Source organism: Talpa europaea, assembly GCF_964194135.1.
Source record: "Talpa europaea genome assembly, chromosome: 7".
Lineage (NCBI taxonomy): Eukaryota > Metazoa > Chordata > Mammalia > Eulipotyphla > Talpidae > Talpa > Talpa europaea.
Genome location: NC_140074.1, coordinates 52,159,643 through 52,448,000, shown reverse-complemented (window position 1 = coordinate 52,448,000; position 288,358 = coordinate 52,159,643). Strand labels below are relative to the sequence as shown.

Genomic DNA, 288,358 nt, shown 5'->3' with positions numbered 1-288,358 from the left:
GCTCTGACGAGCCTATCACATTTGACCTTCAGCGATGATTTCTCTGGTCTGTGTGCAGTTACCACCAGAACACCAATTCCTGAAAGGTTGACACTGGCCCTTCCTTTCCAAAGTCACTGTCACACCCAACACATGAGATCAGAGTCCAGCATTGACCTTCCAAGCAGGTGAGGCCAATTGCTTCATCTCAGCCTCTTTATCTGCATAACGGGAAACATCATCTTGGGGTTCTCGGAGTTGATGAATGTGAAAACAATTTGCAAGCCATACACCTCTAAGCACTGGTAGGGAATGCCTTTTTCACCATGACCACCCAAAGCAGTTAACTAAAAAGGAACTCTGTCCAGCTCTTCTGCAGGTTAGGGGTTGCAGCGCTCTCCTGGGTGAATCTCTGCTGAGTGGAGAGACAAAGCAAGTGACTGAAGAATCTGCCATCCCCCAATCCCACCCTGCAGTTAAAAGGCAGGTCAATTACCATGGCCTCATTTGTAATCATTACAGTTGTTGTCTCCTGATTGCTTGGGTTAAAAAGTCCCTAATCAGTGGAAGGGGCATGGGGCCTTGAGAGCTCCTTTTGTCTCCAGCCCCATTCACTCTCCCCTCAAAACTGGGGGAAACGGGTGTCAGGAATGGGGCACTAGTACCGGCTGCCCTCGATATCCAGAGACTTTCTGGAGCCTCAGAGGTTTTTCTGGGCTGACCTCAGATGGAAGACCTAGAGAGGTAATTTCATTATGGAAAGGGGTCCCTGGAAATTTTCATTAGGTTGATGCATACTGTCCATATTTCATGGACGCCAGTGCAGCTTTTCTCACTCTTGACACAAAAACAGACAGGTGGGGCTGTTGTGATTTGGGCTGCCTGGTTTCATCCCCAGGGAGGCTGCTTCTTCTGGCTTGCATGATAATTGAATTTCACGGATGGAATCTTCCACATACTTCTCAATTAGGGATGTGTACAGGCAGCAAGATTTTTCAGGTGTTGATCTATGATTGTCACTCTTTTTTTACCTTTAAATTAATCTTCTTAATTCCTGCCAAGCCTAAATCCAGCTTTGCTAAATAGCATTATTCTGACTTAAATGGTCTAATCTGTTTGCCGTAAACTGGGTACAGCTGAAAATCGTGTATGCAGGAGCCTTCCTCATTAATCACAGCTGACAAGAAGTTAGAAATCAAGGAGCAAAATTGTCTCTAAGGCCAAAATGGGGAAAGATGAGGAAAGCGGTGTGCTGACTGAGCACAGAGGGTCATGGGGAGTCCCAGGTCTGGCTGGGAGGCCTTGGGTAAGCCCCTGACCCTCTCTGGGCTTCAGTTTCTACCTAGGAGGCAGGAGGGGACAAAAGGAAGAAAAAAGAGGGCAGGCAGGATGGGGGGTTAGATCAGCTGAGTCCTCAGGGATCTTTTAGCTGCTAAGTTCTCTGAACATATACCTGACCTCTCAGAAAAATGCCACAAAAATAGCATCTTGGTATTAAATGCACAGCTGTTATTGGCTCTTGGGGAACATGAAGAGAACCCTAAATGCAGTATTTTACCACACAACATTTTCCAGAGGGACAGAGGCAGATCATCTTAGCTAGTAAAGGAACACAGAATTCAGTAGCACAGGAAAACCATGCCCCTTTCAAGACCTGGCACTCTTAGCAGCTCAAGGAGATGTGGTTTGGCACCTCTTAAAATGGATCTCTGACGCTGGCTCCTCTCCCAGGTTAACAGGGGAGGCGTGGCCTGGGCCTCAGCGCCTTTGTCAGGCAGCAGATCCAGCTAGAGGCCAACACCTCTTCCACGGTAGAGTCTTTATTTTTTCCATATAGAGTAGACATTGTTTCCTTTAAAGACATGTGATTCTGAAGAATATTATGTTAGTACAGGAACTGTGTGGCTATGGCAAAAAATGTAAAGGAGCATATGGAGGTCCATTGTTGCAGTCTCTGGAAAAAGTGTTCAGCGGAGGGTCATGCACTATGCAGGCCCTGGAGATAGGTGGGTAACACTTTTAGGTCCTTTACCTCCCTTGCCTTGCCCCCCCACCCCCACCCCTAGAGCCTGAGTGTCCTGGCCACACTTTTGTCCCTGGACGCCCCTCCCCTCACCACCCTGGCGCTCATCCCAGGAGCCAGCATCCAAGTGGCCTTGGATCCTCATGTTGTCACCACTCTGCCCAGTAGGGACATCACCCTGGTTTGCTGGGCCTGAGGGAGTTATGGAACTTTCAATTTTAAAACCAGGACAGTCCCAGTCAGAGGCTGATCAGTTGTCTCACAGGTGACTACCCAATCCTGAACAATGCTGCCCTCCACCCCACCACCCTCCACCCCGCCATCCTCCACCCTGTGGCTGCAGGGGCAGGCCAATCTCTCCCCCAAATCCCTGCACACATTGGTGTCTTTCCAAATTCTGGTCTCTGCTTAGCAGGGCCTGTCAGTCTTTCAGAACCCTCCCCCATTCCCCTGATGAGCCATTTCACACTTCTCTGGCCTGCCTCTGCCCTTCTCTCCCTCCTAGGAAGAGTGCTCCACCAGAGCAGACTCCCTCCCTGCCTACCCACTTCTCACCTCTCTCTGAACCTACAAGCCTGCAGTCCCTCCTCCGTCCCCCCTCCTCCCCCCTCACTCTGTAGCCTGACTCTCCCACCCTACAGGAACCTTCCCTAAATTTAACAACACTCTTCTCTCAGGAAACTTCCACGCCCTCCTCAATGGAGCCACCATCCTCCTTAATCCAGTTTCAAAGCAAATAAGCTCTAAGGAGCTATCTCCACTTCCTTTCTCACCTTTGAGTCACTCGCTGCTCCTCCGTCCTGGCGCTTGGGCCTCTGCCTCCTCTAACACAGCTTTCTCCACAACAGCTCTGTTACTTGCGGGGGGGGGGGGGGGGGGGGGGGGGGGGTGTGTTAGTGTCCTTTGTTTTCAATGTTTTGTAGAAATTTGTTCCTGTAAGCAAACCCTCCCGTGTGTCATTAAAGTAAAATACAGTACATCAGCCTGGTAAGATAGTCTTTCATTTACCCGCATTTTACAGCTGAGAAAAGCAAGGATCAGAGAGGCCACGTAACTTCCCAAGATTACACAGCCAGCCGTGATGGAGCACATGACCCGGAACTGTGCGCTCCACGCTCCCCTCGGATACCTCTCCGCTGCCTTCATCTCGGATGTCCATTCCCTCCTCCTAATTTTCACATCCCCTGCACCTGGGATAGGTCCTGACCCCCAGGGAATGCTCAGCAAATGTTTGTGGACTGAACTAACTGCACACCTGAGGCACACACAGGAGCCACAGCCTCGGGAGGAAGGCCAATCAGGCACCATGTGTGCTGGATGGTGTTCAGGACATGCTCAGGGGGATGAGGAGGAACAGATGACAACACTGATGAGAAATAATGCCAGCGACAGCCACAGTGACCGTGATCATCATGTGTTGGAATCTAATATGCATAGAGAGCTATACTAGTTTATCTATTGTCTCACTGAGTCTTCAAAACAATCCTCCAAGGTAAGCACTGTTTTTAAGCTCCTTTTAGATCAGGTAACTAAAATTCAGAGAGGTTTGTTTCCTGGGATAAAGTACATGTGGGGAAGTCTCAGACGCCTGGGTGGATGTCTGGGAAGGCTTCCTAGGAGAGGTGTCACTGGAGGCAGATTTTAAAGCACAAGTTAGAATCAGTCAACTGAAGATGAGTACATGGATAGTCCAGGGAAAGTGAGTGATATCTGTAGATTCACGGTCAAAAGAGAATATCAGGAAACCAGAGACAACCTGGGCGGGCTTGAGGTGAGAGGATGAAATGCAGAGTGGGTGAGGTGAGGCTTTCAAGGGAAGCAGAGCCAGGAGAGTCTTGCAGGTCAAAGACTAGAATTTCAACTTCATGGGACTATGGCTCTCAAACAGTGGTGTGCATCAGAATAGCAAAACTACAGCCCTAAGCCTCCTCCCACATAATCTGACTCAGTAAATCATACAAGGCTCAGGGATTTAAGGCTCAAATATACTTTAAAAACTTTATGCAATATAATTGACATATATAAGGCACAACACACCATACATATTTAAAGCACACAATTTGATAAGGTCTGACATATGTATATACCCCATAAAACCATCACCACAATCAGGAGAGTGAGCATGTCTGTCACCTCCAAAGATTTCCTTGGGTTCTTCATATCCTCCCTCCAACCCCCATCCTCACTGATCTGTTCTCTGTCATTACAGTTTGCATTTTCTAGAATTCTATGTAAATAGATTCACATAATATTTATGCTTTTTGTCTGGTTTCTTTCAACATAATTATTACAAGATTCAATTTGAAAGACACGTATGTCTTTATGAGTGTCTATCTCAGTGACTTTTTTTTGCAGAATAATATTCCATTGAATGGATGTACCGTATTTGTTTACCCATTTACCTGTGGACAGAGATTGCTGCTATGACCATTTGTGTACCTGTCTTTTCATGGGCATGTGCCTTCACTTTTTGGGGGGTAAATGGCTAGGCTAGATCATATGGTAGGTTCCAATTTAACTCTTTAAGAATGGCAAATTATCTTCCAAGAGAGTAGTATCATTTTATTTCCAAATCAGCAAGTATTTTTTTTTTAAGATTTATTCATTTATTTATTTATACAAGCACTGGGTACAGTCAGAAGCGTGGGAGGGTGAGAGAATTCACCAGAACCAGAGTGGGGAACAGAACAGGGAGACTGACAAAATACACTGCTGAGGGGAACAGCGGGCACGGCAGGAGAGGTCTGCGCGCCATGTGGGATCGAACCGGCGCTGCAGAGGCTGCAGGCAGCTCCACAGCCCAGCACTCAGCAAGTATTAACATTGAATGTCAATGAGTATTATCTCACTGTGGGTTTTTTGCAATTCCATGATAATTAATGATGATGAGCATCTTTTCATGTTCTTATTTGCAGGTCCTACTGGTACTATTTTTGATGAAACATCTGATCAACCTTTTTGTCTATTTTTAATTGGTTTCTCCCTTATTGCTATATTGCATTGTTTTTATTTAATAGTATTCAAACATCTTTAAGAGAACTTTAAATAATACCAAAAAACACATTTACCAAGTAGTTGCCATTTCTACTGTTTCTCGTTACTCTGTGGACTCAAAATCCATCTGGTATCATTTTCCTTTCTTAGCATTTCTTTAAGTGTGGATATACTGATAATGAATTTCTATATGTCAAGTTTTTATATGTCTGAAGAAGTCTTTATTTTGGCTTTGTTTTTCAATGACATTTTTGCTGAACATAAAATTCTAGGTTGGCAGGCATTTTATCTTTTAGGGCTTTAAAGGTGTTGCTCCACTGTCTTCTCACTTGGACAGTGTCTGAGAAGGTGTTTGTTGTCAACCTCATCTCTGTTCCTCTGTACTTGTCTTTTTTTTTCACTTGCTGCTTTTTCAAGTTTCCCTTTATCAGTTTTGAGCAATTATATTATGACATGCCTTGTCATTTTCTTCATATTTCTTGTTCTTGGGGGCTCATTGAATCTTAAATCCGTAGCTTCATAGTCATCATTTTTTATAGTCAGAGAGAGCACACATTGTGTGTTTCTTCAATCTTTTAAAAATTTATTTTCTGCCCTGTGCCAGGGACAACAGAGGGAGTTTAGAGGAGACCTTGATTGGTTATGCCTCTGCCTCAGGGGAGGAGGGGGAAGCTCTCTGTGGAGAACCCAGGAGTCAGTACTAGAGGGACAGTCCAGGGAATGAAGCTTTGATAAGAGAAAACAGGAAAAGATGCCAAAGGTGAGCAAGACTTCAGGAGATAGTGAACTTCCCATCACGGGAGGAATGCAAACATTCATTTTTCAAATACTTACTGAGCTTTTATATGCCAGGTGCTGAGTGAGACACTTCAGGGTAAATAAAATAGGAGTTCTTCTTGAGATGGCCAATATTAAATAATCCCACAAATAAGTCTATAATTATCAATGGCGATGCATGCAGGATATTTATTCCAGCAGGAATTGAAGAACGGCATTGAAGAACCTGAGACTAAACAGCAAAGGATCACCGGAAGTTCTATGTAAGTGCTGATTTCTAGCATATTATTAACAATTCTCTCATTCCACATGTCCTGGGCTCCCACATTGGGCTGTACAAGGAGGTAAAGCTGCACGAGTTGGGTCTTTGTCCACTAAGAGGAAGGGGCATCCCCTAAGAAACTAGGAGCCCAGGGAGGCGCTGTCTCCCCAGAAGTAGCAGGAGAAATTCTGGGACGGCAGAGGGGGTGAGGGTGCTACCCACACACAGAAGGAGTGACTTGGCTCTTGAAGAATAGGTGCAGAGACTTAAAGGATCTAAAATCAAAACTGTTGTGCTGATTCCTTTCATTTCTCTCTGCAGACTCCCAGGGAACTTGACAAATGTGAGGTGTCCCCTTCTCCAGCTCCCTTCCCCAGCTTTCGGCCCCACCCCCACCCCTGCCGGCTTGGTGGCGGAGGGCTTCGCTCAGCTGGGCCCCTTAGCCAATTAACACTCTTCGCATCTGAAAAGCTCAAATCAGCTCCTCAGAGGTGTTAGAGATCAGAGTAATTAAGGTCTCTTTCTAATGCAAATCTAAACTAGAAATTGAATGTTTGTCTCCTTGGAAAATTAGGGTCCCAAGTTCTATTAGGAGGTAGTGAAATAGGGAGGTGATGGCTTCAAGAATTAGAAGCCAATTTGTTTGGATGCGCTCCAGAAATATTTGATTCAATTAAATAAAATTTACTCCACATGGCAGCGGCAGTGATAGTCTCCAAATGTAAATCAGACCCCATCTCTCCCCTGGTCCCCAATGCACTCTCCATAAAATCCAAAGCCCTTGCCAGGGCCTCAAGGCCTGACAATCTGGCCCCTACCTTTCTCCCAACTTCATCTCAGGCCCTTTTATAAAGTGCTTGTCACACTTGGCAATTATTTTATTTACGGCCGGCCTCCCCCACATCATTAAGTAAATACATCCCTGTTACCACTCACCCTGGAGCACAATATATAAAATTGTCCAAGTGAAAAAACAGCTCGACTGAAAATCAGCACTTGCAATTTGAAATGTGCCCTGGAGAAACTGGGAATCAGACTCATATGCAATGTGGTTCTCCTAGACAACACTGTCCCTTCTCTGCCCACAGCATACCCTGGCCGGTGGGATAGGATCAGCCCCAGAGACCTCCAGTTATACCTTGGGGTTTACACCTATTTGACACCCCTCAGTTGCCTGAGTACTCTTCACAAGGTCAAACTGTTAAGTTGGACACTCACAAACACAACCTCAAAACCGAAGAAAATTCCTCCAGTCATGGGAGCAAACAGACAAAAGACATTTTAATCTAAGTGTCCACTCTTCTGTCTCCTGACCCACCCCTAAGCTGGAGTGCATGCTTGGAGAGGGCAGGGACCTGTGTCTATCTCGGTACCCTTGTATTTGAAGCATCTGAAATAGTGCCTGACACTTAATAGAGGTTCCAGAAAGGGAACAATTTTGAATAAATGAATCTCCTGAAACTATGTATGGGATTGGTGCTGGCATCATGGTGCAGAGGTGGAGGTGGAGGTGGTGAACCCAGTTCCATCCTGGAGGAGCTCAGTGGCCAGGGGGCACCACAGGAGCAAGAACTCATTTGTTTACTAGGCACTGAGCACCCCACAGTGGAGTCAGCCCTTAAGTGTAAGGTGGCAAGAAATGATCATGCCCACCATGGTGGGCAATTCTGCTCAGCTAGTTACACCCCAAATGGGCACAAACTAGGGAGGATATATTGAGGTCCCTCAGACATAGGCAAGAGGCTGTGCAAAGTCACAGTGACATGAGGCCATATGGCAGGGTGGGCAGGCAAAGAGAAGGAAAGGGAAGGTGAGGAATAGTACTGGCAATGACAGCCACCATCTAAAGAGCAGTTATCCCACTATGAAAAGCTATGTGGAGGACCCTCAAATTACTCAAAATGGATTTACCATATAACCCAGCAATTCCACTCCTAGGAATCTACCCAAAAGACACAAAAACATTAATTCAAAAGAATACCAGCCCTTCTATGTTCATCTTAGCACCTTTACAATACCTAAAATATAGAAACAAAATAAATGCCCCAAAACAGATGGCTGCATCAAGAAGATGTGGTACATATACACAAAAGAATACTATGCTGCAATCAAAAAAAGATAAACTTATGCCATTCACAGCAACATGGATAGAGCTGGAAGGGATTATGCTCAGTGAAATAAGTCAGAAGGAAAAAGAAAAATATCAGATGGTTTCACTTATAGGAGGAACATAGGGAAATAATACAAGCGATCAGGAAAAAACTAACTTGTCAAACTATAAATTGGAGACATTCATCAGGGGAGGGAAGAGGGAAAGGGATCAAAATGGGAGGGAAGAGCACAAGGGACTATGGCGATGGTTCACGGGTGTCTTGGTGGTAATTTTATGGGGACAACACCTGAGAGGAGATATCAAACATTGTACAAAAATGAACAACGATGTAAAAATATATAAATATGATAAAAAATAAAGAGCAGATATGGTGCACTGGGCGAGCGCCACGTTCAGTGCCTTCTACAGGTTCACCGCAGATAATACTCAGCTACCTGGAGCATAATGTTGAGAAAACTTTCCCCAAGAGCACTAGAGGAAAATAGAGGGTGTTAAAGACAGGCAGAAACAGTCCAATTTGGGTCTCAGATTCAGGCAGCAGAGGAAGGGGAATCTTTAGAAAGCTCTCCCTTCACACAAGCATCCCCAAAACAGTGTAAATTTCACAGTGCAAGTTCTGGTGCAGGCATCCCAGGAAGGCCCCATGATAGCACAGCCATGGACACTGACCAGACCAGCGGCCAAGCAGAGGAGACCCCTTCACCCACACATACCCCCTTGTCCCAGCACACACACTCAGAGGGAGCAAGTGCTGGTCTGACCCTCACTTCCTGGGGCTGCTGGATGACCAAGAACTCTTTCAGGGCCAGCATGGCGGCTGCAAATGAATTAATTCTTCAGTACCAGTAGTAAATGTTTCTTTTCTGCCAGCTTGACATTTTCTTCAATGACTTAGCACCGGTAATTTGATGCCAAAGTCACCTTACCCCAGCCAGAAATTGGTGAGAAGACAATGAGTACCAAATCTAGAAAGACAATTTTATTTGGTTTTTTAAATGTACAAGAGACAGGACAGGAAAACAGCGACCAACCATTTCTCTGAAGATGCTACTTGTCATAATAATTCTAATCCCTTTGCTGTTTAATGTGAAATGAAAAGAACAAGAGGTGTTTCTCAGCTGTCAAAGTCCTTTCCCACGTGTAGTCCCTCTTTGGAATCATATTGTAGCCTGAGAATTATGCACTGTCCTCCTATTGCCCAGAAGAGGAAACAGAAGCCCAAATGAAACATGGTCACCCCTGTATCCTGTGCCTTTCCTTAAGCTGTAACCTCTCCCTGGTGGTCTCTTGCCCAATCTCCAACCTCTACCCATTGGTCAAAGCCCAGCTCCAATGTTACCTCTTTCTAGATCCCCAAACTATGAGTGATCTTAAAACCTCATTTCGTCACCAAGCATTGTCAGAGCCAGGCATTGCTCTAGGCACTGAGAAATACCTTGATGAAGTAAGGCTGTCTTCCCAAAGTGAATCAGTCTAACGGATGGCAAAGACAGGCAAAAACAAAAGGAATCCACATCCTCCTACCTTGTCACATATTGTCATAGAAGACAAATATTTGAGCTCAGACCTCGCACACAAGCAGGGATGATTTACTGCAGGGAAGGGAAAGAGTACAGTGAAACTTCTTAAAAGAGGCAATGCCTAAGCTGGGTTTTGACAGATGAATAGGAGTTTTCCTGGTAGACAGAGAAGAGAATCATATTCTAGAGGGCAAACCAGGTGCAAAGTCATAGAGATGTGAACCAGCCTGAAGTGTCTGAAGAACACTCTCGGGTCATTTGGGATCATTGCTGAAGTATAAAATGAAAAGGAGGGCTGGACATAACAGACAGGAGAAGCATCAGGGCCCAGATGCTGGAAGGTTTTGTTTGAACTTTATGCCCTAAGCTATGGGGAACCAGAGTTGGACTTTCAGTAGAAAAAAATGACAGATCAGCTTTTGCCCCCAACCATCCCAAATCTCAGTAGCTTAAGACAACAACCAGTGTTTCTGACTTACACATTTGGTGTCAGCTGGAAGTTTACTGTTTTGGACTGGGTTTTGCAGAGCTGGTTGGCTCTTTTCCAGGAGTCTCTTATCTTCCTCCTGAGACGCACCAGCCTCCAGGTGTCTTGTTCTTGATAATAGTGGAGACAGAGTGCAAAATGAGACACTCAGTGTCATGAGGCCTGGGCTCAAACTGGCACATTGTTAGTTCCATCTTCAGTTGACCAGAGGAAGTCCAGATTCCAGGGCATGAATCTGCTAATTGATATGACGGGCATGGTATGGGGAGTACTGAAGAACTGGTTCCGTTGAGGCAGCCCAGTACAGTGTTTCAATCCTATCTCTGCCTTCGGTCACTCACAGCAATGTGGAGGGTGGATTAGGGGGATAAGGCATTTCAGAGATGCCTGATACGAGCTAAATGAGCACCCCAGGATCCCACAACTCCCTCTTCCCCCTATTCTACATACCGGGATTTAGCTAGATCAGGCAAAGAGGAGGCTTATCTTTAGTCTTTTGTTTGATTTTCAGAGCTCAGCCTGAGCACTTTCGTGCTTATAGCAGTGAATAAGGAGCCTTTGAAATAAGCAGATAAAGGCTAATATTCAATAAACTAGTGAACAAGAGTTTTCTTTAACTCTCTTGGAAAAGACATCTCTGAGACAAAAACAGAGCTGAACTGCAATATTGGATAAGCCCCACTGATCACAAGAAAACCTAACATAGGTAATTGACTATTGGCAAACGCAACAGAACCAAATAAAGCAAGTAATTAACAATTATTGTGCTTCGAGGTAATGAAACTACAAATCCAGGCTGCCTAGATGTTTGTCCCAGGCATTGATAAGAACAAAGTGTTTGTTAGTGGGTGAATAACCCAGGTGTGAAATTCATTTGATTAGACTGGATCTGAAAATAAGTTTGAACCAGACAGTGGAAAAGAACAGAACCATCCCCACTTGCTCACTGGGGCATAAGCACAGAATAAACTCAAAGCTCTGGAGTTTTTGCTTGTTTATTTAAAAGGAAGGAATGGTGGCAGATTGTAAAAACATATCACTTCCCATGCTTCATCTATGCTGCTTTGCAGATGTGACTTTGCAACTGTCCCCATCAAGACATGGAGTCTATTTCTCCACTCCGGGGAGGTGGGGGGCGGGGGTGTCACTAGCTTTGACCAATAGACCACGGCCAAGGAGACATTAGGCTAATTCCAAGACTAAGCCTCAAATGTCCCTGCGTCCTGCCTATCGTGGCAAGTAGGCACAGAGCCGGTTCTCTATGGATCCCGTAAAGGAGAGACCTGGAGCCCTCAGTGGGTGTTGCAGGCTTTTAATGATCTTTCAATACCAAATAACGAGGTACAGGGCAGGCAGGGGGGCCAGGGAGCTTATGTGCTCAGTCTTCTGGCACAGGTGTGCCCATTTACGCACGCCCACACCATACACCAGGTGTCCCCAGCTCACACTCCCAAGCACCTCCTGCATTCAAGTCCACATTGATAGCCAGGGGAACAACAAAAGTTGTGCAGTCTTCCCTTACTCTACACTGCTGCTCACTCTCTTGAGATTCTCCCCCACCATGTGAACAAGCCCAGGCAAGGCTGCCGGAGACGCAGCCCAAGTTTCAAACGTGTGACAGAGCTCACCTGAAATCAGCCAGACCTGCAGCTGACCCTGATTCCTCTGCACAAGCAAGAGGAATCCGAACAGAGTCCAGAAAACCTGCTGGCTGAGCCCAAACTAAACGGATTATCAATCCACAAAATCTTGAGATTAACAAAGCGTTGTTATTTTAAGCCACTCTCTTATAAAGATATTTGTTATGCAGTAATTGATAACAGATACAGGAATATTCTGCATCAAAACAGCTGGGAATACACTGGCATAAAATAATATTAATCACTGCCACCAATTACTAGGCACCACTGTCTACCAGGAACTTCGTGGATCTGAAACACTGCTGGTATTTTGTGTACATCACCTTCATCTTCAAAACCCTGCAAAGCAGAGTTACTTTCACCATTTTGCAAACGGGGACGGATGAGGAAACTGAGGCTGCCTGAGGTAAAGAAGCTACTCTACAGGTTTACAGACAAACACTGATGTGGGCAAGTGGAGCCTTGTCCACTTTGTTTTTGAGATGCTTAGTATTCTGGTAAGTGAAGATATGAAGAAACAGTTACCAAAATTGTGGTACATTTTAAATCTTTACATTTATTTAGTGATCACTTTTAATGCCAAAGAAAAGGTAATGTGATATGATTGCTAATCACAAGATAATCGCAGCATTTATTTTAAAAGTATACTACTACAAGTGATGTGGTTCAGTAATGGGATACAAATGTTACTATTTTCTTCTTTGATCTGGTCATTGTACCTCTGATGGGACATGGAACTGTAACAGGGTAGTCCCAGAAAAGGGAGGGTTCCAAATTCCCTGCCCCACCCAAAGATAGAGGTGGAGCGGAGCAGAGAAGAGAAGAAGCTGGAGAGGAGACTGGAAAAGGAAGGAAGAAGGATGGAAAACAAAAAGGGGACCTAAAAGAGACACGTGGAGCAAAGAGACATGTAAAAAAGCTACACTTGCTTTTTGGTCCTGGACTGGTTAAAACATGGGTGAGAGTCTCTTGGGGAGGTTAACAAGGACAGCACTGATCCTGATTTTGATTTTGCTCTTTTCCTCCCAGACTTGTCTGTCTGTTTCTGACCCTTTTCTATGGGTCCCCACCAGAAGGTGCTTTAGACTCGTGGCAGGCTGTCGGGCGTCAGAGACCCTGCTTTGGGCCAACCCTAGTTAGCTGGGCATTTACCCACAAAGGAATGGGTAACATTGGGTGCTTCATTTGGAAACTATATTCTTCCCCAGTCTTCCCCTTTTCTGTATTACATAGTAATTATATTAAAGTTCCTTTCCATTAAAGGTCTTACCCACTAGAGTATATTTTATTTTGATGCAGCAGATGACAGAACCTATTTAGAGTGGGCATGTTTGGGGGTTTGGGGGTGCCCCTCTCCCTGCCCTGTAACAGAACCTCCTTTGGAGATATCAAAAGATCGAAAAGTCTTTCATGAGGTCAGGCCCAGACACAGGGCTCTCCTAGTCATCCACTAGCCACAGTCCAGCACCCAGGAGTGGTATGTGCATGGGCCAGAGGAATCCATTCTATACCCTCAGCCTCCAGCTGAGACAGGGCTCCCATAGGGTGTTCTTATGGAAACTGGAGTTCCTGCTTTCACCAAAAGAATTAAGCCATCTTTGTGTTCCATCACACAGGGCTGTATTCTTGGATGCCTCATTCCACTGTGCCCAGGCTAACCTAGAATCAGGCAAAGTGGGATTTATCAAGAAGCCAGACAATGCTGCCAATCTAGACACAGTCAAAAGGAGAGGGGGTGCAGGACTCTACATGGTCCTGAGGGTTGGTAAGACATCTCAGAGATAACTTTGAGAATGGATCTTGAAGCATGAATAGGAGTCTGCTTCATGGTGATGGAAACACATGACCAGAACAGTGCTGGCAAAGGCATGGGGTTAAGAAAACACATGGTACACATAGGAATGGTGAGGAGTCTAGTGTAACTAGAGCCCAGGGTGAGCCGGGAGAGTGGAAATATTTGAAGCCATAAGGGAAATTGGGAAATAATAGATGTTTTACCAAGAAGGCTTGGCCAGATCTCACTCCATGGAGGATTTTCAGCCTTGGAGCATAGCTTTGTGTCCAGAATAAATCCCTGCACAACTCATTCAACCCACTCTTTAAGTCATTCATCCACTGTCCTCTTTTCCAAAGACTTCAGTATCTCCTGCCTGTGACTCTTCCGAAAAGGCCACAGGCCACATTGCTTGGGATTTAAATCCAGCATTTCTCTACTAATCTGTGTTATTTACAAACAAACCTGGATGCCTTCCTGCCACTAAACAACTCTGAGCTCTTTGACACAGACTATTAAGGACAGAAAATGTAATAAAGATTTTAAAACAAATACCCTTGCAGCTTCCTCAGAATTTTCACAAGCTTAGGAACACAGAAGGCCAAGAAAGTTGGGCGAGGGCAGAGGAATGTCAGAGGTGACCTAAAAGCTTTGAGTCTTGGCCACCTAGAGCCACCAAAGCCCTCCAAGGCCTCCCAGTCCAGGGATGGCAAACACATGACTCATGGGCCACCCTCCTCCAGCCGGTACCCAGCGCAGACATTGCAAATCTATTGCCACACACTCTTCAGTTGAGCCCAGAAACAACTTCTGAATCCTTCTGTACATGGCATTGTCAGCTGGCTCGCTCTGTCAGTCAGATTCAGCTGTAAGCAAAAACCAGCTAGTTGTCCCTGATGCCTTCCTTTTTTTCTGTCTCACAGAAGAAAGCATAGAAGTGCAGGGAGGATAAGGGACTTGTGCTTTCCCTACACCACACAGCCTTTCCTCATTTCCACAAGGGTATAGAAGACAAACACTATTTTATGCCTTAACTGTAATTCAGGGAATGACTCCAGACTGTGAAATGGGATTTACGAGCAACATCATTTATTTGTTTCCAGTTTCACGTTGTTGTTTGTGCTTTAAAAAGTAGATTTTTACTATCATAATAAAAGAACACATAAATGGTTAGTAGATTTTGCCTGAACACTTCATAAAGCTCCAAGGAACTCATTCATTCATCCACAGGCCAGGCAGAATGCTGGACATTGCATTTATGAGGACACAACGGACGTTCAGGGCACCCAGGAAGTTGAAATGCCCAAATCTGACACTGGGCTTTAGCCAAGGGCAGGTAAGAGCTGGTCTTGCCAGGCCTCCCTGGTGGTGCAGTGGTTGAGCACTGGGCTGCGAAGCTGCCCGCAGCCTCTGCAGCGCGGGTTTGATCCCCGGCCGCCGGTGAGGGCGCACAGACCTCTCCTGCCGCCCGCTGCTCCCCTCAGCAGTGTACTTCAGTCCTTCTGCCTGTTCTGCTCCCCGCTCTGGCTCTGGTGAATTCTTTCACCCTCCCATGCTTCTGACTGTACCCAGTGCTTGTATAAATAAATAAATAAATCTTACCCAAAAAATTAAGAGCTGGTCTTGCCATCAGGCTCAGTTCAGCTCTCCCATCCCAGGGCAGGAAGGGACCCAGAGGTTCTGCACTATAAATCCTTCCTTTGGCTGAAAGGAAATGAGCGCCGCCCCTCCCCCCCATACCTTTCACACATTGGTCCTGCTTTTTCCTTTAAGACTGAATTTCTGAGAACCTCGAGAGAAAGTTGAGAGGGTGGGGTATCCAGTGAAAGAAAGACAAAGAAAAGGGGAGAGAGGAGGCACTAAAACCATCCTTTCCAATTTACAGCATGGCCAGACCATTTCCCATCCCTGCTCATAATTCTTACTCAGGGCTGAACATCATCTTGCTATTCTTCCCTGGTATACGCTGAGACCCTTAAAAACTCCAGCTCTAGAAGACCCAAAATGCATTTTCTGTGGGATGCTGTGCAAGAGAGCTGGTTGCTATGGTAACAATTGGATGTAAATTTCCCAGAACCCCCAACTAAACTATTAATCAGAAAGATGAGGAAAGGGCCAGGGCGGTAGATAAATCAGTTAAGAAATCAGCTCCTACCAGGAAGGACAGAGAGCAGGGCCACCCTCCACCCCTGCTGAAGCCATAACTCATCCCTCCCATGGGTCCTCTGATATGGAAGGAGGGGCAGCTGCCTGCTCCCCTCTCCACGGCTGTGTTCCTCATTCCTGTGCTGTCAGAGAGGCCTGACTGCAGAGGCCGCGCCCAGCATCTCCACAGTGGAACACGGAAAGACCCCTTGTTAGCAAGAACAGCAAAAAGGACCCGGAAATAAATGTGCTGGCTGGATTGAAGGAAACATGCTACTGAAGTGTGGTGATAAGAGTGGGGTTCACTTCAGCACCAATGGATCACAGGAGGATTCAAACTCCAAGTTGGGCGACTAGTTTTGTTTTTTCTGAGAACTCAATCTTTAATGTTTCTATTTGGTTGCCTTATTAAGGAGTGCTATGGGAATGACTGTTAAAGTAGATTTTCCCTGAACCTGGTGGGCCCCCCATGTCCCCCTGCTACTGGGGGGTAGGGGTGCTTGCTTGAATTTTAGGAAACACTCCTGCGATGAAGAAACAAGGATCAGTCTCACCATGCATGAGAATTCTGCAATGGGAACATCTATGGAATGAAGCAGGGACCTGAGGCCTCAAGACCAGCGTGCAGACCTGGTGGTGGCCCCACCCCTGCCTTAGGTGGGCAGAGCTAAGTCGGGAGCTGGGGGAAGGGGACAGTCCACTGGAGAAGACCTATCCTAGCTCTGCAGCGAAGTCACCTGGGATCTTGGGCAAAGCCCTTCCTATGTCTGGGTCTGTTTCTCATGCTGTACAAGGAAGGGCCTGGACCAACTGAGGTGTAACTAGCAGTAATGCTCACTGATACAAAGTCTGACTCGGGCCCCAATCCCCAGCCCGTCTTCCTCCCTTGATGGTAAAAGGGAACTTCATCAAGGATGGCATTCTGGGGCAAGACAAGTGGAGGTAAGAGAGAGGGAATCTCCCACCAAGAGCAACCCTGGGATATATCTTACCAGATAATAGAGAGGGAGGCTCCCAGGACACCCACAGAGGGGCCCTCAATGGCCTCTTGAGGCTCTCTGACTCTAAAATTTAAAATCCCTCAAGTGAGAAAATAGGAAGGGCAGGTGATGAGAGGATAACTGGGCTTCCCACCCAGGATGCAGGAGACAGAGGGTGAATAAAAACCACAAAGAGAAAATCTGAGGTCACCCCCACCATGGAGCAAGTCCTCCCCCCAGGAAAGGCACTGGCTACACAAGCCAAATTGCCTGCTGCTTCCTATAAGCATCCTCAGCGGATTGCTGTCAGCTGTCTGTATGAGGCCTTGAGGGAGCGAGCTTTGAGGACAGAGAGGGGAAGGAGATGGCCTCACGTGAGCAGATGGGAAAGGCAGGACTCCTGCCAGGCCTCCTACCCCCAGTCCTAGGCAGCTGCTACTGCCCTGTGACCAGGTATCCTTACATAGTCCGTGGGCGCTCATTATAATTCATACACATTCTGCAGTGGAAATGGCAGTGAGATCCTGCAGGGATTGGTAATTTCTCACCATGGGTGGCACTGAGTCTTCCCTGTTCCCTGGAGGAGGGAAATGAAGGGCTGATTAAGTGCTCAAAACATCCCTGCCTGTGGACCATTTAATAAGTGCCTCGTCCATCTCTCAGGCATTAGAACAGACATTTGGTTCACTAATCCAATTTGGCAAGATTGCGGTTGCTGGCTGCTGGGCGCCATTTTGTTTGATGTGTTACGAATCAATGCAAGCTCCCTGCTCTGGTTCTACTACTGCTTGATTAATTACAAATGAGACCTCTCCTCTTGCATTAATGTTCTGTTATAGACAGAGCAACCCCCCATAGCCCAAGTAGCTCTCAACGGAGGTGGAAGCGAGAAAGAGAGGACTTAACAGTGGGGAAGGGAAGAGAGGCTGGGAGAGAAGATCAAGGTTAAAGAGAAGTGCAGAGGAAAGGCACTGTGGTAGAGACTACTCATAGCCAAACTAATAGTTGTATGGTTGGTCTCTGTCACAATTACTGAACCCTGACTCTGTAAGGTGTAAACAACAAGGACAATATGGAAGAGAATGAGCATGATTATGTGCCAATAAAACTTTATTTACAAAAGCAGGCAGTGGCTCTATAGACCATAGTTTGCCAACCCCTGCTTTAAATCATTACTGTCAATAGAATACAAATTTGCAGAAATCTTGATCACATAATTATTGAATTTTACTGAGATGAAAGCAAGAAAAATAAATTTTATGGAATAAATATATAATAACTTATGAATTATGTATACCTTGATTTTATTATTCATTGACGTTGTCAGCTCATCAACAGAATAAACAGATACATTCAGTCATAATTAAATTCAATTGTCTCTGGTGAGTTGTTGATTTTCAGTCCTATAAAAATTATAGCTTGACATATATTCTTGATTTTGTCATTTTGAAAGTATATTTTTTGAGGCAGGGAAGTGAATATATGTTATTTAATAGTCTGTTGACATGAATTTACAGCTTTTAACTACCTTTTATTTAGATATTTGTTTAGACCTTTTAGAACAAAAGGTCCCCCTTTTTCTCTTTTCCTGAGGCCTGCAAAAATCAGTAGTAACCTGAGTCCTTAGCTGGGGTGGGGGGGTAGGTTTGTTTGACTTTCCCTTTCACCATTTTAACTGTCCTCCTCCCTGGAACATAAAATTGATAGTTGGAGTTCAGCAACCATGTTGTGACCATGAGGAGAGGCCAAGTGATTGGCAGAAGCTTAGGACTGACACCACTACACCACCATACAGAATTCAGAAACCACCCACCTCAGAGTTTTAACATGCGAAGAAAATGAAGCACTGTTTGATGAAGTCACAATTATTTGGGTTTTGTGTTACAAACAGCCAAATACAAATATACATAATTCCAATTGGGAGGCAGTATTCTTCTGATACATCCATCACAGTTGGTTTGCATCACAGCACATTCACTGATTAATTCATTCAATCGACATTCATAAGCACCTATTCTGCCAGCACTCAGGATAGTTCTAGGGCTTCCATGAGGAACTGGAGAGAAATCTGAGGAGAGATCATCATAAGGAGCTTACAGCCTGGTGATGGAGATGAGCATGAAAACAATTACAATGGATCTTTGATTTACTTAGAGTATTCGTGAAGACATAGGTCCACATACATGCATCAGAAAACCAGATTCACAGTGGTTTCAACAAAACAGAATTCATTTCTCTTGAGTGTGAAAGTCTGGGCTGGTATGGCAGCTCTGGCTGTGAAGTTGTCAGGGAACTGACCTCCTCTTCCTTGTTGCTCTGCGACCCCAGGGTCCCCTTGTTCACCTGTTCCAGGATGCCTTACTATGTGTCCATATGCCAGACAGTGAGAAGAGGAAGGGAGAAGCCTCTTTCCTTTAAGAGTGCAACCTCCAAGGTATATACATCACGGGACAGAATGTCATCACACAACCATCATTAGCTGCAGGAAGTCTGGGAAATGTAGTCTTTCTTCTGGACAGGCATGTGCTAAGAAAAATCAGGTTTCTGTTAAATAGAAGGGAAATCAGCCATTTCTGTCACACTTAGCAAAACATTTATGAACCACCAAAATAGTGAAGTCACGGCCTCCCTGGTGGCACAAGCAGTTGAGCTCAGTGCTGTGAAGCTGTCCACAGCCTCTGCAGCGTGGGTTTGATCCCAGCTGGCTGGGGAGATACCCACATGGTGCAGTCTCCTGTCTTGCACGCTGCTCCCCTCAGCAGTGTATTTCAGTCAGTTTGCCTGTTCTGTTCCCCGCTCTGTCTCTAGTGAATCCTCTCACCCTCCCGCACATCTGGCCTGTACCCCAGTTCTTGTATGCATGAATAAATAAATCTTTAAAAAAATAATTAAGTCAGATACATAGTCTTGTCACTTCTGCAATCACATCCCCAATAAGACACTGGTATTTCCTGTACTCACTCCTGCCTTGCCACACAAGTTAACTGCCATTTGAAGATTTCATTCAAGGTTTTTTTAATCTTCATTATAACACATGTGTACACCCTCACGCACATGAAACTAACAAAAGTTATTATCACTTAAGTAGTTTTCATCACTAAGAAATGAATTGCCCTCAAACAGGGCACTCTGGATGCCAGGCTGTCAGCAAGGCTCACTCACCAGCCCAATGACTGGGTTCAGCACACTGGCCTTACAAGGTCAAGTTCCAATCCATGGCTTCAGGGTCTTCAGAAAGAGCCAAAACTGTGTTGCACCTGTGAATCCCACAAATCCTCTGTACCGTGGTGAGGGTTGTGAAAGGTATATGTAAAGCAGTTTTGGGGTCTCTATTTCCATTTTGGGGTCGTTATTTTCATTCAAAGTTTATTTTAATGTGCTACTTTTACCAGGTCATTTTGAATTGTATCAAAATGTAAAAGGTGTTTGTTTTCTGTGCAAGACCACTTTTAATGCCACCCTATTTCTCGATTCTAATCCACTTCTTGCTCTGCTGCCTCCTCACTCATTGTCATTCAACTGCAAAATTTATGACCATAGCAAATGGCCCATAATAAATAGGCCCTAGTAAAATATCTGTAAATCCACCATTCTTCTCCCAAGGGAGATTTAATAAAAATGAACTCAGATAAAAATACTCATTAAGAATTGAAACAAAGACTGATAGACAGTGCTTAATTTATAATTAATACATGAGAAAAATTATGGTCTCTCTCTCAAGGGTATTTGAAAATATTTTAGTCTCATAATTTTTAACCAGCATCAAAATTGCTCCATCAATTCTCATATTTTAATAATGCCTGTGGTGGTTTTCTTCTTTATACTGCAAGATCGTATTCTAGGTCTCTTTGGGGTTGGTCCCTGCACTGGCCGATTTCCAGATGACTTTGGCTGGGTTGACATTTTTAGTCATTACTTTTCATTTTCCTTTCATAACCCGACCTCACATGGTTAGAAATAATGAGGTTTAGTGGAGTTTATTTTTGACAGTGTTGGTGGCTTTAAATAAGTGCCCTTGACCTCATGTAAAATGGTTGCAGATTTTCAGGTATACTATCTACTAACACATCAAATGGAACCTCAAAATTTCATTTGTCACAAAAAGAATCATGGGAGCTGCGGGGTGGGGGGAACCCAAACCACTTCTATTTGGTGTCTCTTAACTCTTCCTTGACTAATGTCTTTTGCAGGTTTTTGGTTTGTATGTTTTTTGGGTTTCTTTTTGTTTTTGTTTTTGACTAAATGGGAATTTTTTTTAAAAGATTTATTTATTTATTTATTTATTTATACAAGCGCTGGGTACAGTCAGAAGCACGTGAGGGTGAGAGAATTCACCAGAGCCAGAGCAGGGAGCAGAACAGGCAGACTGACAAAATACACTGCTGAGGGGAGCAGCGGGCACGGCAAGAGAGGTCTGTCACACCACGTGGGACCCTCGCCTTTAGCTGGGGATCGAATTGGCGCTGCAGAAGCTGCGGGCAGCTTTGCAGCCCAGTGCTCAATCTCTGCGACTCCAGGGGAGGCCCTAAATGGGAAATTTTAAGGATCACTGGATAGAGGGCATCTAATGTGTTTTGCTCCAAAATTATCATCACAAGTACAACAGTTTCTTCATCTATAAAAGGGAATAATAATGGTATCCAATTCACAGCATTTGAGGTTAAATTAAGATATGTAAAGTGCTTAGCATAGTGCCTGGCACACAATAAATGCTCATTTGGTGATAACTATTGTTTTATTGTATTATTATTATTACTTAAGACAAAGCTAAATCATAAACCTTTTATTTCCTCAAAAATTGCTGTAATCTCAGCGTGTGTCCCCATAAGTTACTAAGAGGGAAGTGCAACCTTTACAATGCAGAAAGTTGGCAGGCAAGGACACAGAAGGTGAGTAAAAGTAACTCTTAGCTTCTGACAACAAAATGGTGTTCCGCATAGGGGAAGAGGAAGGGAAGGGTAGAAAGGGTAAATTTGATGGTGGTGAATGATACTAGAACTTTTCTTGAGTGGTGTAGTATGCACATTTATTGAAGTATGAAGTTGTACTCCTGAAACATGTAAAGTATTGTAAACCAGTGATACACCAATAAAAAAGTTTTTAAAGAAATTAATCAGGGGCCTCCCTGGTGGCGCAGGGGTTAAAAACACAGTGCTATCGGGCCTCCTCTGGTGGCACAGCAGTTGAGCGCTGGGTTGCTAGGCTGTCCGCAGTCTCTGTAGCGCCAGTTTGATCCCTGGCCACCGGCGAGGGTCCCAAAAAAAAAAAAAAACACCACAGTGCTATCAAGGTTTTGCCAGCCACTGCAGCACGAGTTCAATCCCGGCCAGGGAGCAGATACACCTGGGGCAGCAGACCTCTCCTGTCTTGCCCCCTGCTCCCCTCAGCAGTGTATTTCAGTATATCCACCTGTTCTGCTCCCCACTCTGTCTCTGGTGAATCCTCTCACCCCACCACCTGTGGCCTAAACCCCAGTTCTTATATGCATAAATAAACAAACCTTCTTTTAAAAAAGAAATAATCAACAGTAGTGCAATGGATTGACATTGGATTGACTCAGTAGAAACACCTGCCCCGGAATGAAAGACCTATACCCTTTAAAACTGCCAAGGACATGAGTGATCAGGAAAGACTGTGGGTCTGCTCCAGATTGGAGGTGACTAAAGAGACACAGCTGGTCAATGCCACATGGCAGCCTACTCAGCCCTGAATAGAGCGGGAAGGTAACCCTGTGCAATCGCCAGCAACAGTGGCCCTGCAACTTTTCACTGAATTTGAAGAGATTTTAAAATGAATTATCATCATTTCAAGGTATCTGTGTATTTCTCCAAGCCTCAAGGAAGCATGAGTTCCAAACTGGAAACATGCCGAAACAATACATCTCACTCAAGGGAGTGACCGCCAGCCAGAATGTCCCTGAAGTGCTTTCTTCTGGAGATTCCAGGTAACAAGAGAGCATCCAACAAATAGGAGTGAGAGTACTTCTACTCTGCTGGGGAAGGGTTTACTGCTACAGAAATTGCCCTCCTAGCCTCAACAACTAGAGACCAAATAAAATAAATCAAATAATGCTTACAGATATTGGGTCCCGAGATAAAGGACTGTGATTCCCGAGAGAGGACAAACCACCAGGGAGGCCTCTGGCTCTGGACTGACTGCCTGGAAAAGTTCCAGGTCATGGCATAGGGAGAGGGGCCCAGCAAGACCCAACACACCTACTGCTTTGAGGACAGGTCAGAATTCAGGGAGATAGGCAGAATATGCAGGTAGGATGCCAAAGATGAGGAATGTGCTCAGGGAGGTTCCCGAGACCCTAGGACATAGGCCAGTGGTTTCCCGTGACTGAGGGTGTGCAAAAGGGACCGGCTGTAAAGAGACACAAGGAAACCATGGTGACAGAAAAGTTTGCCTTCATGATGGTGGAGCTTGCATGACTGAAAACATTTGTCAAAACCCATTGAATTGTACATTGAAAATTGATGCTACTGTACATTAATGGCATTGCAATAGAATTGTTTTTAAAAATGCATGACTGGGGGCCTCCCCAGTGGCGCATCGGATTGAGCGCAGCACTGTGAAGCTGACCACAGCCTCTGCAGCGCCTGCTCAATTCCCAGCTGGCCAGGGAGAATCCCACATGGCGAGCAGACCTTTCCTGTCACACCCGCTGCTCCCCTCAGCAGCGCTTTCATTCCGCCTGCCTGTTCTGCTCCCCACTCTGTCTCTGGTGAATCCTTGCACCCTCCCACGACTCTGGCCTATGCCCCAGCTCTTGTATAAATTAAAAAAAAAAGAATCTTTAAAAAAAAATACATGACTGTGAGTCATCTTGAAGAATTAAACAGAACAATCTGTGGCCTTGAGATGTTTAGCGCCCTCACCCAGGATCTGCCCAAAGCTCTGCTAATGTCAGTCCTCCCTTTCACTGAACCACATTTTGCTGCTCTAATGTTTTGCAATTCCCTTTTTTGATCCTCAATGGATTCATAAGCCCCATTAAGAATTACAGATGGGACCACTATGGAAAGCTGTGTGGAGATTCCTCAACCTACTAAAGATGGAGCTTCCATATGATTCAGCAATTCCACTCCTAGGTATTTACCCAAAGGACACAGAAACATTAATTCTAAAGAGCACCTGCACCCCTATGTTTATAGCAGCACTATTTATAATAGCTAAGCTATGGAAACAACCCAAATGCCCAAAAATAGATGACTGGGTCAAGAAGATGTGGTACATATATGCAATGGAATATTACTCAGCAGTCAAAAAGGATAAACTCATGCAATTTGCAGCAACATGGATGGAGCTGGAAGGGATCATGCTCAGCAAAATAAGCCAGGAAGAAAAAGAAAAATACTGGATGGTCTCACTCATAGCAGGAATCTAGAAAACCTAAATAAGGAACCAGGAAAAAGGATAACTATAAGAAAGAAAAAAATCAAAATCAACAAACATCTATGAACCAGAGACACACTTTGGGGGGTGGGTGGGGAAAGGAGGGGTTGGGGATAAAATCAGGGGGTTGCAATTGTATGGGGAATATAAAAATAAAAAAATTAAAAAATTAAAAAAGGCTAAAAAAAAAAAAAGAATTACAGATGGAGTCTCAAGAGTTTCTCAGGTGTGAGTCTTGTCACCTTAAACTTCTGGATGCTCTTCACCACACCAGAAAGGGTTCACCTGTGGCTGAACTTCCTTGGCTGCCACACCATGACACAAGGTGGTTTTTCAGTTACGTGAACATATTTATCACTGCCCCAAAAGGAAACGGCTTCTCTGAAGACAAGTCTAGCAAAGAAGCAGCAAGTCTAGCAAAGCAACTGACTTCGCCTTTGTCCTGTTGGCTTCTGTTTTGCTCCTATGCTACAGGAAGAAAAATATCTGTGGGGAACAGGTTCCCAAACTATTACCAACATTTTTCTTTTGACCTGTTGCTATGATAAATGTATGAATGCATTTACTAATCTGAGTTTACCTTTACACCCCTGAAATAAAACCAATCTGGTCATAATGTGCTATTCTCCTTGCATACTGCTGGATGGAAAGCTATTTACTTGGGATTCCTGCCTCTGTGCTTTTAAGAGTGTAACCAGTTTATTGAACAGTCTGATGGCAGCCAGTCATAAACATAAAATGCGGCTCTTTTCTTCCCCATTACTTATACCTTCAAACAAGTGGGTCAGATCTTTCCTTCCTGCCCCATAACAAGCTCTGAACAGAACACGTGGCTTTCTGGTCACTTTCAGTTATTAAAAAGTTCAGACCAACCTCTTGGCAATTTAAAACTCCAGTTACATTATGGGCAATGCCATGCTCAAGTCAAAGCATGTCAAGAATATTTCCTTACCCCAGACTAGCTAGAAAAGTCCAGAATCAAGCAGACCCCCCACAGAAGAGCTTCAGAAATGTGCAGACACCTACAATTACCTTCCAATCCCTCCCTTGATCAGCGTGAGGCACGCGAGGCTGAGGACACGCAGAATGCCTGGAAACAACAGATGCCTTTTGTCAAGAACAAGGTAGCAATGGTGGCCTTGGGCAGAAGCTCTTCTGTGTAGTACAGAGACAACCCACACCAGGCAGGCAAGAAGTTACCAAAAGTTACAAGTTAGTCAGCTTCAGCCAGTGGCCTAAGGAGGAAATGACTCAACTGCTTTGAAATGAATTAGGTCCTGATGGAAACAAAGCAACATTCTCAGGAGCATTCAGAGTGGTCTCTGGAGATACTCCCCCACTCCTGGGAGCCACACTTGGCCAGTTCACCACCCTCCAGAGGCTATAGAGGACATGGAGAAGAGCCTAGGCTACAGCATGGACAGACCTTGACTATGTAAAAGAAAAGAGTCACAATAGACCACATCCAACATGATTCCACTGGTGGATTCCATCCAACATGAATCCAGAATCCAGAACTCTAGAGCAAGAGAATAGATGAGGGCCTCCCCTGGTGGCTCAGCAGTTGAGCGCTGGTCTGCAACGCTGCCCGCAGCCTCTGCAGCGCCGACGGTTCGATTCCCGGCCCTCAGTGAGGGTCCCACATGGCGCGCAGACCTCTCCTGCCGCCCACTGCTCCCCTCAGCAGTGTACTTCGGTCCTTCTGCCTGCTCTGCTGCCCGCTCTGGCTCTGGTGAATTCTCTCACCCTCCCGCGCTTCTGACTGTACCCAGTGCTGTATAAATAAATAAATCAATCTCTTTTTTTTTGTTTTGTGTTGTTTTGTTTTTTATTTATTTATACATACATACATACAAGCACTGGGTAAATAAATAAATCTTTAAAAAAAGAGAGAGAAAAAGAGTAGATGAGCAGATGTTGCAGGGGGGGTTAGGGGACAGAGAAAGGGAGGAGAAAAGTGAAAGAGCACAGGGTTTCTTTGATTTTGAGGTGATGAAAATGTTCTAATTCTGATGCAGGTGATGGTTGCAGCGATCATGAATTTGCACAGACAATTGACTTGCATATATTTTAGGTAGGGTGTATGTATGCAAATTATATTTCAATCAAACTATTAAGTTTGATTGAACTTAATCAAACTTATGGGGGGTGAGGGAAGGATTCTACTAGTCACAGAGTGGGCAAGAAAGACCACGTGTTAAGACACGGCAGCCTCTGTCCTGCAGCCCTTCAGCTGCACAGCCTCTGAATTCAAAAGGGCTGTCAGAGCCACAAACAGGCACAGCTGGCAAGGTTTGAATCAATGGCAGAGAGACAAGGACCAGATCCAAATCCTCAGAAGATTGGGAGGAAGGGCATGGCGACTACTAGGGTATTCAGGCCTGAGGAGCGCCATCTACCCCCAGGTCACAGGACTCCTCTTCCTGCCTGCCCCTCTCCAGGAAGCACGCACTTTGCTCTGGTCTGGGAATGAGGAAGGAAGACAGGGAAGGACTGACTGATTCTATTAAAAAAATAGCCTTGGGGCCTCCCTGGTGGCACAAGGGGTTAAGTCCCAGCACCATGAAGCTCACCACAGCCACTGCAGCACATGTTCAATTCCCGGCCAGGGAGCTACCCAGACAGAGCAGCAGACCTCCCCTCAGCAGTGTATTTCATCAGTCTGCCTGTTCTGTTCCCTACTCTGTCTCTGGTGAATCCTATGACCAACAAGCACTTCCAGGCTGTACCTCAGCTTTTGTATGCATAAATAAATAAATCTTTAAAAAAAAATAGCCTTGTCTGCAGGGAATCCCTAAGGTAGTAAAAGGGCCCTTTCTTAGAAAAGAAATCTGAAGTCACACTTTCCTCTGAATTTCCAATATTCAGAGTCTTCCTAGGCCTGACTGTGCTGAAGCCCTCCCCACCCCACCCCACCCCACCCCACCCCACCCCCACCACACCTCCCAGCGCAGGGAGCTAGCACCAGAAACCAGAGCTGGAATTTCTTTCCTCTTTTTGCCTCCAGTGGCAGGGGGGACCTGCTGAGGGACATGAGCTCCCTGGTGACCTTGACCCTCCCCACCCATTCTACTCGCACTGGGGCCTCCTGTACTTCAGCCCATGAATGTTAACCAGGAGACAGAGGGTTTCGCCAGGCAGAATCAGGCTGCTGCGGGAGCTGAGGGGCAGCAGGATTGTCAAGTGATGTTTTAGTAGCCGGCAGCCATGCATGATTCAGTCTTCTCCTTGGTGGTGATGCAAGTGGAGGTTTTTGCCTAAATGGTTCCACTTGCTTCCTACATCCCTATTTCATTGTGTTTTCCAAGTTTCTCTTACGGACAACGTGCAGTCTAAGAATATTTGTCTTACAATATAGAAAGGTTACCCATAAAAATAGTTGTAACATATATTTAGTGTTTTTCTATCACCTGAAGTTTATTTTAATGCTTTCTTATTCTTTCTACTGTTTGTTGTTTGGTGTGTGGACCAAACAACTTTCATCAGAGAGACAGTAACCTTTCTATATTACATTATGTGTTGCAAGTATTTATTATACATTATAATGCATTTGACATTATATAAATTACCTATGATATATATTCTGTGTATAATTCAACAAATAGTTGTCTTCTTCAAATGTATCCTTTAACCATGTTTTTTCTAAGTCTTAGTCAAGACTGAATCAGTGCTTCCTGAGTCCTCTTTACTTTTTAAGAATATTTTAACAGTAACAAAAAGCCAGAATATTTTAACATTATTTTTAATATTCTTAGATTTTTTTCTGCCTAACAAGCTCTCCTTTTGCAGCAGGGCTTCCCACACTCGGTTCTTCAATTTGCTTCATCTATAAGTCTTGAGCACCTCCCAAAATTCCTTATTCAAAAGGGTACCTACAGGTTGGCATGGTTTTTTTTGGTTTTGTTTTTATTTTAAAGATTTATTTATTTATGCATACAAGAACTGGGGTACGGGCCAGAGATGTGGGGGGGTGAGAGAATTCACAAGAGACAGAGTGGGGAACAGAACAGGCAGATCAACTGAAATACATTGCTGAGGGGAGCAGCAGGCGAGACAGGATAGGTCTGCTGTGCCATGTGCATAGCTCCCTGGCGGGGCTTTGAACTCATGTTGCAGTGGCCATGGATAGCTTCATAGTGCTACATCTTAACCCCTTGTGCCACCAGGGATGCCTCAGAGAGGCATGTTTTTTTTAATTGTTGCATCTTACAGGGTATCTTTCTTGAGACTTCAAATATTAAAGCACTCAGGCCATCAATTTACTGAATTACAATCCTTTTCCTTGGTCTACTGAAAATGGGGGAGATGTTCCCCAGAGGGGTTGAGGGCAACAGGAGTTTGAAGCTAGCCTGGTTTCTCTTCCTTTTTAAGTTTCCTTTTCATTTTGCGTATCTACTTGAAGGATTTTTAAGATCCCGATTCTTCAAACATTTCTATGAGGTGTCTAGCTAGAGTCCCGTTTTCAGTGACTTTTGCTGCACATTTGACCGCTTTCAAGCTCACACTTTGACTTGTATGGATTTCTCTCATCTGGGAGGTGGTCACTTCTCTCCAGTCTCACCCTTAGAGGGTCTGCTCAGTGCTACTGCTGCTGCCTTGCTCTCTGTACCCATACCTATATACACTTCCCTCTTGTTCTAATTTCTTTATCATTCTCCCTGCATTTTTGAAGAGATTTATCAACCTTGACCCCTACAGCCCTAATTTAATATTATAAAGCACCAATTCTGTTCTTTAATCTCACCAAGGGATTAATGGTGAGTTTTAATTCTGTGATTACATTTCGGTTTCTCCTACAGTGTTTCCTTTTCTTATTAATTCCCTTTTCATTTAATTTTTTTTTCTAAATCTCATTCTATGGCTTTTTAAAGAATGTCTGTGTCTCTTCTACTTATGGCCCCTGCCTTTATTTCAGAGGGGCCGAATCGCCTGACGCAGGTAGCAGAATGTTGAATAGGATTTTCCCTGTTGATCTAGATGGATGCCAAGACCAAAAACAAAGACAAAAGGCTAGGTGTCCAAATTCTAGTTCAGGGAGGCCAACCCATGTAGACGCCTGAGTTGACCCTATAAATCTGACAGCTTAGGGCTGTGGCCACTGCTGAGATTCCTGAGCAGACAGAAGAGGCTGTGGGTTTTGAGAATATTCCCATGGAGGGAGGGCAAACCCCCACCTCCCAGCTTCCCTTTTCCCTTGAAGCTGGCAAAGCAGACCTTCCAGAGCCCAGGAGGTTTCTTTTACAGGAAAAAGCTCTAGGGCATCACCTAGTCAACATTGTCCCTGAGGGGAACTCAGCTTTCCCCAGTTTCAAATTCCAGCTTCCTCCCGGTACTAACTCCTTGCCTCGGCCTGGGAACAAAGACTGAACAAATCCACAGGAACATGCTAATTGGAAAATAACTCAGGCTCCCATTGCCTCGAGGGGGTCATAGGCCTGTTGGGCACTGCCAGGGTTAGAGGGAAAATGAACACCTTAGCAATAGCACCCGCGCCTGTATTTTAATGTATTCAAATATGTCCCCTCAAGGAGTGTGCAGGCCCTCAGGAGTACAGGGAGTCTGAGCTGAAACAATTTCTCTTAATTGCTAGAGCAGACACCCAAATAGAATCCTGGATTTGAGACTCCCATATGGAAACCGGCTCGTTTCGGTTACAGGGGCAGCAAAGACCCCACTCTAAATTAGGACCTGCCAAAGTGGGTTTCTCAGAATGGTATTTCCAGAGAATGTTAATAGATATTTCTGAAAATAGGGTCCTGTGAAAATAAATGTGAAGTATGCCTAGTAAACAGAGCAGCAGCTTCTTTCTGAGGACTTCTTAGCATTTTGCATACTAATTGCCTGTTATTCAGTCATCTTCATACCCCGAGCGTCTATGTGTGCTAAGCACTGTGGAAACAGGCAAGCTTTCCACATGCTCCAGGTCTGCAAGAAGCTCACAGCCAAGCATTCTGACCTCTTAGAACTCAAGGCATGGTCTGGACCAGCAGCCACAGCACCAAGTGAACATTCACTAGAAGCACAGACTCTGAAACCCCACCTCCAGCCCTGAATCAGAACCTGCATTACAACAAGCTCCTTAAAGTATGGGAAGCCACTGCTAGGAGAGAAAAAGAAGGTAAGGGCGGGGGGGGGGGGGGGGGGATGAAGGGGGTCTCCCAGGTGGCGCAAGGGATTAAGCACAGCACTATGAAGCTATCCACAAACTCTGCAGCACGAGTTCGATCCCCGGCCAGGAAGGTGACCCGCATGACACAGCAGACCTCTCCTGTCTCACCTGCTGCTCCCCTCAGCAGTGTATTTCGTCAGTCTGCCTGTTCTGGTCCTCACTCTGTCTCTGGTGAATCCTCTCACCCTCCCGCACCTCTGGCCTGTACCCCAGCTCTTGTATAAATAAATATATCTTTTAAAAAAAATCAGAGGTCTGATACTATGATCCTTAGCTTCTTTCAAAATTGTACATTGAGGTCACCAAGTTATATAACTTTGGGAAAAAGATCAGCTTTGCCAACACTGACATTAGCAGAGCTGGAAGTAAGGGAACACGTTTGGTAGACATCCGTGGGAAGAGAAGGCCAGAGCAGGCAAGTCTGAAATGTTTGAGCACCCATGGGACACTCTCAGGGGACAACCTGGAGAGGAATGGAGAGGTGACAGAAGACCTAGCAGGGTTTAAGTTATTTATGTTACCTCTGCACTCACAGTGTGTGAGGACCAGGGAATGCAGGTGACACTTGCCTCCGGAGTCAGAGAGAATGACCAGTTAGACCTGACTCTCCAATTCAGTGCTCTGAGAGCTGGATGGGATCATCTCACTCAATGGTGCCAGTGATTTCTGGCACCATTATTTCCACATAATGATAACAGCATTATGTTCATGAGAAGAGTTTCCCTGAATATAAATTTATTTGATACATTTTCCCTAAAAATCATGTGCTTGCAACTGCTTATCTACTTTTGAGCAGAGATTTTTTTTTAAATAAATGAACAAATGGCAAATGGTAAAATGAATATTAATGAGGGGACAGAATAAAAATGCAATTTCAACAACTTTTCATTGAGCGTATGGTTTTTACTATATTTTGCACACAAAGAAAGGAGCCGTGTTCCCGTCAGGTGAACTGTCTCTGGTTCTCATTTGCATAATGGCTAAGCGTGTTGAGACTTCCCAGTGACCTACAAGGGGTTCAGTGATATCCAGACACTCCAGCCCAGACACTTGAGGGTCACTACTCTAGGAAAAGGCCAAAGGCAGGTCCTGAAACCAGGGAGACTGAATCAATGACTCGACTGTCTTCTGTGGTCCAAACCAGAAACCCGGGGTCATGTCGGAGGTGCCCCCTTCATGACCCCCTCACCTCCCAGAGATAAGCTTTGCCAGGCTTCTAACCCCCTCCCTTGCCCCACCTGTACTCTGAGAGCAGGAGAACATATGGCTAAGGATGTGGACTCTGATATAAGTCTTGGCTTGATTTATTAGCTGTGTGATCTCAGACAAGTGTTCTAACTACTCTGTGCCTAGGTGGTCTCATTAGTGAATTAGTGACCATAATAACACTTAGCTCAGGGACCTATAAAGGGGAAAGGCCTGAAATGGTGCCTGGCACTCCTGAGCCACATAAGTGTCACCTCTTGTTAGGGCCTCCACAGTCACTCCTCTTAAACCAGACTTCACTGAGACCACTAACTATCTCATGATAGCCATGGCCCAAGCTGTTGGACAGCAAGTGCCCAAAGTCTTGAACGCTTCCCGCACCCATCCAGAAACCTCCTGTGAACCGCAGTATTAAATAGAAACTTCTAATCATCCCATTCAATGCCCTATAGACCTTGGTAGATGTTTAAGGACCTTGGTAGATATTTAAGGGAAGAAGGAAGAGGATAAAAGACTGCAGGAAAGAAAGGAAAAGATGAACGAGAGTCTCGTCATCATCTCAGCTCATTGGGTACTGTCCTAAATAAGTGGACAAATTAGCAAATTATCTGTTGATGTGTGTTTGTTCAACATCAATCATTTGATTGAATTGCTTCCCTCAGAAGAATCTGTTCCCTCGGCATTTCAAAATCTAGGCTGTAATTGGGTTAATGTCAAAAGTAACTTACTACACCAGGATAGGCATTTGGGGATTTTGTCTGTAGCTGCCCCTGGAGGACACAGCTCTGTGGATGTAGTGTTCAGAGCCTTTGATATGACACACTGAACCCGACCAATCTAATAGGACTTGGAGGAGGCAGAGATATAAAACAAAGGCACCCAAGGGAAAGGACACTAACTGCCCCAGTTTACCCAGGATTATCCTAGTCCCAGCAGAGAAAGCCCCACATCTCAGGAAACCCCTCTCTTGTGGGCACACCAGGGGGAATGGTCCCACCAAGGACCCAGCCACAGAGCCAGCCAGATTTAGACTGACTTTCAGGGTGCGGTGTTTGCTGAGAAGAAACCAAAATATCCAGAACTCCCAATTGGAGGTGGGGCTCATGGTGGATTTGCTACCCAGAGCTTCCAGGCAGCTGGCTTCAGTGTTACATGACCTTTGGGTGAGTGTGGTCAGCCTGGATCAGGGTTCTCAGCCCTGGCTGCATGTTAGCATCACCAGGGAGGTTTTCACTTCTCTGTCGCTCATGCCCAGGCCCCTTCACCCCCACACCAGAATCTCTGAGGGAGGGATCAAGCATCAGTGTTTGAAAATCCCACCATTGATTCCAATACACAGCACATGTGAGAGTCAGTAATTCGAAACGGGGTCTGCAAACTTTTTCTTTAAGTTTGCGGGGAGTATTTTAGGTTTCATAGCCATGTGGGTGCTGTCACAACACTCAACCCTGCTCTGATCTGGCAAAAGGCACCACAGACAATGCAGAAATGGGCCTGGCTGTGTTCCAGTCAGGGCAGGCTTTTCAGTGTTCAACCCATGCTGTTACACAGGTCCCTATGCCTAGCTTGATGTTCTGCTGTTGCCATCTTGAAATTCTTAATATTTTTAATCAAGGAGGTCCCACATTTTTACACTACACTGGGTTGTGTGAATTATTTTGCTAGCCCTGATTCTGAAAAACATAAGGCAGGCCAGAAGGCACCCAGGTCCATAGCCTGTTGACCCTTGACCTAGAGCCTTGTCCCAAAGTTCAGTCTTCTTCACAATGTGACATGGAGAGGGGCAGCATGGACAGGTGGCTTGTTGGGCAGGCAGGATCTTGGCTCCCACACCAGACCTGCTGAATCAGTCTCTACATGTTAGCAGGATCCCCACGTGGTTCCTGTGCATAGACATTTGAAAAACGCCATTCAAGGAAAGGAATTTAAGGATGGGGCTGATCATAGGAATAGGGTGGAGGTGCAGTAGGCAGATATGTGTCTTGAAGGTGATTCCTTGAAGCTCTGTGTGTGTGTGTGTCTGTGTGGTGTGCACATCTGTGCAGGTATGTGGGGGAAAAACAAACACCAGGTTTGGATTTGCCTGAAACAGAGCCAAGCTCAATGAAGAGCTTTGTCCCTAACTCACACCTACACACTTGCTTTCACAGTTGTTCATTCTCACATACATACCATACGTGCTCTCACACATACACGATGCACAGGTGCACTCATGGGCACACAGCTGCACTCAACACAGGAGTGCGTATTTCCCTTTGAATTAGTATTTTTGCATTGGGAGTAGAATTGCTGGCTCATAAAACAGATCTATTTTTAGTATTTTGAGAAACCGCCATACTGTTTCCCATAACAGCAGGCCTCGTCTAACTCCCCCCCACGCAGCGTACAAGGGCTCCTTTTTCCCTATATCCTCAACACTCGTTTCTTGTCTTTTTGGTATGGGTCATTCTCAAGGGTGTGGTTTTGATTTGCATTTTCCTGCTGATAAGATATGGTGAACATATTTTCATGTGGCTGTTGACCATCTGTATATCTTCTTTGGAGAAGTGTTTATTTAGACCTTCTGTCCATTTTTTGATTGAGTCCTTTGTTTAATTTTTGTTGAGTTGTATGAGTTCTTTGTGGATGTTGGATATTAGCCCCTTGTCAGATGTAATGTGCAAATATTTTCTCCCTTTCAGTAGGGTGTCTTTTGGTTTAATTATTACTTCTTCTGTTGTACAGAAGCTTTTTAGTCCGCTGTAGTCCCATTGGCATATTTTTGCTTTTGTTTGCATTGCTGTTGGAGTCTAGTCCCCAGAACGTCCCCCAGGACATGAAGCCAATTCATGAAGTGTTTTGCCTAGGTTTTCTTCTATGTAATTTATGACTTCAGGTCTTATCTCCAAGTCTTTAATCCATTTTGAATTAACTTTTTTGTGTATGATGTGAGATAGTGGTCTGGTTTCATTCTTTTGGATGTGGCTCTCCAGTTTTCCCAACACCATTTATTGAAGAGACTGTCCTTTCTCCATTGTATTCTCTTGGCTCCTTTGTCTTAAATTTACTGTTCGCTTAAGCAGGGGTTATTTGTGGGCTCTCAGTTCCTTTCCATTGATCTGTGTGTCTATTTTTATTCCAATACCATACTTGAAGACTAACTTTAGAGCCAGGGCTCCTTCTGCCCTTCTTTCAAAAAGAAGTACCCTTTCCTCACTGGCGTCCTGATCCTACTGCTGAAACTTCCTGGCAAAACTTGGGTGGGGACAGCCCAAAATAATGGCTACAAGTGGTCATGAATGACCAGTGACACACTGACCACAGAATCCAGGGTCCAGAGATACTGCTATGACAGGCCACCTCCCCATGCAGAACCCTCAATGAGTTAGCATTTTTAGATCCCCTGGAGCTCAGGACAGTGGAGCCAGGACAAAGAGTAAACAGAGGGCAGGCAAGGAAGTCAGAATTCCAGCACCTCCTTTTTCTAAAATTCAAAATATAGTTCAGTCATTCCATAAATTTCTTCTTCCCCATGCCTGTTCGGCCCACCCTTCATTATTTTCTCGCACACACATACCCCACACACATACACACACACCCCACTTCCAGATCCACCATTCCCTCTGCCTGGATCCCAGATCCCTGACAGGCATGGCATTACTAAAAAGAACTAAGCTGGAGCTACCCCTCCCTGCAGAACTCACCAGAGCAACCCATCATGGGAAGAGCAGAGTCTGGGACTCAGTGGAGGGAGCTTCCTAGAGGAAGCTGGCTGGGAGTAGGGGAGAAGGGGCATTCCAGGTACAAGAAGAAGGGTCAGAAGTAAAGACCAGAGAGACTATCAAGGCAGGAGAGTAGTGCCCAGTGAGTACCTTAGCTGCCTGACTCAGCACAGATATTAGCAAGGGGACCCAACACACAGCTCTGTGTTCAGAGACTCAGTTTCCCCATCTATATAATAAAGAGGGAGTTGGTCCTTCCAGTAATCATTTTCTATGATTCTAGAGTCTAGGCCTGAATTAACAAACTACAACCTACAGAACAAATCAGGCCTGCAGCCATTTCTGTATGGCCCATGGGCTGAGAATTATTTTTCACATTTTTAAAGAGCAAAAAAAAAAGGGGGAGGGGGAGAAAATCATCACATGATAGCAACTATGTTGCTATCTTAAGTCTTTAAGCAAGACTTAAAATAATTAGTATCTCACCCTTTAGAGAGAGTTTGTTAATTCCTGCTCTAGATAGCATTAGATCTGTGCCCCTACCCCATTAGAGTTCATAGAACTCTCTGGATTGTTACAAGATAGGTAGGATTTCTCACTAGCTGAGCAATCATTGTTTAATTCTCTCTCCTCCACTGTCCGGTAGCTCCAGTACTCTCCTAGACCCTAGCATGTAATGGACCTTTAGTAACTGTTTGCTGAACAGCTGAATGAAGGAAATCCTAGCTTCTCGCATCCCTGTAGCCTGCAGCAGCACCACTCAAGCTGAACAACTACTTCTGCATAATGCAGATGGTAACTACATGCTTATTTTATAGAGTTAGCCATCACTGAGGGCTTTACTAGGTCAAGTTTCCATGCTCTGTTCACCAGGAGCTCACAGGCCACTAAGAAAGATCAAGCATGGACATAAATAACTACAATACAAGTGAGATCATGATTCATGGCCCCAAAGAAAGGCAGAGAAAGTGAAATGCACATACAAAAGAAGAGGCAATTAAATTTGTTCAGGAATCAACACATCACCAGAAAAACGGGTAAAACAAGGAAAAGACAATTCACAAAAGGAAATATATTCTAATAAAGCAGATATATGGGAAAATCTTCAGCCTTACTAGTAACCAGGAAAATGCTAATAAAAATTACAATAAGATCTCTTTTATATGATGATTAAAACAGTGGAAAAAAATCTCTTGCAGGTCATAAGGCACAGAGCTCTCAGTGGTACCATGAAATGACTCTCACCCTGCTGTTGGGTGGGAGCGAAATTGAATAACTCTTTGAAATCAATTTGATGATAATATCAAATATAAAATGTACAAATTTTATGACCCAGTCATTCCACTTCTAAGAATTGGGCCAAAGAGAATTCAAAATAAGGAAAATTTTTTATACTAATACACGAGACTACTTACCATGGCAGTAATTTGGAAGTGATACAAAATCTCACCATGGCATCCACTTCACAGGACCCCTTTTTCACACCAGCTACGTGGTTATGTAAGGATGGCCCACATGAGCGGACTGTGACTCTGCTTCTAGCAACACAAGAGGAGTCTGCTCCTGAGAAAGGAGGCCAGTCTCGGTCATGTGGCTGCATATAAAGTTTGCCCCATATAAAGTTTGGGTGTGATCAGTGCGTGTTTCACCTGAACAGGAAGATTGGAGGAAGCTGTTCAGCTGACTCAGGGAGGAGAGAACAAACTAATACAGGCACAGGACATACCGCCTGGCATGTGTCTCCTGGTTCATGACCCCCTGGAGGCCCAGTCACAGGTCTACCCTTGGTTTCCATGAGGTGTCCCAGAATCCTCTGCAGAGATCCCTTTTCTGTTCAAGCTCACTTAGGTTGGGCTTTCATTGCCTCTAACCAGATGATGACTACTACGCAATGAAACATTGTATCACCACCCAAAATTGTGATGAAGACTATGGAAGCTTCCTCAAAATTAAAGAGAAATTTTACCTGATCCAATGATCCCACTTCTGGGTATCTACCTGAAGAATATCAGAAACACTAATGTGAAGAGATTCAAAGTATTACTCACAATAGCCAAGACCTGGAAACAATCTAAGTGCCCAACAACAGATGACCGGATAAAGAAAATGTGATATAGGTCCACTACTACTATAGGAATACTACTCGGCTATTAAAAAAAAAGAAATCCCACCACTTGCAACAACACAGATGGACCTAGAGGGTATTATGTTTAGTAAAATAAGTCAGCTGAAGAAGGAAATACACTGCCTGATTTTACACGTATGTGGCACATAAGGAAACAAATCAATTTACTAAATAAAACAAAATAAACTTTAAAAAGAAAAAGCTATGGAAGCAGCAGGGGGAATGGACTTTTGACCTGATAATGGGGGGGGGGTAATCAGATATAACATTACACGTGTGCTTGATATTCAAAACATGTGGACAGGAAAACTAGAAAGAAAAACCTTACGATGACAAAACTTTGCCAGCAATGGGACAGAAGTGATTATTCTCTCTGTACTGTTGTGTGACTTCTCTTAAACTTGAAAAAAAATTTCTGAGTGAGGAGATGAATCATAGAGCAAAACAACTGATGCAGAGTGCTTGTTCCCCAGACAGAGGGCAGAGATGCCGCAGAACCCAGAGAAAGGATATTTTTATTCCCTCCACTGGAGAGATCAGAGAAGATGCCATGAAGGAAGTAGCATTTGAAATGAGCTTTCGGCAAAGAGAAAGGCCAACGGGAGCAAGAGAGCCCAGCAGGAAGGAAAATGAAATGGAGAGAAAGGAGAATGAAAGCTTGGGGGTGGAAGATCACCTCATTTGGAGAAAGATGAGCTGGTCCCGGTGACGAGAAGCAGAAGGACCAAGTGCAGAGCAGCAGGCAATCAGTTTACCTTGCAGGGATTTTGACTTGGAGACCTTCAGTTGTTTTTTATTCCGTCAACACAGTGATCACATATTTCCAAATAAGTTGCCATGACACTGACTTCGAATCCTACTCCTCTAAATTGTCTAAATATTCCTCTAAATCCTACTCCTCTAAATGTGTGATGTCTGTCTGCTTGGCTAGCAGGCACCTTCCTAACGCCTGCCATTAGGGGGCACAAGAGGATGAGGTGGAGCCTCCAGGGACGCACCTGGGGGCATTTACTGAATGGACTTTAACTGACAGGAGGGACGGTTGCCAGTGTTTTGTATATCTAACAGCAAAAGAATGGATATGTGTGGTTGTTCACACAGTGGGATACTATCAGTGGTCAAAATGAATCAACTACAGCTATGGATGTCAACACAGATAGATTAAGAAACAATGTTGACTGAAAACAAGCCATCACAGGAATAAAACTACTTTTATGAGGTTCAAAAACTGCTAAAGTAAATAACTTTGGCTTTGGCATATACACATATGTGCTAAAACTAAAACTATTACAAAACAGGGAGAAAATGATAAGCAACCAAATCTGGGTTGTGGTCTCCTCTAGAGGGGATGAGACAGGAAAATGTCCCCAGAAACTGCAAGAATGGTTGGAAGTTCTAGTTCCAAAGGAAGGTGGTCGGTCACAGCTGTAATTTTACTATAATGCTTTCCCATGAGTGTATTTGTTACAAATATTATGAGAGAGAGAGAGAGAGAGAGAAGAGATTTACATAATAGAGAAAGGTGCGCCCAGCTGGGAGGCAGGAGCTCCTGGGCTCAGTCCCAGCTCTGCCATTGCTTTGTGATCTTGACAAGGCCTCTCTGAGCTTGTCTCTGCCTAGATCAGCAGTGTTTAAACTGGTCTGTAAAATGGGGGCAATACCACCACTTCTGAATGGCTGTGAGGACTGAGTGACATGATGCCCCCCGTGGGTAGCGAGGGCAGGGCCACAGGTGGGAGCAATCTCAGTATGAGTGGCATAAACAGCAGTGCCACTGGCATGGACAGAGGCCACAATCTCAGGCGGGGTCTATCGGGCCTTGAGGCTGTGAGGAGCTGCCTCAGGGCTCAGTGGCCAGGAGACATGGCAGAATCAGCCAAGGTGTCCCTAGAAGGCAGCAGAGCCTGTGGTAATTCAAACACAGGAAGCACCCTATCAAGAATCCACAGCGTGAATGTCATAAAAAGGTAAATGCATAATCGTGTCACTCTTAATCAGTCAGCAGTACCCCATGTACCTTTCCCCATGCAAGGGGCCTAAGGGCCGTGAGGACAGGGAAGTGCCAAATATTTTTCTCCATACACTACCCACAGCACCTACTGCCACAAGGAGACCCTCAATAATTTCTGCTGAATGAAAGGACAGTTAGGCAGGTGCCGTGCAGCCATCCCAGGCCTGGTAGGTTCACTGTCTGTTCTTATAGGTGAAAAGAGAATTTGGAGCCTTGGGTAGATTTTGCAGTCCTTTGGTGCTGAGACACGGACCCACACATACAGGCAGGCAGACAGAGCAAGAGAGACTCCAACACTGAGAGAGGCAGAACAACAACTCCCCTGCTTAGCCCCCTGTACACTGTTAAGTGCCCAAAGCCACACTGATACATGGTTGCAAATGCAAAGCCATCTGAGGTATGCCAGCTACCGGAATTGTGGAAAACAGCATTTGAAGGTATGAGCTGTCTGTTGTGTGAAAGGCAGAAAAACGGCCTGATTTATCCATTTTCCTTACACTCCACCCCATAAGTTTGTTTGTTTGTTTTCACCATACAATCTACACATCAATCTTCCATAAGATCCCTTTGGCGAGAAAGGCACTGTACCCGTAATCTGCAAAAGCAATATGAACTGTAGCAGAATGCAACTAAGCCCAGTCCACATGTTTTCAGGTGTGTCAATAGGAGAGGTACAGCCTTTTCTAAATCTACAAGACAGTCACTGGTCAACAAAATGTCATCAATATAACGGTACAAGGGCACCGAGCATGGCCTCTCCCACTGGGCCAAATCAGCTGCCACCAGCCCATGGCACAGAGTAGGACTATGCAGCTATCCCTGCAGAAGCACAGTGAGTGTCCACTGCCGGCCTTCCCACGGGAAGGCAAACCGGTCTTAACTCTCTAGTGCTATAGCAATGGAAAAGAAAATGTTAGTTCGATCAGCTATAAAGTGGTATGTACCTAACTAGTGGCTCAGAGGATCCATCTGCCACTGAGGGCACTGCTGCATGCAAGGGGGAAGCCACTTGATTAACTCACAATAATCTACAAGAGCCATCAGGCTTCTTCACCAGCCACATGGGCGAATTGTAGGGGCCATGGGCAGCACACACAGTGCCACTTTCTCCAGCTCTGCTATTGTGCCCGCAATCTCTCTGTGGCCACCTGGCAACCAAGACTGGTTAGCACTGGTCAGTTGCCTAGGGACTGGTAGTTGCATGGGGGATGCTCATCATGTCCGCACAACACTGCCTTCACCACAAGTACCCTAAGGTGAAACTCTCCGGCTGTGGTTTCCAGCCACAAGCCACGTAGTACATCCACCCCCAGGATGCACTCTGGGATAGGCAACACGTACACTTTACACTCCTTTGGGGAGTGTAAAGTCCCCAGGGGTACTCTTACTGCTGTCATCTTGACATTCTGGCCTCCATAGCCATCAATGTAACAAGCAGACCCCTAAAACTTCTTTGGGTTCCCATATAACTGAGCACACTCCACCTCTGTATCTACTAAGGCCAAAACCCTTTGCAAGTTAGTTGGGCACCAGTGGATAGCAAGCTCCACAAATGGCCTCTGCCTATCCCCTGTGGACAGGTACCTCGGCCCTTATCCTATTCAAAAGCAATCAGGGCTTCCCTCTGGGGTGGGATTGGCAGCAAATAGTCCTCCAGGTGCAGGGCATGTGCCTAGGGCTTGGAGTCCCCAGCTTTTCCCCTCACAGCAGCCGGTCTTCTTGTGGGAGGGAACTGCTAATCCTCTCCCAATTGTCTCCATAACTCTAATAAATATGCACATGATCTACACCTGCTCTCAGTAGAGCTGCCCACATTTTTGCACGGGTGGCTTTAAGAGGCTTCTGACCTTAGAAGGTTTACTTGCCCTTCTCGGAGTTCTTCTTGGTTGCTTAACAGTTACACTTATTCCCTTCTGAGAGCATCAGCTCAGCTTCATGCAAGCTGGCTACCACTGTGGTGATGTCATTTATTTGGCGTCTCATATAGGGTGCCAAAATCACCTAAGGGACCCAAATGAGGATGGAGAAGCATTTTCCAATACCAAATCCCTCATCCCAGCAGTAAAACGCTCATTATCAGAACCATGAGTATTTATATTAAACATGCCACATTCCCAGTTCATGAAGTACCTGCACAAGCTCAGCATATATTTACTCACGGTTTCTGGCACATCCCCCGCATCAGCCCATACTATTTGCACAGCAGCCATTACCTAATCAAACAAAGTGTAATCACCTTGGCCACACCGCTGGCTGAGCTGCAGTCTCTGTCTCAATGATGGGTGCAGGGTCACTGAAGCCAGTTTCTCCATCTCTTGTGCAAATAATTCCATCCACTCCCAGGCCCCACAAACAACAGCCAAGCTGCCAGGGGCTCTCCTAGTTTCAGACAACTGTTTACGCAAGTCCCACCAGTTCCGCCGGAGTGTATGGATGATATGTGGTGAACTCTGTCATCTGGGGCAGCCCAGCAGCCTGACCTCCTGGGGCCATGGGCTGCTGGTGCTTCATCTTTGTCACCACCGGGTAAGCCCAGAGCAGAGGGCCAGCCTTCTCCTCTCCGGAAGAGGAGTCGGGTCTCTGGAGTGGCCAGTTTCTCTGCCACCACTGGGCAAACCTGCAAGGGGCCAGCCTCCTCCTCCTCTTCTCTGGAGTCTGGCATCTCCGGAGTGGTGGATCCGTCTCTATGGATCCTTCCTCCAGAACCCCCAAAAGTTTTTGCAGGGCTCGTGTCTCATCCAGCAGTTGCCAGAGCTTGGATTCTTCTCTCCACATAAACTCTCGTAGAGCTGAGAGAAACACCCATCCCACAGCTCCTGCCGCCTCACAGGCACTATGTCTGTCCAAGGTCCCTTCTGTTCTGCACAGGGCCTGTTCCATCTGCCACGGGGACCCATCTGATACCAGGCACTAAAACTGGGCAAGGATAGTGCCCAAATAGTTTACCAGTCACCGAGTTCTTCACCCACACGCACAATTGCAAAACAACTCAGGTTCAGAGAACAACAGTAACGGGATTTATGCAGCAAACAAGAAAAAGCAAAGAGTAATGGAGGCCACAAATAGACATTTACCTCAGTGTTATAGAGTCCTAAACACAAAGGGTCCCAAGATGGCGCCGTCCGGCCACTGAGGGCCAGGAGCATGTGAGAGTCAGACAACAGGCCAGGATCCAACTCACTAAGACAGCAGAAGACACAACAGGAGTTGCTCACCAGAGATGCCGAGATGCTCCAGCACAGCACTAAACAAGCGCCATTAAAAAAAAAAAAAAAAAAAACCAGCAGCTGCAACAGCCAAACAAACTTACAAACGGCCACACTCACGCAGCTCAGTGAGGCCAGGGTCTTCGCCTTTTCCTTCCAGACTATAAAAGCAGCAAAGCTGGGAACTGTTTCAGTCGCTTGGCTACCTGCAGAGCCTCAGAAATTTTCTTCTCTGAGCTTGGCTGCAGGAAGCCTCTCCTCATCCCGAAGACTCTCCTCGTCCTGAAGCCTCTCCTCGTCCTTTAGAGGCCCGCAACAGCCTTCTGGAAGGGCATGGTGTGGGCAGACCCCAAAATCACTGAATATCCAAAAACATTGAATTCCCAAATGGTGAACCCCAAACCCTGAATCCCAGGGAGCTGCTTCTGCAGTCCCTTATATTTCTTATCTCCACCTCCATGGAAACCTTTTTGTATTTCTCCTGGGGCATCCTCACCAGCAACCCCCTCCAGGGGGCGCAACTTGTAACAGTCTTTGGCTTCAGCCACCACTTCCTATACCTCTGGCCATTCATGGGGAGATGCCCGCTGGGCAAGGATGCTGACCACCAAATACTACATGCTAGTGACTGGCCACTCCTCAATCTCTCCCAGGCTCTCAGTGGTCCACATATCTGTCTGCATTGAACTGTCCTGCCGCCTACACCACTTGTAGGCTCTGACCTCACTCAAAGCTACCTCTCTTTTCTGTTGTACATGACAGGATTCTATGCCAATTTTTCTCTATCAAAAGCATTTTTTTAAAAAATTGAATAATAAAAAATAAACAAGATTGAAGTCCAATGACCTAGTTCATGCTCCTCCTTCAGAAAGGGAAACTGAGGCATGGGAAGCCAAGGGGACTTGTCCCAAGGCACAGGGGTTGGCAGTGCAGTCAGTGAGGTCCCCCAGACTCGGGTTTTCTCTCCACATTTTAGGTCCCCTTCCAGGGGACTGAGGCTGTGGGGCCAAGATGGGGGGTAGGGGGCGCTGGGCATGCCCTGCAGCCTCCTGCCGCCTGGAGTCAGAGTGCGGAGAGGGTGAGAATTCTTTTGCTCCCACTCAGGTCCCGCTCAGGTTGGGAACCAACCAACCTGAGTGCATCAGAGGTGGTGCCCAAGATTTATGCATCAGGATATTTACCATCGTGTTATTTATAATATTGAAACATTGGAACAGACCTGGAAACAGTTTAATAAATTATGCCACAACCTTTTAATGAAATATAATGCAGCGACCTAAATTCATCTCTTTGGAGACCGTTAAGTGGTAAGTTAGAATTAAGGCAAAATGCAAAACTCTAAGGCTGACACCAATTTTTTAAAAATACATATATAGGTAGGGTGGGGAGGAAGGTTTGCAATATATCCTGATGTTAAAAATGGTTACTTCTAGGAAAGTTGAAAGAGGTGGGTGCTTTTCTTCTTCTACACAATGTTCTGTCATTTCCAGCTTTTCTACAATAAACAAGTATTACCTGTAGAATCATCTGGAAAAAATGTTTTATAATGCTTTGACCAGAGTTAGGTTGCTCTGAGAGGGCCAGCCTCACTCATCCTTGGATTCAGCAACATCTACACGACATCTTGCTTCACGCCCCTGTATTTCCAGACTAGAAATGTTTCAGCTTAAAGGCACACAGATGTCATTTTAAATCCACTTCATGAGTCAGTCACCATATTAATAGGTTCCCTCTAATTTGCTGAACCAACTTTAGAAATTCTAGAAATGTAATATATATTTCGTTTTTGAGAAATCAATCTAGGGCCTCCCTGGAGGCGAAGGGGTTAAAGACAGTGCTATCAAGCTATTACCAGCCACTGTGGGTTAGCTCCCTGGCTGGGCATAGCAGACCTCTCCTGTCTCGCCCACTGTTTCCCTCAGCAGTGTATTCCAGATCTGCCTGTTCTGCTCCCCACTCTCTCAGGGGAACCCTCCTCACCAATGACTTACACCCCAGTTCTTACATGCATAAATAAATCAATCTTTTAAAAAATCAATTTAAATGTTCAAGCCCTAAAACCCCTAAAGATACTATTTGTCTTTTTTGTTTGTTTTTTAAGATTTATTTATTTATGCATACAAGAGCTGGGGTACAGGCCAGAGGTGGGGGGGTGGGTGAGAGGATTCACCAGAGACAGAGTAGAGAATAGAACAGGCAGACTGACTGAGATACACTGCAGAGGGGAGCAGCGGGCAAGTCAAGAGAAGTCTGCTGTGCCATGTGGGTTGCTCCCTGGCTGGCTGGGAATCGAACTTGTGCTGCAGTGGCTGTGGATAGCTTCATAAGCAGCGTCTTAACCCTGGCGGCACCAGGGAAGCCCCTATTTGTCTTTTGTATCCTACAGATTGCCCTTTGCCTTCTGAGAAGGAATCATGCCAGCTCTTTCCCCTACAGAAATTAACAATTCTATTTCCTCCAGCTGATTCCTAGGTGTACCGCATGACTTTAAACAAATCACTTGGCCTCTGGGTTTTAGTTTTTGTCTCTGTAAAGCTTTTCCAGCCGCAATTCTTAGCTTCTTTCTATTCCTGCAATTCTTAGCCAGCTGACAGTGTCAAGATGGAGAATTTCTGGCCTCGGGATCCTTTGGTCAGGTCCTTACATGGTATCCCTCAAATGTTGGGTCATTGATTTCCGCATCTAGACTTCCCAGCATTTCAGAGAAGTGACATCCTTCAGAGGCAGCACTAAGATAGATTTAGCATCCTAAATGGGCAAATCATTCTGATCTAAATCTTTATGGGCCCCAGTGCCTCATTAAACACCCAACCCCAGAGGCCCTGAATCTCAGCTCCTCTTCCCTACCAGCCCTTTAGGAGGAGTTCTGATTACCCCATAAATTACATGGTGTCGGAGGGTATCTGCCAGCCCTTCATCTTGCAATCCGGCCGCCAACATTTTTATGGGATATGAACCCTGCCAGGCTCCACTCTCTTCATCCCCATGGTTACCAGGGAGGGCCCACGGAACGTCTTCCTGGGAACGCTAGCTCAATCTCCACCGATGTTTCTCCCCTCCCAGAAACGCATTAAATTCGTCCAAGTGGAGAGTTATTTCTACCAGGGGCCTTTGTTCTTAGCTCTCCTGCCCAAATGAAGTCTTACGTGGCCAGTGGATCCTGCTGCCTCAATGAAACTGAGCTACATCCCTGACATGTGAAGAAGAGCCTCTCTCTCAGTCTTGCGGGAGACTGAAGGGGCTGCCCCCCAACCTCCTGCAGAATTTTAGGACCTCGATATCAGGGTGAGACTCTCCAAAGCTCTGTTGGCTGCCAGCCACACAGAAGGAATGGTCAGGGTTTTATAAAAGTACAAGGTGCAAAGAGGCCAAAATCCTCCAGGTTCACACCCCAGGCCCAAAATCTCAGCTCCATGGAAACTACCCTTGACGCCATGGCCTGGATTGCTACCATCCCACCCCTCTGATCAGTCAGACCCATTGTCTACTAGCTTATTTGGGTTTTCCCAGAGGTTAGCATGAGACAAGGATTCAACCTCTTGAGGTTGGCTGTGTGGAGTGGATGTGAGGAAGGAATAGGAAAACATCTGAAAAAGGGGTGTATGGTCAAGTTCCAAACTACTGGGGAATCTGGAGTCACAGTTCTCCATCTCCCACTTCACAAAGCAATGTTTCTGGGGTACGTACACACCACCTTCTGCTGGTCACTCATTGGGGACTGTTGGGAGGGCACTTAATTCTCAAGAGCTTCCAACCTCCCTGGCTTTGCTGGCAGGATAAGCCCTTGGACAAAGAGATGCAGATGCTGACACCTGGAAGCCAGGTGTTTGTCAGGATGGAAAGGGCCAGAGGATCATCTGCTCCACCTCCTAAGACTATTATGCTTGGCAGACCACTTGCCTCCCCTGGGAAGTTGTATTGACTGCAACCTGCTGTGCAACTAGGACAGATTTCTCCCTTTTGTAATATTGCCTCTCTGCAAGGAGGCAGCACATGTGGGGCCCAGGGCCTCAAGGAAGGAGATGAGTGCCCAGGAAGTCTGTGACTGCAAACATGATATCACTAGCTCTGATGTCCCTGCTCTACCCTCATGCCCCTCCATTCCCAGTGCCCTTAAGAAGACCTGGGGAACCCCACAGGGCAGCCTTTGTTAGTTGCCTTCTCTTTCCTACCTCACTCTCCCATATGAGTTTGCTGGGACCATCTCCCAAATAAATTACTTGTTCTGAGCCTCTCTGGTGGCGCAAGGGGTTAAGCACAGTGCTATAAAGTTATCACAGCCTCTGCAGCACAAGTTTGACCCCTGAATGGCCAGGAAGCAACTCACATGGTGAGCAGACCTCTCCCGCCTCACCTGCTGCTCCCCTCAGCAGTGTATTTCAGTTGGTCTGCCTGTTCTGTTTCCCGCTCTGTCTCTGGTGAAACCTCACACACACACACACACACACACACACACACACACACACACACTAGCCCTGCACCTCTGGCCTATACCCCAGTTCTTATTTGCATAAATAAATAAATCTTAAAAAAATAAACTACTTGTATTCAAGCCCTTGCCTCTGGTGTACCTCTGGGGACCCCAACAGTTGCCTCTGGCCCTGCAGACTGGAAATAAGGGTTGACTGAGAAGAGACACCTCCTGGGAAAGCAGATATAATACGTATTTTGTTAGAATACACAAGAAGTAAATATAAATATAAACTAAGAAAGTGAGCAAGGGGCAGAAATGGTCAGGGAAGTGAGATGGGGGTACTTTTCTGGATAAAATTGGACAGCAAGACCGAACAAGATAAAAATGTCGAATTAAATTCTCAGTTTAATAAAATCTAATCTAGAATTTAAATTTTAAAAAGAATTTTTAAGTTATCAGTTTGTTATTGTTAAGTGTGTCAGTTTCCTGAGACTGATGTAACAAATTACCACAAATTTATTGGCTCAAAACAATGCAAATTTATTCTCCTACAGTTCTGGAAGGTCAGAAGTCTGAGATGAGTGTAAGGAGTTAAAATCAAGGTGTTGGCACAGCTAATCCCTTCTGAAGGCTCCAGGTGATGATTTGCTCTTTGCCTTTTCCACCTCCTGGAAGTTGTATACCTGCCCGGCTTGTGACCCGAGACTCCAGTCTCTTTTGCTCATCATCTCCAAACTCTACTACACCTACCTCCTGCTTATAAGGACCCTGGTGATTACTTTGGATAACCATGTAATTGCATAATCCAGGATAATCTACCCATCACAAGATCCTTAACTTAATCACATCTGCTAGATCCCTTTTGCCACATGAGGTTACATTCACACGCTCCAGGGATTAGTACATGGACTAGTGGGGGGCCTTATTCAGCCTACCACAGTTAGATCAGGACTGGAATTGCTAAGAAACTTTTGAAGATTTAACAAGTAATGAAGGTAAACTCACTTACTTGGGGAATAAACTCTCATACTAATCATTGAAGCAGTGTATTATTATTGGTAGAAAAGTCAAAGTAACAGTGGCATAGAAATAGATCCAATTACATATTAAAGGTTAACTCAAATTCAGTAAATCAAATAACTGGGGAAAATAAGAAGAAACTATTCAATGTACAGTTCAGCTGGTCAACTATATCAGATAAATAGTTGCCTTAATACTTAAAAAAATAATAATTATAGGTAACTTAAAGAGTGTAGTGTTTAAGGGTTTAACCAATAACATTGTAAATATAAAAGTAAATATAAAAATATAATACATATTAAAAATATAAAAGTATTTACTAACTTTTGGTAGTAAGGACTGTTCAATACAACAGCAATAAAATTAATAGCAAAAAAAAAAAGCTGAATAAATTCAACTAAAATAAATTCAGTCTTGGACCTCCCCCGTTGTGCAGCGGGTTGAGCACAGCACTGTGAAGCTGTCTGCAGCCTCTGCATCGTAGGTTCGATTCCCGGCTGGCCAGGGAGATTCCCACATGGCACAGCAGACCTCTCCTGTTGTGTCTGCTGATCCCCTCAGCAGTGTTTCAGGTCTGCCTCTTCTGCTCCCCACTCTGTCTCTGGTGAATCCTCTCACCCCCCACATCTCTGGCCTGTACCCCAGCTATTATATAAATAAAAAATAAATAAATAAAATCAGTCTCTAAGTCAAACATATTACTATATGAATGGCCAATAGGCCCATGAAAAAGTGCTCGCTGTCCTTAGTTATTGGGGAAAATGAAACTTATTATTACAATGAGATGGCATGACTACAATTTTTAACACCTACAGCACTAAATGTTGACAAGCAGATAGAGAAATTAGAACATCAAACATTGCTAATGGGACTGTAAAATGGCACAATCACTTTCAAAAAAGTTTGGGAGTTTCATAAAAAGTTAAAAATACACTTACTATATAATCTAGCAATTCCACTCTTAGATTTTTATCCAAAACAAAGAAAAACAAATGTCCACAAACAGATTGGTACAAGAATTTCAGTGGAACATTATTCATTAATACCTAGATACTGGAAACAACCCAAATATCAATGGAGCTGAGAGAATAAGCACACTGTGCTGTACTCATAGGAAGGTATGCCATTAAACCATAAAAAGACATAAAGTGTAGGGCCTCCCTGGTGGCACAGGGGTTAAAGTCTCAGCACTATCAAGCTATCACCAGCCACTGCAGCATGAGTTCGATCCCCAGCCAGAGAGCTACTACCCACATGGCACAGCAGACCTCTCCTGTCTCACCCACTGCTCCCCTCAGCAGTGTATTTCAGCAGATCTGCCTGTTCTGCTCCCCATTCTGTCTCTGGTGAATCCTCTCACCCCCTGCACCTCTGGACTACACCCAGCTCTTGTGTTCATAAATAAATAAAAATAAATCTTTTTAAAAAAAGACATAAAGTATAGCAAGAGTACAACATGGCCAAATCTCAGACACAGTTTGTTAAGTGAAAGAATCGAGAGAGAGGGCCTCCCCTGGTGGTGCAGCGGCTGAGCGCTAGGCTGCAAAGCTGCCTGCAGCCTCTGCAGTGCCAGTTCGATCCCCGGCCGCTGGGCGAGGGTCCCACATGGCGCGCAGATCTCTCCGCTGCTCCCCTCAGGAGTGTATTGTCAGTCTGCCTGTTCTGTTTCCCGCTCTGGCTCTGGTGAATTCTCTCACCCTCCCGCGCTTCTGACTGTACCCAGTGTTTGTATAAACAAATAAATAAATCTTTAAAAAAAAAAGATTTATTAAAAAAAAGAATCGAAATAGAAACCACTTGATTTATGATGCCATTTGCATGAAAAGATAGAACAAGCAAGATATCAACCTCTGGTGATAGAAATCAGAGAACAGAGGTTGCCTCTGGCCATGCAGACTAGGGATAAGTGTTCCCTGAGAAGGGACACTTCCTGGGAGAGCAGAAATAATATGCATTTTGTTAGAAATGTGCATTACACAGATAAACACATTTGTCAAAATACATCAAATGTAACATAATGCTCTATGCATCACAGTAACAAAAGTAAAAAAATAAAGATAAATGATGAATTAGAAATAATGTCTGTGAATGATAACATTTTGTGACCTTAATAAATGAAGATGATTTGGAAATAAAAAATTAAGAAATCAAGATCCAATAAAAGAACAGGAATAGTCAATTCTCTCCAAAAGAGGATGAATACACACACACACACTCAATATATGAAAAAATAATAATAAATAGTAATTAAAATGGTAATCAATAGTAATAATAGTGTAAAATAGTATAAAAATGATTTGTATATATACTTTAGATATATTTGTATATTTACTTTACTTATATACCTAAACATGAAAAGTGACAGAAGAAATCTATAAATGAAAAATAGTAACAAAAGATATATAAATTAAAACCACAATAACTTAGATGCCAAAATCATTAACAAAGCTTGTTCGGTGATGATTACACTAATTGGCTCTCTGGATAAAGAAGGGGGAGGGTGCTTGATAACAAAAAGACTCCTCCCTCATTCCAACTTTTCTTCTACTCTGTAGGCTGGCCGTGAAAGAGCACCTCACCTAGAGGAAATAAGCACATCCAGGCTGCAATTCTGAAAACGCAACCTCAACTGCCCTGGTCACTAGAGTTCCATTCTCAAAGACGGGGTGCTCTGAACACCCCATGTCTCTATGCTATCCAGGAATTATCATCCCAACTCACAAATTCCTTCTACCTCTCTCATCTATACAACCCACCACCATACCTAGAGTCTTATTCATTCAGTTCCCAGTCTACACTGCTCTCTTTATCTTTTCAACCCCTGCCACCACCCACGTTCTCTTACAAAAGATTGACTTAATAATCTGATCTTGGTCAATAACTTGCTGGGAAGTTTCAGAGCCAGAGGAAATAGGCGTTTCCCTGATAAGACGTCATTTTATTTCCTTTGTATAAGAATGCTTAATCAGTCAAAAGGCAAAGAAGAGAAAGGGGCAGTTCAGAGAGATAAAAATGCAGTTAATAAATAAACATGTATTAAAACATTCAACATCACTGGTAATTAAAAAAATCCAAGGGAAATCAATACCCCTGTTTTTTATCCATACTAGCAAAAAACAGTTTTTTATTGAAATACCCAGTGCTGATAAGAGCATAATGAAATTGGGGGAACTGTGTGTTGTGCTGTCCTTTGAGAAAGTGATTTGACAATATGCATCAAGTCATAAAAATGTCCACACTATTGACCCAGCAATTCATTTCCTGAAATGGTAAAGAAAAAAGCCTGAAAGAGAAGAGAAAAGGCTTTATGTACAAAATGTTCCCCATCATTTGGAAACAGCATAAATAACCCACAAGAATATAGTTAGGTCAATTAGGGCACATACATAAAATGAAATGTTCTGCAGACAGTACAGAAGTATGACTCAGTAGAAATGAAAAAAGCAATCTGTTGAAAAAAATCATCAGCCATCCTCATCATTAAATAAATGCAATTAAAACAAGAGCAATGTACCTTTTTTCACCCTTCAGAAAGGCAAAGATTTAAAATGTTGTTAACACCCTGTTGGCAAAATGGGGGCATGCTCATTTACTATTGGTAGGAGTGCAAACATTGTAACCGTGAGTGTGTGTGTGAACCACCTAAGCATACAGAAAAATATGGGTAGGGCTATAATAACCATCAATGGATCTCCTACCCAAGTTTTGAAATATTAACACTTATGGAACTTCTTTGAAGAGCAATTTGTCATCATCTATCACACTTTTAAACATATATCCTCTTACACGCTCCACTAATAACCTGCAATCACAGATGCACTCTTTAAATGTATATCCTATTATATACCCAATAATTCCATTCCTAGGAACTTAATGTACAAAATTAGTCCCACCTGTGCACAAAAATGAATGTACTAACAGGTGCGTTGAAGTTTTATTGCTAATGGCAGAGACTGGGAACAATAGAAAGCCCGCACAGTAGAGGACTGTGGGAACAGGACCCTCTCCAGCTCCACAATAGAAACCACACTGCCCTGGGGACAGACTGAGTGAGCTCTATGTATGCTAATAAGGCAGTATCTCCAAGATAGAGGATCGAGTGAAAAAAACAAGGTGTAGAATAGAAAGCACTGTAGGGTCTCACCTGTCCTTTTAAAAATATATGCACATACACACTTATCTATGCATTAAAAGTGTTTGAAAGAATTCCCGAGAAAACTATAAAAGCAGTTACCTCGGAGCAAGGCAGGCTGGGGGAGATTGGAGTAGAGTCTTACTTTTCATCCTTTATTCTTTTTTGAATGGTTTGCATTTTGCTTTACTATAATCACTGGAGATACTAAACTTGTTTGGTGGAGAGAGCTGTAGCTGCAGAATGAAGCCTGAGAGAGACAACAGAAGAACTGAGTCAGACAGACAGAGCCCTGACAACATCACTGAACCCCTTGATCCAGTCAGGACCAACCAATCCTTGGACTTCCTACTTACATGAGTCAATAAATTGCTTTTTTGACTCAAGGAAGTTAAAGTTGTCATTACGACTCTAACATCTAGAAGAACCTTTGGGAAGAACACTCCCAAACTTGTGTCTGAACTTCCAATTTCACAAACAGTAGATACCTGTCGGAATCAGACAAGTTTCCCCTCCCCAGGAGACCTGCTCTTTCACCTGTGTCTGTGTTCCCAGCCTCTCCAGTCACAAGACCCATACAAATTGCAGGCAAAATCTGCACCAACAGAAACTTGATGTGATAGTTCTTCCTACCTTGTTTGAGATTTTTCAATTTGATTTTTAAAGCATCAAATATTCAGTTGTATAAGCCCCAGGAAATTCAGTTAAATGGCATCTTTAGAAAGATCGAGAATCAGCTGAGCAACTGTGCATTGATGCCTCAAGCAACTGCTTTCCAAAAGGTTAGACTTGCTCCTGCTTGGCTGGCCCAGAAATCATTGCTAATGAGTCCACATAGATTGGATTTCACTTTTCCCAAACCTAACACTTTTAGCTAATGGCAGTCCCAACACTACCATGAGGAGTGACTTGCCAATCACTGCACACCTCCCATTCGATGGCTCCATCCCTGAAGAAACTTCCGTGGTTCCACATCACCAAAAGGTTCAAATCAACCTAGATCCACACCATTCCCTGGACATGCTGCACAGACCCTGCCCGCGGGGTGCACTCACTCTTGTCCCTAGTCCTTCTGTTTCCAACTCACTCTGCTTTCATTCTCCTAAAACATGTTTATGGGGAAGGCTTCATCAGACTCTGCTTCATCAGGAAGTCTTTGTGACACCTTCATTCCCAAGTAGGAAAAAATGTCCCCTCCTTCCAGTACCTAAAGCAGCTTTTTTTGAATCTCTGTTGCTTCTGAGAACATATTGCCTTTGGCCAGCGTGTGTTCACTCAGCTCATCTCCGGGTGGTTGTCAAGTCTGCTTGAAGCCTTGCCTTGGGGCTGGATTGACATCTCTTCCTCGAGCTCCCATGGCAACAGGGCACGTCCTTCCCACCCTGCCTGTCACAGTGACAGTAACTGTCTCTTCCCAAGACTGACTCTAGGAATGCAGACGAACTAATCTCTATTTCCATCAAGACCAGATGCAAGAATGGCCCCTGACACCTTTGCCTGATGCTGTCAGGTACAGTCCCCTTACCAGGCTGCCTAGGTGCCTTTGGGAGCCTGAATCAACGGAGCTTGGCCAGAAAGGGGCTCTCGCTGCTTCATCTAGGGCAAGAGGACTGGGTGGGACTCCTGTGGGGGCCCCAGCTCTCAAGGTTAAATGCATGGGTCACCCCTTCAACTGCTGGCAGCCCCCTCCCTGGGATCCAGATGGCAGGTTTGCACAAGGATATCATACTGAAAACTGCCAAGTCTTCTCCCTTAGAAACACTTCAGGAGCTTGAGGAAGAATCAGAAAAGCCAAGGAGAAATAGTCAAAGAGAAGGAAAACAAAAGAGCTTGGTGTTGAGAAGTCAGGTCGAGAAAAGAGGTATGGAAAAGGAACGGGCAGGCACTGGCTCCCTGGCCTAAAGGAAGTGCAACTTGGCTGGGGGCTGGGGGTGGAGCAAGGCCAACTCCCCTGCTTCTGGAACCCCTCAGAACTTCTCAGATAACTGACAGGAGGAGAAAACTTCCTTCTCAACAACGGCTCCTTAACACAAACCACCCACCTCCAGGCCTTTGCTCTAAGGCCATTTCCTCCCACCTGAAAATTCCTCTGTACCTGCATGCCCTGCTGGATATCAGCTCTCCACAGATCTGACCTCTGGATGTCCCTAAGGAGGGACTGCCCCAGTCACTGACGCCTAGGGAAGGGCTTACTTGCCTCGTGGCCACCGCAGTGAAGTGTGGTCTATCCAGCCCTCCAGGCTGGAAGGAAAGGAGGGAGGAGGAAGGGCAGTGCCTACTTCAGACATACTATGTTCTGGGTCCACACTTGGATGCGCTCTGGAAGCCCCTGATTGCTGAGGAGTGAGTGCATACCCTCAGCAGCTCTGAGGATAAGGTTCCCAGTAGCCACCAGAAGTGAGACCACCAAGACATATTTCTTCATACCTGTTAGGATGATTACTGTGAAGAGGAAAAAAAACAACACAGAAAATAGCAAGTTTCGGTGAGGAGAAATTGGAACCCAGAGGACTGGGGTGGGAATGTACAAAGGTACAGCTTCTCAAAAAATTAAAAATAGGACTACTATCATGATCTAGCAATGTCACCAGGTAGACCCAAAGGAATTGAAGTCAGGGTCTCAAAAAGATATTTGCACACCCATGTTCATAGCAACCTGACTCACTATAGCCAAAGGATGGAAACAACCCGAATTCCCATCACAGATGAATGGATAAGCACACATAGTACATCCAACAGGACAGTATTCAGCCTTAACAGGAAGGAAATCTTGTCACATGCTACAACAGGAACAAACCTTGAGGGCATGACGCTAACTGAAACAAGCCATTCACCAGAAGTCAAATGTTAGATGGTTGCACTTACACAGGGGCTCATCAGATTCATAGAGACAGAGTAGAACGTGGTTCTCAGAGGTTGGGAGGCAGGGGATACAGAGTTAGTGTTTAATGGGGAGAGAGTTTCGGCTTTGCAAGATAAAAAGTTCTAGAGATTGGTTGCATAAAAATGTGGATGTATTTAACACTACTACTGAACTGTACACTTAGAATATAGTTAAGATGATAAATTGTATATTATAGCTGTTTTACCAAAATTGTAGAGTTTGCAAAATTTGCATATTGCTCATCATATATCCATCTGATTTTAACATAAAAATGATACATGAGTTTTCTCTTCCAGAGGCTTTGATAATGACTGATGCTGCAGGAAGTTGGTCTACGTTACCCTGGCCCAGGAAGGAAGCTCAGACACCCAGAGTCCCTCCATGTGTCTAACTCTTCTTGGCTCTTCCCCTCTAGGTGCTCTCCTGTCACCAGCCCTGCTGCCAGGAGCTTCCTCCTCATCACAGTGGCTGGACAAAGTTTTGAATTATCCACTGAGCATTGGGGGTTCAACCACTCTCAGACTAGAAGCCAGGGCAGGACAGCTGGTGAGATATTAGAATATGACCAACAGAAGATGGGGCCTCCCTGGTGGCACAAGGGGTTAAGCACTGCACTATGAAGCAATCCACAGCCTCTTCAGCAAGAGTTCAATCCCTGGCCAGCCAGGGAGATGCCCACCTGGCGCAGCAGACCTCTCCTGTCTCGCCCGCTGCTCCCCTCAGCAGTGTACTTCGGTCAATCTGCCTGTTCTGTTCCCCACTCTGTCTCTGGTGAATCCTCTCACCCCTCACATCTCTGGCCTGTACCCCAGCTCTTGTATGCATAAATAAATAAATCTTTTTTAAAAAGAAAAAAAGGAAGTGCCAACAGAAGCTTCTTCAGCTGATGAATTACATTCCACAGAGCACTCCTGTTTCCCTTTCCTTAGAGTCCTGATGTCTCTCCTGGTTTCCAGAGAGAAACAGCACAGCACAAAGGAGCTCAATTATGCCAATAACAGCTTTTCCATCATTGTGTATGGAGCACTGAGGCCACACTAGAAGAAGCCTTTGGCTTCATGCCCACCCCTTCTTCTGATTTCCATCTCAGCTCATCCTCACCACACATCACTGAAAAGGGGTACAACAGGGCCGCCCAACGACCCTGTGCAGACACAGCGGGGCCACGTGGAATAGGAACAAGTCAGGTTCCATCATGACTTAGCCTTCTGTGACCCTCCATTGCCTCCAGAACAAATCTGAAGCTCCCTAGCCTTGCTCATAGGCCTCATCCCCCACTACCTGCCTGGTGTGCTAGAGTCATGGTTGGCACCTTCTGCTCTCTCTTGTTGATTCCAAAACCACTCTCATCCCTGAGCACCATCTCCAGCTCTCTTTAGGCCTGGGGCACTTCTTGCCTTGTGCTATGCCCCCCTGTTCAACTGTGATCACCCTAAATCCCCTACTGCTTGCAGTTCAACCTCTACAGGGCCTAGTATGTGGGACACATCAACATTCTCAGTGAGTCAACCTGAGTAGCTCCCAGAAAGAGGCTCTCTGACTCACTGTGATTTCTGTTCCCTGGGAACAGCTCCCAACACCCTGTGGTTTAGGATAGGGGGAGGCCTGTCCCAGCCCAGGCTAGGTTCTAGGGATTTCCCCAACCACATCTAGAGAAAGAGAGACCACTGTCTCTTGGGGCAAAAGTCTGAGTTGTGAGACACTGGACAGTGGTCAGTGCTGTGCCCCTCACATGGAAGTAGATATTAGAAAACAAGGCTGGCACATAGACAAGCAAAGATGAAAGACAGGAGGAGGGTCTTAGATGCATTTGAGTCCCTGTGACCCTGAAGTCAGTAGGGACATGACTATTGACATGAGAAAAACCTTTCTATGAGGAAGCCTAATGTCTTCACAATAATCTCCTCTCCCACTTGACCTAAATTTGTGTGAATTGGGTTTCTATGATAATCAAAAGCAGCTGGCTGAATGAACCAAGCACATTCTGAGTTTTGCCTCTGCTATAAGGAATCCTGGTGCAAGCTTGGAAGACTCCCTATAAGAAGAGGCTTCAATTATACCTCCTCATCCATCTGGGCCAGCAAGACACCTGAGTCATTTCCTCTGCTCCTTCACCTACTCAAATGTCTCTCTATCTTGCATTCTGGAGACTTTCTTGAAATTCCAAAGATCCCATTCTCAGAGGAGGCTGCCTATTCATCCTCCTTGGTTCCAGGAGCTCAAGTCCAACAGAGTCTCCCCACAAGGAGTGGTATACTCACTATTATACCACTCCCTGGCCAGACCATCCTGGGATCCCATGCAGATGCCTGGCTAGCAGCAGAACAACTGTGAGGAAGGCCCAGGGTGGCTTCTACTGCTGGGTTTGAGTGAGGGGCATGGGAACAGGGCAAGGGCTCGTCTCACGTAATGTACTATACAAGCTGAGAGCTGCTCCAAAGTCGATTCAAGATGCCATCTCGGTGCTGCCTCTCCAGTTCCTCATCCTTAATGAGATGAGACAAGATGAGATGAGATAAGATAATGGGCGGAGACAGTCTGAAGCAATGGAAATCATGCACTGGTTCAGAAGCCTCGAGCTCTGGGCCCCATTCTGCCCGACTGGTCCCATGGGCCAAGTCCAAGCCCCTCCCCTTCTCTTTCTCCAGCTGTAAAGTGAGGGCATGGGCAATTTCTAGGGGCCAACTCTAATATTAGTAGATTCTTCTGGTAAGTGAAAAGGCAGATGAATGGCAAATTCCAGGGTGGGAGCAGAGAGAGCTACACACACATCAGGGTATAGCCAAATGGCGGCCAGGGTCTCCCATCCCAGATACAGTATGAGGTCAGAGCTTGCACCCCCACAACACCCCCCCTGCCCCCGCCAAGCTCTTCACCTCAGATAGCGAGGTGTCCAGAGATAAGGATCTCATGGGCAAGTCCTCTGTCTGCAGCAAGAGGAAGAAAGTCTCTGTAACCTAAAAGGGCATCTCTTCACATCCCACCTCCTCTCCTCCTACCACTTCATCTTGGCCGTTTTGATGGCAGGGAAAGGGCAGGGAGGATCCAGAACAAGTCTGAAGAGCCAGCACTTTCGAGGGAGGTTTTGGGGGAATCCTTAAGTGGGAGTCAAGAAATTCTGGTTCCAGGCCCAGCTCTGCCGCTGCTGTCCACTGAATGCCCCAGGCAGTCCCTCCTGCTCCAGGCCCAGGTCTGTCCTCCGCACACAAAGGGTGAGAACACTTCACTACTGAGGACCCTTCATAGTGATCTTTCATCTTTTGCAGGCCCACTATTCCTGTCCTGATTCGGGATCTCATTCTCCCACAATGGTACAACTCGAGCCTGAGGAGAGAGAGTCCTTTCCACTCAATTTACAGTTTACAATCCAGTGGCACCCAAGGAGCCTTATAAACAAGACTCCTCCCAGGCCATTCCTTTGACAATCTCCCTCCTGAGGGCCTGGGCAGAAATAACCACCTCCTGGCATGGAAGTTGTAGCCCCAGAGAGCAGCACCTGTGCTATAGAAAGACATGAGGATGGGAGGGGATGCAGGGTGAGAGGGATAGAGGGACACACAGTGTCAGAAAGAGGGTGGCCTAAAAAAGAAGATATGGTCTCTGCACCCAGAAATCAGAGCTGCCCAGTGGACCCCTGGTAAATTCCCTGAGTAAACACTCCCACATTTTAACCTAGATCTAGAAAAGTGACTAGTGGAGTATGTCAACTGCGCCTTGGTGCTACGGATATAGACAGTCGGTTCCTCCCCCACTAGGCACCATCCTCCGAGACCAGGGCCCTGGGCTGGGACCTTGCTATATCCAAACACTGAGACTGTAGGGCTGTTTGTGACTGCAGGCCATCTAGCCTGACTAATATACTATTCGAGGTAAATAGCTACATTCAGCTTTTCTTAACCCTGGATTCCTGTGATTCTCCAGCATAGGGGGTCTCTGGTATTTTTGAAGATTCTCAGGACACACTCCCATTTGTGTGGGGAGTCCTCTGTCCATTCTGGTCTGTACATCTGCACCCAATTCACCCCTCCCTCACCTCCAGCCTTTCAACTCCAACTTCCAGACATGCCCAGAATTCTCCCCATAACCTTCACCCCACTTCTCCAGAACTATTCACCAGGTACACATACATTTACCCAAAGTCTAAAGGTCACAGAGGGAATTGCTTTCCAGAATAAGAAAACCCTTGAAAATGAAACATAGGCCTCACTCTTGCTAAAGCTCATCACCCAAACTTACTATGGGGAGTGCCTTACAGCTTCGGTTTCTGCTAAGACTCTAGCCTGCTGACGCTCATGTATTCACTCAACAATCACTGATTCTCTACCTGCCACATTCTACTGAGGTCATGCAGAACCAACACAAAGTCCCTGCTACCACAAAGCTTACTTTCCAGCAGTGATGAAAGACAATCAATAAACAAAGAGATAAATACTATGATGTCAGAGTTCAGGAAAAAATATTGAAAACATACATTTTAATGTTAATTAAATTTATGAAAATTTAGTTTAAATCATTAAATATGAAAATTCTGTTTCTCAGTCACACCTACCACATTTCAAGAGCCCACCTGCCACATGAGGCTTGGGACATTTTGAAAGGCGCAGATAGAAAACATTTCTGTGATTGTACAAAGTCCTTTTGGACAGCACTGTTCTCAGAAAGTAACTTTTATTTGATTTACTATTTGCTATTGATTCAGGCCCAGACTCTAAGAAGTGAAACATTAACTTAAAGAAGATTGATATGCTGCAAAAGATTTTTGTCCAGCAGAGAGGCAAATGATTTCTCTCTGGAAGAAAAGATAACCCCAAAGGTCGCAGTTTTACTGGGCAATAGGACATTAACCAATTGAGAATCTGACTTGGCCATTCCATCCCAGATCCTTCCCATTGATTATATATGTCAGTTTCACATGTAATTATGAGATTGATCATCTGTTTTTGAACCAGCTTTGTCTTCCTGTTGATTCCCTCATGAAGGAGTTAATAAAACTCTGCCACATCCCATGGGGTGCTTAGTGAGGGTCATGTTTTTTGACTCTTTGGAAATCACTCTTCGACATCAGGTAATGATCAGGGCTGTGAAGAAAATGTAAGCAGAGTGAGGAGTCAGAGAGAGGCAGTGTGCAGCTTCAGCGTGGCAGTCAGGGGAGGCTTTCTGGCCAGGTGATTGTTGGGCAAAGACATGATAACTTACGGGGCAGGCTGGCTCTTTCAGAGTGCCTGGCCCAGCTGGGACACAGGTGCAAAGGCAGGTGGTGAGTCAAGACTGTGCCTGGTGTTTGAGGAGAGTCCAGAAGCTACTCTTGGTAGAGTGTTGTGATCCTAATGGGTGAAGAGCTATGGAGAAGCAGGAGCCTGGTCACAGAGGGCCTCAGAGTCCAAGGTAAGGACTCTGAGTGGCATTTTATAGGTGGGTGTGATTTTAAGGTAGAAGTTGGACTACTCCCTTTCAAAATCTGGGAGAGAGTTGGAAAGCATCCATTGTAACCGGCCCTGCCAAGGCTCTCCCTAGTTGGGAAGGGACGAGAAACGCTTCATGACAACATGCTGATTCCCAGAGCAGGCATTCATGTCATCAAAGCACTGTGATGCGCCCCCAGAGGAGCACAGGACTGTGACCTGAGAGTAACCTCCCTCAACCCTCCTGCTCTCCTGCCCTAGCCCTACCCTCGTTTCTCACCTAAAACCTCTTGAAGGAACTTCTCTAAACAAAGGAGCAATTTTCTCTGGATGAAGACTTTGGCAGATCTTCCAGATAGTTCCAAAACAATCAGCTTTCAAACAAACATTTTTTTTCTTTTCATTTGGGATAGGGGAAGCTGGGTTTTCAGCAGAACTGGCTTTGGGGAGCTGATGAGGTTGCAAGGAGGAGGACTTGAAGGACTTGAAAATAAGAGGCACCTAAGAGACTGAGTGAAAATGAGGGAGCTCTCACAGTCTCTGTGAGGTGAAAGAGCATGGGCTGAGGGAATAACACGTGGCAGCTGGGACTTCAGGGATGAGAAATGGGTCCCGGCACAACAGTGCCTGCATCAAATCCCAGCTATGCTATTTATGACTTGGGCAAATCAAGTGCCCTCTCTGTGATGCAGTTCCCACAGTGCGAAATGGTGGGATAATGGTCCTCTCTCCAACAATAAATACCAGTTCCTACTATTGTTATAAAAGGTGATCCTGGAACTGTGGGACTGTAGTGACCTGTAAGTCCAGAAGACAGGGAGGTCATCTAGGACTTGTGGAAAGGAAGAGTGTGTTGATTGGAGAGCTGCTGACCAGGGCCAGAAAGTGGCTAAGACCAACTGTCAGGATGGCAGCCTGCCTCCTGGGCATCCTCTAGGCCCTCCTCCAGGCTCCAGGCCCTGCTCACCTGCATCCTAGCAGAGCCCAGAGTGAACTCCCAGGGAGCCCTCAGTGCCTTCCAGCATTTGGAGTCCTGAGAGCTTTATATGCTTCATAGCACTTCATCCCCCTAACAGCCCTGGAGACAAGCATGCTCATTCCCATTTCACGAGTCAATCCAAGGCCCTGGAGTAAGCTGACCACAGGCTCAGCTCGGTAGAATCTTCTTCTTTTGTTTCACTAAAAGCAGCCTCTTAATTGTTGTTATCCATATTAGATTTTCACTGAAGATGTTGCTTGACAAAAGGGTGCCACAACTTAAAAAAATAAACAAGGAAGGATCAAAAAGACCTGGCTTGATCATCTTTAGAAAGACCTTAAAATTCTAAGCTTTATGGCCCCAATATTGCATGGAGAACTTTCAGGTAAATCTTAGTCTCAGTAGGACCCAAAGAGGTCTTTTTCCCTAAGGTCACTGCAAAGCATAATCCTTTGGTCTTACAGATCCATGAACAAGCGGAAATGGCATGGGTTCTGGGAGTCAGAGGAGGGGAAGGTGGTACCAGAGGGGAAGAGAAAAGGGACATGATCTTGTTCCTGTCCAGACCTCTTGCTCATTGAGATTCCACAGCAGGCTGCACTGCTGCACTCCGCTACATTCCCGAGGAGTGACACACAGAATGCAATGATCCGTGAAGCTTATCTGCTTGCCCAGGTGGGTCACGAGACAAAGGGCAGGCACAGGGAGCACCCATTCTGCTGCAGCACTCCCCCTACCCCCCAACCCCTTCCCCATCCAACTCGGTGAGCTGTATATCCACTTCCACCAACCCCTGTGCCAGTTCCCTTCCAGGGAGGGCAGGGCCCTTGCCTCTGCTGATGGACACAGCCCTTGTGGAAAATCCCTACCCTTTATTCTGTTACTCATGCTATTTCCTCCATTTGGAAGGAAATGTCCTTCTGTGTGAGGAACTTCCCAATCTCTACATCTGAGTGCAAAAATGGCTTTTCTAGGGGCCTCCCTGGTGGCGCAAGGATTTAAGACCCAACCTGGGAAGCAATCCACAGCCACTGCAGCACGAGTTCAGTCCCCACCAGGGAGCTACCCACATGGCACAGCAGACCTCTCCTGACTTGCCGCTGCTCCCCTCAGCAGTGTATTTCAGTCAGTCTGCCTGTTCTACTCCCTGCTCTGTCTCTGGTGAAGCCTCTCAGCCCCCGCACCTCTGGCCTATACCCCAGTTCTTGTATGCATAAATAAATAAATCTTTTTAAAAAATGGCTTTTCTACCCTACCTTTATCTCTAGGAAGTAAGATTTTGGTTCATTAAAATTTTTCCTTCTTTGTACTCTTCTGTACTTCTTGGTTCTTAATAAATGGGTTTTACAAATATAAAAGTAATAAAACTATAATTTAATGCAAGTTTCTCTTTTTTACGGCCTTTACCCTTCAGGGTAGAAGTAGAGGGAACAGACTTAGCAAAAGAATAGAAGGAGGGAATATTCCTTCTGAAACAAATGAGTAGAGAAATTGAACTGCGATCAGACTGCAGAGGGGTATAGAAAGGAGGAGACTAGAGAAACAATCTTATCCTGGGGATCAGGGGAGCCATTGAAGATTTTTCAGCAGAGGCGTGACAGACTCTGATTTATGCTTTAGAAAGAGGAGGTCACCACTGGTCATCAATGTAGGGGCAGGGATGAAATAGAAGAGACTGAAGACAGAGACTCTGAAAAGACCAGGAGAACAAAAGTAGATGCTCTGCCAACAGTCAGAATGGATTTGTACATCAGCACACACACCCTACGCTATAGGGAGGGGGAAGAAGCCAAGCAGAGTGAGTCAGGAACAGGAAATGAGGTCTGAGTGGACTTGGCAAAGGAGAACTTGCCTTAGAGGACAAGCTTGTCAAGATAGGAAAGAACATCTCAGAAGCCCCGTGAATGAGACTTGCATTTGAAAGAAACCACAGATGATAAATCACCAACATCAGAGCCGGCAGGCACCTTCAAGACTGACAGTTCTCTTTCCCAACTGTATGGATGGCGAAACCAAGGTGTTAGGAACATGAAGGGCTTGCCTGGGTTCTCTGGAAAACCCACGCAGAGCTTAGTCTATTATCAATATCTCCTGCCCCAAACCCATTTCTAACACCATATGCAAAAATTAACTCAAAATGGACAAACATCTAAAAGCTAAAACTATAGAACAATTATAAGAAAACGTAAGTGTCAATCTCCATGACCTTATATAAGGTGACTTTTTAGAATGATACCTAAGGGGCTTCCCTGGTGGCGCCAGGGCTTAAGACACAGCGCTGTGAAGCTATCCACAGCTATCCACAGCCACTGGAGCATGAGTTCTATCCCTGGTCAGAGAGCTAACCCTCATGGTGCAGCAGACCTCTCCTGTCTCGACCGCTGCTCCCCTCAGCAGTGTATTTCAATCAATCTGCCTATTCTGTTCCCCACTCTGTCTCTGGTGAATCCTCTAACACCCCCACACCTCTGGCCCGTACCCTAGTTCTTGTATGCATAAATGAATAAATCTTTAAAAAAAAAAAAGTGGGCAAAATATTTGAAGGGATAGACATGTCTCCAAAGAAGATAAATAAATTGCAAAAAAAACATAAAAACATGATTACATGATTACATGATTAGTCATTAGTGAAATGCAAATCAAAACCACATTGAAATACTACTTCATACCCCTAGGAGGGTTATAATAAAAAGGACAGACAATAACAAGTATTATTGAGCATGTGGAGAAAGTGTAACACTCAGTCAGCACTGGTGAGAATGTAAAATGGTGCAGCCACTTTGGAAAACAGTCAGCAGTTCCTCTGTGATGAATAGAGTTACCAGATTGCCCACATATTCCACTCCTAGGAATACACCCAAAAGAAGTGAAAACTATGCTCAAATAAAAAAATTTTACATGAATGTTCACAGCAGCATTATTCTTAATAGCCCCAATGGGAAACAACTCAAATGCCCATGAAATGATGAATGAGTGAAAACTGTGATCTATCCATGCAATGTCCTATTTTTCCCCCATAAAAAGGAATGAAGTACTGGCATGAAGTATAACACACCGAACATTGAAAAACATGATGCTAAGTGAAAGAAGCCAGACGCAAAAGGCATCCTGTTAGATGATTCCATCTATATAAAAGGTCCAACGTGGGCAAATCCAGAGACAGAAAGTGGATTAGCAGCTGCCAGAGGCTAGTGGGGACAAGGAAATGAGAGAACACTCTGGTGGCCAAGGAGGTTCTTTGGGACTGATGAAAAGGCTCTGGAATTAGATCATGCCTATAGTTGTTCAATCTGTGAATATACTGACAAGCAGTGAACTGGGTACTTTTAAAAGGTCAGTGCTATGGCCTTTAAATTATATCTCAATAAGAACAAGATTGAGAGCAAGAGCAAACTAGCAGGCAGACAGTACTTTCCAGCAGCAAATACTGAGTGGGTATTTAATCTCCAGGGAACATCCAGGACTCCTTTAGATTATCTAGAAAAAACAGATTGTATTCCACTGATAAGTTCTTTTGAACTTATTACTCTGAAGTCTAGCTTCTGTGGTATTTTGTACTACCTTCTTATAAAATACATATTAATTATAGCTAGATTTATGGAGAAATGTCTGGAAGGTTCTTATCTAAAATGTTGACAGTAGTTGCCACTGGGAGATGGTATCTTGTGGGGTTTTAATTTATTCTTAGGCTTTTATGTATCACTTGCATTTTCTATATGCTTATCAAGTTTATCATCAGTAAAATCCATAAAACTCTGTGTTCTGACAAAAAAATACCAGTCATGTTGAAAAATGTTGATAGAATTTTAAAAATTCTTTCCACAGACATGAAACATGAAATGTCATTGTGCTAGTTGCTCCAAGGGAGAAAGGTGTCCAATTAGCCAAGTGATCACAATTCAACAATTATGTCTTGAACACCAAACAGGCCATGTGATAAGCTGTGCTTGCTGAGAGAGAAGGACGTTTAGGGCAAGGTTCCTACATTCAAAGATCTTCTGATGTAGTAAAGGAGCTCAGATGTGTAAATAAATAACTGCGAGGGAGCAGAACAGTCTAACAGGCAGGCACCTGCCAGACGCTGCAGGATCCCTGAGGAAGCTGGCATTCGCCGCTCACAGGTTCAAAACGGTAGGACGGCTTCTGAGCTTGGTCTCCAGGCCGCGGTGGATATCAAGATATGGCAGCCAGGAGGAAGCAAAGGTAAAGAACAAGACCGTGGCCCCCTATCCCACCTCCCTCTCACATTCAGTGCCCTGATCTTCCTGAGTTGTCCAACCTCTGGGCGCTGACCCGAGGTTTGACACCTGCAGGCTGTTATTCATCTGGAATGCCCTTCCCTCCCTCGTCACCTTCTCACTCCTATTGTTCGTCAAGACTGTGGCTCTTCCAAGAATTTTCCTCCACTGAGTAGGTTAAGTTCGCAGACTCCGGCCTGGGACAAGAGCATTGTGAGTCTGTCTCCCTCTCGCACTGCCCCACTGCACAGTGATGACCTGGTGGGTATTTGTTTCCTCCACCAGACTGTTACCTCAGGTGAAAGGGGCTCTGGGAACCTGGCACCAAGCATTGTGCTCTGTAAAATTTTCCTGATGTGTTAGCACAGAGAGTGGGGCCAGTGACCACAGGATTGTGTGCCCAGTGCACATCCCTCCTCCCTTCTAGGAGCCCACGGTGCCCTCCTGACCACAGACTTGGGCCATGCCTACTGGGCCACTTACAACTCCCCAGGACCCAGGCCTGGAGATTGGTCCAAGGACGTGACCTAAGCCCGTGGGTTAGAACCCCGCCCCACACAATTGCATGCTTTCGCCACTAAGGAGCTATGCTGACAGTGGCCGCCTTCTTTTTTTTTTTTTTTTTTTTTTTTTTATAGAGGCATGCTTTATTTATTTGTTTGCTGGTTTTGTTTGTTTGTTTGGTTTATACATGCACTGGGTACAGTCAGAAGCGCGGGAGGGTGAGAGAATTCACCAGAGCCAGAGCGGGGAGCAGAGCAGGCAGAAGGACCGAAGTACACTGCTGAGGGGAGCAGCGGGCGGCAGGAGAGGTCTGCACGCCATGTGGGACCCTCCTCTGGTGGCCGGGGAGCAGCCGGGGATCGAACCGGCGCCGCAGAGGCCGCGCGCAGTTTCGCAACCCAGCGCTCAACCGCTGCGCCACCGGGGAGGCCCCGCCTTCTTTACGATGTAGAGAAAACCTGTCTGCAGGAGAGAAAGAAGCCACCCAGAAGACAAACAGCAATTAAAGGAAAGCCATAAAGGAGGGGTGGGAGTCACAGATGGTTTGGGAGATACAAATACCTGTCCAAGAGCTCCCCAGGAGGGGCTATGGGCACATCTCTGGGGACTTTTAATAAAGACCCTTGTGGGTATAAGCTAGTCAACTGGGTTTTTGTCACCTATAAAAATGCCCTCACACAGGGCCTCCCTGATGGCGCAAGGGGTTACGACACAGCACTATGAAGCTATCTGCAGCCACTGCAGCACAAGTTCAATCCCTGGCCAGGGAGCCACCCATATGGTGCAGCAGACCTCTCCTGTCTTGCCTGCTGCTCCCCTCAGCAGTGTATTTCAGTAGATCTACCGGTTCTGCTCTCCACTCTATCTCTGGTGAATCCTCTCACCGCCCACATCTCTGGCCTGCACCCCAGCTCTTGCATGCATAAATAAATAAATCTTTTTTAAAAAATGTCCTTGGGGCCACCCTGGTGGCCCAAGGGGTTAAGCACCACACTATGAAGCAATCCGCAGTCTCTGCAGCACAAGTTCAATCCTTGGCTGGCCAGGGAGCAACCCACATGGCATAGCAGACCTCTCCTGACTCGCCTGCTGCTCCCCTCAGCAGTGTATTTCAGTCAGTCTGCCTGTTCTGTACCCCACTTTGTCTCTGGTGAATCCTCTCACCCCCTGCATCTCTGGCCTGTACCCCAGCTCTTGTATGCATAAATAAATAAATAAATCTTTTTTAAAAAAATGTCCTCATCCAGTGCTGGTTGTCTTCTGTAAGATGCATAGCTGTAAAGCATCAGCTGGGACCAGGCTGGGGAGGATTCTAAATGTCATCCAACAGGGTTTAGAGCTTATATTGTAGGTGCAGTAGTGGGAGTCAGAGCTTCAAGAGAGCACCAGAAACAAGTAAGTTTTAAATTCGAGAGAGAGGCAAGATGGGAAGCCAGTTGAAAATGCAAAATCAAAAAAACCCATAAATCGACAGAGGTCAAGAAGAAAGAAGATTGAATAAAACCCTAATTTTGTTATGTAGGAAGGAGCAACAAGGCTCGTGATGAACGAGGAAGTAATGGAGAAAGGTGGTCTGGAACAGAAACACTGAGAACAGCCCCGTGCACAGACATTAGTCACTGATACAAACGGGGTCTCAGGAGCTTTCTAAACAGGCACGCATTGCCAACACTCACACCTGGCACACATCCATTGTGTGTAAATACTTCACGTAGCATCGATTACTCTGATCAATTTTAGGCATCTATCATTTTCCCAGCCTGCAACCCGGCACAGGAAAATGATAAAGAAATACAATGTTCTGATCATTCTATCACTACAGCTGGCTCATAGGAAATCAGTAAATAAATCTGGGGCCAAATTCAGGTGACTTTCAAGGCATAAAGGGAAAAATTGCTATTTTGTTTGTCCATACAATTATTTCTTAAACTAGATCAAGAAACCATCATTTTCAAAATTCACTATGAAAACTATTCTCATCTTGGGCAGGAGAAAGATCAATAATGATACAGAGCAAGAAATATGGGCAAGAAGTGCTTGAAACTGGAGCTACAGACACTGGATTTGATGCTGCAGTACAACATCTGCTTCAAGGAAGAGAAAGTAAGACTGGAGAGGTGGAAGGTGAGGACAAACGTGGATTTTCTCTTTTGCACAAAGGGGAAAATGTCCAGACAGAACGGTGCAGATAGACCATTTTCCAGGCTGGGATGAGAGGCAATATGGTCCCTGCATGTGGGGAGCCAGTCAGCAGTCTTGTGGTTAATGGTCAAGGAGGATGATGGGGGGCAGGAGTGGCCCTTGAGTGAGGAGGCTCCCAGGCATGGTGGTAGGTAGATTGCAGCTGTGCCAGCAGAGAGCCACAGGCATGCAGAAGTCATGGAGCCCTCACTGGGAGCCAGGCTCTAGTCTGCCACTTACTACGCATTATTCCATTTAGTCCCTCAAAACAATCCTGCTGGTTGTTATTATGATTTACAAGTGATGGAAAGGAGGCTCAGAAGGGTCGAGTTGCCTGCCCGAGGCCACTTATGGTCTTTGAACACAGAAACCTGTGATCTTTTCAATATGAGACACTACCTCTGCATGCACATTTTTCACCTCTCTCAATGTCACCATGTAGGAGCTGAGGCTGAGGTTTTAAAACGCGCCCACACTCCCCCAACTGGTAATACCCAAGTCTGGCCACAACAAGCTCTCATTCCCCCTCACCTCTCTAGCCAGCCGATCTGTTAAATGAGTCTTTATTCTACCACCTTATGTAACTCCTGTCATACTCATTGTTAAACCAGAAAGTCTTATTGAGTCTGTTTTTAAAGGAAACTTAGGAAGGGCCTGGGGGAATATGCTCTTCCTCCTGCCAGAAGAAACCTCAGCACCTTTGAAAATAATTCCCCTGAAGTTCCCTAAACCCCCAGATCTCTAACCAGCAGCCCCAACCTGTCGAGGTAATTTCCAAAGCCACAGCCTTGAAGGCTCACAAATCCTCTGTTCATGCTCAGACATATAAATTGCATTAGCGGAGAGGAGAGCTATGCATCTGGTGGTGTGATCATGGAAGAGAAGGCGCTGAAGCTCAAGTGTACACACGTGAGCTCACTCAGGGCCTGGCCCGACTCAGCAGAGTCCAGTGGGAGGCCAGGCCTCTCCAACTGTCTCCAGGATGAGATGAAAGCAGCCCATTTCCCTCTTAAGAATGTCCTAGATGTGGGGAGGATGTTTGCGATGCAGGGGGAGACGGATCTCTCACAATAACAGGCACACACACTCACACCCCAGGTCATTCCCACTAGAATAACGTGTGTGCTCAAGAGGCTTGACCCAGGGACTCTAGGCAGCATATGGAGCAAAAATCTTTTCTTGCGGATAGTGCGATTGTTATAGAGCAGCCCCGATATTAAACGGGTTCCTGGCTGTGGGTCCTCACCCGCGCGCTTTAAAGAGACTTATGAATACTCTACTACAGACACATGCAAAAGGGTTAATAAAAGGTTTATTTACAAGAGGAAAGGAAATAAGGAAAATGTACAACTCAGGGAGAAAATAGGGAAATAAAGTCTTTAATGTGTCCTACCCGATCCGACGACCTGGAAACCCAAAGTCACTCTCAGAGCTGGCCGGACGCTGCGAGCTGGCCGAGAGCCCAAAAATGGAGAGCCCCCCAAAGCCCACGTGTCTGCCTTTTGTATCCACCTGGCTGCTTAACCCCACCCTCAGGTCCCAGCCACCTTCCCTTTGGTGGGGATGGGATTTGGAGTTCCCAGTGTCTTTGGCTTTGACCTGGGGTGGGGGTGGAGTCCACAAAGCCTGTATGGAATTTGCTTTGGGACCGCCTTTTCCCCCTAACACGATGACTCCTGGTTTTTTTTTCTTCAGTGCTTCTAGCTAGTAGAATTCCAATAAATTATTTTTCAGTCCATTTACATCTCTCTTGAACTCCTATTTGGGGTCCTGTGCTGGGTTCTTAGGACCCACAGATGAATTGGAAATGGCTCCTCACCTCAAGTTCTCATCTAGAGGGGTGGGCAGACAGTAAATGAGGTCAAGGACTTAGCAAAAGGACTCTGGGCAGTTTGGTGTCAGGCAGACCTGCATTCATGTCACAGGGATCTTGTGTGTCCTTAGGAAGTTATTTGAAAACATAAGCCTCTGTTTCTTTATCCGTATGTTTAAATCAATCCTGCAGGGTTGGTGCATAGACAAGAGACAGGGGGAACTGGTAAAGTACCCAGTATAGAAAAGATGTGTCATTTATGCTATTGATTGTTAAACAGAGAAGAGTAGATGTTTTCAACTGAAAGAATCAGAGAAGACTTCCTGGAGGAGACATCTGCATAAAACCCTAAAGGGGGCCTCCCTGGTGACGCAAGGGGTTAAGTCTCAGCACTATGGAGCTATCTGCAGCCACTGTGGCATGAGTTCAATCTCCAGCCAGGGAGACACCCACATGGCGCAGCAGACCTCTCCTGTCTCACCCACTGCTCCCCTCAGCAGTGTATTTCATTCAGTCTGCCTGTTCTGTTCCTCACTCAGTCTCTGGTGAGTCCTCACCCTCCCACACCTCTGGACTATACCCCTGTTCTAGTGTGCATAAATAAATAAAATAAATCTTTTTAATACCCCCAAAGGATGGGTTGATTTTGACATATGAAATGCCATGTTTAAAAAGTGGCTTCTACAAGTTGGGAGGGATTAAAGAGAAGGGTAAACAGGTGAGGCACAAGGGCTTTTGCGGAGCAGTGATATTGTCCTATACGATACAGAAATGGTGGCTACATGTCATTATACATTCGTCAAAAATCCATAAAATGTACAACAAAGAGGGAATCCTAATATAAACTATGGGCTTAGTAATGTACCAAAATCGGTCCATCAATTGAGACAAACACACCACACCAATACAAGATGTAAATAATAGGAGAAATCGAGAGGTAGGTGTATGTGAGAACTCTCCTGCTTTCTGATCAATGTTTCTATAAACCTAAAAGTGCTCTATAACAAACAAAAGCCAAGCTAGGAAAGGGAACATTAGAAAGATCGGCATAAACAAAGGCAGGGTGGTAGTGAGGCGTGGCTGGAGCCTGGACTACCTGGGAGAACAGTGAGCCCAGACGTGGGGTGAATGTCATGTCAAAGCGGCCATGCTTTAGCCTGCAAACTTAGCAGAGATGGCAACTATTTCAAACAAGATGTTAAAATGCTCAGTTTGCATTTAAGGTTGATCAGTCAAGATTGCCACTGACAGACCAGAAGTTGTAATTACGGCCAGGACAAGAAATGATGACGATTTAAGTTAAGACAGTGGCAGTGAAATGGAAAAACAGGGCCAGATGAGAGAGAAATTTTGAGGTGGTCTTAGGCCCTAGTGACTGATGCTGCATTGACTGATGGAGAGGGAAGGTGAAGGGGAGTCTTCTGGGAAAATGTCTGAGTTCCAGGTTATGCTGGTGGAAGAACAGCCTGCCCTTCGGAGATCTGGGGTGAAGGTGAGGTAGACCTAAAGACACCGCACCCAGAGGCTCCAACAGCTTTGTGAGAGGACATCATTTCAGACGTCATGCAAACTGTTTTCTGGAATTCTCTTGAGCTGACCTCCTAGACAGACTAGGAGATCATACCTGGAGACAGGGACCCAAGCTGGCTTCATGGACACTCAGCCTGCCACAAAGGCCTTTCCAAAGCTGCACTGCGGGCTGCCCCTGAGGCTTCCTCCTGGCCTGACTACCCTCGGAGACCTCACAGACCTGCTCTCTCTGCCCCAGGACAGTCTTGGAGACCAGTAGGCAATGCCCAGTTGCCTTGAGTATGTTCTTCAAACTGAACAACACCAAAGCCATCACTTGGTCTAATACAATGTAGATTCCAGGCCATGCTCCCCACTAGACCCCCCAGATACACTCCAGGACAAAATACCCCAAGGATAGTCTGGTATGGCCAGAGTGAGTAGCACACTCACCCTCGTAGGCATTACTTCAGTGCAGCCTGAGAACCTCTTAGCTCCCAGGGGCAGTCCCTCATACTTCCCACCCATCTCCATCAACTCAGTCCCCCAAAGCCTTCTCTCATTTACCTCTGATGAGCCAGAATTCTTCAACTGGCCAAAAATAGGACTCGTCATTGATCCTGGATAAACTGCACTGTGCTATGGGGCCATCTACAGACAGTTGGAAACTGGAACACCAAGAGCATCGACCTCAGCTCCTTCATCTTCCAAATGGACATGAAAAGTTCTGCTTCCTGCCAACCCAGGAGAAGTAGGTGATCAGATCCCATCTCCCAGGGGCAACAGATTAGGAGAGGACAAATCCTATATCCCTCTCCTGCTGGATGACACTGTCTCCAACCTACCTGGACAGAAAGCCTATAGAAGATATGATGAACAAAGGCATGTGCAAACAAGTGTCTCAATCACTTTGGCAACACACGGCCTTCCCTGGTGGCTGCTGGGGCCCCCTGGCCATGATGAATTATCAAGCTGGGGATCCAAGACATAGAAGAATATTGCAAGACCACACAGGGCTACCAGCTGGGGACTCAGCAACTCACAGTGCATTCCCTATCCCACTGCTTACACTAAAAAAAAACTCTGCCACCTCTCTAAGAAATACAACTGTTCTGTTGCCTGCCCTGGAGCCCTATGTAGAAATTTATTAAAGGTCTAACTTGCTTAGTTGACTCCTTATTTCATTCAACATGTGGCCCACTAGAAACAATACACTTTATAAAAGACATGGGCAATGTGCTGACCGCAGCAGAGATCTAGAAGACAAACCTCAGGGTCACTTATCTTTAAGATTAAATTCATTTTGATTCATCAAAGTCTAATATAAGGTTTAAAATGAAGTGATCCAGAGTGACATCAGCAAAATGACACAGTAAGGACCTCTAAAAGTCCTCTCTGTACAATCAATGAAAATACTGGCCAAAACAGTCAGAATCAACTTTTTTTTTTTAACCCTGGACATTAACTGAAGGCTTGAGAGATGCAGAGAACATTTAGTGCTCATGTCCATTCACAGACACACATGAATGTTCAAAGCAGCATTCTTTCGAATCTCTTTTAAGCAACTCAATTTTATTTGGTAAATCCACACACTGGGGTATTATTCATCCATAATAAGGAATGAAGTACTGATGCATGTTGTTACCTGCATGGACTTGAAAACATGTTAAGTGACAGAAGCCAGTAAGAAAGGTCACTAATACAAGATTCCATTTTTATAAAATACCCAGAATAGGCAAATCCCATAGGAACAACAACAAAAAAAAGGGATTAGTGGTTGCCAGGTATCAGGGGAAATGGGAAATGGGGAGCAATATAAAAGGGTATGGAGTATTTTTAGGGCGCCGAAACAATCTGGAAGTAGAGCATGGTAACGGTGACACAACCTTGGGTGAAAATAGTAAAAACAATTGACATGTACACCTTTAAAGGGTAAATGTTACATGTAACCATGATATCTCAACTTTTAAAAAATACCCAGTAACTAAAAATACAAACAACAAAATCCAAAAAAGCAGTTACAGGAAAAAAAAAAATCGCTATATTGTTTATGTTCCTCTCCTATTTGAAACTCATTAATAATTCCCAACTGCTCTTAGATTGAATCAGACCCTTCAAGACCCTGGGCCCACAGTCCCCCCAGCTCTGCAAGGAAATCACACTGGCCCTGTCCGACCCCTTATTCAGGGGGTTCTCTCCAGAACCCCCACTCTGCAGTCCTGCTCCTTCGCAGTCACCAAGTCTGGGCTCAGAGTCTCTGCTTCACAGACACCGTCCTTTGCTTTCTCCTTTGTTATCCTTGCCCCATCCCCCACCCCCAGAAGACAAGGTCCATGAGGACAGGGGTCTTGCATGCCTTGCTCACCAAGGCTCCAGGCAGAACATTCACTACATGCTTTCTGAATAATGAAGAAGTGACATATGCTTTCCAAGCTCGCTGTTATTAGGGATGAAATATTTTCTTTTTTTTTCTTTATTTTTTTTAAAGATTGATTGATTTATACAAGCACTGGGTACAGTCAGAAGCGGGAGGGTGAGAGAATTCACCAGAGCCAGAGCGGGGAGCAGAGCAGGCAGAAGGACCGAAGTACACTGCTGAGGGGAGCAGCGGGCGACAGGAGAGGTCTGCGTGCCATGTGGGATCCTCGCTGGTGGCCGGGGATCGAACTGGCGCTACAGAGGCTACGGGCAGCCTCGCAGTCCAGCGCTCAACTGCTGTGCCACCAGGGAGGCCCAGGGATGAAATATTTTCTAATGTGTTCTTCACTTCTTTCCAAGATGTCTTTCCCTGAGAGGGACACTTTGTCTGGTTGGCCTCCTGATTAGGATTTTTTTTTTCTGATTAAGATTTTTTGAATTGCGTAAAAGACACACCACAATGTTTTTCTGTCTACCTGTCATTAGGGGCTGGAGGGATAATTCCTGTGTGATAATGAGCTAGTCTGACTCAAGACAAGTTGAAATGCCCTCTGTTTTATTACCCACCTTACTAGCTGGAGGCTCTACTACCAGACAGGCCCAGTGCTCCTAACAGAACAACTTCTTTTCTCAAAATGTGGACACAGATGGAAGCGCCTGGCCTGGCACCCTTCCTATACTGTGTGATGGCGGACTTAGGCATCAGCAGACTTTGCCTTGCAAGTTGTCAAGAGTAAGTTGGGAGAGAAAGCTCCTCTTGGGTGTTGACAGGGGGGCCTTCCGAATATTTCCCAGTTTGCTCTCTCAACAAGTATTGGCCTCTTCCTCTACCCAGATGTCCACGAAATCCCTCATGTCTCCATCTCTCAGACAAGTAGAAGATGCCCTCTTAAATTGGTTCCATTTTTTTTTTCACTATTGCCAGCAATACTTCCTTCTGTACACACTTCTGTGCACATGCCCTTGCATTCTTATCTGCTTATCTTCTCTGACACTTTCTTAAGAGGAAAGTGACTGAGCTCAAGACCATTCACATTTTACAATTTGAGACATGTTACTAAGTTGCCCTTTAAAAAGGCTGAGCCAGTTTATGCCATGTGAAGTCCTGTTTCTGAAGGTGTTTCCCAGGAACTTTTTATTTCTTTTTTCTTCTTTTTTTAATCCAAAATATGTTTATTGGGATGGTTTCCTATTCATCATGATTTCAGGGTATTTTTAGAGCTGCTTCCATCTGAAGGGGTGTTCTTCTGTGAGCCTTGCTTTTCCTCCTCTAGGCTGGCAGAGGATAGCAGGACAGTCACAAACACAACCGTGTGCTGTTCCTGGTTGAAGATGGTAAAGATTTTATAGCATCCTGGGCAATCCACATCCATGAAGTAGAAGTTGAGGCTCTGCACGAGGTGCTTCTTCTTGTGTTTCCTTTTCTCTGGAGAAGGATGAAGGAGATCCTTTGCGAGAGGTATGTTCTTATGGGGAGGTCATCACCTCCAGAAAGCCCAAGAATTTCTTCTTCCCACCATATTTCACTTTTCACAGAGATGATAAAAGTAGAGTCCCTCTCTCACCAGGGAAGTTGTTGGGGGGAGAATCATATGCTCTAGGGTTAGAGTGGGAGAGTGTGTGAGGCTGAGAGGAACTTTGGCCTCCCATGGCGTCCTGGGACAGAGAGAGTTATGTTCTAGGCAGCTGTTCTCCCTCTGGTTGGAAGTGTCCTGAACTAGGCCATCCTAAGTACCCAAGATAACAGAGAAGTGACCAATGACATGAGACAGGCATCATGCAATTCCCTTAAATATTCTAGATATTTCCACGGGGCTGGGGTGGAGTCAGGCCAGCCTTTCCTGAAATCATTCTTTGCACCCTTCTCTACCTCCCCAAGGCCCCACCTCCGCTGATAAAAATCAGACTCATCTTCAATCAAAAAAGCAGACAAGAGAGCACTTTTCTCCCCATCAAATGGCAAAGATATTTTAAAAGAAAATAGCGTTGGCAAGTGTGCTGTGAGGTAGGAGAGCTTCTATGTCTCTGGAGGGGGCGTGATCAATCAGTGGGTCTCCAAAGGCAGAGAAATGTTCACACTCTTTTTCCCAGGAATTCTACTCCACAGCATCTACCCTAAGGGAATACACAGATGCCATCCTAAGTTTTATGTCCAAAGAAACTCATTTCAGCATTATTCATAGTAGCAACAAATTTGGAAAGTACCAAAATATCTGATGATAGGGAAATGGTTATACAAATCCAAAGGAGCGCACACCGAGCAGCCATCCAATATCTCATTCTCTAAGACTAGTTAATGACATGGGGTAAGACTCTTGACTTAGGGAAAAAAAAAAAAAACAGCACTGCCAAATTGTCTCTATACCATGATTTCACTGGTGGCCAACATAGGTAAGAAACCTTCTGCAGAGGGAGAAAATGTTTACAGTACCTTCTTGGGATTAAGCATGGTTTCCAACCTCTTATTTGATCTCTGATGTGGTGCCCACATTTTCCTTAAGGAGCACAGTTACTTTAAAATTGAGGGGTAAAGGGTCTCCCTGGTGGCCTAAGGGTTACATCTCAGTGCTATCACTGCTACGGCCTGAGTTTGATCCGTGGCTAGGGAACTCACCCACATATGGCTACACTCCTAAGTAGCATATTTCAGTAGATCCACCTGTTCTGCTCCCCACTCTGTCTCCGGAGAATGTTCTCACCCCAAGCACCTCTGGCCTACAGTTCTACACAAAAATAAAATAAATAAATCCAATAAAATAAAGCTGGGGGGGGAGTAATATAAAAGATTGAGTCACTGTCCAAGGCTCAGCTTAGATTATACTTTCTCCTGAAAACTCTCCCAATGGATGTAACAAATGTTTCAAGGATGTAGCCATCAGGGCCTCCCTGGTGGCGCAGGCAGTTGAGTGCAGCACTATGAAGCTGTCCGCAGCCTCTGCAGTGCCGGTTGGATCCCCACCCCAGCTGTGGAGATGCCCACAGGGCGAGGCAGACCTCTCCTGACTGGTCCGCTGCTCCCCTCAGCAGTGTGTTTCAGTCAGTCTGCCTGTTCTTCTCCCCACTCTGTCTCTGGTGAATCCTCTCACCCTCCCACACATCTGGCCTGTACCCCAGTTCTTGTATAAATAAATAAATCTTTTTTTTAAAAAAAAAAAGATGTAGCCATCAACCTAACAAGTTCCTGTAACTGTCAGATCTGGTCCATGAGTCTGAGCCCCGCTTTTCTGCTCAAGCACTCATCTCAGCCTGTCTTGGTTTAGAGTTAATGAAGTGCCTGTCTGCTGTCCTCTCCCCAGCCTGCCCTCCAGAAGGGGACCAGAGGGACAGGGACAAAGTGCTACTTTTTGGTTCTGTTTTTCTGAGATGGACTACAGTGAATGTTTATTGAATTGGTTGAATGTGATCAATCAAATTGTCCAGAAAATAAGAAATTTTAATTGTATTCAGAAGATCTGGGTTAGTGAAGCTCATCCTCTAAAATAAAGAGATGCCAAGATGGGGATCAAGACATCTGCTTCTCATCCCGGCCTGTAAAAAAGGATCTGACCAGTCCCTCAGCATCAGCACCAACAAAAGTCCACACCTTGCACACACCCGCAGTTTCCCTTGGCCATGCTGCTCTTCTTCAACTTCAGGGCCTTCACACCTGTTCCTTTTGCACAGGTCTGTTCCCATTTAGCTGGCTTCCTCCTTGTCTGTCTGTAATAAACCATGTTGGTCCCTCCTGATAGCTCTTCTTTTCCTTCTTAGCCTTTTCCACAACCATCATTCTGTAAGTATGAATATTTGCTTCATGCTTCTTTCTCCTGCTTCAGTGGAACACCCAGAAAGCCAGCTCAATGTCTTGTTTTTGGCTGGCCTCAGCATCTGTGCAGAGCTTGGCACAATCATGGGCCCAGTGAATAAAAGGAAACATGTCATGGGAAGGACTTGGTACTTAGCAGGCTTATTTTTCCCATTTCCCTCCTTCCCCAGTCCCATGATGAATGCCACTCCCTGCATTCAAAATAATGATGTGCCCTCAGAATTTAAGAGAGAGTCAAGGCCCAGAGAGGCTCAGAGAAGGGCGGAGTACACAGCTCGTTTGTGGTAGGGTAGGGTCCATGCTACTGACTCCCGGCACTGTGCTCCCAAAAAAGTCAGTAAGGCTGGTAGCAACCTCAGCCTAGATTCTGTTTTCCTGCTGCCCAAATCCCTCCATGGAAACAAGTCTTGATATGGTGGAAGAGAGCATATAAGTCTTTCCCGTGACCGTTTGTCACCAGGGCTGGAAGCCCAAGCTGCTATCTGTCTGATCTAGCTCTGCAGTGGCAATAACCCCCGCATCTTTGCGCCGCATTGCCACTTCCAAGGCACAGTCACTTTTGTTCTCCTCTTTTAGTCTTCAAGGAATCCCATGAGGCTAGGCAAGTCACTGATTAACTCCTTGGAGAAACAAAGGTCTGAGAAGTGTGCCAACTTGCCCCTGGCCACACAGCTGGTCAGTGGCAGAGCCAAGCTTAGAAGGTAGGCCTCCTGATCCTACTTGAGAGTTCTCTAAAGATTTCTAGCATCCAACCAAGACACTTGGTGCTGTTTCTTTGTTATGCACGATTAAGTCATGCCATCTCAGCATTGTTAGTGCTTTGTGTAAATGACTGAGGGAGGAACGGACAGGGTGATGGGTGCGTCCACCCCATGACTCTGGCTGTTGCCAGGCCCGATTTCTATCACCCCAAGCACAGGCTCTGGACCCTGTGGTCCGGATCTTGTGGCTCAACATTTCTTTCCTAGTCCCCCAGTTCTGTTCCTAACTCTGATTTTCTCTCTCCATGCATAGTTCCTGCCAAGCAGACAAGATAGATGGGGAAACCCAAGGAGTGTTTCCCGTGAAATCAGGACCAGGGATTATGTGTACTGGAGAGGAAAAGTGCAAACACGTTCTGGTCAAGAGGAGTTTGGGCTGTGAAACAAAAGGTGGGGGTGGACTTCAGAATTCTAAGAATCTTGTTTAGCGTTTATTAAGAAGAAAGATTGACAGGAAACAGCTTGGGTGTTAAGTTCTGATCTCCAGGTGAGTTTTCATGTTGTAAACTCAGGGAAGTCAGTATTCTTCTGTGGGATCTAGTTTTTTCATTTTTATTAGCCCATCTGCACTGGAGGTGAGGAGAGATCACGATGTCAATCTTCCTATTTGTTCCGGCTGACCCCAAATTCTCGTAACAATTCCCAGATATACCTTAGAATGACCACTAAGTAAAATATCCAAAGAAAGTCAGTCTTCATTACCTGGGACACTTTAGAACATAATGTATTAAAAGCATAGTTTGGGGTCTCCCTGGTGACACAAGGGGTTAAGCACAGCACTATGAAGCTATCAGCAGCCACTGCAGCACAAGTTCGATCCCCGACCAGGGGATGGCGCAGCAGACCTCTTCTGCCTCGCCCTCTGCTCCCCTCAGCAGTGTATTTCAGTCAATCCACCTGTTCTTCTCCCCACCTTCTCTGGTGAATCCTGTCACCCCCCTCCCACACCTCTGGCCTACACCTCAGTTCTTGTATGAAAAAATAAATAAATCTTTTTTTTAAAAAATTGAACAGAGGAAGAGCCAGCAAAGGAGACTAACAAAGACTGGGCATAGGAGGTGGGGGAAAACTCAGGAGAGTGTAATGTCAAAGTATCCAGGAGAAGAAAACAAATTTCAGGGAAACAGGAGGTAGTAATCCATGTCACATTCTGCAGAAAGACTGAGTGACATGAGAACAGAGAAATGTTAGTTGCAGCTATGCAAAGGGAAGCCAAGGAGTTGGGAGATTGTTTTGGAATATAAAATTCAATTGTTGAATTTGAAATCTCCATAGAGACTGTGTCTGTGTAAATTGGCAGACAAGCCCAAGGAATTCTCCAAGAACTCAAAAGAGGAGAACAGAGAAAATAAAAGTGACTTGAATGATGAATCCAGATATTAGTAGGAATACCAAAGAGGAGGCACAGAGCAGATGGAGAAGTGATCATCAAAGAAAACATGTCCCTGAACAGAACAAACACTGCCGTTTTCAGATCAAAAGGGATTACAGAATACCAGACAACACTAAATCAGATGTACAATTTGATATAATCTGTCAAAATTTTTCAGCCATCCAATCAATATATATTTATTAAGGTCAAACTATGTGCCATAGGAATAAAAGGAAACTTCTACAGGCTAATCAGAGCAGGACAAATTACATTAGAATGAAAAACAAATCAAATTCCATCAGTTCTCCGAAATACACTCAAGAAGAAAATGACGTAACATCCAAAGAGTTTGAAGGGAAAAGGTTATACACTGGAATTTTATATCTAATTGTATTGTTCAGATCATTTCTGGAGAATAGCTAAAGCTTTCCTCTGGTAAAAAAAAATTCTTAAGTTTAAATGTTTTTGTTTTAGGGGCCTCCCTGGTGGCATAAGCACTCCCTGCAGAACGAGTTCGATCTCTGGCTGGCCAGGGAGCAACCCACATGGCGTAGCAGACCTCTCCTGACTCTCCCGCTGCTCCCCTCAGCAGTGTATTTCATCAGTCTGCCTGTTCAGTTCCCCACTCTGTCTCTGGTGAATCTTCTCACCCTCCTGCGCATCTGGCCTGTACCTCAGTTCTTGTATAAAAATAAATAAAATCTTTAAAAATATATATTAAAAAAAAGAAAAACACAAAAATAAACTCATCATTCAATATAAAAAGACAGAATGGGGATATTAACCCAATTAATCCAATTAGCAGATGTAATAGTAAAGGTAAATACACACAAAATAGAATAAATAAAATTATGAGCAAATTCCTTGAAAAACCAACTGTAATCTCTAATTAAGGAAAAGAGAAATAAAAGCAAATAAACAATAATGGGAATGGAATTTTAATATTTGAATTAAAATAGGCAATTTTCTAAGAAAATATAAATTAAACTAATTTTTTATGACTAAGATGTGGCTAGAAAAATAGACTTTTTAAAATGGAAGGACCAAGATTATGATAGAGACCTATGGGTATCTTGGTGTTGGGTGTGGTGTGATAGAGGTACAGGGGGTGAGAGGATTCACCAGAAACAGAGTGGGAAGCAGAACAGGCAGACTGACTGAAATACACTGCTGAGGGGAGCAGCGGGTGCCACAGGAGAGTCTGCTGCGCCATGTGGGTAGCTCCTGGTCGGGGATCGAACTCACGCTGCAGAGGCTGCAGATAGCTTCACAGTGCTGTGCTTAATCCCTTGCATCACCAGGGAGGCCCAATAAAATAAATCTTATAAAAAAAAAAAACATGAAGTCAAATACAGGCAAATTAAATGGAACAATATGTTAAAAGACTATTTCATGATGACTACTCAATAGCCAAGAAGACTGATTCAGTATTATAAAATCTGTTATTACAATTGTTTAAATAAGTCAGGAGGGAGAAATATGAGTATCCTGATCAATGTCAAAAAGGAATTTGATAAAAATCCTTCATAAGATAAATAATATGTAATGTCACTTACACCCACTCAGTACCAAGACACTGAAATAGGAAGAGGAGAGTAATGTTACCACCCTCATTGTCTGAAGTTGTTCTGAGAGGCCTTGTCAATGGAATCAACCAAAAATATAAACAAACCTAAAAGCTTGGCTCTAGATGAACAAACGTGGTTCAATCCTACTATAAGAAATTCTGCTGCACATATCAGAGTAGCTGTATTGACAAAAAAAATATGAATTACATAAGGAAGATAAATTCATAGATGAACCAGATTCTAGATATAGACATAGGCAGAGTGCTGGGGTATACACGCTGAGATGTTGGGTGGGGAATGTTCTGTTGGTGGAGACAGTGGATTGGCTTCCTCAGTTGGTTTCTCATCCACTATTCACGGAGTTTCAAGGGATTTCAAATAAACAGGAAGGGGTCACACCACTGTATCAGTTAAGGTTCTCCAACTAAATAAGATCTATATCTATGTTTGTATTTATATTTGGGGGGCTGGGGGTGGGGAGGAGAGAGAGAGGCTTTATTACAAGAAATTGGCTCATGTGATTATGGAGGTAGGAAGTTCCACCATTGTAATCTGCAAGCCAGGGATCCAGGAAATTTAGTCCAGTTCCAAAGACCCAACAACCAGGGGAATAGTGCAAACTTCAGTCTGGGGTAGAAAAAGAGGAGATAAGAAGTCCCAGTTCCAGTAGTGAGGCAGAAAAAAGGGGGTGAGTTCTTCCTTCTTCCACTTTTTGTTCTACTCAGGCCCTGGATATAGGGTAATGCCCTCCCACACTGGAGAGGACAGTCTCATTTTTCTGAGTGTGCTAATTCAAATGATAACATGCTCCCAGACACCCCCAGGAATAATGTTTCATCTGGGCATCCAAGATGAGTCAGGTTGACATAAAATTAAACAGTCCATGAAGGAAAAGAATTTCACCTGGCCCCTATGCTTTGGATCAAAAAGGTGTTGTAGTCCCCTGGCTAGCAGGAAGCTACTCCAGACCAACCAGGAGTTGGTTGAAAATGAAAGGGTTCCCTGAAGGGACCAGCCCCTTGCAACCATGAGGCCTTTATAACTCAGCCATTTGAGAGGATCAAGTAATGTGAGAAGTGGAAAGAGCTCAGGCTCCGGTATAACTCCAGCACTGGCTCTGATATGTAACCATGGAAAGTCCTTGCTTCTTTCTGGATGTCCATTTCCCCATAACTGTAGACTGGATCATATCTAAAATCTTTTCTTCTGAATTCTAAGCTCTCTTAGATAAAACACCTGATAAAAGCTCACCTCCAACCTGGCCTGGCCTCTGACACATGTTGAAATCCTGTCCCTGGCCTTCAAATGTAAACACTTTCCCTCAGAGAGGACAGTCTCCAGAGCCCAGCACCCCAGCCCCCCCCCCCCCACCAAGCCCACCCTCCTTGCATCCCCAGCTTCCGGGCTGACAGCAATGTTACACTCCCAGGCTCCTCTGCTCTTCTAACCTATTAAAACTCAAGCCTGTTCGGCAAGAAATTCAGTCCAGTGATGCCAAGGGTGGTGGTGTGCCCGCTGTCCAACTATGTGCGGCCCAGCCTGCAGGGTCAAGCTTGCTTCCCTTATACTCAGGGTTTGCCACAGACCAGGCAGAAAACATTTCCAGCAAGACCATGCCAGTACCTTGAAGGCACCCCTCTCAGCCCCTCTCAGAAGAGGCCCTGGTTGCTGAACAAGAGCCTGTGTGGGTCCTTGTCACTGACAGAAAGCCCCTAACTTCCCAAGAGGGAAAGTCTCTCATTTTTCGTGAATTTGAGAAACTCTGTTTTTTGAAACCATACCTCAAAGTTAGATTTGAAACTCTTTCAACTTGATGGAAGAAATCACTCCACTGGTCCAGAGAAAGTGGAGGGGATAGCCTCATCCAGGTTTCAGGGTCAGGCAGACAAGTCTGGGCCAAACTCTTAGTCAAGTTCCCTAATTTTGCTTACAAGATTGTTTTTGTTGATTTTTAAGTGTTTTAAAAGCATGGCACAGTGTATGGCACATAGCAGGTACTTCCCCATGCTGTATGTCCCAACACATAGACACACGTGCACATGCACAGCACACATGCCTTCCCAACCAGGACCTGAGGCCTAGATCAAGGAAGAATTAGAAAGAAGGGGCCTCCCCGGTGGCGCAGCGGTTGAGCGCTGGGTTGCCAAGCTACCCGCAGCCTCTGCAGCACCGGTTCGATCCCCGGCTGCTCCCCGGCCACCAGAGGAGGGTCCCACATGGCGCGCAGACCTCTCCTGCTGCCCGCTGCTCCCCTCAGCAGTGTACTTCGGTCCTTCTGCCTGCTCTGCTCCCCGCTCTGGCTCTGGTGAATTCTCTCACCCTCCCGCGCTTCTGACTGTACCCAGTGCATGTATAAACAAAACAAACAAATAAACATGCCTCTATTAAAAAAATTAAATAAATAAAAAATTTAAAAAATACATAAAATAAATTTAAAAAAAGAATTAGAAAGAAGATAAAGGGAGCAATTCATGCCCAACCTTGGCCCTCTTTCCAAGTGGGATTCTTTGCCACCCACTAACCACATACCCTCAACAATTATGGACCATGTCCTCTGTGCCCGGTGCTGTGAACACCTTGTACGCATGATTCCAGCAGCCAGGAACCAGTTCAGCCATCCTCAGGGGTCCCCCCTTGTCACACTATCAAGAAAAAATCTTGGTGTATGGGGAATATAACAATAAAATTTTATAAAAAAATAAAATAAAAAAAAATAAACTATGAATTATAAGTGTAAAAATAAAAAAAAAATAAAAAAGAAAAAAAAAAAAAGAAAAAATCTTGGGCCTCCCTGATTTTTGGCGCAGGCGGTTGAGCGCAGTGCTGTGAAGCTGACGTCAGCCTTTACAGTGCCGATTCAATCCCACCGGCCTTGGAGATACCCACATGGCACAGCAGATCCCTCCTGTCTCGCCCGCTGTTCCCCTCAGCAGTGTATTTCAGTACATTTGCCTGTTCTGCTCCCTGCTCTGTCTCTGGTAAATCCTCTCAACCCCCACACACCTCTGGCCTGTACCCCGGTTCTTGTATAAATAAATAAATCTTAAAAAAAAAAAAGAAAAAGAAAAAAATCTTCTGGGTCTCCCACTACCTAGAAGAAAGTCCACTCCCTTAAGACAATGCCATCCCCAAAGTTCCCCAAGCATCATATTCTGAGGCCGTAGATTCCCCCCACAGAGGACCTTGACCTTCACTGCACTCCTACACTCCACCCATTTACAAAATTTTTAGAGTATCTTTTAGATTTTTTCCCTCAACTAAAATAGCAGTATTCCCTAAAAAAAAAAAAAAAAAAGAAAGAAATTATGACATTTACCAATGTCATTCTTTTGTTGCCATTTTGCTCATTTATCAATTTTGCTTTTCAGTTGGGTTTTACAGACTGTGACAAATTGGAACTACAATAACAGCTTTCTAGTCACTTCATAAATATAAAGATCCTCAACTCTGCAACTTGAAAGGAAAGGAAATTATCCGTTTAAATAGACCAGTTGTTTTGCCCACCAGCTCCCTCTCGCCTTCCTTTCCCTCTCTTTCTGTACCTATTAACATAATTTCATAAGACGTCTCCAAGCAGCATTTCACTGTAATTAATTGCTTTTCACTCAAAGTGACACATCTAAGAAGTGAGCTAGCACAAAGAAAGATATATTTAAGAAATTGAAAGCTCAGTTAACTTTGCTACTGATTGCTGTGAAAATGAGTACTTCTTCTTTAGAAAAAGAGAGACTCTCAAGGATTAAAGAAGTTTGCCTCACTTCGAAAAAGAAACTACAAGAGACAGATCAAAATGTTATCGACAGGGTGATAGAATGATGAATAAATAGCTCTTGCTTCTAATCCTTCTCTGAGCTTTCTAATTAAAAAAAAATAAGCAAGAGCTATTTTTATAACAAAAAGAAAGAAAGGCGGCTTGCAGGGTGACGGCTGCTGAGATTAAGACCCATATCTAAAACAAGTCATTTCCCATCTCTCGCTTCCTGTCTTTTCCTGGAGGAATGATCAGGGCAGAGGAGGGGAGGCTACATCAAGAAGGGCTTGTCTTCAGGGAGCAGTTGGAAACTCAGCTTGCACAACTTGCTTAGAGTCACAGAGCCATTTGCAAAATTAGAACTGCTCTCTGTGTCTCTCGGTTACCAGCAAATCTGTCTATAATGCAGTGCTATACGTCCCCCATTATCAATTTCAGTGAAAATTAGAGATTACTCTAAGTTATTCCAGAAACACAGCCTCCTGATCAAGAGTACACTCAAGGAGGGGGGCCTCCTTGATGGTGCAAGGGGTTAAGTCTGAGCATTATGAAGCAATCTGTAGCCACTGCAGCAGGAGTTCGATCCCCAACCAGACAGCTACTCACAAGGTGCAGCAGACCTCTCCTGACTCACCCGCTGCTCCCTCAGCACTGTATTTCAGCCAGTCCACCTGTTCTGCTTCCCACTCTGTCTCTGGTGTATCCTTCACCCTCTGTACCTCTGGCCTATACCCCAGCTCTTGTATGCATAAATAAATAAACCTTTTTTAAAAAAAGAATACACTCAAGGCAATCCACACTTAGCACGGTTTCTACATAAAAAAAGAAGAAACAGAATATAACAAGTGTTGACAAGGCTGTAGAGAAATCGGAGCTCTTGTGTTCTGTGGGTGGGCATGTAGAGTGGTACAACTCTTATGGGAAACAGTATAGGGACCTCCCTGGTGGCCTAGGGGTTAAGTCTCAGCACTATATCTGCTGTGGCATGAGTTCAATCCCTGGCCAGGAAGCTAATCCACATGGTGCAGCAGAACTCTCCTGTCTCACCCACTGTTCCCCTTAGCAGTGTATTTCAGTCGATCCATCTGTTATGCTCCCCTCTCTGTCTCTGGTGAATCCTCTCACCCCGTCCCCCACACTTCTGGCCTATACCCCAGTTCTTGTAGGCATAAATAAATAAAAATAAAATCTTTAAAAAGAAGGAAGTGCTGACACCTGCTACCACATGAATGAATATTGAGGACATTATGCTAAGTAAAAGGAGGCAGACACAGACAAACACAGCATGATTTGCTTATATGAGGTCCCAATACTGGTCAACTTCACAGACACAGAACTAGAACCATGGTGACCAATGCCTGGGTGGGGGAAAAGAAAAGTTACTGGGCCTCACTGGTAGCACAGGGTTTAAAGACATCACTATCAAGCTATTGCCAGCCACTATAGCACGAGTTCAATCTCCCACAGGCCAGGGAGCTACCCACATGGCCCAGCAGACCTCTCTAGTCTCGCCCACTGCTCCCCTCAGCAGTGTATTTCAGTAGATCTAATCTGCCTGTTCAGCTCCCCACTCTCTCTGGTGAATCCTCTCACCCCCACACCTCTGGCTTACACCCCAGTTCTTGTGCACAAATAAATAAATGTTTTTTAAAAAAAAAGAAAAGTTGCTGCTGCTTTTGCATAAACAGTTTTAGTTTTGCAAGATGAAAACATTTTGGAGATCTGTTTCACAGTGATGAGAATTAATACAACTGAACTGTACATTTTAAAATAGGCTGGTAAATGTCATGAATGTGTTTGCTTAACCACAATTAAAAAAAAAAAAAAAGACTAGGCCGAAGGCAGGAGAAGGCCGCTGCCTACTATTTCGCAGGCTTGAAGGAGGGATTATTACATTACTATAATAACCTTGGCGGGCTCCGTGATCACCCTCCAAGGATCACATTGACTCATTGTGTAAAGACACATGTTACACCATGGCAAGAGGCAGGCAGAGGTGCACCAGACACACAGGAGCTGGAGCCCAAGAACAAAGGGACGCTGGCATGGAGCCCTCTGCCTGCTAGCTGAGAGCCCTGAAAGACAAGATTGGACTCAGAGCTCCCCAAGTCTGAGCCCCTTAGGAGAAGAGGAGGTGAGATCCTCTCAGAAAGAGGAGAACTGCAGAGGCAGGAAGCTAGGAAGAGAGTTACAGCCAGGTCCCTGCAGCGACGGGGAGGGTCGGGACACCAGGACTGTCGTCCAAAGCAGCAACAAGAAGAGGTCAGCCCCTTCCTGCTGCCAAGCTGCCTTTTGTGTTCAAGTCCTGGTTCATCTAGATAAGTAAGTCCCTCAGCTTGTCTTCCTGACCGCTCCTGACTCCTCCAGCCTCTGCTGTCCTCACACCTACCTGGGCTCCTCCCTCTGCGTCCTCCGGCACTGTGTCTGCTGCCTCTGCACCTACATTCCTTCATTTGTTCTTCCACTCATGCTCCTGGTCGTCCATTCATTCACTCTATTACAGAGGTTAAGGGCACAGGCTCTGGAGTCAGACTGCCGCTTCCAATCCCAGCTCTGCCCCTTACTGGCTGAGTAATATGAGCAAGTTACCTAGCCTCTCTGTGCCTCCATTTCTCCATCTCTAAAATGAAAATAAAAATGGTATCTACCAGGGGTCTCCCTGGTGGCACAAGGGGTTAAGTCGCAGCACTATGAAGCTGTCCTCAGCCACTGCAGCACGAATTCGAATTCGATCCCCGGGCAGGGAGCTACCCACCTGGAGCAGCAGACCCCTCCTGTCTCGCCCGCTGCTCCCCTCAGCAGTGTATTTCAGTCAATCCGCCTGTTCTGCTCCCCATCTTCTCTGGTGAATCCTCTCACCCTCCCGCGCCTGTGGCCTGTACCTCAATACTTGTACGCATAAATAAATAAATATTTTTTTAAATGGTATCTACCTCAAAGGGTTACTCAAAGATCAAAGGACTTTAATCCATAAAAAATGCTGGAAACCAGAGTCAGCACTCAAAGAATGTTAGTCCTCATCATCCATTCATTCAGTGAACAGTCAAGGAGTGACTACTACATTTCAGGCACCGGCAAAGCTATACTGGAGGCCATAGGAAGAAGGATCTAGTGCTTGCCCAGGAGTTGTTCCCAGGTCAGTGGAGAAAACAGACTTACAAGGAAACTAATTATAAATCCATACTGGAAACAAAATTGTGTGGGGCCAAGGAGACAGAGAGGAAGAAGGAACTGATTCAGGGTTGATATCGTCACCAAAAAAAATATGGGATTTGTCCTGGACTTCTAAGACAGTGTAAGTTTCAAGAAACTGAGACCAGAGCATGCCACTTTCTTGTGGAGCTTGAATTTGGAAATGTTAAGTACCTAGAAGCTGAAGGAAATTTTTGGTTCTCTGGGTTGGGGCTGCCAGGGAAAATACAGGAAACCCAGTTAAATCTGAACATTAAATAAGCATAAAATTTTTTAGTAAAAGTATTCCCAAATATACTAAAAATTATCCATTGTTTACCTAAAATTCAAATATAACTGGGCATCCTACATTTTTCTTGGCTAAATCTGGCAAACCTACCCTGGGAAGGGAATAAACCCATTCCAAAGCCTGTGTCCTGGTCTTGACTTCCCTCCACTAGCCACACCCCCATTTGTCATCTGGCATTGTTAACTCTGGGACCCAGATGAATCATCCGTGCTACTTTGTTATTAACCATCACCCTCCCCATCCCCCAGATAGAGGGGAATGGAAAAATCCCACATTTCTTCATTTTGTTGAAGGTCACTGTGTCTACCTTTTTTATGTTAGCTTCTTGATTTTTTTTTTCTGAAATCATCTTTTTTTTTTTCTTCCTTTGAGATTCATTGACACCATGATGGGAAAGAATTCATTCCCTTTATTGCTATAATAAAGAGAGAGGAAGGAAAATAAAACAGTAGCAACATAATGAAGTATCTGAAGAACCTAGGTCTTCACAGAGGGGTCAGCGTGTCACAGGCTGGTGCGACAACTCTTTGGGAGTCTTTTGCTTCCACCCAAAATCTTTCAAGTTTCAGGTGAGCAGCAGTGAGCCAGCGGCTGCCCAACCATCACCTACAGAAAAGGAATGAAGAAACTGCAACCAGGTCAGAGGCTGGGAAAATAAAAGGCAAGCCTTCCGACCCTCCCCTCATCCACAAAGCATGAAAAGTCATTTCACGCCCCAGCATCTGCCCACTGTTCCAGAAAGGTATGCCTATTCATCTCTCTCAAAAATATTTATGGAGAGAAATTATCAGCAAGAGAAAACAAATTCTCCAGCAAGATACTGCTCATTGTGGAAGGAATATCTATTTCTGTGGAAGCACAGACAGTGGGGATGATGTCTGGCTTGAGAGAATTGGGAGGAGCCCATCTTTACAAAAATCCCCAAGCAGGGAGATTCTGCCACCTCCGTGCCTGCCCATATGACTCTGGCTGAGAGATATGGTTACAATAAAGTTTCTGAGATTAAAGGGAAATGGGAGGAGGCTTCCTTTTCTTGTTGATGTGCTCAAAGCTTGCTTAGGCTCCCAGGCCAGAAGACATGAAACAAAATGTAATAGCTGAAAGAAATGACCCTCCCCAACCCTATCTCAGCTGCCTCAGGCAGGAGGGATTTATTCATCAGGTCCATAGACGCAGGACTGAAGAGATACGAGCTTTTCAAGAGGCTTGGAAAATATTTGCACACCGCAAATATTCTTGTTGACTCCAAGATACAAAATGTAAATTCCAACCTTGAAATTTAAATGTCCGCAAGATACAGTATTATGTCAATTCCATAAATTGTTCGATTTGGTATCCATAAAGAAGTTTATTGGGCCTCCCCAGTGGCACAACGGTTGAGCGCTGGGTTGAGAAGCTGCCCGCAGCCTCTGCAGCGCCGGTTCGATCCCCGGCTGCTCCCCGGCCACCGGAGGAGGGTCCCACATGGCGCGCAGACCCCTCCTGCCGCCCGCTGCTCCCCTCAGCAGTGTACTTCAGTCCTTCTGCCTGCTCTGCTCCCCGCTCTGGCTCTGGTGAATTCTCTCACCCTCCCGTGCTTCTGACTGTACCCAGTGCTTGTATAAATAAATAAATAAATGTTTAAATAAGTAAATAATTAAATAAATAAAATAAACGGGCCTTCTTTAAAAAAAAAAAAAAAAAGAAGTTTATTGTTTGAAAATAATCCATGGGTCTCTTCAAGGAATTCCTATGTGATTCCTAACCTAAAATGATTTCTGAGCAATCACAGCCATTAAAAATGAACTTACCAATAATTTTTAAAGTACGATTCTAAAAATGTGTTCAAGACTATTTTAAAGCAAAAATAATTGCATTTCAATGGGATGTGGGGCTTTTCCATATGGGCTATGGCGTGGGGTAGCACATCCAAATGGTGGGCTACTTAGTTCCTACAAATAGCTTGGAATGACCCTGGCCCCATGGATCAGGGCCCATTAAAAGTTTTAAAGAGGGAGTCTCCCTTGTGGCGTAAGGGGTTAAAGTTTCAGCCCTATCAAGCTGTCAGCAGCCACTGCAGTATGCGTTTGATCCTGGGCCAAGAAGCTGAACCCACATGGCACAGCAGACCTGTTGCCCTCCTCAGCAGAGTATTTCAGTAGATCCGCCTGTTTGCTACCCACTCTGTCTCTGGTGAATCCTCTCACCCCACACCTCTGGCCTACACCCCAGCTCTTGTATGCATTAATAAAATTAAATAAATTCTTTTTAAAAAAAGGTTTTAAAGAGGCAGGTGTGCACAAAGGAAGTAATGAAGAAATGTCTTTGTAGCCAACTGAACTGCTTTATTCACATAACCACAGAGACCGATTAAGCGGGACAGATCTGGGGCCATGGTGGAGTCCAGTGCAAAGATCGGGCTGGTCTTTGAGTCTCCAGTCACTGATATTCTTTATATAAAACAAGAAACCCAAAGCTCAGAGAGAAGGTCATGCTCTAGGTCACAGAGCAGAAGCATCACCAGGTGTCATTGACATAGGGTTGAGGACCTACAAGCTTAAACATGGGTCTCTAAGACTCCTGCCTTCCAGACTTTGCCACTGTACCATGTCTGGGCTTCCTGTTTCCCTCAGCAAGGACATGAGGCACCCCTTTGTCCTTAGCAAAATATCTAGATCTCTTCAAGTTCACTCACTGCTTTGATTTGGGAGGAGCCAGCTCATATCTCAAATGCCTGATGATGTCCACTTGTTCATCCCTTGGCTTTCCCGACCTTGTTCCCAGGTACCTGGCTTGTCAAACTTTCTGACAGGAGACCCATCTTATCCTGTGCAAGTCTTGACCAAGGTCTTCTTTCCAGGAAGGCACACCTAGCTGGCTGATGCAGCCACCATAGCTTCCCGCCTGATACCTGGACAATGCCCTCTGCCGCCCCCTTGTGGCTATTAAGAAAGGTGCACTGATTGGGACTTAGGGTCCACCGTGTGCAAAGCATATTTGAGCCAGTCTGATTATTCTTTCTGGAAAGGCTTCTTTATTCCTGGATAATTGGTACCCGGGCAGCATTCCTCTCCTCCACTCTTACTCCTCCAGTTAATTACCCAAAGCAACTTCAGCTTCCCCATTAAACAATCAGTCTATAAATTCCCGAGAACTAATTGAGTACCTATTGATGATCATAAACTTGGGGCCATAGGGGATGCAAATAGGACATAAGATGTAGTCTGTGACTCTGAGGAGTTCACACTCAACAAGAGGTGTCAAAACATACCAAAAAAATTTTAAATGATTTGCGGTTCAATAGTTCTGTGCCAAGAACGTCAAGCATTCAGAAATGGGGTGATGTAGTTAGGGAAGTTCCTGGAGGAAGCAGATCCAAACCAGTGTTTGGAAAACAGTAATTATTTTTAAAACAGAAGCGTAAAGGCAAATCCCTCCTACGTATCTCTTTTACTCTCACTACCACACTGCTTCTCACACCAGCCGTGTGGGTTTCCCTCACATCATACAATACCAGCTGGGTAGCATAACTCAATCCTGACACTGTATCACATCCCACAGTTTAAAGATTCACAAGACTGCCCGCCCCTCACTTCAGATGCCCATTGCAAGTCCAAATGACTTGTGCCGCCAGATCAGTTATAACCTAGTGGTTTCCACTGTAACAGGGTTGTCCCCAGGAAAGGGGGAGGTTCCAGGTTTCCTACCCCACCCAAAGGAGGGTGTTGTTGAGCAGGGAAAGAAGAAGCTGCAGAGGAGATGGAGGAAGGAAGGAAGCAGGATGGAGCCAGAGGAGACCTGGAGACATGTGTTGGCACATGGAGCCGAGAGACACTTGAAGAAACTGTGCTTGCCTTTTGGTCGTGGGCTGGGTGACACAGATGTGGGTGAGAGACCCGTGGGCAGGTGACAATGGCAGTTTTTGTCTTGTTTTGATTTTGCTCTTTTCCTTCCAGCCTTGTCTGGTTGTTTCTGATCCTTTTCTGTGGGTCCCCACTAAAGGATGCTTTAGACTTGTGGCAGGCTTTGGGGCCTTGTTCTGGGCCAATCCTGCTTGGGTGGACTTTTATCCAGGAGGGGTCAGTTCACTTTGGGTGTTTGATTTAGAAACTATATTCTTTGCCTTTCCTGTATTGTTTCCTCATTGTTTTAAAATTCCTTCCCATGAGAGTCTCATATGTTTTGTGTTGATGTGGTAGATGGAAGAACCTATTTAGAGCAAGCAGGTTTGCAGTGTCTGGGGTGCCCCTCTCCTGCCCGGTAACACCATGACCCCCTCAGGTTTAATTAATTTGCTAGAGCAGTGCACATAACTTAGGAGATGTTTACTTGCTAGGATACAGGTTTAATATAAATGGCTACGACTCATCAACAGCCAGATGGAAGACATGCTTAGGGCAGGGGATGGGGATAGGGCAGGGCCCTTCCATGCTTCTCCACGAGCATGCCAGTCTCCCCACCTCCATGTATTCAACATCCCTGAAGTTCTCTGAACCCCACCGTTTGGGGTTTTATGGAGGTCTTGTTCTCCAGGAGCAACTGATTAAATTATTGACTATTGGTGATTGATTCAACCCCCAGTGCCTCTTTCTTAAAGAAGAGGGAAGGAGGTTGAAAGTTACAACCCTCTAATCACGTGGTTGGTTCCCCTGGCAACCAGCCCCTTGTACTGGGACTTTCCAAAAAATCATCTCATTAACATAAACTCTGGGGTGGTTGAAAGGGACTTGTTACGAATAACAAAAGACACCCATTTCACTTAATGCTCTTAACACCTAAGAAATTCCAAGGATTTTAGGAGCTCTTTGCAAAGAATAGGATGAAGACCCAATGTATATTTCTTATTGTAAATCACAATATCATTAGAAGTAAAGGAAGCAAAGGCCAGGAAGGAACAACTAAGATAATATTTACGGCTAAGACAATATTTCTGAGATAAAAGCTAAAATGGAGAAGTCGCTCCTTATTTTCTTCTAGCCCAGGTGCTCGTCATTACCAGGATACAGGTTGTGGGGCCGCCTTGCCCAGCATATATAGCACTCACTCTGTAAGTTTCACAGGACTCCCTTCTGCTATTCATCAGGACCCTTTTAATTTTAAGTAACAGAACCCAACTTAAATTAGCTTAGGCCACAAAAAGAAAGTGATAGATTGAAAAAACTGATGTGGAGACTACCAGCCAATGGTATGACCAATCCAGGACTGACACATGTCACATTGTTAGCAGCTTGCCCTCTCCCAGTGACACCAGCTCCAGCTGTTTTTTTCACTCTGTTCTCATCCTTTGAAGGCTTCCTTCTCTCCTACTGTAGCCGAGCTTCCTGCAAAAGTCCCAGGAAATGGCCTCCATGTAGCAGGCAGAAGCCAGAGTTTTGCTCTTCTGGCAGTGTCGAATTTTAGGCTTAGGCAGACATGACATTTTGCAGAGGGAAAATCTCGGGCCTCAGGATTAGAGGCAGCTGTGATCATCCCTACTGGTTTCCTGCATTCCTCCAAATTCCGATCTATAAAAGCCAGTGACAAAACAGGTGGCCTTCCTTGACCTTTGTTTGTCCATGATTTTGTGGGCAGCTAATTCCCTTTATTAAATTCCTTCCTACTTGAAACACCTCCAGCGGTTTTAAATTATATGCACTTTTTATTAAAATAATATACCTCTGGCCTTATGGGCACAAATTATTAACTAAAATTTTTTGAGGAATCTTAGAAATCGCTTAGCAAAAACCTCCATATTTTTGGTTGGTGACCTGGATAGACTTAAGATGCACACAAAAGGATAAGTCCTCAAGTGTAATATTCACACACAATTTCTTTGGTCTATTGGGACTGGTTCTCGCCCACGACACTACCCTCAGTGACCCATACATACATATCCCAGGGGTGTAGAAGGAGGAGGACTCTGTCTCTCTACTGAGAGGAGGAAGAATGTGTGAGCAGTCACACTTCCCCTTGGCAAATAGTGGGAGGTGAGTCCAGGTAAGTAGGATGGGGGGAAAGTGGTGACTATCAGGTACTCAGGCCTTGATGTTCTGAAGAAGGAAACAGGTGGATATGATGGCAAGGGTCACATTTTCTGACAAACAGTGGTGGCATGTGTGGGGCAGATAAGCATATGGACTACAGAAAGGAGGCGGTGACCTCAGAGGAGCCCAAGAGTGAAGGGAAAGCACAGCAGGGGCTGCTTCTGATTGAGGGGTGTGTCTGAGTGAGGAGTTTTTTTAATTAGTGCACGTAAGAAAAGAAAAGGGATATTTCAGTATATCTTTTTTTTTTTATTTCAGTATATCTTTGAATATATTGAAAGACAATAATATATTGAATATATTGAAGGACAATAATAACTGGTATCATTTGTAGAGTTATGGTTAGTTATATATCCAGTAGGTTCTGTAACTAGATGGGCTGTAATCCTACAAGGCAGAACTCAACTACATTTACAAAAGAGCTTCACTGGCAACCAGCTAGAGATCACAGTTAGGATTTGAACTCCTGTTGCAGGTCAAAGCCTGCACTCAGTTAACCAAGGTATACAGTATTTCTACAGACCTCCATTTCTCTTTTTTTCTTTTTTTTAAGATTTGTTTTTTTAATGCTTCTTGGCCTTTAGGCTGAGATCAAGTGTAAAGATTTGTTTATTTACTTATGCACAAAACAACTGGGGTATAGGGCAGAGGTGCAGGGGGTGAGAGGATTCATCAAAGTGGGGAGCAGAACAGGAGGATCTACTGAAAGGCACTGCTGAGGGGAGTGAAAGGTCCATGCAGCAGGCCGGAATGCAGGAGCCAACCAGGAAGCCCACCTGGGGGGCAGGAATGCGGATACCTGCCTGGAGGACTCAGACAATGAGCCTCCCCCCTCCCACTACGAGTCTCATCTCAGACAAAGAACCTCTACCTGCCCTACAAACTTTTCCCGCCTTACGAGCCCAACTACCCACCTGACCTCTCCTCACCCTATAAAACCCTGCTTCCCCCTAACAACGTGCGCTCGACTCCACTGACCCCCACCTTGGATCTGTGAGGTCCACCCGGGGCGCAATAAACTTTCCCTCCCTTTGAGAAATGTAGCCTGGCTCTCCTTGTCTTTCCCGCGCCGAACCTTTCAGGGAGGAATAGAAGAAACAAGAAAAGTCTGCTGCACCACATGGGTTAGGTACCTGGCCGGGGATCAAACTCAAGTCATGGTGGTGGTAGTGTTGAGACTAACCCCTACACCACCAGGGAGGACCTTGATTTCTCCTAACTATACAAAGGGCCAACCTTAATCCTCGCTGGCAAGAGGAGTAAAGGACAGTTGAAAGGTCACTGCCTTTATCCTTCTGATATAGTCCAAGAAGACAATTTGAGGAAACAATCCTACAAATCCCGAATAACCAGCCTGGCCTCTCTAAAACAGTCGATGTTGGGGCCTCCCTGGTGGCACAAGGGGGAAAGCACAGCACTGTGAAGATATCAGCAACCTCTGCAGCAGGATTTCCAGTCAGGGAGGTGACCCACATGGAGCAGTGGACCTCTCCTGACTCACCCACTGGTCCCCTCAGCAGTGTATTTCAGTAGATCTGTCTGTTCTGCTCCCCACTCTGTCTCTGGTGTATCCTCTCTCATCCCCCCATCTCTGGCCTGCACCCCAGCTCTTGTATGCATAAATAAATAAAAATCTTTAAAAAAAAAAAAAAGAAAGAAAAAATCGATGTTATAAAAGACCAAAAAAAAGACTAAATGAAAAGAGACTAAGGAAAGAATGACAGCTAAACACAGTAAATGAGCCCAGATTGGATGCTGAATCCCTCCTCCCTCCCAGCCTCCCAAAAAACATGCTATAAAGGGCATTTGATAAGCAACTGGTACAACACAGCAGATATTAAATAGCAATGTATTAATGTTAAACTCCCCAAAAGTGTTCATTTTATTGTGATTTTGTGGAAGAATGCCCTTGTTCTTTGGAGGTGAGCTAAAATAAGTAGGAGTAAATCAACAGAACACTTCCAAGTAATTTTCAAAATCCATTAAACCAGCCACTGAGGGAGATTTGCTTAGGAAAAATGAGAGCTACCACGTGCACAGTTGAGGCAACATGACGTCCTGCAGAGACCCCTCCGGAGCCTCCCTGGGCCTAAGCTTCAGGCTGCTGCCCTGCGGAAGCTGGGACTAATAGGGACAAAAGTCAGAAATGCCTCCACCCATGACCTGCTGTCTCAGGATACACACAGGCGCTCAGAGACTCACCAGAATTTCTCAAAGTGGATCCACTGGTCCCCCTGAGCATTCTGTAAATCAGCCACACGATAAAATGCAGACTCTTGAGCCCCACGGGAAGTGGCTTCTCTGTTGGAAACATATATTTTTTTTTTTTAAGATTTATTTATTCATCTACACAAGAACCGGGGTACAGGCCAGATGCGCGGAAGGGTGAGAGGGTGAGAGGATTCACCAGAGAGAGCAGGGAACAGAACAGGCAGACTGACGAAATACACTGCTGAGGGGAGCAGCGGGCGAGACAGGAGAGGTCTCCTGTGCCATGTGGGACCCTCACCGGCCGGCATTGAACCGGCGCTGCAAAGGCTGCGGACAGCTTAACAGCGCGGCGCTCAACGCCTGCTCCACCAGGGGAGGCCCTGTTGGAAACATATTCTAACACGCTTTTCTAGGTGATTTGGAGACACACAGAATCACCTAGAAGTTGGAGGGTCCCTGACAAAGGCCTGGATGTGCTACTTTACAGCCCAAGCAGTCCCTTGGAGAAGTGAGTTCTTGCCAAATAACAACACTGAAAGGTTAGACTTGATGCAAAAATGTCCTCAAATGGAGCAAAGAGAAATACAAATCCAGTTGTACATAAAGATAAAAACAGAAGACTTAGGAAGAAACCAATGTTTCTCTCCAGGCGTTGCTAACACCAGATTCAAAGTGTGTAAAGAAAGCGCTGGCCTAGCCTTAGAGGCAAAGAGAGCCAGCTGTCTAGCACCCCTGTAACCATCACTATCCACATGTCAGGACTCAACTGATCTGCGGGGGGCCAGAGGCGCAGCAGCTTCCACTCACCCTGATTCTGGGGAGCTGCAAAAACCAAGTTTCCTCCCTTTGACATGTGCAATAGGTGGCAATTCCACTGCATCTTGCAAGCTCCATAAATCCTAACGAAGGCGGGATCCCTTAGAATCTGCCCTGGATCTGCCCCCTCCAAGCCATGCCCACTGGCCTTACAGGACTGTCTGAGATGTTCACTCTCAGAGGCCCTCGGGGTAAAGGCCACCTGGTTTCCCTGTGGCCAGGGAGGGCTTGTTAGTGGACATTCAATTAGAAGTAACTGGACTCTCTTTCCCAACCTAAGAGATCAGACTCTTAGCAGCAGAAGTTGGCTTCTGAGAATTCTTTCTTCCAAACCAACTCCTGGCAGGCATCTACCCACAGGGTCTGAGTTATTTTGGGAGACTCAACAACCTGCACTCAGCCCTAGGGAGGGAAGTAAGGACAGACAATTGGGCAGTCTCCACCCCCAGCCCACCCCCAAGCTCAGACAGACGACAGAAGGCCATTTGCAACTTTAACTCTTTCCATGCACTGGCAAACAGGATACAGCCCACTTAGGAAAGCCTCAGATGGCAACATGGTAACCATTTTAACTCAAGAAAAAAAATAACAAAGTGTAGGGGGAGAAAATTATGCAGGGAAAGTGGCTTTTTAAAATGGTCTTTAAATATTACAGCCAAAGAGAAGATGGAAATTGCATCAGAAGAACATTTTTTGGGTGCAGTTTAACATTGAAGAAATAAATCGCTTTCCCAACTGTAGGGCTTAAAGTAATATTTCATTTCTCAACAACTCCAGAGTTTATTTTGGAAATGCGGAGAATCAGATTAAACTCTTCAGATTTATCATTTTTACCCACTAACATGCTAAGTCATTCACAGGCAGGTATAATCTTGGTGGTTTATGCTTCTTTTTTCCACTGTTGTTCTGCAGTGTGCAAAGCTGGTGGGGGGAGCCTGCTCCATGGAACACCTGCCTTGCACAGGTGAGCGGCTCAGTGGGCGGAAGGGAAAGAGGCAGGCAGCAAGGAGGAGAGGCTGCTGTGATTCCACATGGCGGATGGCAAGTGCCTTTTGCATGTGGAAGGTGTGTGGCTCCTCAGAGGTAAGATGTAAAAAGCCTGGGGTGATAATTCACATTTAAATGATGATTTGGTGGAGCTCTACTGGATTCAATTTCGCACACAGTCCCAGGGTCTAGCATTTGGCAGGCACCAAAAGAATCCTGAGGATGGACAGATAATGAATAATGCACAGCTCCTGCTGCTTGCCCTCCAGATGTCTCACAAGGACAGGAGGGTGACACATCCTGGGACCTGGCATCACTGAAACCACTCAACCTGTGAGTATGAACCAGGTGGTGCTGGCGAGCTCATGTTGAAGTCTCCCTCCAGTGCAGAAAATGCTGTTGTTCTTTGCTGGCCACTTGCTTCTTAACACAAAACAAAGCAAGGCAAAACAGAAACAGCCATTCTTTTCTGCCTCTGACAGCCATCCCCTCCAGTTTTGGCCTCAGCTCTGGCCTGCCCTGATGCTAGTTCCTTACAACTCCAGTGCCTCACCCCACCCCACCAGTCCAGGACTTGATTCTCAGTATCCCCAGCCTCCCTGGGAGCGGACCTACTGTCCTCCTTGATCCTGCTGGTTCCTTTCTGCCACATTTCTACTTCCTCTTGACCCCTGGACTACAAGCCCTTTCTGCTGGCCTGAGCCCACTTCACCCAGCATTTTATGACTTCAGAACCCTCTGACCCACTTGTGGCTTTTACTAGCTTAACTTGTCCTATTATCAGTAAGTGCCAGGTGCCACTGGTGGCCTTCAAGATGGCCACTAGACTGGTGTTTGGGACTGAAAAAGCCATTGCACACAGTGGGTTTGCAACCTCCATAATTTATACACAATTGTGGCAGGTAGTTTCAACACTGAGATGCCTCACTGCAAGGCTGTTAACTCATTTGCTTTTCTAACACCCACTTGTAGATAAGACCCCAAAGGACTGAGACCCATTGTCATCAAGGGAACTTGCAGATACTCTGTAAGCTGGCTCTCAAGCTTTACAGCAGAATCACCAAATCAGGGGAGTAATTCTAACAGGGACTCAGGTGAAGGTGGTGAGGTGAGGCTGATGAGGCCACGGACCTCACTCTGCGAATCCCTGCTCTAGTCCAGTAGTTTTCAAACTTGGCTGCCCATTGGAAAATTAAAAAAAAAAAAAAAAGTGTGTGAATCCACCCTCCCTCCCCAGAAATTCAGATTTAATATCTGTACTACAGACTGGTCACTGATTGTTATGCAAGCTTTTTAGGTGATCCTAATCTTCATCTGAGGTTGAGGACCTCTGTTCTTGTCTATTTCATCAGCAGAGGCAGAGCTAGGGGTTAGAGTTCTCTTTATTCCCCACTAGGAGCTTTGAGTGAGATCACCAGATAAAATATAAGAGTCCCAATTAAATTTGCATATCAGATAAGTAAGGAATCACATTGCAGTCTAAATAGATTCCATGAGTTGCATGGAGGCTTTCATTTCTTCTAAATCTGACAGCCCTACCCATGGACACTTGCACAACACAGAATGAGAAGCAATGATCAGCTCATACACTGCACATAGTAACTCTGAGGCCCCGAAGACCACGCAGGAAGTCTGAAGAGAGCCAGGCTAAGACTCAGGAGTCTTGACCTAAGTCCAGAACTCTCTCCTTTCCTTTCATTACACTAAACTGCGCTAAAGACATTGGCACCCTCCTCTTGTTAAGGGATTATTGTCAGTTGACTGGAGATGACTTCAAAGAGGTCAGTATGATTTATGTCCTTTCTGCTTCCCTCACTCCCCCAGCCCCCAATGCTCATACCCACCTCTTTCCACTGCAGCAGATATCACAGAGGCTGTCCTGGGGTCTGGCCATTCTCAGAGCCATATTGTTAATGGCCACCTCAGGGGGAAGTGGGCTGGAAGTGGTACCGGCAGAGATGGCTGTGAGCAAGAGCCCATAATTGGGCAATACAAGGACAAGTGGGATTTGGTGCAGGCAAACTACAGGCAAAGCGTGTTGGAAGAGGCCCACCTAATTTGCAGAGACACTTGGAATTAGTTGTAAATTCTCTGGGAAGAGATCAAGGCAGCGGCATAAACAGCTCAATTAAACTGTCGGCTCAATGCTCAATGTGCAGTAATGGTCAAAACACAGCCTTTAATCTAGATAGAGAGGATTATCTTTCAACCCGTAATGAGATTCCTAAGATTACTTGTACCTGAGGTGGAGAGAACAGCAGAGCTGGCTCAGCGACCCACCAACAGGCTTGCGTGTCAGCAGGACAAGAACTTGTGTGGCAGAGGCTACCTGGAGGTCACAACCTTCCCGGAGACCCCTCTGGGTGCTGGGAAGACAGGAATGACTCTCCCGTTTCTTCCACTTCAGGGTTCTGGGAACAGAACACCAGAAAGAATCTGCTTTAGCAAGACAAGTCTGACCTGCCTCCACCTCCAGACCAAAGCTAACAGTCACAGCACCAATCCAAAACAGAGAGCCCTCTGCCTGCCATTCCCCCTTCGCTGACAACCACTCACAGCCACTCATTCTTTTTTTTTATGCATACAAGAACTGGGGTACAGGCCAAAGGTGTGTGTGGGGGGGGGGGTGAGAGGATTCACCAGAGACAGAATGGGGAACAGAATAGGCAGACTGACTGAAATACACTGCTGAGGGGAGCAGCGGGTAAGACAGGATGTGGGTAGCTCCCTGGCCAGGGCTCAAACTCATGCTGCAGTGGCTGCAGATAGCTTCGTAGGTTGCGTCTTAACCCCTTGCGCCACCAGGGAGGCCCCACTCCTTCCTTAGACAAATATTTATTACGTGCTTACTAGGTGGCAGACACTGTTCTGACACTGGAAATATGCAGTAAACAAAGAACAAAGATCCCTTTTCTGTGGTGGAGCATACAAAGAATAAACAAGAAAAATCAGTAAAATATGCAGCATGTAAAAAGCGGATGAGCCATAATCAGAAAAATAAAATTGGGAAGGATAGAAAGTGTTGAGTGGAGATGACAATTCTAGATATGGTAGCTTGGGGAATCCTCCCTGAGCAGGTGACATTTAAATAAGGACCTGAAGGGAGAGAAAGGTAGGTCATGGGGGCATTGTGGGCTTTCCAGGCAGAGGAGGCCACAATACCACAGCCCCAAGGAATAGCAAAGAGACTGGCTGGGAGGACAGAAGATGAAGTCATGAATTTAAGGGGACCAGGTAATATAAGGATGTATGGACCACCAAATGGATATGGGGATTTACCATTAGGGATGTGGGGATATAATGGGGGATTTGAGTGTAAGAGGAACATAGACTCCATTTTAGCGGGTTCTCTGGCTACAGTGTTGAGACAGAATCAGAGAAATGAATAACAGATGTCTGCAATGATCCCGGCAAGAGATGAAAAAGCGTGGGACATGGTGGAAGCAGTGAAAGTGGTGAGAGGTGGTAGAAGTATATTCCTTGGTGATGGATTGGATGGAGTAGGGATGAAAGAAGACATCAAGGATGACCAGAGGTTTTGCTTAGGATCTTCACTGAGCACTAATGACTCCCAGATCTGTGTCTCTAGCCCAGTCCCCTACTCTGAACTTTACATCTGCTTATACATGACAGCTAGTACCGTGTCAAACATCTTCCCCTTCCAAATGCCCCTTTCTCTTTCCTCCAACATTATTCTTCACTCACAACGATCTGGGCACTACGTACCAGGCAGCCCAAAGTCCAAAGACCTGAGAGTTTTGCAGAGTCCACCCTCAAAGATGGCTTCTTCCACTATCCCAACAGTGTTCATTCATTCCACTAACAGATATTGAAAGCCTTCTGTGCACCAGGTACAGTTCTGGTCACCACGGTATGGTCTATAACATTCTTTTAACTGCTCGGCCTACTTTTCATCTCTTCCCATGAAATGCATCCCCCACACTGCTTCCCAAATGATCTCCACAGATTGCAGAAATAATTAGGTCATTTCCTTGCTCAAAGACCTCTAGTCACTTCCTATAACTTATTAAGTTCCATTCCCCTTAGTTTAGTATTGAAGACTCTTCTTGATGGGGCACAGCCTATCTTCCTACCTTTACCCACCATTTCATATCCTCACAAACTCTCAGCTATTTACACTCCTCCACTCAAACCAGATGTTCCTGCTTTGATGTCTTTACTTATGTTGTTCCCTCTGCCAGAAATTTTCTTGCCTACATTCCCACATCCAAATGCTGCTTATTCTTCAAGGCCTAGCCCAGATATCAACTTCTTTAAGAAGTCTTCCATGAATTCCCTTCCCCAAGGCCCCCTGTCTCTGGTCCCGTCCTGTCCTTCCCTTTTCTGGCCTTGTACGTTATTGGTGAGAGTCAGCAATGCCATGGGAATCATCGCTGCATCCCCTGGGTGTGGTACACAGCAAGGCATTGACATTGACGTCTAAACCAAAAGACGTAGATGAGTCTGTTGGGGTGGTGGCACCATTTTCCCAGCCCTGGTACAGCCAACCTCCAGATACTCCAAGACAGTGCAGAGAAAGAGCTGCCATGTCCTTGCCCTTGAACAGCACTTGGTCTATAGTGAGTTGATGTAGGACAGATCAGAAACAGCATCATGCCCAGCCCTTCCAATAAGAAAACAGGGGTCAAGGGATAACATCAAAGTCAAAAAGGCCAGGAATGATGAGTCCGATGTTGGGTTTGTGATGTTGAGATGGGGTACAGATCCTAGCTGTGCCTTTTGACTCAGACTCATCCGTTCACTAGCTCCTGTTTTCTCTCTATAAAATGAGGTGGCTGGCTCTCTAAAGAGTCTGTCCAGTGTTCTTTGTAGTGTTTTGATCCTCTTTCTACAAGTCCTTGTCTTCTCAAACCATTCGACACTCTGCTTCTCTGACATCATCCTCAGGAAACTTTCCTGTTTCTTTTCAGAATGATTGTTTCTGACTCTGAGTCTCATAAGGTGTGTCTCTACTAGTTCCCAAAGGAAAACACCCATGTGTTTCTTGCCTGCTTGAAGTAAATACCACCTTAGGTCTGTTACCCATCTGTAAACTGGAAATAACACCAGATTGCAGGGATGCTGGGGAGAGTTAATTATACACAGAGCGTGTAGAGGTTGAGCAGATACACAAGTGCTCTGGAAGTTCTTGGCATAGTACTATAGCATTATAATAATTCAGGCTTGCAAATTATACACCAGCAGAAGCATCACATGGAAGAGCGGGTTTGACCCCAAGGCCTACTGAGAGTAAAGTGGAAAAAAGTTGTGAAATTTAACTTTTCTTCCTAAACTTTTGGAAAGGCAGGGATAACTCTTCCATGTGTGACCCACATGCAGGGAACAAGTTTTGAGATCCTGGAAAGGACTTTCTTGTCTGGATGACCTGGCCTGCTGCCAGAATGTGGTTGTTCCTCCTTCCTGAGCCTAGAAGCAGAGATGGGATGGAGGGAGTCAGGGAGGTTTGTGGTTAGTTGAAAGGTGGGGCTTACATTAAGGATGTCCTTGCCTTTCAGGTTTTCTATTTGGGCTTTCCCTACTGCAGGATAATTAAGTGCTTACATAGCAGAGGAGTGATTTAAAGGGTAATTTGAGATATTTAAGTCTAGGGATACCCAAAATAAACATCTTAGCCCGGGTCAACTTTTGGGTCTTCCCACCATTTGTTAGATAACACACACACACACACACACACACCAGATTAATAGATTATTTCCTGTGAAATGCTAAATAAGTAGATTTCAGGCAATGAGAGGCCGTGTAGCTGGTGATGGAGTCTGTGGGGCCACAGACTCTAATACTGGGTTTGGAAAATTCAACCTGTGGAGAACAATAGCCTTGATGACCAAAGGGAGAAAAGCAAATAGCCACATCCTGAAGAACAACTTGCCATCACTTTCACTGCATCTCTGTGAGAGGACAATACATAGGCTTCAGAGTGAGACCCAAGTTGGAGACCTGTTTTTGCCACTTCCCCACTGCAGCCACAGAGAGCAAGAAGCTACAGCTCTGGGCCTCCCTGTCCAAGGGCCTCACACCTGTCCTCCAACCCCATCACTGCCAGAATGGGGGCATGGCTGAAACTACTCCTGACCTTGTGCCTGCTCTAAGTTACACCTTTCCTACAGGTTACCGGAAAAATAGACTCACTCAAAGCCATCTATACAATAAACTGGTAGCAAGTGGAGATTATTAATGATTTGGGCTATTGCCCTAGTATAGCAACATTCTTTGGGAATTTGGCAGATCTCAGGTCTCACACCTTTAAGTCATCTGCCCACATTCAAACAAGCACTGGCTTAGAGGCAGCTACCTCATTTCCAGATGCTCTATGTTCAGTGGGGAGCATTCCAACCGCCCTGGGTGCATACCCCAGGAAAAGCTATGCTGAACAAACTGTTACCGTCCCTCGCGGTCACTTTCGAAGGACAATATGAAGCTGCCACTAAGAGACTATTAGAAATGTTAAGGGGGGGGGGGGAGGTTGGTCAGGCAACTGACTCGCAGGCCCTTCCTCTGGGTCTCAGTTTCTCCGTGCGTAAATTGAAGACCCTGGTTTACAAGGAACCTTAACAGCTCCTGCACCGCAGGCATTCAACGTCTGCACAGCCAGCTCTGCCAGGTTGGCAGTGCACAGAGTTAAAGACTCGACTTCCTCAGAGGTGAAAAGGTAAGCAAACACGCCGACCTCCCCACAGCCTAGCGCTCTGATTGGTGCCAGGCCGGACCCCGCCGCCTATCCTGGCCGCATCCGTCATCTGGATTGCTAATACACTCATTAGCATAAAGATTACACCAAAGATCTGGCACCCGGGGATTGAACCGGAGTCTCCGTCCCCTTGAGAAGGGCAGAGTCACCCTCTCCCCAAGGGTCTGGGCACCGCATTTTCTCCACTGGGACCAAGCTGTAAACTACAAAGGTCGCCCGCCGACCCTCTCCCGCACCCCACCCCCAACGGTGGGTATCCTTGGAATGCACAGCGCGCGGGTGCCCCGGGAGGCAGCCGGGCTTAGCCACTGAGGCGGGCGGCCCCTCGCCCCAGGCGGTGGCGGGCTGTGGTCGCGCCGGGGCCGGCCGCGCCGCGGCACCTCTGCGCCCTCAGCCACAAGCCCGGGCCGGCGCCGAGGCCGCCGCGAGAGGTGGCGCGAGCTGCAGGGGAGCGGGGCGCCCGCCGGGACTCGGGCGCGAGGAGGCGGGGCCTGGGCCGCGGCCCGGCGTTCCGGCCGAGGGGGGGCGGGCCGGGGGCGGGGCGCGCGCGGGCCCGGGGAGGGCGGGGCGGCGGCGCGGGGCGGGCTCTGGCGGCCCGAGTGTCACACACGCGGCGCCTCGGGAGGCGGCGGCAGCGCAGCGCAGCGGCGGGCGCCGCCGGGACGGGCACGGGCGCGCGGGCTCCGGCGGGCGCCGGCCGCCCTCCTCCGTCGCTCGCTCGCGCTTCCCGCCCTCTCGCTCGCCGGCCGCGGGCCCGGGATCGCCCCGGCGCCCCGGGGAAGGAAGAAGGGGGGCCCGGGCGCGCGGATAAGTTCCCTCGGCAGCCGCGGATCCCGGCCAAGGCGGAGGCTGCGGCTCCGACGGGGCAGCACGCGCCTCCCTGCGCAACGCACCGCCGCGCGTCCGAAGCGAGGGGCGCCCGGGCCTTTCGCTCTCCGCGGCGCCGCGGGCTGCGATCCCATGAGACGCGCCCGCGGGGGGCACGAGATCCGAAGCCCGGGCAGCGCGCGGCGGAGGCGGAGGGCGGTGCTGCAGCTGCCGGAGCGCGCGAGCGGCCGGCAGGAGGCGGCGGAGAGAACTTGAACTTGGCGTCGGGAGCGGGCGCCCCGGACGCCCCCCGCCGGGGCCGGGGCGCCGAGGGACCTGGGCGGCAGCGCTGCCCCCCGAATGGCCGCGGCGGCGGACCGGGCTCCCGCGCCGCGGCCCTAGGCGGCCTCTCGCCATGGCCAAGTGGCTGAACAAGTACTTCAGCTTGGGCAACAGCAAGACCAAGAGCCCCCCGCAGCCGCCGCGGCCCGACTACCGCGAGCAGCGGCGCCGAGGCGAGCGGCCCTCGCAGCCCCCCCAGGCCGTGCCTCAGGCCTCGGCGGCGGCCTCGGCGTCCTGCGGTCCAGCCGCCGCCTCCTGCTTCTCAGCCTCGTCGGGGTCGCTGCCCGACGACAGCGGCAGCACGAGCGACCTCATCCGCGCCTACCGCGCGCAGAAGGAACGCGACTTCGAGGACCCCTACAACGGCCCCGGCTCATCGCTGCGCAAACTGCGCGCCATGTGCCGCCTGGACTACTGCGGCGGCGGGGGGGACCCGGGCGGGGGCCAGCGCGCCTTCTCGGCCTCGTCCGCGTCGGGCGCCGCCGGCTGCTGCTGTGCCTCCTCGGGCGCTGGCGCCGCCGCGTCGTCCTCGTCGTCGTCCGGCTCCCCGCACCTGTACCGCAGCAGCAGCGAGCGGCGGCCGGCCACGCCGGCGGAGGTGCGGTACATCTCCCCCAAGCACCGCCTCATTAAGGTGGAGAGCGCGTCGGGTGGCGCCGGGGAGCCCCCGGGGGGCACCTGCTCGGGCGGTCGCACCTGGAGCCCGACCACCTGCGGGGGCAAGAAACTGCTCAACAAGTGTGCGTCCTCGGCTGCGGAGGAGAGTGGGGCTGGCAAGAAGGACAAGGTAAGGCGCCCCTTGACCTGGCCCGAGGTTCCAGAGCCACTGTCCACGCCGGGAAACTGGTTCCTAGTCCCCGCAGCAACTTTGGGATAGGACCCTAGAACCAGCGTGCTCCTGTGTTCGTGCCATCTGCCTCCTCCCACGCGCTTTTCCCGGGATCACTGGCTTCCTGGCATAATGTCTGTGGGTGCTGCTCTCCTCTCCAAGCGCGCAGTCAGGTGCTCGCTTCGCAAGCAGCATGACAAGAGCGTCCCGCCCTGCCTGGCCCGAGAGAGAGAGGCATCTAGCCAGTCCTTCCGGCCCCTGAGGAGGAGGCAGAGCTGTCACGACTTAAAAGAGCCTTTACTCTTGTCTTCCCTCCACGCGCTCCCCACCCCTACTCTGTAAGTTGGGCAGCCGAGGTCCAGGGTTGGGAAGGGATTCGCCCTATGTTACACAGCTTTCTTGGTGGCAGATCCGGACTGACTGTCGCCAAACATGTACATGTAAATCCCTCCAAACGCCTTGGCCTGCCCCACCCCTTCTCCCCTGGCCGGATCCAGCTTCAGCTTTCCAAGTCGGGGAGGCCTTTTGTACTGGAGCTGTCCTGGGAACCCCCACGGGTGCCTTCTGGTTGAAACCGCTGCCTCCAAGAGCGATCCACTCCGACCCTTCAATTCTTCCCACTTGGCTCCCGAGAGGGTCCACCTTTCAGGCCAGTCTGGAAGGCAACCCATCTCCAAAGTCTAAGCCCTTTCCTTCCTGACCGAGTCCCCGCGCCATACTGTCGGGCATGAGGGAGACTACTTTGTGACAACCCTCCTGCCTAGTTTTATCTGGCCATCTTGACATTACACCCCCCAACCCCTTTTGAAGCTAGCCAGTTAATTACAGCCGCTCCGGGCCCTCTCCTCCTCTTTCACACTCCTTTGTGGCCCTCCCTTCCCCTATAAAACAATGTTTGTTCTGTCTACTTCGGGCGAAGGGCAGTGTTTTGATTACCTATGAGGCCCAGTGCCCCATGCTGTCAGGCTGCCGCCCCTCTTGTTCTTCCCATCACCTTCTCCCAAAGGTAAACTTTTGCCCAGGCCAGGCTGGGGGACTGATAAAATTAAAAGGAAAACTGATTTCCTTTCAGGACTGGATGTCCGGGCTGGATGTCCACACTGGAGGGAGATAGGCTCCTACCTGCCAGCTAGTGCTTGGAAAGGGACTTTTTTGTTTTCCAGGTGGGAGGAGTAAGGGGTTGGCTCTCCCTTAATTTTTCTGCCTGACTTCCTCTCCCTGAGGTCCCAGGTCCCTTGAATGGATATCCCCTCCCCTGTGGGTGTGTTGCTTGGGCACTGGAAGGTCCCACCTCCCCCTGGGGCCAGTTTGGGGACATACCTAGGTAGTGTGGACTCTGGGCTTCCTAAGCCCCCAGGATGCCACACCTACCTGACAAGGAACTGGGAGCTAGGTGGCCACTTCGTGCTCCGTGGGGGAGGGGAAGAGTTCCCCGGGAGCCACCCCAATCACAGGCTGGGGATTGATCTGTGAGGGAAACCCCAAGACAATTCCTGCCTCCTTGTGTACAGTCCAAGCTTGGCTAGTGCTAGCCTGGGAGAACCTGAAGTTCCTGGATGTAGAAGATGTCAGGAAGGTTTAGGCCTGGCTGGCTGGGAAAGCTCACAGCCAATGGTGTTGAACTACCTTGGTCCTTCCCCCTTGTTATTTACTTATGACGCCCTCCCAGGCCACAGGTCTCCTTTCTCTCCTGCTATTCATACTTCTGCCTGCACACTGAAAGTCTTCTTGTATGGCTTCAAAACTTTCGTGAACATTTTTTCCTAATTACAATTAAGACTATCTCAAATCCTGAGGAGTAAAGTCTTTTATAGTTGGAATATCAAGCGTGGTAAAGACTTGGCTTCGTTTTTGCCATCAAGTACTCTGGGTTTCCTCTGCTCTCCCTGCTGGGTGCTGAGAAGCCCCCTTGGTGAATGCTGTGATGTGTTCTTTGGTGGGCCTTTGTGTTACGGGAAGCCAGGAGGGGGCTGGCCCCTGGAGTGTCTGGTAGGTGGAGCACACCTGGGGGGTGGTGCCGTTTGTTGGCTGCAGTTTGCTGTGGTAGGGAGCCTGTTGCTAAGAGAATTGCAGCATAAGCCCCTGTGACTGTGTTAGAATTGGGCAGGACCCCAGAGGGGCAGGGAGGACCTTGTAAGCTAAGCACAGAGAGGGCCAGTGATGGGATTCAGTTGCTCAGGGATGTGAGCAGGTAGGATTTTTTGGGAGATCTTTGGGAGCATTTCATGGACAGGGTAATGACTTGAAGCCCTTTGATCTTTTGAGAGGTTGTTCTATTCCTTGGGACTGAGGGGTTGCAGCTACCAGATGTTCTTTCTAAAGAGGAGGGGAGGAAGCCAGGGAGGATCACAACATGCTGTGGTTCTCAAATCAGTACCTGGAGGGCTGCTTACAACAGACTGCTGAGACCATTCAGTCTCCCACAGTTCAACAAGCCTGGTGTGGGGCCTGAGAATTTGCATTTCTCTAACAAGTTCCCAGGAGATCTTTGCTGCAGATCTTGGGAGCAATTCCTTCTGAACTCTGCCTCTGGGTCTTACAGGTAGAGCCCTTTGGGAGACAAAAACTCCAGATGTTCTCATCTCTGTCCTCTGCGTGTGTCTAGTTTCGAATCTAGGGGCTAACACCTACCCCCTATTTCTGGCCAGGCAGTGAGGAGGTAGTCTGGTTTTCACATTATTTCCAACCAGATGGTGTTTGGAAGGCCAGGTCCTTTTTTAAAAAAAAAAAAATATATATTTTTATTTTTGCATGCATGCAAGAACTGGGGTGTAGGCCAGAGGTGCGGGGGATGGGGGGTATGTGAGAAGATTCACCAGAGACAGAGTGGGGAGCAGAACAGGCAGATCTACTAAAATACACTGCTGAGGGGAGCAGTGGGCGAGACAGGAGAGGTCTGCTGCACCATGTGGGTCAGTTCCCTGGCTAGGGATCGAACTCAGGCTGCAGTGGCTGCTGATAGCTTTATAGTAGTGAGACTTTCGCCCCTGCGCCACCAGGGAGGTCTGGAAGGCCAGGCTTATTATAGATCCAGCCTTGGACACCCCAGGCCTGCTTTCTGTTCCCTACCCATGGATCCAGGAAAACCTACTTCTAGCACCCCACTTCATCTCAAGCCAAACTTCCTTTGATAAATTATTAGAGGCTGTGGAATGCCCCCTGTGTACCAAGCCCTGTTGTTTTGTTTTTTTTTTAAATTGATGATTTTTTTTTTTGAAGATTTATTTATTTATTTATACAATCACTGGGTAGTCAGAAGTGCGGGAGGGTGAGAGAATTCACCAGATCCAGAGCAGGGAGCAGAGCAGGCAGAAGGACCGAAGTACACTGCTGAGGGGAGCAGCGGGCGGCAGGAGGGATCTGCGCGCCATGCGGGACCCTCCTCCAGTGGCCGGGGAGCAGCCGGGGATTGAACCGGCTCTGCAAAGGCTGCAGGCAGCTTCGCAACCCAGCGCTCAACCGCTGCTGCGCCACCGGGGAGGCGCCCAAGCCCTGTTTGTTTTAACAGCAGACCTGAGTTGACAATTACCATGGTGTGGTAATCTGTTGGCCCAGATTTTCCTTTCCATATCTCCATTTCCACCCCCCACTCTGGTTTTTCTTTGGGGGTTCCCTCTCCTGCCACCCTCCATACCTGTGTTATGTACTTAGCCATCCTCCTGTTCTCCTAGATGAGTCCTAGGCACACACATTTTCCCTGCCATTGCCAGCATCCAGTTTGGGGCATTTTCCCTTTTAGAACCACATAGAAGAGAACCTGTGTTTTCCACGGGGCCAGCTTTTACCCAACACTTACTTTGTGCTGGGAGACCTCTTAGTACCAGGGTAAAGTAGGAGGAGAGACTTGTCAGTAATCTCTGACCTCAACCTCTGGAGGAGATCAACACACATTGTCTTTTCATCATTTGTTTCCCAGTGCTTTTGTCTTGGCAAATTTGATGAGGTCTTCACCTAAGAGCCAAATTCTAGCTGGCTCTGGAGGTGCAAGTGGAATTTCAGTGCTGGGAAAAGAGGTAACTGCAGCCTGCAGGGACGCATGTGTGTGTGTGTAAAACCTCAATGTGGAATGTGTTCTGGGAAAGCAGAGCTTTCTTGTAGTGATCCTCGGTTGGAGAATGAGAAAGGACAATGGGAGATAGGTGGAGCCAGAATTTGGACTCTGTAGGGGAGTTCTGGAAGACTCTGGAGCCAAGGAAGGGATGAATTCAGAGCCATGGTTGATGAGCATCACAGGCAATAAATATCCATACCTGTTTAGTGGGGGAAAAGGGTCAGAGTTAAAGGATATATGTACACACACACAGAGTACAGTCCAGGTGAAAGACAATGAGGGTCTGAGATCCTGGGAGGAAGAAATGAAACTTTAGGTAGAAATACTATTCCTTTAGGTTGTCATTATAAAAAAATAATGATGACAAAAGAGGCCAGTCCCTTGGCAGTTTTCCTTTTGTACATCCAGTTACGTTTTCTGCTGAAGTCTTGTTTCTTTTATCATAATTAAGTAAATGTTTCCGCCACAACTGAGAAAGGCAAGATGCATCATGACATCAGTTCCCCAAGTTTTAAATACACACTAATATGCACCAGCACTTTATATTTTGTCAGTGTTCACAACATTAAGTAACACATTTTCTAAGGAATAAACATTATGTCTAACGTTCTTTTTTTTTTAGGCATTCAGCAAACAGTTTCTGAGTGGCCTGCTAGGCCAAGGACATTCAGAGAGAATAAGGGGTGGCGGCTTCCCTAGAAGGAAGCTTTTTAGTCAGCAAATACCAGCTTCTCCAGGTCTGGTCTAGGAGACAGATGTAGCCAAAAATCTACATCATAACCTGAGGAATGCAGGATAGAAGTCTGTACAAAAGGTTAGGAGGATCTCAATTCTGTGTGGGCAATCAAAGAGGACTTTTAGGAAGAAGTGGCATTGAACTGATTCTGAAAGGATAAGTAGAAATTCTCCAGGCAGGGAAGTGGGGAGGAGGGCTCTCTCCATCCAGAAGGGACAGAACAAAAAGGTCTGGAGGCTTTGGAGAGAGTGGTAGGAGGCCCAATGGGGCAGGAATAGTGGGGGATTATAGAGGGAAAATGGAGCCACAAAGGGAAGAGTGTCTCAGGTATCTTGCTGTGGGTTGTGACTTGTCTTTTGGTCCTTCACTTAAAATCATTGATGTGGGGCCAAACATTAGTTAATCAAATTTCCATTTGATTAACAGTCACTTCCTCCAATTCTTAGAAAGTAATTGACGGAAATGGTAACAGTCGAACTTGGTAACTGGTTTGGCTTGGGACATGTTCTCCTTTGAAGTCCTATCTGGTGAACGTAGGGTAAGAGAAATGCTATGGATGTTATGTCCGCTTTTCCTTGTTGATTCCCCAGAAGAGAACTAGGCTTCATTTATTTGGTCATTTAATTCTCGCCATCACCCTTGGGGAGGATGTGGCATTGTATTGGTTTGCTGTTGCTGCCTAACAAATCACCCCAAACTCTGGTTTTGAACCAGGGGTGAGCAAACTTTTCTTAAAGGTCCAGACAGTAAATGTACTTAAGGATGCAGGCTGAACAGTCTCCATCATCAACTGCCATTGTAGCATGAAAGCAGTCATAGTCAGTTATAAACTGAAGGGCATTAACTATGTTCCAATAAAGCTTTATTTGTAAAAACAGGGAACTTGACTGTGGGCTGTAGTTTCCAACACCTGCTTTACACAATAAGGCTTTGTTTTTGTCCGTGAGCCTGAATATCAACTAGTCGTTTTTCTAACCTCAGTCAGGCTCACCCAGGCATCTGCGGCCTGTGTGGGGCAGGTCTGCAGCACTGCTGATTCTAGCTGGCTCTCTGGCTCGCCTGCATGTGTGGGGGTCAGCTGGTTTAGGATGGGCTTGGCTCAATTCCATGTGGTCACTCATTCTCTAGTAAACTAGCCTGTTCCTAGGATGGTGGCAGGGTTCCAAGAAAAAGAGAAGCCCTTAAGTTTCCTTGAGATTGAAAATTGGCACACTATCCCATCTTCTGCATTCTGTTGACAATGCAAGTCCCCAAGCCAGCCAGGAGTCAAGGAGAGAGGCAGAGCTGCCAAGTCTAATAGCAAAGGTCAGGAATATGGGCAGGCTATGAGTGAGGGGCTTTGGTGCTATCCATCTACCATAGCTGGTATTAGTCCTGTTTTCTAGATAAGGAAACTGAGGGTTAGAGGTTAATGACTTGCCTAATGTTACCCAGCCACTAAGTGACAACCAGGATCACACGTTTGTAGTCTGCGTTCAAGACCTGTGAGCTTCTTCTATGTGCAATTTCCTTCCACTCTACCATCTCTAAATGGAGATGGTGAGGTTCTGATGTTTACTGAAAGGTGCAGTGGTGTCTCCTCACCCCTTCTCCTGCTCTTCCTCTACTTGCACCCCTCTGCCCGAATTCCTACCCCATTCAGTCTGGGCTTTGGTGGTCCCCAGACGAGTGGCCAGAGCTGGCTTTTCTCTCTCCCTCCCCCATCTGCTTTGGAGTTCCATAAATGAAATGTTAATGCAGCACTTGAGTTATTTTATAGAGAAAATCTGCCCACAGAGTTGGCGCTTCCCAAGGGACAGCTGCACAAAACGTGTGTCTTGTAACTGTCATGTCTTCTCATTCGAACGCCAAGCGTTGTCTCCCTCCAAGGATTGGCAAGGCAGGGTATGCTCTGTTTTAAGAAAAAGATAAGTGGTGCCTTGGTGTCCTTATCAACAAGAAACCTGAGTTTCCTTAGAGGAGATCAGGTGACCATCTAATCTAACAATCTCAGAACATGACTGATTTCCCCTTTACTTACCCTAAGACTTGACCCAATCCTCTCCCGCCCCCCACAGCATTTCTGACCCATCAAAAAGGTGTTAAGGGCACATGCGTGGCTTCCTCCAGACATTTGGCCCAGCTAAACTTGCGTGTGGTCCGCCCCTCCCTTGGGCAGTTGAACCTGGAGCTGACCTTCATATTTTGAGTTGCAAGAGCCCAGAGGTAGTGGCCTGTGGGGAAGGGGTAGTTAGGCTTGGCCCTAGAAAATAAATAGGAATTTGTGGCTTTGAAGCTGAGTACTGAGATGCTGGCTGGCTGATGATGGCAGTCTACCCGCCCACTTTCTGAGGTTGGGTGATAATGGTGGTGGAGGATTTCCTGCAGGATGGAGACTGGCTGCGGTGGTCTCTGCCTCCCTGACTTTGCGTCATTGGTTTGGCCACTGCCCGAGCTATGTGGATACAGGCATGAGCAGGGGATGGAGCGGTGACTGCGCCTAAGAAGCGTATCTTCTGGTGAAGATACAGGAACCAAGGTTGGGACACAGATCTTTATGGCAGAATTTATATATAAACAATGTCGTGTGGGTGTGCTGAGAGTGATCCTGGCGCAGAAGATGTTCTGGGCAGGGCCTTGATCCCATGGCACCAGAGGAGAAGCAGGATGAGGCTAGTTTCAATTGAGGGAAGCGGGGAAGACTTCTTGGAATAAGAGGTATTTGAGGGCCTCCCCGGTGGCGCAGTGGTTGAGCTCTGCGTTGCGAAGCTGCCCGCAGCCTCTGCAGCGCCGGTTTGATCCCTGGCTGCTCCCCGGCCACCGGAGGAGGGTCCCTCATGGCATGCAGACCTCTCCTGCCGCCTGCTGCTCCCCTCAGCAGTGTACTTTGGTCCTTCTGCCTGCTCTGTTCCCCACTCTGCCTCTGGTGAATTCTCTCACCCTCCCGCGCTTCTGACTGTACCCAGTGCTTGTATAAATAAATAAATAAATCTTAAAAAAAAAAAGAGGTATTTGAGCATGGAAAAAGTAGTTACTTGAATTAAGGGAGCTTTCCACCATAGTAGTACTAGCCAATACTTCTGTTGTATATACTCTGAGCCAGGCACTGTTCTGTGTGCTTTATATGTGTTAACTCTTGTTCCTCATCAATGTTCTTTGAGTAAGTGCTACTCTCATTCCTATTTTACATATGAGAAAACAAGGCACAGGGCCTCCCTGGTGGTGCAAGGGGTTAAGCACCGCCCTATGAAGCAATCCGCAGCCTCTGCAGCACAAGTTTGATCCCCAGCCAGCCAGGGAGAAATCCACATGGCACAGCAGACCTCTCCTGTCTCACCTGCTGCTCCCCTCAGCAGTGTATTTCAGTCAATCTGCCTGTTCTTTTCCCCACTCTGTCTCTGGTGAATCCTCTTACCCCCCACATCTCTGGTCTGTACCCCAGCTCTTGTATGTATAAATAAGTAAATCTTTAAAAAAAAAAAAAAAGAAAAGAAAAGAAAACAAGGCACAGAGAAGTTAAGTAACTTGTCTAAGATCACAAAGCCAATGATATTAAAGCCAGCCCTGGAGTCTGTTTTTAACCACTGTGCTGGGTCACCTCAGGCTGCACAATATTGTGCCTTATTTGTGGCTAGACTAGTTCTTTATAAAAATCCCCTCTGTCGATATTGTAGGAGTGACTGAGTCCTACTGATTTGTGTAATAAACATTCCGTAACCTAAAGGGCATTCACACCCGTGATTTATTTGATTCTGAGCCAGTCTGTGAGGAAAGTGCTATACTTAGTCCCCATTTTACACATGGACAAACTGAGGTTCAGGGGAAGAGAGGAGCCTACCCTTACCTCGCAGCAGTGCTGGCAGAGCCTTGGCCATGCTGTTGACCTCCGTCCTCAGCCCATTGCCCTTTGTGCCGGGGTGTTGTGGAGATGGGTTGGCCAAAGCTCCAGTCCACAGGAAGGGTGACAGCTGATTGATTTCCGGTTCTTTCTGTGTTTTGATTCTGGAATGCTTTACTGAGACCATTAAGGAACATCGACAGAGGACTTTGCTTCCACAATGGAATTTTCCTTCTCTTCCTGTTTGGTATTTTCCAGTAATATTTCTATTAATGTTTCACTTTCAGAGGCACTAACTTCCTGAGAATTTGCGCTTTCTCAACTGCTGAGCCAGGACGAATTGAATTTTCCTCTAAATCATTCAGTTCCTTTCCTTTTTCTCTTAAGGGGAGCTGTCTGGATTTCCCATTATGCAGTAGAGGAAGGATCTTAGAGGTGGGTCTAAGGGATGGAGAGAGAATTAGTCAGGGCCCTAGGGAATGACTCAAGCCCTCTGTTTTCCAAGCAGCACTTAACAGTAATGGTCAGAAAGGGGCTTCCCAAGGCCCGTGAGGGAAGATGTGACTTGACAGGTGCATGGGGAGGGGCCCACTGCTGGGCCTTCATTTGCAGGCTGGACTGAGTCCTCGGCAGGGCTGTGAGAGCCCATGCCAAGTCATTTCTCCTCCTTCATTCATTCAGCAGGCAATTGTTGAGAGCCTGCTACGTGCTGGGTATTGTTCTATTTAGGTCTGGGGATACAGCAGTGAACAAAGTGGATAAAATTCCATGCTCCCTGCACTGGCGCTGTCCTGAGAGAAGTCAGGCAAGTGCAGAATATCAGGTACAGGGATGGAGAAAAGCAAGCCGAGAGACTTGGGTGGACCTGAGGGTGGGAGGGGGTGAGGACTTGGCTGAAGGATGTAATAGTGTAATTCACACAGCCCTCTGAAGGAAGGGCATTGAGGACAGAGGGAACAGTCAGGGCAAAAGCCTGAGGCAGGTATTTCTGGGAGATCAGGGAGCCTGCACAGGGGAGGTGAGGTCTGAGAGGTAGGATGGGGGAAGCACTTGAATTTGGGCTTGAGATGGGAGGCCAGTGGAGGGTTCTGAGCAAAGGTTTTAAGATCACTCTGGCTGATAGACTGGAGCATAAAAAAAGGGAGGCCGAGACAAGTTGGGCGGCCAGCAGCTGGTGGAACCGGCTCTAATAGTGGGTGGCGAGAAGAGAGAGATTTTGGACATGAGAAGGTAGAGCTGTGGGATTTCCTGACTGGTGAGATAAGAGTTGTGAGGGGGAAGAAGAGTCAAGCATGACTACAAGGTTTGGGTTCCAGCAATGGCAGGAGGAGTGTATTAGGTAAGACAAGCAGGACCTGTGGCTGGGGGCAGTCCTGGCTCTGCCAGTGGACTTGCTTCAGCAGCTGAGTGCTTGAACTGAGAGCAAGACATGCTCTGCTCATCCCTCTGGGGCAGGAGGTTCCTGAGAACCCAGAGACAGGATGGGGTGACCTCTCTCTGGGGTTGGGGACAACCACCAGGAAGAGGAGGCCACATGGCCGGGGGGGCCAGAGGAAGGTGCAGTGGGGCATTCCAGACAGTGGGTACCCTTTTCTTCATAGAGACTGTGAACAAGAGGGGAGCACTGCTGTGCATTCAGCTGTCGCCAGAGGCTGGGGCTCTCCTCTGTGTAACTGCAGGTGATAGACCTCCCCTGCCACTAGTCTGAAATCGCCCAGTTCTCCAAATTCAGAAAGGGCTGCCTGCTATCTCTCAAGCCTGAGCTGGGACTCGAGGGAGGGAGGACAAAGATAGGGTGAGGATGAGTGCCTCTGCTAGCTCTCTGGGGCCAGAGGTGGAACCTGCTGCCACTGTCAACTAAACAGAGCATTTTGCTGCGGAGCTCTTGTCATTGTTGGCAAAGTTCTCCATTATATGGGGGTTCAGTGCTTCAGGGGCTACATGGAGGAGGCAAACTGAAGGAGGAGCAAGGAAACTCTCCTACTTTCTCCAGGCCATGGCTGCATTCTAAAAATGAAACTGACCAGAAAGTTCTTCCCAGTGTAGCCTCACTGTTTTGTCAGACCTGCACTCCCAGAAAGCCAGACGGACCCATAATCCTTCTGGTGCATTCCAGAGCCACCATGTGATTTGGGGCCTGCGTGGCCTCTGTGGAATGGGGCAGCCGCTACCGGCCCTTCCGTGTGGGACAGATGCTAGTTGGCTGTGTTCTGAGGCTGCTCCTCAGAACTGCAGGCTTGGATTTTTTCTATATATTTTGATGTTTATCTCAATGTTAATTTTTTAAAAGATTTATTTATTTATGCATACAAGAGCTGGGGTACAGGCCAGAGATGTGAGGGGTGAGAGGATTCACCAGAGACAGAGTGGGGAACAGAACAGGCAGATTGACCGAAGTACACTGCTGAGGGGAGCAGCCGGCGAGATAGGTCTACTGCGCCTGGTGGGTTGCTCCCTGGCCAGGGATCAAACTCGTGCTGCAGAGGCTGCAGATTGCTTAATAGTGCAGTGCTTAACCCCTTGCACCACCAGGGAGGCCCTCAGTGTCAATTTTTTTCTTCCCCTTTTAATGAAATCAACACAAGTTTGGTATAGAAAAGGTAGATAAGCAAAACCAAAATAGAAACCAACTCTAATTCTATAACTCAAAGAAACCTCTGTTAATATTTCACTGGTTTTCTAGGTAACCCTTTTCCAAAACATCGCTATACTTTTCCCCTCTACAAAAAAATTAAATAATACTGTGTGTATCCATTTATTTTCCTTTTTCTTTTTTTTTGTTAAGATTTATTTTATTTATTTATGCATACAAGAATTGGGGTATAGGCCAGATGTACGAGGGGTGAGAAGATTCACCACAGACAAAGTGGGGAGCAGAACAGGCAGATCTACTGAAATATATTGCTGCGGGGAGCAGCAGGCGAGACAGGCGAGGTCTGCTGTGCCATTTGAGTTAGCTCTCTGGCTGGGAAATAGCTTAATAGCACTGAGATGAGGCTCTTCCTTTTTCTTGAAGACATGGGAAGAGTAAACACTCAGTAACAGTAACTTACTGGCTAAATAGTATTCTTTTGGCGCATTTAGGCTCTTCCTAGTCTTTGCTGATTTAACAGCGCTATAATGAACATCTTTGTCAACCAATTCTTTGCACAAATCTATGATTATTTCCTGGAATTGATTCTGAGAAGGAGAATTGTTGGGTAAGAAGGTAAAATCTTTGATACGTGCTTTCAAATTGTATTCTAGAAAGACTTTACAAGTTTATGCCTGTTTTACTGTTCTCTGCCAATACTGGGAATTCTAATGTGATAGAATTTGCAATTTCTTGGGTTACTAGCGCACACACACGCATCGAACCATTTGCCTTTCTTTTCTAAAAGTGTTTACTTATATCTTCTGTCCATTTTTTCTACTGCAGTATTTATCTTTGTATTGATTTGTAAGAGCTCTTTAGGTTGAGGATTGTAGCCCCTTGCCTGCCATTTGAGTTCTGCATCTGGTAGTTATTACTGCTTAACACTGAATTATTTTCACTTGTTAAATCTGTCTCAGTGGTCTCCAGGATTTCTTGAGTGTGCTACTTAGAAAAGTTCCGTGTTCCAATATCTACTTACATTTTCTCCTAGAGCTTTTAATGGTCTCTCTTTTTTTTTTACATTGAAATTTTAATCTGTCTGGAGTTTGATTTCAGGGTCTGAAGTAGGGTTTTAATTTTATTTTTCTGAATGGCTAGTCTGTGTCTGGACATCCTCTCCCCATTGCTTGCTCTATGATCTGTCTCTTTCTTCAGGTGCCTTTGTAGACCTAAATATTTTGACTCTGTCTCGCCCTGACTGCATTTAGGTCTCATCAGCTATTATGATAATGATGGTTTCACCTTGTCTTTATAAAATGACACCTTTCGTCTGCAGATATCCATGTGCTTATTACGCATTCAGCTCCTGACACCTGAGGGAAGTAACTGGGTATTAGCACTTCATCTTAGATGCCATACTTGACGCTACAGATGGGAGGAAGGCAGGAAAGCCTCTGCTCACCTCTGGTCAAGCTGGCTTCCCCCTCCAGGACCACAGAGCCGTCTGGATGTGTGGCTCACCCTGCCTATGTGGGCTTCATCGGGTGTGTCTGCTTTAGCTTTCACACGGTGGCTTTTGTGGAGACAGGCATGTAACATTTGGCTGTGTGTGTGGCGACCTCTTTTAGATCTACCAGGTTCCAGTGTTGACATCCTGCAGGACAGTCAGGGCCCAGGAGTGAATATTGGAAAGGCCTGCTCTAATGCAAGACAGAGTCTGGAGCCAGGGTAGAGAGGCAAGTGAGTAACTCCGAGGTGGAGTGCCCCAGGTGGGCACAGGTAGTAGTGCAGTACACTGTGAGGAGGAGCGTTCAGACTAAGGATGGGTGGGTAGAAAAAACTTGAAGGTGTGGCCTGTAAGACCACCTTATTTGGGTAACTTAATAATTTTTTCAGCCCTGCGAAAGTCCAATTCAAGTGATAATTCACATAGTTCTTGCCTGCCCCCCAAATTTTCTTGTCCCTCTCAGCCCAGGTATCCTGTATCTTCAATCAGCAAGAGACTCTTTCTGAACTCTTGTCTGTTTCTCTTTTTCTGGCTAAGACCAGTGTCAGCACTACCCATCCTGCAGCCTCCGCTGTGAGGTTTGACACTAATGAACCGGAATTGGAGGAATAGACTAAGTCCAAGAGTGTTCATGGGGAGTAAGTCAAAACAAAAATGCAGGCAGTTAAGCAACAGTGAAATTTCTGTGGTTGTAAGAGGTTGAAGGGGCCTATCTAATTCCCTTTACTATGTGTCACACCCTAGACCAGCCCTGACAGCACCATAGAAAATACTGAAAGTATTTTTCAAAATTTTCAGTTCTCTGGGCTCCACCCCACACTAGAGACTACATGGTTTCTGGGTAGCACTATTTTTGGAAGGTCCCCAGATGATTCTGATATGCAACCAGGTTGAAAGCTGATGTCCTGGACCTTTGTTTGGGGCTCACCCAGTTCAGTCCTCCTACCTGAAAACTTGCAGTGATGAGGGAATTTGTCACCTCCCAGGACATGTAACCACCCAATCCTTGTCACAGTTGGGCTTCACGGTGTTCTGATGTTCTCAATTTAGCATAGTTGGTTGAGTACATGCTGTTTACAGGAGCTCTGCTGGCTGGCCACCTACTCTCTGTAGATTCATCAACTGGGTTATTTGGACTCCTTGAGGTCAAGTAGAACCAGTCTGACCTTCCTCCACATGATGACCTTCATATGTGTGATCCTCTCTTCAAAGGCAGAGGAGGCTGCAGGCTGTGACATTTCTGCACTGAGTCAGTTCACAGCCAGGACACTAACTGCAAAGGGCAAGGACTCCAATATTCTAATAGGGAAGGCATTGGTGAACCCCAAGTCTGGGAGCTGTCGGGACTGGAAGTGGCAGGTCAGAATGGGTTCCAAGTGGGTGGGCTGAAGTTAGCACTGAGAAGTTAATTGTGCGGACAGGTGACCAATTGGGGACCAAAGTCGACTCCCAGGTGGACATGGGGAGGATGGGGGAGGTTCCAGGGCAAAGAGAATAGGGAAGCAATTAGGAGTAGAGGGGAGCATAGGGAATCTCACCATGTAGGGTCTCAGCTCTGAGCAGGTAGCAAGTCTTAGTGAGAGTTTTACCGTCATGGTGTTGGGCACTGGGTGTTCTCTGTCCTGGTTCTTTGTCTCTTGTTGGGGGAGGGGAGTAGCCAGCTAGTCCAGGCAGTACAGGGCACCCAAAGCTGTTGATTCAAACACACAGGACCCTGCTGGTATCCACTGTGACAGTGTGAAATGAGCCCCAGTTCCTAGCCTGTAGTGCTTGGAGCTCAGTAACTTGGGACAAGTGATTGACTTTTCTGGACCTGGAATGCCCCATGTGTTCTGACGTGGGCATGATAATACATGGCATCTTCCGAGCGCTCTCTCTGTGCCTTGCACTACAGAACACTTTCCAGGTAGGATCCTCATGACAGGTCTTGGATGTGGTCCTGTTAAATAGAACCCCCATTTTACAGATGATGAAGACTTCTGGAGATGAGGTTCAGGGGCAGTGGCAGAGAATCCTTGTAAAATCATTTCTTTAAATGGCTGAGCGCCATGCCTAGCTTTATGCAAGTTTTTGTGTTCTTTTGGTCACAGTATGTCCGGACCTTAGCCTAACCTAGAACTCTGGGCTTCCTAGAGCCACAGTCAAATCAGTGTGGCTGCCCTTTCTGGCCTGGTAAGGTCATTCTTCTCCTGATGGTCAGTTTGTGGTTGACCCATGACTCCTTGGTGTTGCAGACTAGAAGGACACCTCTCCATTCTAAGTGCTTTAAATATATTAACTCACGGAGCCCTACCACACTCCCTCAGAGGTGAATTCTAGTAGGAGTCTGGTGAAAGTGAAGCAAACAATTTGATACATTGTTGTAGGTGACACAGGTACTAATGGGCATTGAGCTCTGGCAATCAGTCTGACTCCTTTCTGCCCTTAATCTCTATGCCACCCAGCTGCGGAGAACAGTGACAGAGGATAGTTCTATATCACCTTGGGGTGGGGGGGTGGGTCGCAGAACCAGGAATCAAAAGTCCTTGAAAATCAGTAAGTCTCTGCTGTTGATAAGCATCTGGTTTGGGCCAGATACTCATCTCCATATGTTCACAGGATAGCGCTGCCAAAGGAACAAAGGAAGTCTTCATGTAAGAGGTGACACAGGAGATGGGCTATGGATAGGGATGACTTGGATATTTAAAGATTGGTGGGCATTCAAGGGTGTCGGGTGGGGGGGCCTGGGGGTGTCCTGTCAATGGTCCCAAGTAACTGGAAGAGAGGCTGTGGGAAGTCACACACAGGACCTGCAGAGCCCGGCCACAGGGATTGATTTCTGTCCTGTGGATAAGTAAAGAGCCAGGTTTGTGCTTAGGAAAACCTGTCTGCAGCTTCATAGTATGGGTTAGAGTGTGGGTAAGGGACACCTAAATCAATTCTGGAGGTGGGGACCTCATTTAGGAGGACAGCAAATGCTTCAGGCAGGGGCAGCATGGACCTGCCCCCACTCTGCATCCTTAAGCTGTGAAATACTAGGACTGACTGCTCAGCAGCTCTCAGATGACACTTGTCGATGGAGGGAAATTGACCGAGCACTTGTCAAGGAGATAGATTTTTCTGGATCACTACTGTCAATGGCTGAGATGTCCTTTATGGGAGTTGGTGAGTTACCCAGTCCACCAGAGTATTTGTCTACATTCTGTCAGACTTGGATGGATTGCAACAGGGGCAGCAGGGACCCTGGGACCTGGGTTGGGAATGGAGATGTCTCCAGGCGTGGTTCTTCTGGTAGTAGTGGGTAGGAGGCAGCCTTGTTTCTGCAGAAACATGGAGCAGGAAAGGGCAGAACCACAGAACAGCCCACCATCAGGGAAGATTTGTGGGATGAAGGAGAGCGGGGAGTCGACACAGAGCTTGTTACCTGACGTTGAGATCAGAGGCGCAATTCTCCCGTTTAATGGCAGTGCCTCTTGGAATTGGGAGGCATCCTAGGATGTCTGGGCAGACTATAGCAGGTAGAAGGAAGCCATCGGAAGAAGGAAATGCAGAAGGGAGAAGGGAAAACTGGGATTCTGACCTTGAGAGGTCATCCTCCACGGGCAGATGCTCTTAGAGTAAGTGTGCAGGAGCCTTCAGGTCCCTAGAGGGGAAGAAACATTAGCTTGGACAAAGATGTTTGCTGAGCTCAGTTGAAGGCCCCCCTGAGGATTCCTGGCCAATTCCTTCCACATTCACCGCTGAGTCAGACAGTGGGGATCTGGCGCTCTTCAAATCCAAAAGGGAAGCTTTTTAAAGATCCAGGAGTAATTTGCCATCAGTCCAGTTCAGGGGACTCTTGCTGCACACTGGGGCACACGCTTGGCTGGCAGTTGGCTCCTGCTTGCTGAGTTGCATGGCTGGGGGTCCATCTGAAAGCCATCTGTGGTGTGACTGGGAAGTGACAAGATGGTGGGAATTGGTGTCATCACTTCCTACTCACCCACAGGGTAACTGAGAACATTGCCACGGCCCGGATCACACGCACAGGCCCCGGGCTGAACGCTGTCCAAGTGCAAGCATGCATCTGCCTTCCTTCCACAGTGATACTTGTCTGCACTCTGGATTCTGATTCTTTGTCACCCACAGACTAGGGAAGAAGTGGGTCTTGTTTAGAAAAAGCAGAGGAACTATCCTGTATTCTGCAAACCCTTTGTTTTGCGGATTCCTTGGAGATGATTAGGCGTGAAGCCCCCAGAGGAATCTGATACTGCCCATAGTGACAACTCATGGAGGATGCTAATGAACAGTTTGGAGGTAAGAAGGTGTAGTCAGCGTATGGGGATGAGGACATCCATTTATTTATTTGGTATTCAATTCCTCTCCCTCTAAATTAGAAATGCATTTTTTATACCTGATCCTTTGGGGAAAGGTCATCCCAGAAAGAAACATTAGCCTGGACAAAGATGTTTGCTGGTCTCAATTGAAGGCCCCCCTGAGGATTCCTGGCCAATTCCTTCCACATTCACTGCTGAATCAGACAGTGGGGATCAGACGCTCTTCAAGTCCAAAAGGGAAGCTTTTTATTTTTTAAGATTTATTTATTTATACATGCACTGGGGTGCAGGCCAGAGGCGCGGGAGGGTGAGAGAATCCACCAGAGACAGAGCTGGGAGCAGAACAGGCAGAAGGACTGAGGGGCGCAGCGGGTGACAGAAGAGGTCTGCACACCATGTGGGAATCTCTCCTGCAGGGCGGCGGGAAGCACTGCGCTCAACCCACTGTGCCACTGGGGAGGCCCCTAAAAGGGAAGCTTTTTAAATATAGATCCAGGAGTAATTTGCCATCAGTCCAATTTGCCATCATCCCAGAAAATTTTGTTACCCCTTTGCTTTTGATGGTTTCTTGTAGTTTAAGCAGTCTTTCTACCTCTAGGAAGGAACTTGTATTCCTTCAAGTTTAACAACTCTTGCTGGTTTGACCTCAAGCATTTCGTACTAGGTAAATTTCAGCTGGAGGCTTTTATGTTTCATAGCGGCACTTTGTACATGGACATTTCTGATGTCTACCTTCATAGTTTGGGACAGAAAGTGACTTTAGATCTATAAAGGGTCACTAAGTAAAAGTTAGCCCTGCCTGCCCCAAAGTTTAATAAATTCATAACTGGGAAATCAGGGCTTCTCTTGGAGGAGGAGGTCTGGCTTCCTTACAAGATCCATATATTTGAATTTCAAAGGCCTGTTTGAATGTGAAATCTAAGGTCATCTTGCATAGTCTAAAAATCAAAGACAAGTGAGTTCGATTGTCATTGTTAAGCCTATTTCTATAGCTGTATGGAGTATGACATTTTCTACTCCTTAGGTCTTTAGTGCTAAAAGGGAAGCTTCCTCATTGTCAATTAAGAATGACCACTGGAACACTTTATTGAAGGACGGAGACCTTTCCCTGCACTGGTCTGGGCTTGGGTGGTCAGACCTTGACAGGTGATCCGGGATCACAGGTGTGACTTGAGGATTTGGGGCATGCTCTGTGTGTTGTTGTGCCCAGGATTTTTTTTTAAAAAATATTTATTTATCTATCTATCTATCTATCTATCTATCTATCTATTTATTTATTTATTTATGCAAGCAGTGGGTACAGTCAGAAGCGCAGGAGGGTGAGAGAATTCACCAGAGCCAGAGGGGAGAGCAGAGCAGGCAGACTGATGAAGTACACTGCTGAGGGGAGCAGCGGGCAGCAGGAGAGGTCTGTGTGCCATGTGGGACCCTCGCCTGGCGGCTGGAGAGCAAACTGGCACTGCAGAGGCTGCAGGCAGCTTCGAAGCCCAGCGCTCAAACTCTGCGCCATGAGGGAGGCCCTGTGCCCAGGATTTTAAATACCCCCCAGTATCTGCTCACACGCTGACCTAGGGGCCTGTGAGAGAAGCAGTAGGGAAAAGGGACAGGAATACTGCTCACGCTTAGTCTGGGTTCATGTTGAGGTGGCCTTGGACAAGTCACATGTCCTCTCTGGTTCTGTTATCCCACCTTTAAAATGAGGGTGTTCAGCCCTATCATTAAATCAACCAATAAAGCTGTTGCGGAAGAATTTTATAAATCACCTTTACCCAAAAAAAGTGGTAGATTTGTTCCAGGTTTGCAAGAGGGACAGAAACAATGAGGGAGCAAAGAAAAGCTTAGAAGTTTTGACTCTGTGACCCAGTGGTTCCCTCCAGGAATTTATCCTAAGGATTCAGTGAAAAGAGTCGCTGTGATTTAGATGCCAGTAATCTACAGCATTTGGAAAAACAAAAAACTGGAAATCACCTAAATCATCCAGCCTTGGGAACTGGTTAACATGTGGCACACAAGATTGTGAGAAGGAAGCAGCCCAGAGACGAGCAACACGCAGAAAAGTCAAGAGGGAAAAGGTTCATCACAGACTACCTTCTAAAAACAGCTTATTAAAAACTGGATATTCATTTGTTTTCTCCCCCTTCCCACATACATGTGTAGAAAAAGGCTAGAAGTAGGTAGACCCAAATGTAAACAGTGGCTATCACCAGAAGTTTGGAATATTTTTCAGTTTCTAAAAGCAAACATATTATTTATTTGATTGCAAAGGTTACATTTTTCAACAACCAGAGACTGCTCCAGCACAAAGCGGAGTGAGAAGGGGAGCCAGGGTACTTCTCTCCAAGTCCAGGAGCTCTTGTCGGCCATCTGAATGAGATGTTCGGCCTCAAAGCTGGGCCTGAGTGCACGTCTCATTGTGTTGGAATGTGGGCGATGAGGATCACAGGAAGTGGTGACAAGTCCTTTGTTACAGAATCTTACCCGTCTTGCTTTCTGGTGCCAGTGCTGGCTCTTGGTGATCATCTGTGTGTCAGTGGTCACCGCCTTAGCTTGGGCAGGGACCTCACAACTAGGCAGGAAGCTGTGGCACACACCCTGTCTCCCTCGACTCCCATGGCTGCTTGGATCTCTGAAAGGAAAAAGGCCAGAGTGGAGGGATTCACAGGTGTTCTTCCCAAACTGGGAAGGTGTGGGGTTTTCCCTTGCCCTCAGAAGGACTCGATCTTGGCTGCCTCCAAAAACAATAGCAGTCTGCTTTTCATCCCCTTCTGTATCTCAGTTCTGTTTTCCTGTCCTGTGTTTACAACTGTGGTCTTGCTGAAGAAGTTTGCTGAGAAGGGAGGCTGTTCTCTCGGACTGGGAAGGCCGCTGCTTCAAGGCAGATGGCAGTTTTTCCCCTCTGTTAACTTCCCGGTAGGAGCCATGCAGAACCCCACCTTGCACATGACAGGTGCCCAGTGAAGCCTTGCAATGTGAAGAGTTTCCTGGATGGGAGAGAGAGAGAGAGTGCGTGCACACACACACACATACACATGTGAGTAAAGGTAATGGAATACTGCAACTAGAAAATATCTCGCCTCCATGCCTGCGGTTATGAACTCCTCTACTGAGCACACACTGTGTGCTCTACTGTGCTGGGTGCTTTAGATGCATCATTTGACAGTGTTCCTCCCAGGATTTCTGCAAAGGAGGGCGGTCTCCATTTTTCATATAAGTAAATAGATTCAGAGAGGTCAGGGGACTTAAACCTTGTCAAACCTCGATGTTCTTACTGACATGCCCATCTTATTGGACACCAGGGACTCATGAGATTGTGTATCCATTTATGATTTACCCCCCTGCAGCTTCTAGCTCAGAACCTGGAATACTACAGCCACTCTGGAGAAATTGAACCTTGGGATTCCATGGCTGGGTGATGCTGGACAAGTGTCAGTCCCTCTCTGTACCCTCTATTTGTAAAACAGCCAGGTGTTCTTTTCTGTCACCCAGCCCTGCCTTTTCCAAAGACCTCCCAGAACAGCTCAGAACAGCCATCTCCAGACTGCAAGTTCTGTGGAATGCAGTTGGTCTTGTAAGAGGTAGTCAGAAGCCACTGAGGGTTTTTTACTTTCAGGCTGAGGCCCAAACATCAGATGACTGTTGTCCCCAATTAATGAGACACAAGAAATAAAGTTGCGCAACTTTACAATGAAACCACATTTCTCTCTGCAATTTCAGTCCTTCCAGTGTTTGAGGCACACGTCCTGCTCCTGGCAAGCTTGCACCTTCATTTCATTCCTTGGCCTGATCACCCACCTTTTCACCTGAATCAGCTTGGAGAAGCCCCGGAGCAGTTTCCAGAAATTAAATCCACTCTAGAGGATGGAAAAGTTACCCCACCCCATAATATTCACAAAAATGCATGGACTCCCTTGGGGTCCAACTTGCCCAGAGACAAGCCCAGAGGAGCTTTGGGGACCAGTATGTTGCCTTGCAGGGTGGCCCCTTGTTCTTGTTTGCACGTGGAAATTCTTAATGTGTCTGAAACAGAAGTTAGCGGACTTTCTGTGAAGGGCCAGACAGTAAGTATTTTAAGCTTTGGGATCAACATGGTTCCATTGCAGCTACTCAGTTCTGCCCTTGCTGTGTGAAGGTGGCCACGGACAATATGAAAATGAATGGGTATGGTTGCATGCCAATAAAACTTTATTTGCAAAAACAAAACTTTGCAGATGCTGGTCTCGCACACAGCGCTCGCGTGGACTTGTTCTCCCTCTGTTTTATATACACCTGTTTTGACTTCCTCATTGTTTGGAATCCGCCCCCACCCCCTGGTGTCTTACACACTATCTCTTCTGACCTAGACATGATAGAATATCTCTGATCAATATTAGCTGCACAGAAGTTGCCCACATTCTCATATTAAAAAGCACAAGTCTTTTTAAAATGTAGGGTTTTTTTCCTACAAGTGTCCTACAAGTTTCCTAGAATTTCTTGCTGTATCACCTGGTTCATTCTGAAGGTATGGGAAATTGATATATTGTTCACTTGCTTACCATTTGGCATTTTCAAATGCCTTAAGAAGAGAAGCCCATTATCTGACATCCACAGGGTTTGAGTCTTGACTCATCCGGTCCTTCTTTTGTCTGTCTTTCGAAAGTGACTCGGGACTTGTCATTGCTTAAACACTCTTCCTGGCTTCCGTCTTGTTCAGACGCATAACGTGATATTCAGGTTGACTCTTACCTATCTGAAAGCCTTCCTGCCGCTCCAGTGTTGCCCAGCCAGAAATCTCTTGCCTTCCTCCAGGATTTTACCTACATGGCCCCATGTCTTTACCCATGTCGTGCCTCAGTGTCTTCATCCTTCCCACTCCAGCTCAGCTGCCATGCCATCCAGGAGGCATTTCTATCTCCTGCCTTCCTTTCTGTATGTGCCCATGCCTCCATGACGGGCCACCACATACCATGTGATGTGTGTGATGGTTCCTGTGACCGTCAGGCCCTTGGGGAGCTGAGGTGAGAGCACCTCACATAACACCTGACCTAGAGGGGACCCAGAAATGCTAGTCAGATCAACCTCAGAGGGGGTCCCATGTCATCAGAGACACCCCCTTCCCTCCCCCCTCTCTGGAGTTCCCAAATCTCCAGTCACTCCAGTACAGGGGAAACACCCCAAACTCTGGTTCCCTCCAGAACAACGAGCACACTAGAGGATAGGCACCTGGTGACTTCCAGTGGGAAGAGTAGTATTTGGTGGCTTCCGGTGTGGTGGTAAGACTGCAGGGGAGCAGTTGGTGGGCTTCTAGGAAGAACAAGTTTCTCCCTCCTCGGCGCAGGTGAGAGTGATGATGAGAATGGTTTCAGGTATTGAACACCTCTGTATGCAGAGCTGCTAGTTAGGGACTGTGATGGGCGCAGGTTTCAGGGCAGTGGGCTGAAGGGTCCTTCAGTGCCTTCAGCATTGGGCTAGCACATAGTAGAGCTCAACAAATATTTTTTGAATCCACTAGATTTTTCTGGAAAGATATGTTGTGGCCAAAATGGAGGGCCACAGATGACATACTAAGGAGTTAATTGAGCCTTCACCCCATAGGCAGTGGGGACTCAAAGACAGGTTTGTGCAGGGAGGGACGTCTGCGCAACATGTGTCGCACTTACCCCATTATTTGCTCTTTCCGGTGTGGCTGCGATGCCAGATAATGAGGTGTCGGGCTGCACAAAGCGCTTCCTTGTGCCGGAGAGAGGCAGGGCCGGCCTTGAAGCCAGTTGGCCACCGGCCTCCTCCCTGTAATTTATGTGCAGTGGCAGGTTGGAGAGGGCTGCCAGGCAGAGCCAGGGCTTGCCCGCCTCTCCAGGTCGCCGCCTCAGCTTGCTGGCTTCAGTGTAGGGGCCGCGGCCCTGACGCGAGGCCTGCCCTTGCCCCTCTGAGCTTTCTCTGCTGCCAGCCTGTTCTGAGAGGATTAAAGGCAGCCGCCTGGCTGTTCCCAGGATTTGCTGACTCAGTTGGTGGTTCTCAGCACAGAGAAGGGGGGATATCACAGACCCCCAGTTTCTCTCCCCCAGCCTTCCCCACTCCGGTTCCACATCACCAGAGTAGGTCAACTTGGGCTTTTTCTGTCTCAAGGCAGCTGGCCCAGCGCTAAGTGGTTTTGCCTCCTGCGCCCCCAGAGACCACTTTTCCAGGGAGGCTACAGCTCATTGTTTTCAGCTTGGGAAATGCATGGGTGGTGTCAGTCCCCGGCGTCCAAGTATGTGGAGATGTTACCTTGTTCAAAAGAGGGGTGTTCCAGTAGTCTGTTACCAATGCCTGCTCTGGGTGAGCCCCCGGCATAGGCATGTTGGAATACAGAACAGGGCACTGAGGATGAGGTGGGGGCAGGGCAGTGGATATAATGTGCTCCACTGCAGAGCAAAACAGTCATGGTTACAGGGCCTCAGAGCCACTGATTTCTGGCATGGTGATTTGGGCAGCCTTCTTGGAGGAGTTTGGGGAGGGGGTTGAATCTGGCCCTGAAAAGAGAAATATCCTGGGCAGAGAACACAGCTTCTAAAATCACAGAAGTTGGCAAGTACAGGTGGAGTGTGATGGGAAAGGTGTGGGGCTAGAGCTCTTAGTGGGAACAGGTGGGGCTGTAGCTGGTCTGACAGTGAGGCTCAGGGTTTGGCCAGAGCTCGCCATGCAGCTCTATAATGTGATAATGGGCCTGATGAGCCCCTGCATGGGCCTTGTCACTGCAGGGACTGAGGAAAAACCCAGGGCCAGGTCTATGTCCGGAATTAAGAGGCATTCAACTTCTAGCTTTGGGCTGGGTTACCCACCTCACCCCTCCCAGGAAACCCATGCTTGGCCAGGCTGAAAGTGAGCTTCTGTGATTCTGGCTGCAGCATCTGCTTCCCGGGGCTGGCCTTCTAAGCGCCTGTCACAGTGACTTTTGAGGGAAGGTAACAGATGGACAAGATAGAAATGCCTCTTATCCTCCCAGCTGAAGCTGGAGGCAGAAGAGCATGGACCCCTGGCAAGGGCACTTCACGGTTTGCTTTGGGCCCTCGAACTTGTAGTGCCTCAGCTACCTGCAGGAGGCAGAGAGTAGGGATTTCCAGTTCCCATTTTAGGGATGAAGAAGTTACTTGCTTGAAGTCACCCCAAAATCAGGCAGCCTTCAAGTGGGGCTGGACCTCCCCATTCCCAGCCCAGTATATTAGTCACCACACAGCACTGGCCTCGCTAATTAAAGGGCACCATTTGGAGGTGAGGTTTGCAATTAAATGACAACTGAAGATGGTGGGTGGTTTCTGGCTCCTCTAACACATGTTAAGCTCCTACTGTGTGCCAGGTGTTGTGCTAAGCTCTTCTTTGCTTCATTTTAGCAATGGCCCTCAGCAGTAGGTACTTTTGTTAACACTAATGAGACTAGGCCACAGGGAGTGTAAGGAACTTATACAACAATCCATCATGGGACAGAGATGGCATTTTGATCCCAGGCGGTTCCTACCCAGGGCCTGCTCCTAACCCGATGCCCAGGTGCCTCTGTGAGGCCAGACGTGGGCACAGGCCCATCATCTGCCTTGGCACCCCTGGTGTGCTTTATAATTAGAACAGACTGCAGTTTCTGCTAATGACTTCCTCATGAGATCCATACTCAGAAACTCACGAGAAAATTGAAGAAAAAGAAAGGAAATAGGTAGAGAATGAGGTTGTTTCCACTGAAGCCCAAAGCACTATTTATAAAAAGAACTTTAGGAAGCCAACTTTGGCTGGCTATGTTTTGGCAGTTGGCAGGCTCCTGCCATAGCTCTTTCTTCTCTGCTGTGTGCTGTGCATTTAACTTCTCAGAACCTCTAGTGACTTCCCACTGCCTTTGGAATATCATTGAGTTGCTTTAACCTGGCATTAGAGGTCAGGTTAGTTAGGTGGTCCCCAACTCCCCTTCTTGCCATGACAGAGGACATCTTTCCCTAAACTTACTGAATTTTTCCACCTCTACCCCTCGCCTATTCTTTCCTGAGGCTGGCATGCCTGACCTCTCTCCCACTACCCCATCCCTCCTTGCTAATGCAGGTTTGGCTCAGATCTTGACCCTGCAAAAGTCTGACCTAGTCTCTTTCCCCCTCCTGTGGGTCAGGCCTCTGGGCCTTGTTTGTTGCTGTGTGGTGGTGTCTCTGCCCTGACCCCATACAGGGCTCCTGGCTAGGTGATGCCTTTGCATGATAATGGGAAAGGCAGCTAACATAGTCTTTACAGGGCAAAGGCAAATGAAGGTCGTGATGTGAAAAAGACTTTGTGCAGAGAAAGAATAAAGGACACCCCCGTTCTCCCTTGCCCTCCCTTTGTACCACCCTCCCCCCGCCATAGTGACTGTACTTTGATCCTGGCTGGATGAAACTAAGTTGTGGCTTTTTTTTTTTTAATTTTTGTAAAATATTTATTCATGCAAGAACTGGGGTACTGGTCAGAGGTGTGGGGGGGGGGGTGAGAGGATTCACCAGAGACAGAGTGTGGGACAGAACAGGTGGATTGAGTGAAATACACTGCTGAGGGGAGCAGCGGGCGAGTCAGGAGAGGTCTGCTGCACCATGTGGGTTGCTCCCTGGCCGGGGATTTAACTTGTGCTGCAGTGGCTGCAGATAGCTTCATAGTGCATCTTAACCCCTTGCGCCACCAGGGAGGCCCTGTGGCTTTTTAGCTTGGAGAAGAGAGGTGAGAATAGATGTCCTCAGACTGCCTCTGTTCTAGTCCTGCCAGGTTCCAGGTCTCCTGGAAGGAACTTCCCTCTAAAACATCTCTGGGGCAGGTGCCTTCTAGCTCAACCATGTCTCCTGTCTTTGGGACACCTACATTACCATCCCACCCCACCCTGCATCTTGTTGCACCTGTCTCAAAATGTTGATAAGTGCTCTGTTTAGAGTAAAAGCCTCAAAGATTTTTAGCTTTCAGGGCCCTCAAAATCTGCCCACAAACTCCATTGCTTTATAATCCGCCACACTAGAACACTTCAGCATTGCAGCATGGTCTCTGCTGCTCCTCCTTCACACCCACCTGAACCCAGGCGAGGCCATTCCAACCAGCGGAGCACTGTCTGCCACCCACTGTCACCTGCGCTGTGGCCAGGGACCAGGTGGCTTTTCAAGAGTCTCACTCTCCTTTTAGCAGAGCCACCAGAGCCTGTGGGTTGGTCCTGTCCCCCTGAGCATCCCCTCTTCTACCTCAGGCCTCACAGGTGCTAATGGGTGTCCTAAGAGGCTGTCCCTCCACAGCCTGGCACAGACCTGTGTGTGGCTTCACATACACAGATTCATTTCCTCCATTAGCCCTCAGGTGGCCATCGTGTCTGTTTTCTTTACTGAGACGCTGAGACTTGCCTAGGATCACACACGTTGGCCCAGGCAGGACCACAAACTGGTCTTTTCCTGTTCTCTACTTCCCTGATCTTAGAAGTTCAACCTATCAGTTTTCTCTGAGGAAATCAGGTCTTTGAGGGGGTCATCTTCCCTCAGATAGGGAAGTCTCTATGAGAGCGAGCTCTGGAGGTGGTTTGTGAACTCTGAGGAAAAATAACCACTCGCCCTCTGTGAATAATTACAATACAAGAATCAGGTCGCTATCAACACACTTGTCTGTGCAACTCTAGAATGTGACCTCAGAACCCAAATCAGTGATTCTGGCTCAAAATAAAACTGGCCTCGGAATTTATGGAGAGTAGGGCACAGGCTGCCAGAATCCTCCTGTCAAGATCTGCCTGGCAGAATTCCTCCTTCTCTCCTCACACCCTTCAGCTTCAAGCTGCCATAAGAACCAAGTTGATGGACACAGGCCTCTCCCAGACAGGCAGTCAATGGCAGGCCTGGGTAGGGTATCTTGGACCTAGGCAATAGTTGAGCTTCTCTGAGGTATTTCTTTCATCAGAGCTGTTTCCTGATGACCGCAGGTTGTGCGGTCAAGTTGAAGAGGTTGTTCAGAGAGCCAGACTGGCATCTACAGGAAGTAGTATTACAAGGGGACCTTGTGGCTTTGTGACCTCTGTTCTCTGGTAGGGGGAAGGATGAGGGGCAGAGGGTCATCATAAAATCTGAGCGCTTGAGCCAAGAATCAGGGAAGCCATTCATTCACACACTCCTGTGCCTCAAAATGGGGTGGAGTCCTTGGGACCAGGGCCATGACCCCCCTTTCTTTGAATCTTGCAACCTTGAAATCTGCAGCAGCACAAACAGCCTGATGACAATTGCCACACAACAACAAAAGCTTGCACTTGGCTTTCTCTTAGGTTTATAATTCAGAATGCACTTTTTTGGTAAAATAGTCCATTTCCCTCTGATTTAGATTTAATGACAAAGCAGAAAAGAGTTTGAGTCTTTTTTTTTTAAGACTCCGCTTGCTTGGTTTAGGGCAGTATTGGAGACGTCAGGGCTGATGGCAGTATTTAACAGGACACTTTATCTTAAGAGTCTTTTTCATCATTCTAACAATTATCCACATTTTAAGGGAAGAAAACAGTCAGTGGCGAGCCGCTTCCTGTGCCTTACTGTCCTGAGCCATCATTCCCCCCCCCCACCCCAACCCTGTCTGCTAAGTTTCAGGAGTTCAGAAACATGTTCTTCACGGCTGACAGTTTCTCTCAAAATGTCCATCTCACTTCCTCCATCCTGCTCTCCTTGCCTGTCTTTGTTCTCTCTTGGGCTGACACTCCCTCCCTCGGGCTTCATCTGCCTTTTTCCACTCTTGTCGCCTTCCAGTCACCCCTACCCTGTGGGTGGCCCCTTGCGCACTGTTGCTCTCCTTGCCTCCAGGCCTGCTCATGTATGCTCAGCCAGCTCATGGGGTTGGCAGGGCAGCTGGGCTGGCTCATCTCCAGAGTAAGGAACAGAGTGGGCAGCACCCCATGTGTCTGAGAGGAGAGGCCTGGGCAAGAGGGAGTCTGAGTGTCAGGCAGACCTGCTGCTTTCCTTTGCTGTGTGACGTTGGACAAGTTTCTTTACCTCTCGGAGCCAGTTTCTTCACTTGTAAAATCCACTGAGCACCTTCCTGTGTATTACGCCTTGCATACAGTGGCCAGAAAGATGAATGGACATAGGCCTTATCCTGCAGGTCCCAGTTTAGGAGGTCTTAATAATCATGGCAGGTGACATCATGGGTGTTTGGAAAGAGCAAGTGACATTTGACATGGAAATATTTTATAAACTGCTAAGTGCTGTGCTCTAGAAAGAGTGTTGGTTACTGGAGTCCCCAGGTCCATTGCTTTGTTGAGGTCCCTTCCAGCCTGGTGCCTGCCCCCACTCTGTTCTGTGGCTGGTGAGCTCTGGCGTTTGCATGGACCCATGAGCTCAGGCACATGTGCATGGGGGAGGGAGCTAAACAGCAAATCCAGACTGTAAAGTAAAGAAGGGAGAAGATTTGGGAGCTGTGTGAAGTTCTTCAAATGTGGTTTGACCTGATTTTTTAAAAAACTCTTAACAATTTGTCATGAGTGAGTGAAACTGCCTTTAGTCAGTGGGAAGAAAGCCAGACAGGATGTGAAATGTCCCTTCTTAGCCCCTCCCATTGATATGTGAGCCCGTGTCTGTCCCCCTGAGTAGCCTCTGGGCTCTTGCATGCTGTGCTGCTCTGCGGTGGTCTGTGCCTGTCCCAGGGCCTGGCCTTCAGGGGTCCTGCCTCAAAGTCAGCCCTGGGAGTGGGAGGGGTCTGGGAGGACAGTACCGAGGGCTCGGGCGGTGATGATGACAATACACAGTGGAGCCTACTGTTATAGGCACTGGGGTGGACTCTGTTGTCCTTACTCTGTGGAATGAAGAGGCAGAAGCCCTCAGAGGCTGAGCAAGCTTCCCAAGGTGACACAGCCAGGATTTGAACTCAGATCTAACTCCAAGCACATGTTCTCGAGTACTGTACCTTGGAGTCTAGGTTGGATTTGAATGTGCACTGATGAGAGAATGGAGCACCCTGGGAAGGCACACCATGGGCAAGAATGGGAGGAAGGTGGGGCTGGTGACTCCTGGTGGGGAGGTTCCTTGAGGGGAGGACATTTGGAAGAAACATACTGCAAACAAGCTGGAGGTGAGACAGGAAGTTCCTGAATGACATGGGGTCTCCTAGGAGGTTGTCCTTCACACAGGCTGGAGGCTGATAGACAGGAGAGCTCAGCTGCATTCAGCACCTTGTTTGAGTCCATTGTATGAGTTATTAATGGTGGCAGGACCGTCTCCACACTAAAAAAAGAGCTCTCAAAGGGGTGATGCATAGAATTGGTTTTGCCCCCCACCCTCTACCAGTCCTTTCCTTTCCCTTTGGGTTTTCTTGGCCATTTCTGCAAGGAGGAGTTGCATTAATAAGTCATTTCCGAGCACAATCCTGATACTATAACTACCTTCCTTGGTGACCTTGTGCAGGTTACCCAGCTACCCTGTGCCTCTTTTTTTTTTTCCTCACCTGTAAAATGGGGACGACACAAGAATCTACTCCACGGGTTGTTAGGAACACGGAGGAACTGAGCTGCTGGTAGGGAGCTCTCCCAGTATCTGTTGTATTATTGTGGTACAGGTCCCATCCATGTTCTGTGCAGCCTTTGACTGTCCCCGTGACTCAGTGGGAAGGAAGGAAAAGGCCTGGGGCCCAGAGGCTCTCTGGCCACCCGCAGAGCTTCAAGGCCAGGGATCCTGGGTTTGCCCTGTCTGCTGCAGCACTTTGCTCTGTAGACGTTGAGATCATCGCTGCCAGGGGCAGCCCAACCTCAGCCAAGCTCTTGCAACATCTCCAGGGCTCTGGGGGTTCCTTGTGCCCAAGTCTGCGTGGGCAGAGCTCCGGGCAGGCGGCACGTTTTGGCAGGTTCTTCGTGGTGTCATTGGTAAAGAGTTTCCTGTGGCTGTGCTTGTTAGGGCTGAGGAAATACAGTTTTTACAGTCCTCTTTTGTTCCTCCAAGATGCTAATAAACTGTTTAAAATTTGGTTAAAATGCAGCTTCTCAAAGAAAAGGGAAATGTTTAGGGAATTCTGTCCCCGTGTTAGTTGGGGGTTGAGATCATTGAGATTTGGGTTGGTGAGAGGGCCATGCCTCATGTGTCAAGAATGGGTTGGGTGAATGTGGTTGGTATTTATCTCTCCAGGGGCCTCGTCCTAGAACAGTGGGCATGAGTTCCCAGGCATCCCATGCTCTGCTGTGTTGTAGGGGGAGGCCCAGGGGCTGGGTGGGATTCCTCACCTCTTGACTCACTGTACGACCTTGAGCGAGTCACTTCCCCTGGGCTGGGTTTATGAGAGCCTGTGGTTATAGTGAAATAATAGTGGGATTACCTGTACCTTTCTTCTGCTAGAGACCCGTGATTCTTTTTTTTTTTTTAAAGATTTATTTATTTATGCATACAAGAACCAGGGTACAGGCCAGAGGTGCAGGGGGTGAGAGGAGGATGCACCAGAGTGGCGCAAGGGGTTAAGCACAGCACTATGAAGACCTGTGATTCTTAATCGTGGTTGCATAGTACAGTAACCTGGTGGGGGTGGGGGTCTTTTTGAAAACACTGAGCCAAGACCTAACCTTGGGACTACTGAAATCAGTGGGCAGAATTCAGGCTTTGGTGCTATGTGCAAGCTCCCAAAGTGATTCTTATGTGCAGTCAGTTGAGACCCATGAACTAGACCAGCTGTAGGTAAACTGTGGCCCATGGGACAGATCCAGCTGCTGCCTGTTTTTGTAAATAAAGTTTTATTGGCACACATCCATGCCCATTCATTTAGTTAGTGTATGGCTGCTTTAGGATTGTGACGGTTGAGCTGAGTAGTTGTTCCAGAGACCATGGTATGGCCAGCAAAAGTAAATCAAAATATTTACTATTTGGCTTTTTACAGAAGAGCTGTGCTTACTTCTGCTAGACTATCCCCCTCTTGTGGCAGACCCAGCCCACCATGAGCACTGTTGAATTCTTGGACAGAAGCGGTTGAGTCCAATTCACAGCACCCAAACTATCAGATGCTGTTGTGGGAGGAGGCCTGAGCTTAGCTTAGGCTGAGCCCTCCCTGCCCTGGTGACCCAGATCCTACCCTGGAACCTCCAGTGGAGGTGCTGAGCTCACACCTGCCTCCCACCTGCACGTTTTGTGGGGAAATGAGCCAGTTGTACTGCAGAGCAGCATCCTTTGGGCCTTAAAGGTGGGAAGGCTTGGGGGCTCCTTGTGGAAGTGAGAGAGAGGGCTGCACTGCTACACTTGGACCAACCCCTTCAACACGGGCTCCCCTATTTTTGCTTTCAGTACCATAAAAATCCAGGAGGAACTTAGTTTCCAGCGGCAAAGATTGATCCCTGCTGCTCCTGCTGGCCAAGTGCACAGCCAGGTTCTGCCCGGAGATCTCTGTGACAGGGAGCTCACTACCTTCCCTGTTCTATTTTACACAGCTCCATCTGATTAAACATCTTAAAATTAAGTTGAAGTCTTTTCTGATTAGCCTAAATTCTGTCCTCTCTGACCCCACAGAACAGATCTGCATTCTTTTCCTGGCACTAATCATCCACCCCATGCTATACACATACCTCCTGAATCTTCTCTAGAACATAACCTACTTCTTGCTTTCTTTCATAATGACTCATAAAACATGGAGTTTAGGCTCTTTATCATCCTGGTGGCAACTCTTAATTAAAGTGCAGGGCCAGAACTGAAGGTGATTCTCCAGAGGCTCTTGAATTTGAGCAGATTGGAGGAAGGCCATCTCCTCCCTGCTGGTGGAAGTCATAAAGCCACAGAACTGTTGACACATCCTGTGGGCAGGCTGGCTTTGGGGCAGTTGTGTTAGACCATGTGAGCATAGCATCGCTTTTAATAAACATCCCAGGCAGCTGAGACCCTGGGTTCTTGCATACCTGTATCAAGTCATAACATAGCTTCTCCCTCCTGATCACCTGCAGCTGGCTTTGTGGGGCACTAATAGATTCTCCAGAGGACTCTGTCCCTTCCTAGACTCCCCGTCCCCCACTACCCCCCTACCCCATAAAAGGCATGCACCCTCACCTGGCAGATGGGAAGTATGGTTGTGAGAGAGCACTGTGGACCCTGGGTTTATGATGTGGTTGGGCCAGGAACAAGGTTAATATTTTTAATGGCGAAGGGTGAGCCCCATTATTACCTCAGCTCATTAATCAATGGAGGAACCCGTTTTACCTGTTAGGTGCCCTTGGTGTGGGGAGTTCATGAATGGGAATCCAATTTTCTCTTTAAAACCCAAGCTACCTCTCCCCTTCTTAAATCCAGGAGGCGGTTCTGGGGAGGGTGTCGGTATTTTACAGCAGAATCTTCTGGGGTGGAATAGGCTCTGGGCCGCCATTGAGGGCCCTCCCTGCCTTACTCACCAAGCAAACTCACCTGGCCAGGGGCGCTGGGCAGGCAGCAGGAGCTGGGCAGCCTGCCCAAGCCAGTTCATAAGCCCAAGACACCAGGGCCACAGCCACTCGTTATGGACCCAGGATGGGTCCACCTGTGTAGACCTGTCACCCACAGGTTGGAGGGATGGACTGGATGAAAATGGGAGCAGGGGAGTGGTAGCCAGACCAGTCAGATAGACCCGATTCAGCCCTTTCAAAAAGGCTGGTCAGCTGGGGTTTGAGTGTCTCCAGGGAGTATGTTCTTTTGTGGTATGTTGGTTGACAGGATACCCCCTCCGCATTAGGTTGCCCAAATCACCTGGGTTATCCCATAGAAGCAGGCCTTCATGGGGTACCATCAAAGTGATGAGGTGTGTGCTTTTATCTTAGGAGTTGTTCCTCAGTGCTCTATCACAACTGCCTCTGGGCGGTGAGGGCTCCTAGGGATTTCAAACTGGTCCCCCCTCCAAACTCGGGGCCTCTTCCTCTCCACAGAGGAAAGGGAACATCTCCCATTCCTCTGGCCTTAACTGTAGGTGTTGGTACTTGTTTGTTTGTTTTTTTCTTTTCTTTGAGTCCAGCTGAGCTTACCCTAGCAAGATGAAAAATGAACCAATTCTTTCATAGTGTTCCCTCTCGCTTTACAGTGAGAACAGTGAGACTTACTTGACACTCATCTCTGAAAATAACAATAACTTGCCGTGTGCTGGATGCTGTCCAAGTATTAACTCTAGTTAATGAAGCAGGGGCCGACATTCAGGTTCACCTTGCAACTCTCAGTCCCCTCCTGTGCTCGGTGAGGCTTCCATGTGCAGAGGCTTGGGGGTAGGGACAGGGCCCTGGGCCTCTCCACTGCTTCTCAGGGGCTGTGGACATTGGAACAGCATTGGGGCTCATTCCCTCTAGCATAAGAACACTGCCTGCTGTGTGCTGCGCTGCTTTTGGTGCTGGGCTGGGGGAGGAGGAGGAGGCAGGAATCCCCAGGCCAAAGGATGAGGCCAGTAGAGGAGGGAAGGAGGTAGTTGCCAGAAGCCGTGCACATACACAAGAGCCATGCTGCAGGCGGAAGTGACTGCTTCCCCAGGTGTGGCCTGGGCAGGTTGCAGGTGTGTTCCAGTTACAGGGCAGCTGAGGAAGAGGAAGGGAGACTTCCAGCACCCAGCTGACTAAGGGAGTGTCAGGGCTGGCCCTTGCCTGGGGTTGGCACAGCCGAGCCAAATTGGCAGTGCTTCCCTTTCTTCCTTTCAAGCTCCCTTCAGAGATTTCCTCTTGCTGTCGGGAAGGATCCCAAGGTATTAGGAACTGTATACAGCTGGCCGTGGGTGGCATAGAAGAAGCAGATTTGGGCCAGAGGCTGATCCAGGTTGAAACCTACACTGCCTTGTGTAAATTACTGAACCTTGGGGAAATTACTAAACCTCTCTGAACTTCAGTGTTCTCATCTGAAAATGAAGAATTTGGGAGATGAGATAAAACACTGCATAGCGGTGGTCAGGTGCCTGGCACATAATAGGCACTCCTTTCGTCGTCAGTGTCAACTCTCAGGCTGTCGGAGGGTCTGCTGTAAGGTTCTCAGGTCCTGGCACCACATCTCCCTAGTCTCCAGAAGTCAGTCCCTGTGAGTCCTGTCTGGCAGGGTTGTGTGGAGGAAGGAAGCAGTGGAGAGCTGGGGATGTCTTGTGACAGCCGCCTTATCAGCAAGGGGCCAATCACTTGATTTACACAGCAGCAGCAGATCAAAGTTTGCTCTTTTGAAATTGATAAGTCTGGGATTCCGTTCAAGATACCTTTGCCTCCGTTTAAGGACAGAATGTTTCCGGTGGCAACTGATTTATGACCTTCCATTTGGAAGGGGATTTTACACTGTGCTTTAATAAATAAGGGCCATTACATGCCTGATTCATGAGGCTGCTGTCAAGAGCTTTGTTGGTGTTTCATAGAGACAGGTCCTCAGTGGTGGTCCAGAATGTGCCCTTGGACTGTGAGGGAACCTGGAACAGGAGGGATGAGCTGCTGGTGGTGCCCTTCAGAGTTGGACATATATCAGACCATTGAAAACCAAAGGCGGCTTGATTTTTTTTTTTTAAATAATGTTGTCCCGCCCATGCAGTCCCGTGCTTTCCTTCAAAGCATAACAATTGCCATTAAAATTAGAAAAATGAAAAGTTAGGGAGTATTTTTTGAAGCTAGATTTGTTAAGGACTGTGCTTCTTTAATTCTTGATTTTCTGTTTGTTATCGTTCTCTGTAAAATATTGGTGAGGACAATGGCAGGGGTTTCCTTTTGCTTTTGTGGTCTACGAAATCCAGACTTCCGGCCCCAAGGACCCACTTTACCCTTTCCATTTTACAGATGGGAAACTGAGGTACAGACAGAGAGTGTGACTTGGCTGATGGTGCCCAGCTGGAGAAAAGAGAGGATTTGAGCTTAAGTCCTAAACCCTCCATGGTAACTTCTGGATGTGGAGGACAAGCAGGATTGGCTACATAATTTGTCGGCCCAAATCAGTGCAGAATAAGAATGTACAGGGACCCTTATTTAGATACTACGAATACCATCTTGGTGGTGATAACAGAGCATTGAACCAAGGTCAGGAGCCTCTGTGACTGCACAGACCATACATCCATGAAGCTGACTTGGGCACCATAAATGTCAGAATTGGTGAAGCCCTGGAACTCCCTTTCTCCACTTAAAGCATTTCCTCTGTTCTTCATGGTCCTCTGTAAGGAAGCTTGAGTTAGAGTAAGAAGCCAGAGGGTAAGACCTCTCATAACCTGTAGAAAGTGGGCAAGGCAGATGGTGTTCATCTGGGCTTGTTCTGCTCTCTCCCTGCAGAGATGTTTGCTCTGATGGTCCTGTATCTCGGGGGGGGGGGGGGAGACTGCACATCTTTGAGAACCAGTGGGCCTGGTGTCACCTGTCGCAGTGGCCCAGGTTAGGCCTCCCTTTTGCTCTCTAAAGGGAGAAGTAGCTGGTGGAAGAGCCTGGACTGGGCAAATAAAAGGGCTGATGTAACTGGCCAGGGTTCACTGGCCATGGCTGCCGGTCAGTGCCCTCACTGGACTTTGCTTCCCTGATTTTTTTTGGTTTGGGGCAGACTATAGCCCTTTTGCCCCTGCCCACTGGCTATGGTAGAGTGTACACATCTGACTTTATAGCGTATCTGGAAGAAACAAACCAAGCTCCATGTCCTCTTGCGTTCGTGGATCTTTGTGTCCAGGGGCAGGTGCATAGGCTAGGTGTGCACACATTCCTCATTATCCCAGTAAAGGTGGGGAAGCTCCAGCTAAGAGAAGGTTCAACATGCTGAGAACCCCACAGCTGGTGAGACCAAGACACTGAAGCTTGGTCTCTGAATCCAGCAGCACCCTGTATATCCCCAACTGCCCTTGCTCCTGCCCAGCATACCTTGCTGGCCCTACTGTGTACCAGGGCTGGGTACAGTAGAAAGGGAAACAGCTCTGGAATCTGCCTCCCAGATGCAGCAAAGCAGCAGGCCTACCCATGGCTATGATTCAGGACAGGGAATGAAGGAGCTTCCCTATACACTTACTCCTCGCCTGGCTTATGCTGGCTGAGTTGCTCCCACCCTTAACTGGCTGTCCTCCCCAGGGAGGTGAACCAGTGGACAGGGTCCTCCCCAATGGGGCTGAAAGCTCCACGAGGGCAGGGGAACAGGCCTGTGTTTGCTCACCTCTGCATCAGAACTGACACCTAAACACACGGTAAGTGTGACCACGCCACAGACGTCATTACAGACAGATGTGACAGTGCAAAGCTCTGTCCCTACTCATTTCCTGTACATTAGAAGGTGCTGAGAACATAAGAGAAAAAATGCTTTGGGGTTCAGGGAAAGTTTCTTAACCCAGAGTTAATAGAGTCTGGTTGCTGGAGGATTTGAGCAGTATTTTAAAAAATGAAGGTGAAGGTTGGAATTGGGCTTTTTGTGGTGAACAGGATGTAGTATTACAGACGTTGATTTATAATGATGGATTCCTGAAGCCTGTATAAAATTATATTACAATGTTACTTCAATAAAAAAAAATTTAAAAAGTAAAATAAAAAGTGAATCAACATTTATTAAGCACCTGCTATTAAACTGAATCTAATGGGCAACCCTCAAATATGATGGTGATAATTATGGCCAATGCTGCGTGGCCTCATTAAACAGTCAGTGACTTTGGGGGAAGGCAGCAGTTCAGTGCTGCTTGTGTCTGAAAGATGTTCCGGTTTGTTTCCAGCTCCCTTGTTGGAAACGTGCATGAATCATCCTAATGGACCCCATTTGGAGAGAAACGATCCTTCACTTAGTATGGGTCCTGTGACACCGTTGCTGGTGATTAAAATGTGCTGAGCTCTGGTCATATGGGCTGCACCAGGCCTGAGCTCCTTTTCTTCAAACAGCCCTGAGCACAGCCTGCGGGAGTACTCACTGGCAGGAGAGACCGCCTGGCTGTCCCTGGTCCTGCATGAGGCACCGGTGTCTGGATTTTAAAGGCTCTGTAGCCCTCAGGAAAGGCCTTTAGCTTCAAGGCTTTGTCATTTTGCTTTACATACTTTTCCTGTGAGCACATAGAGGAGTTGTTTTTACTGTACAGAGCCTCTGTTACCGTGAGAAAGCCTCACAGGTATTCCCCATTCTTTCTTGGGACAGGAGCAGTGACTGGGCCATCCTATCAGGCATAGAAAAATGACTCAAATTCAGCTGTGTGCAACCCGTTTTGAAGCCAGCAGGCTATACACACATAGGTCACCAGATGTCTTGGGTTCTCCTGTGCTTGGGATATGGTGGGAATCCAGTTTTGTCACCCTGCTCATGAGAGTTCTGTTACTGGATACCCAGGTGGCCTCTGCAAGACCCTTCCCCTCTCCAGCCTCGGTTTCCACCTCCAGAGGAAGAGGGATTCCTTCCTCAGGCTGCCAGAGGAGTTAAGCTGAGAGGGGTTGAGAAGATAATCACACCTGACATTTTATTGAGCACTTGCTGTGGGCCAGTACTCCTTTCAAGCAACCACTAATATTGGCTCATTCAGTCCTCACCCTGTTGTCATTTTATGAATGAGGAAGCTGAGGCATAGAGCAGTAGATGAGTTGCGGAGCCCTCTGGCGCCCGTGTCCCTGCCCCGATGATACATTCTCTTACCCTTTTAGTTCTGACTGCCCTGAAAGGGAAAAAAGAAGAAAATCTTGACCCAGGTCTGGCCTTAAGAGCATTTTATAAGCAGTGGCTCCAAGCCCCAGGAGGAGCACTTGTTCCCCTTGAGCAGAAAGAAGCTTGGGCGAAAGAACCCTTTGGGAAGGTGGGGAGAAGTTGAAGGGCTTGCAGGAGAGCTAAGGGAGGCCCAGGAGGGACCCCCATATACACCAAGCCTGGCTTGTGGCCTGCCTCCCACAGGGACCTGTCTGCAGGAACAAGTGGTGGTCCTTGTGAGAGGCACTTAACAGCAAGTTTTTTCTGGTGGGTGGTTGTGGTGGGTATGCCCTGGAAATTGAGATCATCTGCCATGCAGGTGTTACACAAACAGTGGGAACCAAGGAGTTAAAAAATGTGGGTCTGGTTACCTGCTTCTGGATCTTTACTGCCTTCAGGACCTCCTCTCCCCCCATGGGTTCATAGCTTCAGACTATAGATAGCTCTGCTCGGTGAGGTTTCAGGTGAAATTTCCTTTGTGCAAGTCACATATGTATAAGTTGGAAAATCATTGGACTAGACTGCACCCCTCTGGACTAGAACATCTCCCAAAGCCCTTACAGCTCTAACCTCAAGTATAATGACTGTGCAGACTCCTGGTTCTTCTATCTTGGGGAGGGACACATTGAATTCTCACTGTCCATAGGCCCTGATTGAAAGCAGTTAAGAAATTCTAGGATTGAGCTATTTCTGAGTTCAACATAGAACCTCCCACTGCTTGAGAGATGCTGAAAAGCCGGTTCTTACCACTTAACAGCAAGGTTTTGGGGTAAACAGGGCCGGGCTGGGCTCCACTCCAGCGGCCTCCCACCCAGGACCCACCGCCTTCTCCACAGGGGTTCATCTGAAGGAAGGTGTGAGAGAGAGGGAGAAAGAGAGGGGCGGGCTGGGAGAGAGGCCGAGCCAGCAGGACCTGAGGAGCTGACAGAGGCTGTAATTTGGAATGCATTTTTCCTAACAAGTTGGAGCCTGCAGGTGTCTAGGCAAGCAGCTGTGGCGTGGGAGGGGCAGGGCTGGAAAGACCAGTGGAGACCACTTGAAACACCCCTTGCCTCCTGACAATCGGGGCAGGGAACTAGCTGGTCTGTTGCGTTCTCTGTGGCTCCCACGTTTTGCACAAAGAGATGAAGGCAGACAGGCTGCCCGAGGAAGAAGCTGGAGCAGTGGTGATCATCCCAAATGACTGAATGGTGAGGTCGTGAGCTCCCCGCAACCGGAGGTTTCGGGGGCAGAGCAGTTGACCTCCATGTGTGAAAGAGGCACCTTAGAACTTTGAGGTGTCTGCGTGGCTGCATCAGACCTTAGCGTTAGGGATCGACAGTCCTAGGTGGGTGTGGAGAAGTGCCCGCCCCTCCATCTGATTTCCAGGAGTATGACTGAAGTCGTGAATGTAGCTAATTAATCTTCCCTAAATGAATTTCCTTACTGGGTCAAAAATGATTTATTGCTGTATCTGTAAGGAGAGTTGGTCTGTGATGGTCAAAGTTAAGGCCAGGTAGAAACGAACAGGGGATGTTTGTTCATGTCTCGGCGTGGGGTATCCCCTAAGCCCCCGTGTGGGGTCACAACTTGGTTCTGTGGGCCCCTCAGAACCAGCACATGGGCCTGAGACACACTTCTCCCTCCCAGCCCACAGGCCACTTGGCTGAGGGTCCCCTCAGGTTCTCCACCTCTTGGCCAGGTGCCCTGATTAGGAGGGGCATCCTACTCAAAGCAGAAAAAGGGGGAAAAGGATCATTCACAAGCATTCTTGTTTTTGTGGTTGAAAAATATGACAGCTGTTGTCAGGCCTAATTGCAGCCAATTTTCCCTGTGTAATCATTGGGGCCTTAACTTGGGGTTTTGTCTTTGTCTCATCTTCCCCACTAGCTTTTCAGCTTCTCGTGGACAGAGACCACAGCACCTGGCTCGATTCTGAGCACCCAGCAGGTGCCACCATAGCCTTTTCTTTATAAACTATTGACTCGTCCCTAAGTCATCTCATTGTTGACTGCTCACAGTATTCTTGTGAAGCCAAGAAACAATTTTGCCCCAGAGATAAAGCAGGTTGCCCAGAGTTACCCAGCCTAGGTGTAGTAAAACCAGCTCCGAGCGCCACTTCCCTGCACCGTCCCTGGCTGGCTGTGTCCTTTCTGCTCTCTGTATTTGCACCGCTCCTGGCAGCTGCTGCAGCCCAGCGGCCACTGGCCAGCCTTGGGGCTTTGAAAACCTGGCCTGCCTTGGTCACACTGGAGGTTCTGCAAATGCCCACCCACCTAAGCATTCCTGAAAGCAGAGTTCTGCCATGAGGCTGCTGACTGGGCTCAGGAGACAACACAGGCAGGCAGCTGACTTCCATCCAAGGCAGATGCCCACCTCATACCTTCTGCTCTGACTCCCTAACACCAAGTTCCCCGGCTCCCGGGCAGCAGGTCCCTTCTTTGTGAGATGCTGTTCCTGACTCACTCAACTGGCTTCTAGGTAGTTGCTGTGTCTGTGCAGAACATCTGCCCATTAGTCTCTTCCCCAAGCAGGCCCCATGTCATTTAAAGCCCTCTCCTGAACCCCCAACCCCTGTTTCCTGAGTGCCCCTCTCTTGGTCAGCATAGCAACATAGTCTCTGTGCTAGGCCTCGCTGTGGGGCCCACAGGAGGGCGAGGACTCCAGCCTGCCCTGCCGCTTGATGGGACAGTGGCATGCAGCCGCCTGGCCGCTACTGCTGCTGCTACTGCCCCCCACACCCTTGGCTAGTCCTCAGGGACCCTCTCCTGACCCCCATAGTAAGGAAGAGGGCTGGGTTACCGCTGCTCCAGAGGGCTGTGTGGTTCCTGGGTCTTAAGCTATCGAGCACCCCTGGCTGTCCTCATCTCACAGTGCCCCCTGCACAGTGGAATGACAGGCTAGTCACAACCAGGTGACCCTCTGCATCATGTTGTTGCCCCCCACTCCCTCTTCATAGAAAGCAGTTCTCTGGCCCTCAGTGTGGCCTCCAGAATACTTGACCGTCTTGTGGAAGACTGACTGAGGCAGGGAGCTATTGACCAGAGGGACTTAGGCCAGATTTCTGGAGGGCAGACCCTTGTGCTCATTCCCTTCTTCCTGTTCTGGCAAAGTAGCCTCTGGGAGGAGCAAGAGAGAACTGAGAATGTGTTTGGGGCTAGGGTCCCCAGGTGAATAATGCCTGCCGGGTAACAGACAGGCATAGAGCCAGCGCCTCTTAGTCCAGCCCCCACCTCCTCGCTATGGAAAAAAGAGTGCATATGTCTCATCTTGCCTGTTCTTGAAAGTGACTTGAATGCAGGGGGCTTAACCTGAGCGCAGGGTCTTTCTGAGATATGCCCAATGCTCTGAGTGTATACAAATGTGGGAGGAGCCACAACCTCCTCAATTATCAGATTCCTTAAGAGATTGAGGTCCCCAAAACTGCCATGAAAACTAATTGTACATCTTAATGGCAAATTGACAAGGAAATGGTTAGACTGGGACCACATAGAACATTCCCCATGTGTAGCTTGCTTTGGGGTAGAGCACAAAGTAATCATGGGCCTGGAAAGGACCCAGGATGACATGGGGTGCCACCTTCACTTTCCTGGGAGAGGAGAGCAGCACAAAATGGGAGACTCGTATTGCCTCATTCAGCAGGTGGTTGAGCTGGGGCAGCCCTGACACTGCCTGTTCCCACAAACAGCAGAGCATGTGGGAAGCTCATAGGAGGTGCCTGTGGTGGGCCATTGGGGGACAGTATGGGTTACCCACCCCTGGAAGGCGGCGGCTGCTCTGTCTCTTATCCCTCCCTTGTAGCCGGTTTGAGTGATGTTAGCAGGGATGCCCCTTGCATATCAGCAGTGACTGTTCTCAGTGGTCCTTTCAACCCTTTGGTAGAGCCAGGCGTTCATCCTGGAGAGCTGCCAAGGGCCTGGTGAACTTGTCCTGGAAGGGTCTCTGCTCTTGAACTGAGAGCCTTGCCCATCCTCAGAAACCAAGACCGTTGTCAGGCCTGGCTCCCCTTGTGGGGTAGGGCAGGGTTTTGCCTGCAGAGCCCTGCACAGGCCTTGTTGCTCAATCTGGGGCCAACCCTCAGGATTGCACGGAGGATGCCATTAGCTCCGCGTCTTAAGTTCTGGAGATGGTCCAAGACATGTTGGGTCATCTCTTCTTCCAGTTGACCCCCAGGGAAGAAAGCAAGAGAGCTGCATTTACATAGGCCTCTTGCTTCACTTTAATGAACAGGGCTGAGAAATACCTGGGAAAAGTGAAATTCCAGAGAAATATCTGGAGTCTTAGCTTTAGCCTGGTGGCGGAGGGGCTGGCTCTAGCTTCCTGTTTCCCAAACTTTTCTGATAAGAATCACCTGGGTTGCTTTTTAAATAGAGTATTTGGGGCTAGGAACCAGTCTCTTTTGAACAGGTGTTCCAGGCCATTCCTGTCTTCAGGAAAGTTTGGGAAACAGTTTTATCTATCTACTCTCTATGAAGAGAGCATTTAAAAAGTTTGCATATATTAACTGGTCCAACCACTATGGAGAGCTGTGTGGAGATTTCTTGACCTACTAAACATAGAGCTTCCATATGATCCAGCAATTCCACTCCTAGGTATTTACCCAAAGGACACAGAAACAGTAATTCCAAAGGGCACCTGCACCCCTATGTTTACAGCAGCACTATTTACAATAGCTAAGCTATGGAAACAACCCAAATGCCCAAAAATACATGACTGGATCAAGAAGATGTGGTACATGTACACAATGGAATATTACTCAGCAATCAAAAAAGATAAACACATGCAGTTTGCAGCTACATGGATGGAGCTGGAAGGGATCATGCTCAGCGAAATAAGTCAGAAAGAAAAAGAAAAATATTGGATGGTCTCATAGTAGGAATTTAGAAAGCCTAAATAAGGGACCAGAAAAAAGACTAATTAATACAAAGTAAAAATCAAAATCAACAAGCAACTATGGACCAGAGACACACTGCGAGGGGTGGGGAGGTGGGGAAGGGAAGCATTAGGGTCAAAATAAGGGGGGTGGGAATTGTATGGGGAATATAACCAAAATGAAAATGCATACATTGTGCAAAAATGAAAAATGATGTAAGAATTATATAAAATAAAATATTAAAGTAAGAATAAAAAATAAATTAAAAGTTTGCATATACTAATAACTTTTTCTTGTTCAAAAAATGTGGTAATATTACAGACAGATCTTCTTAGATTTCTTCTAATCACCCAATCCCAGTCCCTCCTCCGCGGCTCAGTTTGGGATGCATATTTCCTTTTCTTTACATAGAAATACAGGTTTGTTTTGTTTTTCATAAATTGGTGTCATGTTGTATTCGTCATTCTACAACTCACTCTCCATTCAAGACTATGTCATAGAGAACAATGTTAGCACAGCTAGAGCGTTTGCCTTCCTTTTTCAATCTGCTGTATAATATTCCGCAGTGTAGAATCGGCACTATTTATTTAGCAGTTCCCCAGCTGACAGATATAGCAGTTGAGCACAGTTCTCATTACTGCTTGGCTAATGAGCATCTTTGCCCATGTTTCCAGGTGCACATTTGGGAATAAACACTGAGAAGTGAAAGTGCTGCTTCAATCCCTGTACATGTTTTGATTCTAAGAGATTCTGTCAAAAGTTGTCCTACAAAGTGACTACCAGTTTACATTTGCACCAAGAAGTTGTGGAGAGGACCCAGTTCCCCACACAGGTGCATCCACCTCTTGGAAGCCCTGGTACTCTCACTGGTGCCTGTGCAAGTGTGACTGGGTGGGACATGCCTCGCTCCAGTACTTTCCTTCAGGGTGAACAGGAAGACTACTTCCTATCACAAAGCTAAATCCCCAAGATAAAAACACCCAGGCCTGGGACTGTTGGAAGGGAGGGACTGAGTTCCACCCAGCAGAGTGTGTGTATCAGAAAGGAGCCATGTGGAGCCAACTCCCACCCCCTAGCCAGCTCCCAGTCCTTGTCAGAGAATCAGTGGGCGTGGTGGAATGCTAGAACCCTCTGGGCTGCAGTGGGTCATGTGCAAATCAAGGGGAAGGTGGAGCAGGTCTCCCAGAGTCCCCCAGTTTTGCTACTTTATGAGTGTGAAAGTCCTTTAGGGATCCTTGACTGACCTGGGTTCTTTAGTTTTGCTCAAAAGCAAGAAAAGCTGTGTGTGGGTGTTAACCTCCCCCTTTCCTGGGGACCACCCTATTACATGGGGTTTAGCCACAGCTGGGCTCCTTTTGCAGAGATGAGCCAGTGTGCATCTATCCCAGGAGGCCAGGAAAGAAAAGGTGCCTTCTGGGTAGCCTGCTGGGTAGGCGGCCACCCTACAGCGCCACCGTCCCTTCCCCCCATTGGATGCTGCTCAACTCTATGGTGAAGTGGTAGGACCACTGGGGTTCCTCTCACATCTGCACCTCCCTTCCTGACTATGAGCAGGCCACATGAAGGGGTCCCATGCCCTGTCAAGTCTTAGCCAATCCAAAGTGAGAATCGAGGAACGCTTGTGTGGCAAGTGGCCTGGCCTGCAGAGCAGTCCCACGTGGCTCCCTTTGGGTCCAATTGTTCAATTAGATTTGAGGAACTTATCCGCTAACTGAACCATTTTAAACCCAAGCAGAAGCAACTCCAGCAGGAATACAAGCCCACATCTGCGGATACTCATTTCCTTTCTTTTAAATCAGAAAAGCCACTCAAACCCCCCTCCCCTTGGCCTGCTCAACTGGGCGTCTTGGACAGTGGTCGCACTGCCCAGTGCTTGTGGCTGGGCCCATGGCACTTTGCAGGGTGCTCGGTTAACTACCCACTCAACTCTCCTGACACCTGGTTAAATTTTTACTCCTAAAACTAGGACGTGATTTTGCAAAAGGTCAGACAGCTCAGTGAGTGTTTGCTGAGTTTCAGGTTGCTCAAACCTCAAATTCCCTCCCCTCCATCAACCTCACTTTGAAGTTTGAAAGCAAATTGATTAAATATACATTTTAGGAACCTTCCGATTTGCTTCTTAAACTAACAGAATCTAAACTTTTTTTTAAAACGGAAGGATTTTCAACTGTCAGCAGGTATAACTGGAACCATATGTCAGCAGAGACCAGAGGCTTTTCCTGGTTTTAGGATTTGTAAATTCTTATTGAAACGGAAGTAAGCAGGGCAGGCAGTTGGGGACCCGTGACAGCCCGAGCTCAGATCTCATTTTAATTAGAAAATACAGATAGCGCCTGCTGAATCGAAGCCCTCCCAGAGCTCCCGTCCCAGGGCGAACAAAGATTTGGTTTATATCCTGCAAGCCTCCGTGTTTGCAAATTACTGAGCACTTCAGAGAGGAGCTGGAATGTTGATTTCTAGATTATGGAGCCTGCAGCCCTTCTCCCTTCCTGCCCCCCCCCAACAAAACTGCCCCCCCCCATGATTTTTTGGGAAATATATTCGCTCCCTTCCACACTGCAAAATAAATGGGAGATGCTGGTGTTGAGAAAAGACAGTAATGAAGGCCAGGACGAGAGCAATGAGATTAGATGTCATCCACAGCAGGTTCATCATTTTCTCCATTTGGACTTCTATTCCCTTGAACTCTCAGACATAAAACCTTACACCAGATCGCAGCGTCTGAGCTTTTCTGTTTGACAGTGGTTCACGTGTATAATTTTCTCCCTAATGCGTTCTGCAAATGGTAGAGTAGAACTATCAAATGAAAGACATCTCCAGGCCCAGCTCTCCCCCACCCCCCATCTTCTCCCTGCCTGGTGTCATTTGAGCTCAGTGAGTCTCAAGAAAGGCCACGATTACAATGTCAGCATCTGGTAGCACCCCCGCTGGGATTCAGATCCTGCCCTTGGAGGCTGTGAAGGCGGCAGGCAGTGGTGGGCTGGGCGCATGCTCTGATGATGGGCACCCACCTTGGCTTGTTCAGGGATAGGCTTGCTCTTGTTTTGGGGAGCAGTGTTGTGTGTTCTGTCCCTCCCACCTTGCCCCTGCCACCCCACCCCCTGCCACACGCCGGTGGCAGGACTGCTGCCTCTCTGGGGACATCACATTCCCAGCAGCAGCTTCAGGTCACTCACTCACCCAGCCAGGCTGCTGCCACAAGCGTCCATTTACCAGGCAGACAAAGGGGGGATTTTCCCTTCCCCTGGGTTTATAGGCCCCTCAAATACCTTACATTCCAGGAGCTGGGGGAAAGAGAGGAGGCTCCTGTGGTTTCTAATTAAACCCACAATTTAAATAACAATTCCTGTAACCCCAAGGGTTGAGGGAAATGCTAACTTGCCCCCACCCGGGAGAAGCAGGTGGGTGGCCTGGCTAGGAGGCTACAAATTCGCCCTTTGCCAGATGTGTGGCCCAAAGGACAGAGAATGTCCCTGGACTTTGTGGTAGAGCTAGCGTGCGCAGAAGGGGAGCAGGTTCCTGCATTTCCCTTCTGGTAAATGCACCCTTCTTGAAGGTTAGGAAGAAGTGCCATGTTTAGTCAACCTCCTGGAAGTTTCACCCTCTCCGGGGAAAACGTATAATTTGTCTCTAAAGTGTTGGAAATCCCAGATTCCGACAACCCTCCCTATCCCTGCAGCCACCTCCAGGCAACTCGCTCTCTGTTTATTGTGGAACTTCTCTCTTGGCAGAGAATGGGGCTATTTTCTGGAATAGAGACAAGTGAGGGAGTCAGGAAGGACCCGAGAGGCAGAAGATCTGGCAGAGTCTGCTTGAGCCCCAGTCCTCTGTGGACCCATTTCTCTGTTGGAGAGGCCCTTTCTGACCTGAGCCGCCTTTGTGTTCTCCTTGGGCCTGTCTGGAGCCCCAGTCATCTTTGCAGTGCGTTGATCTCACCGAATTGTTGTCTGATTACCCAAGGCATGGTTGTGTTCCAGATTGGGGGAAAATGGGAGGCTGAACATAATTATCTCTAGACAAGCTCTTCTATGCCTCAGCCAGCTCCTGGAGCATGTCAGCATTTCTAGGCTTTCTGCAACCTCCTTTCCAACTTTCTTCCATTTCTGTTCCATTAAATAGAGCAGCTCACATATCCCAAAGACACCCTCTGGGTTCTTTGCCTCAGCATCTCCACCTGGGTGTCCTGTTCTTACTTCATTGTGTCCGGAGTGGCCAAGCTACACGCGGGGGCTCAGAGGGCCCTCCCCTGAGTATGGTCCCTTTGTTGCCCCTATAAGAATCGGTGCTCCCTGAGGGCAGGCGCCAGCTCTGCTTCCTGCCTCCTCCTCCTCCACCTTGCTCACCTAGCACAAGCTCAGTTTGTCAGAGCAAAGCCTGTCTGTGAAGAGAAGTGAGGAAGAAAGCTAAAGGTGGACTCACACCCCCGCCATCTTCCTCCCTGCAGGTGACCATCGCCGATGACTACTCAGATCCCTTTGATGCCAAGAATGATCTCAAGAGCAAATCGGGAAAGGGGGAGAGTGCCGGCTACATGGAGCCCTACGAGGCCCAGAGGATCATGACAGGTAAGCCAAGAGGCTGGCACAGGGTTCCACAACACAGCAGGGAGGTGGAAATGGCATTCCTGGGCACCCCCCCAGTCAGCCTTAGTGTGGCGGCTAGGGGCAGTACTCTGTTAAATCTTCACCACAGTTGGTGAACTCATGTTTCAGCTACACCAAAGAGAGTCTGGCAGACTCCAATGAACGTCCAGATACCAGGGTACCAGGTACGGTGAACCAAGATGGGGACTAAGGGGTGAATGGGGAGTCGAAGGAGTTCTATCAACAATTTCTGACTGAAGAGGATTTGAGATAGAAAACTTGGAACTTCCTAAAGGCCAAGGCAATCCAAGAAGCAGGTTGAGTCACCTTGCTTTCATTACCTATTAGGATGGGTAATCATTAAGGACAAAATCAGCCGTCACTGCATACTCAGATATCTTTGTTTTGGGGCTGGAAGCAGCATAAAGAGCCTTGCTCTTTGCACAGGACTTTCCTTCTTTGGCTGTCTACCTGGATGACAAAACCTGGACAGAGCAATTGTGTGGGACCCAGAAGAATGTTGATAGGTATACAGTATCTTTGTGACCTCTTTTCACCACAGTAATGCTTGGAGCAGCTTTAAGGAGTGAATGGTAATCTTGGACAGACTTCCTGCAAGGGCAGGGTCACTGGGGAGATGATAAATTGCAGAGGGCACCCCTTTTGTGGATCTTCCTGGCTTAGGATACCTTGTTCAGAGACAAAAGAGCAGCTGTATGGTTGGTGCCCTCTGACCTGGCACCAGGCAGATGGTGTGCTGCAGAGTACAGGAGGGTGGCCAGGAGCAAGCTTGGCGCCACTCCAAATTTTGAGACCTAGTAAATGTGTGCCTTATATGTCTTGGGTTTGGGGATACAGATGCCGCCTTCTGTGATCCTGTTCTGTGTTTATTCATTTTTAAACTATTGCTTAATTAAAATAGACCAGGCATAAAACATCTAGTTTTAGGGGAACAATGATTCAATATTTGTGTAAGTTGTGGAAATGATCACCACAATAAGACTAATCTGTTACCACACATAGTTACAATTGTGTTTTCTTGTGATGAGAAAGTTTAAGATCTGCTCTCTTAGCATCTTTCAAATATACAATGCAGGATAATTACCCGTAGTCTAGGCCCATGCTGTACATTTTATCTCCAGGAGTTATTTATTTCATAACTGGAAATATATACCTTTGACCCTCTTCACTCATTTCACTGACCTCAGGCCACCCCCGCCTCTGGCAGCCATCAGTCTGTTCTCTGTATCTGTGAGCTTGGTTTGATTTATTACTGGGGTTTTTTGTTTTTGAGTCCACATACAAGTACGATCATACAGTGTTTCTTTTTCTGACTCACTTAGCATAATGTCCTCCATTCATGTTGTGGCAAATGACAAGATTCTGTCTGCACACACACAGGGAGGCACATCCCATGGGCACTTAGGCTGCTTCCATGTCTTCTTACTATTTATTTGGTTTTCATGTCTTTGAGCACTTTCTAGATTCCTCTTGAATTAGAAGAAGGAAGGAAAGAAGCAACATTTACTAAGTACTTAGTGTGTGCTGGGCTTGTGCTGAACTTTAGTTCATAAGACTGTGGAGACCTTGAGGGACAATTGGGTCCAGGCCCTGTCGCATGACCCTCTGCCTCATGTTGCTTTGGAAAGCAGTTTCTTTGGCCATCAATGTGGCCTCCAGAATGCTTGGCCATTTTGTGAATGGCTGAGTGAGGCAGGGAGCTATCGACTAGAGGGACCAGAGAGACCAGAGGGACTTAGGCCAGATTTCTGGCCTCATGCTTATTCCCTCTTTCTAATCTGGCAAAGCAGCTTCTGGAATGAGTAAGAAAGAATTGAAAGTCTGTTTAGGACTTTCCTCCCAGGGGAGGCAGCCTGCTGTCCTCCAACCGCTCAGGAAATGGGTCTGCTGGTGGGGTCTGCACTTCATGGCTCCCCCACCACACCCATCACCTCCACCAAGCTGGGTAAAAGGCAGGCTCTGCAGGAGCACCGGGTGGAGTGCAGCTCTTGGGGCAGGCAGTGGAAGCTGTGACCGCTGCAGCTCCAACCAGTCTTGCATTCAGCAGCCATGGGTCCTGGAGTGGTGGTTACAGGAGTGATTTTGGGATACTGGCATATTCAGATGTCAGGACAGCAAAGGATCTTTGGGGTGTGCAACCCCAACAGCCTCATTTACAAATGGGGAAACCGAGGCTAGGGAGAGATGGACTTGCTCATGGCCACCTGGCAAGTTGGTGGCCAGTGTGGCTTGTGCTTTGCAGGCAGTCTTTGGAGTGCAGCACCAAATGAAATGTCTTGTTTGGATTGGGTGCTGGGTTGTCCAGGACAGGAGGAAAGGACGGGCCATCTGAGACTGGTGCCCCTGCCAAACACTATACCAGGCCCTTTGACATGCCCACCTGTTAAACCTCATGATGTCCCTTCCAAGAAAGTGTTGTTTCATTTTACAGGTGAGGGATAAGTCACCTCCCTGGGATCACACAAGCAGAAGGAGGGGTTTAAGACCTGCATCCACGGAACATGGGGGCAGGGGACTGGTGGGGGCTCAGAAGGGGTGGGTAGAGAACACATTCTGGAAGCCCCAACTCTGGAGCCTCTGCACTGACTGTTGTCTTTGGAACAGAGCCAGAGTTCCTCCTGGGTGTTGCTCTGGAGCTCAGTATTGAGTAGTCATCTCACTGTGTAGAATTCTCCTGTGGGATTTAGACTCTCTCTAAGGCACACCCATGGGGCCAGGTCCAAGGCAGGATGGTTTGAGTTAATTAAGAACTGTTGTGGTCTCGTGCATTCTCTCCATGGAAGACGCATCCTTGTATTTGCAGCTCTGTGCTGTCTTCCTAGTCCCCAGGCTGGGCCCAAATTTACCCACAGTTTTTATTTCTAAGGTAATGGGCGATTAAATGGGATGTTTGCTGGTTATAATGACCTTGGTACAGCTCCCTTTAACTTGGAATTCTTTGAGTGTAACGTCACAGCAGTGACTGATGGCAGGGATGTGGGCTAGGGTGAGCCAGCACCATGTAAATGTTCCAGGAAGCAACTCATTGAGCTGACGTGAAGCTCCTGAGGGGAGGAGAAAGTGGGAGATAGAGGTTCATGCTGGTGATGACAGTGGAGCTGGGGGTGGGTAGCACAGAAAAAGTTTCATTCAACCTTTTAAGGTGACCTGTTTTAGAGGATAGAACATTTTATGTTCTATCCTAACTTCTAGGAACAAGGCAGGCATCAGCAGTACATAAGAATGATGCTGCGGGGAAGAGCAAGAACTTTGCTGCAGGAAAGAGCGTGCCCTTTTGTAAAGGCAGGACATGGCACAGGTGCAGGTTTTCTGATCACATGCAGACCGGGTAAAGGAGGAGTCAGAGTCCTTAGTGGGTTTTTTGCAGGTTTTTTATTTGGGGTTCACCAGGCATATGGCAGGCAGGGGTGCTGGCTGGGGGGCTGGGAGGCTGGCTGGCCTGCCAGCCTCCCAGCCCCCAGCAAGTCTTCACTCTATCTGGGCTCTCTGGAGTTGGTTCTGCTGCTTCTCGGCTTCTCTTTCGGCTTCAGCTTCTACTACTGCTGCTGCTTCTGCTGCTGCTGGTGCTGCTGGCGTCCCTGTGACGCCGCCCTTAAAAGCACAGTCTTAGCTCAGCTGAATCCCATCTACCTATGCCCACACCCTACTCCAGGTGCCCGCCATCAGGCATGCATTCAGGACAAGGATCCATCATCTATCCTGATGGCGGAAGGGCAGAAAAGCCTGACATTTTCTTTACCCTACACCTTTCAACCTGAGACAGAGTGTCTCTGCTGGTGCTGGAGGCAAGCAGATCTGGCCTGGCCACTTGCCACCTGCTTGTTCCCTGCGCCTCAAGACCCCCCTGCAAAGCAGTAGCTTCAGAACAGGGAGTTAATAGTGTTTTTGGCTGCAAACTCTTGACCTTGGGCAGCACATTGTGTGCTTGTGTTTTTACCTATCTGTGGAATGCTGGTTCAGAGAAAGCAGCAGCAACAGTGGAGACAGCTGTCAGTTCTCTCACGCTTCTTTACAGCAGTTGATGGTGATTTCTTGTTGGATCTTCTCCATCACCCTTTGAAATGTAGGTGCCTGCTTTGCCAGTTTAGAAACCGAGTCTCAGGGAGGTTAAGGAACTAGCTCAAGGCAACCCAGTGGTGCTGACAGCCAAAGCCCTGTTATGATCACCACGGAGGACCTCCATCTCTCTCCCTCTATGTACCTCAACTTAACCCTCTCCACACACTCCACTTTGTCACCCACAGCAATTAGTTCTGGAGGTTCAGCTTACACCCCAAGTGCTCATGGATACACGAACCTGCTTTCTTCTCTGATTGCCCTCCTTACCCCAAAAGCAGCTCCAAATGGAGCTGCTTAAAAGCTTAAAAGCTTCGGATTCTGTGGGACCTATTGGAAAAGGCTGTTGACCCAGCTCAAGCTTTCCTTTTTGTAGGAAGGAAAACGGAGGCTAATAATCATTGTCATTCTTTTGAGGTTTTTTTTTTTTCTTAATCTGATTCAATCACTAATTAATTGGGAAACTGTCTTACGAATTGTGAGCTCCCTGTCCCTAGAATCCCAGCTGAGGCAGGACCGCCACCGCTGGGAGATGGCATGAAGGTAGTTTAGTTTCAGTGCCCCCTGAGGTCTCCATCACCCTGATCCCAGAGACATGATGATTCACTGTGCTCTGCCTCTTCCTCAGACACCCAAGGCCAGCGCCTGAGACCTATTCTGAATACACAGGCGAGGATCTGGCTAGTGCTGGAGGCTTCTTTTCTCAGTGCCAGTTCAGCTGATGCCAACTCTTCAGCTTTATTTCGCCTCCTCATCTTGTTTGAGGTCACATTCTGGCCTTTCCAGTGTCATCTGGGCCTCATTTTCCTCGTGTATAAAATGAGAAAAAGAACATTTCTGGGTTTCCTTCCCGCGATAGAGTCTATATAACAGGTGCTCTCCCCACCCGCACTGAGTCAATAGGATCGGGCTGCCACCTCCCAAAACCCTGCTTTGCACCCCTTCTGTTTCTCTCCCCCTAGTGCACCCTGGCCTTGAGGTCTTGGATGCGTGGAGACCCACTGATAGAATTGGGAGGGTGCTGGGTTCGAATTAAGGCCATTTGGGCATCCAGATGTGTCACTGAGGGCCGCAGGGTCCTTATAAAACGGAACACCAACACTGGGGTGAAAGAACAAGGTTCGCGCATTTGCGTGAGATTGTTCCTGGGAGTCGGAGAGTTGTCCCACGTGGGAGTGAGAGCTGGGTCTGACAGCACAGGGAAGAGCTTGAGCAAAGGCAAGGACATGCAGGAGAGGAGTGTCAGGAGATGAGGCTTTTGATAGGATAATGATAGAAGAATTCATGGGGCAAGAGCTTGTCAAGATTGATTGGATCGTGAATTCCTTGTTAGCCTAAAGGCACAGAATATTTCTCAACTGGAATCCTTGCTCTCTAGGTCTCCAGCCCCAGGGATTCTCAGAGGTGCCCAAGGTGGTGGCGGCAAGATGGTGTTGGGGGAGGGCCTGTGTGCCTAGCCCTGCTCCCAGCACTTTGCACAGTTTAACCCCCGCAAGGAGCCTGTGTAGATACTTCACCCTCCTCATTTTACAGACAAGAGCGCTGAGTTCCAGAAAGGTTAAGGGGCAAAACCAGGAAAAGCAGCAACCTCCCTACCATTGCCTCCAGCCCAGACATTCTCACATCCCATCCTGTACTCCCAGAGGGTTCACAGAAATAACTGGATATCATACCTGGAAGTGTTATCATTACTTTGGCCTTCTCTTTAGCTGCGACTCCCCCACCCCTCGACATTCCTTGTAAAATTGTTCCGAGTGTCACCTCACAGGATGAATCATGTAAGCATTAATTGAAAGCATTTTCATATAATTTTTAATATGTAAGCAATTACACATTAAAAAGTCCTTAGCATGTTTTATTATTAAATCAACTTTATGGCATAATAAGAAGAAATTAAAAGAAAGCCATTTCATACAGAGCCCCGTGTCCTGACCTGGCCCTTTTCCTTACTCACAACTTGCCTTCTGCCCTTTTTAACTCCATGTGCCAGAGGCAGGCTCTGTGTGACTCCGAAGGCCAGAATGGACGTTCTTTTGTATCTTCTCCTCCTCTGACACAGGCTCCTCCAGTAGCAGTGTGATTTCTGAGAGAATGGTGATGTGTGCACTGAATTCTTTTTGTTCCAGTTGTGACCTATTTCAGGAGAAAGCAGTCAGGAAATGTGGACTGTTGTTCTGGCTCTGCCCTGGGGTGCTGTGTGATCTGGGACAGGTTGCTTTCCCTCTCTGGGCCTCTGTTTTCCATTCTAGAAAGTCAGTTTTGCCTCCTTAGCTGGGTACCGTGAAGATCTGTATAAACCTTTCAGTTCTTTCTTTGGTCACTTTGGGCTTCCCCAGCTTTGGATTGTACCTCATCCTGTCCTGCCCCACCCACCTCCCCAAGGCACTAACACAGGTCTTTCCGGATGGTGAGGAAGAACTGGCCCTGGCACCCTCTCCGGAGCAGGCATACTGCCCTCTCTGCTGAAAGGACTGGGAGCTGCAGGGCTGTACCCCCTGGACAGTCAGTCTCCAGAGGCCCTTCCTGGATCAACTACTCTTGAGTTCCAGAAAGAAGGCCCTAAAGGCCAACATGTTCTCTCAGAGAAGGGGCCCTGATTTGTGACTGGGTGTCAGGAAGTCCAATCTGAACACCCTCTCTGAGAGCTCCATTCTCTTGTTCACGATCATCTGCCCCCTGGTTGGAGGCAGCGTGGACTTCCACTGTCCTCTGGGTAGTTGGGGAACTAAAGGGTTTTTCTCTCCGGTCCCCTGACTCCAGGTCCTTCCCAGCTCCGGAGTGCCTGTGGACTCTACTCCCAGAACATCTGTGCTCCAGGTTTTTTTACATCTGGCTTGCTTTGCACACCTCTGCTCCCAAACCGTGCCTCTACTCCTTTACTCCCCTCCCATGCAGTTGCCCCTGACCTCCTGAGCCCCTGTGTTCCTCCCTGGTCAGTCCTCTCCCTGAGTCATCGCAGGTCAGTCTGTCGTCATGGTCACAGCTTTCCACCCTGCTGAAGAATGTCAGGACACAACCTTTATCTCTTGAAGTGCTTTTGACCTGGCATCCTCTTTCTACTTGAGGCCCAGAAGGGGTGTAAGCTGGCCTCGGCCACACAGCGCTTCTAACCTGGGGCTTCTGATTTTGAAACCTGCGCTTACTCCCTCCTGCCTGGCAGATAGCAGGCTTGGTTATGGACTGTGCAGAGTTCCCCTGCTGGTCTATCATTTACCAGAATGACTTACGTACCAGACAGGAAGGAGATAATCAAGTGTAAATAGATTTTGTATTAGTCACCCGATGACTTTCCTGTTCTTGAGAAACAGCATGGCTCACACACCCAGCCTGGTGCTGCTCACCTGCTGATCTCCAGGCCCAGGGAGGCAGGCAGGGAGCCTGACACCTAGGTTTCCATGGTGACCAGTGGGCTCACACTGCCAGTCGCTTCCTATTCTCACTGCAAACACCTCTCTTTCTTTGACCCTTGATATGAGCTTGTCTGACTTTTCAGGAAAGTTGCAACAGGACTAGAACAGACCAAGGGAAAATGACAGTCATTGATGGCATGACTGCGGTGTCAGTACTGCCCTCCAGGTGCCCCTGTCACATGGGGCAGGTTGACAGGGACCCAGACAAGCCCTGACGTCCTTGTATAAAGCAGGCCAAGAAAGAGCGAAGAGAGAACAGAGAAAGGTGGCACGGCCTCCTGAGGACTGTGCCGGCTGCAGATGGGGTGGCATTGAGCAAGGCTGTTGAGGTCTTGACTTGAAAAGGCCTTCCCAGCAAGGCCCTCACTGGCCACTTATTTTACATTTTAACCCATTTCAACACATCCCACCTCCCTCTCTCCTTGTTTATGCTCCTTGACACTGACCAATCTTTCGCAAACTATCTGTTACTCACACTCTTATCTTGTTCATAGTCTGTCTGCCATTCAGATGTGGGCTTCCCAGGGCAGAAAGGTCTGCTGTGTCCCAACTGGAACCTCAGTACCTAAAGTAGTACTTGCACAAAGTAGGCGCTCAGTAAATAGCTATTGAGTTCACAAGGGTCCTAATTAATTCCAGAGACCCAGGGCAGGTCAACAAACATGCTGGACACCGCTTCAGGGGCCAAGCAACCTCCCATCCTCCTCTAAAGATTGCCAGATCTGAGAAGTCCAAGATTAGACTGTTGCTAAATGGATAGGGGGGTTGGGAAGCAGCTGTCTTGGCCTCTTGGCCCCTTGGTGCCTTGTTCTGTCTTGGAAATCAGTTCTTTTTCTGCTTGCCGGTATCTGGTTATGTGTCTCCTCCACCCTCCTTCCTTCCCTGGACTGAGAACTCCTTGGTCTCTGTCTCCTCTGGGCTCTGTAAATACTCGCTGGTGGAATGAATGAGCCCAGGTGTACAAGTCTATATGGAGAATAAAAGAAAGAAAAGTAAGCAAGCAGTAAACAGCCACTCAGTGTAAACAACTTTTCCCATTTTGCCAAGAGCCACATACCTGAAGTCACGGTGCTTTAGTCAGGGGACAAATGCAATGCATTCATTCATTAGATGGGTGTCCGTCAGGGGCAGGCTGGGCTGGGCTGGGCTGGGCTGGGCTGGGCTGTAGGTGTTGAGCAGGAAACACAACAAAGTTCTCGTTCTCATGAAGCTGACACTCTGGATGCAGGATCATGGGGGACATATTATCTAGTTGTGCTTCACATAAACTCAATGCTGAGAACTCTGGTACACAAGGTCTATATCTCTGACTCCTCACGGCCTCCTGCTCCTGCCGCTCTGGGTTACTGAGGCCTGGAAGTCAGGGGCTTTCTCAAAGTCAAGGGCAAAATAGAGACTTGTCCCCAGGGCCCTGGGCATCTTCAGGAGATAGGATGGTTTTGGTGCTGTCTTTGGGGGTGAGGGGCACTGCTGTGTCTCTCTCTTTCTGGGCTTGGAGAAGGAGCACAGTCTTGGGGGGGTGAGGTGGGAATTGAGGCCCATAGGTGTGAGGGCTCCTGATCTGGTTGGGATATCTTGCTGAGCACTTGGCAGCTGAGCACCCAGACTCCCTAGGAACACAGCCCCTAACCTTTTTTCTGCCCCGCAGCTGTGAGAGACACTGGTATTCTCCCAGAGATAGAAACAAAGGAACTGGCCTCCTTCATCCACCCAGCAGCACCCTGTGTGGGGGCAGAGCATGGAGGTTGTAGGGAAGATGCCACCCGTTCCTAGCAGGGGTGTGGCATGGTTAGGAAGTTGTTTAGGAAGTTATGCCTGCCTGGGTGTGTGGACTGGATTGAAACACAGACAGAGAAGCAAGAGGCAGAGAGACTGGTTCTGTGGCTACAGCAGTCATCCAGGTCAAAGGGCTGTGGCCAGAGCCTGGGGTCGATTTAAGAGCTTGATAGTCTTTGGGTACAGTAGGCAAGAGAGGGAGAAGCTGGACTCCTGGTAAATGGGAAAATGAGATTGTCAGTTACTGATGGGGCTGTGCCATCTAAGAAGGGGAAGGAAGGTTCTTGGGAGAGCAGTTAGGGGGTTGGAAATGGGCTCCACCTTTGCTTTCATGTGTTAGAGAGGCTGCTGGAATCCAGTCAGAGGATGTTCTCCAGTGGTCTGGGAGTCACCCTGGGGAGATGAGCTAGTTTGCAAGGGCCATTGAAAGAGATTGCCAGCCTTGGTTCCTGCTCCTCCAGAAATCTGAAGGACATTCAGTGATTAGCACCACACCCTGTTATTTAACTAATTAATTGGCACCCTCCTCTAACTAAGTAGCTCAGGCTAGCTTTCTGGAAGCTTGAAACCATGACAGAGGGCTGTATTTAAAGGGTACCTTTTATAGACTATGCCAGTAATCTGCCTGTTGCTCTGGGAGGAAGCAGTATGATTATTTCCATTTTGCAGATGAGAAGGCTAACTCCTGAAGGCTGACCAGAACTTTGTACCACTCCAGACCCTTTTCTCCCTGAAGGGGTTCTGCCTGGCAGTGGATGCAAGAAAGAGATGCTGAATAACAAGAGTTCTGCATTTTTTTGATGCAGTCTTCCAGCCTCTGGGGCTACTTGGCAGGTGCCTCAGACTCAATGTTCCTTCTTCTCCTGGGCAGTCCCTCCCTTCAGCTGGCTTGGTCCCTGTGTTTTAATCTGGCCTCCTCCTTTTCTGAAACAGGCATTGTGAGCAATAAATAAATAACATGCCACTTCTCTCTCCCTCCCAGAATACCAGCTTATAATTGTACCTGGCAACTTTAAAAAGTCATGCCCTGGAAGAAGGGCCAGGTCCCAGACCTGCTCCTCATTGTAGGTCCTCCCTCTTCCGGCTGCCACAATCCCTCTTTGTCCTGTTCATGCTGATACAGCACCTAGCCTGCTGCGTCGTCATTTATCTGCTAGACTGGGTTGCCCTGGAGGACGGGACCCCAGGGCCAGGAGTCTGCCCTCAGACTCTCGGCGCCCACTGTTTGAGGTCTTGGCCCAGAACTTTTCCATGAAGAATGCCCCAGGTCAGAACTTGCTGGTTCTGGTAGAGTGTTGTGCAAGTGAGCAGTAAACTCTTCCCCGAAGATGAAAAGCATTTGGGTACTAGAACTGGGTTTCTTCCTCCCCCCAGGCCAACTCACCTCTTGGCCCTGCCAGTGGGTCCACTCATCTGTCTCTAAGCCTGGCTCATGCCTGCTGGCCTGTGCCTCTGTGGGCTCACTTCCATCCGCGAGGCCGCAGCCTCCATGTGGACACCGGCATGTCCCCGAGCCCCAACTACATCACCCACTGTGAAGCCATCCTTTCCTGTGCCCCATCACCAGATTGAGGGTCCTGTCAAGTCTTTGTGTTGTCCTTGTCGCCCTCCCTTGACCCCTGCTGCCCTCACCTCCTGCTTCCGCTCCACCTTTAGCTTGTGCTTGAGAACCTGGGCCCCATATCCCTCACGTTAACAACCTTCATCATATGCCTTTCTGGGCATTAGCATCTTGCCCGCCAAAGCTGGGGCAGCCTCTACCCTGGCCTGACCCGATCTTTCTAGCCCCCTGCCTGAAATTTGCCAACCCAGCCCTGCACTCTTGGGGGAGAGTGTCCTGCCAACCCCTCCCTCACTCAGCTCCAACTCATTACTGTGGCTCATACAGTGCCCTTCCCTTCTAAACCCAGCCCACCCGCTGCTCAAGGTCACGTCTCTAGAAGCCCTTCTTTCTGCACATCTGTCCTCATTGACCTACTTCATTCCCCAAACTCCCAAAGTTCTTCACGTGAGAACCAGACTGGTTAGCATTCCTTTAAGAACTCTGCCCTGCAGAACTCCCCGCTCAGCCTTCCTAGGAGGTTAGTGCATGGGATTGTTTCCATTTTACTGGTAAGAAAGCAGGAGCCAAGGTTTGGACAATTGCCCAGGCATCACCGAGAGGTTTCTGGCATCCTCAGAGCATCCAAAGGCCAAATAGGAGCAGGTCAGGTGGTCAGTGGGATAGGGGGAGGGTCTGGGCCTGAAGGAACCCCATGATCTGAGACTGGTAAAGGTAGGGATGGGCAGTGTGAGGTCAGGCTGGATGGATCCAGAAGGGCCAGCTCTGGTCCCCTCTCCCTCCACCCCTGCCCCCAACAAAAAAACAGAAGCCTGAAGTAGGGCAGGGGCACCCAGCAACAACTTCACAGCCCATGAGAACTGAAAGCACCAGTGGCAGACAGCATGCCACTCTCACCCTTGCACCTCATTGGCTTCTTGGCTTTACCCTCATCTCTGGTTTTTCCCATTCCCTTACTCAGAGCTGCTTCTGCTGAGAGTCTTTGCTAAGAAAAGAGTTGATCATGAGGTCAGCTGCCATTGCGGGGAGGGCTGTGGGACAGTCAAAGGGATTTGAGAGTATTAGAAAGGCCCAGGTTCCTCTGCCCCCCTTCAAAGTGAAGCTGAGGAGGGGGCTTTGCCAGCATCTACTGGGTCCCTGCTGGGCTGGGAGGTGGAGCTCCCTAGGACTGACCCCAGCCTCAGATCAGTCCAGTGAAAGGTAGCCCCGAAACTGACCAGCAAGGTCTGTCAGGTATGGACTGTGAGGAGTGGGGCTTGGGCTAGACGGACTGGGTGAGTGGGCTGGGAAGGGTGGTAGGAGCAGAGGCGTGGAGGGGCATGTTCAGTCCCACACTCAAGGATAGAGTCGGAAGGAAGAGCTGGGGAACTGGCCCCACAGACCCCACGGAGGTCCTGTATTCTGCTGAGGGGGCCTTAGAATTATGGAAAGCACCCACCCAGGCAGCACCTACTGTATGCTCACCGGCTGCCCTCCCTTCCAGCCGCAGCTCAGCCCCAGCTGCGTCACAACAGAAGCCTCAGAGGGAACTAGGTCAGGTTGCCATAATTTTCACAATTTACACCCAAATATTAGGAGCGAGAGTTTGTTTGCTATTAATACATTCAGCCTGTTTACCCCCTAGACTTGAAACTAATTTTCATCTGAACCAAAATTTGTAGTAAATTCCCAAGGCTCCCAGTGCTAATGAAAAGCTCTGACTGCCTTTTGGGGCCCGGCCCTGCACCGTGCTCTCAGCCCCTGAATGTTCAAGAAGTGCAGGACCTGAGATGGAGTGGCCTTTGGTTCTATTAAACCCTGGGACCCTCGGCCTCCCTAGGGTTCCTGAGTCAGGCAGACCTAGTGCTACCTGTCAACCACGTGGGTTTTCAGCTGACTTTGACCAAAACTGTATGTGGTGCTGTTTAAAGGGCTTGAATTTGAGTGTTAAAACCTTCCTCCAGAAATATTCCTTCGTAGAGTGAGAATTTTAGAGCCGGCCTAACCTGGGAGACTATCTGGCCACCCCCGTGTCTTCGAGGTGAAGAAACAGAGGACATTTCTTTGTTTCGGGAAATCTGTGGGCCTATGGAAGCTTTTCATTAAAATTATCAAATTCATTGGCCTTTCTCTGTTTCCAGAACCTCGGCTATCAGTTACATGTGTGGAGCTGTGGTCTTAGCAGTATATGTTTACTTTTCCTTTTGCTGACTGTGGTGCTTTCCTAGACATCATCTCTTGTCATCCTAAGAACAACCCTGGAGGCAGCCCTTGTTATTCTCATTTTTATGGTGAAGAAAAACTGCAAAATAGAGAATGGAGGAACCTACCCAGCAGCTGTGCTTTGGCCTGACCTCAGGTCTTGGGACTCCGAGTTCTGGGCTCCTTTTACTCTACCCCTGAGTCACTGTCCCCTTCTGCCATTGTCCTAAGTCCATGCTCTGAGCCCAGGTCCTATGGGAAAGGATCACAGGGCAGAGAGATGGTGGCAGGTGCTCCTGCCTGCCAGAGCTCGGGCCACAAGGGCAGGGGCCTCTACCCACAGGGGTCGGTTGTGCTAAGTATGGGTGAGCTGCTGAGAGCGCCAAGCAATGCTCTACTTCCTTGATGGGCGCTGTGAGAGACAGTCCCGTGTGCCAGTGAGCACGAGACCTCCAGGAAGCCGATCTAGCCCTCTGGAGCCAACCTCTTCCCACTCTCAGGGGTTCCCTGCTGCCTCACCATCCCGGCACCTGGTCTCATTCTGCCACGAGGCGACACTGCAGCGGACCCAGCTCGAACCGTGCTCGGCCTAACTCTCCCAGGCAAAGCATCCGAAGGACTTGGCATGCAGATGCCGCCCTTGGCTACAGGAAAGAGTGGCCCAGGCTCTACCCATCCACAAAGAGCTTTGTGTGTTTTCACACACAGGGGGAAGGAGGCACAGTCATGTCTGGAAAGAGCCCTGGGTTTGACACTAGATGCGGAGCTATAATTATCGTCTTTAATTACACGACAGAGCCTCTGCCAGAGAGACGTGCTTGACGATCATCTCCTCTCCTGACAAGGGTGGTTCCGTCTCCCTTTTTAAGTACTGACACAAACATACACACACACTTGCTCGGGATTTCAGAATCATGAATGGGCCGTTGAGAGTTGCCTCCCAGGACCCCTGGCTTCTTTTCCAGAAGAAAGGGGTGACCCAGGTATAAACCATGCAAGTGCTTTCTTGCCTGCTGCTGGCAGAGAATGCCCATTTCCCTCTGAGTTGACTTGATCTCTAAAACTGAAAGAAAAGAGCAAGCCTTTTCCTGAGGCTTAAAAAAAAAAGGAAGAAGAAAAGGAAAAAGCCATTTAACAATAGCCCTAAACACACTAAACACATCCATGTTCATTTGATTCCCAGTTCATTTGGGGAGGTCACAGAGCCTGGAATGAATGATTCCCCCGCTATATAGGTGGGGAGATTAAGGCTCAGAGAAGTTAAGGGACTCACCTGAGGTCACACAGGAAACCTGGACTGGAACCCAATGCTCTGGCCGTAAGCTAGGCTCTGTACTTGCAAGGCAGTTTTTGTGGTTCATTTTCAAGTTCCCTCAGCCTCTGACTCAGCTGGGTCTTATATCTGGTCAGTTAATCCGCTCAATTCCAAGGTTCTGAGGGCCAGAGCACTGTGTACTTTATAAGACTGTGATGAGGGTAGCCCTGGCAACCTAGAGGGCAAATCACTCTCCAAGTCCCAGATGGACAGTACAAGTTAGCCCCACCTTACAGGCAGAGTCAGCCCGTGCAGCCTCCGAACAGGCCTGCCAGGGCAGGAGCATGCAGTGCAGGGGATGTAGAGGCTCACTGGAATCCCACCCAGGGCCTGTGCCCCCTGAGCTGCTTTCCCGGCCAGCTAGGAGACCCCCTCCCCAGCCAGTCTATAATACACAGGGAGTACCAGTCCAACACGCTGCCCACTATCCTGGGTCAGAGTGAGGGGCAAGCTGCCCTGGAAACCCACAAGTGCAGGGCTTCCCAGCGTTAGTTTGTACCCAGTCACGTGGTGGGGGGCGATGTTAAATGCAGATTCCTAGACCCAACCCCATACGGCACTCATTGGAACCCAGGAATTTGCATGTTAATACTGGGCTCCATAATTCTAGGACACAGGGTTTCAGAGGCGCTGCTTTAGCCTCCTGAGTTTTAAATTCCTGAGCTCTGGTCTGGTCTGCCAGTAGCATCCCTCTCCCTGACTTCTTACCTCCTTCTCTGTCTCCCTTCATTGCAGGGGGTTGGACATCCATGTAGTGTCTCCTTGACAATCCTAAAACCAGGCCTGAGCACCCAGCTTAGGGCTGCAGGGAGGAACAGAAACCTTCCACTGGTTCCTGGTTTGAGCTTGGGCAAAATATCGCCTCTCCCCAGGCCTCAGATTCTTGTCTCTAAAGTGAAGGCTTGGACGTTGGCCCAGAAACTAAAATTCCTGAGGTGACTTTCATGCGTCCCCACTCTGGTGGTGGCTTTGGTAGCACTAAGATGTGCTAAAAGCTCAGATCCCCCAATAGGCTCAGGGGCACAGTTCCCCAAGAGCAAGACGCTTTCAGTATGCTGGCTGCTGACTGCAGTCTTCAAGGTGCTTTTGTTCATTTGTCCCCAGTCCAGATCAGACCTCGGCAAAGCGTGTGACTCAGCGTCCTGGAAACCTGTTTGTGAGCTGAAGTCACACTAGCCTCCCTGGGGGATGTCTTCACAGAAGCCTGCTTCCTAATGGAGCATAATTTCACTTTGCCTATTAAAAAAAAATGTTTTTAATGTATAATAAAAGTCTTACTGTTTCGCATGTGCATCATCCCAGTAAAGAAGAGCTTCCATTGAACTCCCAGGTATGGGGTCACCTGTATACACAGCACAGTCTTTCACAGGGAGAAGCTCTGAGAGTGGAGAAGGCCTCCCGCTCCCCCTTCCCAGGTCCTTCCCTCAGTGTTACCTACCAGATGGTTTTCTGACCAGGGTCCAATCCTGAGACTTTCCTTCACCAGGTCCCATCAATCCAGTAGTCTTTTCCAGGCCTTCCTCAAGCCATAGCTTCCCTCTGCATCTCCACACCCACCTTGAAGGACCCAAGATTCTGGGCTCCAGGCAATACCTCCAACACCCCTCTCTTCGACTGTGTCACTTCTTACTGTCACCTCCTCCAGGGAGCCTTCTCCAGGCTTCTTGCTCCCAGGGGACTCGCTACATACTTCCCTTCCCTTTCTCTGGTTCCCCAGGCTTCAGAGTTGCGAAGCAGCCCGGGCAGGGAGCAGTGATTCACAGCCAGTTCCCCAGAGCCAGCACAGGCCGGGTGCTGGGAAAGAGCTTGTTGAAATGGGATGAAAATGGGCCTTTCTTCTGTACCCAACTCAGCCTGGCCATGGCACTCAGTTTAATGGCAGCAAGTATATTAATGGTTGGACTGTTGGATATCTTGTTTGTCCTTGAAAAATGAGCACACACACCCAAAAAGAGTGAATTTGAAGCTAGCAGAGCATGTGCTTTCCTGAATTTGCAAACATTGGTGCAGAGATCATTAGTCTTGCTGGGACTGAGATGGGGGAATGGTGTGAGTCTCTGGAGCATCTTACGGTTTATGGAGCCTTTTGCAATTGTGTATCCCAGGCGGGCAGGGGAAGGGTCTGGTCCAACTCTGGCCCTAGTGTTGCTGCTCCCACCCCAGGGCTGCCCACTGCTGGTTGCTGGTGCCTTGGAATCAAAACTCATCTCAGAGCACACAGATGCTGTAAATGTCCATTGGGTTTCCCTCTATTAGAAGGCAGCTGGGTATCAAGACCCAGGAACAAATACCCTGACAGACCCTTTGTTGCTCAGGAGGGCCAACTGCTGTGACCTTAGGCCTCTAAGGCCTGTTGTCCATTTTCTCATTTGCCCCTGTCACAGGGCAAGCACCCCTGTCCACCAGGGCTGGACGGACCGGCTGGACTTGGGGAAAGGAACAGTGACCCAGGGCTCCATCTCTCTTGGCATAGAAGACTCAGGACTGCAGGCCTGGGAGGGTAGAGAGGAGGATGGGGTCGAATATCACCTGGGCCTCTCTAGTCAGCCACAAAAGGACAATTTGGGGGTGGGATGCAGTACTCTGGGAGAATTGCGTTCATTCCACAGTCATCTTGGAGCTCCCTGTGCCAGTTCCTGTACCAGGCACTGAGCGAGGCAGATATAAATGAGAATCCAAGAGACAGCAGACGCCCCACAGAGATGGTGTGATCGCTCCAGTTCCCAGGGGTAGGGAGGTTGGAAAGGCTTCCCAGAAGCTTGCCCTCAATCTTGATTGATGAGCAGGCCAGGAGGTGGGGACCAGTGTAGTGACCTGGGGACCCACCAGTGGGTCCTGAGGTGCTGAGCTGGGTGCTGAGGATAGCTCAGAGCCTTCTCCAGCAGCCCAGGTAGAGGGCCGCCTGGGGTGGGGGCGGGGAGAGAGGAAGGATAAACTTGCAAGGGGAGAGACAGCCTATGCCACACCCTGAAGTGAAGAGAGCAGCGCTGAGAGGCCAACAGAGCAGACATAATTCCACATCCAGCACTCAGGAGATGGGGAGCCAGCTAGTGTCATAGGAATGAGGGTTTATGCTCTCACCTAAGTGTTCTTTGGCTGCCAAATAGTTCTAAGGAAGTGCTGTGTTATGGTATGCTTCAAGTGGGCTGACGTAGTCTGGGCACCTGTGCACATTAAAACAGATTCTGCACATACATTGGGACCTGGGTTAGGGACCCTCCATCCACGGCTGTAAGACTGTTCCCCCAGTGTGCTGCTTCTCCCCTGGGCAGGCTCCCACTGGAGGTGCAGGGCTGCTCGGTTAAGCCTGTGGACAGGTGGCCCAGAGCTCTGAAGGAGGCCACCCCTTGTCCACTCCCACCTGCAACCTGCTGACTGCAGGCGCACAGAAGGGCTGCAGTCATTTCAGCTTAGGCATTTCGAAACAGCCATTTCAGGCTGTCCACCACGTAGAAAAATCTCCATAAAGCATCTCAGTACTTCTAATTTTAAACAGCAGGGGCTTCCTGGTAACCCTGTAAAAGAAATTAGTTGCAAATTAAACCCCTAGGAAACAGAATGATTTGACCTATTGTATAGAATTGTTGGATGTGAGCCAATTGGATGTTGAAAGACATCTGTCCAAGATGATGATTTGGCCCTCAGAGTAATTGATCTTAAGCCATTTCTTTTGGCAGATATAAGGGAGTGCAATGGAAGGGTCCTAACCACAGGACCCTCTCCAGAGCACATAAGAGTGATGCGGAATTAGCCAGCTCCCTCTCCCTTTTGAGCACCCCTTGTGTCCGTCCCCCCGTATTACTCCTGTTATTAGTGTACTTGACATTGTTGGGGAGGAAGAAAGCAGACTCGGCAGAGAAGGCTTCCTCCCAGCAGAGGATGAAGATTTTTTAATGTGCTTGCTGCTGACAGGAAGCTCTTCAGCAGGACCTCTGGGGTCCTGCACCACCCCCACCCCCCAGGCTTGGGATACACTCTGACACTCCCCACCCTCCAGGCAGCCAGTGGCCAGAGGCTGCTGAAAGGCTCAGTGGCCAGCCCCCCTGATTTGGCAGTAACGGGACAGAGGAGCCTCCTCGAAGTCAGTGGTGGGCAGGTGGTTGAGGCCCAGGGGGCAACAGGTTTAGACACCAGAGGAGAATTTGCACTAAAGGGGAACTAGGATTCCTCGGGAGGGCGGGACATCCCGGAGAGGCACAACCTCTTTGTCTCACCGGGACAAGATGAGCGTGGAGGCCGGCCAGCCTTCACGTGGCCTGTGGCTGCTGCCTCCATCAGGGGGACGTGAGTGAAATCTGAAGTGCATGTCTGCGTGGCAGCAGCTGTAATGTGACAGCTGCCGCCTCCCTCCCCTTCTCCTTCCCTGCTCTCTCCACCCCCACCCCCGTTTCCGAGCGAGGAAGCTTGTCTGGCAGCCCCGACTCAGCTGTCATACCACATCAGTTTTTGTAGGTTCCCAGCTTGTGGAAAAGTGCCAAACATGAGCAGATGATATATTTAATGAAATTCTCAGCAAGAAAGCCTCGGTTCCAGTTATTAGAGGGTTTATATATACCGTAAAGGCACTCCTTTTCCCAGAACATTTCTAAATTGTTCAGTGGTGGGTGCCATTTAAAAAAATGTGTTGTGTTCCCACCCCCGATCACGCCTTCTCAGCACCTTGCCACAGACTGCAGACTTCTTCCTTTTAGGAATCAATATGGAAAATATAGAATAGTAAGGTAGATGGTCATTCTGTTTGTTTAGTATCTGTGAAGGCGCTGTATACAACGGATACTATGAAAGAAAATTAAATGAGACATCTTTGTGGACATAAACCGATTGAATGGCGAGTCATTTATACCAGATGTCAACAAGAAATGAGGTTGTGTGTCTGTGCACATGTATGTACGTGCTGCTCTGATCTGTAACATCTGCAGAGGGTTTTATGGTTTACAAGGCTCTTGTATATCCGTTGTCTGGTTTTATTTCATAACAGCCTCATGAAGTTGGTATTAGTAGTCTCCCAACTCCACAACACAGGCCGCTGAGGCTCTGCGGGGGCAAATCTCCCCCCACAGAGCTGTTAAGTGCAGGACAAGGCCTTGAAGCTAAGGCTCCCTAGTCTGGGTCCAGGGTGCATATCCTGGTATATAGAGTTGCCAACATATATTCAGTCCTCGGGTTCAAAGCCCTGCATTATCGTGGGGAGTGGGAAGTTAATCATTTGAATGATATTTGCATTTATTCTAAGATATCCAGCTCTGAAACATACAGGAGTGAAGGGTGCGGCAGACCAATAGTATTTGCATACCCAGCACTCTTCATGAGTTACTCATTGAGGTCTAGTGATGTCATTTGGCTGTTGAGGAGCTGGGGTTCTAGAGAGATTGGAGGACTCTCTGGGCTCACGCAGCTCAGAAGTGGCTACCTCAAAGTCAAATCCAGGTCTAACTTATGGACAGCTTCTCTCCCAAGCCACTGCACTGCTACAACCACATGTAGAAAAGTGAAAAGGAAGGGGCAATATGAAAAGGGTGATTGAATAAATAAATGGACAACTGAGGTCAGCCGGTCACTTTGCAGATGAGGCAGCTGCAAGGAGGGGCCTGCCCAGGGTCTGCTGGCAGAGAGCTGAGACCGGATCTGGGCTTCAGACTGACTCGCTTCCCATTCTGAGTTTTCTGTAGGCCTTTGAGCCAACAGATAGGAATGCTCTTGGAGCTGATCTCAGCCCTCTATGTCCAGCTTCAGTTGGAAGAAAGCTTTAAATTCCAGTTTGCGGGCAACCCCTCCCTACCAAGTGAGACTGCACTTCTCAGGCTCATATCAGAAATTCCACATCTCAATGGTGAGGCCTCATTTGCAGTATTCCAGTTATTTTTAAGTGGGAACTTTATATTTTCCATATAAAGTATTTGCATACTCGGCACTCTTCAGGAGTTACTCATTGAGGTCTAGTGCAAACTTTGCCCAGTTCCATACCACTTTGATTTTCCTGAATGGTTGGGGTTTTCTATATTCTGTCCAGTTCTAATGTTGGAACTGCCTTATTTTTAGGTTCGTTACTTTTTCTTCCTGTGATTTCTTTTTTTCCTCCTAATATAACACACACATATACTTGCAAATTGGCTTCCTTTCTGCTCCCACCCTCCCTGCAGTTCACTAGGTCACCAGAGTTAATCCAAAAGGCAAGTACTAAGCCTCACCTCCAGGAAAAAGGAAGAGGGAGACTTTTCACCAAGCCTTGATTATCTGCTTGTAACACGATTGCTGCTTGTCACTTTATTAACATCTCTTTGCTTTTCACTCACCTCACGAGCTCCTGGCTGGGACACTCAGGTGTACATGCTTGATAAGAAATGTTTCCGACCTCTGCATCCCATCCCCACGCCACAGAGAGAGGCTTGCTGCCAGGTGGGGGTGGAGGTGAGGTGCTCTGGGCATTAGGCCGCTAGAGGACCAGGCCTGTGACACTGTGTGTGCATACATATGTTTGTATGTATATATGTTGTGTGTGTGTTTATACATAGAAGTGCACACACATGCTCTGGTGCTCCCCAGACCCTATTTCCATCCTTGATACCCATAGCCTTTGATTCTGGGCATTTGATTCATGGGCACCTCACAGATAACACTTGCTATATCAAATATTAGGGACCCATGGTCCATTTAGTGCACTGTGGTCATTTAGTTCATTCACACCTCTCTATGGTGGGTGGTGACAAGGAAGCAGTGAGAATGCTATTGAAAATCTGGAGAAACAGGTCCAAGTGGACCTGACTAACACAGCCCCCGGCATAGGATGAAGTGGGGTGCAGCAGACCTGGGGCCTCTGCTCACTGCTTGGTCTCCACAGAGGTTTTTAATGACTCCCCATTCATTTCCTTGCTGCTAAAATGTGAGCCTCTTAGAGGCCTGATAGGCCTCGGACAGAGGATAACTTAACCAAACAGCCCTCGAAAAGTAACGTTTCAGGCTATTTCTCCTTGAGCAAGGACCATCTTTGATATAAATCAGTGTTTTCCCCATAAACCAGTGATACTTGTGCTCAGTGGGGTAAGCAAGGGAAAGAGTAAATGAATGGAGCTAGTGGCTGTATCTGGGCTCCCCCGTCCCCCTGAGAGCCATATGGATTTCCAGAGTCTTTATTGGAGCCAGGAAGCCTGTCTGTCCCATGGGTAAGAACTTTGTTGTAGCTCTAGTAATCCCTTCTCATCCCTTTGGCAAAGAGCCGCCTATCAGGAAAGCAGCAAATTCTGTAACTAGGCATCAAGGTCTAGACTCCACTGTCCCCAAGCTCTTCCCTCCCCAAGGGGTAACCTGTTTGCTGGCACTCTCCTTAGGTTGGCTTTTGATTCAGACCTTGCTGATCATCTTTGGTCAGTGGGAATTAACCTTGACTTAATGACTTAAGAGGAAAGAGGCCGGATCCTGGGAGATGGAGCCCTTAGTGACCAGCCCATTCCTCATAGCTGTGTCTTTTGGGAACACGTTCGTTGTTTGTGGTACCAAGACAGTAGCTGTGATTCTTTTATGTGCATTAAAAATCAGGTGCCTCCCTGGACGACTGGGGCATGTTGGAAGGCCACATTACAATTAAAATGCACATCTTAGAGATGAAAACCCAAGCATAATTTCCTCTGAACTCCATTTCCTAAATCTCAAATGTGTAAACATGACATGAACTAGAAATTGTTTAGAAACAGTCACAAAAGCACAAGCTGCTGATCTAGAGCCTGTCCCACCAGAATGTTAAGTAGAAGCTGAGAGACTCGCACAGCACGGTGCTTCCGAGAGCAGCAGGGAGCGAGAGGGACCCACGTGGGCTCTGATGAGACACAGACCTGGCAAGTCTCAGTTTCCCCACAAGACCTGTTGTCTCCTCTCCCTGACGCAGCCTCAGTTTCCTCAGCCATCCTGGAGTGCATGTAAAACCGGCTCAGAGCCTGATTCAAAGCAGACACTCACCAAGTACTGTTATGAACACTAACATTAAAAGGGCTACATTCATGTGCTATGTCTGTGCATGAAATTTCGTTTAAAATTTTCTTTTTAATTATTACATTAAAAAAATACATGCTCTGGGTCAGGAAATTTGACTTAAGTCATATTAGAAATAAAAAGTGGTGTCATTCCAGAGATGAGGAGTATAATAATACGTTACGTGTTCTTTTCAGAAAAAAAAAAAATCCCTATAGATCTATAAATACTTTTTTCTACATAAATGCTAAGCTAATAGGCAGCTTTCTGCATCATAGATCTTGTCTAAGGTCATTAGTTTTTTTTTTTTTTTATTTTTATTTTTTTTTTAATTTTTTTTTTTTTATAGAGGCATGTTTTATTTATTTATTTATTTGTTTGTTTGCTTGTTTATACATGCACTGGGTACAGTCAGAAGCGCGGGAGGGTGAGAGAATTCACCAGAGCGAGGAGCAGAGCAGGCAGAAGCGAAGTACACTGCCGAGGGGAGCAGCGGGCGGCAGGAGAGGTCTGCGCCATGTGGGACCCTCCTCTGGTGGCCGGGGAGCAGCCGGGGATTGAACCGGCGCTGCAGAGGCCGCGGGCAGCTTCGCAACCCAGCGCTCAACCGCTGCGCCACCGGGGAGGCCCTAAGGTCATTAGTTTTTTGGAATGGTTCTCTAATGGGCCTGTCACTGGTGCTTTCTGTCATTCTCCTGTTTATAGACTTTTAACTTGTCTCCAGTTTTTCGTTCTTAAAACTCTGTCACAAACATCCAAGTACATTTATTTCTGCACATGGGCCTGGGTATTTCTGGGGAATCGATTTCTAGAAGTGGAAATTCAGGCCCCCAAGGTATTTTATTTTTGCTAGAACCACCAATTTTATCTCTGTAAAAGACCTTTTCCAGTTTATTCTCCCTCCGCCAGTCTGTGAGTACATTCCCCTTCCAAAGGTAGACAGATGTTTTAAAATAGTTTTTCCTGTGCTAAATTCTGAATTTGCAAAAGGCTGTTTGTTTGTGTTGTTCTTTCAGCCAGTATTTACAGAGCATCTGTGGAGCCAAGTTCTGTACTCAGAATAGCAGGGAATGTGTCAAGATGAATTGCACCCTCAGAAGCTGCGGTGGGGGCAGGAGCAGAGCATGCAAATGGCTAAAACACCAGAGACTCTCGGTTGCTGGTCTGAAGTAGTCTCACCACTAACTTGGTGAGAAGCGATGGGGGGTGGGAAGTGATGTCCAGACACCTTCCTGGCTTCTTGAAGGAAGTGTTAGTGACCATATCCAATATACTTTTGAGCTCCTGCACACCTATAATATGTTGGGGGTGTCAGTGGTTGGTGTCCTAAACTGAACAGAAACCTAGGACTTTCAGGCCTTGGGCAGCAGCCATCGGGTTGGTGCACCTGAGTGGTAGCCCCTGGAAGGAGTCACCAGCAGTCAGTGTGTCTCCCTCAGAATCTCCAGGCACCTCACCTCTGGTGTTCCAGGTGTTGATGACACACTTTTCACAGTATTACATCTCTTCAGAATACCTTCGTAGGACCCAGAGGAGGAGCTGTTTTTGTGTTTTCCTGTGTTCCTAATGAATGTACCCATTATCCAGATGTCTCCTTCCAAGCAATTGTTGAGATGGTTGTATGGATGAAACCATCTGTAATAGCTGTTGATGGGGAAGAGCTGTTTGAAAGTAATTCCTAAGGGGGCCTCTCAGGTGCACACAGCGCCCCACATACATTATTCCTTCCTCCCTCCTCTTTCAAATAAAACAAAAATCACTTCAGTGGACTTTTTGTGCTCTGACACCAAGAAACACCAAGACATAATGGCAGAGTAGGGATGGCCAGTAAAACAGGTAATTGTGATAACTTCTCATTTTGTGACTTTGGCAAGTCCGTGAACCTGGATACCAGTTCTGTCTACCAGAATCTGTCTATGATCAGATGTTTCTAAGAACCAAAACACATCCCGGGCTTTGTAACTATAAGGTGCTTATATGGGATGAGGGAGTCTTGCTTTAGTCTTTTTTGTTAAGTATGGGGTGGCTCTTGGCAGGGCCCTGCTCAGGTCCCCAACCTCCAGTGGCTTAGCTGCTGATTGGTCTCCTGAGGGTAGACAGGAGGTTCCTCTCAGGGAGGATTGATTGTGTCCCTAGTTCTTCCAGGTCAGGAAAGTGACGATGCACAGTCTTTGCAGGAAGTGTTTCTTGAGGACAAGAGCAGACAACAGCCCATCCTGGGACCACGTGCTGGGCATGTGCGGGATGATTCTTCATGGAGGATATGTGTTAGTCAGGCTTTTCCAGGGGAATGAAAACAGTAAAAGGTTTGTTAAAAGGAATTGCCTGGTGTGAAATAGAGGCTGGCAAGTCCTAAGACCTACAGGGTGAGTTAGCAAGCTGGACACCCAGGACAGCCAGTGGTTTAATTTAATTCCAGTCCAAGTCCAAGCATAAATGATAGTGTCCTTTCAGTCCAAAGACCAGCAAGTCCCAGGAAAAACCAATGTTTCAATTCAAGTCAAAGAGCAGGAGGAAGGACAGTGTCCCAGTTCAGACACTGTTAGACAGAAAGAATTCTCTCTTAATGAGAAGAGGTTCAGACTTTGTTCTTCAGGTTTTCAGCTGATTAGATTAGCCCCACCTCATTAGGAAGAGCAATCTGCTTTACTCAGTCTACTGATTTAAATGTTAATCTGTGTTTGACCAAGTAATCTGTGTTTGACCACATAGCTCGATACCCTGTGACTTAGTCAAGTTGACATCACAGACAAGAAAGCACAACTTTGTCCAACCACTGTGGAGAGCTGTGTGGAGATTTCTGGACCTACTAAACATAGAGCTTCCATATGATCCAGCAATTCCACTCCTAGGTATTTACCCAAAGGACACAGAAACATCAATTCCAAAGAACACCTGCACCCCTATGCTTATAGCAGCACTGTTTACAATAGCTAAGCTTTGGAAACAACCCAAATGCCCAAAAATAGATGACTGGATCAAGAAGATGTGGTACATATATACCATGGAATATTACTCAGCATTCAAAAAAGATAAACACATGCAATTTGCAGCAACATGGATGGCGCTGGAAGAGGGATCATGCTCAGCGAAATAAGCCAAAAAGAAAAAGAAAAATCCTGGATGGTCTCACTCATAGCAGGAATCTAGAAAACTTAAATAAGGGACCATGAAAATGAATAACTATAAGAAAGTGAAAATCAAAATCAACAAAAAACTATGAACCAGAGACACTTTTAGGGGGGCGGGGGCAGGAGGGGAGGGATTGGGGTCAGAATGGGGGGGCTGCAATTGTATGGGGAATATAAAAATAAAATTTATTATTTAAAAAAAAAAAAAACAAGAAAGCACAACTTTGTATTGGAGTAGAACGCCTCAGTGGGCAGGGTTCTCACTGCATATTGTGGTTGAATTTTGGAGGAATTTGCTAGAGGTGGTTAGGATACCAAGGTCAGGATAGGTTAGGATACCACACTGGTAGGAGGAGTGCTCTTTGATTGTCCCCTTCTTCATATGCTGGAGCCTCAATACTGGGACAAGAAGGGTTTGTGAACATCTGCTCTTTGTGGAGTCAGACTGAGGGATCCTGGGCCTGAAAGGCCTCCAAGATCATCTGCTTCACCCCCTCCTGCCTCACATGCAAGGAATCTTAGGCATAGTGGGTCAGGCAGCTGGCCAAGGTCGCACAGCCGGTGAGCGGAGGGCCAGACTCATCCCAGGTCTCGGCACCATCCAGAAGGTTGAGGTCATGTACAAGTCCCTAGGGGGATTAGTTCCTATCTTGAAACAGTTCCAGAGCAAAGAAGGCTGGGGCAGAGAGGTTTGCCAGATCTCTGCACGTCTCTTCCGGCTGGGCAGCTGGGCAGGGCATGATGCCAGCAACACCCCTTAGTGTGAGGCAGTGACCCTGTGACCAGCCCTGAGGTTGCTGCCCTCACCAGATGGCTACTAGTAAGGTTTGATCATTTCAGCAGCAAACCTGGCATGTGGGCAACATCAGGTATAGGTAAGAAGGAAGGCCTGGCTCTACACTGGGAGGTTGGTGTCCTGTACCCAATGCCAATTTGTCATCACTTAGTGCCAGCAAGACTGGGACCAGCAGCCTGTTGGCTGCCCCCTAAAGATGTAGAATGTGCTTGAATCCTCCTTGACAGGTAGCTCTCTTGCTCCTGATACCACCCTTGGCTCCCCTCCCAGACTACCTGGCCCTAATGATTCAGGTATTGTCCTAGTCATAAACCTCAGGGCTGGGAAGGGCCCCCCAAATGACCTGAGTTACCCTGAGTAATGAGCAGATTGATGACCAGAGAGAGGGAGTGACTTGCCTGGCATCCCTTAGCTGGGTGGAGCAGGGACCCCGGCTGGAGCGAGGGCTTCAGTCTTCCAGTGTGTGTTTCTTTTGCTGACCCGTACCCCTGGTGTTATATTGGAGGTAGAAAATCAAATTTGTTGGGAAATGCTGTGTAGACAGCTACATGGGCAAAAACATGGACTTTGAAGCCAGACTGCCTCCCTCAGTGGCTGTCACCAGCACCTTCTTGGAGAGCTTTGTGAGAATGAAAGGAGAACCTGAATATCCTGCACTTAGCACAGATCCTGGCACAAAGGGTCTCAACTCTTAGTAATTGTGAGAGTGGCCATGCTGTATTCTTGAGAGGTGAGCCTTCCAGACCTTGGCTGAACCACTCGCTTTGTCTGAGCTTCAGGGACTTAGCAGTCAGGTAAGGAAGGGGCTTGGATGTGTTTGTGGCTCATCCGAGGCTGGCTCTGTGAGGTTCATGAGAACACACAGCATGCAGGTGACACTGCTTGGAGAGGGGTGTTGCCGTGACTGGGCTGGGGTGAAAGCCTGTCCCCCGTGGCTTTATCACATTAGAGTGTGGCCTGAGGCCTCTCTGGATTCTGAGACCTGACTGTGCCTAGCAGACCAGAAGATTGCACCAGTGGGGCAGCTGGCCCTTGTATAAGTGCATCCTATCAATTCTCGGAAGACGCAGACTGGCTATGTCTGGCCCTCTTTGCTGGGCCCCTGCTGGGCCCTGGTCTCTGTCTGCAGCATGGAGGGTTGGGAGACGCCCACTCTTTTGAAGGTCGATCTGAGGGTGCTAGAGCCACCCGAACCGCTGCTTCTCATCCTGGTGGAAATGCTCACATTTCCGCATTTGGGGGCTGTTGGCAAGAGTGTTTCTTTGTGGCGCCCTGGGCATCCTCTGGCCACAGAAAGACTGGAGCCCTCTTTGGAGGGTCAAACCTTCAGGTCATCAGTACTGGACTGGTATTTCCTGCCAGTTTCTAAAGAAGCTTTTTTTTTTTTTTTTTTTTTGTGAAAACACAGACCTGATCAAGGCCCCTGGCCTATGTTTTCCAGTTTCCTATCCTTTGGAGTCTGCACCCCTCCTCCTGGCATCTGAGGCTCCTCATTGCCCAGCCCTGATTTCCTTTTCTAGCCTCTCCCCACCTCTTTTTCCTCCTGAGCACTGTGCTCACAGCAGTGCAAACTGTTTGGTTTTTCCTCAAAATCCTTGTCCGTTGCTCTTTCTCCTCATGCCCTTATCTTCACCTGTCTGACGCGTCTTCCCTTCCCTGAGTGTGTCCTGCTCCTGGGTCCACCACTCACTGTCTTGGACTCCAGGTAGTTTCCTCGATTCCCTGACCCTCGAGGGATATCCTTGCCCTGGAACGCTAGGTTCCGTGAAATGCCACCTCCTCCCGGGAGTTTTTCTGCAGCCCCTGCGTTCTCCTCTAGTGAGCTGCCACTGGAGGTACCTCTTTAGGGTACTTGGGACCATCGGCACTGGATTAGCACTGGCTTAGCCTCTGAACCTGTCTGAGCCTCAGTTTCTGCAAATGCAGCAGCACTTCTCCATGCCGAGGGGTGGAGGCCTAGTACACAGCTTGATAACGCTGTATAAGTGCCCGGCACAGGCAGGTACACAGTGTTAACTCCTGTTATTAACTCAGTGTCCAGTTCTCCTGCTAAACCAAGAGTTCTTTGGTTTTCCCACCTGGGAGGCTCATTTAATGCCATGTGTGCACTCGGCCTCTGGCCTAGAGTCCACGTTAGCCCGCACTAAGGGCTCAGGAGATGTTTGAAAAAGTAAACAGGTAAGCTCCCTGCTGGCTGTGAATTTGGGTCTTATAGTGGACATGGAATCAGAAAGCTCTCCACAGAAAGTCTCTGCTCTAAAGGGAGACTTGTCTATGCTCTGCCAGAAGCCTGGGAGCAGTCACTGTGAGACTGCAGAGAGACAGCGGGCTGGGCTGAAGGACTCCCACTGAGGATTCCACACCAGCCCCATGTGGCCTTTGAGATCTCAAAGAAAGCACGTTTGCTGTCATCAGGCCTGCGGGCTTGTTTCTTCCCTGTTGATTCAGAAGAGGGGCCAGGCTCAAGGAAGACCCCAGCACTGAACACATGACCCAGGGCAAGGGAGGCATCCCTGGTTCCAGACTCAGAACCGGGCCTTTCTCTCGCTGTGGACTGAGCATAAAAGAGCAAGCAGCACAGGTTCACTCGGGCCGAGGCCCCCACTCACTTCCTTTGCCACTAACCCCTGCTTCCACAGCACTCAACCCCTGTTTCTTGGGTGTTGGAGAAGAGATGGGAAAAGAGCTCCAATTAGTCAGTCTCCTGGCTTCTGGATAGCTCCGGAAACTGACTAGATAGAGGAAGAGGTGGGGCCTCCTGCTTGGGTTAGGTTGCGTTGGGTTGGGTTGGGTTGTGTTGGGTTGGGTTGGGTTTGATCCTGTCCCGTAGCTGCCCTGCCCAGCCCTTGCCTGGCAGCAGCATCTTTCTAAAAAGACGCCACTGCCACTGTGGCCTCCAAGGGACACCTGAATTCAGGCATCCGTGGATGCACTCAGGCCAAAGGGTCTATCCCCACCACTTGTTTTCACAGTCCACATGGGGAAAGGTCCTCTGTCTTCCCTTTGATGCAGTGCCCTGGACCTTGGCTGGGTTCCCATGGCGTGTCTAATTAGGAACAGCCGCCCGCCACCCCTGTGGACTCTTCACTCACTCTGTGGTATCAAGTGCTTTTTAACACCTCAGTCCTGACGGAAGTAGATACCCCTGCCTCCAAATGAAACACTGATAAAAGAGATGTCAGAAAGCACCTGGGAAAGGCAGAACGAGCCCTGGCTTGGGATTTAGGGAGTCTGAGACCCCTCTCTGCTACTTCCTTCCTTTCCCCAGGCCTCAGTTTCCCCACATGTAAAGTGTGGTCATTAGCCTCTTGGTTGCTGAGGTCATGTTACCACAGGGCCTGGTCTGTAGCACAGGTCCCACATGGAGGTGTCAGGCAGCCAAAGCAGCTGCTAGAATCAGAAGTTGTCAATCCAGATATAGAAGTAGTTCAGAGGTTGGTGGTAAAATCCTTTCATTTCCAGAACAGGTTGGCCTGTCAGGTTTCAGTAATCAGGTCTTCTGTGCTTCTGGGGAACATTGGCAATCTCAGAGGAGAGAGGGAACTTGGAATGGTCTTCCAAGAAAACTCCACTAGTGGGAATTGAAACAACATTCGCCAGCAGAGCACTTCCTGTGCACCAGGCACCGTGCAAAACATCGGATGACTATGAACTCACTCATAACATCCTCAGAATGGGTACTGTTGTCCAGAGATGAAACTGAGGCAACTTGCCCTACATCCCATCTCCACCCCAGGCCCCGACCAGAGTCAGGGGTCCAAGGAGGGGGCCCAAGCTCTCTGGCAGGATCAGTATTTGTAGCCCCACTGTGCTGTTGAACCTGCTCACTCCCCTAGATCTAGGGCTTTGCTTCACTCTAGGTGGCTGGTTTCCTGCAGCCCTGCTCAGTGGTGAGTATGTGGTTCTACTCGTCATGCAGCCTTAGACCTCTGGGTCTAGTTCATCTGCACCCCTGGCATCTCAGAATGGACCCCAGTGTCTTTAAACCTTGTGGGATAGGTCAGGTGCCCGCTACTGACTGGGTAGAGGTTGACTGGGCTGAGAAGTGGCGGTGGTAGCAGGACTGGCAGAGACCTGTGTGTGTTACACGTCCCCACTGAGCTCAGCTACCCTGTGATTTGGAATCTGGTGTGAATTCCCAGACAAGCCAGGTTGGGAATATTAGAAGACCAGCATCTGTCATTTCCAACCTTTCCCTAACCAGCTCCCTCCTGCTCAGAGGTTCAAGGGCACCTCCTCTTAGATACTCAAGAGTGCTATCATCCAGCATTTGAAGCCAGAACCCACTTCACCTGCCCCCAGCTTCCTCTCTCACTGGGCACCCTGCCCTGTGCATACCTTGGATTTTCAGCCCCTGTACCTCTGCTGTGGCCCTTCCTCCATCACATGCCTCATTCCCCCTGCCAGTCATGGTGCCATGACCTCTGGGTTCTCTAATGCCCTCCCAGGTTTTCTCCAGCAAGTCGCCATGTCACATCTGTTCCCTTGAGGAGCCAGAGCTGTCTGTCTGTGAGGGGGCCCTGGGCCTCTTTCCCTGACGGCTCCCTGAAGGCTATGTCTGCATGCCATCCATCTCCCTCCAGTTTTGGGCTAGGGCTGGGCATTCAGCAGGTGCCTGACTGGGTGCAGGATGAGCAGATCTGGTGCTGCTGGGAGAGGCGGAGTGCTGTAGCCCTCAATCTCCCAGAACACAAAGCCAAGGTCTGTCCTCCTGGTTCTGTGCCTGCAGGAAAGGTAAAGTGGTAGCAAAAGGGTTTTCTAATCATTTTACTAGGAAAAAATATTTAACATAAAGTGGGTTGTATGTTTTTTCATTTAGATGCATGTCCATCTGCTTTCAAAATATCCATTGGATGCTATCCATAATAAAAATAAATACATGTTTACATAATGAAGCTATTATAAATCAAAATGCCTGTAGAAAGAAGGGCAAGTGACTATCCAATATCAAAGCCAATATAACTATTAAGGGTAAGCACCAAAATAAACCCTGAGCTTCCTCTGATAGCCAAAGCAAGAAACAAGTTCGGTGGTTAATAGAGCAAAGTTGTAACTTGTTCCTTGTGGGATGGAGGAGCTTTGAACCCTGGTCAGATCCGCCCAGGAGGGCCTGGTGTGTGCCGTCCTGGGTCTCTCCATCAGCTCATTCCCCGGGTCCTTTTTCTCCAGGACTGCCCACCTACTGGTTCTGTGCCCTCGGTGCATGGGCCAGGTTTCCTTCCAGTTTTAATATTCCCTGGTTCTAAAGAAAGTGCTCTCTTTTTAAATCCATTCCATATATTGTTCCACTTGAAAACCTTCCTACTCCAGAGGTCAGCAGAAATCCCCACCCTGTGAACTTAATATTTCTGCTCACTGCCTAAGAAGCATGAAATTACAGCCTGCTACCCAATATTAAAGGTCATTTTTTTATGAATTTATAGGTGATGTCCAGATAGATAACTTATGTCTTAAAACATGTGGTCCCCAGGTCCCCATTAGATCAGCCCCTGGACCATCACAGATCAGACTGGGTAATCGGGAGGATGGCCTGGTCATTAGGCAGGAGATGATGCTGTCTGGCGAGCTGGCCTGGTGCGATGGCCCTTGACTTCCTGGGGCTCTTCGGAGAACATCTCCTGGGAGAGAGGAAGCTCCCTAAATGGGCGTTTTCTCAGGGAAAGACAGCTGCTTCCTAAACACTCAGCCCCTGAAAGCCCAACCTGCTCAAAATCATATTTACTTTCATGTGTTCCTGTCTTAATTACATTTTTTCTTTATTAGCATCCTTACTCATTATTTAAAACAACTCTCAAAAATAATTATGCAAAGATTCCTTCCCCTATCAGTAGCTATTTACCTTCCTGTATTAGGTCTTTGGCTTCTAATTCTCATGTATCTGTGTTTACAACATTGCTGTCATCAGAGTTTAGAGATTATGGGGAAAGCATGTGATGCCAGTACTCAGCATTTCCTAAGCAAAGAGTTGAATTCCCTGTAGAGCATTGTTCACAGTGCCCAGGACTTGTGTAGAAAGCCCACATTATACAGTTTGCCCATAACACATAAAGAATCTTGTATTTTACTTTTTAACTTAGCATAATTTCATGCACGCTTTTCCATGTAGCTACATAATCTTTCAATTTATCATTTTAATGGCTGCTTAATATTCCATCCAGTTTAGCGTGCCATAATTTACTTAACTGTTCCCTATTGTTGGGACCTTAATGAAAATTTGAATTCACCATGTAATACAGGGGGAAGCTCATTTTAATGATTACCATTATAACATACTCTGCTCTAACAGCATGCCATTACTAACCCAGCTTTGGTGAGGCACAGATGCTTTTGGAACAATAAATCCTGTCGGAGAGGTGCATGTACAAGTCCCTCTGATTTAATAGCTAATCCATTCACTGCACATGTTTTCCTTTTAGGATGGTGTTTATGTAGAATATTCATCTCTTCGGAATATTGTGTAATACTAAACTAGATGGATTTGGCACATTGTTTCAGGTAGTTTATCACCACCGTCAAGAGATTGTGAACGGGAATTTGGGAGTAAAGCATGCACTCTGGCTGTCCCTTATCATTCATTGATCCCACCCATATTTATTGAATATCTTTTTGTAGTCTGGCTCTGAGGCTAGGGTAAAGGGTCCTGTTATTGGGGGCCGCAGGCATGCATGCATTCATCTATTGCTTTGTAGTACCCAATGTTAAATGGCAGTTTCTATGCAAAGTACTTTGTTGTTGTTTTTTTATGATTTATTTATTTATGCATACAAGAGCTGGGGTACTGGCCAGAGGTTTGGGGGTAAGAGAATTCACCAGAGACAGTAGGGAGCAGAACAGGCAGTTATACTGAAATACACTGCTGAGGGGAGCAGCGGGCAAGATTGGAGAGGTCTGCTGCGCCATCTGTAGCTCCCTGGCCAGCCGGGGATGGAACTCTGTGCTGCAGAGGCTGCGGATAGCTTCACAGTGCTGTGCTTAACCCTTTGCGCCACCAAGAAGGCCCCCATAGTACTTTGTAAACTACAGAATATACATTGGTGGTTGCTGGTGCTGCTTGTGAAGTAGTGTAAGGAGAAAGTGGTTTGCCTGGGTCTGCGTCTATCAGCCACACTCCCAGTGTCCCCAGCCCTCGGAATTCTCCAAAGTCAAGAGGCTAACTAGAGGGCCTCCCCGGTGGCGCAGCGGTTGAGCTCTGGGCTGCGAGGCTGCCCACAGCCTCTGCAGCACCGGTTCAATCCCCGGCCGCCGGCGAGGGTCCCACATGGCGCGCAGACCTCTCCTGCCGCCCACTGCTCCCCTCAACAGTGTGCTTCGTCAGTCTGCCTGCTCTGCTCTCCACTCTGGCTCTGGGGAATTCTCTCACCCTCCCGTGCTTCTGACTGTACCCAGTGCTTGTATAAATAAATCTTTGGGGAAAAAAAAAAAAAGCGGCTAGCTAGAACCAGGGCCAGAGTGAAGCAGACCATGACGACCCCAAAAAGACGTCAGATACTTCGGGAGATCACCACTGGCCTCAGAGTTGTATAGAGTACTTTACAGTTGGTCTACAGTGACTATGCTACCTTCAGTAGCTCTTTTCTTCTTCCACTCTCCATAAAAAGGGAAGTATCGTAGCATTATCTTCAAAACTAATCCCTAATCTTGTTTTTCTCATGGAACCCAATAAAACATAGGACATCTCAAAGGAGATGGGACTTTAGTGGCCCATGTAGGGAGATTTTTCCCTTTTCATTCTTTCCCTTTCTTTACATAAAAAGCTATTCTTATTTGCCAAAGGTGGAGTTTGCGTTTGCTCCTTGCAAACGGCCCTCTGATACTTACTCATCCCTTTTCAGCAGAGGGAAAGCCAGCTTCGTGCCAGCCTTCCAGTGGGCGATCGCACCCACCTGGCTGATTTTGTTCTCATTCATTGTTTTCATGCTTATCATCTATGTTTGGTAGAGGATAATGGATTATGCAATGGTGATAGAATTTCCCTCACTAAGTGAATTTATTTGCTGTCAAACATAAAAATGCCAAATAATAATCCAGGTTGTACCCAAACTCAAAATCATGAAGTCACTATTGAGCAGATGAAGTTATGGACCCGTTACCATCCCGTTACTAACGTCAGCACTGACGGTCACTGGCTCAGCATCAGCTGGCTTCCATGGTATCAGGGCATGTGCACGGGGTAGGATTTTTTTGTCATGCCCGTGAGCTGACCTTGGATCATGAAGGCCAGTGTGAGAGCAGTGCTCTTGCTCGGGAGGGCTGACGGGCTGATGTCAGTCCTGTGTTTTGTCAACTGTGTTTTATCAAGGGATGTAACTCCTGTGGGCTTCTGCCGTGTGTTCCTGCAGTCGGAACTCTGCTTTGGAGTCCATTCAAACGGCTCACTTTCATCCCTTCTGTACGACACCCCATCTCTACTCGCTCACCTCCTTGCACCCACTGCTCCAGAAAACATGGATGGTGAATAAACATTATTTGGCCTTAAAAGGAAATGAAACCCTGACATGTGCTAAAACATGGAAGAGCCTTAAAAACATTATGCTAAGTGAAATCAACCTGTCACTGGAGGACAAATACCGAATGGTTCCACTTAACATGAGGTACCTAGAGGGGTCAAATCCACAGACAGAAAGTGGAGGGTGGTGGCTGGGGCTGGGGGAGGAGGTGGGGTGTTGGGTGTTTAATGGTGGCAGAGCTTCAGTTTGGGGAGATGGCACAGCAGTGTGAATGTGCTTAATGCCACTGAATTGCACTCCAAAAAATGGTCAAAATGGCAACATTATGTTACACGTGCTTTATTACAATACAGGAGATGAGGCAGTGAGCACAGTGTCTCATCTGCCTGCCTCTGCTTGCCCTGTCTTCCAACAGGGAGGCTGACCATCCCCCATCTCCACTTGTCAGAGCCATCACTTCCAGTGGCAGCTCTGTCTCCTGCCTTGCCCCTGGCAGGGTCTCACAGGCCCCGCACTGAACCCCTTTCTGCTGAGTATTGTGGTGATTTATTGCATGTCTTCTGGAAAGCAGGCTTCCTGAGAGCAGCCTCACCAGCAAACCCTTTCCCTTCCCTCTGTGCCCTGTCCCCACGCAGGCTCAGCACACAGTGGGTGGCCTATCTGATGAGCAGTTGCGGCGTCCTTGACTGACAAGGAGGCACCTGGGATTAGCTTCCTAGTATCCTTCAGCCACCACTGGCCTCAGGAATGAATGTTCCCTCTTTGGGACCTCATCTAGATCAGTGATCACCCCTCAGCCCACACCAGAGTCAAGTCTCGGCTTAGGAAAAAGTGTTCCTTCCTAACTCAGAGGTGTGCGGTGTGTTAAGGCTTTTCTGGCTGAGGTAGAAATGCAGGGAAGGGGTCAATTATAGGGCTTTGCAGCAGGGAAATGAAGATTACCCTAGACATAGACATGCCCATCTTTTTTCTGAATGTGTGAACTGGGTGGAAATTTGACGGTCACTTGACCCAACTTGATAGACAGGTAATGAAAGTCCGGAAGACAGGGAACCGCCCTCATGGGGAAGGCCCCTGCTCATGTCTGTCAGCGAGGGGAATGAGAGGTCCATCTGTTCTGGGCAGGTGTCTGGACACCCCCAGGACATCCTGTGCATGTCTGGGCCTGCCCTTGAACGTGATGAGAACACGTAGGCAGTGGCAGGCAGGTTCTGGTTCTGTTAGATCCAGAGCCTGAGGTCCAGACCACTGACTAGTGAGAGCAGGACCATTGCCATCGAGGGATGGGAAGACCAGTGCAGCACAGGAGGGGCCTGCTTCTGTGCCACCCTCCCCTCTGGGCTGGCAGCTGATCCTCTGTGGGTGTCGCCCGGCAAGGTCCTGGTGGGGTCTGGATGAGGAAGCAAGTACTACACATCCATTAATTCTCTGCTCCCTTCCTTTTTTGCCTGCAGAATTTCAGAGGCAGGAAAGTGTCCGGTCCCAGCACAAAGGCATCCAATTATATGACACCCCTTATGAGCCTGAGGGCCAAAGTGTCGACTCGGACTCTGAGAGTGCGGTCAGCCCCCGGCTGCGGGAGAGCAAGCTGCCCCAGGACGATGACAGGCCTGCCGATGAGTACGACCAGCCATGGGAGTGGAACCGGGTCACCATCCCAGCCCTGGCAGGTAAGGAGCCGGTGGCCCTGTTCCGAGATAGCCTCTGGCAGTCCTCAGCCTTGACCTCTGGCAAATGGGAAAAGTGCAGAGGGCCCAGCCTGCCCTTAGGAAACTTCTGGGCTTTGTTTGAGAATCCAGTTGGGCTGTCCTTTATTCTGGATCCTTCACAGATGAGACGATCCTGGAGCAAAGGGCAACCAGGCCCGGGGCAAATTCTGGGTCTTCCTCCAGGGTCTTGGTTCTGGTCTCTCCTGTCTTCAGACATGACCCCGAGGCGCTCATTTTCATTCTGTCTTGGTTGTGTTCTTAATTCTCTAGTTCACTGAAGCCAAGATTTCAGATTTTGGAAGATAATTTCTTAGAAATGAAAAGAAATTCATTCTGCAGAGTGGGTCACATTGGGCCTGATGGAGCCCAACTGTTCCCTCCAGTCAGATGGCTGCCATGGACCTGCCTGCACCCAAGGCCAGTGCATTTGTGGTCCCAGTGTTGGCAGGAGCCATTCACAGAGTACAGGCAGGGGCACATCCTGGCCTCAGGGGCTGACCTTCCCCCTGGTCAAGAGCCCTTTGGACAACTCAGGTGCCTCCCTCCCTCCCCACCGCAAGGCTGGTTTTCTAGAACCTGGGTATCCATCCCAGTACTAAAGCTCCTCTCACATGGCCTTTTGGAATGCTCTCTGCCACGAGTCTCCAGCTTGTGTTCACACCCTCTGATTTTATGCCAGTCCTTAGGCAAGTCAAGGTTACAGTCTAAGATTCAGAAAGGCACTGTTTATGATCCTGAGGGGTGGGGGACAACCTGAATGTCCAGCAGATAGAGCTGGGTTGAATGGAATATTGTGCAGCCACTGGAAGGTGATGTAGACAAAGGGTTTATAACAGTCTGGGAAATGTTCCCCTTTAATGTGAAGAGATGAAAAGCCAGAAGCAAAAAGTTGTGTTTGTACCCAAGAGTTTAGGCATGTGAAAATAGTGGCATTGAGTGACTCATTTAAGTCTTACCACACTGAAGATCATCAAGGAGGTTTATTTTTAATTATTTTAAGGTAAAAAAGTCTTCCCTTTTTATGTACAAATGGACCCTTTTGCTATCTCTAGCCCCCTACAATAGACAAACCTCTGCCAGGCTCCTCAGCTGATGTTCTTAGCTGTTTCAGCACATACTGCTTACAGTTCCCTGGACATGGCACACTCTATGCCAATGCTGTTCCTCTACCTAAATGCCCTTCCCTGCCACAGCCTAGCTGGGAAAATCCTGTGCCGTCTGCAAGGCCCAACTCAAACGTTGCCATCTTTGAGCCCTCCCTACTATACAACCATGTCCCTTGCTGCCTCTCTGGACCTGTCGAGCTTCCTGCACTTGCGCCTGGTGGGACACATCTCTCAGCACCTAGAGTTATTTCTGTAGGTGCTGGTTACACCTGCCAGACTGTGTGCACTGGCTGAGAACCAGGGACAGGAGTAGTTGTGTGGCTGAAGGTCTTTGGTCTCCAGAGCTCTTCTGTTTTCACAGCCTTCTCCCTCCCCAGTACAGGAGCTAGAACAGAGCGAATGCCAGTGGAAAGCTGGCTCATTGCCAACAACAGTTTGATTAAAGGCCTACAGGGGCTCATGTGACAACCCTCACAGAATAGGGGCCTGAGATAGTACTGCAGGCAGATGTGAGGTCTCCCCATCTCCTGAACCAACCTCCAACATGTCACCTGTGGGCTGTGTTACTACCTTTCATGTGTTGGTATGGTGCTTTGCTGTTCAAAGAGTGGTCCCTGGACCAGCAGCATCACATCACTTGGAGCTGGTGAAAAATGGGGGATCTTGGGCCCCAGCCCAGACTTCCAGAGGCAGTCTGAAATCTGTTTTAACAAGACCCCCAGGTGATTCGTGTGCACATAAAAGTGAAAAGCACTTGGCCCTGCAGGCATCATCTCTGCAGAAGGCTCTCAGGCCAACATGTGCCTATTTCTGCCCAAAGGCAGTTTTACATTTAGTTTATCACAGAGGATCATAACATCTCAAACTGGACTGTCACAGAATAAATTTCCAAGCCACATATACCCATTCTGGACTTGGTTTTATGTCTCTTGAGTCAATGTGACAAGGGTCATAGACTTAGAATAATACCCGGTCAAGACCAGTCTGATGCATCAAGTCACTTCCCTGAGTTTCCTGCTCTGGAGTTGATACTGATTGTGGTTTTTCCAAGAGTTTGACTAGATTCTAATTTTTGAGGCAAAGAAGGAGAAAGCTGTTCCAGTTGGGCTGGGGGATGCTGTGAGCCCATGGTCAGAACTTGACCCTCCCCGTGCCTGTGAACAGAGCCTGTCAGTGCAGCATTGGCTGGCCAGGAGAGGCTCCGTTTCCACCCCAGAAAGGAGCTGGAGGGAGAGGAAGGTGGGGGGAGGGTAACAAGGATGTTACCCCCCCACCCCCAGGTAACAAGGATGCATGGAAATAGTTCATTTGCATGCTGAAGTGTGGCTGCTCTGAAATGAAGGTTAATGTCCCCACCCAAGTCAGAGAGAGAGAGTGTGTGTGTGTGTGTGTGTGTGTGTGTGTGTGTGTGTGTGTGTCTGTCTGTCTGTCTGTGTCTGTATACATGCATGTGCACCTGGCTATAAGCACACACATGCTTCAGGAAGTCATTAGCATTGTCAGGGACACAGGCAGTGCTTATCTGTGCCCCTTGTCCTTATTACAATATTTGGGTACAGTTTTTCTGAGTTTTCAGGAGCTCCCTGTGACAGATCATGGGAGCCTAGGGCAGGTGGCCGATAGCTGTGGGATAGCTTATTCTCAGCAAATTCATTACCATTTCTTTTCACCCCTTATATTCCTTGTTCTGCATGTTTGTCCTGGAGGACGAAACTTGGGCAGGGAATCTGGTGTTTTTAATCTTCAAAGGGTATGTGTGGGGGGACCCCAAAAGGGCAGAGCTGGGCCCACCAAGGACAAGTCATAAGGATTTAGGTTCCAGGGGAGTGGTAAGAATTTCAATTTCATCTGGAACTGTTGTAGAGCAACCCTGATATAAAACGGGGTGCCTGACTGTGGGTCCTCACCCACGCGCTTAAAAGGACTTATCAATGCTCTACTGCAGGCACACGCGAAAGGTTAATAAAAGGTTTATTTACAAGGGAAGGGCAAATGAGGAAATGTACAGCTCAGGGAGAAAAGTGGGAGACAAAGTTTTAAATGAGTCCTACCTGATCCGCCGATCTGGAATCCCAAAATGGCACTCTGAGAGCTGGCCGCCAGCCAGGAGCCGTGAAGCCAGGAGGTGAGCGACAGAGCGAGCCCCCCAAGGCCCACGTGTTTGGTTTTTATATCCAACCTGGCTGCCCAACTCCACCCTCAGGTCCCAGCCACCCTCCCTTTGGTGGTGATGGGATTTGTCTTTCCCAATGTCCTGATGGCTTTAGTCTGGAGTGGGGGTGGGGTCCACAAAGCCTGTATGGGATTAACTCAGGACATCAATTTCCCCTAACAGAAGTACAGACTGAGCTTTCACTGGGGGGTTGAGTGGGGAGGCCTGCAAATTCTGGGGATTTGAAGTGAAACAGGATTGATGTAGGAGGGCTTTGCATAGCAGTTGGAGGGGTTGTCTTGCATCACCCCCAAGGCTTCATTCCTTGGGAACACCAACATGCTCATCAGGGATGGGGGACAGGGAAAGCCTCTGAATTATCTCCTTAATACAGTCTCTGAAGCCAAAGTGTCTTCTGCCTTTCAAAGTGCTGTCCTGCTTTACATTCGTGAAAAGAGGCCAGTCTCAAAAGGAGGCTCTGGCGTCCCCCATAGCAATGGCTCTAGACTGACCCTAGGGAGGCAGACCTTCCCCATCTCAGCCAGCGAGGGAAGGCTTGATTAGCACATACTCCTTCCTTTACCTCAGTTCTGTGGCCACTAGCTCTCCAAAAAGCCCTGGGCCTTCGTTGCCTGCTCTCCTTCCTTGAAGCTGACTGTGGGCTCAGTCAGAACCCCTGCCTCCACCCACCCAGACTGATTTCCATCCCACAGGGGAAACCTTTGTTGATCCCGGCCCCCAGGGCAGATACAGGCCAGTTTGTACTGAAGCCTTCAGCGAGCAGGCCCAGCCCTGCCATCTATAGAGAGGTGTGCGCCTTCCAGCCAGCTGTCAGCCCCCTTCCACCAGTAGTTCCAGCTTCAGAGCTGGCTGGACTGAGTTCCTAGCTTACTCTGATCAGCCTCTGAGAGGCTGTACAGCAAAAAATTGTGAGGCCAGCAGGTGGGTCTAGAAATGGCCAACCTGGCCCCCACCCTGCAGATGGAGCTCTGGGCCCACACAAGGGGTATGGGGCACTGCCTGCCAGCATGGGGAGAAGCAGCCCGGTGTCTCTGTCTTGGGGCAGCATCTGTTGGTGTGGAGGGCCTGACCGACTCTGGGCTTTGTGGCACGGCCGTGAGATGGAAAAATGAGCCCGAACAGGGGGTGGCCACACAGGGAGGGGCTGAGAAACTGGGTGGATAACCTGGAGAAGCAGACCCACATTGGGAGTGTTCACACCTCTGAGGGGCCATCGTGGGACAGGGATTGGACCTGTTCCTGGAACCATCTCTGGGAAATGTGCCGGCTGCAGAGGATGAAAGGACTCCATGTTAGGAAAGTGCTGGATCCCTGGCACTTACCGAGCACCTTCCGTGTGCATTATCACACTTAATCCTCTCACTCTGAGAGATTCATTTCCTCCTTTTACAGATAGAGAAACTGAGGTCCATAGAGAAAATAATAACTTGCCCAGAAACCTGCAGCTACTAGCCACAAGGATGGGATTTGAACCTCCCATTCCCAGAACCCTCAGGAGTGTGCATGCCTTTCGTGGTTCTCATACCCATTTCGCCCGCCCTATGTCTCCAGCTGGTGGGATGCTTTACTGGGGTATGCATTACCATTTGGAATGGATCCAGCTGAGAATTCTTAGGGGCCCAAGATCTGAAGGTTGGTACTCGCAAGAGGGTGGCCAGTGCCATCCCATGGGTTGGTCATACCCTGCCACCATTCAGTACAGGAAGAGTCCCCCACACCATGACATCCCACCCCTGCTTCTCCAGCTGGAGAACGTAAGACCCAGAGAGGGAAGGGGGCTGCCAGAGTCCTCTGAGAGCCAGTCAGGCCATACACAGAGTGTAGATCAGCATTTCCTTTAATCCAGTGACTAGAGGTAAAAAATTATGTCCCTGGTGACTTGCAGGGGAGTCACCAGGGTGCCAGGAGGCAGGGGAGTGCAAAGGGTACCCTAGAGATCTTTTGAGAAACAAAGCAATTTTATTTGCAATTCACCATCTGAAGATTTGTCTCCATTGAAGCTACTTTGCAGGTGATATCCTGAGTTCAACCAGCAACAGGTCTGCCTCCCTGCAAAGGTGAAAGGATGGGCCTATGACTCAGCGCTGAACATAGTTATTTTGGGCCTTGTCTGTCTTCCCCAATAAGGAAGGTTTCTCTGCCCTGGATAGCTCAAGACAAGTGTCTTACCCATCTGGGATGGTAGAACTCAGACGAGTTCAGGTTCACATGCCAACTCCATCATTCAGCAGCTTTGGGAGCTCTCACAGACTGTTCAGTTGCCCTGAGCCTTAGCTTTCCTGTCTGTAAAATGGAAAGAGTAACAACCTTTATCACACTATACTCTGATGATGAAGGGAAAAGATTTCGATGAAAAGACTTCAAGACCTGAAGGGTCACACATGAAAGAATGGTTATTGGTGTTATGGGAAGACTTGTATTAAAATTTAATTTCACATTAAAACAGTATTGCATAAAGAGGTACTTAGAGGGCATGGAGGACCCATTTACAGAGCTCATTCCCAGTTAGGCCTAGCCATGAGAAGCATGGATGGAGTAGAATCAACACTTCCATAGGAAATCCTGATTTTCATTTTTAGCAATAGTCCTAACCATGAGCCAGTCAGTTCTTCCAACCTTTATTCAGTCCCTTCTGAGGACTGGGCCACTGGCCCCTGGATGTGAGGGAGTCACCACCACCCTACTCCCTATTCTAGCCATGACCCAGTTGTGAATTGGTTCATTTGCCCAGAGCATGCCTCAGAACCCCAGGAGGAGATACTAAACAGATTGCTAAGTCCCATCTCCAGAATTCAGTAGGTTTGGGTATGAGGCATGAGAACTGACATTGCTAACAAACCCCAAGTACTATGATGCTGCTGATCTAAGGACCCTATTTTGAGATCCTAGCACATACTTGGTATACTCAGTGCTGGGTTAGGGTAGAGTTGGGGAGGGGAAGGAATAGGCCAGCTGGGTGATACCAGTGCCACCTCCTCCAGGAAGCCTTGCCTGACATTACAAGCCCCTTCCCACCCTCACCCCAGGTTGGGTGGGACTCTATTCCTAACACATCCTGTACAGGTATGCATTGGTTTGTTCTGGAAAGCCAGATCTACACTTATTACTGTCTGATGGGGGGGAGGGACGGTGGATACTAACCTGTTGGTCCCCCTTAGCCAGGTAGCCTTTGAAGTTTTGATACCTTGCCAGCCCATCAAATGAGGCTTAAAGGGGAAGAGAAAGGGAAGGAAAGGTCCCAGGTACGTCTGTCTAAACCATTGTGAGTCATCTCTGAGCCAGCTAAGTTTAAATAATCCTGTTAGGGTAAAGGAGAGGGGAATGGAGAGAGGACAGGAAATTAACATTTATGAGCACCGGTTAAGCAGCTAGTCTGGGCTAACCCTGTGAAGCCCTCAAGGTGGCTCTGGTTTCATTGACAGCACTCGGCTCAGAGAGGGCGAGCGGCTGGCGTGGTCACACAGCTGGCGAACTCCGGTCAGTCTGCCCACAGCGCTGTTGCCTCTCCGCTGCTGCATTGACATCTCCAGTGTGGGAGGGGCTGGTTATCCCTTTTGCCTGGTGCTGGTGTGAGGTGGTTTGGGTTATTGAGACAGACGCCACTGCTCCCTCTCTGTGCTGACTTCAAAACTTGTCACAGTCACCATCAAATGCAAACATTCTGAAGCCTGTAGCGCTGACGTGTGTCAGACCCTGCTCCAGGCTTGCTGTTCCCACCGAGCCCTGTGACTCATCTTCTTGCGCTCAGAATAAACAGGCTTGGTCTCTGCAGAAGGCTTCTCAGGAAATCTCAGACATGCCACCGACACCCCATGTGCCCAGCGCACCTCCTTAGCACCGGCCCCGCTCAGGCTCCCTCAGTATTCCTGCCCCCCCTGCACAGCTTCCCAGAATGCCTTGGGCCTGCAAGGAAATTAACAATTGTGTTTGTACGGGAGCTTTTTGCTATGTAATGAGTAACAGTTGTAATTAATGTTTAACACGTGTGAACAGCAGGTCTGCCGAGAAAAGGAGATTTAAATGAGAGAGCTGGGATCACTTGCTTCCTCTGGCTAATATGTTACTGAGGGACAGGTTTTTCCAGTTGGTTTTTTCTATTTGACATATGAATGAATTCATTTAGTAGCCAAAAAAAAAAAGAAGAAGAAGAAATGCACTAGCGTTTAATAACTTTGGTTCATCTGCTAAATTATATTGATAGAAACGTTCCTTCAAGTGCCTTTGTCTGCAAGTGAAAAAAAAAAAATAGACAAAACCCAGATACTATAGAAACTTATCTTTGCTCTTCTGTTTGACTAGTCAGAGATCTTCGTGTGATAGATTCTGCCTGCCTTGTTCATACCCAAGTCCCCACCTGGCTCAGTTCTCTTTAGGATGCTGAAATACATGGTTTCCTGGCACAGAGATGCTTTGTCTTAATCTGCCATACACTTGTCTTCTCTTCATGAGGCTGAGGGACCTGTGTAGTGGACAGCATTTTTGAGGGGCTGTTGTCTGGTCTGAACCCCAGGGAGCAGCTGAGGGTGTCCCTACCTGTCTGAAGGTTGGTTCCTGGGTTCTGAGGCCATATTGGGAGTGGGGACACTGTGTCAGTGGGTGGCAGAGAGGCTCCTGAGAGCCATGCACCTGTCTTCCTGCCCCCCACCAATCGCCCCCACCCCATCACTCCCTTCCCTTCTGTGGACAGCAGCATCGGAACCAAACATGCAGCTGGACTGGGGTTCTGGGGCTCCTGAACCAGGAGCATTTCCCAGCCTGCTCCCTGGGGGTCTTCTGAGATTTGTGGAGGGGAATAGTCCCTTTCCCGGACTCTAGAATTCTAAATACTGGGGGTGTCTGTGGGTGGATGTGTCAGCCAGCATGCTGGCTTCTCCAGCCAATGGGGAAGCCCAGTCCTGAACCAGCAGTGGCACACGCACAGGTGCCAGGGGATCTGGTTTAAAGCTCCCCCAGCTGCATCTAGCTAGCGAGGTGACCTAGGTCATGATAGGTGCTGAGAGTTGGGGATACAGCCAGTGCTCATGGCGCTGACTCTTGAATCACCGTTACTACTACTGTTTCTGTGAGTGTGGTACCCCTACACAGGATTACTAGATGCCTCTGGGATCCAGCCTAACTGTTGAGTTGGGGCAAGTCAGTCCCTTTCCAGCAGCATTTTCGAGTGGCTATTGACTGCCGTGGCAGCCACCTGTGGGCTAAACTCCCAGGGAGAAGGGGAGTTCACCAGCCTCCTACTCCTTGTCTGTGAATGAGTTACGGTGAAGCTGGCTGGCTTCGACAGCATTTGGGTCATTTAATCATTTTCGTCAGGATTCTTCATTATATGTGCTGGAACCTCAGCAGCCCTTGGAGTGAGTTCTTTGCACCAGACTGTGGTATCTGCTCTTCCTTTGGGAGGGTGCAGAATAAGAAGACACGGGCATGCCCCCTCATGCCAGGCCCTCTTTCCTGGCCCAGGAGTGGGTGTGCGTGTGTGGACGTCGATCCTGCAACCCAGCCAGTGTCCTGGCACCTGCCTCACAGCCTTCCCAATGCCCAGCTCCCTGCTGCCTCCCCTCACAATGAGGACTTCTGTTCTCCACACCACCCCTGACATGTGGCAGTGCAGTGCCCTAGGGCCTGCATGTGTCTGCGAGGTGAAAACAGACGCCTCTTGTTGGCGATCTGGAATCCAAACCAAACATTTGCTGAGCTGCCTGTTGTCTTACAGCCTAGCCAGAGCTGCAACTTTCACTGGCCAGGCAGGTGGTGCAGAGGGGAAAGTGAGGCCTGCTCTTGAACTAGAGGGGGCTTCACCGCTCTGGGCCTTAGTTTCTGCATCAGTCAAATAGGAGTTGTAATTCTTGCCGTGCTGTGAGGAGCAGATGCGATGACACAGAACATATGTTTAGAAAGGTGAAGCAGCAGAGGACTATTGTTCTGGGCAAAGTTTTAAGTGTCATGAAAGTATAGACTCAAGGGTCATGTGGGCCACTCCACCTTCCCCAACCAATGCACAACCTCCCTCCTTGCCCCCCGCCCCCACTCCCAACAGTCAGGCAGCACCCCCTTCTGTGCCTTTCCAACCTCTTCCCCTTTCCCCTTCCTGGCCTCCCCCACAAACACCAGAGCCCCTGCTTGGCTGCCAATGGTGTGAAGGAATTGGTCCAAGGACTGCTTGGAGGAGTGTCTAGGGCACCTTCATTCTATTTTCTGTGCCGTGATATTTTCAGAGTAACAGTCACATCTGTGAACAAACACCAGGCCTGGAAGAGTCTCCAGGCCCCTCCCATCCGCCCCACATGGTTTACAGACTGGGTGCATATTCATTTCTGCCCCATCCAAGGCGGTCTAGAGCAGCCTCTTCCGCAGGCAAAGAACTATGAGTCACTGTGCAAGTGTCTTGTTTCCAGTCATTCTGCTGAGAGGACTCTCCATCATGCACTGGAGAACCGGGGTGGGTGAAGACTCCAGGCCAGCCAGAAAAAAGCAGTCCCTAAACTGGAGCCTGTTGCAGGCCTCATTCGGGGCTCCCTTGGCTCCCCTCCAGTTCCTGCAGTGGTCCCTGTGCTCAGGGGCCACCGTCCACACCTTGGGTCAGCAGGGCTGATTGGGAGATTTGTGACCTGTGCTTCTCTCCCTGCCTCTCCCCAGGAAAGGCATTTTAATAGCACCCCCCAGGTGAGAGGAGGCCACCCCAGGAGCTCCCAAAGCAGAGGGGTCAAGGGCCGAGTCTGGGGCTCACTGCTAGGGACCTCACCCTGCCCATCTGAGTTGCCCCTCCCTCTTGCAGAACTCTGACTCCCCGTTAGTAATTGCCTATAGGCAGAATTAATTAGGTTTTGTCATTCTAACGGTTCGCAGGGGCGGCATATTTTTTTCTCTAAATACAGATATTCTTTTGAGGACTTGTGTATCTTTTGCAGAAAATCGCTAAATTAAAAGAATTGCCATTTTAAATTGCAGATTAAGAAGAAACTTAATTAGAAGGAATGAAAGCAGTTGTGTTCGGAGCTTTTGTTCTTAGTATTTTTTTTCCTTCTTGTGCTGCTGAATCACTGCACTTGGAGTTTGTATATTTTTATTTTAGGTGAAGTGATTTGCCTAATTAAGCCTGTCATTCATCACCACCTGTTCCCTCTAAAATATATAGCTATATTATTAAGCTTGCAAGCGAATGTATAAATTAATTCAGCGGGGAATTACAGTGTTGACTGGGACATTATTAGGTTTTATCCAATTTATCTGGTATGAAAACCGATACTTTTCCCCAATAAATCAAAACAGCAGCTCATTAAGTTTCTTCACTCATTTGTTGAGTACTTACTATGTTTACGGCATGGGCTAGGTGTGGGGGGCAGGAACAAATAAAGAGCAGCCCCTGCCTTCTAAAGGCTCATGGGGAGTCAGACTAGAAAACTGGCAGCTGGGGTACCATAGACTAAGATACAGGTGAGTCTGGAGAGGAAGTGAAGTCAGGGAAGGCTTCTGGGAAGAAGTGATCCCTGACGGGCACGTGGAGTCAGGCAGAGAGGCTGATGGTGGTAATGGGGGCAGGAGAGTCTCAGTAATTCTGGCAGACAGAGGACACAGCCTGGAAGGAGACTTGGTGAGACCCGAGACTGAACAGGCATTGAGGTCCTAGACAGGCATCGAGGTCCTAGAAAGCCACTTTGGTCCTGCTGGGGAGGTTGGATTCCTCTCCCAATCCATGTTCCATGCTCCTCTCGCCTCTCGTCTCGCTTTCTGTGCCAGTAATGTGTTACAGGATTTTGTATTGGCGGGAATCCCCAAATTTTTATTTTAGCCAGGGAACCCTAGGTTGTCAGAGGTGAAAGTGCCTCCCAATTCATTTTGTCCCTCCCTCTCCTCAGCCTGTGGCAAATCTAAGCCATGCCATCAGCTGCCTGCCACATTGTTGACAGCTGGAATGTTAGCAGAGGGGAGCTACGGTGGTGAAGGCACGCAGGTCCCATGCTCCCTACGTAGCGCCAGGATCTCCATTCCAGTGGGACCTCACACAGGGGGTGTCCCTGATTGCCCCATGAGTGATCAGGTCCTGCTGGAATCACCTGCTATATCCTCCTGTGAAGACAGTCTCCCACCTCCCTGCCAGGGTTGCCCCCAAACCCTTCTCCATTTTCCTGGATCACAGGCTGGGGGCATCTCTAGGTTGGGTTGGCCTCCAACCTGCCGTCTCACAGAGTTTGAGTTTGCTGTGGTTCTTTATGCCAGCCCCACCCCCCAGTGCTCAGGCCGAAAGCCTGTGTCACTCTCACTCTGCTATGTCTGCCTGCACAGGGCCCAGAAGCTGCCCACTCACTGCCACCTCCACCCACACCCCCAGTGCCACCAGCAGCAGCTTCCTTATTGCCCCCTCCATCTCTCTCATCTATTTTAATTAATATACTTTAAAGAGCAGTTTTAGGATCACAGCAAAATTAAGTGAAGAATACTGAGAGTTCCCATTTATCTCCGCCCTCTATGTCTTAAGCACAGCAATCTGCTTTTTTGATTTTTTTTTTAAAGATGCCAAGTCAGGGCCTCCCTGGTGGCGCAAAGGGTTAAGCACTGCACTATGAAGCAATCCGCAGCCTCTGCAGCACGAGTTTGATCCCCAGCCAGCCAGGCAGCTACCCACATGGCGCAGCAGACCTCTCCTGAGTTGCCTGCTGCTCCCCTCAGCAGTGTACTTCAGTCAGTCTGTTCTGTTCCCCACTCTGTCTCTGGTGAATCCTTTCACCTCCCGCATCTCTGGCCTGTGCCCCAGCTCTTGTATGCATAAATCTTTTAAAAAATAATAAAATTACTTAAAAAAAAGATGCCAAGTCAAAACCTTCCCCAGCAAAACATCAGGAGGGGTCTCCATTTTTCTCAGAATAAAACCAAACTCCTTCCCAGGGCCCCCAAAGCCTCCAATCTGGCTCTGCTTCCTATTCTCCCTTCCCCCTCCTTCACTTCACCAACACCCTAGACACGTCCCCACCTCAGGGCCCTTGAACTTGCTCTTCCCGTAGGCTTGGTATGTCCTTCCCACAGATGTCCACATGACCTGTCCCTCCTTTCCTTCAGGAATTCATTCAGATGTCACCTTATATTAAATAAAGAGGTCTTCCTGCCCTGCTTTATTTTCCTGCAACGCCCTTCCCAGCAGCTGGTATGCTTCAGATCTCACTTCACTCATTGTCCCTCCCACATAAGGCTGGGGTTTTGTCTGTTTTGCCCACTGCTGTTTTTCCCATCCTGAACTGTGCCTTGCACCATGAGAAGGTGTTCAGGAGTCAAATAGGTGGATAGATTGCCTGCCAGACCCTGCTGCAGCCACCAGAGTGACCACACTCATGTCTGGAACCTTCCATTGGCAGGACCCTCCCTTCCTGCTGTTTTCCAAGATGGCTAATAGAGCAGAGTCTTTTGGAGGAATAGAATGTTCCACAGTCCTGATGGGGGAACTTCCTCAGTGGATAGGCCAGGGACAAGTTTACTCATATCCTCCCAGTAGACAGCACATCACCATAGTCAGGTCTGGGGCCTCCCACCACCCTCGTGAACGTGAGGTTGATTGCTCTGTGTCTGGCGAGGTCAGAGGATGCCTCACCATGGCCTTGCTTGCTGGTTGGAAGGAGGTGTCTACTTTTGTGTGGACCTGCAGCTGGCTTTACAACCTTGTTCTGCAGGTCCCGGCCCAGTTAACTCTTCACAGTAGCCTAGTGAGGTAGGAAATGGAACCTCAGAGAGGTTAAGTGACTTAGCAAAGGCACAGAGCTGGTCATAGCATGCTTAGGAGAGGAACTTGGCTTGGTTCAGAAGCTTCTGTGAAGCTTCTTGGTTCCACCATGTCCACAGTGAGCGGACACAATAGTAATATTCATAACCCCACTGACAGAGTATAACACACAGGCACTCTGCTAAGACCTCTAGGTGCAACACTTATTGAATCCTCAGAGCAACCCCCTGAGGCGGGTGATGTCATTATCCCTGGTTTTCAGAGGGGGAATCTGAGGCCCAGAGAGATAAGTGAAAAAGTGGACTAGCTGGTCCCCAGGAATCCTTCCAGCAACTCCAGTTTCAGCTCAGTATTTTCTGTCTTTGTGGGGTATCTTCAGGATCCTGCCCTCAGGGGGGCAGCCCCCCACCCCAGTCCCTTGGGGGTGAACAATGCTGCTATGGCCCAGGGCAGAGAGGGAAGCATGTGGCAAGATCTGTCCCACGTGCTGGGTGCTGCTCCAGCCTCACCACGGGGCGGGCAGTGTGTGGGACCCACACAGGGGCCCTGAATGAAAAGCATTAGACTTGCAGGACGCAGCATGACCGTGGACTAGAAATCTGTAGGGTTTTCCCAGGAGAAGGGCAGATGTCACCACTGGTGGGATGGAGAATGGGAGGAAAAGAAGCACTTGGAGGCAACTTGAAAGAACAGCTTTCTCCCCAAAGAACTGTCCAGGGGACTGAGACCCCCATTGGAGTGCCATGCTCCCTGCTTGAGGGGGAGCAGGGGATTCCTTTGGGGATGAGGCGGAGTAGGTGGCCTCTGGAGACTCAGCCAGCCCATTGAAGGCACCTGGCTCTGAGGGCACCTGCACTTCCTGTTTTTGGAAGCCCAGATCTTTTGGGCCATCTTTGTTCCCTGCCTGGAACCGTCTATTGTTGCCCTACTATACGCCTCCCAATAACTCCTCGCACTGAGCACTTAGTAACTGTACTTTCTCTCTCCCACAGCCCAGTTCAATGGCAACGAGAAACGCCAGTCATCCCCCTCGCCTTCCCGGGACCGGCGGCGCCAGCTTCGAGCCCCTGGAGGGGGCTTCAAGCCCATCAAACACGGAAGCCCTGAATTCTGTGGGATCCTGGGAGAAAGAGTGGACCCTGCTGTCCCACTGGAGAAGCAAATGTAAGTTCTCATGGAGCCAATCACAGCCTCAGCTCCCAGTTCAAGGTCAAGCCACCATCAGGTCAAACTGGGATTAGGATGTACGTCCCCTGACTTTCCAGCTCCATGCTTTCTCTCCACACTCCACTGCCACCCTTACTTTTGATGACTACTAGGAGGGACTACAAAATCAGCGTCCTCACAGGTCACCCCTCACCCTTACATCTAGTTTCTAATTGCATCATGCAGCAAATGAGTTCTTGACAAGCTAAGGATAGATATACGAAATCTGGCCCGCTACAGGCAAAACAGTGTAAATTAGATCTGTTTTCTAGCTACTGTGATTTTTTTTTTTTTTTTTTTTAATACAAGCACTGGGTACAGTCAGAAGCGCGGGAGGGTGAGAGAATTCACCAGAGCCAGAGCAGAGAGCAGAACAGGCAGACTGACGAAGTACACTGCTGAGGGGAGCAGCGGGCGGCAGGAGAGGTCTGCACGCCATGTGGGACCCTCACCCGGCAGCCGGGGATCAAACCGGCGCTGCAGAGGCCACAGGCAGCTTCGCAACCCAGCGCTCAACCGCCACACCACCGGGGAGGCCCTACTGTGATGTTTTTGCCCCACATAATAGGTACAAGGTTGATCAAGACTTTTGCACTCTTGATTTGGGTTTTCTCAGCCCCTCTTCCCAAAGATTTCCTACCTCCACTCAGTGGCCAAGTCCCATCCCTCCCTCCTGCCCCTTGGCTATGATTATCAGCTCCCTTCTCTGCTGGGGTCTCACTCTGTGCAGGTCCCCACCTGCCCTGAAACCTTCATTGGCTCCCCATCACCTTCAGGTTAAAGTCCCCTCTTACTTAGCCTGTCCTCTTCGACCCCCCTGCTCTGTGAATTGCCTCCAGGCTGCCCTTTCAGTTTCTCACCTTGATAATGCAGGTCCTGGATCTCATGCTAGTGCCTTTGGTTGTATCATCCTCTTAGCAAGCATGTGATAAACGGGGTCATCCCCATTGCATGGATGAGAAAATCAGGGCTCCGGGTGATGCAGAGCTGTGGCTGGGATCTCTCAGCTCAGAGTGCTAAGGTAGGATGCGAACTCCAGCTGTGTGACTCGACCTCACATGCTCCCCTTGCTTCCTTCTCCTCGTCCACACCTGGCTCTGAGCCGGCACTCTGTCAGGCCAAGACATTAGCCAACACCAACCTGGTTTCTCGTGGGACTGTCTTGTGCGATCGTGGTCCTATATTAGTTCCCCCTGGGGGATTCTGGTCTCTGCACAGCTGGCAGCGCATCCCTCACAGGAAACGCTTGCTGGGTGAGCAGGATGCAGGGCTTCCCGAATGATGTCATGTGTTCGGGGGCCCTGTTTAAGCATGTGCTGTCATCTCAGGAGGCTGCAGCCCGCGCCTGCTATACCCAGCACGTTGGTGAAACACTCCCAGCGGGTGTTGTGTTAATCCTTTCTCACAGCCACCCAGATTGGGTGGCAGGTTTCGCTCATTTCTGATCAAACTGTGCATGTTTTAATCAACAAACAAAATATCACCCAGAGCTGCCTGGGAGCTGTTCAGCCTGCATCCTGACCCAGGCTGGCCTAGGTTTGTCCAGCCAGCCCCGACCCACCTTCTTCGCAAGCCAGGGCAGAGCCTTCTCTGGGTTGGGGGTCCCTCAAGGGCACTTGTGCTTGACAAGGCCCTGGCCAGCTCCAGTGTTATGACTGGCTTTTCCTCCCCTATCATCGTGACTCCCCAGGATTATTCTGGCCTGTCAGAAACCCTGACTCATCACCTGAGAGGTATGCTTAGGTAAAATCCCACTTCCTGCAGAGCCTGGTGACCCAGGCAGAGAGGATCACCTAATCCCTCACCTGGCTGATGGTGTCTGAGTTTAAGAGGCACCTTCAAGCCCCAGCCTCTCCTCTACCCTAGCTTAGGTTAGGGAGGGTGGCTGCTGAGGCACTAGAGGGGATGCCCCAGGTTTGAGGGTTGTTGACTGTGGGCAGTCCTTCCTATAATGCTTGGATAGTAGAAAGACTGCTCAGGTGCTCGGGGACCACCCCCTGCCTCCTGGAAGTAGTTGCCCACCCCACCCCCTCCATCCTGCATCATTATTACCATCAGCATGTTGACTTGTTTTGGTCATGAACTTCTTTAAAGCAAATAAAGAAATAAAACAATCTTGACCTCATATCCCTTTCTAACTCTTGCCCTGCTGAGAACATACACTCTATGAGGGCCAGAACCTGTCTGGGTTCACCGCTCTGTCCTAGGTGCCTGGAACAGGGCCTGGCATGTAAGTGGCGCTCAGTAAACAGCTGCCCGTTGATTGAGCCAAATCCCATCAAGCTGTCATACTTCTCTCCCACTCTCTCACCAAAAGCTGCTTCCCTTCTCTGCCCAGGTCACCAGGTGACCACCCCTGTCCCCCATGGCAGTCCACCCCCTCCTTTGGAGACTTTCTGTTCCAGTTTTTCTCCTGCCTCCCTTGGCCACTCCTTCCTTCATCTCCCCAGCTGACTCCTCACCTCAGCTTGACCCGGAGATCAGGCTGTCCTGGGTTACCAGCTATGTACTGTGCTCCAGACTGGTGCCTCACCAGTATGCATCCCCAGCTCACACCTCTCCCAAAACTCCCCACTCTTACCTCCAGCTGCCTTTTTAGCATCTCCACAACTCATGTAACTGTTCACACCTGGGCTTCTCATCCTCTTATTCCAGACACTTGCTCCTCCCCCAGCTTCCCCATCACCACACAGGAAAGCACATCAGCCTCGCTGCTCACGCCACACACCTGGCGTCATCTTTGTTCCTTTTCAGGTCTTGCACCAGCATCTAATGCATTGTCATGTTCCACCAGTCCCCATCCAGATAAGTCCAGAGCCATCCGTTCCTCTCATCTCCTGGGCCACCTCCGATCTGGACCACTGTAGTAGCCTCCTGACCTGGCTCCCAGTTCACTTCAACTCTGGCCCTCTTCAGGGCAACCTGGGCCATCTTTTACAGGAGAATGAGCAAGTACTATCTCTCTGTAAAATCCTCATTTCCTTGCACTCTGCTAAGCGCAGGGCCTTAGGTAGCTGGGCCCAATTTAGTGTCCTTTGACTCATTTCTCCCACCCTCTGCCTGAGTCTTCTTTGAGACTGCCTTTCTCTCCATGTGGAGTAGCTGGAGCAGTCAGGGAAGGAAGCAGCAGTTTATCCTGCTCACCCACTGGGGATTAGCCTTTAACGAGGCCCCAGAGCCCTCCGAGGCCCAACTGCCACCACCTCGCCTCTCTTCCGCGCAGCTTGCTCCTGTGCTCGGGAACGGGCAATCTGTGAGCAGGACTTCCCTGGAGACCAATTCTAGGCCTTTCCCCAAGGATGACTCTGCTTGAAATGGCTGGAACTTGCTTTCCTAATAAAGCTACATTTTTGTCAGCTCACTGTGGGGGCAGGGGGGTGGCAATGGTGTGTTCCACAGGTGAAACTTCCTGGAAAGCAACCCAACCTCACCAATTCTATTTTCTTCTGTTGCTCAAGTCAGCTCCGTCCTTGTGTTTCTCCCAAGTACAGTCTTGTATCCTTCCTAAAGCATAACTTAAGCCTTCATGTCTCTGGAAGTGTTTTATTATGACAACCCTTGCAGACTCCGACTTGGTATTCCTCTTTATTTCAGTGTTTAAGTTTAGAAAGCAAGGTGGGTCTGTTGCTGAGTCCCCACCAGATGTCCAGCCTGGGGAGTGGTTGCCACCTGGGTGGTCAGCAGCTCAGTCACATGCCCATTAGACAGGAACATTCATGTCCACTGTCCGGACCTTGCTTTTCTAAAGCTGGCAGGATTTTTTTTTTTTTCAGGTTATAATTCTGTCACTGCCAGAATTCAGAACACTGCTTGTGCAGAAAGCGCTTAGTGAGGGCCTCCCCGGTGGCGCAGCGGGTTGAGCACAGCGCTGTGAAGCTGTCCATCAGCCTCTGCAGTGCTGATTCGATTCCCGGCCGGCCAGGGAGATACCCACATGGGGAGGCAGACCTCTCCTGTCTCACCCGCTGCTCCCCTCAGCACTGTTTTCAGTCAGTCTGCCTGTTCTGCTCCCCGCTCTGTCTCTGGTGAATCCTCTCACCCTCCCACTCCTCTATCCTGAACCCCAGTTCTTGTATAAATCAAATCTTTTTTTTTAAAAAAAAGTGCTTAGTGAAAGGCAGCGGGACAGTTTTCTCCAAGCAGAACATCTGTCAGTAACAGGCTCTTAGAGTGCGGTTTGCAGAGCACTCCTGGCCAGGACCAAGCAGCATGCCTATTAAACTTGAGAACTTAAGGAGCAGCCTCTGGAATAGTAGGAGCCTAAAAGCATGAGAATTAGGGGAGTTAGACACATACGTCTGCAAGTTTTCTTTACTTGCTTGTAGCTGCCATCTGTTGAAACTCGCCCCATACCAGTCCCTGCACAAGCCCATCTCTAATAGTCCTCACAGCCTCAAGCCGGCATGGAGAAAGTCTGCTTGATAGTAGAGAACCAGGGTGAAGACAGGTTCAGCCCTCTCTCTGCCTCTGCTGTCCAAGTGTGCTCCGGCGCCAGTACCTTGGGTTCTCCTCCTGGCCCCACCTCTCGCCACATGCCTGCCACCCCTGTCCCTCAGACCAAAATGGAAACAAAAATGCCCGCTGAGGATGCCCACTGACTGGCACCTGTGATTGTCACTCTTCCACTGAAACACCTTCAGTGTTTCCAGTCTCAAAAATCAGTGTTTCCCCTCCATCCCGCAGTTGGGAACCTGGGCCTGTCTGCCACATTGTCCTTCCCTTCTGATCCATGCCCCATATGCTCAACAGGGACCTGGTTTGGCCACTTCACCCCCTGTCTTTCTCCTTAGACATGCGCTCTGCTGCCCACTTGCGCTGTAGCTGTCATGGTGAGCACCCTCTGATGGCTCTTCCAGACAAAGACAGGCCACACCTCACATTGCACTCAGGTCCCCCAACCCAGCCCTGGCTCATGGCCTTAGGTCTCACTGCCGCCCCACCCCCTTGCCTCACCACCACCCCCACCTACAACCCCACCCCCCCACCCCGCTCCAGACTTCCTTGTTCCTAAAACATACCATGCACTGCCACCTCAGACCTTTGCCTTTGCTACCCTTCCCTGTACCAGAAATGCTCTTCTCCAGCTACTCTCCTTCAGGACCTTCTCCCTCACCTCTTCAGGTCTATGCTGAGATGTCACTCTGCAGAAGGCTTCCCTGGTCACTCTGCTTCAGTAGCAGTCCCTACTATGAGCTCCCTGCTGCCCCACCTGGCCTTTTTCCTCCATCCCACTTAGTGCCGTGAGACTGCAGCGTGACTGCCCGATTATCTCCTGTTGTCTGATGCCCTCACTAGAATGTAAGCTTCACGAGGGAAGAGAATGCGCTGTGCATACAAGTCTCTCCCCAGGATCTGGGGGCAACACTCAGTAAGCTCCTACCATATGAGCGGCTGAACGCAGGCACACATACTACCTGCCTGGCCAGGGCCTTGGCCCAGGATGCCGGCAGCTGCCTTCTGCTTCTGAGGGCCTGAGCCTTCTCAGGGAAGAGCAGACTTCAGGGTGTCGACTGCGGGTTCTGACCCTCTGTCCTCTCCCCAGATGGTATCACGGAGCCATCAGCAGAGGAGACGCTGAGAACCTGCTGAGACTCTGCAAGGAGTGCAGCTACCTTGTCCGGAACAGCCAGACCAGCAAGCACGACTACTCCCTCTCCCTGAAGTGAGTACAGCCTCGCGCACCCTGACCCGAGGGCCGCCAGCCCGTGGCAGAAAGGCCTGCACTGGCCCTCCGGGAAACTTGCCAGCACAAGTTATTTCAAGCCTTGCTGTTTCAATTTAATCTTACTCTCCTGGGATACAGAGGAGTTTTTATATTCACCATTTCTGTCTCCCTCAAAGAGGAGGAGCCTATTCTAGGATTTATATTAAATAACCAAGAATAGCTTTCACATCTGCCGTGGGCCAGGGACTGTCTACGCTCCTAGCATATCTCACCTCTCATACCTCATGGGTCCTTTGGCGAGAAGCATGTCCCCATCTTCAGGTGAGAAAATGAGGCCCAGAGAGGAGACATGGCTGGCCCAAGAGCAGGGTCATGATTCAGGGCCAGCAGTGCCACTCTCGGGTGCCTCACAGAGCAAAGATAACCACCTCTGGTATGTTCTAGGGGGCTGTTTGTGCCGGTCTGATTTTTATGCATTACAGAGGCTGTGAGGAACTCTGGGAAGTGCCTGGAAGATTCCTACTTATGTTATGACCTGGGATTACTTTGTAACCTTGTTGACCCTCCAGACGTTGCTATCTGTGTTGAATGAGTAGGATCCAAAATTAGAAAAGAGCTTTTTTCTGATAACATAAAACCCATTTTATTTATTTTTTAAAGATTTATTTATTTATTTTAATACAAGAGCCGGGGTGCAGGCCAGAGATGCAGGAGGGTGAGAGGATTCACCAGAGACAGAGCTGGGAGCAGAACAGGCAGAAGGACCAAAATACACTGCTGAGGGGAGCAGTGGGTGAGACCACAAGGTCTGCCCGGAATCAAATCCATGCTACAGTGGCTGCGGACAGCTTCACAGCGCTACGCTCAACCTGCTGTGCCTCCCGGGAGGCCTGAAAACCCATTTTACAGATAGGGAAACTGAGACCCACAGAGAGGAGGGATTTCCAAGGACATGTAGAGTGAGTTTGGGGCATAAACCCAGACTCCGAAGGCAGCATAGACGTCTGGCTCCCTCTCTGCTCACCCACTGTTGTTAGCTACGTGATGAACAGTGGGCCTGCTAGGATGCAGCTGTCGGGAGAGGTGGTGTACAGGCCAGCCATGTGCAGCAGGCCCCGGCAGCCAGGGAAAGAGAGATGGGTCTGTACTCACTGCTCAGGCTGACCCCGCCCAGTGTGCTCAGCCCTGAGAGGCACATGACAAAGCACAGAGCATGGGCGGGAAACAGGCTTGGAAGTTCACCTGGAGCAGGGAGGATATGCAGAGACATGATCTGAACCACAAGTCTCAAGCACTGTCAGAAGGCCTTGTCATGGTTAGGGGGCTCCCAGATGGGGGAGTTAGGGGCTTGCAGTTTCCAGCTCAGTGAGAGGAAAAATTTTTTCTCAGAGCTGATCAAGAATTAGAGCCGAGAGGAGGAGGGCGGAGCAACATGGCGGCGAGGAGACGCTGCGAGTAAGATCTCCCATTAAAAGTTAATAGGGAGGAAAAGCGGCAGGTCCCAGTGAGAAGTGGGACACGGAAGATAAACGGACGACTCCAGCAAACTGCCCGAAGAAGAAAGTTGCCATAAAAGAGGACCAGAAGGGAGGGAAGCGCAGAACCCTGCTCCCCTCCCCCACCCACAGAGGCGGCACTCTCCGACCGGCAGAGAGGAGGGAAAAAACAAACTAAAAGGACCAACAAGAACAAACTACGCAGCAAGCGGGACTGTGAGTGGAAAGGAACTATTGCAGCCACCACAACCCGTGAACGGGAGCTGTGGAGAACCCTGCAGGATTCGCCACGGCGGTGAGCGAACGGCTCCGGGCGCCATTAGAGAAGAACAAAGAGACTCTGGAGACGCGCACTCAGCCCCGGGCTGCCAAGTAAGCTTGCGTGGAAAAGCGGCGCGCTTGGCGCGCTTGAAAAGCAAACGCGGATCAGGATCGCGGCTGCCCAGGTCCCCGCGCCTGCGACCTAGGCTTGCGGGGAGACGCGCGGAGGCCCTCACTGAGGTGAAAGTCCCTCACTGAGTAAGCAGGAACCAGGCGCCCAGGCACGGAAGCGGGTGCAAAAGGCGCCATTCCCGCGCCACTGAACTGGGCTACAGCCCGCGTCCTGGACCTGAGGGCTTTGAACTGAGATCCGGGGCACGAAGTTCAGGGCGTGGGTTCTCCATGACGGTGGGGCACAAGGCAGACACAGCACCCCAAAGCCGTTGAGGTTTACCCTACCATTCCCGCTCTGTTCCCTGTCCCACGGGGTGGGGGGGGGGCGAAAAACAGCCCCCCAAGGACAATAGGAGAGATCTCTGGCGCCACCTAGCGACCAGAAAAAAAAGTCACTAACACCCCATAGAACAAGGAAATTTCTTAAGTCTGCTTGAAAAGGGCAGAAGGTTCCCGGAGGAGACAGTGACCAGCTGGGAAGTTAGCCCACGCCAGGCCCCTTCCGACCAGCAGTCCGAGCCCACAGAGGGAACAGGCACCCACGGCCGGGGCAGACCGGGCGCGTAGAAGAGTGTGCCTGAGACCGGATGCTCAGGGACTGAGTCCCGCGTTGCCATTTTAGAACAGGGACATTTCTTCAGTAAAGTCTTCCTGAAACCAGCAGAAAGCTCCCTCAGAAGCCAGAGATGGCTCCTGGAGGAGCCAGAAGGGAGTGGAGAAGTTCACCCAACATGCCGGCCAGTCCGAGCAACACAGTGTCCCAATGCATACGACAAATTAGAAAACAGACAGTAGGGAGTAGAAGAACCACACGCAACCTAGCAACTCCTCAGGAAAAAAGCACACCACAAAAAGAAAACCACCCCCCAGATTGCAACGACAGTAACTTGGAAGAACTTCTGAGCCTTCCAGAAAGAGAATTTAAAATTGCCGTGATTAAAAAAATGACAGAACTCAGATAAAGGAAAACAATGATCAGAAGAAGGAAATTGAGTCCCTAAAGAGGGAAGCAAAAGAAACGCAGGAGATCAAAGAATTAATGGAGGAACTAAAGAACTCTGGGAAAAGCAATGAAAGCAGAATAGATGAAATGGAAGAACGAATAAGTACTCTTGAAGACACAGAAATAAAAAGAACCAAAACAGAAAAGGAAAGAGAAGTACGAAGGAAAAAAGAACGAAGAAAAACTTCGGGAACTATCTGACTCCATGAGGAAAGGAAATATAAGAGTTATAGGAATCCCAGAAGGAGAGGAGAGAGATGTAGGAACAGAGAAAATATTCCAGGAGATAATTGAAGAGAACTTCCCAGACGCGAAGAAGGAGCTGAAAATTGATATACAAGAAGCAAAAGAACACCAAACTTCCATGATGAAAGGAAAAATACAGCAAGACACATAATAGTAAAGCTCCCAAGAATCCAGGACAAGGAAAAAGTAATGAAGCTGACAAGAGGGAAGAAACAGATAACATTCAAAGGAAAACCAATCAGGCTGACATCAGACTTCTCTGAAGAAACACTACGGGCAAGGAGAGAGTGGAGGGACATAGTCAACAGACTCCAAGAAAACAGATGCCAACCAAGAATACTCTATCCCGCAAAGCTCTCCTTCCTCTATGAAGAAAGAATAAGGACCTTCCCAGACAAAGAGAAACTCTGGAATTTCATTACGACTAAACCCCCCACTCCAAAAAATACTACAAGGAATCCTAAAGCCAGAACCTCAGAAGGACGAATAACAACGAAAGAAGGCCAAAAAAAAAAAAAAGTTATTAAAAGAATAAATAAAATCAAAGGAAAGACAAACACAATGGCAAATACAAATGCTAACATATCAATATTAACTCTAAATGTAAATGGACTAAACTCTTCAATAAAAAGACACAGAGTTGCAGCCTGGATTAAGAAATAAAACCCAACCTTTTGCTGTCTCCAGGAAACACATTTAGCTACAAAAGATAAAAATAGGCTCAAAGTTAAAGGATGGAAAACAATCCTACAACAAATGGACCAAAAAAGAAAGCAGGAACAGCTATACTTATATCAGATAAAACAGACTTCAAACTCAAAAAAATAAAAAGAGACCCTAATGGTCACTACATCATGATCAAGGGCACAATACTTCAAGAAGAAATAACGCTCATTAACATATACTCACCAAACAAAGGAGCACCAAAATATATCAGACAACTGTTGTCCTCTCTGAAAACAGACATCAGAGAAAACACATATGTAGTGGGAGACTTCAACACACCACTATCAACAATGGATAGATCAACAAGACAAAAAATAACTAAAGAAACTAAAGCTCTAAATAAGGACCTAGAGCATTTGGGCTTAACAGACATCTATAGAACACTAAACCCCAAAAAAACGGAGTACACATTTTTCTCAAGCGCACATGGATCATTCTCCAGGATCGCTCACATACTGAGGCACAAGACAAACATCAACAGATACACCAAGATTGAAATCATATCAACCATCTTTTCTGACCATGAAGGCATCAAACTAGAAATAAACCATAAAAAGAAGGCAAGGAACTTCAAAAGAATAATCAGTAACTATTATGAACAGTTATATGGAAACAAGTTCAACAATTTAGAGGAGATGGACAAATTCCTACAACTCTACAATCACCCAATGCTAGATAAAGAAGAAATAGAACACCTAAACAGACCAATTACAATTAGCGAAATTGAAATGGTAATCAAAAACCTCCCCAAAATCAAAAGCCCAGGACCTGATGGATTTACAAATGAATTCTACCAAACATTCAGAGACGAATTAGTGCCTATCCTTCACAAACTCTTTCAAAAAATTGAGAAGGAAGGGACAATACCAAACACGTTCTATGAAGCCAACATTACACTAATACCAAAACCAAACAAGGACAACACAAAAAAGGAAAACTACAGGCCAATCTCCCTAATGAACACTGATGCAAAAATCCTCAATAAAATTTTAGCTATTAGAATCCAACAATGTGTCCATAAGATAATTCACCATGACCAAGTAGGATTCATTCCAGGGACACAAGGATGGTTCAACATCCGAAAATCAATCAACGTTATCCAACACATCAACAAAAAGAAATATAAAAACCATATGATAATATCAATAGATGCTGAGAAAGCTTTCGACAAAGTGCAACACACATTCATGATAAAAGCCCTTGAAATTCTTGGGATACAAGGAACATACCTCAACATCATAAAGGCCATCTATGACAAGCCAACAGCCAGTATCATTCTCAATGGTGAAAAGCTGAAAGCAATTCCATTAAGATCTGGAACAAGACAAGGATGTCCACTCTCACCACTGCTCTTCAATATAATACTGGAAGTCCTAGCCAGAGCAATAAGACAAGAGAAAGACATCCAAGGACTCCAAATAGGAAAAGAAGAAGTCAAACTATCACTATTTGCAGATGATATGATAATATACATAGAGAACCCCAAAAACTCCACAGAAAAACTAATTCAACTCATCAATCAGTTCAGTAAAGTGGCAGGATACAAAATCAACACGCAAAAGTCAGTAGCCTTCCTATACACAAACAATAAATCTGAAGAAGAAATCAAAAAAATCATCTCTTTTATTATTGAAACAAAAAAAATCAAATATTCGGGAATAAATCTAACAAAAGAGGTAAAGGACCTACACAAAGAAAACTATAAAACACTGTTAAAAGAAATAGAAGAAGACACAAAGAAATGGAAAGACATCCCCTGCTCATGGATTGGAAGAATAAACATTATTAAAATGGCCATCCTACCAAAAGCAATATACAGATTCAATGCTATTCCAATCAAAATTTCAATGTCATTCTTCAAAGAAATAGAACAATTATTGATGAAATTCATATGGAATCACAAAAAACCCCGAATAGCCAAAGCTCTCCTGAAAAAAAAAGAAGGGAATGGAGGCATCACACTCCCAGACTTCAAACTCTACTACAAAGCCATAATCATCAAAACTGCATGGTATTGGAACAAGAACAGACACACAGACCAATGGAATCGAATAGAAAATCCAGAAATAAACCCACAGATTTATGGTCAACTAATCTTTGACAAAGGAGCAAAGACTATGCATTGGAGCAAAGAAAGTTTGTTCAATAAATGGTGCTGGGAAAACTGGGTCGCTACATGCAAAAGAATGAAGCTTGACCACTACCTCACACCATGCACAAAAATCAACTCAAAAGGGATTAAAGAACTAGACATAAGACCTGAAACCATAAAATATATAGAAGGAAATATAGGCGAAACACTCCGTGATTTGCACATCAAAGACATCTTTACAGACACATCGCCCAAAGCAGTGATAGTGAAGGCAAAGATAAACAGCTGGGACTACATCAAATTAAAGAGCTTCTGTACAGCAAAAGAGACAATAACAAAAACAAAGAGAAACCCCACCAACTGGGAGAACATTTTTGCACACAACACTAATGATAAAGGACTGATCACAAAAATCTGCAAAGAGCTGATGAGACTCAGCAACAACAAAGAAAATAATCCCATCAAAAAATGGGCAGAAGAGCTAAAAAGAAACTTCTCTGAAGAGGAAATGCAAATGGCCAACAGGCATATGAAAAAATGTTCAACATCACTTGTTATCAGGGAAGTGCAAATCAAAACTACTATGAGATACCATCTTACACCAGTGAGAATGGCACATATTAAAAAAACTAGCAACAACAAGTGTTGGCGAGGGTGTGGAGAAAAAGGAACTCTTCTGCACTGTTGGTGGGAGTGCAAACTGGTCCAACCACTATGGAGAGCTGTGTGGAGATTTCTGGTCCTACTAAACATAGAGCTTCCATATGATCCAGCAATTCCACTCCTAGGTATTTACCCAAAGGACACAGAAACATCAATTCCAAAGAGCACCTGCACCCCTATGTTTATAGCAGCACTATTTACAATAGCTAAGCTTTGGAAGCAACCCAAATGCCCCAAAATAGATGACTGGATCAAGAAGATGTGGTACATATATACCATGGAATATTACTCAGCATTCAAAAAAGATAAACATGCAATTTGCAGCAACATGGATGGCGCTGGAAGGGATCATGCTCAGTGAAATAAGCCAAAAAGAAAAAGAAAAATACCGGATGGTCTCACTCATAGCAGGAATCTAGAAAACTTAAATAAGGGACCAGAAAAATGAATAACTATAAGAAAGCGAAAATCAAAATCAACAAAAAACTATGAACCAGAGACACTTTTTGGGGGGTGAGGGGCAGGAGGGGAGGGATTGGGGTCAGAATGGGGGGGTTGCAATTGTATGGGGAATATAAAAATAAAATTTATTATTTAATAAAAAAAAAAAAAGAATTAGAGCCATCCAAAGAGGCGTCTGGAGGTGGTGAAGGTCTTGTCACTGGGAGTTTGCACCCAGGGGGCTGGTCAAACACCTTGCTGGGGAGGACACGGAAGGGGCTTCTGACCAGCTCAGAGAGCACTTGAGACACCGTATTTGCGTATTTCATTGTCCGCCATCAGACCTGAGGCTTTAAGAATCAGACTGGTTATGGCTCCCCAGGAAAACGTAATGTGCTGAATACAGCTCCACTGGGAGGCTGGGCTGGAGGTGGCCAAACCTGCAGGCTAACATTGGGCTGAGGAGAAGGCAGAGACAAAGCAGGGGCATACCACTGGCTGTGCTGACAGAGGCTGCGGCCCCTCCATGCAGCTCTCCCCCATCCCGTGACACTGGAAGGGCTCACCGTCCCTCAAGCCACAACGCTTGGTGTCTCCACCTTCCCACCTAAAGGTGAATCTCACTCTTCTGGGCTGGCAGGTGACTTCAGAGACAAGTGGAGGGCGTGTGATAGTGCTCTTCTTACCACCAGAAGCATCTCCAGCCCAACCAGCGCAGGGTGAGGACCGGAGTTCTGACAAGCCCTATCCTTCCTCTCAGTGCTCACCTTGCATGTCCCCCTAGGCCTCAGCATCCACCTCTGCCCAGGGAAGCCCTTTGTCCATAGTGTAGCAGTTATCACGTTAGCCTCACATCTGCCCAGTCAGAAGTAGCCTTTGACGCTTATTAAAGGATGCTTGTGTCTAACAGTGAGGTGTCTCTGACTCACAGAATTTCCCCTGTCTGTGGACTCAGCTGCCCTTTGTCCTTGAGGGTGCTCTGGCTGGATGGCCTGCACCTTCTAGGTCACGTGGGGAGACTGAAGGAAGACTGGACCAGCACCCCAGTTAGGACACTGTCCTCAGGCCTGACTCTGTCTTCCTGCATGCATCCCGTCAGAACCACAGTGTGGATAACTGGTCTCTGCCCAGCGGGACTAGAAGTGGAGGGTTTAGTTCTGCATGCTTGTCTCGAGCCATTAAATCACCACTCCCAAAGACCAGAGGGGTGATCTCACCTGGTCAGCTCTACCTTTGAAGAACCCAGAATTGTGGCATGAACTTGCTTCCCAGAGTGACCCCAGTTCCCAGTGACCAGTTGCACTGACGGCCAGGGAGTGACACTTGGCATTGATCACCTTGACTACAGATAGGCTGGTCCTGGCACTGACTATCCCGGCTACTTGGGACAAACGCCAGCTTTGCTGGCCACCATGTGAGGTGTGGGGCCTTTCAGATCCCGTGGCCTGCCTGGCAGGGCCAGGGGCAGGGTGGAGAATGGCATTCCCCATGCATGGTGTTGTCAGGAGCGTGGTGCAAATCGACACTGGAATTCCAGCTATGTTTTCATGTGAGCCTTGGGTCCCGCTGTGAGGGTGTTATAGAGTGGAGAAAGGATTTGGGGGAGTCTGGGCTTGGAGGACAGGACCCTCCACCCCTTTCTGCAGCAGAGATTTATCAGAGCCCTCTGTACCAGGCACTGGGCTGGGCAGCCACAGCGAGATGCAAGGTGAGAACAGCCCAGCCCAAACTGCAGGAACTCACGGTCTGGGCCGTCCCTGCCATGGAGGTTCAGGAAAAGCTGCAGGGAGGGGGTGCACTTGAGCCTTCAAGAGAGTGGGTAGGTGGTCCCCAAACAGGTTGGCAGGCATCTCAGGTGGAAGGGGCAGCCCGGCAAAGTCCTGGGAAAGGGCCTTGGCAGAGGAGTTGAGATTCAATCAATTCTTAATGATGGGGCTACTGAAGTGGTGGCACCCACCATTAGGCTTAACCCCACTTTTCACCTGACCCTGCCTACCTGCACAAACATAGACCTTTCCTTTTTAGAAGGGCAGCCCCCCAACTCTCCCCCTGCCCCCTGCCAGTGACTTGGGCAGAGATCACCATCCTCTTCCTTACCTGAGGGTGACATCTGAAGGACCTGCCAAGACTGGAGTGGAGGCCAGTGGACCCCCACCCCAGTGTCTCCCTTCCCCTCCCAAGCACTCCTAACATCCATTCAGAAGGTCTTCAGATGTCAAGAGACTTGTCTAGTCCATTCCCTTTGCTTTGTGGGTGGGGAGACTGATAGCCAGAGGGGATTCATGATTGACCTGAGAGATGGGCAGCTGTCCCCACTGAACCTACCCAGGCTGCCACTCATCTGCCCTTCCACTGAAAGCTCCCTGCACCCATGGCACCCAAGATGGCGCCCACCCTCCCTACCCCATCACATCTGAGTCCCTTTCATGGCAGACATCCCTACCTGTGAAGTAGTATTCATTTACTGAGTCCCCCCAATTGCCTCTGAACACTGCCCCCCCTTCTCCCTGCGGAACTCCCCTCTTCCCGCTCTCATGGTGTGCACTTCCTCTCAGCTGCCAGCAGACACATTGGCCCTGGCACCAACCACTGACCCCTGGGTACACTCACTCCAGCCTCGGGGAAGCAAAGGGTTGAGCCTTCAGAAACTGGCAAGAAAACGTCACACTAACAGTTTCCTGTCTGGAAAGACAGGCAGTAGGGAACAGGGATGAAAAGTCTTGAAAAATCTCATTAAAAGGGCTCTTCAGGCACTTTAGACTGTGAATGACTCTTTGCAAGTTCTAGTTTCAGGAGTTTTTGCGCAGGAGTGTGGACAAGATGAGTGAAACAGGACTTGAGATTGGAGGTTTTGCCTTGAGGGGTGGGGAGGCAGGGTGAGGGCCCCCCACACCCATTCTGCTTTCGTTGACCACAGTTGGGGAGGGGAGGTAGATAGAGTGCACTTCTGAAGCCTCAGCAGGGATGCCACTCTCCTTGGATGAGGGCCCAGCCCCCAGTCTCTTTAGGCAAGAGAGTCCTGACTTCAGGGAAGGAAATGGCCCCACAGAGCCCTCAGAAAGGGGCCTTCAACTTCCAAATCTCCAAAGGCAAACTGCACAGACTCCTTACAAGTGTGGCCCAGATTCTGACCTCAGGAGATGCATGTGGGACCTCCATCAGGCTACAGCCTGAGCTTGGTAATTCAGGAGCCTTCCTCATCTCCCCCACCCCCACCCCAGGCTCAGCCTCATCAGAATAAATTATTTAATGAGCACCAGTGCCTCCACACCCCAGGAGCTCACAGCCAAAGTGAGGGAAGGTATTTTCATCTGTAGCTCATATGCTCTAGAAAGTGAGTAGGGCACCCACATAGAAAAAATGCCCAGGACCCTGAACCAGGGAAGGTCACAGAAGAGGGGTACAGAAGGATGAGCAGGTCTTGGACCTGCCTGCAGAGAGGCAGCCCAGGCCGAAGGCAGGCCACAGAGGCTTGTGCAAGAGCGGTAGGACTGTGATGAGAGTCCCATGGCGGTGGAGTCCAGGTCGCCAGGCTGAGGATCTGGGACTTTATTCTGCAGGAGGTGTCCCCACAGTTTTGAGCAAGGAGCAGTCATGTCCTCAGAGTTGTTTTAGTGAACCAGGGTGCACCTTGTCGAGGAAGGAGCATCGCTTCTGCCTCCCTCTGCACCACCTGCCCACAGACATGATACTCGAACTAGCATGGCCCCAGAATGCCTGCAAGAGACCTCTTGTAAGAGGCCAGGAGGTGGGCAGCAGGCCTCCTGGGGGGAGATCCAGGGCCCTTTTTAAGATGTAAAGAGAAAAACACAGACTTCATCAGAGATACCGGAATTTATAATCCTGGCTTCATATTTTTTACCTGTGGTGCAACTCTAGGCAAGTGACTTTACCTCTCTGACCATTACCTGCAAAGCAGGGCCACTGTCCTAAGGCTGGTGTAGAAGCAGGACAGCTCAGCAGTGCCCCTGGCACATAGCAGGTACTCAACATGCCCCAGTGTAGTGGCAGGAAGGCACGGGGCAGGTTCTCTATGGACCCAGGCATACAGGTAAAGGAGGAGTTCTGGAGCCCTCGGTGGCTTTTCCAGGCTTTTAATGCTCTTTTACACCATTTGTAGTGAGGCAACAAGTTGCAGGGCAGGCAGGAGGGACAAAGGGCGGAGGGACTAGGGGGCTTGGGGGCCTCCTAGCCCCTGGCAAATCCTTACTCTTTCTGGGCTCTCTGGCATTCTCTCGCAGTCTCTCTGCTCACTCTGCTCTCTATGCTGCTGTCCTTATATGCTCCATCTCTGGCTCAGGTGCTCCCACGCCACACTCCAGGTGCCACCATCGGGCACACGTGTCAGACCGCAGGTGTCGATCATAGATGCTAATAGCAGGAGGGTGGGAAAAGCCTGATAACTTCCATTTACCCTACACCTGGTAGGTGCTCTGCCTAGCTTTCCCAAAGCCTTAAGCATCGCCATGGAGGCAGCAGGGTGGACAGAGCATCCGGCCAGGTCAAGAGCCCCGGGGGCAAGTCCAAGCTATGTCAGCTACCAGTTGACTTGGCAAGTGTCTTCCCCCGGCACCCATGGAATAAGGGTTTGGGGTTTGCCTCCAAGTTAAGGGGTCCCTGTTCAGGATAGGTGCCTTTACCCTGGTCCTGGGAGGTTGGGGGTGAGGACATTTCTCCTCCTCCAGGGAGGGCAGAAGGGCCAAGACAGTTGATCAAGAACACATCTCCTGATTGCTTAACAACACCCCTCTAGTTCTGCTTGGGGCAGCTGGGTTTGTGCTGAGTGCTGGACACCCAGTCTTCACCCACTGGGGTGTCCAGTAGAGGGTGGTAGGTATGGCGGGGCCCGAGATGCTGATAGACTGCATTCGAGGGGGCATTGGGAACACATTTCTGTTAGGGTTGTTTTTCTTTCTTCTCTCCCTTCATTGATTTATATAGTAAAGAGAGTTTTCAAACAGTAGGCATGTCTGGGTCTGGTCAGGCGGGCGAGTGATTAATCTTAGTTTGTTGCTGCTGACAGCCAGAAGCAAGAAATAATAAAGGTTTGCAGGGTGGGGAGGGTGGGGGATGAGGAAAGACTGCTCGCTCTTCTCCGTCAGCAGGGAACACTGACTGTGCTGCTGAACGTGCCCCCCGTTGTTGGATCCACATCTGAGGCTCCATTTTCGCTTCATCATAGCTGAGCACCCCATGGCTTCATCTCTAGGGCAATCCCTCAGGCCACCGCAGGGCCCTCTGGCAGTCCCGAGTTCCCTGCTCTGCAGGTTGGGGGCTGTGACTTGATCCTGGGAGAGTAAGGAGGACTGAAGCAGTTGGGGGTGGGCAGGAGCTGCCCAAGCTGGAAGAACAGCAGCCCAGCCTACGATTCCCAGACTATTCCTCCCCAGCATCCTCCTCCCTGACAGCTGCATAGAAGCAGCTCTGCACAGCAGGGGTCACAGGCTCTGGATCAGCCTGGCTTGGGGTCTTCAGCCCAGCTCTGCCACTTACTAGCAGGGTAGTCTTGGGCAAAGGGACATAACATCTCTGAGCCTCGTTTTTTCTCATCTGTAAAACGGGTTTTACAGATAGATTAATGAAGAGCCTGTATATAGCATTAGCATGTGCCCAGTGCGCAGCAAACTCTGCAGTAGGTAAGCAGCAGCTCACAGTCTTCAGAATAGACTTTGGTGAGCCACGGGTTGTTGGGGAAAGAGGTCGGTGTGATCCAGAGCCTGCAGATCATCAGTGTGTGGCCTAGAAGTTTGCCGGCAACCACAGGCACTCCCCTTTGCAGTGGTGGGGAGTTACAGTTTATTCTGGGCGATGACTGAGGCTTCAAATCATAGGACTAGAGTCCAATCCCGGCTGCCCCCTACCTGGCTGTGCAACGTTGGGTAGTCATTTCCTCTCCTCTGATTTCGCAGTTCCCATCCATGGCCAGAGGTGATCCCCTCACCAGCACTCACTTTCTCCCCCTCACTGTCGTCTACTCCACTGGCTACCCACCGTGCTGCCCCTCTAGCTCTTCCTCCGTGACAGAATGAGTTGAAGACACGTTTTCACTAGAACTTGAGTTTTTGTGGCAAATCAGGGCAGCAGCTCTAGGAGTTGCTGAGCAGAAATCTTGGGATGGGCCTCCCCGGTGGCATAGCAGTTGAGCGCTGGGTTGCGAAGCTGCCCGCGGCCTCTACGGCGCCGATTCGATCCCCGGCTGCTCCCCGGCTGCTCCCCGGCCACCGGAGGAGGGTCCCGCATGGCGCGCAGACCTCTCCTGCCGCCCGCTGCTCCCCTCAGCAGTGTACTTCAGTCCTTCTGCCTGTTCTGCTCCCCGCTCTGGCTCTGGTGAATTCTCTCACCCTCCCGCGCTTCTGACTGTACCCAGTGCTTGTATAAACAAAAAAACGAACAAACAAACATAAATAAATAAATAAATAAATAAATAAAGCATGCCTCTATTAAAAAAAAAATAAAAAAAAAAAAGAAATCTTGGGATTTGGGAAACAGAAAGAGACCTTTAGATCACCTCGTCTGAGGCCTTGTACAGGGGCAGAAACTGAGGCCTACAGAGGGGAAGAAGCTCGCTCACCTCCTGGCCTCCTGGCCAGGCCCTATTTTCTGGTAGCATTTGAGTTGATGGGAGACAGAGTGAAGGCATCTGCATCTTTGCTCTCACTCCATAGAGCACTTCACATCCTTTTGTGACTGACAGAGGAAAGATGAACTTTCTGCCCAATTAGTGTGCAGCGTGTTTTCTCCTTCTAAAAGGTTTAAAGGAAATGCCACAATTAGGAGCTGTTGCTGTAGGCAAAACAGGCTCTCCAATGCTCTTCACAGGGGACTAAATGAAAACAGTGAACTTTAGAATGCGCAGATGCCTTGCAGGATGGAAGGGCATGCTTGGGGAGCAACGCAAGGATGAAGACATGACATTTCCCTTTACCCCTGGGGGAGGCGCCTGCCAATGGTATCACATTTCCATGCTCCCCTAGAGTCAAAGCTGAGCTGCTCTTGGATTGGGCATGAGGTCTTTGGTGATTGGAGCAACGGAGGGTGGGAGGTGGGGAGGGGTAAGACCCCTGGGTTTATGCCCAGGAGACAGGGGTTCAAATCCTGACTCTGCTGCTGACGAGCTATGGGTCTCAACACCAGTCCCAGGACTTTGGTCTGCACCCTTCCTTTTCAAGGGATGGCGACAATTTGCGGGGCAGCCTGTTGTAGTTGCGGTTTTCAGCACTGTGGGGCTTTGGAGTTCTGCCGGTTCTCTGATTCCCCTTGTTTATTGTCTGAGATAAACCCCGCCCTCCACCTCTGGGTTTCTACAATGCTCTTGTGAGATGATTCCTGGCTTGATGGCTGATGCTCAGGAGTATTGAGCTGTCACTGTACTATACAGTATGTGGTGAGAGGGTGTGGGCCGGCACCTTTACTTTTGCAGATAGAGAAACTGGGGCTCACACAGGCACAGTCTGTGAAGAGCTGGGGATTTCATGCAGCCCAACTCCATCTTTCTGTCTTCTGGAGCCTCTCCAAGCAGAAACACCTCCTGCCACCTCTCCAGCTGGTTCCCAGATCCCCGGGCGGACCGTGTGCACGTCTGGGTAGTACAGCCCCAGGGCCAAAGCCACATTTACCTAGCAGGACTTGGCCCACAAGCCGGTTGCCTGGCATATCCCTGGCACCTTTCCCAAGGATGGCGGTGACATGTAGAAGGCCAGAAGCCTTCCCTCAGCTTGTGGGAGCCCAAAATCATTGGGGTTTTCTCTGAGTCTAAACTGACAGCATCAAGGTGCATGACCCAACTTTAGGAGTCTGCTTTCTTTTGTGGAAAATCAAGCAGTGAAAACTGAGAGCATCTGGGAAGCTAGTGGCAGAGGCTGAGACCAGCTCAGTGGGGACAGTGGTGGCCCCCGCAGCTGGTGAGGTAGATTTTTAGAAGCCTCATCTGACCATGGTGTGTCTGGAGGCAGCACATCAGAAACAAAGAACTGGCCGCTCAGACACTGACAGTTCAGCAAAGTGGGCAGGGAAAGGAGCAGCAGTTGTAGAATTGACAAGGTTGAGAAAGTGAGGAATCAGTGACACGTCCTGATTTCTCAGTGGCTGGGTAAATGATGGTGCTGCCGGCTGCAACATGGTTATAGAGAGGTCGGTTTTGAAAAGACCCCAAAACACGGTCAGCTGCTCTCCTTCCACCACTGCCAAAAACCCAGGGGGAGGAGGTGCCCACTCGATGCCAACCCATTCTCCAACAAGACCCCCAGCCACCCCCCGTTCACCAGCCCCCCTCATTTGGCAATGCCTGTTGATGGGCTGGGGTTTCCCTTCCCAACCTGCTGCCTCTCCCCTCCCAGCCAGTCACTCAGCATAGCTCTCTGCTCCCCTGAGAGCTCCCCTGTCCCCTCCAGCATCTGAACCACCCGATTACATTTCCAGCTGGTTTTTAATTATTTCATATCAGCCTCCGTAAATCTGTCTGTGTGGCTTGTCCGCCAGGATGCCCGTCCGTCGCCAGGAAACCTCTCGTGCCACAGGACAGCTTCCCTCTGAGACGCTGGGTGGTCTCTCCAAATGAGAAAAACATTTCTTTCCAATCACATTTCTAACATCTTGTTAATATGACTTATTTAATAATATTTTTGCAAAAGCCATCTGGGAGGGCTAGGTTGGGGATTTGGGAGAGGGCACATGGGGTGCTGGAGGGGCAGGCCAGGGTGACGTGGCAGCCCAGTGCCATCAGGGAAGGGGCAGCAACGGGGAAAGAGGAAGGATGCAGCCCCGTGCCAGAGGACCAGGCTCTGAATCCACTGCTCCCTGCACAGGTCCCTCCTGTCTCTGAGCTTCTCAGCCCCGGGCACAGGGACACACTAGAAGTGAAAGCTCTTTGTAAACTCTGCCAGGCAGCACAAGTGCAGGTGGGGTTGTTTGCAGAGCCTTTGTGCTTACCCCAGGAAAGTACTTGTGGTCTTACTCTGTTTAGAGCTAGGTAAATAACTCAAAGGCCCCCAGAGGAAACAGGATCAGCCCCCACCTAGAGACATTTGGCAGAGCTTCATTCATACAGTAAAATCCCAAGTAGCAGGGTTCCCTGCTCCCCAGACCTTCCTGCAGTTACAGCCAGAAGGGTCTTGAATCATTGGGTGGAGACTCTGGCTTCTGATGGGAGAAGCAGATACAGGAAGGAAAAGAACCTTCCCGCGGTCTCAGGGCGAGTTGCTGGCAAAGCCCAGATGTTTCAACTCCCATTCCAGGGTTAATACCCTTCTGAACTCCATAAGCACTGCATTTTCTTCTCCCATTTTCTCCATAAATGTCCTTGGATTTTGAGGCAGATTTATAAAATCGGATGTCAGGTTTTATAGGTCTCGTCTTTGCTCCCACAGTTCAAATGCTAAAGCTGTAAAGCTGTTGCATGTGTCTCACACACACTCGCACACTCTTCCAGAGCTGGGGCGAGGCCTCACCGCTCCAGGTTCTGGCAGTCAGACCTTTGCCGGGAAGCTCCCGTCACGTCCCTTTAGGAGCAGCCGTCTTGCTCCTTCCAGTCCCGCGTGCTTTCCACCACTTTTAATAATGCTTTTTAAAAAAAAGATTACTTCACCCAAGAGGAATATCAGAAACAATTGGGTTTGGCAAAGCCAGCTTATTAGAAATGCTTTAATTAGAACTTTTTTTTTTTTGCTGTTTTCTCTTTGAAAATCCCCATGCTGCTCATGGCCCCAGGCAGCTTGGGGACTAGCCTGCCACATTCTCAGACAGACATTCAGGGCAGGACCAACAAATAAGTCAGCAGTGTAGCTATCACTGCTGTATTCCTACAGTGCACTGGGCCTTGGGTGGGGGACAGGCACATCAGACTCTGAGCTCAAGTCTGGGCATAGAGATAAGCAGTTGGGTGGTTGAGGGAGGGAAGGAGGAAAAAATTAAGTCTTACTGGGGGCATCTTGGAAGGCTTCCTGGAGAAGGCGGCATTTTAGCAGGGTTTGGGAAGAGAAATACAACTTTGAGAAGAGAAAACTGGGAAAAGAATTTATTAAAGGAGTAACAGCAAGGCAGGATGATTAAAATTGGGATTAGAGAGAAGACTTCTGTGGTATCTGCTATCCCTATAGTCTCAACTTGAGTTTACAGGGTTTCCCTCCGCAGAGGCTCCCCACATTTAGCCATGGTGACCCGCTCCAAATCTCCTATGGGAGTGATCAGAAACTATTTTAGTTTCCAGGGTAAAGCTGGGGAATATCAACTCAAGAACCCTGCTTCCTAAATTTTCTTCTAAAGGCTGAGACTGCTGGACTTGTCCCTCAGGTTTATATAATCTAAACTGATTTGGCTTCTACTGTATGCCTTTCATGGCTGGAGGCTTCTTTGGGAGAATGTTCTCTGTCTGCTCCACACCCGGAGCAGACACCACACAGTCCTCACGCAGCATACATTTGTAGGTTATATTCAGGGGGGAAATTGTTACAGAATTCAAAGAGAGACATGATTGTAGTAAAAGACAATAAATTACCCTGTCCAGGACCTCCCTGGGGCTCAAGGGATTAAGTCTCAGCACTATGAAGCTATCTGCAGCATGAGTTCGATCCCTCGCCAGAGAGCTGATCCACATGGCGCAGCAGACCTCTCCTGTCCTGCCCGCTGCTCCCCTCAGCAGTATATTTCAGTCAGTCTGCCTATTCTGCTTCCCACTCTGTCTCTGGAGAATCTTCTCACCCCACCCCCATCCCCGCACTTCTGGCCTACACCCCAGCTCTTGTATGCATATATAAATCTTTTTTAAAAAATAAAATATTCGGGGCCTCCCTGGTGGAGCAGGTGATTGAGCACAGCATGGTGACGCTGTCCGTGGCCTCTGCAGTGCCAGTTCGATCCCCGCCGGCCTCGGAGCAACCCACATGGCGAGCAGTCCTCTCCTGTCTCGCCCGCTGCTCCCCTCAGCAATGTATTTCGTCTGTCTGCCTGTTCCATTCCCGGCTCTGTCTCTGGTGAATCCTCTCACCCTCCTGCATATCTGGCCTGTACCCCGGTTCTTGTATAAATAAAAAAATAAATCTTTTTTAAAAAATAATAAAATAAAATATTCGGCCCGGGCCTCCCCGGTGGCGCAGCGGTTGAGCGCTTAGTTGCGAAGCTGCCCGCAGCCTCTGTGGCGCCGGTTCGATCCCCGGCTGCTCCCCGGCCACCGGAGGAGGGTCCCACATGGCGCGCAGACCTCTCCTGCCGCCCGCTGCTCCCCTCAGCAGTGTCCTTCGGTCCTTCTGCCTGCTCTGCTCCCCGCTCTGGCTCTGGTGAATTCTCTCACCCTCCCGCGCTTCTGACTGTACCCAGTGCATGTATAAACAAAAACAAACAAACAAATAAATAAATAAACAAACATGCCTCTATTAAAAAAAAAAAAGATTTAAAAAAAAATATTCGGCCCAATTCTGTAACTGCATACATAGATGTGTGTGCACATGTACAGGAAACACGTGGGGACAGCACTGTGCCAACTGCTGATGAACAGCTACTCTGGGTGGTGAAATGGCCTGTGATGGTGATTGTTATGTTTTCTAGATTGTCCACAATGAATCTCCTTTACAACAGGGTTTTGTGGGATGACTGTGCATTGGGGAGACCTGCTCTGCCCTTAGCTCTCAGCTCTGGGCTTTTCTGTATGCTTCTGTTCTTTAGTTCTTTGGGGAGAGGTCAGCAGAGACCACACAGTGTATTGCTAAGAGAGTGGACCACCTGGAGCCAGAATCCTTGTTTCAAATCTCTAGCTGTGTGGCCTCAGTTTCCACATCTGTTCTATGGGCCGGGTTCTAATTCCTGCCTCCTAGGATGGTGTGGCAGACATGATGCTGTGCACAGAGTCATGCCTCATAAACACCGAAGGCCCAGTTGGCTTACGTGTGGCTGCACAAACATCCTGCCACCCAGCTCTTTCCACCATTCCCTCCCCCCGCCTCGCCCCCAACTTGGCTAAAGAGCGGGCCTGGTGCCCATCATTTCCACCTGACTCTAAAGATGGCTGGCCTCCCCGCCCAGCAGCGTCCTCCAAGGAAGAACACATCACCGTGGAGTCACGCTGGCTTTGCACGACATGGTACCTGGTTTTAGAGGTTGATTTGAACAGGTTGGTAGAATTATGCCATTAACAAGGATTACAAACATGAGCAGTACATGCGTTCTGGCGTGAAGATGATAGAACCACCGAGGCAGCAAATGCAGGGACAGTGTGATGGGCACATCCACATTTCAGTTTCGCAGTCTGCAAATATTAGCATGACCCCATTTCGAGTGCAGATTTTCAGGCTAGAAAAATACTTTTTCCTGCCCTGCATTATTCACATCTTAACCCAAAAATCCATCTGTGAAGAAACTGAGGTTGACTCTCTTACTTATGTGGGAGTTGCCTTTTTAAAAAGCAATCAGTTCCGATTGTAAGTAACTTTTTGGAACTCAATTACTTGCAGCCATGCTGAAAAAAGCTATAATTAACAAGGTCAAACCCTAGCCCAATAATAAAATGAGGGCTTTGTTGTGTATCAAGGCAGAAATCAATTTCATTAGTGAGCAAAGAGCCAGAGATTTAATTTTGAGAAAATTCTCCACCCTGTGGAAAGAGGTTGTCAAGAAGCTGCCAGAACGAATGCCCAACAGGAGAGATTTGCCCTCCAGAGCCCAGATTACTAAGTGACCTTTCAGAATTGCATTTCCAAACCTTCTGAGTGTAGCCAAAGCCAGTGGGGCTTTTGCTTCTTAATGTTCTCAGCCCCACGACCCTTTTGGTCTCAATCAAGAGGTGAGTGTTGTCTGCACCGATAAGGCTTGGCTGTCCAGTGGACCACCCCCACAGGCCTTTGGGACTCAAGGAGTTGGCGGGGGTGGGGTGAAGGTGGGGTCGGGGGGACATTTGGGAGGTCAGCAGACCCCAGAAAGGAATTCAGGCAAGACTGGGGTTGGAGTCGTGTCCATACAGGGCTGATGGCCAAGCTGGGCAGACCCACCAGGGACACTGTCCAGTTGCAGGCTCCCGGTGAATGAGCGATAGTGGCCACCTGGGGTGTGAGCAGTGGGGTTCTCTCCTGTATGAACAGCTGGCCTGGCCTGCAGGAACCAGAGCTGAGAGCTGCACTGAGTCATTTGAGCACCAAATATGAAAGAACTTTCCCACAGACAGAGCCATCGAGGGCTGGAGGGGGCTTGTCTTAGCAGGGAATAATCTCCCCAGTGCTGGGTTGGTAAGCGGCAAAAGGTGGACAGTAGATGCAAATATCACAAAGGGTTTTCATCATCACCAGAACTAGAATGGTAGTTCTTAATGCAGACGTGCACGAGGATCTCTTGAAGAGCAGGTTCTAGTTCCAAAAGAGACCCACTAAGCCTTAACAGTCCCCAGGGGCATTGATGGGGGCCTTCTGGGGTACATTTGAAGAAATGCTATTTTTGAGAAAACTGCCCTCCTTTTGCAGACACAGGACTCAGATCTGCAATGAAAGTGAGTCCTTTTATTTAATATCCGAAGAGTCATTCATTCTTCCTCATGTGATATGAACATCACTCATGTGCCAAGCTTCAATGACGAGAGGTTGGCAGGACTTAGTAACTATCTCGTCCCATTCCTTTGTGTAAATGGGGAAACTGAGGTCCGAGAGGACAGAGCCAGGGCTGGACCCCGATTCCTAGTTCAAAGCACTTCCACGTGCTTTCAGCTGACTTCAGGAAACATTGTGGGTTGCTCCCCTCATCTCACAGATGAGGGAACTGAGGCCCAGATGCCCGAGCACTATTGGGAGTTTTTCTGCAGTGGTCTTCACTGTCTGCCATAAGATTTGCAGAAGGCCTTTGAGCAGGGTGACTTGGCAGTCAACCGTGTGCCTGTGAAATTCCAGGAGGAGAAATCACCCTCCGGTGAAATGCAGGGTCACTGAGCTGGGAGATCTGTTTTAACTTGTATTTTTAAAAGGCCCCTCTGGATTTTCCTTTTCTTTTCTTTTCTTTTTTTTTTTTTAAGTAAAACTCTTAAGTTTGATCAGGTCCTTTGTGGGCTACAAGCTCCCTATCTTGCTGGGCTGATGACGGTTCTTGGTCAGTTACAAAGGAAGCAGTACCAGGATAGGAATTGGGCCAGGAGACTAATGAGGGCAAAGGCCCTGCTTTAAGGATTAGGTGAAAATTGGGGCATGGGGATTGTTGCTTCTTTCCCACTCCCTGCACATTCAATCCCACCCCCGCTCTCCCTCCTCCCACCCCTCCACCCCCACCTTGTCACACCCCTTGTCACACTGCTGACTTGGATCGTACAGAGTCTGTTCCCGAGAATCCCTCGTGCCTGATGATCTAGGGTTGGGAGGGGCGTCTGGCCTCTGATTCTCTGGGGAATGAGAGCAGCTTCACCACTCCCTCCGGATGTTGAATACAGAGCAGGATACACAGTGGCTGCTTCATAAATACCATAGATCATCAATGACCAGTAATTTTTAAGCAGAGAAACCTCTCTCCTTGTGGTTCCTGTTCTGTTCTTGTGTGGATCCCCATGTGTAACAGCAACTTGATGTTTGGTGAAATAGATCTTAAGTCAGTAAACTCCCTGCCCAGAGTCACCCCATAACAGAACAGGGGCCAGAATCCAAGCTTCAACCCAGCCAGGGAGCTGCCCAGCTGGAGGAGGTGGTACTGCAGTCAGGGAGCTGCCTGGCCATCCGTGGCTGCTGGGTTGCCAATGTGGTCATGAGCCACAGGCCAGACAGATGGGGAGACAGCTCAGTGCTCACCAGACAGCATGCAGCCAGTAAGACCCAGCAGATGGGCAGCCACTTGCACCCAGGCTCCTGGAGAGCAGTGAAATGAAGCCACATCAGAACCCCAAACTGCAGCCCCTGCCAAGACTTGCCACATTGTCCAGCTCAGACTTTGAGACTGTAAAAGCTGTCCTTAATGGGTGGGCGGTGAAAGCACCATTCCACAGATGGGGAAACTGAGGCTCGGGGTGAGGCCCAGCTCTGAAGTGTCAGGACTCTGTCACGGTCCCCAAGCATCCTAAGGCAGGTAGGTGGTGGTTCCTTTGCACCCTGTTTTTGGGAGCTATTCTGTTTTTCTCTCCCAGTCAGGGGTCCCCCTCCTCTCACTCACTAGCCTCCTGGATTGACCCCAGATTTCCAAATCTCCTTTGCAATAAAAGTCATTGTGCCCATCTCCCTGACAGCTGGTGCTTGTCCCTGAAGCTGCCTTTGTCCAATATCTGCTTAGTCCCTACTCTGGAGCTTCCCTTGGCAAATTCTGTGTTGTGTAAGCCCCTCATGGGTGGTTGTAGCAACCTTCATCAAGCATTCACACGTCACATGAAAGTTCTCACAACTTGGAGGGTAGACGCTCCTTATTCCCATTTTACAGATTATTCTCTCTTGTAGGGGGCTGTCCTGAGCATTGCAGACTGCATAGCAGCCCCCCTGGCATCCACCTCCTAGATGTCAGCAGTGTCCATGATTCTAGACATGCCCATAGATTCCCAGGAGGGAGGTGAACTCACCCTGGTGGAGAACCGCTGCTCCAAGGGGAGGACGGACTGGGAGGGGCTCATTCTAGTAGAACACCTTGGGCTGAATGCAGTCATCCACCCTTGGGCACAGATGTTAGGAAGCCTGCTTTTGTCATTGTGCTGTCCCGAGCTGGGGGTGTCCACTGTGCCCAGTGCTGTAGTACCTTTCTTCCAGCCTGAGGGTAGCCTGGTTAGTGCTGGCTCCCCCAGTCTCCTCCATGTCTCATTGATTTGGGAACTTCTGTGCTGGAGGGAGCCCCTCCCTTCACATTTTCCAGATGGGGACATTGAGGCACTGGGAGAGGGGAGTTGCCCAACTAGTACCAGCCCCACCCATCCCAAACACAAAAAGGTCTTTGTGGTCCTAGAGAAGATGTCAATTAGAGCTAAATAGAAGAAAAATAGGAAAATTCTAGATGCTCTTTCCCCTATCTAAAGCTCTGGCTTTACACACATCACCCTCCACTCGACTGTACCCCTCCATTTGCACTTGAGTGGGCCTGAGGGCTGATAGGATCATTGACTGGGGTAGCGGGGAATGAAGTAGTCATCCAGTCTGACCCTACCTCAAGCATCATTAATCCCCGCCCCTGCGCCCCCATTTACACACCTCCGGTAATGGGCGGCTTAATTCCCTCTACTGTCAATCCTGGTCATTAAAATCCTCCTGATACTTTGTTAGTCTCCTGAGAAAATTGCCCCAAACGGGTACATTTTGACCTACCTGCTGCTTAAGGTAACACAAAACAAGCTTACCTCTTCCCAAGTTTGCCGGGGGTAGCATCTGCCAGTTCTTCTGCCTGGAGATGGCTTTTTGTCATGATTTACTGAAGGTCTTCACCCTGAGATGCCAATTGAGAGCTTGAGCAATGCCCAGGCGTCTCAGGAAGGCTAATCGCTGCTGATGCTTTTGTTGAAAGTCAATTATTTGGTCGTAAATCAAGTCGTTTGTCTCAACAGCTTTTACATTTAAACGTTTGCTCACAATAACCTGCGTAAGTGTCTGGCTTGTCGCTGTGAGGGCCATTCCTGGAGGCAATGGGTGCGTGCAGATGTTGGCGTGTGATCTTATAAACCCTTTTCCCCAGCTCCCTTGACTCCTGATACCTCTCAGCTGGAAGGGGCCTCCAGTCCCCCACTCTACACGAGTGCCCCGTCACACATCTAAAAGAACTCACCCGGTCCCCGGGCTCCAAAAGATCTGACATCCTCTCACTGTGACCTGGGCAGTTGCTTCTCCCTCTGATCCTTGGTCTTCTCATCTGTGCAGTGGGTGTCTTGGAGATAATGCCAGCCTCCCAGCTGCTTGGGGAGGCCGCGGGTCTGCCCAGTCAAGGACCGAGGGTGGTGGTGGCTGTCCCGCTGTACCTCTGAGCACCAGGTTTCCCAGCCTGTGCTCTCCGGAATCTCAGCATGTGGCGAAGCCGGCCTCTGGAAGTGTCAGCCTGGTACCTCTCCCCTAAACGCCCCTGTCACTTGAATGCTGGGGGTTTCTCTCCCTCAGCAGACCCAGGGTCCTCCTGCAAGCATGCTTCTGTGCAGGAGCTCACCAGTGCTTCTGGAGTAGCTGCACCTCGCTCACAGGTGTGGGGAGCAGGTAACCCATCCCTGGATGTCAAAGAGAAGGTGGGAGGGCAGCAGACGTGCTGAGTCAGAGCTACATTGCTGACTTCAGGTCAGGATTGGGCAGGACTTACCTGTTTTGCTGGCCCGCAGGTGACCATGGAGCTAGACACTGTATTGCCATGGTCAGCCTCCAGATTCCAGGTCAGCTCCCCTGGGGATGCTTCCTCACCCAAGGTCACAGCAGGTCAGCCTAGAACCTGCGTAGAATCTACCTCCTGTTGATTTAGTACTAATGTCCATTTGCACTCTGACTAGATTGCAGGCCTGTGGGCACAGAAGGACCCTGGGCTGGTGTCATGCACTCTCCGAGGTAAGCACAGGTGCTCGATGCCATGTTTGTGGAGGGCAGGGCACCTGTGACACCTCCCTCCCCTGGGAGTCATCCTGTAAACATTTCTCATGTTCACCTTCTCAGTTGCACAATCTCATCCCCTCTTCTCTCACAGACCTGGCCCCAGGAATCTTTGCAGAGTGGAAGATTCAAATGTTTAATTAAAATGACCCAACAAGAAAAGATACCCCCACTTTTAAGATCTGCTGGACCCCCAGAGTGGGGAGGACCTGGTCCAGGCTCTTAGGAAGACTGGCTTTAGGAGAGAACTTGGCTCATATTTGTGTTTCGTTCCTTTAGACCTGGGCAGGGCATGCTGGCCAGCTCAGTGGCTCTGGGAGTGATTTCTTTAAAATTCCAAGGAAAGAGGGGATTTCCCCATTCTCCCCCGTGGTCTCCCTTAGGCAAGATTTCTATTTCTGACTGGAGAGACATGTGCCTGTGTGCTCCCCGTAGGGTAACTCTCTGGATGCTGCCCTTGCCTCTGCCCCTTGCTGGCTTGTCCTGGGACCACTGCTGACCAGAGAGCAGCCCCTGTGTCTGCTCGGAGTAGGCAGCTTCTGCCTTGGCTGGGCCACCCTGGGGGACAGAATGGAGAGGCCACCAGCCCTTGGGAGCTTGCAGTCCAGAGGGGAGGATGCAGGGGCTTTTTCCTTTGGCTCAGGGCTGACCCTCACCAGATAGCTGCTAGATGGGTGAATGGGGAGGTGTGTGGGTGAGCAAAGTGGCTGGCTGTGTGCCAGGCATCACTCCCAGGACCAAGAGAGGAGTAAGACTCAGCCTGCTCAGAAACATCACGGTGAATAGACAGGGTTCCGGAACTCACAGGACTGCAGGGAAACCACATCCCTGGGTGGAAAAAATCCAAAGATCTACCTGGACAACTGGACCCATCAGGTTGGGTGGCTGAACAGGGGAAGGCGAAGCTATCATGGTAGCTTCAGAGCCCCAAATGCCAGGCTGAGAACACAGGCTGGAGACAGACATAAATTCAAATCCTGACTCCTCTGTACCCCATGAGACAAGGCCCACAATGTCCCTTAGCCTCCATTTCCCCACCTGTAAACAGCGATAGTTGTACCAAGTTGGCTGCCTTGCTGTGGACTTGGCTGGGATAACGCGTAGCACCTGCTCGTGCCTAATGCAGGAAAGGGCACGGTTTGCACGTGGCTTTGTCGTTCCTTCTGTAGGGGCAGTGGACAACATAGGGCAGTTTTAAGGTGAGGGATGGTGTTCTGGGGGCCTCTTCATGAAGAATGCCACACTCCTCACCCTCCTTTCAGTAGAGGTGACCTGGAGAACACCTCTGTGTATGGATTCCTATAACCAGGTCACCACACTCTATCGTCCCAAAGGGCAATTTCCTTGCCTCCTCCCACATAAATATTATATGCAAGTATTTTTAAGTCATTTCATCATGAAAAGAAGCGATTTAACATAACTATTACCCAGGATTCTTCATGAAATATGCATCAAGCAATTAGGTCTAAAAGCGAGAGGTGAGGCCTCGTACCCGGCTCGGGCCGGCAGCTGCAGGCTGAGTGATGTTTTATTAAAGCCCGTGATTATGAGACGAGGTGGGGCCTGTTATTAGGCCTGACGCGCGTTTGATAATCCTAGTGATGAGGAGGTGCTTTTTGTGATGATAATGAGCAATCTGAATGCTCTGACAGCCCCGGCACCCTGGCCTCCGCCAGCCTTACAAGACTCATTAGGCAGGTCACCCACCAGAGACACCCCTAATTGTGACTTTGCTCTTGCAAGATGTCCTATCAAAGGAGCCAGGACGACGCCTGTCCCAGCACCCGCCGGGCCCGTGCCTTCCCGGAAGGAAGGGATGATGGCAAAGAGGTGTGGCCCCTGCCCACCTGGCCCGGGGTTCTGGCCACAGCTGCAGGCCCCCTTTGCTGTGTGCCTTGAGCCACAGTTTGTGTTCTCTGTTTCCTCCAAGCTACCTCAGGAGCATGAGAGGTGACTCCCAGCTACTTCTAGCCCCAAAAACCCTCTGTCCAGAGCAGCTGCAGTGTCCCTGTTTGTGCTGTTATTGGGCAGCTTCCCTAGAAATGAATTTTTTTCCCTGTGCTGGACGACTTCTGTGTCGAGTCATTAAGGCCATCCCTGTCAGCCGTTTTCAAGTCTTCGACCCTCATGGGGACCTCATGACCAATCGGGATTTATTATTGCAACACGTCTCCTGGGTGTGTGTTGACAGAGTTTTACCTGACCTTTGCTTAAGCCAGGGTTTGACAGGTTGTCTCAGAGAAAGCCTGCTCACTTTTCCCGGCCTGCCAACCCCCATCCCTGGGAGGCCTTTCACGCCTGCCTCTGCACTATCTCTAAGGCACCATCAGCCCTGTGAGGGTGCTGGAAAAGGCCCAGCAAAGAGGGAAGCAGCAGCACTGCTGCTGATTGCACTGCTGGCTGCTGTGTGACCTTGGACCAGACACGGCCCCTGTGGCTGATGCCCCGCAAGAGCAGGACTGGGGGCTGTGGGCGGCAGTGGACGGGGCGTTTGAGACTGCCTCCTTCGGCTCCCTGTCCTGCAAGAAGCCCTCATGGAGTGGGCAGCAGAGTATGCTTCCACCCACAGAATCCAGGACCTTAGACCAGAAGTGGCTCAACTAGTTGATCTCCCCACAGATCCACTGGGGACAGGGCTAGTGTCCAGCAAGGGCAAGGGCAGCCTGAGGTCCAGAGAACAAGAGAGTGCAGCACTTGAGCCCAGGGGAGTGGCTCATGCCTGCAAAGGGCTTTGGATGTGAGGGCCCGCTCCTGGGCCTTTAACCCTCTGCCAGGAACTCCCAGGCCACAGAGTCTGGGGGGTCACAAGGTGTGAGTTCTGGTCCCCCATGTCTGCCTTCGTCTCTGAAGTTTATGACCAGTCTGCCTCCCCAGTATGGTCTGGCTCAAGGTCAGAGTGTGTACTGAAGAGAGTGTGGGAAGAGCAACAGCAGGCTGGAGAGTCAGGAGGGACCCAGCTGCCCTTCCTCACCTGGGCCTGTCACCACTACCTGGTAGCCACTCCCAGCCCATGGCCTGGGAACAGTGGACATTCAGCTTCCAACTCTGGTTTATCACTGCCCATTTCCCTTGTGGGATATTTTAAGAATAACTGGTGTTTAAGGGTCACATTAACCCCTATAAATTACTCTCTTTATCCTCCTTAAAAATTAAATCAGGGGCCTCCCCGGTGGCGCAGCGGTTGAACGCTGGGTTGCGAAGCTGCCCGCAGCCTCTGCAGCGCTGGTTCGATCCCTGGCCACCTCGCAAGGGTCCCACATGGCGCGACAGACCTCTCCTGCCACCCGCTGCTCCCCTCAGCAGTGTATTTCAGTCCTTCTGCCTGTTCTGCTCCCCGCTCTGATTCTGGTGAATTCTCTCGCCCTCCCATGCTTCTGACTGTACCCAATGCTTGTATGTATAAATAAATAAATAAATCTTTAAAAAAAATTAAATCAGTTCTCACACACCCCACATACACTCCATCCTTCTCACCTGCGGAGCTTCACCATTCAGCCTTGCTTGACATTAGCTGCCGTGACCCCGTCTGAAATGTTATGCTTTGCACACCCAGCTGGAGATCTGTAAGAATCACAAAGCCTGATGGACCGGCACCCCAAAATATCACCCCATGTGACTCACACAGAGGCCATAGCCCGTCCCTGTGGCTCCAGCCCCTCCTCCCCTCCATGCACACTCCTTCTTGAAGCAAAGCTAAGCATGTGGAGAGCACAGAACTTTTAACTCTTCTGGTTTTCTTAGCCTCTCATTCACATAACTGCAGTCCTTTCCAGGCCAGCCTTCTCCACCCCACCCCTGCCCCCTTCTCTCTCTCTCTCACACTTCACTCAATTGGGGTTGTGCATTTTTCGCTGCTGCACACACCGTTTCCTCTAACAGCTGAAGCAAGTGCGCCTCCTGCTTCTCTATGTGTCGACAATTCTCCAATGAAATGACCCTTCACTGAGGAGCAGAACTTGCCATAGGCGCTGTAATTAGAACATTGTCAGCCTTAAAAAATCTTGATTTAAATTTCAGTTCTTCACAGGAATTATTCTCTCTTGAAATGTAATTGCTCTCCAAACGATTTCCTTTAAGCCGAGGGTGACATCTCTAAATACATTATTATGAGCAGATGTATTGCTCAGTGTCTGCACTTCATTAAGCATTTGCTCTGCCCATTCGAAAATGGTCCTGGAGTCCAAATTGACACATTAATAGAGCAAGCACTGGTAAGCTTGGGGACCCCAGTCCCGACTGGAAGAGACATGTCAGTCCTCCACCGCCCCCTTGGGAGCAGGCAGAGCGAGCTCACAAAGGCTGCGGACCCCGCGTCCTTGCGGAGCTCTCAGCCTCTCCAGTGGCCTTGACCTCCTGGAAACCAGGAGGTCTGGTCGCACCTTTTCGAGCGGTGGTCTCTGGGGAAGGCAGCACGAGGTCAGAGCTCCAGCTTTGTCATGAAGTGACAGTTTCTTGGTAAATTAAACTTTGCATTTGAACTGTAAAACCTCCAAGGCAAAGCCATGATGGAATCCTCAAAGGCCAGGCTTGAGGCTGAAATGACAGCCTGAGCAAAAGCAGGTTGACAGTGTGGTGAGTGTGCCGATGCAGCTGGACCACTAAGGAGCAGGGAGAGGGGGACTAGAGTGCCCTCAGTGAGCTGCACCCCAGCCAGCTTGCTGGTGCAACTTGTAGTCTTCCAGGGTCATGGGGACAGAACTCTGCTCTGGTTTCTGGGGAAACCACCCGTTGCCTCTTCAGAAGACTCAGGGCTTATGGACATGAGATTGGGCCCTGCCCTGTGAAGCTCTCGGGGGAATCGGGAAGATAGATAAGTAATTGCAGTTCAGGAAGGCCAGTGCTAATGGAGGTGTGAGTATACCCAGTGGGGTCAGAGGAAGGAAGGAGCTCTGCCTATGAGAGCCTGGAAGACTTGCTGGCAGAGAGCACTCAGGCTGGGTCATGGAGGACTCAGACTTTACTGAGCAGAGGGAGGAAGCCCAGAAGGGAGGCCATGGGTGGGGGGGGAATGAGGAAGAGCACACATTCTACCCACGATCCTCCAGCTGAAACTAGTCACATGGCTACCCTGGGTGCAAGGGGACTGGGAAATATCGTGCCTGGCCAGACAGCCCCCTCCCAGTGACAGTCTCCTTGAAGACCATCAATTTTTGGAAACAGCTTGCCTGTCATCCCTGCCACATCCTATTTCCTCGTGACCACTGCTCTGCCCGCTCACTGAAGATATAAACATATTTTGCACCTGCCACGCAAAGCTAAAATACTTCATCTGCATTGGTAATAGGAGGAACTGAGTTTGGGAGCATTTTTTTGGTTTTGTTTCTGAAGAAATTCCTAGAAACTCTCCAGGTTGAAGAATGCTCCTGCAGCAGTGGTTGCTGCTGGTTCTGTTACGGAGCAGCCCCCATATAAAACGGGTTGCCTGGCTGTGGGTCCTCACCTGCGCGCTTAAAAGGGACTTATAAATACTCCACTACAGGCACACACAAAAGGTTAATAAAAGGTTTATTTACAAGGGAAAGGGAAATGAGGAAATGTACAGCTCAGGGAGAAAATAGGGAAATAAAGTCTTTAATGCGTCCTACCTGATCCGCCGACCTGGAAACCCAAAGGCACTCTGAGAGCTGGCCTAGCACTGCGAGCTGGTGGAGAGCCAAAAAGGGCGCCCCCCAAAACCCACGTGTCTGGTTTTATACCAAACCTAGCTGCTTAACCCCACCCTCAGATTCCAGCAATCTTCCCTTTGGTGGTGATGGGATTTGTCTTTCCCAATGTCCTGATGGCTTTAGTCTGGAGTGGGGGTGGAGTCCACAAAGCCTGTATGGGATTAGCTCAGGACATCCTTCCCCCCCCAACAGTTCCATGCTTCGTGGCAGCGACAATGCTTGCACCCTAGCAGGCATTTGGTCAGAGGGTTCTCTGGCATAATGAGTATGACTTGTTGGCATGCCCTTGTTCGGGGCAGAATTGAGTGGCTCTCTGAGAAACCGCTCTCCAGCCCCTTAGCCCTCCCGCACCTGTGTCCTTTCCTGCTTGGCCTTTGTCTCCCTGCAGATGCTAATACCCTCTGTTTTGTCCACAGGAGCAACCAGGGCTTTATGCACATGAAACTGGCCAAAACCAAAGAGAAATACGTTCTGGGTCAGAACAGCCCCCCGTTCGACACTGTCCCGGAAGTCATCCACTACTACACCACCAGAAAGCTGCCCATCAAAGGGGCCGAGCACTTGTCCCTCCTCTACCCCGTGGCTGTGCGGACCCTGTGAGTGGACCAGCCTCGCCCTGCTCTCCGACAGAGCCCAGACTTGGAGGAGCCGAGGCCCCCACCGGCCAGCCGGCTGCCCCGGCAGGCCGCGTCCAGTTTGTGTTGTGTGTATGGTACTAGCACACCGCTGCATGTCTCTAGAATGCTGTTGCCACTTACGGGGGCTGGAGAAGGCCTGGAAACAGACTGAGGGACAGCCACTAGCCACCCAGCCCCCACCCAACCCCCTCCTTGAGTTTCTGTGAATTAAAATATTTGCAAATCCAAAGAGATGCCTTCCAGGGTGAACAAAGGAGAGCAGCTCCGAGGGGCGGGGCGGGAGCTCCCTGGGTTGTGTCTCTTTGTTCTCCAGCTGTCACAAATTCACACCTGTGTATGGGGCGCAGTTTTCCCACCAGGGCCCCCCACTGGTGCTGGGAGCCAAAGGCTGGTGCTTTGAGAGCCCAGAGGCCCAGGAGGCCCGCCTCCCCTGTAGTGTGTGCAGTGTGTGTGCACGCTTATGTGAGAGAACATGGTCACACTCAGATGTGAGTAAGTCTACTAATCCACGTTTAGTCACTCATTGTAATCATTAGGAGCTCTTCAAGGAGTCATCGTGCAGTCAAAAAGGATTCAATTATTTATGGATAGGGTGTATAAATAAAATAGTCGTTTAATATATATTCTTATCCCTTTGTTTTATATATCGTAAAGGGTCTCTGAGGGGGGCAGTGCTTATGCTGGTTTCTTTCCCAGAGCTCGGTGTTTCTGGCCATGGGTGGTAGGATAGGCCTGTGGGGGCAGAGGGGTTGTTATGCCCCCTGAGAGTCAACCTGCAGGAAGGTGCAGCCTGACCCAGGCTCTCCTTCCTGCCAGCAGCAGCCATTGATGCCAAATCTGTGTCAGCCCCTCAGGGACACAGCACCCAGCAGTCTGAAAGGGCCTCCTCCCCATTATCTGCTCAGTGTCACTGTATGATGCTCTTAACAAGTAGGGGAAGGAGGCTCAGAGAGGGAAAGTAACTTGCCCAATATCACACAGCTCGTAGGCAACAGAGGATGGTAACCAGATTGGCAGGCCCCATAGCCAGTGTGCTTTTGATTCTGCGTGGCCTGTCACCCTCCTTCTGGGGGAAGGCCGAATCCTGACCTCTTGGGACATGGAGCCATCTCAGTCATCCACACTGTTTCTACACTTCCCCTCCATCTAACCCCTGTCCTTGACGTTTTCCCCACACATTCAGGGCAGACCCTCCCAAGACAGTGAGGGCGCTGGGATTCAATTCTCCTTCCTTCCTCAGCCACCTACCACACTGCCATTAAATGCGAACAGAAGAAACTGAAGCATCCCACCCAGCAATGTGAAAGGTGTGGCTTCCCTCTACTGAAGTCTTGAGGTACTGGGGCTACAGCCATAGCCTGCGTCCGCCTGTCTGCCCAGGAGGCTACACGAGACACAGGATGAAGGGTCAAGTTTGGACATCACCTGCAGGTCTAAATGTTCAGCACTGCCAGGGCCTCAGAGATGCTTCAGCCTCACTGTGGAGGTGTCGAGACAGAAGCCTGGAGATGGAAAAGGACTCGCTGGCTGCCTGTCAAGCCAGCCAGGGCAGAGCAGGACTTAAAAGTCACTTGAGGTGGCTGCTGCGGTTTGTGGCCAAAGCAGTATGCCTGACGATCTGTCTTTGCTGGTCGTCCTCTTGGGTCATCTTCCCCTCTTCTTGTCTGTCAGTCAAGGCAACCCCACAAGCTGATCTGCCTCATGGGCCTAGTCTCCAGGAGTCCATCCTGACTTTTCCTGTATCTTGCATTATCCAAAACATCCTTTGGGGCAAGAGAATACCTGGAGTGAATCACACTTTCCTTTTTTTTTTTTTTTTTGTGAATGAGAAAATGAGCGCAGAGCTGGCACTTGTCCAAACATAGGTAGCAAAGGAACTGGATCTCAAGGGCCCAGTTAGAGACGGATGGCTAGGAGGCAGGGTGAGACTTCCCCTTAGCCCCTCCTCTCCCACGGGCAATCCCAGATTCCTACAAGGCATTTCCTGGGGCTGCCAGGTCAGCCAGGACAGAAGCCACACAACCCTTCTCAGTGGTCAATCTTCCAGAGCCAATTTCACCTCAGAAAAGGCTTGGTGCCTGTGGTCTGAGTAAAAGCCAAACTGCTTTATCCTCTGGCCCTGCCTTTGCTCTTTTGAGGGATCCCTAGGTCTTTCCTTCTTCCCCTGCCTCCATCTTCCAGAAGTTTCCCTGGGAGGCCCAACCTCCAGCTGCTTTAGGGACTGAGGCCGGCAGAGGAGCCAGCTTACAGGATGGGAGCTGCTAAAAGGAATTTTTTTCCTTAATTTTATGAACCTCTCCCTCTTCTTCCTCTAATTGTGGCCATTTCCTCTGTCAGCGTGTATTCATGTTTTCTTGGACATCTAACAATTGAAACAGCTTTTCCCTTTCAGAAACACTCACATTCAGGTTACTGGCTTTGGTTTGGTTTTTGTTTTGGCCCTTTTTTTTTTTTTTCATCTGCTGCCAATTAATGGGAGGGAAAAAAAATGAGCTGGATTTCTTTGAGGGGGGGAAAAAAAAAAGCTCCCTGCCACACAGTCTCTCGCCCTCAGCATTTTGTCTCAGAACACAACCTCCAGCCACTGAAGGGCCTCATTACTCAGAGCCCACAGGCCTGTTGTTTTGGTTTGGGTTCTTTTTTCCCTTTCTTTCCCTTCCTTGCTGGCTTCATTATTGACCACAATGCTACGACCACTTCAGTTGCTGTGTCCTTGAGCACTGAGGAGTCAAGGGCCTTGTTACTAGCGGCCCCCCAAACAAGATGGCATCCACAGATAAAAGGGGGCTTTGTGGGGAGTGGGCCCACCTGCCTGTCAGTGTGAGGGTCCCATCAGGAGAATCACAAACACTAACATGGGCAGCCCTTTGCGGGCAAGTAGTGAAAAGACACAGGAAGGCTGGACCAGTCAAGCCAAGCTACATGTCTCCTCCCAGGGCGGCTGTGGGCTCTGAGGAGAGGGGAATCTTGAGTCAGCTTCCTGCAAGGGCCTTGCACCAAGTGGAGCCCTTGGCAGACACTCTGCTTCTACTGCAGCCGCAACATCAGATTCCCTTTGCAAAATTACAAAAACCAAGCTCTGGATGAGAATCGGAAGTAGACGTCACTTAATCCAGAAATCTAGCAGGAACAGACAGCCAGGCTTACCATTTGCTGTCAGTCCCTAGGGACCGGGCATGGAGAAACCCGGAAGACGGGCGGGCTGGCATTTGGGGCTGCAGGGAGATGCCCAAGAAGAGGCCTGGTGGCAGCAGGCAACCAGTAAATTGCCAGGTCCAACCCTGCACCTTTCCTAATTGTTACCAAGTGGGGCATATTGTCCAGAGGAAGCCAGCACAGCCCACAGCCTTGGACATAGGAGCACCTTCCAGAACCCTGCAGAGACCCATTCAGGTGTTCTCTGGGCACAGTTGGTGGCCTCAGTCTCTCAAGCCCTTCTCAGGATTGTCACTGCCAGGAGCCTCATTCTGCAAAGCACTACTTACGTGTGAGAAACTGCAGTAATGTGTATTTCATGGGAAGCTCTTAATATGTGTCGTGTTTAAATGCACCTCATTAAATGAGCATTTTTTATTTCTTTTAAATGCAATTGTGTGCTCCAGAAATCGAGTGTGATTGCCTTCTGCTTGCAGAGGCTGAGGTTCTGCCATCATCCCCAAAAGTAGATTGTCACAGGGCAAAAAGGAAACTTCCTGCTTCCTAATTAGGAGGAAGATAAAGCCCTAATGAGCTCGTTAAATGGGAACAAATTAATTTGTTCAGTAAACATTTGTTGAGTGCCTGTTGATCCTCTGGGCCTGGTGGATGCAGAAGCAGCAAAAGGAACCCAGCCCCTGCCCTCAGGAAGTTTCCAGTATGGGGGAAAAACAAACACGCAACTCCACGTGATACAGTAGAGGGGGGCCTAGGGTATTAAGGGATCCCAGATGAAGGGGCTGTGGGCTGTGGGAGCCCAGATGAAGGGGAACTGAATCTGCCTGCAGCCTCAGGAAATGTTGGGCCTTGAAGGATGCAGGATGGGTGATGAGAGCAGGGAGAGCTGGACAGGGCCTGGGTGGGGGGAGACAGAGCCTGCTGTAGAACAGATGGCAAGGCTGCTGGGCCTCCAGGAAGCAATCCTTGGTCTCCTGGAAGACTGAGATATGCTGGCCTCCGGTTTCCTGGAGGGGCGAGTCCTTCGGTGAGGTGACCCGACTAGCATACTTCTCCATTGTTCACTCTCACACCATCCACGCCAGCATCTAGAGGACGGTTGTGCTGCCTGAGGCAGGTAGGGACCCCGGGGGTCTGCAGCCCAAGTCCCTCCGTCACACACAGATCAGCACCTGAGGACCCACTGGGTAACCCAGCAGTTCTCAGCACACCTCGCAGCCTGCTCCAAAGTGGTTCCCAGAGCCCCACCCTGACCTGGAGGAACTTTCCCTTCCCTCCCTCCCCTTGCAGTTTCCTGTCTCCCCCACACTCCACAGGACTCAGGCCTTGATTCTCTCCTCCATCCTCTCCCATATTCCAGTGACCCAAAATCCACACTTTCAAGTCCCCCAGAGCATGTCCACGCACGCACACACGGCTCACTATGCATACCTTGTTCGAGGAAGGGCAAAGCCTTGGCATGTGGTCCTGGTGACAGACAATGGTCCTAGGCCCCACCAGGACCAAGGGCCCAGGGCTGTGCCAGTGTTCCACCACCAGGAGTCTCCTAAAGGGAAAGAGAAAATGGCTCTGCTGTTCACCTCTGAACTCCTATTTCATATTCTAGGAAGTTTGGGGGAGAGTGTTTAATTTCTGTTTCAGATCAATTTAAGAACCATTGAGCATGAAACAGGGCCTGCAGCAAACTGGTGAGTGGGAAGCTGAGCACAGGAAACATCTTCCTCAACTAGAGTTGACAGGAAGTGGTGGACAGACAGATGCCCCATCCCCCACCCCCACTGCATCTCTGCACAGAGAACCAGTAAGGAGGGCCGGAAATAGGTCCACAGAGGGACAGGGATTGCTCAAAGTCACACAGCAAGTCCATCTTTACATGTCTCAGGTACTTGAGGGTGACCAGTACAGAGGGGAGATTGGGGTAAAGGTGGGGATTCTCCTCAGACAGCTTATGAGCCAATTTCTCATCGCTGGCTCTTTCCTAAGCGCTAGCGTCCCAGGCCCACAGGAACCTATGTCATCTTTGGCTTTGGGGGAGAATTTGAAAGTGGTCAGTATGCTAACCGGCAGCCGGAAGTCACGTGTGGTTCTGGCGCCTCCAGGTGGTTCCACTGAACATTGCAGCCAGTCCCTAGGAGCCTGTTACAGAAAGAGAAACTTGAGTCCTGGAGAAGAGGCAGGCGTTGTGGAGTGGTAGATGATGGGCGATGTCACAGAGGTACACACAGCAGGGGAAGGAGCAGAAGAAGTGACATCTGAGTCAGGCATCACATGCAGAGAATAGGAGCATTTCTGGCAGAGAAAGCTGCATGAGCAGGAGCTGGGAGCCTCCCTCTGATGCTCCCTTACTTGCAATTCTGCTCTGCATAAGACTACAAAGGGCATTGGGCATTAGAACAGCTCAGTACCTAACCATTTTATGCAGTTATTTATTGACTCTCTGGTAATAAAAGTAACATTTACTTACAGAACTAAGAACTAAATGTGCATTTCAGAAAAATGTAAAGAAGAACATAAGAATTACCCTAAGCTCAAAGATAAGCACTTTCAATATTCTAAATCTCTTTGGTCTTTTTCCTTCTATATATATATATATACAATTATTTCATCAAGTAAGTATAAAGCATACAACATGATGATTTTATAGACATCCTTCAGCTCACATAATTACACTTTTTGAGTGTATGGTAAGAACATCTAAAATCTACTCCGTGAGCAGTTTTCAAGTATATAGTGTGTTGTACCCCGACATAATGCAATGTTGTTAACTATAGCCACTTATTTAAGATCCCTGGAATTTATTCATCTTATAACTTCAAGTTTGTGCCCTTTGACCAACATCTCTTATGTCTCCACCTTCCATCCCTGTTCCCCACCCCAAGCTCCTGGCAAATGCCATGCTAGCCTCTATTTCTATAAGTTTTGGTGTTTGGGGTATTTTTTTAGATTCCACATATACGTGATATGCAGCATTTGTCTTTCTCTGCATAATATATCACTTAGTATAATGTACTCAAGTTTCATCTGTTGTTGCAAAATGGCAAAATTTCCTTCTTTTTATGGCCAAATATTTCATTATATTTAGAGTTGCCCTTTCAACAATGAGGGGTTAGAGGCTCAGAACTTCCCCTCCCCCCACAGTTGCTAAAATTTCTGACTCTCCCAACACTTAACTACTAATAGTCTGCCATTGGCTGAAAACTTTACTAATAATGTTACAGGGCAGGGAGAGGGGCAGCCCAACGGGGGACCACCCTGTTACAATAACATAAATGATGGGCTAACACATTTTTTGGTTATATTATATACTATTTTCTTACAAATTAGAAAAATTTTCTTAAATTAGAAAAATGTTATTAAGACAATCATGTGGAAGAAAAAATACATTTATAATACTGTAAATGGTAAAAGAGATTATCTACATATATTTTAAGCATTCATCACATACCTAACTTTTTCTTAATGTTTTTAATATTCCTAGGCTGTGCAGTTAGTTCTCAAGGTTTTTCAAGTTATTGCAAATCTAAAAAAATAACAACAAATGTCCAGGGCCTCCCTGGTGGCACAAGGGGTTAAGTCTTAGCACTGTCAAGCTGTCAGCAGCCACTGCAGCATGAGTTCGATCCCAGACCAGGGAGCAAACCCACAAGGCACAAGAGACCTCTCCTGTCTCAGCAGTATACTTCAGTACTGCTCTCCTTAGCAGTGTACTTCAGTCAATCTGCCTGTTCTGTTCCCTACTCTGTCTCTGGTGAATCCTCTCATCTCCCTGCACCTCTGGCCTACACGCCAACTCTGTATGCATAAATAAATAAAATAAATCCTTTTTTTTAAGATTTATTTATTTATGCACACAAGAGCTAGGGTCTTAAACCCTTGCACCACCAGGGAGGCCCTAAAATAAATCTTAAAAACAAAAAAGTCCAGGGACTCCCTGGTAGTGTAAAGGGTTAAGATGCAACCTATGAAGCTATCACAGCCATTGCAGCACCAGTTTGATCCCCTGCCAGGGAGCTACCCACATGGCGCAGCAGAGCTCTCCTGTCTCGCCCGCTGCTCCCCTCAACAGTGTACTTCAGTCAATCTGCCTGTCCTGCTCCCCATTCTGTTTCTGGTGAATCCTCTCATCCCCTAAACCTCTGGCCTGTATCCCAGTTCTAGTATGCATAAATAAGTAAATCTTTTTAAAAAATAAAAATACATTTAAAAAAAGGCCAATGCATTATATTTATTGAAAAAAATCTGAGTATAAGTAGACCTGCACAATTCAAACTTGTGTGTTAGTTGGGTATAATGCAAATAATAGTAATAGTTTCAATTTATGTATATACCACTATATGTTTTCACAGAAATGTTTGCTTCCAAGCACCTTTGTAGCACAACACCTCCTGCTTAAGGAGTCAAACTGTGTCTTTGTTTCTGTGTTCTGCTTGAAAAATAGCCCAGGACACAGACTAAGAAAGGAGGATCTAGGATTCCCTGGGAAGGGGTGGGAAGAGGAAGCTAGTGTGGGGGAGGAATCGTTTCCTGAATCACCTGGGGATTTATTCAAAATGCCTTCCTGGTCCCCAGCTGCTTCTCCTAGCCCTCCCTCCCCCGCCCCCACCCCAGGAGGTATCATTACAATCCCGGACACCTTGAACCCCTTACAAGTGCTAGAGTGGAAAAAAATCTCTAGTCACCTGAATGCAAAACATTTTCAGCAAAACAGAATGATCACTAGCTCCCTGGGAATGGGCCCTTTAGCAGCAGGTATGATTCTCAGTCTACAAATGATTAGCGATATTAAATCTCAATTCTCTAGAAGTTCACTTTTTTACTTTGAATCTCTAATACTCTGCAGGCTCATGATAAAATGTACTCTGATATTCTTGGGGCTCTCCTCCCTCCCTTAAGATCATGCCAGACAGGTGTCTGTAGTGGGCTAAGATCTGAAAGGGTATTTGTCATCTGTCCCACAGGTTTCCACTAGGACTTTGTCTTTGGTCCTGGGGGCTTTTCATTTGAATGTGTCCAAGTCACACTTAAAGCAGGGAAATCATTTCTAGACTGTGGTTCATCCTGATTCATTTCATATTGTCACAAATCTCAAAAAAATCTTCAAATATATGTATCAGGAACAAAGCACAGTATAAGTGGGTCAGTGTGGTTAAAACATACTGTTCAAGGGCCTCCCTGGTAGCACAAGGGGTTAAGTCTCAGCCCTAACAAGCTATAGCCAGCCAATGCATCATGAGTTCCATCCCTAGCCAGGGGGTTAACCTGCATGGTGCAGCAGACCTCTCCAGTCTTGCCCGCTGTTCCCTTCAGCAGTGTATTTCAGTCAATCTGCCTGTTCTGCTCCACACTCTGTCTCTGGTGAATCCTCTCACACACATTGCTCCCCCCCCCCCCCCCCCCCGCCACCCTGCACCTCTGGCCTACACCCCAGCTCTTGCATGCATAAATAAATAAATCTTTAAAAAAAAAAAAACTTATTCAAGTTTTTGTATAGCTGGCTCTGCCAGGAATATCTTTGTTTAGCAATCATTATCCATATTTCTAGGTCTTTCTTAAGGAGAATTCATAGCAGTGGCATTACTGGGTCAATGACTACGGACATCTTTCATGCTTCTCCTCCCCCAGGAAGACCAGTTTACCTTCTATTGCTATGTCTGGGGGTGGCCCCAAAGAAAATCTGTTTGGTTACATTTTAGAACTGCCAGCAAACTAGTCTCTCAGATTCCAGCAGCAGGCCTGAGCTAAGCAATTTCCTTTCATCTTCCCAGGGTGAGTTCAGGCCTGGGGCCTCCAGGGGCAGGTCAAGAGGCTACCTGGGATCCCCTCGTTGGAGACCAATTATCCCCCCGCCAGAAGGACTTCCAGGATGCAGGACTTTGTAAAAGTGGGATGGTCCCGGGCAAACTGAAACAGTTGGTCATGCTCCTAGTGTGACCCCAAAACCCTTCCCTTCCCTTCAACAGACACCCTCTGCCCCTAGGTGTTTCCTGGATGGATGGGTGGGGGTGGGGCAGCTCAGAAGCAGCTTTGTCCTCCAGGAATGTGGAGGCCAGAGAGGAGAGGAACAGATGTCACCCCTGGGGCCGCCCTCTTTCACATCCTGACTCCATCCTTTCCAGCTGTGAGACCTGGGTGAGGTGCAGTTTCCGTTTCCTCTGTTGTAGAATGCCACGAGAGGAGAGAAGCGACCTCACCGGGTTATTGCATAGCTAACAGGCAGTGTGGGACAAATTCCCTTAGCAAGCCGTGGCTTCATCAACCCTCAGCTAATGGCAGCTAGGATGAAAACAAGGTGGGAAGCACAGAGCCCATTATAGACACAGGATTTTAAATGAACTGGGGTTGGGCCTCCCCTGTGGCGCAGCGGTTGAGCACTGGGTTGCGAAGCCGCACGCAGCCTCTGCGGCGCCGGTTCGATCCCCGGCTGCTCCCCGGCCACCGGAGGAGGGTCCCACATGGCGCGCAGACCTCTCCTGCCGCCCGCTGCTCCCCTCAGCAGTGTACTTCGGTCCTTCTGCCTGCTCTGCTCCCCGCTCTGGCTCTGGTGAATTCTCTCACCCTCCCGCGCTTCTGACTGTACCCAGTGCATGTGTAAACAGAACAAACAAACAAACAAATACATAAATAAATAAATAAATGAACTGGGGTTCTGGGGAGGCTTCCTGAAGGAGATGAAAGTGGAGTCCCGTTTGCAAATTGAAAGGTGCCTTAGCCCTGCTGCACATCTGCTAAAAAGGATCAGAGTTTAAGATCCATTTCCTCTCCAGATTGAAATCGAGAGTGATTCTCTGCATTTCCCCACCATGGCATCTTCTGACAGCCCATCTATATTTGTTATTTAAATTAATGCTAACACTCTGTAATTATCATTTAAATAATAAACATCTATTGTGTTTACCATTTAAATAATTACCACATTGGTTGTTTATTCCAATAGTAAACCTTTATTATTTAAATATCATCTATGCAGTGTATTGTTAAAATACTAAACATGTACTGCTCATTTATTTATTGTCCATCTCCATTATCAAAATGTTAATAAAATGTAGAGTCCACACTAGCATGGATGTTCAGTAAGTATTTGTCAAATGCTGTAGTGATGATAGAGTTTCTATGCACAGGGTATCCAGGGCACTGGGCTCCACCCAGGAGAACACCCCCCCCCCCCCCCCGCTGTGCAGATGAAAAACAGGCTCAGAAGGTGGAGTGACTGGCAGGGAAAGTAGAAGTTAAATGTTGTGGTGGGGCCTCCCTGGTGGCGCGAGGGGTTAAGTCTCAGTTCTATGAAGCTATCCGCAGCCACTGCAGCATGAGTTCGATCCCCGGCCAGGGAGCTACCCACATGGCGCAGCAGACCTCTCCTGTCTTGCCTGTTCTTCTCCCCACTCTGTCTCTGGTGAATCCTCTCATCCCCTCACACCTCTGGCCTGCACCCTAGTTCTTGTATGCATAAATAAATCTTTAAAAATAACTAAATAAAGAGGAGGGGTGTGTCACAGCACAGGAACTAGAAAGAACAAGGTAGTCCCTTCTTCCCCAGGAGCAAAAGAAAAGGGTGATATTTAGAGTTTTGAGTGACTCAGACCCAGCATTCTATGGCTTCCCAGCCCACTCCCAGCAACCAGGTGAAGGAGAATGAGTGCCCCCTCCATGCTGGGTCTAGTATCCTGGGGATCCTCCTTTAGGGATTCAGAAAATAGGCATCTCATTTTGAAGATGAAGATAGTGAGGCTCAGAAAGGGGAAGGGCTTGGCCCAGCTACACAAGCAAGCAGTGGTGGGTTTAGGATTGATTCCCCCCCTGTGGAGCTAAACTTGCCGCAGGCTAGTCTCCAACAGCAGTGCTTCCCACCTTGGCTGACTGAAAGGTTCACCAGGTGGCTCCTGTAAAACACAAATTCCTAAGCCCTTCCTTTTAGAGATTTTGATTCAGTAGGTCTTGGGGTGGGGGGCGGAGGTGCACTAGAAACCCGTATTTGTAACCAGGTCCTCATGGGTGTCTGACAATCAGAGTCCTGGGCTCAACTTCCACCTAATCCTGTTCCCAAACGCCAGACATCACCTACTGAACTGTGCATCTGTTCCCTAAAACAGTGGAGCAACTGGTGCTCCAGCCTCACCTCTTGCTATGTTCTAAACTCACGCAAGTCGCGGGTCACAGCATTTCTCTGAGCACACAAACAATGTGAAAGTCAGAGGAAATAACTATCATGTATCTGCTTGGAAAACCCACAAAGTATTGTGCAAATGTTTAATGTTTGATTGACTTGGCCTTTGCTAGATAAAAATGTGTTTGCATTTCACAAGTATGTGTCACTTAGATACCAAGTAAGGTGTCCCATGATTTCACCTAGAGGTCAGCAACCCTTCTGCTTTTTACCAGCTGGTATAGGCTCTTGCCTGTAGGTGTGCCTGGGGCAAAGGCCAAGTTTAGGGACAGGAGCAAGGTCTCGAGAACCAGCAGCTTGTTACACCCCCTTTTCTTTTTTTTAAACATTTATTTTATTTACTTTTAAATAAAATATACAAGAGAGCCTCCTTGATGGCTCAAGGGGTTAAGCACAGCACTAAGCAGCTTTCTGCAGTCTCTGCAGCACAAGTTCGATTCCCCGCCAGCCAGGGAGCTACCCACATAGCACAGCAGACATCTCCTGTCTCACCCACTGCTCCTTTTCCTTTTCCCCCTAACACCCTCAGCAGTGTATTTCAGTCAGTCTGCCTATTCTGTTCCCAACTCTGTCTCTGGCGAATCCTCTACCCCCTGCACCTCTGGCCTGTACCCCAGTTCTTGTATGCATAAATAAATAAATTTTGGGCCTTCCTGGTGCCGCAGCGGTTGAGCGCTGGGTTGCAAAGCTGCCCGCAGCCTCTGCAGCGCCGATTCAATCCCCGGCTGCTCCCCGGCCACCGGAGGAGGGTCCCACATGGCACGCAGACCTCTCCTGCCGCCCGCTGCTCCCCTCAGCAGTGTACTTCGGTCCTTCTGCCTGCTCTGCTCCCTGCTCTGGCTCTGGTGAATTCTCTCACCCTCCCGCGCTTCTGACTGTACGCAGTGCTTGTATAAATAAATAAATAAATAAATATAAATCTTAAAAAGAAAAAAGAATTTATCTCCCTTTTAAATAAATAAATATTTTTAAAAAGACAAAATATGTAAGAACTGGAGTGCTACAGTGGTTGCTGATAGCTTGATAGCGCTGAGACTTAACCCCTTGTGCCACCAAGGAGGCCCTGGTATATCCTCTTTACACACTCCTTTCCATCCCATGTCTTTTCTGGAGCCATGGTATTTAAATACCAGTTATGTTTTTCTGGATGGCCTCAGCTGGGCAGACTTTCCTGATTTCAGCGAATGCATTTTTCCTCCCCTACAAACACTCACAGCGCTTGGTGTGTGCCTGTCTCAAGCATGGATTATCTTTACTTAGTACTGAGTTCTGACTTGCCTTCTGGCCAGCAGGTTCTACAACTCACATTCGGAGCCCTGCAGGCCCCAGTGTTTCAAACTTTAGGTCATTATTATGGATCAGGATATCAATTTAAAAATGTTTTTCCCCAATAGTGCCAGAAAAGACTCACCTGGAGTTTGTGTTAATGACAGCCCATCCCCTGGAAATTCTGATTTTGTAGTAGGTCTCACTTGGGACCAGACCTAAGATTTTCTAGATTCTAGTCACCAGCTTTTCAATCTGTCAAGTGGTCTCATTAAATACAGATTCTGCGCCAGGAAATCATTTCTAACAAGCTCCCCAGTGATGCCTGTGTACAGCAGGTTTGTGGAATCAACAGGACTGAACACTAAGGCCCAGGTCCCCACTCAGATCAATCAATTGCAGGGTGTGGAATGATATTTTGATTTGTTGTTTTCTTTTTAACTACCCAGATAATTCTAATGTAAAACGAGGCTGAAACTCACTGATTTAATGGGTCTCCATCAGCTTGAAAATAAATTAATAAGTGAAATAGACTAGACCATCTCTGGGCTTGTGGGGGTAAAAAACTCTGTCTGTTATAGGTGTGATATATAGATGCATGCGAGTTGCTAGATTGATGTGGGTTTTAAAAATAGTGAAGGAGAAAGGGAGCAAATCTTGGAGCTCACAGACCAGAACTGTCATGGCTACAGTAAGGTTGAATGTGTTGGAGGACACCCTATCCCTCTCCTTTCCTCCCCTCCAGCACCATGGGGGAACTTTTGCAGGGTCAGCCAGTGAGGTCAGGTCAGGGAAAGCAGCAAAAAGCCTTTGTATCAACTGAGCAATGAAGAGTGAACAGGAGTTTGACATGAATGAGGTAGAGCTTTCTAGGCACAAAGGACAAAAAACATGCAGTTTGGGGGCCTGTTAAAGAAAGCAGCAAGTTCAGGGAAGCAAACCAGCAGTGGCTGACCTGTTGTTGGAGCCTGGGGGTGTGCGAGAGGGAGTGGCAGAGATAGGCCAACGATTGCAGAGGCCAGGGGAAATGAGAGTTGAAGAGAAAGCAAGGTCACTGACCCCTTGCTAGGGAATGACCACAGGTGACCTTATCTGGGCAGAGATACTCATAGCAGCAGACTCCCCTGAGCTTGCACAAAGCTATTTTTTTTTTAAGATTTATTTATAGGGTGTAAGCCAGAGGTGTGGGGGGTGAGAGGATTTACCAGAGGTAGTGGGGAACAGAACAGGCAGATCTACTGAAATACGCTGCTGAGGGAGCATCAGGCAACGCAGAAGTCTGCTGCGCCATGAAGTCTGCTTGCTCCCTGGCTAGGGAACAAACGTGTGCAGTGGCTGGCTTGTGCTGCAGTGGCTGGCTTGTGCTGCAATGGCTGGCAATAGCTTGATAGTGCTGTCTCTAACCCCTGTGCCACCAGGCAGGTCCCTGCACAAAGCTATTTTTGTGGACATAAAGGCCCATGGAGTGCGAGGGCACTAGATGGCTGTCTAGAAAGCATTTTGGGGGAGTGGAGAGTATTTAAGCAATATCCACCAACAGTATCCCCATGTCTTCATTCACAAGAACCCAGGTCCCCTTTAGCAGCATTTTATTTGTACAAACACCCTTTTTTTCCAAGGACCAGAAACAAGTCAGACACCCCTGGGGATAGTGGTAAAGGGAGACACCTTCATGAGTGCCTACAACATAAGGCAGAATTAGGCCTGCCCCAACAGAACTGTTATGGGAAGGCAAAGGTAAGAGCAATCAATTTTGCCTGGGGTGATTAGGACAAGTGTTTTAGAGGAGGAGGCAAATGACCTTGAAAGGCTAACATGTTTGATTGGCAGAGAAATGAGAAACAGCACAAGCATTTGCACAATACCGTCACAGTGAACATGGCTGTGGCACCCAATGAGGGTGAGGTGGACAGATAGGGGGTGGGACAAAGGCATACTCTGCCAAATTAAAGGAGGCAAGAGGTAATCACTGGAGCCTCCCTGGTGGTGCAGGTGGCTGAGCGCAGTGCTGTGAAGCTGTCCCCAGCCTCTGGCCTCTGCAGTGCCAGTTCGATCCCTGCCAGCCGCGGAGATGCCCACATGGCAAGGCAGACCTCTGCCCACTGCTGTGCCCACTGCTCCCCTCAGCAGTATATTTCTTCAGTCTGCCTGTTCTGTTTCTGGCTCTGTTTCTGGTGAATCCCCTCACCGCCCCCCCAGCACCTCTGGCCTGGACCCCAGTTCTTGTATAAATAAATAAATCTTTAAAAAAAAAAAAAAAAGAAGGAATCATTGGAGAGTTTTAAGATTTGGAGTGAGATAATGAAAGATTAGATTAGAGGATATTATCTGACAGTTCATATGGAGACTGGAGAGCAATTTAAGAGACTGAATAATGGATGAAAAAATGGGTAGATGGGGACAGAGAGAAATGAAAAGCTAACTTTATGACAAATCCTAAGTTAAAAAAAAGCTAACATTCAGATGTCCAAGCAGAATCAACTAAGGGTCTGAGGATTTTTTTTTTTTTTTAATAGAGGCATGTTTTATTTATTTATTTGTTTGTTTGTTTTGTTTATACATGCACTGGGTACATTCAGAAGCGCGGGAGGGTGAGAGAATTCACCAGATCCAGAGCAGGGAGCAGAGCAGGCAGAAGGACCGAAGTACACTGCTGAGGGGAGCAGCGGGCGGCAGGAGAGGTCTGCGCGCCATGTGGGACCCTCCTGTGGTGGCCGGGGAGCAGCCAGGGATCGAACCGGCGCCGCAGAGGCCGCGGGCAGCTTTGCAACCCAGCGCTCAACCGCTGCGCCACCGGGGAGGCCCAAGGGTCTGAGGATTTTTGACAGTGAACTAAGAGGGACAGAGGCCAGCACTGTGGCCTGCAGCCTAAGAGAAATGGTCTGGTTCAGCTTCAGATGAGTGTTCCTGTTGGTCTGGGATTTCCTCCCTCTTTTGATATGTTGTGTCCCAATTGTGTGTCTAATTTCCATCTTTTCCTCTTCTTCAGGTTTTACCACAGGAGAATAAACTCTCTGTTCTGGTCTAAAAAAAATTATGCTTATAAACACGTTGAATGCCAGCCTGGATTATTTATTCTTCGAATAATACATCTGAATAGGACTTCACACAAGATAGGGAAAACATAATTTTGAAGGCCCTTCCCCACCTGCTGCTCATTCCAAACAATTTTGTGGTCTTGCCTTGACCTGTGGAGCCCCAAATCTATCTCTGTGCACTAATTAGATGCCACGTGTCTGCACTTAGAGCTGATCCCTTGATACTTTACCCAGTGGAGTTACCCTTCAGGTTAACCCTGAGAAAGAGAAGTGCAATTCACTTCACGTATTTGAGGAACCTCCTAAAGAGCCCCTTCCCACTGGACTGACTTTTCAGTTTTTCTCAACTCCTCACATCTGGGTTATACCTTCCAGTTTACAAGTTACAGTCAGACCATTATTCTCAGTGATTTTTTTTAGGAGGGCTGAGGGATGACTGCAAAGCAGACATTACTTTTCAGAAAGGGATTTCAGGCCCATGGACCAGTTAACTTCTCAAAGAACACTCCCAGGAATTGTCAAGGCTTTGTGACCTGACTCAGGGCTCCAGGCCAATAGGCCTGGCACACTGGAATCCAAGACCCTCAAGTTGTTTGAGGTTGAAAGGAAACAGGGTTTATGAGTTATCTGTAATACCCAAAGCACACACAGGTGTTCTTTGAACCGTGGCATCGACGAGTTGGCTACTCATGAGTTGGCTACTCGGAGTTGAATGAAATCTAACGAGGTTACAAAGGGGACCTAGGCGGGACACTTCCAAGTCTTCAGCGCTCGCCGCCTCCAACTTAATTCCCTCTGGTCCTCCTGAAAAGCGCACGCCCAAGAACGCGTTGGCTGTTTCTGGCACGGTGAGGCCACCGTAGTGCACCACGGCTCGGCGAGTCCACCCGGCGGAGCCCCGATGATTTCCGGCAGAGGTAACGGCAGAAGTAACGGGTGATCCCCAACCTGCCCGCGGCAACAGGCGGGCAGGCAACGGGGCCGGTGTCCCCTAACTGCGGGCTGAGGGTGAGCCGGAGCGCCGGCGTCTCCCTCACGTGACGCGGCTGGGACGGCATCGAGAGCGTCACGCCCCGCCCCACGCCCTGGGGGTCAGTGAAGGTCTGCGCCTGCGCGGGGGCTCGCTGGCGGGCTCGCTGGCTCGCGGGCTCGACCTGCGGGCGCGCGGTTAGCAGCCTGGGCGCCGGGGGACCGCGGCGATGGGTGAGTGCGGATGCGGGGCGAGAGGGACGCACCGGGCTCCCCCGGCCGCCGCGTGGAAGCACGAAGGCGGGTCCGAGGAGGCCGCCCAGCGCTGGCCCTGTGGCGCGGCCGCCGCGGCCCGCTCCTCCTCGCGCGCGCACTGCGCCTCCGGCGCGCCCGGCCGCTCACGCGCGCCCCGTCCCGGGTGGGGCCCGCCGCGGCGGGGGCCGGGGCTGGCGCCTCGCGCGGGCTGGGTCCTCCGCTCGCGCGTCTCTCTCGCCTGCCGCCGTGCTGGCCTAGAGGCCCCGTCGGGCTGCTGGGGCGAACCTCTGCAGAGAAGGGGGCTGTGTTTGCAGTCGGGCGCGTCCCCGGCGCGCACGAGCCGCAGAGCGGGGAGGAGCCGGGCTTCGCCAGCGCCCGAGGAAGGCGAAGCTGGCGGCACTGGAACGCGAAAGGGCCCCTGCCCCTCGGTGTCTGGACTTCCAGAACCCTTGACTCTGTTGAATGTCAGAGAGGGAAGCGGTCTAGGCCGTCGTGGCCAGCCCCCTTCCTTTTTCCTGGCCACAGGTTGAGGGAGCGGGCGCCTGGAGAGAGGTAAGTGCAGCCATCCTCCCAGGCGGTGCTGCGACACCATGTTGCATCGCGCTGTAGGAGATTCCGTTGTCTGAGGCTTTTGCTGCTGGGCTGGGGAGGTGGTCCTGGGGTCGTGGTGGCGAGGGGTCAGAGGCGGCGTTATTCTAAGTGTCTGAACCAGTTATTTGGTGGTGAGCGTAGCTAGATAGAGCATCTCGATCCCTCAGTTGTATTTGCCCTTTCGGCAGATATAATCTTTATGTTGTTCGGTTCAGCTCTGCACGGCGGTTCTTCATTTTCATTTGTTTATCTGCCGCTGAGCAATGACCCGGCCGGGTTGAACCTCCTACGGCTTTTCGGTGAGAGGAGTCCATAAAACCAGAAGGTTCTAGTGGTTCCAGAGTACAAGGCGCTTTAAGGGCTGGACTCGCATCTTAATGTATTTTAGGGGGGAAATCAGACTTATTTCCTAAGACGAGTGGACTTCCCTGTTTTCTCTTTGGTAGGGTATAATTATAATAAGTCCAGAAAAGTGAATTTTTAAGTTATAGACATTGCTTTGTATTTGCAGCAGCAAAATAGCTTGGTAACTAGGGCTAGAATCCAGGCTTATTTTGTTCTGAATGCTGACTCAGGCCTGTTGACTTGGGAGTGCACATCCATTGAGAATTAAAATGGCCTTCTCCCCAGTTTTTGCACAAAGACCTTTGTGCCGAGGTCATATCGGGGTCTTGTTTATCCATGTAGACTGTAAATTACAGTGAGTGTTAAAAGTTTGAAAGTCAGCTTCATGAAACTTTGCTTCCTGAGGTTGAAATAGGTTTTTAGGTAAAATGTAACAAGTGTAAAATTATGATAAATAAATTCTGCAATAAATTGCAAAGAATTATCCAGAATTTATAGAGATCAGGTCAGCAAAGAAATTAAGCCATGTTCATGGTAAAAACATGCACAATTCCAAACTCCATTGCCCTAGAATATTGTATATACTATCCTTCCTTCTCTTACTAAATTAATAATCTATTCACACCATTCTTGTGTAGCATAAAACTGGAGGGACACTTTTAAGTCTATGAAATCTAGAAGGGCTTCATAACATTCCTTTTTCCCTGTGTTCAGGCCTATTTTTTTTTTTTAAGTATGATAATATCCTTAAAATTTCTTAAAATAGTTCACTCAAAATAGTGAGCAATAAATGACTAACTTCTGTTAGCCACAATTATCTGTTTAATAGCAGTACCCTTTATACTGGAGTCATGACAAACTGGATAAAGTAACTTGATTCTGAAAATTTTGTAATGTGATGCAAGTAGCATTCCCATAAAAATAAAAAATGAATGTTCACAAAATTGTGTGGCTTGAGAGCACAAATAATATAGGCACATACATTGTTATGCGACTTTAGAATTAAAATATTACGTGTTCAGTGTATGAAAACAAAATTTTACTACATCCATAAATTGTTGCAGTATATTGTGTAATCCTATGTGTGTTAAAGTGAAATTTGGGAGCTGGGAGGCCTGCCATTGGTCTGGTAGTTGTATACCATACCATCTGAGAAATTCCGTGGAGTACGCACCAAGCACAAGGCTAGTGGAATGGGCCTCACCCACAGGCCTCCACCCCTAGTCTCCACCCTTTGTGGTGGGAAACAAGCCATCAGCGGGTGATAGGGGTGGGATCTTCCTATTGCTTGCCTGACTAGCAGCCTTGCTGGCACAGGGTCCCCTTCCTTGGTTATCCACTTCAGTGCTGTAATAAGCCTAGAGACACTTCTCTCTAAGGGACCAGTGCAGGGCCACTATCCCAATATGATTTAAATACAGGGGATCAGACTTCTCTGATCTGAATATTTTTGTTAATTTTAACATTGTTGTGAAACTGAAGAGCAGAATGTAACCTAGCTGTAAAGTATTTCTTTGCTAAGTTGTTTATTAAGTGTTGGCTAATCTCAGGTTGACAAGTGCAGTACTTACAAGAGTTGTTAACTCATGCCTTCCAGCTGAAACAGTCAGAAGGAAGGATGTAGAAGACTTCAGTGATTAATATGATCAAACTCTACCCTGACAAACTTTTTCTCAGACAGCTATAGTATTTTTTTTTTTTTAACTAAAAATAAATTTCTTTCCTTGGTTAAGAGTACACTGTAATAGGTAGGAGGTCTGTTTTAAACAAATAAAGCTATGGCTTGTTGTTTTTTTAATTTCTTCTCAAAAGAGATAAATCACTTCCTAAAACTGATATGTAAAGAAATGCTGACATACTTAAGTTGTACCTTGAATTAAGGGAAGCAGCTGTTGAAACGTGCATTAACACAGTAAAGTCAGCAACAGGTTAACAGTTTCAAAAGTGAATCTACAAGTGTGACTTAGTGTTACAAAAGTACTAAAGTATGAATAGATATGAAGAAGGAAGTTTGGCCTTTTTTTTGCAAAAATGCTTTTCAAGATACAGAATAGCAAATTAGAATAACACAATTACAGACCACGGACGGTTACATCTCAGAGCTATAGCTTTCTCATATCTGTGCTAGAAAATCCTTTTTATTTAGAATTGACTACAATTTTAGGATAAAATGGGCATTTTTAACATTTCTTATTGTAATATGGCCACTGTACGTTCTCATTTCTTTCCTTCCACAAACTAATTCAGCATTATCTGGCTTAAAGATGACTGCGTTTAGAAGTGGCTATTTCATTTTTCCGTCAGTGGCTAGACTGTCAGTCAGCCTAGATATTTCAGACTCTTATGATGTCTGACAAGTATCCTCTTGTGGTCAGAAGACCTCTAAGAAGTTTGAATTCAGCTCCCTGCTGCTGCTTTGTTTTCACATCGATGAAAGTCAGCATAAGGTTTTGTCAGTGAACCTTGGGAGACCAAGGACAGTTGTCAGATACCAGGATCCATCCTCATAGGGTCTCTCCTCTGGGCCACTAGAGAGATGCTCTTCTCCTGCTCATAAGTAACAATACAAGATACACAAAGCCAAAACAGGCTGGGGCTCTGGAAAGGGGTGCATATAATCCTAAATCAGATCCACTGTGGCAAGGACATTATACAGATGGCAAGGCAACTTTTGATTTGACTAAAATTCTCCAGTGTCTTAAGAAGTAGTAATCAAAGTTTTGCTCTAAGGAAAATACATAGCCATAACCATTCAAATTATGAAACAAGGAGTAAATAAAAACAAGCATCTAACTCAAGAAATTATAATGAAATAAACCTAGACAAAGGAGTAAAAAGGGAAAAATTTAAAGACTGGAAAATAGTAAAATCGGTAATTTCAAAGCTGGTACTTTGCTGGGGTGGTGGGAATGTAAACCAGGTAAATTGGCTACCCTTCCCAAGAAAAAACGAATGCAAGTACATAAGATTTTCAAGTCTATTTATAACACAGCAAGTGCTTTAAAAGACCAAACCAGACCTTTTTATTAATTTATTTTTTAATTTTTAAAAAAATTATTTATTTTTATACAAGAACTGGGTACAGCTCAGAGGCACGGGATGGTAAGAGGATTCACCAGAGAGAGAGCGGGGAACAGAACAGGCAGATGGACCGAAGTATACTGCTGAGGGGAGCAGCAGGCGAGACAGGAGAGGTCTGCTGCACCATGTGGGTATCTCCCTGGCTGGCCGGGAATCAAACCCGCACTGCAGAGGCTGCAAGTTGCTTCATAGTGCTGCGCTTACCCCTTGCCCCACCAGGGAGACCCAATTTTTATAATTTTAGATTGCTCACCAGCATAAGGAAGGAAAAAAAAAAATGACAGAATCTTATTTACAAAACCAGAAACATTGGTGCCTAGACTTGAACATTAAGATAGTAGTACTAAAATTGAAAATTTGATGTGAAACTTTAAAATATTAGCAAATGATACTTAGTAATCCAGTAAAATAGTATTTCACCACTGTCAAATAGGATTCATCCCATTACTAGAGTGAGTCATTACCAAGAAGTATGCTAATGTATACACCAAGTAAACACATTTAGAGAAGACAATACTAGTTCACCCTTGTTGAGTGCCTGGTGTGCTCTAGACAACATTGCAGCGTGCTATACATTTTTAACTCAATTAATTGAGCCAACCTATGAAATAAACGTCTTTATTTTACAAGGAATGAAACCATGAAATTGGTTCACACAAGAGACATGTGGTTGAGCCAGGATTTACATCCAGGCAATAAGTTTCAACTCTTAACTGTTACAGTGATCTCTCTCTCTGGTATCCATATAATCACCTTAGCAGTTTCCTAAATATATTTGACCAAAGTTCAAGATAGATTTAATGGTGGTAGGAGGGGGTGGAGGTGGTTGAACTTTAATAAAATAGGAATAAATTTATTTTTTCCCTTCCCATGTTTGAAAATTCTTAAGAGGCCTTATTTTCAGTTAATTATTAGTACTAGAAAGATGGAATTAAATTCTAATAGGTAACATAATTCCCTAGTAATTAGCTGGGTGGGAGCTTAAAACTGCAGCTATACAAAGTCTTAACATAAAGACAGTGAAATTTTAGGTTTGTTAGCATATTTTTTTTTTTGGGGGGGGGGTGGGACCCTCGCCGTTGGTCTGGGAACAGGGAACGGGGAACGGGGAACGAACCGGCGCTGCAGCCCAGCACTCAACCCCCACCAGGGGAGGCCCTCTTAGCATAATTTTCAGGTGAAATTATATGATAGCACTGGAGGGACATGCTTTGCTTCATGATTGCAGCACAGTCTTAAAGCTGAACAGGCTGGAAAGTTTACCTGAGTGGATTGCATTTTATACGGGCCAGTTGATCAGTGAGCATTTTTGTGTGATGATTTGTTTCCCTTTATAAACATGAAACTGCTAGGATTTGGTTTATGAACATGTAGGTGGTAAGAGTTTCTTGTTTCTCAAACTAGAAGCCATATTAATATTGAGAGAGAGAGAGAGGAGAGTGTGTGTGTGTATGAGAGAAAGAGAGAGAGTGAGTGACACATTGGTGATATCTCCAAAAGTTCCCATGAAATGTCAGGAAAAAAATATAAGGGTCTTCGCTATAGCCATAATTTAATATTGTTCAGGAAGTATTTGCCAATCTTATAGAAGAAAGGAAGATATTTTAAAAGAAAAAGGCAAAAAATATTTGTGATGTTACATTGTGGATATTGAAGCAAATACACTAAGAAACAGAAATAGTAAGTTTACTTGCTTTAACTATAATACACAAGAATTGGTAGTGTTTCTACTTTTTTTTTAAGATTTATTTATTTATGCATACAAGAACTGGGGTACAGGCCGGAGAGGTGGGGGGTGAGAGGACTCATCAGAGACAGAGTAGGGAGCAGAACAGGTAGAGTGACTGAAATACACTGCTGAGGGGAGCAGCGGGCCTGTCAGGAGAGGTCTGCTGCACAATGTGGGTAGCTCCCTGGCCAGGGATCTATCTTGTGCTGCTTTATAGGTTGTGTCTTAACCCCTTGTGCCACCAGGGAAGCCCTTTGTAGTGTTTTCATATGAACACAAAAACATTAGAAAATTGAAAGGGAATAGTTCATTCATAATGGTGACTAAAAATGAGAATACCTAGATTAAAAATAAAATCAAGATCTATAGGGAAAAAAAATTAAAGTCTGCTGAAGTTACAGAAAGATAGAATTAAATAGGAAGATATCAGATGCTGATAAAAGTAAGGTTCCAAGTTTATGAATGGTTTATAAAATCAATTCCACACTAAAATACGAGTAAGATTTTTCTGAGAAATAAGACATACCAGAGTTCTCATGGAAAAGTGTGAAAGATAGGAAAGTGGAGAGTTCTGATTAGAAAAGCAGAGTGGGAAGCCCTATCAGATAAGGAAATCTGTTCTGATGGTAAAACCAGATGGTACTAACAAATCCTAGGCCATGGCTGGACCAGAATGGAGTGCAGAAATGAATGCAAATGCCTGTGAGTATTTATATTGTACAAATCAGTGAGCAAGATAGAGCTCCTCAGCTTTGTTGCCGCCTTAGACTGAAATTCCAGAGAGGAAGATTACAGTACAAATGGCAAGTGAAACTAGAAATTGTAGAAGAAAGCATGGGCTGCTTGTTTTGTTTATAGTTTTTTTAAGATTTATTTATTTATGCACACAAGAGCTGGGGTACAGGCCAGAGGTGTGGGGGGGGTGAGAGAGTTCACCAGAGACAGAGTGGGAAACAGAACAGGCAGACTGACCAAAGTACACTGCTGAGGGGAGCAGCGGGCTAGACAGGAGAGGTCTGCTGCGCCGTGTGGGTTGCTCCCTGGCTGGCTGGGGATCGAACTTGTGCTGCAAGGCTGTGGATTGCTTCATAATGTGGTGCTTAACCCCTTACGCCACCAGGGAGGCCCCATTACTTTTGTTTTTTAAATAGCAGTGGAACAAGATTTCAGAACATTAGGAGACAGTTTTTTTATTGTCCCTGTCTTCCTCACCCATGATAGTGGTAAGCAGCATTCAGATGAAAATTACACTCCTTGAAGCCCCTCTGCCATGTGAAGTCTCTTCACATGAACATTGTTTGGGGGGGCCTGGCTCTCCTGTTAATGGGGGTGACAATAAAAGATGGGAGTTCTGCTACTGTCAAGCTGTAGATGTAACCAAAAGTGACTTAGAGGGAAATAGAGTTTCCTGACCCCTGTTATTACTTTCCTTAGGACAGACTGGGCCTGCAGTGATAGCCACTCACAGTTCTTCCTAACTGAGGGCCAGCTTATCTTTTCTAATAGAAATAAAATAGCAAGGCTTGAACTCTGCACAAAGAAGCTTTGGGTTATAGATGGTGTAGAGGTTACATTTTCTTATTATAATAGTCTCTTTTTCTGGGAAAAGAGCACACAGATCTTGGTGTTAGGAAGATCTTTATTTCCATTCGCTTCACATGAGGAATTAAAAATAATACATTGTCGTGTCAGAGGGTCGGGGATTTTCCTGAGGGTCTTTCATTAATAGGGCTGCTAATCTCATTTGCCTCCCATCATGTCCCACCAACACTGGTCAGCAGGATAAACTCTGGTAATCCCTCAAGGTGGAACTCCTGCTCCTTTGACAGGAGATCTTTTTCTTAGCCAGTGCTGCTGTTCTGGTAAAATATGCTTGGCCCTATGTACATATGACGTCCTGCTCAGCATTCAGAGCCTAGCCCAGGGATCATATCCTTTTCTGTCATTCCCTTCAGATAACTAGTTAATTACCCCCTCCTTTGTAGGGCCTATGTGATTGCATTTATCACACTGTGGTCTAATTATTTACTTGTCTTGACTCCCTGAGGCCAGGGTCCTTATTTCTCTCTAGTCTCTGACACATAGGGGAGTGCCTAGAACATTAGAGGAATTTAATAAATTGGCTGGATTTAATTCTCTTAGTGTTCTAAAAGATCAGAGTAAAAGCAGGCAAAGGAGAAGAAATTCCCAACAGAAGTGAATGGAATTCTTGACAATGTTATAAGTCTGAATAGAGCAAATATAAAATATACTTTTTCTCAAAACATTTTTTTTAATGTTTGTTTTTACTTTTATTTATGCATACAAGAACTGGGGTGTAGGCCAGAGATGGGGCTGGTGGTGAGAGGAAGCACCAGAGACAGAGTGGGGAGCAGAACAGGCAGATCTACTGAAATACACTGCTGAGGGGAGCAGTGGGCAAGACAGGAGAGGTCTGCACATGTGGGTCAGCTCCCTGGCTAGATCAAACTCTTGCTGCAGTGGCTGCCTATACCTTGATAGTGCTGAGACTTTTAATCCCTGTGCCACCAGGGAGGTCCCCTCAAAACATTTTTTATTAACAAGAATTTAGGGAGGAGGGCCTCCCTGGTGGTACAAGGGGTTAAGCACCTCTCTATGATCCCTGGCCAGCCAGGGAGCAACCCACATGGTGAAGCAGACCTCCCCTGTCTTGCCCACTGCTCCCCTCAGCAGGGTGTTTCAGTCAGTCTGCCTGTTCTGTTCCCCACTGTCTCTGGTGAATCCTCTCACCCTCCTGCATCTCTGGCCTGTTCCCCAGCTCTTGTATGCATAAACAAATCTTTAAAAAAAAGAATTTAGGGAGGAAGAAACAAGGGAAAACAGAGACTTATGGAACAGGCTCTGATTACAGTGCTCACTGTGGTCTAGATAGCATGAGGACATTGCATTGACCTAGGGTTAAGTGTGGAAATTGAGCCTGAAGTGGTAAAGAAATTTGGAGCTATCTCATCTATCGCTATTGGCCTTTTATTCCAATTAGAGTTTCATCATTGTCACTTCTCTCATTTTTGAACTGAGTTGAATAGATTGAGACAAATTTTACTTGAAAATATAAAGTAGGAAAAGCATTATGAAGTTTGAAAATACAAGCCACTCATTTTAGCTTTTCTATATGTATATTGATAAAGATAGGATTGTGCCATAATGTTCCTTGTCAGTACAGAGTAGTCTCCTTAATTTTTTTTCCCTTAACACTGTTCATTGATTAAAAAAGCACTCAGTGCTATCTGAGTTCATAAACTCTAAAAACTCAAAGTTAATATATGCAACCCTAGATAACCCTTTTTTGAAAAAATCTATATGCTATCCTGTCAGGTGGATCCAGCTTCATTTATGCATTGACTGTTGTTGATTTTTATTCAATCTTTTAAGAGCATTGTTTTGTCCTATGGCTGAACCTTTGTGTACACCTTGTGGTAATAATTTTCCGTTTAGGCTATATTCTTTGAAGGCAAGTCATGGCTGCTACAGGTGTTTGTTTCATATGTTGTATTATAGTGTGTGGCTCCTGCAGATATGTGTTCCTTAAGAACTGATGCTTTCTGGGCCTCCCCGGTGGCACAGTGGTTGAGCGCTGGGTTGTGAAGCTGCCCAGAGCCTCTGTAGCACCGGTTAGATCCCCGGATGCTCCCTGGCCACCGGAGGAGGGTCCCACATGGCGTGCAGACCTCTCCTGTCACCCGCTGCTCCCCTCAGCAGTGTACTTTGGTCCTTCTGCCTGCTCTGCTCTGGCTCTGGTGAATTCTCTCACCCTCCCGCACTTCTGATTGTACCCAGTGCTTGTATAAATAAATAAATCTTTGGGGGGGGGGAGAAAAAGAAATACAGTACCGAGGGGAGCAGCGGGCCAGTCAGGAAAGGTCTGCTGCGCCATGTGGGTAGTTCCCTGGCTGGGGATCGAACTTGTGCTGCTGTGGCTGTGGATAGCTTCATAGGTTGTGTCTTAACCCCTTGTGCCACCAGAAAGGCCCCAGGATTCCTTTCCTTTTAAAGGAAGTATAGTATTCCCTTGTATGCATATACCCCATTTTGTTTGTGGAGTCATCCATGGGTGGACATTTGGGCTGCTTCCCCCTCTTGGCTATTATAATTAGTGCTGCTGTGAATGTGGGTGTTCGAATATCTCTTGAAGACCCTGCTTTAATTCTTTTTGGCTATATACTTAGAAGTGGGATTGCTAGTTCAGATGATAGTTTGATTTTTAAATTTTTTAAAAAGATTTTATTTATGCATACAAGAGCTGGGGTGAGGGACAGGGGTGTAGGGGGAGGGGGCTATAAGATTCACCAGAGACAGTGGGGAGCAGAACAGGCAGATCTACTGAAATACCCTGCTGAGGGGAGCAGCGGGCGAGACAGGAGAGGTCTGCTGAACCATGTGGGTTAATTCCCTGGCTAGGTATCAAACTCATGCTGCGGTGGCTACCAATAGCTTTATAACTTTGAGTCTTAACCCTTTGTGCCACCAGGGAGCCCCTGATTTTTAATTTTTTGAAGAACTGCCATGTTCCTTTCCACAGTGGTTGCATTATATTTCCACCAACAGTTCCAGCTTCTCTGCATCCCCACCAACTTATTTTTTGGGCCCCCCCCTCACCCTGTAGTAGCCAACCTAATGGGTATAAGTAATAATCTCATTGTGGTTTTGATTTGTCTGATGATTACATGCTTGTAGGCTACTAGTTTATTTATTTATTTTTTTTGGAAGTATATTTAAGTCCTTTGTTCATTTTCTAATTAGGTTATGTAATTTTTTGTTGAGCTGTGTAGTTAGATGTGGTCCTTTACTGTTTCAGAATGAAAATCAATTTTAAGATATTAGCCTGACATATCTGAGATATAATCAAATTACTATGTAATCCCCAAATATAGTGATTTCTGGGGCTGGTCCCTGGGACATAGGAATTGTGCTATTTGGATCTTTGTGAGGTGGGATTAGACTTACATGACTGTCAAGGAGTGATCTTGCCATTTTTTTATGTCTTCCAGGGATAAGAACTTTGTCTTAGCTTCACTCAGTAGGCTAAGCCTATATTTTTAAGCTTTGACTCTTGTTCATTAAGGTCTGGTGTAGCAACCCCCAAAAAGTCTTTGCATCTGTGGGATGACAGAGGGAACATGAACCCTGGAGTCAGGCAAACTTTATTTCATTATGCCGGCTCCACATTTGACTCATTGTACCTTGGACAAAGGAGAGTGTTGGTTTCTTCCTTTGTAAAACTGGGAGAATAGCATTTAATTTATGGAGCTGAGAATTAAATATGTGAAAATACAGTGCATAGTGCATACCTGCAGGCCTTTCTTGACACCATTTGGCCTATCTCCACTTCCCCAAGTGCATGCTTGGTGTCCTTTCCTGTGTCCCCACAGCACATACTAATAAAAAGTATCCCACTGTGGTGTGGTTGTTTACCTTGGCAGAGTCCTATTGGATTGCAAGTTCCTTGCCTTTGGATCTCTAGAACTTTAGCAGAAGGTCTAGAATGGGTGCTTCATGCTTTGCTATTTTATTTCTCATTAAAGGACTTTCAGTCTGTTTCAGAAGGATAATGGTAAATGCTGTTCTGTGATGCAGGCAGTATTTATGAACTCCAACACTGCTTCTCACATGTTTTGACCTCAGGATCCCTTTACACTTAAAAATTACTGTGGGTCCCAAAGAACCTTTCTTTGTGTGGATTTAACATTCATAACCGTAAAAATTGGAACAAAAATTTAAAAATATTTATTTGCTTTAAAACGATGACGATGAATCTACCATATGATCCAGCAGTTGCTGGGAATCTACTTAAAGGACACAAAAACAGTAATTCAAAAGGAAACCGTCACTCCTATGGTTACTGCAGCACTATTTTCAATAGCCAAGATATGGAAACAACTCAGATGCCCCAGAATAGACTACAAATAAATAGACTACAATAAATAAACCACAAAAAGTTGTGGTTTATTTACACAATGGAATATTAGTCAACAAAAAAGACAAACATGGCATTTGCAGCAACATGGATGGAGCTGGAAGGGATTATGCTAGCCAAAATTAGTCCGAAGGAAAAAGATAAATACCGGCTCTTGTCACTTATATGTGGAATGTAGAGAACTGCAGCAAATGATTAAGAAAAAGTCAAAACTAGTAAACTGACTGTAGAACTGAAGCATGCAGCAAAGAAGGGGGCAGGGGGCAAAACAGGGGGGCAGTGAACACATGGGAATGTGGTGATGGTTCATGGGTGATATGGTGCGCTAGAGCTCTGGAGACTACAATCATGTAAGCACAAATTTTTAAAAAATTAACAAATGAAAAAATAAAATGACAATGATGAGCCAATTACAGATTTCCAAATCACATTTTCATGAAATATAATTATTTTCCAAAAAAATTGAGATGAGTTTTTACTGTTTCGCAAATCTCTTTACTGTCTGCCTTAAAAGAAGGGTGGAGCCTCATATCTGCTTGTGTATTTGGTCGGTTGTGATAAGCTGTTTTGGTTGAAGTACATGCAGAAAATGAACTTCACATAGCTTGGAATAGGGAGGACCTGCTGGATCCCTAAAATGATCTCAGGGACTTTCAGGGGTCATCTGAAAACACTTTTGAAGAAGTACTGATTTATTCTAAAAGGGAAAATGTAAGTGTCCAGGAATTGGAGGAAGGATTGGGGAGAATTCCATGTATTGAACACTATCTATAAAGGTTTACCGATTGTCATTTATTATTTGTAGGTTAAAATAATTCTTCATGAAGAAGAAAGATCTTAAGCAACATGATGGATTCAGAAGCTCATGAGAAGAGGTCCCCATCAATCTTAACATCTTCAAAACAAGATCTTTCACCTCATATTGCACATGTTGGTGAAATGAAGCATTACTTGTGTGGCTGCTGTGCAGCTTTCAACAACGTAGCACTCACCTATCCCATGCAGAAGGTCCTCTTCCGGCAGCAGCTATATGGAATCAAAACCAGGGATGCAATACTTCAGTTGCAGAGGGATGGATTTCGAAACTTGTATCGTGGAATCCTGCCGCCATTAATGCAGAAGACAACTACACTGGCACTTATGTTTGGTCTGTATGAGGATTTATCTTGTCTTCTCCGCAAGCATATCAATAGCCCAGAGTTTGCAATCCGGAGCATGGCAGCAGTGCTCGCAGGGACAACAGAAGCAGTTTTCACTCCGCTGGAGAGAGTTCAAACATTGCTTCAGGACCACAAGCATCACGACAAATTTACAAACACTTACCAGGCTTTCAAGGCACTGAAATGCCATGGAATTAGAGAGTATTATCGAGGCTTGGTGCCCGTTCTTTTTCGAAATGGATTCAGCAATGTCTTTTTCTTTGGCCTTCGAGGTCCCATTAAGGAGCACCTGCCTACTGCAACGACTCACAGCGCTCATTTGGTCAATGATTTTATCTGCGGAGGTCTGTTGGGTGCCATGTTGGGAATCTTGTTTTTTCCAATTAACGTTGTAAAAGCTCGCATGCAGTCTCAGATTGGTGGGGAATTTCAGTCTTTCCCCAAGGTCTTCAGAAAAATCTGGCTAGAACGGGACAAGAAACTGACAAATCTTTTCAGAGGTGCCCATCTGAATTACCACCGATCCCTCATCTCTTGGGGCATAATCAATGCGACTTATGAGTTCTTGTTAAAGGTTATATGAAAGAAATCATCAGTTAAGTGCCATTTATCAACTGAATAGGCCTTCTCAGAAGAATGCAGTTTGACCTCGTTCTTAATTGGCCAAACACATGTTGGTGTCATAAATTTAGGGCACAGTGAATTATGGGCAAAGCTGTTTTCCTTAAGCACCAACAGATTCAGAATAAAAGGTTTCAATAGGAAAATTTAAGGGTTCTGGTTTTGGGTTTTTTGTTCCTTAAGTCGTCTGAGAACTTTAGGCTAATTGCCTGGTTAATAGCAGTCTATCTGGTAACCTTTGACAAGGAAACTAACAGCCAGGATAAAATCTTTCCTCCACACCCCTCTCTCCCCCCGCTCATCAAAAACATGACCAGCCAGAGAAAAGACTCTTAGGGCCCTGTGAATTCTCAGGCTTACTTCTGTGACTCCATTTCTTGCTTCTTTGCTCTTAGAAGAGTTGCGAAGGGTAGTCTTTGTTAAACATACGCATGGTAGAAGAGAAGAGCAGAACACAGGAGAAAAACAGCTTGCCTAGGTATAGGCGTCTCACGATAAATTGCTTGTATTTGTTTGAAACTAAGCACCTCTTGGCATGGCCATTTCCCAGACTGTTTCTGTTTAGATGAGGTGGACTCAAGCAGCTAATGAAAGCTCTCCCTTTACTTTCTAGGCTTGAAGGTTTTCTGTTTAGTTCTGAATGTGACCTTAAACCTTTCCAAAATATTAATTTCATTTATTGCCAAAAAGATGGGGAGACTTAAATTTTCGTTATTGATGTTTCATCTTGTTAAGTTCTGTATTGCATATAGATCAACTTTGTTTTAGACTCACTTTGAATTGTTATTGCCAACTTAGCAAAGAACTTCGGGGTTTTTTTTCCCTCTGCATAATAGTTCTTCATAATCAAGTATCCTGTTGTCTTGAAATTCTCCTTTTAAAGCAGACACACTTCCATAAAACCTTGATTTGGAAGTCTATTAATAGAATCCCAGATTTTTTTTTCTGGTTTGTAAATGTAACGGAGGGGGAGGGGCAGACTCAAAGGCTTTTATCCCATGGTGTTAGCTGTCAGCTTTTTAACTTTACTCTTGGAAATAGAGGCATCTATTAGGATTTTGGGAACCCATTTTTCTATTAAAATGATAAGATAGATCATGTCCTCTCAGGATATGCTGAGAGGATAAGATCTAAAGGTATTTGAAGGGTTAATATTTTAAATTGTAGAAATTGGGTGTAGTAGCTATCATACTCATCCCTTAGCTAACAAACAAAGCCTTGTCCAAGTAATCTGATTTTAAAATAATTTCTCCAGATAAATAAGGCAAAATGGCTCATACACCAATGGAGTAGTAAAATATGAAACATTCTGAAAAGATGGTTTATCAATCTTTACACATCCACGTGTGACTATGATATCAAGATTGCTTTCCAGCGTCTGACATGGCAGAGTAGTTAGGGTACTTATTATCAATTTTTCATCCTTCTGGGTAATTGCATATAAACATATGCACATACTGACCAAAATAAAATCAGGGGCTCGACTGGTGGTTTACTCAGTTTCTGAGCAGATAGTCCAAAAAAAGATGTTTACCTCTAAGTGCAGTATGGCTGGTCAAATAAAATGAATGTCCTTCTTCCAAGTGTAAAGGATCAGGAAGCAGTAAGCATTTGTGAGGCAGTGATGAAACTCAGTAGCTTTATAACAGGCCTGCCTGGCAGTGGAGTGTTGGGAATGATACTTTAGAAGCCAAGGTGCAAATCTAATGATTACAGAAAACAAGAAAACTACACCAAATAAATGTAAGTAGCATCCTTGGGCCTACTGAATATGGAGTCAGGATTTGAAGCAGGTTAAGTTTCAGAAATGAATGACTAAGGCGCTGTGGTACTTCCTCATTCACTTGCATGTGGGTCCGTGAACACTCCTGGGCATGTCTGGGTGCTCAGCACAAGGCAGGTGAGTTTGACTGGGGTTATGCCCTGCCTTGAGAACGGACTCCTGGGCCTCTGCAGCGCTTCCCTCTGTCTATACACTCCATACAGATACTAGAAGTCTAACTTCTAAAGCACTTTTGTGAGATATGTGATGTGAGAATTTGAAGGAGGGTGGTTTGGTTTCTGCTGTCTCAAATAAGTGGCATTTAAAAACAATAAATATTTTAAATGGTTTAACATTTTTGGGTTTCTTTGTCACTTTTACAGCTTTTGAAGACCAAACTACAGATGTTATCAGGGATGGCTTTATGTTGTCCTATAGAGTTCTTAATTTTACAGAAAAATTCAAAAGAACTGTGATAGCCAATGGCTTTTTCTAAACTTTAAAATAAGTTCAAAATGTGTTAAGTAAGACATTCTAACTGTCTTTATCTTTAGGATGAAACTAGTATGGTAAAATTTTTGAAAAGGCAAATATGATTAAATCATTTTATTTGAAAAGCTTTAATAGTGGCCTTTCTGGTGCATATGTGGCACAGACTGCTGATGGATGTGGGGCATTTCCATTCTTGCTTCCTATACTTCCTGTCTAATGCCACCAGAAATATGTTACGGACTCTGTTTCACACATGGTGGTATGAGCCCTCAGGACTGCACCCACAAAACAAACACAGCCTTGCCATGCTTGGCAAGTTTGTATTTTTTGTTTGTCTCAGTCGTGGTTGGAGACAGTTGGATCGTCTCAGCATTCATCTTACCTTATGGTTGGTTATATAACATCTGCTATATATTGTGAACTGTGCAATAAAACAGAATTGTATATATATAATCATTTTTGGAGACCTGAAATTCCGACTCCAACAAGGAAAATAATGGGTGGCAAATAGGACGTTTGAGATGGCTTGGTGTCAATGAAGGACTGCGGTGCCAGGGGCGTGCTGTGCTGTCAGATCGAAGGCTGGACAGGAGACTGCATTTGAAGACAGGTTAGGAACTCAGACTTGGTTTCTTTTCAATGAAAATATTTGTTTTCTCATTGTGCAAATATATGCATATCAAAGACTTGAATAGGCTTTCTCCCTACATTTGAGGAGTTTTGTTTATAATGCTGTCTTTTTTGCTTAATATTAAATATTTGCTTACCTAAATGGTTCCCAAATTGTGTATATTGGTGGGGGGGGGCGGGTCCTATATGTTTCCTCTTTTCAAGATTCCTCATTGAAAGTGGGTAAGCGCACGAAGCTGTTTTTGTTTGATATTTGAGTTTTGTGACTGAGTTTCAATGAAATATTATGTTTCAGAGTTAACATGCTTTTGTTTTGGTAATTCTGTTTGGAATAAAGTTTTTTTTAAGTCCATGGTATTTGGTCTTCTCTTTGGTTGGCTAATTTCTCATCCTGGTGCTTCCCGGTGTGGCACATTGGCTTATCAGTCTGTTTGTGGGTACTACCTTGACACGCTGCCTTGACTTGTGGCAGCTTCATCTGGTAACTAGAGGCAGAGCATTCCTTCACTCACTGATTTGTCAAGAGGGGTTCCAGATAAGTTAATTTTTTGCATAGTTTGTAAGATATTTTTCTCAAATCAAGCAAAATTCCCTGCGGAGTATGAACTGCCTTGGTAAATGCAGTGTGCGAGTCATTTCTGTTGGAATAGTCATGCCTGCCCCCAAGCTGGATGCTGTGCTTTTTCTCTGTGTTGATACCCACTTGTCTTCATAGCTGGGCCTTTCTGCTCTGCTAATGTGATATTAGCAGCTCTGCCTTTGGTTTTAATGTTCAATTTTAAGGTGTCTGTGTCTAGGAATGGTTGAGGTTGGCTGATGAACAGATAGGTGAGGAAGCAGTTGCCGTAGAACTAAAACTCGAGGGGAGAAAGTCATCTAATTGATAAAGGGACTGTTTTACATATTGTCTGGTGAAATGCCATTTTGACTCACTACTGTGGCCCCTGTAAAGGAGGCTGTTGAGAGCTTTCATCAGGGTGTGACAGGGAAGAGGCGGGGCTGCAGCCCATTCCCTGTCTCCAAGATACTGGCTCCCAAATGCATTTAGCATCTGAAGTTGCTAATAGTGAATCTAAATTCTCATCTCCCTTCAGTCCATCCTTCACATTGCTGTCAGTTTTTTCTAATGAAATGATCCATTAGATCATTTCTGCCTCCCTGTCAGGTCCAGCTAAATCTACAGCCTGCACCCACTCTGCACAGGGCACTGCCCCTTCCCCGATTCACTCGGGAACTCCTTTTGAGGCTTCAGGACTCCGCTGGCTGGGGCTTTCAGGACTAAGTGCTGAATGCTGTTCTGCTGCCATGGGCCTGCTGTTCACAGCACTCACCTGTTTTAATGACAGATGACTCAATTACCTGAAGTCCGGGTGTCCAGATAACATCACACTGGGTGTTAGGTCTTCAGTATATGAATTCGGGTGGGAGCGTCCACAGCCGTTTATGAGCTAAATGATGAAGCTTCTCTGTTCTCTCATTTACCTTTACTACCTCAGCTATCCTTCAAGAAATGTCTAGCTGATTTAAGACCAAAGAACATGTGCATAAGTCAGGATTCAAATGCAGTTTCTCCATTTTTCTTATCCCTCTTGGCACTTTTCTGAATTTGAAATTCAGAGGGATGAGGTTGACAGGGTAAGAAAAGAGTGTTGATCATTGCTTTGATACTTACAGGAACTGTGAAGGCAGGAACTTTTTTACAGCAAACCACTTCTGTAGTTGCTCTCTGCCTTTTATCAAGAGGAATTTAGTTCGGGAAACATAACTAGTCATTATTATTTAGCCATTATCAGTCAGCAATTACTTGCACCTCAGCATACACCAAAAAAAAAAGGGGTAGGGGGAATGCACTTAGTTACTGCGACCTTACCTAATTGTTTCAAATGATACTAGGGAAAAACCTCATTTCTCGGGCCTCCTCAGTGGCGCAGCGGTTGAGCGCTGGGTTGCGAAGCTGCCTGCAGCCTCCGCGGCGCCAGTTCAATCCCCGGCTGCTCCCCGGCCACCAGAGGAGGGTCCCACATGGCGCGCAGACCTCTCCTGCCGCCCGCTGCTCCCCTCAGCAGTGTACTTCAGTCCTTCTGCCTGCTCTGCTCCCCGCTCTGGCTCTGGTGAATTCTCTCACCCTCCCGCGCTTCTGACTGTACCCAGTGCATGTATAAACAAACAAACAAATAAATAATAAAATAAAACATGCCTCTTTAAAAATATATATATATATAAAAAAAAACAAAAAACAAAAAAAACAAAAACCTCATTTCTCTTCTAAGACATATCTACTAATAGGTGGCTCCTGGTATGTATTTTCTCCTTCCTGCCAGAACGAAGCTTCAGGATTTTATCTCTTTCATATTTTCCCAGGGGACGAGTGATTAAACAAACCGCCAGGTTTTCTTGGCTCCTCAATAAATAGTTTTGACAAGGACAAACAGATAGTAGGAAAAGATGGTTATGTGTGGGTTATGTAATCTGTGCGTAAAATAGGGAGGTGAAGAGTAAAAAAGTGAGTGGGTTAGGGCTTGGTTTGGAGATAACAGATTATTTGATATGGTTTTTTTTTTAAGATTTATTTATTTATGCATACAAGAACTGGGGTACAGGCCAGAGATGTGAGTAGTGAGAGGATTCACCAAGACAGAGTGGAGAGTAAAACAGGCGGACTGAAATATTCCGCTGAGGGGAGCAGCCTGTGAGACAGGAGAGGTCTGCTGTGCCATGTGGGTAGCTCCTTGGCTGCGGATTGAACTTATGCAGCTGCAGTGGCTGGTGATAGCTTGATAGCACTGTCTTTAACCCCTGCACCATAAGGGAGGCCCTGAGAGACTTAGTTTCTAAGGAATTTGTCTTTTAAAAATTATGGGGACTATATAGTGTGATTCTATTCATATGGCATTCTAGAAGAGGAAACTCTGTAATGGAAAAAAAATTGGTTGCGTCTGGGAGGGGGGGTGAAGAGACTGGCTGGAAAGGGCATGAGGAAGCTTTCTGGGGTGATGGTAGTCTATCTTGATAGGTGTTTGTGTTGCACAGCAGGTATATGTATTTGTCTAAACGTAGTGATCATGCAGTTATTATGTGTGTACTTCCTATGGAAATTTTACAAGAGAAAAATACCTTTAGTTGATGATGTGTGTGTTGCTAAGGGTTTTTACAAGGATAGGTACAAATACCTGCAATATATTTAAAATGCATCCAAAAATAAAGATAGGCTCTCTTTTCTCATTCCCCTTGTAAACAGCTTCTTTAAAATTAAGACACATCGAAGAGGGGAGTAAAAAAAATAAGACAAATTGGTGAAATAGAGAATTAGTTAACATAAAACAAGCATAGTAAAATGTTAATGATAGAGTCTTGGTAAATGATGTCACTGTGAAATTCTTTGAAGTTTGCTGTGTGTTGATAAACATTTTCATAATGTTGGAAAAATAGTGATCACAATATTTGATGTCAGCAATATATTGAGAAGCTGTTTAATTCTTTTTTTTTTTTAAGATTTATTTTTTTTATCTATGCATATAAGAACTGGAATGTAGGCCGTAGGTGGGGAGTGAGAGGATTCACCAGACACAGAGTGGGGAGCAGAGCAGATGGATCTACAGAAATACACTGCTGAGGGGAGCAGTGAGCAAGACAGGAGGGGTCTTCTGTGCCATGTGGGTAGCTCCCTGGCCAGGGATTGAACTCATGCTGCAGTGGCTGGTGATAGCTTGATAGGGTTGACTAGCCCCTGTGCCACCAGGGAGACCCTGTTTAATTCTTTTAGTGTGTGATTTTTAGATTGCCATGAAGTCATAGGATACTACAGAAATATTTGCTAGAGGAGAAAGAAAGCCCATGGCTTAGTAATTCCTTTAGCTTCTCTATTAATCACCACGTGGCAGCCATCTCCCTCTTCTCAGGCCCAGAGGTTGGGACAGGGTGGTGGGTAGAGTAGAGGCAGTCGACCTGTTTTTGCTTAAGTTTGCAGCGGGGGGGGGGGAGCTATAGTTCCCATGAAGGGATGGTGGTAAGGATCATGGTTTTTCTGCCGAGACACTGCAACTTTCAGTAAATGCTATAAAACCCTTATTTTTAGCGCATACATTATTAAGTATACACCCCCCAAATTAGCAACTGCTTAAGAATAAATACAATATATTCAGAACAGATCTGATACTTTATATCATCCCCTCCCCCCGCCCCCCCCCCCAGCTCACATATTTATTACTGAGCCAGGTACAGAAGCAAGAGAAAATATGGCCACAAAAGCAGTAAAGTTTTTAGGGTGACAGGGTGGATGCTACTGATCTCAAAACAGCATAATAAGGCATCCCACGTGAGCTTCCTTACAGGCGCAGTGTGGTTCTCCAGGGTCTCCTCTTAGAGTTGGACCCTAGCACCAGTTTTCATCTGAATACGCTGGGGAATGGGACAATTCTGTTTTTGTTCCTTGGCTAGGGCTCGCTTGATCCTGAACGTCTGGTGAGAAGACATGGTGAGGAGGAGCAAATGCACACAGCCTGGTGGTGGAGGAAAGGATCTGTCTTTAGCTTTTAAAGTAATTTCTTTCACAGTGAACCTTGGGTCCTTTATCTTTATTTTTTTTTTTTAAGATTTATTTATTTGTACAAGCACTAGGTACAGTCAGAAGCGCGGGAGGGTGAGAGAATTCACCAGAGCCAGAGCGGGGAGCAGAGCAGGCAGAAGGACCGAAGTATACTGTGAGGGGAGCAGCGGGCGGCAGGAGAGGTCTGTGCGCCATGTGGGACCCTCCTCCGGTGGCCGGGGAGCAGCCGGGGATCGAACCAGCGCTGCAGAGGCCGTGGGCAGCTTCGCAACCCAGCGCTCAACCGCTGCGCCACCGGGGAGGCCCTTGGGTCCTTTATCTTTAATCTAGACAAAAACTAACCTTTTATAGTGAACGACTTTTGCAAGTTAGTGTTGACCATAAAAAGAAAAAAAAAAGCTTTGAGTTGTGTGGCCCATTTCGGCTGTCCCTATTTTCTGGATTTATTGTTATTAATAGTTGCAACTTTTCACAGTCACACCAGGGAGTGTGTATTTCTGTTGCAGCCTCCTCTTTATTAGTTAGAAGATATGCTACACCGCACCAGATCTACTCTGGAGAAGGTAAGATGATCTTAGTTTATTAACTGCAAGGTAACTTAAACATGTTAAATTAGGGAAACCTTAGCTTTCGCTGAAGGAGTGCCAGCCTGGTCATGCAAGTGGTGTTGGTGATGGCACACATCCGTTTATAATGCCCATCTTCAAAGTTCAGATGTTTTCTACACTTACTTTGTCTGCAGAGATCTCTTGGGCCTGTCATCCAAGAAAAATCTAAACCTTAACTGCATTTTCTATATTCATAGACCTTTATTTTTTTAAAGATTTTATTTTTGCATAGAAGAACTGGGGTATAGGCCAGAGGTGTGGGGGGGTGAGGGAATTCACCAAGAATAGGCGGATTTGCTGAAATACACTGCTGAGGGGAGCATTGGGCAGACAGGAGAGGTCTGCTGCGCCATGTAGGTAGCTCCCTGGCTGGGGGTCGAATTCAGGCCGCAGTGGCTAGCGATAGCTTGATAGTGCTGAGACTAACTCCTGCACCACCAGGGAGGTCCCTACTTCACTGTGTTATCCTTCACAGTTGCTGCCCACTGATGACCAATGACTTCTAATACAGCCACATTTAGCCCATCATGGACCAAGCCCCTAGCCCTGCAGTTATTCCAGTGATAAGGATGTCTTTGTTGAAGCCCCTCAGATTAAGGAAGAAACTATGACTCTGGATGGACTTAAACTTTAAAAAGTTCTAAGCCTGCTTATCTTCACCCTGTGATAAGTGTAGATTTCTTTCAGTCCCAGTTCATAGTTTATGAGATGCACACAATGTTCGATAAATGTATATATGTGTCATGATTTGAATACTTGATTCAGGCAGATATTCTAGAGTTATTAGTTTTAAAAGCAGCATAAGATTGTTACAAGCCAGAAGTAGCTTGCCCCTAGTAGAAAAGAGTCTGGGGAGAAAAGCACTAATATTAGAAAATGACTCTGGACACACTGACCCTGGACACAAAAGCAGAGGCTTTGAACTTTGCCACTTTGATATTAAGAGTTTTACCTCATTACAGAGTACGGCTGTAATACATTTCTCACCCAGTTGAAAATCATAATGTTCAACATAGTTTGCATGCAGTGAACATTTTCTCATTGAATTAACAAAGCAATAGAGCATAGACCATGAAATCATAGAGACTTGGTTATGAGTCTGCGTTAACCTCACCAAGCCTTAGTTTTTCCTCTGTAAAGTGGAAATAGTGACAGCACCTACCTCATAAAGAATCCTTTAAAGAATGCCTGTAAAGCACTGGCAAAGCACCCAACACCAAACCTAGTACTTGGCACATGGTAAGCAAGCAGAGTAATGCCCCCCTGCCCCCAGACAAAGATGTCGGTATCCCTTCAATTCCGAGCCTATGAATATGTTACGGGGTTGCAGACACTAAGGGTGCTAATCAGCTAGTTGTGCAATGGGGAGATCATCCTGGATTAAGCAGTAGGCCCAGAGTCATCCTAAGAGTCACTAAGGAGGAGGCAGAATAAATGTCAAGAGTCAGAAATTAGATGTTCTGTGGCTTTGAAGGAGAAGGGGGCAATGAACCAAGGAATACAGGTCGCTTCTAGAAGCTGGAAAAGGCAAGGCAATTAACTCTCCCTGAAAGCCCCCATGAGGACATGGCCCTGTAGACACCTTGACTTTAGTTCAGTGAAACCCAGTTTGGGCCTCCAGAACTGTAACCGAAGACTGTATTGCTTTAACCAATTTGGGGTAATGTGTTACATCAGAAACTAATATAAATCAGTAATTCATTAGTTTCAGTACTTACCAAATAATCATTTCCTTTTAAATAATAAAAGTGTTTTTTAAATAGCCAAAAATATACCAGTCAGAGATAACTGAAATAGTGATAATCAGTGCTATGGTCAGTTAAATCAGTTTGTCAGAAGGGTTCATTTAATAAAATAGGCTGCTTTGAAAGGGGTTCACAGTTTTTCTTCTCAATAACTTAAATGTCACAAATAGGACTCATTTTTACAGTGAATTAAAATTTGTATGGTAAAATGAACCATCAGCTGTTAAGTGATACAATAAAAGTCTAGGGGATACCAGAAAAAATAGCATGTTCTAAGTTAATCTACCTAAGAGCCAGTCACTGTATGTAACTCGACAAACAAAAGAAAAACCTTTTCTACTATGCTTCCTGTTGCTTTGAATGTAATTTTTACTGAACAAAGAACTAGTTTATAGGACTCTACAGAAGATTCATAGCAAGTAAGAGATGACCAGAACAGATATGAGTGGGTGGGTTCTTAGTACATTTTAGAGTAAAATGTCAACTGTTTTAGAACAATGGTCTTCACAGAATTAAATGTGCATGTACCAGTGGAAGTGCAAAGTGGCCCCTGGAAGTGTAGAAGGTAATGAGAACTTTGATTTTTAAAAAATCTTATCTTTAAATTTTTCCTTTTTCTCTGTATGTTCGACGATGTACATAAGAGGCCAGTACAGTAGTGTATATGTATAATTTATAAATAATTGAAATTTGGAAGGTAATTTCTAATTTCTTCAGGTGGGGGTTGCATAATCAAAAAAGTGTAGATTATCACAAACAAAAATAGCCTAGTCACTGCCTCATCAGTCTTAGCTTGATTCTGGTTTAAAAATGCACAGCAGGTAATTTAAACAAGAAATTTCAAACTGCTTAATGCAAGCTTGCCATCAAATGTTTCGATGTATCATTTGTTTTTTTTTAAAGCATCTTATGAGGTAGACTTATACCAAAATATTCTGTGAATATATTAATAAGTTTATTAAAACTTACAGGTATGTATGTAGAGAAAATAAATTCACCTACAACTATATTTCATTTGAAAAATTGGAAACAACTGGGGCCTCCCCGGTGGCGCAGCAGTTGAGCGCTGGGTTGCGGAGCTGCCCGCGGCCTCTGCAGCGCCAGTTCAATCCCCGGCTGTTCCCCGGCCACTGGAGGAGGGTCCCACCTGGCGCAGACCTCTCCTGCCGCCCGCTGCTCCCCTCAGCAGTGTACTTCGGTCCTTCTGCCTGCTCTGCTCCCCGCTCTGGCTCTGGTGAATTCTCTTACCCTCCCGCGCTTCTGACTGTACCCAGCGCTTGTATAAATAAATCTTAAAAAAAAAAAATTACATTACTTTAAAAAAAAAAAATTGGAAACAACTGAAAAGGGCAATTATAAAGCCAATTATATTTTTAGAAAGTTTTTTTCCAGTTCTGAAATGAAGAACATTTGATCTGTTAAGTTTGTGGGAGGTTTTAGAATTATTTTACTAAATCATTCACTTCAGTTTTCAATGAATGTGAATATCCTAGAAGGTAGGTAAAAGATATTTACAAAGCTTATTATTTCATTCATGTCAAAATGTTAATATCTAAGCAGAACCAGTTACATGATCTGTAAGCCCAGTACAAAATAAAAATTAAGAACATAAAGACAGCTTCAATAGAACATTAAACCAAGCATGGAGTCTTTCTCAGATCACTTACCCATGAAGCGGGGCCTGCAACTTAGTCTTTTTCAGCTACAGTTATGAAATACCAAGACTATAGTTATCTTTATCCCTTGAATCCTTAGTACTCGACTAGGCAGATAGTAAGGAATCCAATGTGTATTGAATGCAAAAATGAGGCTTGAGTTTTCTAAATCAGTGAGAAATCCTTAGTTACCAATGGTGAGGTTCTCACCCTGATGAATACAATATTCATTATAATAAAAAATGATGGATTCTTCTAGTGCCGAATAATTTCCATGTCACATTCTGGCTTTATGGGAATTTGAGGTCATATATGGTGATGGTTCATTTAATTCATTCAACAAATGTTTATTGAACAACTATTCTGTCAGATCCTGTACCAGGCACTGGGGATACAAGAATAAATAGACAGTCCCTGCCCTCAAGGAGCTTACAGTCTAGCGTAAGAACATACAGCACCTCAGAACCTAGTGAGAAATCTTTCTGGTGTCTAGTATATTTTCTGGAACACTCCAAATTTCCTGAAAATGTGAATCTAAAATTTCCCAGAAAGCAGAGTTTGGAAATGGAAGATGCAGTGAAACTGAAAATTCAAATATTTAACCTTTAATGTAAAAACCTGTAATATATACAAGGAAGAAATTTAGGAAAGCTGCAAAGTCTATAAATACTTTGAACCAAATTTAAATTTTAAAAATTATTTTATCATCTCTGGGTGACATGTTCGTTTACAGTGACACTTATATACACATATAGGAGGTGTTTGTGAGATGCTTTTGATAAAACCCTTATTTCTGTCAGTAATTAATTTACAACTAAAGAGCAGCATACAGGTAAATTTGTGACTTCTGATAATTTCCATTATAATTTGGGTGAAATTCTTAGGAATCCTCTTTATGGTATAAATTTTGGTACAGTTTTATTATGCAATGAAACTGTCTTTGTAACTATAAGTTAGCCATATATTTTAATGGTTATTGAGAAAGCTTAATGACATCAAAAATACTCTATCTGGATTTTATTTTCCATTGTTTTTCTTTTCTGCATTCTTTTTTTCTTAAAGACATAAAAGATACCTGTGCAAATACAGAGCTTTTGTTGTTGCTTGGCTGTACTTTGGTACATTGCAATTTATTCCTTGATCTAGGAGCATCCTTAGTTGGTAGTATTTTACTTAGTGGCAACTGAAAAAAATCACTAGCTTAGGCTTTATCTGGGAACTTCAGTTATCCAAAAGGTTATTGTGAACCTGTCAAAAAGGTGGAAAGCAACCAAAAGAGCTGTCTCACAGAATGTGTACTCAGAGCCATCTAGCTCTTCAGACACTTAGCAAGCTTGGTTATCTCCTGTCCCAACTCACAAAGGATGAACACACTGTAGAAGGAACTGGGGAGCCTGTTAAAGGTAGGCATATTGATAGTGTGGTAGGAGACAGAACAACTTAGCAGAAAAAGCAAATTTTAAGCTAAAAAACCCAAACACCAACAATCTGAGGCAAATGACTATATGTACCTCAGGGCCAAAGGAATCACTATATAATTAATATTAACTCATTTGTATAGCCCTTTACATTTTATGAAGTGTTTTACATACATCAGAGCTCACTGGATTTTTATAATAACACATTACGAATATAATCTTTTCATCATGAAAAAGTGAATTATACTGAGCATGCTGTTTAAGAAGGCAGGGAGGTATACTAATATCTGAAAGATTTGCATCAAAAATAATTACAAGTTTTAAATTTTGGCACTTAGAGATACATATTAGTTATCCAAAAATTCATATGTGGTTTCCTTCATGACCAACACAGGGTGTTACTGAGTGTATTTTCATCTCTCAGTGACTGCTGGTCATCAAATGGGGATGATTGTCATCAATAAGTTATCAGACTATTTCTCCTTTTACACACAAGCTTAAAATATACTTAAGGATGCCAATACCATATATTCTAATATGGGAAACATTAAGCATCTAAAAGATTCTCAGTTTTTCCTATATTGCACTTTCTACAAGACAAAACTGTAACAACGATACACTGTAATCTTGGTTCTAGACACAAGAGCAGGGAATATGTGATTTATCTTTTCCTTGCTTTTTTTTACTAAAATTTTTGGTATAGCCTCTTCTCAGGGATGTAACAAGAAATAACAAAATATACAAGTTCTTTGGGCTTCTAAGAAAAAAGACCACACACATTTTCAAAAGACCAAGAGAGGTCTTCTCTACGTTAGCCACTTCATTTTCACAATTGAAATAGGAACTGCTGTATTATATTTGCTGTTCCTGAACTCATTCAACATTTCTATAAATATACTGTTATGCAGAAAGCTTTTTAAAACAGAATAATTTATACAATTACCAACAATAGTTATCCTCTATCACCAATTATAATACATTTCCAATAATCATGAATAAAAATGACTAAATAGAGTAAAACCTACCAGAACAGCTTTTATACTTCAAGTGAAATGAGAGCTTGAAATTGTGAGGTGTGATTTTCCCCTACTAGCATAGCATTCCTGATGCCTTTTAACTCCTTGATTAGTTAGTATCCCCTGATACTTTTAGATTATGACCACACTGTAAAGAGAGAACAGTGATGGTTTTGTTGAGATTGCTGGCTGTTAATTTTTCAGTTCTCATCTGTGTGGCTCTATTTTTATATAAGAGTATTTATCCTCCATTTTCCCTTGTTTTATAGCTACGTATCCTGCTCAAGGTCTGTTAGTTGGAGAGTACTGTATGCCTACAGTTTATGGTATTCTAATGGAAAGTGTAAATCTTACGTTCTTTTACATGATGTAGAAGGTAAGCCAACTGTATAAAAAGAACCTCTAGATGATGCCAATTAAAAAAAAAATAGATGATGCCAATAAGTAAATGAACAGGCCAATTTCCCATCCTTTATAAATTAAAGGGCAAAATAGTAGAGTAGTAAGCACAGGCTTTGGACTAAAACAGACCTGGGTTTGAATCATCCCAGTGCTGCCACACACTGCCCACTTTGACTTAAGGCAAATCATTTAACCCTTTGGATGCTCCATTTTCTCTAAAGTAAATCAGTGCCCCAGATTCACACTTTGCAAGGTATTTTACTAACGTAGTAAAACATGATCTGCTTGGTAATGATTAAAGAATCATGAACTGCATTTAGAGTTGGACAACATGTGGGCCCACCACTTACAACCCTCTCCAAAGGGGATGAAATTTATGATATTTATTTTTGATTATCAATACAATTATTGTAATTAGTAGCTTATTTTTGAATAGTAATATTGCTTGGTGTTTTTGCCTCCAAACTTTATTTTAAATATGTGTTTTTAAAGAAGTGTATGGCAAACCTGTTTTCACTGTGCTTTGTGGTAATTTTTTCAATGACCAAGACATTTGTAAATTTAAAAAATTTAAATGTTTTAAAAATACCTGATTTTAATTTTTGTCCTAGAGCCAACATTGTTCCTAGGGAGATGTAACCTCTACAGTGTATGTGTGAATGGTTTAATAGGTCCAACAAAGAAATGTCATTTTTATTCATGCATTTGTGTTGCTTAAATATTTCTATGAGATTTTTAAATACTTCTTATGGCTGAATTCTCAGCATCTACTCCCCTGCCTTCCTTTTTCAAATCTATTGGCCAGTTTAAGGGTATTCATAATAATACAACTTAAACACAAAATAATGTGTTCATAAGTCATTGTTTCAACAGAGAACATAATACAGTACAAATTGCCCTGAGCATGGAATTAGGAGACTTGAATTCATGTCCTGACTCTGCCACTGATTTTGCAGGTTTACCTTAGGCAAGTTCTCATTTGTCAAATAATGAGATTGATTCCATTTTAAGTTATTTTCTATCTCTGAAATTGCTTTCACTTTTTTTTTTTTTCCAATAATTTTCCACGTCTGGGAGTTGTGTTAAGCACCTGATAGGTACAGAAGTACTTACTGATTCTTAAGGTAGTATTTTTCAAACTGTGATCCATGGACCACCTGAATAAAGGTTACTTGGGGTTCTTGTTAATACAGATTCCTGTCTTCTCCCAGGCTAAACCAGAACCTGGTGAGGCTTCTGCATTTTCACAAGTTCCTCAATGATTATAATGCACTCTCATGTTTGAGAACCACTGGCCTAAGAGACTGTGATCTAAGAGGGTAAGACTAGCCCAAGGCTTAAATTACTGCAGCCTCTGGCATATCCCCTCTACACACAAAGCCATTCACTGTGAAGGAGACCAGAAGAAAGCTGCTTAAGCTCAGCAGAGCAGTTAGCCTGTGTTGACCCCTGCTTGATGCTTTTTATCTGCGTGTTCCATAGTGAAGCACAACAAAAGGTCTTCCTATCAGCTCTGAGTCTTACATCCAGGACACTCACTGATTGCCACGGTTATGAGAACAGCTTGAAAAGGACTGCAGTTCTCCCCTCACAAGTGGTAAGAGAGTTGAACTTGTGCCAGCTAGTTAGAAGGAAGAAAAGATGAGTACAACACAATCTCTTGACTCCCTTTCTACTCCAATACTATAAAACATCACCCTGTGTGCTTCAAATAATGTGGCAGAAAACACATCTAAGTCACACTGTTCGCATCACTCTGGCCAGATAGATACTAATCTAATAAATATCCTCTTCTGTACAATAGAAATGACCGAAGCCATTCCTTCCCCTCTTTTCCTTTCTGATGTTGTTGACAGGAGCAAGATACCAATTAAGGACACATGCTAAAGATTTTTAAGTTCACACAAGTAAAGTAAATTACAAAGAGAGGTGGCAATATTTTTTTCTAGAATTTCACAACAAAAATCCCTCTCATGGTGCAAAATATGTATAATTTTAACAAGAAACTTAAATGACATTTTGTTGCAAGACTATCTAACAGTTATGAGAATAATGCCAGTATCTGTGCTCATTATAGAGAAAACAGCAACTTTAAAAGGCCGAGTACACCGATAAGTGAAGATAAAATTTCTTTTTCAACAACTGGTATGCTAACATCAACTTCTGGGTTTTATTCAGTATGAAGTCATGGGTTTCTCTTACTTCAACCTAAACTCCTGCCAAATGGCCACAAATTCACACCAAAAAAAAAGGTGTGGGGGGTGGGCGGGGAGGAAAAAAGAAACTTGACAAGAGCTAC

General features: G+C 47.4%; 2 protein-coding genes across 2 annotated transcripts; both read left to right on the top strand.

The window, feature by feature from the left end:
- Window positions 1-106,689: 106,689 nt before the first annotated feature.
- SHB (SH2 domain containing adaptor protein B) lies at window positions 106,690-241,440 on the top strand (the record flags this gene model as incomplete). The annotated part of the gene is made up of 6 exons (XM_084237173.1): window positions 106,690-107,403; window positions 154,230-154,350; window positions 190,479-190,694; window positions 204,711-204,882; window positions 210,467-210,586; window positions 241,257-241,440. The coding sequence occupies 6 exons, from the start codon at window positions 106,690-106,692 to the stop codon at window positions 241,438-241,440; spliced, it is 1,527 nt and encodes a 508-aa protein (XP_084093299.1).
- A 29,401-nt stretch (window positions 241,441-270,841) lies between these two features.
- On the top strand, window positions 270,842-271,747 carry SLC25A51 (solute carrier family 25 member 51; the record flags this gene model as incomplete). The annotated part of the gene is made up of 1 exon (XM_084236784.1): window positions 270,842-271,747. Exon 1 carries the CDS (start codon window positions 270,851-270,853, stop codon window positions 271,745-271,747), a length of 897 nt encoding a protein of 298 aa, XP_084092910.1. The 5' UTR covers window positions 270,842-270,850.
- Window positions 271,748-288,358: the final 16,611 nt, after the last annotated feature.